This window comes from Chaetodon auriga, chromosome 4 (assembly GCF_051107435.1).
Source record: "Chaetodon auriga isolate fChaAug3 chromosome 4, fChaAug3.hap1, whole genome shotgun sequence".
Classification (NCBI taxonomy): domain Eukaryota; kingdom Metazoa; phylum Chordata; class Actinopteri; order Chaetodontiformes; family Chaetodontidae; genus Chaetodon; species Chaetodon auriga.
In genome coordinates this window covers 21,874,391-22,153,570 of record NC_135077.1, presented here as the reverse complement: position 1 = coordinate 22,153,570, position 279,180 = coordinate 21,874,391, and the positions used below count along the sequence as shown (strand labels likewise).

General features: G+C 43.2%; 22 protein-coding genes across 41 annotated transcripts in view; 13 read left to right on the top strand and 9 right to left on the bottom strand.

Moving 5' to 3' along the window:
• The window catches only part of slc44a2 (solute carrier family 44 member 2 (CTL2 blood group)), a 16,159-nt gene extending 5,380 nt beyond the window's left edge, over window positions 1–10,779 (top strand). For 2 of the 4 annotated variants that reach the window (XM_076728265.1, XM_076728266.1), the window contains exons 2-22: window positions 478–526; window positions 617–690; window positions 1,329–1,413; window positions 1,570–1,654; window positions 1,748–1,867; window positions 1,993–2,053; window positions 2,189–2,315; window positions 3,482–3,565; window positions 3,706–3,818; window positions 3,905–4,036; window positions 4,126–4,225; window positions 4,767–4,859; window positions 5,189–5,273; window positions 5,426–5,688; window positions 5,843–5,937; window positions 6,073–6,176; window positions 6,265–6,338; window positions 6,469–6,539; window positions 6,637–6,725; window positions 6,820–6,904; window positions 7,168–8,693. In XM_076728265.1, coding sequence (XP_076584380.1) covers window positions 478–526; window positions 617–690; window positions 1,329–1,413; window positions 1,570–1,654; window positions 1,748–1,867; window positions 1,993–2,053; window positions 2,189–2,315; window positions 3,482–3,565; window positions 3,706–3,818; window positions 3,905–4,036; window positions 4,126–4,225; window positions 4,767–4,859; window positions 5,189–5,273; window positions 5,426–5,688; window positions 5,843–5,937; window positions 6,073–6,176; window positions 6,265–6,338; window positions 6,469–6,539; window positions 6,637–6,725; window positions 6,820–6,904; window positions 7,168–7,685 — 2,507 coding nt within the window. In that variant the 3' untranslated portion in view covers window positions 7,686–8,693. Of the gene's footprint in view, window positions 1–477; window positions 527–616; window positions 691–1,328; window positions 1,414–1,569; window positions 1,655–1,747; window positions 1,868–1,992; window positions 2,054–2,188; window positions 2,316–3,481; window positions 3,566–3,705; window positions 3,819–3,904; window positions 4,037–4,125; window positions 4,226–4,766; window positions 4,860–5,188; window positions 5,274–5,425; window positions 5,689–5,842; window positions 5,938–6,072; window positions 6,177–6,264; window positions 6,339–6,468; window positions 6,540–6,636; window positions 6,726–6,819; window positions 6,905–7,167; window positions 8,694–9,897 lie in introns of those variants that run through there. The other 2 variants (XM_076728268.1, XM_076728267.1) reach the window with 2 other exon arrangements.
• Window positions 10,780–11,307: 528 nt separating this feature from the next.
• Window positions 11,308–16,955, top strand: odad3 (outer dynein arm docking complex subunit 3). Its single transcript, XM_076729260.1, has 13 exons — window positions 11,308–11,484; window positions 11,705–11,826; window positions 11,926–12,003; window positions 12,324–12,515; window positions 12,615–12,716; window positions 12,886–13,011; window positions 13,457–13,579; window positions 14,310–14,459; window positions 14,575–14,735; window positions 14,832–14,988; window positions 15,085–15,234; window positions 16,408–16,495; window positions 16,600–16,955. The coding sequence occupies exons 1-13, from the start codon at window positions 11,409–11,411 to the stop codon at window positions 16,722–16,724; spliced, it is 1,650 nt and encodes a 549-aa protein (XP_076585375.1). The 5' UTR covers window positions 11,308–11,408; the 3' UTR covers window positions 16,725–16,955.
• A 2,278-nt stretch (window positions 16,956–19,233) lies between these two features.
• rgl3a (ral guanine nucleotide dissociation stimulator-like 3a) lies at window positions 19,234–35,997 on the top strand. Of its 3 annotated transcripts, none has more exons than XM_076729073.1 (18): window positions 19,234–19,337; window positions 20,111–20,366; window positions 25,905–26,194; window positions 27,935–27,979; window positions 28,093–28,262; window positions 28,415–28,560; window positions 28,642–28,953; window positions 29,049–29,152; window positions 29,352–29,436; window positions 30,577–30,651; window positions 31,270–31,356; window positions 31,457–31,489; window positions 31,593–31,714; window positions 31,824–31,919; window positions 32,227–32,362; window positions 32,554–32,817; window positions 33,197–33,311; window positions 33,861–35,996. In XM_076729073.1, exons 2-18 carry the CDS (start codon window positions 20,178–20,180, stop codon window positions 34,013–34,015), a joined length of 2,424 nt encoding a protein of 807 aa, XP_076585188.1. In that variant the 5' UTR covers window positions 19,234–19,337; window positions 20,111–20,177; the 3' UTR covers window positions 34,016–35,996. The 3 variants fall into 3 exon arrangements, with proteins under 3 accessions (XP_076585188.1, XP_076585186.1, XP_076585189.1); XM_076729071.1 differs by having other exon boundaries at window positions 19,238–19,342; XM_076729074.1 differs by lacking the exons at window positions 19,234–19,337; window positions 20,111–20,366 and adding an exon at window positions 23,471–23,740 and having other exon boundaries at window positions 33,861–35,997.
• A 9,413-nt stretch (window positions 35,998–45,410) lies between these two features.
• Window positions 45,411–55,157, bottom strand: nfil3-5 (nuclear factor, interleukin 3 regulated, member 5). Its single transcript, XM_076728468.1, has 2 exons — window positions 54,870–55,157; window positions 45,411–49,430 (listed from the first exon to the last, which is right to left on the bottom strand). Exon 2 carries the CDS (start codon window positions 48,875–48,877, stop codon window positions 47,012–47,014), a length of 1,866 nt encoding a protein of 621 aa, XP_076584583.1. The 5' UTR covers window positions 48,878–49,430; window positions 54,870–55,157; the 3' UTR covers window positions 45,411–47,011.
• Window positions 55,158–57,929: 2,772 nt separating this feature from the next.
• Window positions 57,930–61,052, bottom strand: LOC143319584 (uncharacterized). 3 transcript variants are annotated; one of them, XM_076728665.1, is made up of 2 exons: window positions 60,920–61,052; window positions 57,930–60,151 (listed from the first exon to the last, which is right to left on the bottom strand). In XM_076728665.1, exon 2 carries the CDS (start codon window positions 60,045–60,047, stop codon window positions 58,803–58,805), a length of 1,245 nt encoding a protein of 414 aa, XP_076584780.1. In that variant the 5' UTR covers window positions 60,048–60,151; window positions 60,920–61,052; the 3' UTR covers window positions 57,930–58,802. The 3 variants fall into 3 exon arrangements, with proteins under 3 accessions (XP_076584780.1, XP_076584782.1, XP_076584781.1); XM_076728667.1 differs by having other exon boundaries at window positions 60,916–61,039; XM_076728666.1 differs by having other exon boundaries at window positions 60,855–60,954.
• Window positions 61,053–68,724: 7,672 nt separating this feature from the next.
• On the bottom strand, window positions 68,725–72,671 carry klf1 (Kruppel like factor 1 (erythroid)). Its single transcript, XM_076728844.1, has 3 exons — window positions 72,318–72,671; window positions 70,356–71,214; window positions 68,725–70,259 (listed from the first exon to the last, which is right to left on the bottom strand). Exons 1-3 carry the CDS (start codon window positions 72,405–72,407, stop codon window positions 70,084–70,086), a joined length of 1,125 nt encoding a protein of 374 aa, XP_076584959.1. The 5' UTR covers window positions 72,408–72,671; the 3' UTR covers window positions 68,725–70,083.
• Window positions 72,672–74,461: 1,790 nt separating this feature from the next.
• On the top strand, window positions 74,462–77,699 carry c4h22orf23 (chromosome 4 C22orf23 homolog). Of its 2 annotated transcripts, none has more exons than XM_076728264.1 (7): window positions 74,462–74,535; window positions 75,863–75,956; window positions 76,134–76,196; window positions 76,498–76,662; window positions 76,815–76,952; window positions 77,143–77,243; window positions 77,444–77,699. In XM_076728264.1, the coding sequence occupies exons 2-7, from the start codon at window positions 75,863–75,865 to the stop codon at window positions 77,555–77,557; spliced, it is 675 nt and encodes a 224-aa protein (XP_076584379.1). In that variant the 5' UTR covers window positions 74,462–74,535; the 3' UTR covers window positions 77,558–77,699. The 2 variants fall into 2 exon arrangements, with proteins under 2 accessions (XP_076584379.1, XP_076584378.1); XM_076728263.1 differs by lacking the exon at window positions 74,462–74,535 and adding an exon at window positions 75,268–75,387 and having other exon boundaries at window positions 77,444–77,656.
• micall1a (MICAL-like 1a) lies at window positions 77,646–93,298 on the bottom strand. 5 transcript variants are annotated; one of them, XM_076728257.1, is made up of 16 exons: window positions 92,316–93,298; window positions 89,298–89,346; window positions 86,000–86,141; window positions 85,743–85,843; window positions 84,361–84,509; window positions 83,041–83,669; window positions 82,894–82,954; window positions 82,280–82,713; window positions 80,964–81,358; window positions 80,743–80,877; window positions 80,357–80,483; window positions 80,095–80,185; window positions 79,670–79,743; window positions 79,366–79,480; window positions 79,233–79,279; window positions 77,646–79,116 (listed from the first exon to the last, which is right to left on the bottom strand). In XM_076728257.1, exons 1-16 carry the CDS (start codon window positions 92,456–92,458, stop codon window positions 78,980–78,982), a joined length of 2,829 nt encoding a protein of 942 aa, XP_076584372.1. In that variant the 5' UTR covers window positions 92,459–93,298; the 3' UTR covers window positions 77,646–78,979. The 5 variants fall into 5 exon arrangements, with proteins under 5 accessions (XP_076584372.1, XP_076584376.1, XP_076584375.1 ...); XM_076728261.1 differs by having other exon boundaries at window positions 80,964–81,316; XM_076728260.1 differs by having other exon boundaries at window positions 82,289–82,713.
• Window positions 93,299–93,351: 53 nt separating this feature from the next.
• Window positions 93,352–102,677, top strand: LOC143320105 (ADP-ribosylation factor-binding protein GGA1-like). The gene is made up of 17 exons (XM_076729536.1): window positions 93,352–93,431; window positions 94,189–94,273; window positions 94,497–94,572; window positions 94,715–94,813; window positions 95,038–95,161; window positions 95,745–95,845; window positions 96,062–96,142; window positions 96,575–96,712; window positions 96,816–96,897; window positions 97,039–97,149; window positions 97,266–97,409; window positions 97,785–97,828; window positions 98,050–98,240; window positions 98,402–98,679; window positions 98,787–98,956; window positions 99,123–99,233; window positions 99,497–102,677. Exons 1-17 carry the CDS (start codon window positions 93,386–93,388, stop codon window positions 99,605–99,607), a joined length of 1,992 nt encoding a protein of 663 aa, XP_076585651.1. The 5' UTR covers window positions 93,352–93,385; the 3' UTR covers window positions 99,608–102,677.
• A 36-nt stretch (window positions 102,678–102,713) lies between these two features.
• On the bottom strand, window positions 102,714–111,455 carry LOC143320106 (putative ATP-dependent RNA helicase DDX17). The gene is made up of 13 exons (XM_076729537.1): window positions 111,150–111,455; window positions 109,930–110,089; window positions 109,488–109,584; window positions 109,092–109,225; window positions 108,796–108,861; window positions 108,539–108,680; window positions 107,973–108,133; window positions 107,672–107,844; window positions 106,899–107,009; window positions 106,716–106,777; window positions 106,415–106,474; window positions 104,217–104,453; window positions 102,714–104,088 (listed from the first exon to the last, which is right to left on the bottom strand). The coding sequence occupies exons 1-13, from the start codon at window positions 111,200–111,202 to the stop codon at window positions 103,586–103,588; spliced, it is 1,959 nt and encodes a 652-aa protein (XP_076585652.1). The 5' UTR covers window positions 111,203–111,455; the 3' UTR covers window positions 102,714–103,585.
• A 167-nt stretch (window positions 111,456–111,622) lies between these two features.
• Window positions 111,623–115,329, top strand: ntan1 (N-terminal asparagine amidase). The gene is made up of 10 exons (XM_076729538.1): window positions 111,623–111,867; window positions 112,427–112,529; window positions 112,680–112,745; window positions 112,839–112,947; window positions 113,039–113,112; window positions 113,205–113,258; window positions 113,355–113,408; window positions 113,502–113,599; window positions 113,837–113,950; window positions 114,147–115,329. The coding sequence occupies exons 1-10, from the start codon at window positions 111,787–111,789 to the stop codon at window positions 114,309–114,311; spliced, it is 918 nt and encodes a 305-aa protein (XP_076585653.1). The 5' UTR covers window positions 111,623–111,786; the 3' UTR covers window positions 114,312–115,329.
• A 714-nt stretch (window positions 115,330–116,043) lies between these two features.
• Window positions 116,044–120,799, top strand: LOC143320142 (mpv17-like protein). Its single transcript, XM_076729597.1, has 4 exons — window positions 116,044–116,693; window positions 117,635–117,705; window positions 118,299–118,328; window positions 118,747–120,799. The coding sequence occupies exons 1-4, from the start codon at window positions 116,390–116,392 to the stop codon at window positions 118,990–118,992; spliced, it is 651 nt and encodes a 216-aa protein (XP_076585712.1). The 5' UTR covers window positions 116,044–116,389; the 3' UTR covers window positions 118,993–120,799.
• Window positions 120,800–121,586: 787 nt separating this feature from the next.
• On the top strand, window positions 121,587–134,268 carry bmerb1 (bMERB domain containing 1). Its single transcript, XM_076729598.1, has 6 exons — window positions 121,587–121,866; window positions 125,424–125,544; window positions 128,206–128,279; window positions 130,959–131,073; window positions 132,283–132,365; window positions 132,458–134,268. The coding sequence occupies exons 1-6, from the start codon at window positions 121,779–121,781 to the stop codon at window positions 132,574–132,576; spliced, it is 600 nt and encodes a 199-aa protein (XP_076585713.1). The 5' UTR covers window positions 121,587–121,778; the 3' UTR covers window positions 132,577–134,268.
• Window positions 134,269–134,330: 62 nt separating this feature from the next.
• marf1 (meiosis regulator and mRNA stability factor 1) lies at window positions 134,331–151,752 on the bottom strand. Of its 3 annotated transcripts, none has more exons than XM_076729594.1 (27): window positions 151,694–151,752; window positions 150,872–151,082; window positions 149,581–150,465; window positions 149,225–149,384; window positions 148,320–148,534; window positions 147,859–147,976; window positions 147,593–147,765; window positions 146,730–147,254; window positions 144,886–145,040; window positions 144,167–144,328; window positions 143,818–144,004; window positions 143,483–143,661; window positions 143,278–143,358; window positions 142,901–143,140; window positions 142,097–142,216; window positions 141,826–142,004; window positions 141,491–141,711; window positions 141,243–141,385; window positions 140,897–141,030; window positions 140,566–140,768; window positions 140,183–140,410; window positions 139,785–140,024; window positions 139,414–139,665; window positions 138,924–138,984; window positions 138,726–138,830; window positions 138,324–138,485; window positions 134,331–137,348 (listed from the first exon to the last, which is right to left on the bottom strand). In XM_076729594.1, exons 2-27 carry the CDS (start codon window positions 151,025–151,027, stop codon window positions 137,155–137,157), a joined length of 5,478 nt encoding a protein of 1,825 aa, XP_076585709.1. In that variant the 5' UTR covers window positions 151,028–151,082; window positions 151,694–151,752; the 3' UTR covers window positions 134,331–137,154. The 3 variants fall into 3 exon arrangements, with proteins under 3 accessions (XP_076585709.1, XP_076585710.1, XP_076585711.1); XM_076729595.1 differs by having other exon boundaries at window positions 146,730–146,864; XM_076729596.1 differs by having other exon boundaries at window positions 146,730–146,861.
• Window positions 151,753–152,496: 744 nt separating this feature from the next.
• LOC143318916 (pannexin-1-like) lies at window positions 152,497–156,789 on the top strand. Of its 2 annotated transcripts, none has more exons than XM_076727444.1 (6): window positions 152,497–152,899; window positions 154,125–154,246; window positions 154,648–154,847; window positions 155,350–155,854; window positions 155,936–156,098; window positions 156,191–156,789. In XM_076727444.1, the coding sequence occupies exons 1-5, from the start codon at window positions 152,719–152,721 to the stop codon at window positions 156,086–156,088; spliced, it is 1,161 nt and encodes a 386-aa protein (XP_076583559.1). In that variant the 5' UTR covers window positions 152,497–152,718; the 3' UTR covers window positions 156,089–156,098; window positions 156,191–156,789. The 2 variants fall into 2 exon arrangements, with proteins under 2 accessions (XP_076583559.1, XP_076583558.1); XM_076727443.1 differs by having other exon boundaries at window positions 152,588–152,899; window positions 155,936–156,077; window positions 156,191–156,779.
• A 471-nt stretch (window positions 156,790–157,260) lies between these two features.
• Window positions 157,261–163,856, top strand: LOC143318914 (nuclear distribution protein nudE homolog 1-like). The gene is made up of 9 exons (XM_076727442.1): window positions 157,261–157,406; window positions 157,792–157,919; window positions 158,040–158,193; window positions 158,712–158,860; window positions 159,000–159,136; window positions 160,256–160,432; window positions 160,530–160,615; window positions 160,741–160,892; window positions 161,170–163,856. The coding sequence occupies exons 2-9, from the start codon at window positions 157,834–157,836 to the stop codon at window positions 161,261–161,263; spliced, it is 1,035 nt and encodes a 344-aa protein (XP_076583557.1). The 5' UTR covers window positions 157,261–157,406; window positions 157,792–157,833; the 3' UTR covers window positions 161,264–163,856.
• On the bottom strand, window positions 163,149–190,892 carry myh11a (myosin, heavy chain 11a, smooth muscle). Of its 5 annotated transcripts, XM_076727440.1 has the most exons (43): window positions 190,752–190,887; window positions 186,876–187,217; window positions 186,336–186,492; window positions 181,663–181,690; window positions 177,738–177,837; window positions 177,583–177,609; window positions 175,529–175,621; window positions 175,358–175,421; window positions 174,986–175,084; window positions 174,518–174,661; window positions 174,307–174,402; window positions 174,014–174,132; window positions 173,742–173,894; window positions 173,482–173,655; window positions 173,146–173,319; window positions 172,912–173,026; window positions 172,476–172,669; window positions 172,037–172,158; window positions 171,861–171,930; window positions 171,594–171,754; window positions 171,251–171,359; window positions 170,977–171,108; window positions 170,551–170,757; window positions 170,291–170,428; window positions 170,054–170,177; window positions 169,771–169,942; window positions 169,387–169,599; window positions 169,034–169,178; window positions 168,680–168,886; window positions 168,479–168,583; window positions 168,221–168,373; window positions 167,769–168,017; window positions 167,344–167,556; window positions 166,977–167,189; window positions 166,722–166,883; window positions 166,228–166,356; window positions 166,059–166,147; window positions 165,841–165,964; window positions 165,553–165,761; window positions 165,316–165,424; window positions 165,012–165,184; window positions 164,660–164,692; window positions 163,954–164,193 (listed from the first exon to the last, which is right to left on the bottom strand). In XM_076727440.1, the coding sequence occupies exons 2-42, from the start codon at window positions 187,215–187,217 to the stop codon at window positions 164,668–164,670; spliced, it is 5,832 nt and encodes a 1,943-aa protein (XP_076583555.1). In that variant the 5' UTR covers window positions 190,752–190,887; the 3' UTR covers window positions 163,954–164,193; window positions 164,660–164,667. The 5 variants fall into 5 exon arrangements, with proteins under 5 accessions (XP_076583556.1, XP_076583555.1, XP_076583553.1 ...); XM_076727438.1 differs by lacking the exon at window positions 164,660–164,692 and having other exon boundaries at window positions 186,876–187,241; window positions 190,775–190,892; XM_076727437.1 differs by lacking the exon at window positions 164,660–164,692.
• A 2,751-nt stretch (window positions 190,893–193,643) lies between these two features.
• On the bottom strand, window positions 193,644–197,275 carry cep20 (centrosomal protein 20). Its single transcript, XM_076728793.1, has 4 exons — window positions 197,205–197,275; window positions 196,301–196,498; window positions 195,902–195,986; window positions 193,644–195,440 (listed from the first exon to the last, which is right to left on the bottom strand). The coding sequence occupies exons 1-4, from the start codon at window positions 197,230–197,232 to the stop codon at window positions 195,311–195,313; spliced, it is 441 nt and encodes a 146-aa protein (XP_076584908.1). The 5' UTR covers window positions 197,233–197,275; the 3' UTR covers window positions 193,644–195,310.
• A 666-nt stretch (window positions 197,276–197,941) lies between these two features.
• On the bottom strand, window positions 197,942–222,815 carry abcc6a (ATP-binding cassette, sub-family C (CFTR/MRP), member 6a). Its single transcript, XM_076728799.1, has 31 exons — window positions 222,456–222,815; window positions 219,381–219,557; window positions 219,066–219,191; window positions 214,359–214,496; window positions 211,741–211,863; window positions 210,514–210,575; window positions 210,243–210,374; window positions 208,926–209,132; window positions 207,463–207,640; window positions 207,060–207,221; window positions 206,872–206,964; window positions 206,117–206,320; window positions 205,204–205,350; window positions 204,994–205,081; window positions 204,375–204,444; window positions 204,160–204,286; window positions 203,887–204,063; window positions 203,614–203,781; window positions 203,220–203,403; window positions 202,928–203,012; window positions 202,676–202,793; window positions 202,354–202,561; window positions 201,912–202,222; window positions 201,431–201,630; window positions 201,154–201,280; window positions 200,790–200,891; window positions 200,516–200,662; window positions 200,234–200,392; window positions 199,899–200,065; window positions 199,547–199,741; window positions 197,942–199,291 (listed from the first exon to the last, which is right to left on the bottom strand). Exons 1-31 carry the CDS (start codon window positions 222,495–222,497, stop codon window positions 199,183–199,185), a joined length of 4,533 nt encoding a protein of 1,510 aa, XP_076584914.1. The 5' UTR covers window positions 222,498–222,815; the 3' UTR covers window positions 197,942–199,182.
• A 13,932-nt stretch (window positions 222,816–236,747) lies between these two features.
• coq7 (coenzyme Q7 homolog, ubiquinone (yeast)) lies at window positions 236,748–240,103 on the top strand. Its single transcript, XM_076727397.1, has 6 exons — window positions 236,748–236,929; window positions 237,493–237,671; window positions 238,158–238,272; window positions 238,595–238,734; window positions 239,334–239,402; window positions 239,723–240,103. Exons 1-6 carry the CDS (start codon window positions 236,845–236,847, stop codon window positions 239,798–239,800), a joined length of 666 nt encoding a protein of 221 aa, XP_076583512.1. The 5' UTR covers window positions 236,748–236,844; the 3' UTR covers window positions 239,801–240,103.
• An 11,721-nt stretch (window positions 240,104–251,824) lies between these two features.
• notum2 (notum pectinacetylesterase 2) lies at window positions 251,825–257,294 on the top strand. Its single transcript, XM_076729352.1, has 11 exons — window positions 251,825–252,138; window positions 252,314–252,366; window positions 252,944–253,039; window positions 253,159–253,219; window positions 253,866–253,978; window positions 254,134–254,236; window positions 254,630–254,818; window positions 254,971–255,071; window positions 256,164–256,311; window positions 256,441–256,488; window positions 256,991–257,294. The coding sequence occupies exons 1-11, from the start codon at window positions 251,825–251,827 to the stop codon at window positions 257,292–257,294; spliced, it is 1,530 nt and encodes a 509-aa protein (XP_076585467.1).
• Window positions 257,295–259,228: 1,934 nt separating this feature from the next.
• Window positions 259,229–263,427, top strand: rps15a (ribosomal protein S15a). Its single transcript, XM_076727413.1, has 5 exons — window positions 259,229–259,254; window positions 260,181–260,318; window positions 260,643–260,722; window positions 261,163–261,248; window positions 263,295–263,427. The coding sequence occupies exons 2-5, from the start codon at window positions 260,186–260,188 to the stop codon at window positions 263,386–263,388; spliced, it is 393 nt and encodes a 130-aa protein (XP_076583528.1). The 5' UTR covers window positions 259,229–259,254; window positions 260,181–260,185; the 3' UTR covers window positions 263,389–263,427.
• The last annotated feature ends 15,753 nt before the right edge of the window (window positions 263,428–279,180 follow it).

The window sequence follows — 279,180 nt, the reverse complement described above, 5'->3', positions numbered from 1 at the left end:
TTCACAGTTAATCAGCAGGATTTTATAGTTATTGTTCAGTGGAACTGTGTCCTGATGGAGAATAAATGCAGTTCTCCAAATGAGTGATTCCAAGCAAATTTAGAAACTATCAAAATGACAGGAAAGTATTTTCCTTTTGGTTCACATGTTTGAAGCATTTTTTATTTTGTACTGTGATGTGTGACGATATTGGAGAAATATAAATCTTGTTTATTGTTTACCTGTGATGGGTGACCTACATTTATGTAAATCCAATAAAATGAGGAGCAGTCTGTGGTCACAGGTTTCTGTTCAGGACTTTCATCGAGAGCTCACAGTCATAAGTGGTTAGTGGTTATCTTATAGAGTTCCTGAAGTGGCTGCTAGTTCTAGGTCAGCTACCTTAATGCATGTGTTATGAATCATCAGATTGAAGGCAGGACTCTCAGATTTTAAACAGCAGTCACTGACAGGCCCGTTGTCTCTCTTTATCTCCAGGGGAGTCCAGAAAGTTTGACCCGAACTTCAAAGGGCCGATTCACAACAGGTGAGACGTCTCTTTCAGTCGCTGATAATAAGTGTTTTCTTTCTTTAATACAAGATCCCAATAACCACACTCTGCCTCTCCTCCTCTCAGGGGCTGCACAGATATCCTCTGCTGTATTCTCTTCATCTTGGCCTTGCTGGGGTACTTTGCTGTGGGTATCCTCGGTAAGGCTGCACCTCTAATACTGCATTATGTACCGTTTCATTACTAAGATGCTTCTGCTCTTTGAAGCAGTATTTTAGAGGAACCCTGCTATCATTATTTGTGAATTTGTGTTATTTTTATGTATTCCAGACCATCAAAATGAAAACATGTCACACAGTCCACCACAGATGCTAAGTACAATATTAGGAGACAGAGAAAGAGCAACAACATGACATGATTGGAATGTTCCACGTATGATTAATATCTGTGGTCATCGTGCAATGGATTATAACTGAGACACCAGCCTGATGGAGGAAACATACCCAAAGCAGTTTGGTTAACCAGAGACGAGTTATGCAACATGTTTTATTTTTGACAAACTTGCAGTGGAGGTCTCTCTTGCCTGTACCTCATTGAGTGTGTGTTCTCAAAGTTAGAAATTGTTTACATAATGAGGGATGTCATGCTTTGTCTGTCTGCTCTCCCAGAATGCAAACTTCACTATGAACAGAGTCCATCTTCAGCAGCTGGGATTTCATTTAAGTGTTGCCAGCAGAGAGACGATTCATACACCTGAAACTGCAAATCTGTCAGAAAACACAAGAGCAAGAGCAGCATGTGTTTAATATTTGTCGTTTGTGAATTCTCCTCCATGCAGCCTGGTCTCAGGGAGACCCCAGGAAAGTGATCTACCCCACGGACAGCAGGGGGCAGTTCTGCGGACAAGCTGGAACACCTCTGGAGTGAGTCACCTGACAGTATGAACATGGTGTCTGCAGTACATGTGTCTCCTCAGTATTTCAGATATTGATAGACATAACTGTTATCTGACGCCCCTCATTGAGAATATGTGTTTAGCATACAGGCCAAATAAGAGTTTGACTCATCTCCCACAACAGGAAGAAGCCTCTTCTGCTCTACTTCAACATCCTGAAATGTGCCAGTCCTCTGGTGCTGCTGGAGTTCCAGTGTCCCACCACACAGGTGACAAACTGATACCTGCTTCATGTTCGTCGCAACGTTTGTCTCTTTTCTAACAGTCACATTGATGTCACGATTGTTGTTGTTTGTGTCCAGTTATGTGTGGAAACCTGTCCTGACAGGCACCTGACATTGGTGAAAGCCAAGTTAGGCAGCAAGGAAGACCGTGAATATTACAAACAATACTGTAAGGATGGAGTGGACTTCGCCAAACTGGTACATGTTCAAAGACTTCCATCACTCACATTTTATACATGTTAAAGTGATACTGTGTCGTGAACATTACAATGCAACAAAAACTGTTTTAAAAAGCTGACTGAAGGCTGTTTTGCATCATCCAGAGTCCTCCTGAGATCCTAAGGGATGGCTTGTGTCCCGCCATGCTGATGCCCAGTAAACCCTGTGAGTGAAAAGCTGCTTCTTCTTCTCACATACTTAATTTTCACCCACACGACAGACGGATGTGTCCGTGGGTTGTTTGTGTGTGAAGCGGAAACAAGTAGAGCCATATAAACACATCATCTCCTCCCTCCGCAGTCACGCGCCGCTGCCTTCCTGCCTTGGGAACGATGAAGGGCGGGGTGGTGGTGGTGGGCAATGAGACCACCTTTGATGCCGGACAGGGCGTCAATATCAATGCCACAGACGTGTTGGAGGCATCCAAGTGAGTCCTTTTCCCCGTATGGCAATGCACACACACACACACACACACACACACACACACACACAAAATATGCTAATATCCTAGGAACGTTAATCAGTCAATTTGTGCAGCACAGTTTCAGAACTGTCTGATTAACACATGGAACAATCACATTATTCCAGCCCTGAGAGCCGTTAACAAGCCCTGAACAGACCAACAGATGGTCACGAAATGTGTGAAATCTGCAGGGTAAATCAGCAGGGTTCCTCCGAATGCAATGGCTGGTAACTTTTTGATAAAATCAATGCTGAAATGGTTATTCATTTCATGATTAGTGCCACTCTGACAGGCATTTCATCACTGTGTGAATTTAATCCCTTTGGCTTGTGGATTGCTGCTTTAATCTAAATGAGCAGGTTGAAGATATTACCTCATGCTCTCGGATCAAATGTGGACAAATGTCTTTTTTTTTATCATTTTCAAGAGACAAATTGAATAAACCAAACATATTTCTAGATTAATTAATAAAAGTGAATATAATCCTTACTTTTAAGGTGAAGAGAAAATGCTGTTGTGTGGGTAAATGACCCAGTTCAGGCTTGACACTTTGGACACACATCTTGCGACGGCTCACATATCACATCCCCATCACATCTCACTGCAGTGGTCTGATGTCCGATTTTGAGGTCTTTATGCTCTTATTTGCTCCCTACACTGATGTGTGTCTGCTTGTGTTTGCCTGCTTTGGTTCTGCTTTGTTTGTATGCACCCTGGAAGGTCTTTATGTCAGTGTTTTCTGTCAGCGTTATTCCCACGGGGAGGGGGGGTTCAATGCTGCCTGCACGTTATTTATCAAGATGATGAGTATTACAGGCTCTTATGTTCTGCTGGAGACTGTAAACCCACACAACTGAGTGGAATTACTTATTTTAATTTGCAAAGTGGCATAACCGACTTAATGAGTTAACAGCTTCATGGCAGATAACCAGAATTCATTACAGATTATAACCATTATGTAAGTTAATTATTTTTAAATTAAAAGTGTAAATCTGCAGTCTTCAATCTCTTGTCTTGTCTGCTAACCTTTTACTGCATTTTGTCAGGTTCAGAGCTCCATACTTGTGTATGTGTGTGTATATGTGTGTGTTTTGTTTTGTTTTTTTTTAATGAATTTCCTTTCATTACAGGAAATCAAACATGGTTGTTGAAGCTCGTCAAGTGGCCATGAGAATCTTTGAGGACTACACTCAGTCTTGGCACTGGATATTGCTGTAAGTCTGTCTACTTCCTCGTGGTTACAGTGACCAGTGAAACCAGAAAATATGCATGACCACAACTGCCTAGATCATCAGAAAAGGTTCTGAAAGACAACATTCACATGTTAAACATTCGATGTGTCTGCCCTCTGCAGCGGTCTGGTGATCGCCATGGTGGTCAGCTTGATTTTCATCGTCTTGCTTCGATTCTTGGCTGGCATCATGGTCTGGGTCATGATTGTTTTGGTTATTCTAGTCATCGGATATGGTAAGTGTTCAGCCTCTGTCCATGATCGAGTTGTTATTTGCTTTCCTTCAAATGAAAACCCTCCAAACATTTGAACTGTTTGTCAGGGATTTTCCACTGTTACATGGAGTTTGCCAGTCTGAAGGGAGAGCCCGGCGCTGACGTCACCATCCGTGACCTGGGCCTGCAGACGGACTTCTCAGTCTACCTGCAGATCAGACAGACGTGGCTGGCCTTCAGTACGTACCAACGCACTTCCAGCCTTCAACGCGTCTCTGTATGAAGCGTTCCTCAATCCCGTCCGTCTAATGCATTCACTGTTTTGCAGTGATCATCCTGGCTATTGTGGAGGTCATCATCATCCTGCTACTCATCTTCCTCAGGAAGAGAATCCTGATTGCCATCGCCCTCATCAAAGAGGCAAGCAGGTCAGTCTGAGCTGGTGGAGCGTCTTTCCATTCTGTCCAGACTCGCTCACATATTTAAAGCTGCCCTAATCAGTGTTTTTATGATGACAACAGGGACACTCAAAGTGACAAACCCACAGAGAATGATCACCCACTGCAGCTCCCCTCAGCTCTACGTAGCGTTTTAGCTTCTCTCAGCTCATTGTTTTCAGGAGTTGATAAAGACTAATCAGAGCTAAAAGGAGGCTGAATATTACATGAATCAGGTGGCTAATGGCTAATGTGGCTAATGTTGCTCAAGGTCTGCTGGTTTTGTAAACTGGTTGTGCTAACATGTTTAGCATCACATCATTACAATCATGATCCCAAAAGGTGAAAAAAAATGAATGAATGCAGCTTTAATTTTATTGCATTTGTTTTTGAAACAGTGAGAGCCTTTTAGCTCTTACATTTAATCATCGCTGTAAGGGAGGGCTGAGCTGTGTTTGTTTGGGAAACTCTCTTCTTCCTTTGGAGAGCATTATATCTAAACTCATGTTTTGATTGTTGTTTTCTTCCTCAGAGCTGTCGGTCATGTGATGTCTTCGCTGTTCTACCCCCTGCTGACCTTTGCCCTCCTGGCCGTGGTGATAGCTTACTGGGCCATCACTGCTGTGTATCCTTTCATTTGTCCAGATGATGATCAAAGATGGTGAAAACAGACATGTGTCACTTTATAGTCGTTCACTCAACTCAATTTCTAACTTTAAACTGCATATTTTCTTTATTCTTATAACATTTTATATATTTAGCTTTAAAAGAAAAGAAAGAAGAAATCATATAAAAATAATATTGTATATATCCACCCAATAAAGGGCATAAAAAAGATAACTCTCTCAAGGAATTTAAATTTAAATGTAGAAATGATGCAGATGACTCCTGATTGTGGCCTTTTCAGAGATATCCTCCCTCTGTTGACATGAGCTCCTTGACTGATCTCACCAGTTTCTTGTCCACGTCTAATGAGCAGGTATACAAAGTATTCAACAACTCTGAGTGCGAGTATTCACGAGAGACCTGCGACCCCAAGGTACGCCTTCAGATGTCACTGCCGAAATTAACCGAGTTAAGCCAAACAAATATGTTGCTTATATTTGACACCTTTTAGGAAGACGCTGTTTGATTGTGCTACTGTTTACCTGTACGGCATCACCATTCACTGCCTCTTCTCTCTTTCTCCAGACGTTCAACACCTCCAACGCTTCAGTTCAGTGTCCTGACGCAGAGTGCCAGTTTGCCTTCTACGGTGGGGAGACCCTCTACCACAAATACCTCATCCTGTTCCAGTTCTACAACGTCTTTCTCTTCTTCTGGTGTGCCAACTTTGTGACGGCCCTGGGCCAGGTCACTCTGTCGGGGGCCTTCGCCTCGTATTACTGGGCCTTCAAGAAGCCTGAAGATATTCCCGCCTTTCCCATCTTTGCCTCGCTAGGACGCGCCCTCCGGTTAGAGGCTATATTGGGATTTGTGTGTCCAGTCTGTCCACTTATCTGTATTTGTGTCTTTTTGAACTGTGAGGCATATGTTCTGGTCGGTGGGTGGTGCTGTGTGTGACAGGAAAATGCTCAGTGCCCACTTGTGTTTCCTCCTCCTGTCCAGATACCACACAGGCTCCCTGGCTTTTGGCTCTCTGATCCTGTCTTTGGTCCAGGTCATCAGGGTCATTCTGGAGTACCTGGATCACAAGCTGAAAGGTCAGAAGATTTAACTTCAGAAGAAGAAGACGGACCTACTAGATTACTCGACTGTGCATCTTCGCCATGATCAAACGTTTATCTTTATTATCTTTAATTTCCCGTAGTTGTGACAGTCTCGCTCTCATCCCTCAGGTGCTCAGAACAAGTTTGCGAAATTCCTGCTCAGCTGCATGAAGTGCTGCTTCTGGTGTCTGGAGAAATGTATCAAGTTCCTGAACAGAAACGCCTACATCATGGTGAGTTCCCCTGTGACGGCACACGGCTGCATGTGAGATGTTGGCTCTGGTCAGCTTTTATAGAGGTAAATCGTTGTTTTTCCTCCAGATTGCCATCTATGGAAAAAGCTTCTGTCCCTCAGCTCGAGATGCCTTTTTCCTTCTCATGAGGAACATTGTCAGGTGGGATTTCATTACATTCCTATCCACACGGTGGATAAGCATTGGACTACATCATTTATTCACAACTGAAGCTATTCTTAGCCTTATTTGATATGCTCTCATATTCTCTGCTGGGCCCGTTTCAACGCAGGGTGGCTGTTTTAGATAAAGTGACTGACTTCCTGCTGTTTCTGGGGAAGCTGCTCATCGTTGGAATAGTTGGTAGGAGAACTGCTAGTTTTATACCAAAAGTGTGTGTTCATGAAACTGAAGAGAGATCTGTCTGGACTCATTTCTAACTCACATTTTCATTTTATAGGGATCTTCTCTTTCTTCTTCTTCTCTGGAAGAATCAAAGCGGTAGAGGACGCTGCTCCGTCTCTGAACTACTACTGGGTGCCAATACTGGTGAGGGACAGCTGCAGTATGTCTGTATGATTTGATCCCTGTGGGCTTTGATGTCACAGCAGATGTCTTGATGGATGTGATTTTCTTCATCTAGACGGTGGTAGTTGGATCCTACCTCATTGCCCATGGCTTCTTCAGCGTCTACGCCATGTGTGTGGACACGCTCTTCCTCTGCTTCTGTGAGTAATCTTGCGTTCAGCCAGATTTCCTGCAGATCTCCTCTTTTCTTCCTGTTCTCAAGAACTCATACAACTGTCGAAAGCTGAGATGCTGGTTTCTTCTTCCTGCTGTGTTTCTGACTCTGCTTCTCTTTTGTCTCATTTCTCCCTTTATGTTACTTTATTTTCACACCTTCCCTTTATTTCATCTTTTCATTTTCCCCTAATTTCCCATTAACCCAATCAAAAACACAAAAAATACGCATTCCCCACACACGCAAAAGGTGAGGACTTGGAAAGAAATGACGGCTCATCTGAAAGGCCTTACTTCATGTCCCCGGAGCTGCACGAGATCCTCTCCAAAACAAAGAGGCTGGAGGAAGATGGAAGTGGTGATGAGCAGGTCGACTCTGCCAAGCAGGTGGACGAGGTGACGCTGGAGGAGGAGACCCCTCTCCAGCAGCAGCAAGACGGAGAGATCCAACTGAAACAGCAGACGGTTCTCAAACAGGACAACGAGGAGGAGGAGCCTCTGAAGTCCAAGACGGATGTTGAGGAGCCAAAAGAGGAGAAAAATGAAGAAGAAAAAGTCAGTGAGGCAGAGGAGGCTGAGAAGAAAGAAAAAGAGGAGGAAAGCGAAGAGGTGATAGGAGCGGCAGAGAAGCAAGAGCTGAAACAGGAGGAAAAGAGCGAGGAGGCGACGCCTCCAGCTGTGGAGGCCGAGAAAGAGGAGACTGGTGAAAAGAAAGAGGAAAAGGAGGAAGTTCAGGGAGAGAATCCTCCCTCTGCACCACAGGAGTAGATGTTAACAGTAATGTAAGGGCAACCCACCCCCCGACCCCGAGGCTTGGTAAACCTCATGAAGCATAAAGAATGAAAGAAACGTCCTACAACTTTGTGATATGAACGTGTTAAATGTGCAGCATATGACAAGCTAAGATTTCGGATCGCCTTGCCGTGTGAGTGACGTCCAGCTGCAGGAGGCGGCGGGCGGCGTGTGAAGCTTGAAGCAGGTCAAAAGCCCAGTGCATCTCTGTAGCTTGAACAAAATGCTCTCTTGTGTTGGTTTTAGAACAGTGTTGGTTTTTATATTGTGAAGATCTGTAGAACATCGTGAGTGCTGAACCTGTGCCTGATTACTGTCACTAATAGTTATTGTCTTAATCCTGTTATGCACTACAGAACCACCAAGTACCATGTTTACAGTCGAAACACACACATGTCAATCGATGGTGAATCTCTTTCACTGTTTACAATAATACCAGCTGACGCCAAAATGTTACAGACATATTTGATATACTGTATGAATATTGGATCTTTTTTTTTTCCTATGGAACTTGTATATATACAGTAGTGTATGTCTATTATGTATTTTTTGGCTTCGGTCTAGTAGAGATCCTCGCCAAGATGGGATCCCACGTATTGTATTGCCACCGACTTGCCTTGGTATTTCGGACTGGTGTAAGCGCCGCAACTGTGTCACCACGACGCAGCCATCGTGACCTCTGCAGACCCCAGCAATTGTTTACTGGTCCCACCTGCCTCGCCCTGTCCCTGTCCCTGTCCTCTCTCTCTCTCTCTCTCTCTCTCTCTCTCCCCCTCTCTGCCTCTCTCTCTGTCAGTGCTGCATGGTGTTGACATGGCCCTCTGAATGCTCGCAACTAACATCTTATTAAGTCTCTGGATGCTTTTGTACCTTTTTTCTTGTTTGTCACCTTGTGTAAGATGTAAGCTGATTTTCCACTGAAATTACTGATGACATTCCATACTTATTGGATGTTGAATCTCGATTAAAGTTGATTGTATTTAATCATAGTAGTTCTGTTATGGGTAAACACATGAGTTTCAAGGTGGCGTTTGGATGCAGGTGAGTGTTCATGTCCGTCACAGTGAGCCAGGACTTTGGTTTTGTCTTAAAGGGGAACTCCAGCAATTTTACATGTTAGGTCGGGTTTTCAGCCAAAGTACCTGGAACTTTTAGTCCCCAGAACTACTTTTCAAGGAGCTGAAAGGTTCCTTCAGCCCGTTGTCATCTGCATGTCCACCATGTAGATTAGACAAAAAGCATATGATGGATGACAAAGCAGCAGCTGTTTTTACATGCGACTATCCAGCAGGGAGTAACTCCATATTGATTGACACCCGGAGCTGGGACTTTAAAAAAGTTATGGGGTAAAATATCCCCATAACTCAGTTTAGACCCTGGTCCCTGCGGTGGAAACACACTATGACTTCCTCAAAGGTTCTTGGTCCCGGGGGAAGTTCCTGCAGTGGATTTGCTAATGAACACACTGAGTTGCATCATGGGAAGTGTAATATCCTGGGTGTTTGTAACTTGATGAACTCCTGTTTAGTCCCATGTTAGGGACTACAAGGGATAGATTTAGAGCTGTGGGTCCCAACGTTTTTGGTTTGTGACCCATTAGAAGGAAACATTTGGTGAATAATAAAAGCTTATGGACTTTTTGTGGATCTGATTTGTGAACAGTTGAACCAAAGAGTGATTTTTTTTCTTCTCGGAAGGAAGGATTTTTCAATACTTGAGTCAGAATATTTCAGTACAAAAAGAAAAAATCTGAGAAAGCTCAGGAAAAAAAAAAACCATTTCCCTTTTCCATTTTTTTTCTCTTTCTTATACCATTAATCGCCTTTGCTTTCCTCTCGTGGTTTACCTTCTCAGCTTGCTGGAGTGACATCACTGTTGGGTTTGTTTTCAGGCAGAACAAAGCACTGACCACGCCCAACAGAGTCAAACATTTCTACCAGAGAGGGCAGCAAAACACTGCTTTTCAGTTTGATGTTGAGTTTCTGTTTGCCTCCCTCCCTCATGGAAGCCTGATGTTAAATTTGTTGGAGCGCCCCTTTAATTCTTCACAAAACAAATACAATATCAGGCGTTGGCTATCTGAATAATAGATAGGAAATGCATGAATACAAGAACAGTTACATTCCTGCTAAGTGTTACAGGCTTTTGGGAAAATGTTGTTCCTCAACTGCTTCTGTTCATGTCACAGTGGAGGATCTGGAGCGCAACGATGGATCAGCAGAGAGGCCGTACTTCATGTCGCAGGCTCTGCTCTCCCTCCTGAAGAAGTCCAATGAAGCGTCCAAATCCATAGATTAAGTCCCAGCTTTCTGTGTGTGTGTGTGTGTGTGTGTGTGTGTGTGTGTGTGTGTGTGTGTGCTGTTCTTCAATGAAAATCAGAACAAAAGGAGGACTTACAGCGCCATGTCCTGTGCTACATGATGTATAGACAGTATGTTTGTGTCTTGCTGCCAAATGAGATTCCTTCACTGTATGTTATGATATTATTGACCCGGTTGTATTTCGTTACGAAGCCTTAAGCCCATTCTCTTCTGTACTTTCCAACAAGGGAGATTTGTTCCATATGTTCGGGAGCTTGAGTTATATATTATAACTGTAGTTAATTTAAGCATCAGTTTGCTTTCAAAACTAATGTTTTTCTTGTTCATTGTACATTTTTTGTGCATTCTGTCAAGCAGTTAATGTGGAGGCTTTGAAGGGTCCATTGTCTTTCAATGAGATCTCCACTTTATGGCAGATGGAGCCTGTTGATACATGAGTAAAGCTGTGCTTTATCCGTTTAACTAAGCATATTGCACTGTTCACCAAAGCAAAGGTGCTAAACTGCAGGAGATTTAAAGCTTAGTATGATAATCAAAGCCTTAAGAGATTACATATGACCCAAGTGCTTTAACTTGGATTTGAAGTCTTTATTTTTTAATACCATTTTGTTCACACTCTTCACTGAATATAAAAGATATCAATGATTAATGTACAAATTTTGAGTTTGTAAAGTTTTACATTAACTTTCAAGTTTTACATTAACTTTTGTTGTAAACTAATAAAAGTTTGTATTGCCATACCAGTGTTCAAAGAAAAAATAATAATAAAAAAGGCCACTGCTTAAGTTTATCTGGGTACTAAGACACATGGATGATTGCTTTTATCACTGTTGTCCATTATAGGGGGAAATGATTTGATAATGCTGCATTTAACATTCCAAATATAAAGACATTTTGAAAGAATGAGGAAAGTACATGTAAAAGTACAATTTAGAATATAAGAGCATTACATGTTTTACATCTGGACTTCTCAATAAAGAATCATGCTACAATTTCTGAACTTTCAAACATGAACATGCGTTGTGTACAGTCATATAAGTCATTGTATTTATCACATAATTGGCATTTTTGGATATTTTGTGATATTTCTGAAAGAAAGATGACGTTTAGTGGTGAGATGTAATATTTGCTAAGTGAGAACAGACGTGGCTCTCAGTCACTGCTGCAGTATTTTCTATTTATCATACAGGTGTTGAGTAAAACTCATGACGTCAGTGTGGAGAGATATCAGCTGAACCTCTGAGCCTCGCTTTGGTCTAGTGTACAGGTTGCTAGGCAACACTGAGGACTACAAGGGGTGTACGCTGAGGTCAATCTTACACTAACGGCCTGCGTATCTGTCTTTGCCCATTGTGTACAACAAAAACACAGAACAAAAATGCCGCTCACCACCGGGTTCAAACCTCCGCTGCATGACCAAATAGCGGAGATGCAGCGTAAAATCCAACTTCTCGGTAAGTTTATTTCAACGCGCTGATTTCAGTTTATGCTAACGAAAGTGTGCTTTACAACAATATGCTACGTAACGCTAACTGCCGTGTTTAGGTTATCGTGTGACAAGCAACTGTGAGCCCATAACTGAATCCTAAGGGAAAAGCACTTAATTGTATTATTAGTGAATAATGAAACGCTTTTTCTGTTATTATTGGTGTAATGGCTGCATTTGTCCACCAGAGGGCGACAGAACTGCATACTATGAGAGCACTCAGGCCACCATGAAGAGGAACACAGAGTCCATCCGCCAGCTGAGGCAGGAGAACAAGAAGCTGCACAGAAGACTGGCAGAAGCTAACGCTGTAAGGCGTCTGTCCTCAGTCAAAGGAACAGTCAGACGATTCATACCTGTGTTTCTTCACAATCACAGTCTTGTTCCGTTTTGGTGTGTTGCCTCACAGGGTGATGAACATGTCATTAAAGTGGCCTTTCAGAACAGAGGCTTTGAGAAGGATGCCTACCGCAACATGTCAGGGAAGGTGAGAGGAAGGAGCATAAACACTGTGTGTTATCAAGGTTAACTGCAGCTTTAGTTTGTTCATTTTGACTAAATTCATATAGTGCACTATAAAATTATATTCGTGGACTATTCCATCCCAGTTTCAATTTTCGCACAGTTACGATCTCAGCTATTGGTTGCAAAAGCAACAATCAAAAGTTCTCAGTCTAGTGTATATTTAAGTGACATTAATAATAGATTGAGGCTGCTGGCAAGCATTCAGCTCTGTCTGTTTGTCTGTCTGTCTGTCTGTCTGTTTTTTGCTCATGCACACTCTCCCTGTCATTACCCTTTTCTCAGGAAGCCCTGACAACACTGGACCAGAGGGTGCTGTCCACGACAAAGCGTCTCAATGCCCTCAAACACACCACCCAGACCCACCAGCAGCGCCTGGAAGAGCTGAAGGTGGAATACCAGAGGATGAAACCAGAGGGCAGTGGTGGAGCACAGTCTGCTGACGCTCGCATTCGGAAGAAGGAGGAAGATGCCATGGTGGTTACCTCTAAAGCTAGCAAAAAGTGCAAAACATGGATTTGTAGTACACACGTACACTTTCTGTAAATGATGTTGTGTGTGTGTGTGTGTCTTCAGAACCTGCGAGCGCTAGAGAACAGTTTGGAGAAAACACAGTTTAAGTGCAAGGAGGCTGAGAACATTATGATTAACTATCAGAAACTCAAAAGTCACCTGCAGGTTAGTCCAACATACACATTGTTTGCCTCAAACTAATGTTTTGTAAACATTCATACAGTGATCCAGGTCAGTCCTCTCACGACCTTTCTAAAACACATGCTGCAGCTCTCACTCTTTACATCCACACTTCCTGTCCTTTTCTTTCTATCCCTCACTGTCACCACTTCAGGAGGAGAGTCTGACTTTCCAGGGTGAGTTGGACAGTCTGGAAGCAGAAATCCTGAAGCACAGAGAGGAGCTCCACAACATGCAGGCCATGAACAACGACGCCCAGCTCTCTAGAGAAGATGCCAAGGTGACCTGCGACCTCCTCTGCTACAAGCTCACAACATACATGTTTGTAGTGAAGGCATCAGAAGGTCCATTCACTCACCACTACTGTACTAATACTAACTGCACTAATGATACTTATTCACATTTGTTCTTTTTATTTTGATGTATATGTACAACATGCAAGAGCAGATACATTAGTCAGCAATTTTTCCCCAAAACAAACTTACTCTCTCCTTTGTCTTTTTCTTTCTTCAAAATAAATGCACAGCATCATGATGGGTGAAGGTGTCCCATATATGACAACCTTCTATGTCAATAAAAAATCCTTCTTGTATCTGAGTTATAGTCATAACAGGTTCATTGTTGTCATGCTAACATTTTGTTTGTGTCTAACTGTGCTATCTCCCTCGTTTTCCACCCTGCCTTGCTTCCTCTCCATCACCCCTTCCCTTTCTTCTTCCTGCCAGGCTGAGTTACAGCAGCTGGAGGAGTTGCTCTACAAGGATCGTAAGGAGAGAGAGCGCATTATAGCCAGCTACAGGAAAAAGGCTGAGGAGCGCAAGGCCCAGGCTGAAAAACTCGATAGAAGGGTGAGGTACACATGATGGTATACATGCAGTATAAGCAAACTTCCAGAGGATTATTTTATGGGGATGGGTATCGTTCCTGACTGGTCAGCACTGATAATAAGCTTCAGGACAAACGGTGGTGCTGCTGGTATTTATGTCAGGTTAATTCTTTGTAACATAGCTGGCATTTTCAAAGACCTATCTGTCCCCTTTTACTTGATTAACTTGAGGCGCCAGATGGGCTTGCGTGATCTCATAAATCCAGCCGCCTCGCAAGGTAAATTGATGATGAAGCTGCTGGCATCAGGCGATTACATTTGACATTGTGTAACTGTGGGTTTACATGCTGTGCTCTCCAGGCATGTCTGACAGGGCAAAATGTTCCAGAGTGTGGGCTCACTCTACTAAATCTGATGAAAATGCAGCTAAATGTAATATACGTAAAAAAGGTAGTGAGTGACCCCAGCGACCTCATGAAACACTTAGAAACCTGAGTACTTTGTGGTTTTATTTTAATGCTGTTCCCTCTTTTAATCACCTGCTTTCTCACTGGCCATGTGCACTTGTGATTGAACACTCAATTATTTGAAAGACATCAAGAAACATCACCACAGAAGGAAACACAACACTCAGTCCAAAAGCAGTCGATCCCATTTTTGGTTAAAACATAGTTCAATTCAAAATATAGACATTCTGTAGAGTGCATTGAATAACTTGTGTTTTGAGTGGTTCCAACCTTTGCTGCCTTTAGGCTCAGAGAACAACCATGCAGCCAGATGAGCTGAGCAGCGAGGCCCAGCGCAGCACCCCCAGGATGGCAGGTGAAGAGGAGAAGGCCAACTCCACTTTTGAGGAGGCCTTCAAACGCATTAAGGAGGCCACTGGAGTCACAGACACACAGGTAGAGACGTGGAAAGAGGAGGATTTGCTGTGCACACACACCGTACATGGATGTGTTTATGTGGTTACTATCAGTGTTAACATTTACGTTGTTTTTTTTTTTGTTTTTTTTTTAGGAGATTGTGGCACGCTTCATCTCACAGAAGGAGACACACCAGCATCTGGAGAATCTGAGGGGGGAGAATGAGCAGGTGCTGCAGCAGCTGAAGGAGCAGAAGGAGCTCCTGAACCAGCAGTTCCAGGACATGAAATATTCTGGAGAAGCTAAACTCTCCAGGTGAGACACTCCAGGCAGTGATAGTGGAACAAAGGCACGTGTGTGCAGCTTTGTAATGCTTCTCAAGCCTCTACTCTTTTTCTGTGGTTTTATTAGTGACCAACAGGTGCAGGAGGAACGTGAGCAGCAACTGCAGGCTCAGCAGCAGAGGTGCGATGCATCTGGAGAGCGTCTGGATTGGCTCATTAAAGCCCTCAGTACAGTCCGAGGCGGGGTGGAGCACCTCGCAGACAAACTTCAACACATCACGCTGGTAGATACCACATCAACCATCATTTCATTTCATTTTCATTTATGTCTGTTGACAGTCAAACTGATGTCTGTGCACCATGCTCCTGCTTCTCTGCAGAGTGAGGACACAGCGGCCGAGGTGTCTCCAGACTCAGATGAGTTTGTGCTGCGGCTGATGACTCAGTGTGAGCTGAAGCTGCAGTCGCTGCACGGCGAGCTTCAGGGAAAGGATCTGGCCGCTATTATGAAGGAGATGGAGGAGGAGGAGGTGAGTGGAAGCTCCACAGCACCCACCCAGTATCGCAGTGGGTTGAATCGAGGTTGTGCTTTGGGATGGGACATTGAAAACCTGTTTGACTTTTGGAAACTCATAAACTGATGCGGGAGGGTTGTGTACAGCTTTAGTGTGTGGGAAACACACAGGTAGATAATTAGATGAACAATATTGTACATACTGTCCATACTGCACATGTTTGGCTATACCTGTGAATAGGTGTCTCTGATGAGATGACTGAAGAATGTCATGTGACCAAAATAGTCTGCTAATGATACCTCTGTCAGTGATGACTGAGGGTTTGGGCCATCATTCCAAAACCTGTTTGTGTAAAATGGCCTCCTGCTTTGAGAATCCACGAGCAGCTGCCTGTTTAAGGGCTGCATCAGCTTGAACTTCCAGTGATAAAGACAGTTCTGGAAAAGGCCGCCTTATATAAGCCTCCACTGCACAGTGTGACAAATGAACACAGCATGGCCGAGCATGTGTGCATGCATGCTGCTGTGCTTGCATAACTTATCTGAATGGAAGGGCAGCCATTAGAGCCACCTGAAGTGTTTACTCATGATTACTAACGCTAGGCAGCCCTTTCTGTTTGAGAACATAGGATATCAGAGTGTACCATAGGAAACACGTAACGCACTAGAGGCCATTCACTAATGACATTGACAATTTTACTCTCAAAACCATTTTTAGAAGGCATAATCTTTGTGACTGACGTAAATCTGAGCTGATAATTTGAAACTGCTCGGCTGTCCCGGATAAACAATTTGCACCTCTACCATACATCAAGTCCGGGAGTGACCAGCTGGTCATTGTTACAAGACTGAGTGATAACACTTATCATACACCATAATAGGTGAGCACTATGTAAATGACCATTCATGATAATATAGAGCTGATAAAAGCATGGTTAGTGGTTTGTTAATGGTTAGATCCCATCTCTCTTACAACCTCAAATCGGCTCTTTTAATTTAATTTTTAATTTAAAGTATTATAAAGTCTTAAAAGTAAAATCAATAGCCTGGATGTGAGAAATAAACCTAATACTGGTATTAAAGATTTAAGAATCACATTTTGTTACATCCTAATTGACAAAAATTAGAAAATGAATGTTTGCCTGGTGGGAGTCTTTAACTATTATCAATGTGTTGTTGCTCGGAGCAGTTCTTCGTCAGGATTGAGGGGAAACTGCCAGCTTACAACACCCGTGTGAAGCTGCCTGAGGACCAAAGACTGGACCTCTTCAATGACGGTGAGTTTAGAGCCACACACACACACACACACACACACACACACACACTAAGACCAGCTGACACAGTCTCTGTCTGCCTTTGCCTCAAACTGTTTGTGTCTCAGAGGAGGACAGTGAGGAGGACGAGGCCAACATCATCTCACGGGAGGCTCTGAAGCGTCAGTCTCAGCTCATCATTGACTCTAAGTCCAAGAAGAAGCCCTGGAAGAAGAAGAAGGGCAAGTTCTGATCCCACTCCGGCCTCAAGACAAAATAAATGAGCTGAACCAAAAACCGAGTGTAAAATGAGCTCACTGTGAGACCATATCAGGACAGTCCAGGACTTCTCATTGCTGTTTTAATCACCTGTACAATTATTAGCAGCTGATGCTTCTAAGAGTCTGGGGTTTTAAGGTTGGCTGAAAATACAAATGAAAACATATTTTTGGACACGCTGAAAAATAAATAGTTCTTCTGTGATATTTCTGAATAGATATATTTGTCTTTGAACCTGGTTGATTGTTGCATAAGTGGGTTTGTTTTGACAACAGTAACGTTCTCTGTCAGGTGACACTGTTGGCGCCAACACTCGTCTCTCCGCCTCTCTGTCACAGTTCACAATTACACGCTCTACCTCTATGAAATCATTGATTTCACTTTTAATCACGTTTTTTTTTTTTGTTCATCGTAAATGGCTGTATGAGGATGACACAGGTGACTTAGTGCCCAAAGGTCTGCTTCGTCATTGTCCTGCTGATCGAACCCTTTCCATTGTGAGCATATGCTCTGCTATGTTAAGTGGACTGTCTTGTTCTGTCTCTGACTTCTTGACAGGACGACATTTCCTCATACCAAAATGTCAGAGTGAAACCTCAGCACTGTTCTCCGTCTTTATTAATCGTCTAGCTGACATCTTATACATGTTACCGCAGCTGCTGAGATTAAATGGGTCATGAATACAACCAGACGGACAACATTTGGCTGCGAACAAAAGCCCTTTGACCGATCCGCTTAATATGTGTTTTAAAATAAGAGCAGCTGTGGTATGAGTAGGATTCATGTCACGTTTCTGCCTTTTCTCGACTGTGACTTCTTTCCTGGTAGTGCCTGATGTGTCCATTGCTGTCTAAAAACAACTGTATAATTTAATAAAAGCCTCTATGATTTTACCAATCTGGTGTTTGGAAGGTCAACATAGAGGCAGATTTGTGATGTTTGAAAGCTGACCTGATCTAGACCGCAGGTGTCAACTAGTCCTCATTAACTTTTTCTGCTTTCTTGACCTCGACAGATTACACTTATGAGATCATTGCTGAGCCTTTAGGTTTACTGTTATGTTAAAATAGATAAATAAAAGTCACTGGGACACTATTTAGATCACGATCACCGTCGTGCCTTGTGACCTCTTCTAATGAGGTCATGTCTGCTTGAGAGCCCACATCACAAGTTATCGCCTCGTGGGTGTTATGAGTGTTTTTCCTCCTCAGATTGTTCCATTTGAAGGGTTTTTACAGATACAAAGAGAAGTAATGAGGTTCTTTTCGGACCACATGGGTGGTCCCGATTACTGTTTCAGCCCATTATCAGACACTAAAACTCTCCACCAACGTGTCTGATTGATGAAGTTTAAGGCTCTGCCAATCAATACTTGGCTGAATAAGGGTAATAATTCAAGGGCCTATGTAAAGGGCCCAATCAAAATGACATTTATTTAATAAGTTCTAAGATATGAAAATTAAGAAAAACAATGTCATATAAATAAATGCTGATTCCTTCTTAGTTGACATACACATGACACATTTCCAAATATTTACAAAAGAAAGAAGCAGAGACTCGATCTAATGAAGGACAAGGGACAAAAATATGAAATAAATCAAAAACATCAAACAGCATGTGACACAAGATTGGTGTGTTCATAAAACTGAAGATTGAAGGAAAGAAAAACACAAAGTTACATCATTATGTTCTTTCCATAGCGGCTGTGATGTCCGTGCTACACTACACACTTCATCTCATCATACAAACATAGAACATAGATTAAACTACACATAAAGTTTGACTGAATGTTCCCCATCCTGTTGGACACTGACATACAAGCCAAACATATCGTCAATCAATCAATACATCCGCGCTTCTCTGCAGAAAGTGAAGCCCATTCACTTGATTGGCGTTTGCACTTTCAGCTGCTCGACCAATCACGGAGAGGAGGCGGGCCTGCGCGGCCTGATGCAGATTTTGATTTTCTCTGGCAGAAACTAGAGTTTCCTCAACATCTCCGACCTGCAGGCTTCCGTCCAGCGTGCATCCGCAGCCCGAGCATGGTTTCAGCCGCGTCACGCTGCCTCACCTGTGTCCTGTAGCCCACAAACAGGTAAAACACTTTTCAGTCCACGACAGCCTCAGCAAACTCTTTGGTATCACCCAGATTAATGTGGATGATTGTGCATGTGTGTGCACTTTTTCTGTCAAACCCTCCACGTGAGTGCTGCACTGTCGGTGTGTTCAGGTGAACAATGGGTGCAGGGTTTGCTTTATTCTAATGAGGCAGCCAGTGAACTGGAATAATGGTATGCAATCTAAATGGGACAATTATACATCTCAGTGTACAGCCAAACAGGGAGGAGGCCATTCCAACACACACACACACACACACACACACACACACACACACACACACACACACACACACAGACATGCGCGCAGAGCATCATCCACCCACAAACACAGAGAACAATCCGTCCTCAGTGATAAATGCCAGAGTCTCTTCCGTCCAAGTTTCACACCATCTCTGCTGAATATCGTGGCAGGACGAGTACAGCTCTGAGCATGGCTTCCATCAGGATTCAAGAGACGCAGAATGATGGTTAGGTAACTCATTTTTCATTTTTTTTTTCAGGTGAATGTGTTTTTTGGTCTTGTTGAGTGTCCTATGAATGCTGAGACTTTTCTTGGGGATTCTGTAGAGGAAATGTTGATCTCAGAAGCTGCTGGTGTTTGTTAATCATCTCATTGAATATATGTGAGTTTTTCTAAGGACATATTTTTTGGTTCTATTAAGCTTTGATCAGAAAGTTATATACTGTATGTCACAGCCTTCATGTTTTCACTGAGCTTGTGATTTGGCCATTTAACAGTGTATTAACAATCCTACAAGGAAACATGGCGTTGACACTTGTGTACTACAGTACTAGCAGAGTCAGAATATCCATGTGTTTTTTTTTTGTTTGTTCTTTTGTTTTTTTGTTTTGATAGTAAAGATTGTTGCCAGCGATAAAGTTATGTCGATTCAAGAGAAGATCCCTCAATCAGTTGAGACAAAATGACTTTTGTTCTGAAGGTAATTCAGTGATTGGAGATCACGTATGTTGTCGCGCTGCGCTGCTCCTAATGAATTGAGTTTAGCAGAAACATTAACCTTAATTTTGTCCCAGCGTGCTAAATCTAATCATGAATTCTGTGCTCAAATTCAACTGGTACTGACCCAGATTTTTAGGACGGATCATTGTTTAGTGACATTCAAACAGTTGAGGTGTGACCTGCCTACAGCTGACCTGGACGCTTCCTGTGATGGCTGGAATACAGCAAGAATTACAGCAGAGTACGCCTAATGTTTTCACGCTCTCCTCCCTGGCACAGATGCTGCAGCAGGCGTGGGGGAGATCTGACGAGGTGTGTGGGCCCGTAGCGTGACACAGAGCGAGAGATGAGGACCGTTCTTCCTGTGTGTGGAGGCGGTGATGGAGGGGAGTCCCGCGGCCTCCGCAGCAGGGTGGGCAGGATGAAGAAGCTGCTGTGGCTCAGGCCGAGTCACTGCGTGGACGTCCACATGGACACGGAGCCCGGCGTGTGGCTGACCAGCTTCCAGGTGTTGGACACTGATGGACAGTCTGAGGTGAGAAGCTACACGAGGTTTCCATGACTGTCAATCAGAGACTCACCTGTTGTGTTACTCTCATCCATTTTAGTGTAGTTTACAGTTTCATCTCACATTTGACCAAAGTTCAGGACTCACAGAATATTTTTTTCAATCATGGTCCATTGTCAAAATGTTACACATGGACATAATGCAAAAAAGTCAAAGCGTGAATACACTCGTAACACTCATTTCTGTCTGAGCCTTTGGTCCAACAGAGCATGAGAGAAGTCTCACACACACAGATAAACTGTTTGGTGTATAAAATTTAACAAAACAATTACCAAAAAAATCCCCATCACACTTTCCCCGAGGTGTCCTCTTCAAGTTCCTTGTTTTGTCCAACTGTCCTAAACTAAAAGATATGAAATGTACAGTGATATAAAATAAAGTAAAGCAGCCAGTCTTTACTTTTACAAAGCTAGCAGCAGATTAGGGCTGAAAGTGATGATCGTTTTCATTAAAAACTATTTTCTCAGTGAATCATTTGGTCTATAAAACACCAGGAAATCGTTAAAAAATATGTTACAAATTTGAGTTCATGTTGAAGTTGACAAACAGTCCAAAACTCAAAGGTCCATAGAGGACTATGAAAGACTCACCTTTAAGCCTTTTTCCTTAAAAATGATTTGAAATTAATTAATTAAAAATTACAATTCTAACAGTATAAAAATAGTTCTCTGTACATACATATTTGTACTGCAAATATCTGTGTGTGTGTTTAAGTGTGCTTCTGTTCAATCAGCCGTAAACCTTTCAGCCCAGCAGTGTCGTTCTTTTAAATGGTGACATCCCAGGTTAAAGTGTTTAGTGATATGGAAGCCATCACTGTGAATTACTGAATTATTAGGCCTAACTGGTGTGATCACACACGTGTGTGACAGAGCGGCTGTCATATATTCAGTCATTGCATACGTCAGGTTCCTCTCTGGGAACTTTTGTTGTTGTTCCCATTCAGGTCAACATTTTTTCACTCGGGACGTCACTACAGATAATATTCAGTGCTGCTGAGAAGGAACTACAGCTGACCCTCCAGGAAGTATATCATGTGTCTGTGGGTGTGCCGTCTGTTTCCAGCTAAAAGAAGCCTTTTTAAAACATGTTAAGGTTTGAGCAAACAACCTCAGCGTGTTTCGACATGGCCTTGTCTCCGCTGGTTGCTCGCCTGCCACCTCGTCACCCATTCATGCATCTAATGAGTTCTAATTGAGGTCTCTCTGAGGCTGTTTCTCTGCTCTTTTGTTCAGCCTCTGTAGACAGAGGGTGGGTGGCATGGGCGAACGTGGAGGGATGATGGCAGATTCTCAGTTCAGAGAGACAGACTCATTAGAGCAACAAAAAGCTCGTTCTTCCCTGTGAGCTAAAAGAGCAGCGGAGAGTCTGATTTAGAGACGTCCCGTCAGCTCAGCTGGTCAGCGTCGGCACAGTGTGATGCTGCTCACACGCTGTCAGTTTGTCTCTGAATGCAGTGAAAATCAGTGCTTTCTGTGGCATAGAACTCTTGCGTCTTGATCATGTGCTACCTTGAAGTCGCTGACACCTTTTAGGAGCAGAACAGACCTGTTTCATGTGGTATGTCCCCACCCCGCCTCTGACACCAGGGGCAGAAATGGGAGCGAGAGGCCGTCGTGAAAAACCGTCCCGACTGGATTCTTTAGAGGCAGCGTTTCAGGCACTGAAACAAGTTGATGTTGGCCTGAAATCAGCTTCTAGCGCAGAGCCTTTCCTCTTGCATCTTGCATTGGATCTCTTCCTGTAAAATTATGGCTGTTTTTGTACAACTGGAAATAGAAATTTCCTGATGGGAATGTGGAGCAGGCTCAAAGCTGCCGGGCCCGTTGATCCCGACAGAGAGCTTATACCACACTCGTGTGGCGTTTCCATATTTTGTATAGAAGGTTTTAAGGTCTTACAAACAGCACAGTGGTCATAATGAGTGGAGTTGTGGCTCCAGTTTTTATTGTCTGCTTCAAGTGAGGCTACGTTCATATCCAGCAAACTTAATGTGGAGCTCTGATGGAGGTTTTCGATATCACACCATTTGGTGATTCTGACACCAGAGCCCACACTGAATTACAGACCTTTAAACCTTTCAGCAATTTTTTTTTTACTTGACCTTTATTTATAATTTCTTCTAACTTGTTGTGCTACAAGACATCATAATCCACTCTGAAGACTTACAACAACTTGTATCAGCATCCCTTGTTTAAGCATTTCTGTGCTGTAGGACCTCTGGAACGTTGCTGTGACACTCAGTTTTGGACAAATCTGACAGCTGATGTGTCAAGTTACTTTCCCAGTTAGAATTTTACAGGAAATGAAAAACACACAATAAACTGTAGTTTAAATTGGTCTTTGATTAATGCCTCAGCTGCGTAACACTGCTCTGAATGGGCTTCATTCTTCAGGATTTCACCGTTATTGTACACATTATTTAAAAACGTACTATTTCAGAAGAATGAGCCCGTGCAGGAAGTATTGTCATAATGTGAAATAATTTACATCATTTTGGAAATAGTACAATTTAAAGACTTTGACTGCTTTTCCATTACTGGGCGGGTTGACCCTGACGTCTGTATACCATGACCTATACTATAAACAGCTGTACTAGCTGCTATTACAGCTGGTCCTGGTGCTGCCACTGTTCTAGAACTACCTGAAAAACATCAGTGATAATATGAAAACAGTGTGGAGATGAAGTATGTAATACTCTGCTTAATGATGACATATAATTCACAGACCACCTGTCTACTGAGCTGTTTCTTCTGCGACATACCAAAGAAAAGTCAGTATAACTCGGCATTCAAAGGACACCAAAGAAAATAAATGATCTGCAGTTTGAAATAAAGGAACAAGCTTTCAGTTTCAAGCTTTCTCTAACTTTTTCTTTGGCCCACCTGTATTTGTGGTAACAGTATCACCAATATCGTCTTCCCCAGTCGCCGCCTCCTGATTCAATTCTGCATAATAATATCTGATGCTGTCAGTCGATGTATCCTCATTGGTCAATAACCCACACCTGTGCTTTTGGCCCCGCCCTGTGAAATGCGGTCCCTCCCGGTCCTCCTCCTCCCTCTCAAACTAGTCTGTCCGCTGTCTGTTGACTTCCACGGCTGGACACAAGTAAACTTTTTCATCGTGTCGTGCTTTGTAGCGTTCGTTGTCCAAAATGAAAGAGTCCGATATCATTGAGACTGAAGTGAGGAGGAGGAGGGAGCTTCATCCGTGAGTCCTGCGCGCGCGCGCGCTGCGGATTCATCTTTCACCTGCATCTGAAGGAGTTTACGCATAGAAGATTTAAGGATTTCTCCTCCGAGAGCCAGACGAACATGGGAAAATGGCACTTATCCATGGTAGGCTGATTGACGCGCACCGCGCTGTGTGTGAGGTTGTCATTTTATCCAGCTGTTGCTCTGCTTTGCTGATCCAGATATGGTCTTGGCTCCGTGTGAAACTTATTCGGTCGCTGTGTCCGGTCACCAGGACAAACGCTGATAGAATGGTTTCATTCATTGCTGGTGGGTCCAGCAGCGAGCACACTGTTTTCTGTCAGTTTCTGTCTTGTGATGTCAGTGTGTTTCCGACCATGGTCCGCTCCCATTGTTCCACATGCGCCACATAACACTGAGATGACTGATGGCCTGGGTGGACAGAAGGCTGTCAGAGTGTCGTTCCAGAGCAGCTGTTGAAGGTGGTCAGCATCATGTCTCACTCTGGCTTCTTGTCCACTTTCACTGACACTGTGCAGACATGAATACAGTATTATTATAATGCAGTCAATTATATTTGTATGTCCTGTCATAGAGCCTGAGAATGGGACTACTGAGATCTGGTTTATCAGTGCTGCGCAATGCATTAAAGTAAAAAAGTTGTTATATATGATTTTATAATGTACAGTTTAATTATTCTCCAAGTTCTAAGTTTGCATAGCTTTTCAAGTTGTGGTACTACTAAATAATTCTAATATACTTAGTTTTACTCTGGTCATAGTACAGTACAGTACTTTGCACCACAGGTGTGTTTCCTACACATTTCTCTTCAGGTACAGCTGTCATGTAGAGGAGTTTCTTGCCACACGTCTCACTGTGACATGTTACCCTCTTCCACTCAGCCGCTATGTGAAAAATCAGTCGTGTAGTGCTGGGCCATAATTTGGTATTATTGCTTATCATCACTGAAAATATGACACAGTTATCATCCTGGGAGTCTTTGTTTTCTCAGGTTTTGTGTGTAAAGTAATACTCTAAGTTTTATCTGTTCCAGCTTTGGCTACAGCTAACAGTTATTTTCATTGTTGGTTGATCTGTTGATTATTTTCCTGATTGATGGAGTAGTTGTTTGGTCTATAAAACGTCAGAAAATGGTGAAAAATGGCCGTCAGTGTTTCCCAAAGACCAAGATGACGTCCTCAAATGTCTCATTTTGTCCACAACTTAAAGATATTCAGTCTACTGTCAGAGAGGAATAGAGAAACAAGAAAAAATCATATTTAAGAAGCTGGAATTGCAGAATTTTCACTTCTTTTCATAAGAAATTACTTCGATTACTCAGTTATCGAAATAGCTGTGAATAGATTTGATAGTTAATCATTGCAGCTCTATTCACAGCCTAAGATACTTAATACTTGAGGATAATCATGCTTTTTTTTATTGCATAGTAAAATACTGTAGTAGTAGTAGTAGTAGTAAAATACAGCATAAAACAATAAGACTTGAGGAGATGGACTTTATCAAATCACTCATCACATCACTCAGAGAGTCAGTGAAACATCTCTTTACTTGTTTCTTTCATATCTGTCTCAGTCAAAGGAAGACCTCCTGATCTCCCTTGGCCATTTTTTGAAATAACATGCAGCGTGGTGTGAGAGTTTAAGATGATTATTTTGGCTTTTTTTTTTTTGCTTTTTCGGACAGTACTTGTGCAGATGCAGACAGGAAAAGGGGAGAGGGGGAGGGGGATGACATTCAACAAAGATGGCTGGCTGGAGCCAGTGATGGTTGTGACTATTCGGCTACCAAGACACTCCGTACAAAGTTAAAATTAAATTAAGAAAAAACTGCCATGGTTCAGTGCATTGTCCCTGTGTTTGTGGACATAAACAAATGTCCCATTGAATGCCTCAGCGCCTCGTCATGGGCCCAGTCACCAGCTGTCTGTCTGCGTCAGCGTTCAAGGCTGGGTCACAAGCAGAATCTCAAGAATGAGATTAATCGACGCTGAGCTTTAACCTTTTCAACGACATGACTCAGTCTGAAGGCTTTCTGCCTTCGCACTGAGGTGTGTGTTTTAGATGTGTCACAGTAATTCAGTGAAGCAGGGTCCCATGACTGTTAGGGATTAAGAAAAAAAATGTAATTTTATAATAGTGCTTTTATTCCTCTCTCTCAGTTCAGTGAAGTCTTGTCAAATACATTTAATTATCTACCATTTCATGGAAAAAGGAGCAGAGTAGCGGGCTGTATGGTGTGTTTGGCTTATTATTTTCCGCTCTTAATGACCTTCCACTCTCCCCTGCAGGACCCAGTGCAGGAGTGGGGGGAGGAGGAGGAGGATGGGGCCGTGTTTGGCATCACCCTGCGCAGGGAGCCCGTCCTGCCGCCCCCAGACGCAGCAGAGCTCCCCACAGCCTTCAGCTTCGTCCAGTACCACACGGTGAAGGCGCGCAGGCTGAAGGCCGCCACCCTGGAGCGTCTGGTCACCCACCTGCTGGACCCTGAGCACCGGGAGCCCGACTTCATCCACGTCTTCCTCTCTACCTACAGGGCCTTCACCTCCACCAGCACCCTCATCGAGTTGCTGTTTCAGAGGTGAGGAACTGTTCACAGAACTGAGACACAACACAGCTGAGACACTGAAACCATGAGGGCTCAGTCGTCTGGGCTGCAGGCCCACATGGGAGGTCAATGTGCTGTTTGACTCACAGGGATCTGCTCAGTTTAGCACTAAAGATTTATCGTGATGGAGGCCCTTTTAAGAAGAATATTTCAACAATTTTGGAAATACACTTATTTTCGTTCATACCGAGAGTTGGATGAAAAGATCAATACCACCCATATCTGTCCAGTTAATATGAAACTAGAGCCAGCAGCCATTAGCTTAGCTTAGCATAATGTCTGGAAATGGGGATGCTAAGTTCACTAATTATTATGTTATTATCTTGTTTGTTCAATTTGTACAAACACAGAAGAGTAAAAACTACAAGTTGTGGTTTTTGCGTAGCTGTTTCCACCCAGGTCCAGTCTTTGTGCTAAGCTAAGCTAACCAACTGGCAGGTGAGTGTCATCAGTTTCAATAAAGATAGTGACTTTAGATCTTCTTATATTTTGTGTTTGGAAAAATATATTCCAAAGGCTAAATCACATGGATTTATGATGCTATAAAGGACATTTATTATTCAGAGTTTTCAGTAAAGACTGCAAGTTTTCACCTTTAATTGTGAATCCAGTGTGTGGTGCGTTTAAATAGGTCACCACTGTATGTAAACGTAAGTGGAACGTATGCATAACCACATACACGTATCTATTTCTAAAGAAGACAGCTATTCAATGTCCTCTTTACGTCGCCTCAGCTATTCACAAAGCAAGCCTCTATTGATGCCAGAGAAGCTTCAGTGACAGGTGTTGCTCCATTCCTGAGTGGTCATGACTACACCCTCCACACCCAGCAGAGGTGTGCTTCTTCACTTCGACTCTGACATTGTATTAGACGAAATGAGAAACCTTTCTTCTTTGGTTGTTAGTAGAGATTTCCCAAGCAACTTTTTTTTCTTAATCTGGTTTAATATACATGATTGAAGAGCTAAAACAGGCTCAGAACCAATCACGAGAACCTGTCTCGTCCACTGTCTCAAGTTGTTAAGCTCAGCTCAGTGTGCTACGAATGGCTGCCTGTCTGAAACTGGGGCTATAAGTGCTGTTCACCTCATGTTCTATTTGTCAAACAGTCGCCCTCATGTCTGTGATGCTGGTGGCAACAGGCTTCCTGTGAACTGTAGCTGAGGTCATCTTCAGGGACAGCCTGGGACGTGTGTTTTCCCTGCTTTTCCTCACAGGATTTGGTTCAGGATGTAACATTTTGTTGCTGTCATTAACTTGTAAAACACCTGTTCTGTCACGTGATAGGTGTAGCTGAATAAATGAATATATTTACCTTGAAGCACAAGTCACATTCTTTGATTTGCTCCCTAAATGTGACTCTGTTGTGCCGGATGTGGTGCAGGAAAGAGAATTACGCTGTTAGAAAACTTGGCCATGTTCCAACAAATGTGCCAGCGTGACCATATGCCTCATTTACACTGCATATATATGTTTATGATGCCATTATTGATCCCTGAGGGAGACCCTCATCACTCTATAACAAGGCCACAGTGTCTCTGGCGTTGCAGGACATATCCACAGGATGAACACTTATAGACCATTAAACTTTGGACCTTGTTGTTGACAGGATGCTTTCTGTCACCGCTAGGTAACCATGTTGTCCCTCCATGTGGTGATTATCGTTGATATTTCCTTCTCAGCTGATGGTCAAATGTGTTTACTTTTCCACAGGGAGGACTCAGTCGCCAACCTGGATAACACTGTGTGCCCACGCAGGTGAGTGTGGTCACTCATTCAGAGCTGGACATTGTCCCACACTTCATGTGACATGAGACTTGAGCACTAACGCCATAATGAACTCTTCTTCATTTCCCTGATCATCCCCTCAGTACGTTACCCCCAGTGATCCGGCTGTGGCTGGAGGAGTACACTGAAGACTTCTATGAGCCCCCTCAGTACCAGGCCCTCCGGCTGTTGTGTGTCCACTTGCGGCATCGGCTCTGCTTCAGACGCTTGGCTCAGACTGCCGAGACCCTCCTCAAGAGGCTCCAGGAACAAGGTGCGGGGGAGTGGGAGATGTGACTGTGCAGGCTGCTGTGCTGTCGTGTCTGTGTGTACTGTAGGTGATCTGCATCAATTGAGTTGTAGTGAGTATAGCATCCTTTGAGCAGCCTGTTGCTTTTGTCATTTATAATTTGGTGTGTCTGACAGATTGCAGCCAGTCTGTGTCAGAGCGCAACAGTCCATCGTTGCAGCCGGAGGATGGAGGCGAGACGTCCACTAAGGAGGAGGACAGATATAACTTTATGGACTTCCCTGTGAGAGACGTGGCGGAGCAGCTGACCAGATTGGACGCTGTAGGTCCCATTAACAGATATGTCAAAGCTCCGCTCTGTGTCCCCGTGGGTCTCTCATTCATGTCATCGTGTCTTCCTCAGGAACTATTTGTCAGAGCCGTGCCCTTCCACTGCCTGGGCTGCGTCTGGTCCCAGCGTGACAAGAAGGAAAACAGAAACCTGGCACCCACCATCCGCGCCACCATCTCCCAGTTCAACGCCGTCACCAACCGTGTCATCACCTCGCTCCTCTGCCCGTCCTCTCCCAGCCTTTCCACCTCCTCTCCCATCTCATCGCCCAGCCCCTCCTCTACCTTCCTGTACCCGTCCAGTGCTCTGAGCCCTCCCCACTGCGCTCACAGCAGCCCCGCCCACAGAGCGTGCATCATCGAGCGGTGGATCGCCATAGCGCAGGTCAGGGTCCAGAAACGTTTAGCTTCACAATCAAGTGGCATAAATGAATGTAACTTTCTGTAAGATCTGCGTTTTCTTGTATTTTCTCTCTGCAGGAGTGCAGACAGATGAAGAACTTCTCCTCTTTGAGGGCCATCCTGTCAGCCCTGCAGTCCAACGCTGTGTATCGCCTCAAAAAGACCTGGGCGGCTGTCAGCAGGTCAGCAGCCAATTACAAGACTGCTGTTTTATTGAATTTAGCGAACAGACGTCTGTAGAAGAAACCACTGAGTTCCTTTTTTCTTTTTGCACAGTAAATGAAAAGAGAATCAATTCCTGAGTGGGTTTCCCTGAATTATTGATCTGACGAATATTGATCCTACAAGAAGTCCTAAAAGATTGATTTTGTCTGGTTTCAGGGAAAGCATGGCTGCTTTTGACCACTTGTGCGAGACTTTCCCTGATGAGAACTGTGTGCTAACCAGCAGAGAGATCCTGGTGGAGGTAACTACACACAGTTTTTCATGTAAACACACGAGCAGACTGATGGCTCTTTCTAACTAACAAAGGAAAGGTCTGTGTCATTATTATTGTGCCGCAGAGACATGAGCGGAGGGCTGTTTTCATGATTGAATGGGGTCAGGTTACACGGGCCTGTTGACTTCAGCACAAAAAGGAATCACTGAACAAAGTATTGAACGCAGCACAGTGAGAAAATAACAGTGTTATTTACAGGGATCTTGGGGCTCTGCCTGGTTAGCTGAAACAATTCATTGATCATTTAGTTAGCTGATCAACAGAAAATGAACTGCCAACTGTTTTGATAGGCAGTAATCATTTTGGATGTTTAACCAATCAAAAACCGTTCTGTGGTTGTAGCTTCTCCAATGTGAGAATTTGCCGCTTTTCTCTGTTTTCTGTCATTATGAAACGACTGAAGATGCCACGCTGGACATTTTTCACTATTTTCTGACATTTTATTGTGGCAACAGTTGATGCAGAATAAGCAGTATTGAAGTACTATATTATTTGCAGCCTGGACACACATCAGCCCGTCAGTATTCTTCTCACAAAGCTTTTTAAACATCTAATGAACTAAATCCACTTACTCAATGCTTTATGTACATATGGCCTCTAATAGTTGGTTACTTACTGTATTTGTCCTGTAAGACTGCATGAATGTCCATTGTCCAGCTCACCTGACACTCTGTCCTTTGCTCCCGGTGAAAAACAATTGATATGAGTGTTTATTTAGCGATAGTGTTATGAGCAGCCCAGTCTGTCTGAAGTCATAAAAAGACCATTGTTAGCAGCCAACACAAATAACACAATAAATGGAGTACATATTGTCTAATACTCTCCTGATAAACACACTCGCACACAGTGCGAGCCTGAGGGCTGCACAATAGGCCCTATAACTGTGTGGCTGTGATTGTATTTGTCACACAGCCTGCACTGCGGAGGCGCCCTCCCACACCCAGCAGCACCCTGTCAGCAGGTGCTCAACCCTCAAAACAAACAGTTATGTAACTTGTCTACTTAGCTGTCATCTCACACCCAGAACTCTCACATTAACGCCCCGAATCAGAGATATTTTCTTTTTCTTACAGTTGAATGGACTGTTTATTTGTCTGTTTTCTGCAGGATGGGAGTCACCCAGATGGCAGTGCCACCCCGGGCTCCAGATCACCCCGGCTCTGCTCAGCGTCCAGACAGATGGTACGATCATTTTGTTTGGAAATAACCAGGTGGTTCCTCAGTTTCAGGTTTAACCACCAAAGTAAAGTGAACATTTCAGCTGTGCCAGCCTATAAAACTGAAAGTCACAGGTCTGTGTTTCTCTGCCTGGATCATCGATTCTACTTCCCTAAAAGTCACATGTCCTCAACTTTAGCCAGTTTGCTAAAATAGACAGCAGACTTCCAGTTCCCTCTTCTTTTTCAGTCTGTTCACTTGATGGAAAAAGTTTGTACACTTAAAAGTCACATGAGTGTTTGTTTACCCCCTTTACGTAGGGAAGGGTGTAATAGCTGACGTGTGCAGCGTTTCCCACAGTTTGGCAGTTTACTTTACGCGGGAGCGGCTGCGTGTCAAACCTTTTATACCCCCATATTAACTGTATTTAAATAGTGATGGTGTTGTGTTTTAGGTTATCTCTATTTGTTCTTCAGCTGCAGTATAATCATTCATTGCCACTGATATTACTGAGCTCAGTGTTCTGTCCTCTTTCGTTCAACTTTTTAACTCCAACATACTGAGGCTGGCATTAGCGCATTTTCTATTCGAGCAGCACTTAAGATTTCACACATAAACACGTTGCTTGATTTGTGTCGGCAGAACATCAGCGGGGGTGTGGTGCCGTATCTCGGCACTTACCTGACAGTCCTCACCATGCTGGACACAGCACTGAGTGACTCTGTGGAGGTGAGTCCACGTTGTTCTAGATGGTCTTTGTATGGTGCTTTAGTAGATTTATGAGGCCATGTTTATAACAATGGTTGTTTTTTTTTTCGTTCTCTCTCAGGGAGGACTCATCAACTTCGAGAAGCGCAGACGAGTAGGTGTCGCCCCCTAGTGGTGTCTCACATGAATTACTGCCTCAGTGTTAATAGAGCGCTGACTTCTTTTCTGTTGTGTGACTTCATTTGTGTCTCTTGCAGGAGTTTGAGATTCTGGCTCAGATTCGGCAGCTGCAGGCTTCTTGTTCACACTACAGCTTTCCAGTCAACCGTCATATCACTGCGTGGCTGCAGGCACATACGCTGCTCACAGACCAGGAGAGGTGAGACACACACTGACAGCACTGTAGTACAATATGAGGAACGACAGGTGGCATTTGTAAAGCCATTTACATAATTTCTTAATGTATCTTTTTTGTGCGTCTCTTGAAGCTATGAGCTGTCCCGAGACCTGGAGCCTCCAGTTGACCCATGCCCCAGTTCTCCCAACTCATGGAGCAGTCGCCTGCTCACCAAGAAACTCGCCTCGTAAGTCGGCAAAACCACCGTCAGCCTGTAACACACAGCTGCCCTGCTATGACACAAACTCTCAGACACTAAAGAAGATGTGTCAGACCCAGAAAACTTTGGCTCTTCATCAAAATACACCCAAACAGTCGTGACACACATTGGCCAGATTTGACTTTACATTGAGCAAACTCAGTAGTTTATGTTGAAATACGAGGAATATCCTTCAAAAGACTCCCGGTCTGGATCAAAAAGGATGCGTGGCCGGTGTTTAAAAAGTGAGTTTCAGTTGCCGTGTCATGAAACGAAAGTGTGTTTGTGTGCGCAGGTTGCGAACAGCCAGTGACAGCTCCCTCAGAAAGACCCACGCTGACCAGATCAGTGTGTCGTCTTCTGGCTCCAGCAGTTCAGACATGGAGGACCTCTCCGCCCCCCAGCCCTCCCCCCTCAGACTGAAACTGAAGGTACGAGCCCAGAGGGTGTCCTGCATTTAGAGTCAGAGTGTGTGGAGGTCAGCAGGGAGAAAATGTAGTTTAAAAACATATAACAACCAAAGATTTCTCATGGATTTGCTGCTTGGTTGGTTTAAAAACTGGGGTGTTGGTTTAAAATTGCACCATGATATTCATATTTCCCCTCTCCTCCCCTCCCTCAGTCTCTCTCAGGCTCTCTTCACAACGTTGCTGAGGATTTCTCCTGCAGCTCCCCGTCCTCCTCCTCTCCCAGTCTTTCCAGCTCCTCCTGCAGCTCCTCACATCCGGACCTCAGCTCTTCTTCTCTGGTTCTGAACCCCGAGTCGTCATCTGGCTGCTCCCCTCAGCCCACGCTGCCCGTCTACAACAAACAGGTCGCCGACTCGTGTATCATCAGGGTCAGCGTGGAGTGTGTCAGCAATGGAAACGTCTATAAGAGCATTCTGGTAACCAACCTGCTTTTTTAATCTTGTTTTTGTGAAATCAGCCAGTCTGTTTTTGGTTCATTTAGTCTCACACTTTCTAAAAAAGGAGAATGGAAGAAAAAACTGAAGAAGAAGAAAATGGAAGATTTCATTATAAAATATTCATATCTTGAGGTTGTACTCAATAAATGGTTGAAACAATAAGTTGATGGTCAAAAATAGTGTTTTTACTGGTTATGGCAGATCTCATTGGAGCTGCTGGTGACAATATAATCACTGCATGTTCAAAATGAAATCCCAGGCCTTCAGATTTAGTTGAGGATTTCTCAGTATTGTGAATGAGACTTCCAGGATTGGCTCAGGTTGTATTCTGACATGTGGGCGTTTGTCTCACCTCCAGCTGACCAGTCAGGACCACACGCCTCAGGTGGTTCAGAGGGCGCTTGAAAAACACAACATGGAGGACATCAGCAGCCATGACTTCAGCCTCTGCCAGATGCTCAACAGCGGGAAAGGTAAACGTCCTCACCTCCGGTTTCTCCTCGAGCAGCCTAATGTTTCTGAGAGCAGGATTAACTCCAAGGCCTCCTTTTCTTGAGCAGGACTTTTTTTTGCCAGTGATCCAATCAAAGGCCACTAATGATCAGGAGTATTTCAACCTCATTACATACGGAATTATAAAGCTGTCAGTCAAGCAGCATCAGACTTTGGTTAAAACTTTATCTTTGAGCCTCATAGGCAGAAGTCATTCCTCTGACTTTATGTGGCTAAATGTACATCGATATTTGATTTAACGGTAAAAATCAACAGTAAATGTCAGGAAATCCATTGTAGAGGAAGCAAAAATCAGTTCCTTCATGAACACAGTCAGCTGTAAAACAGCTCTTGTTCTTATTATATTTTCATTGCCTTCAATCATGCTGTCATTCTCTGTAGGTATGAAATGCCAACATTTCTTAAAGTACCCTCCATATAATTTGGAGAAATATCATTAAGAACTAACTGGAATAGAAGCAGATAAAGTAAAGCGACAGTTGCTCACTTCATTCCTCTGTCTGCCTCAGAGCTCCAGATACCGGACAAAGCCAACGTATTTTATGCCATGAGCACCTCCGCCAACTACGACTTTGTGCTGCGTCAGCGCTGGAGGACTCACGGGAGACATCTGGGCTCCTCTTCCAGTCCTGGAGCTCAACCCAAGAGCCGCCAGGCCAAGTGAAAAGCGTCCATCCTGGCTGAAGGTTAGGAGTACATCAAGGAGGAGGAGCTGCTCATTTGCAACAACAGGCCAACAAACACACCTGTGGCAGTTTGTCCCCACTCGCCACCGTGAGACTGTCGCTGCACAGCAGAAAGGAGCAATCCACCGTAGACTGTCCTGAGAAATCAGAGAGCTTTGGCTGAAAAATAACTCTCATCGAGATGCATGGGGAGCAACACTGAACTGTGTTCCTCCAAGATTTATTCTGGACTCTTTAAAGAGTCATTAAGAAGAGAGAAATGTTCAAGCATACAGAAGAGAGACATCAAGAAGAAGCAGAGAAAGAAATCAGTCTTTTGGATAAATAAAGCGCAGTTCACCCAGAACCTTTTTTCCTAAGATACACACATCTGTATCACTGTGGACAAATTCACATGACGTGGCGGATTATTGTGCATCATAAAATAAACAGCACTTCACATTTCACTGCAGCTTCATGCACACATCAGGAACAGCTTGTCTGGGGAAACAGCCATGAGTCATCACAGCAGGCATCATTCCACAGGAGGAAACGAGGCTGCAGAGTCAGGCTGGCAGACTCTGATGCAGTCTCTGATCTGGACCTGGACCAGCAGACGTGGGACGTTTCCTTCAGCCTGTGTGGCTGAGTGACTATGTGACTGTGTTAACTACGCTAAGCTGAGTGATTAACTTGGCACGCTCGCTCTTAGCTGATGAGTAAGCGTTTCCAAACAGATCTGGGTCAAATGTGAAATCAGTCTGCTTTCTGTCGTGCTGAGAGCACTGATGAACAATGAGACTCCCCCTCAAATCGAATGGTGAAGCATCATCTGGACCCAGGCCCGTTACTCCTCGGAGAGTCGCTAATAAGTATTCAGTCGTCTTCTGTTTGATTATTTAAATGTTTTCATGTGACGTGGTGTCATTTTATCAACTTAAATTATTTAATGGATTGCAGTATTCAGCTTTTAGGGCAAAAGTGGCCTGATGAAAATGTGTTAGTTTCTGTTTGTTGCGGTTCATTCTGGATCCTGTCTTCAGTCTGGGATGCTCCACTGTTCTCAGACATTAATGTGCTGAAATCGCTTTGGTACCTAATGAGCTCAATTCAAGTTTGCATTAATTTCAGTGAAGAAAGCAAGCAGACATTTTACTGTCTGCTGTTATTAAATGAAGGAGCGTAATGTGCACATATTACGAATGTTTATAGTCTTGCCTGGACTTTGGCACATATCAGCGGGTTTAAAGAGGAGTTGGATAGCTGACATAGAGATTTCTCTGTTGTGTTTTCCTCCCTGGTGATAAAGGCTGTGATTCAGGTGAGACTGTAAATCACATAAGTCTGTAATCCAGGGTGATTAAAGAACAGGCCTTGTACATCGAGTGCTATGCAGCTCACTCCACCTGCGTGATGCTGTGAGAATGAGATTAATCTGAAGAATGGTTCATGTATGTGAAAATGAAGTGTCTGAGTATGTGAATTCAATGTGACGTATATAAAATTGTCTCAGTGATGTGAAATCCCCCACAAAACCCCAGGGCAGCCTTCTCAAGTTGAACTTGATTTCTCCTCGGTCATGATGCACACAGAGTGGGTCACATCCCTGTTTAAAATGAAGCACACTGGTGATGGTTTCTCCTCAGGTTTGTGCAGGATTTTGCATCTCTGAGAGCAGCTTTGGTGCTGCTGCGGTCTGTTAAAAGTCAGATGAAAGGTCTGGCAGCTGCACTATACAGTATGAAGGAGTCTCTTGTGGTGTCTGTCTGTCTGTTGACTGTATAATTAGGAGGCTTGCAAGCTCATTGTCTCCATTATGCGTTTGAAATGTCAACATTACTGTATGCACATTGTAATTCAAGCGTCTTTGTTCTTAGATTTTGTTTTAAAAGATTCTTTATTTTTAAAGTTTCATCTAAGCACTTGCTCTTTATTATTAGTATTAAATGTCCACTAATAAAACTATTATTTACTATTTATCATAATGACACAAGTGTAATTATTTTTATTTATTGCATTGCTTATGACTTAGTTATTCCCTGAAGCTATGGATGTAAACAGAAGGTCGGTTGGTTAATATTCAATTTAGGCCTCAGTTTATAATCATTCTGTGCAAATCTGATACGAACTCTGGCTTTGTGAATCAGGCGTAGGAGCAGACTGATGATTTGATAGAACAGATTGGTAGTAGCCAACCACTAGGTGGAGCCAAACACAAAAACTTTGATTGGTTTGTCCTGCTTCGCTCACCCTGACAAACAATCGGTTTAACCCTCAGTCAAACATCAGGCGTATTCAGGAGTGATGTTCAGTTTGTCCAACGTAGCATGAGTTAAGATGAAATCATTGTGAGAACAGGATGTTTCTGCGGCAGTTAAAGAAATTCACCTGAGAGGAGGATAAAACACAAGTCCATTCAGATTCAAGAGAGTGTGAGAGTCAAGCCAACAGGGTTGTTCTCCTTCCTCTGCCGCCGGATGAAGCGCTGCTGAACACTGTGGGAGGTCAGAGGTCACAGTGACAGATGTGTGTGTGTGTGTGTGTGTGTGTGTGTGTGGTTAGGGTTAGGGTTAGGGTTAGGTTGTGACCTGTCTGGCCAGCTCTGCTGCATGTTATGAGAGCTCTGATTTCCATATTTTGAACACACTTGTCTCCACTCGTACTAGTTAGCCCTTAACTGTCAGAGAGTGGGAGGAGTAGGAGACGGGTTAGATTACTAAGAGCTCAGTGCAAATGGTCTGTGGCTGATTCAGAGACAAAACATCTTTAACTTTTGTTTCCCCTCCTCTGCTTATCCTTTTTAACCGTTTTTCCCCCTCCACACTCTCCTGTTATTCTGCCGTAACAGTACTACTGCTTATCTGTTTACTTTAATGATTAGTTTATCTGCATCGACCCATCCTGTGTGTGTGTTCGCTCACAGCTAAAGCAACAGGAATACTGTATATGAGCCATGATTTCTTCCCAGAGGACAGAGTAGGCTCCTTCTTCTCACTTGTGGTTGTGGTTTCTCTCTGTCCTCCTCTGCTCTGGGACCTTGCGGCTGATTGATTCTGAATGACTTCCAGTGTGTTTCGGGGCCAGTCCAGGCCACTTTCCTGACATGAACTTACAAACTGTTCAATCAATAGGCTGACTATCATCCAGTCAACTGGTATCATGTGAGAGCTGAATATAAATTAGTTTCACCTCACTTCGCATTGACTCACAGAAGATTCGCTCTGAGCCTCTGAAATTAGTTTTAGATGATTTTGATATTTGTGTTTTATGGAGCGCAGAAATGAGGCCTGCAGCAGAACTCATGAGTCGTTTGGTTTAGTAGTAGAGGCAAATAAGTTTGTTTGGGATCAAAAGTTCAGAGAGTAAACATGGAAATTTTTAGTGAGGAGGCACCATCCACAGATTTCAGTGTCCCCCAGTTCACTGTCACATAAAGATATAAAGTGATAGTAATTAAAAATGTTTGGTGAGCAGTTAAGAATAACACTTATCAGTCTGGATAAGCAGCACAGTGAGAGCTAGAAAGCACTCAGAGAACATGTGTAGGACGGCCGAATCTTTGAAATCTTTGTTATTTTAACAACAGAAAATGTGTCGAGCTTTGTCATCTGGGTGCTTCTTAATCAAAATGAATGATCTTGCTGATTTTCTATCTGCCTGGAAATATTCAGGTTTTGTAGAAGGATGAATTGTACCATATTTCAAGTGAGGAAGATTCCTGACCAGAGAAGAAGAGCCATTTGATAGAGCATGCTGCTGAAGTTCCAGAGGTCGTACTTGACTTATTTCTGGGGCAGGGTCAGAGTTTATGTCTGGGCTTCTCATCTAAATCATTTTGCATGATATGCTGCGTTGTGGTGATCAGGTGATCAATATCAATTTGGAAACCATTTCTTATAAAATGGCACTTGGTCCCGCTCCCCCAAATTTGCTAATTTGTTTATATGGTACATTTTGTAGCCTTTTTTCTTTCTTTCTAGCACATATCAAAAGGTTTTATAACAGCAGTGTTCAAAAAGTGTGCTGAAATAAAAATGGCGATATCTCTGTATGCTGGAAGAGGTGTGGCCTATTTGCAGATGCAGAGTTGGACCTAAAAATCCAGGGAAAAGTCATTTTGCTTCTGGTCCTTTTTTTTTTCTTCTTCTTCTTCTTTTTTTTTTTAAGATTTCTTCCAGCTAACACACAGAAAATGGGACTGACAACATTACCTTTTGGTCGAGGTAATTATAGGGTTTGACACCTCACAGTGTGTGACAGACTGAAACATGCAGGGAGATTTTCAAGTTTTCATGGAATCATGCAATAATTATTTTGTTCATTTAGTTTAATCTCTAATTATTTTGTTACTGATCAGGAGACACCAATGGGTGAGGGATATGTGTGCTCTTGTCCTGATTTACACATTTTCATTGTGAATTTTCTTTAGGCGTTCATCAGAATAAGTTGAATCAAAAAAAAAAAAAAAAAATCCCAGTAAAAGACATTTATGTGCTTTGAGTTGCACCTTCAACAGTTCAAACAATATTAGGCATTCAATCATGACACTGAATAAACTATGTTACTGTGTATAATGAGGTTTATTATTGCAAGAACCACCAAGAACCAGGCCTTTAAATTTGAGTCCTAACACAGTTTTGTACATTCTGCAATTGTGCCCTCTTCTTTAGAACTGTGTCTAGGTCCACCCCCAATTCAAAAGTTTCTAAGCCCACCCTTGTCAGCAGTGTCACACACACACACACACACACACACACACACACACACACACACAGTGACACACTTACACATTTAATCTAAATCCCTCCATACAGACAGCTGTGCCTGAAATCATGCGTCACTAACTCCACCTCATTGTGTCAGTACTGTACATGAGTTGCATGTCTCCTGTTCACTCAACCAAGACTAATAACCAACGACTAATCACAAATAAGTCTGTGTGTGTGTGTGTGTGTGTGTGCCTGCGTGTGCTGCATGTGAGGCAGAGGCCACTGTGTGCATGTGTTTCCAGTAAAATGTAAGCATGTGATGGAAGCAAGCTAATGTTTAGTGTGTGTGTGTGTGTGTGTGTGTGTGTGTGTGTGTGTGTGTGTGTGTGGTATGTGCCTGTGCAGTCACGCAAAGATATACACTACAGTAGGTCAGTGGGAGAAGATTTGCTCACATGCTCGTGTAAACATCTTTCTAATACCTAATGTGTTTACCCTCTGTGTGTGTGTGTGTGTGTGTGTGTGTGTGTATGTGTGTGTGTGTGTGCGTGTGTGTGTGTGTGTGTGTGTGTGTGTGTGTGTGTCCTGTGATGGTTGTGTAGTTGCAGATCTGTGGTGTAACAGTAGACAGATGGGAGAAATGGCTGAGACTAATCTAAAGGGGTTAATCCACTTAATAACCACCACGAAGGACTGCAGGTTACCTCACTCACCACAGCTCCAGCATGTTGTTTGTCTGTCAGGCTGCTGGAGCTCCTATACTGTTGGCTTACATGGAAAATGCCAAGTGCGCAGTATTCCTGATGAAGCAGCATCAGCTGTGTGTACCGCATCTGCAGAGGAGCATCAGCTTCAGATACACGCTCATATGTACATCTCTGGAATCATCTGAAGAGCTAAAGTGACTTCAATAAGTGCCGAGTCCTCGTTCTGTGTAAAAATGCATTCTAAAATAAGAGTTAAGAGAGAGAAGATGACATGAGGCTTCGTCACTCTGCATGTTTGTCTTTCTCATGGCAAGTGTCCTTTGGAGCATAGCAGCAGAGTGGAGGGATAGTTACACATTAGCTCGGCTAACAAGGGATCTCTACACGGGCCGTGTGAACAGGCGGAACGATCAGCAGGCTTCACTCTAGAACTGAAAAATATACAACTCTGACTGCAAACTTGAGGCTTAAGGAGAAAATGTCATCAATAATGGGTGACAGGTGTTTCACTTGACATCATAACAGTAAGTTTCATCAGCAGACAGAGTCCACGAGTGTCCCTCCTGATCCTTTAAGGAGCTGAGGGCTGAAAAGACAGAGCAGGTTCAATTAGTATGGATACAGTCGTACTCCTCTTAAACATGCATGCTTATTTTTATTTATAGAAACTTATACTTATTCCTCATGGGTAAAGCATTAATGAATGCTTTATTAATTATGAACAGGTTTTTATTACAAACAACATAAAACCCCTAACAGCCTGTTAAGTGCTACCACAGTGTCTAATAAAGCCAGGTAGATTACTTCCTCTCCGTGTTTAATTAACTTTATTGATCTCCAGTGATATTCCAGTTGAAATATTTATGGAACAATGTGGCAGCTCGGATTTGAAAATGGCCTCTTGAGCTCTTCATTCCAAGGGCCGTTAGTGTTCTTCTGGTGTCGGTAAGATATCTGTAGTGTACACAAACTGCTCATGAATCAGAATGTTTTTACAGGAAATTCATTCATGACACCTGAGTCAGAGTTCTCTGGCAGCTTGTGGGAAACTTTGGGGTCTGGACTGAATCAGTATTCGTGGTTACATCACGTAGCATGAATATTGCATAGATTTTGGTTTAAAAAAAAAGATTAGACTGTTAGATAGGAAAAAAGGAATAGCTCCTCGCTTTTAAAGGAACTGTTTGACATTTCGGGAAAAACACTTATCTTTTTTCTTACTGACGGTGACATGAAAGCACTGATACCACTCTCATGTCAATAAGGTAGATATGTAGCCAGCAGACAGGTAGCTTAGCTTAGCATAAAGACTGAAAACAGGGGGAAACAGCTAGCCTGACTCTGTCCAAAGGTAACAAAATCTGCCTTGCCCACACATATAATGGGTTATATCTTGTTTGTTAATTCCTACTAAAAACTCAGTGTACAAAAGACACATTGTGGCTTTCCAGGGGGATTATGTTCCAGACTATTGGATGGGTGAAGCAACAACCTGGAGTCTCGTCAGCACAGTAGGTTCCAGCAGCAGAGCCAGTCTTTATGCTAAGCCAAGCTAACAGGCTGCAGACTGTGGCTTCATATGTAGCATACAGAGCGAGCAAATAAACGTACTTCCCCCAAAATGTCGAATTATTCTTTTAAACTTTGAAAGAAGTGAGGATTGGATTGATATTTAAATCTGTTGACAAATTCTCATCAATTTCTAAATGCCCTTGACTTCAAGCTGAAGTACCTTTGGTGTTACTTTTTTAAAGATATCCTTTTGGCCTTTATTGGATAACACAGCTGCAGTGAGACAGGAAAGTAAGGAGAGAGAGACTGAGAGGATGACATGTGGCAAAGGGCCCTTTTAAATTGTTAAAATGTAACTTTTATTAATTATTCTTAATTATTTACAATACATAAGCACATCCTTTAAAAATTGTAATTCTGAGATTTTTTTACAAAGCTGTCATGCAGAAACAGTCAACAAATGAGGGTTCAACAGCCTGACAAGATCAACGTGCAGATGATGTGTCTGTGTGCGCACGCACACACACACACACACACACACACACACACACACACGCACATGCACACGCGTAGGCCAATGCGCTACTTCCTGTAGCACAAGGGCACAAGATATGGTAATGAGACCCAAGGGTGGTTTAGTATTGCATAACATGGAGCTGATTCATCTCTGGCACACACACACACACACACACACACACACACGAACATACGCAGTTATTCCTGCTGGCCTACTTTCATTTCAGAAGTGCACAACTTTCTTGTGGCCTATTTTTACGTTGTGATGTAAATGCATCTGTGTGTCGCTGAAGTTGGCAGTCCTTAAATCATTGTTGTCCACACATCTGTAGCCGTGCACACACACACACACACTCACACGCAGACGTTCACTGACCTATTTTACAGTGCCGTGTAGGACAGAGGCAGGAGGGACTGAATGGGTCATGGCAGGCAACATAACTCTCTCCTGAACCGCAGCCAACCAAGCATGTTCAGCAGAGGATTCTTTTTCCCCTCGTTCTGTTTTCTCTTCCAGGCTTCCTGCAGGCATGTTCCGCATCTGAGGCCCATTTCTGCCGGTGACAATACAGTACATAGCTTTCCATATCTGTTCTGGTGTCACCCTGCTCAGCGGTGTGGTTTCTACTTTTATTCATCACAGGAATTTTTGAATTGATTTGGTTCATTTGACATTGTGAAATTATCAGCGTTACCAAACTTCCAGATCTATAGAAATAGATATCTAGAAATACAGAAACATACAATAAAACTAAAAAAAAAAAAAAAAAGCATGTGCTGCAAAAATATTGAGCTGAAATGTAAAAAATTGCAAATCTTGCAACCTTGAAATTACAAATGCAGTCAGTAAAGACACATAAAGTGATCCACAACGGCACAGTTTTATTCAAATGATTCCAATAATTACAGGAAATGAAACTCAGAGGATGTACCTGAGGCTTATTAACAGCTCTAATAAACCTCACTGCAAATGCGAAGTGTCTAATAATTGACTAACTGCATTCCAGAGTTATTTATTCTTTAACTGGAGAACTTCTCAGAGACTGTCGCTCATGTGTCCCGTGTGCGTAATATGAGAATGATATCAGATTATTTCCATCATAATTAGAATTACTTTAATAGCTTTTTCCAGGTTTTCCGACGACACAAAAGCTCTCTATCCTGACTGAGCCCAGACTTTCATTTTCCCTTCAGGGCATGTTGGTGCTAACAAGCTCGTACTGTTTTATCATTATAATGTTTCCTTTTCACATGAGAAAACACGAAACCATTGAGAGGCTGTGAAGTTAATGTTTACAGCTGGGCCAGTTTAGCCTCATTGCACAATGAGTTTCGGTAGCATCAAGGCTGAATTTAAGTCTGCAGTCCTCTGTGTGTGTGTGTGGACAATTGGCTGAAGTGACTCAAACCTGAAAAACAGAGGTGTGGACATACACTCATAGGTACAAACACACAGTCGAACACATTCCTCAGCTTCATTCTCATTGCCCCATCCCTGCCTCTCCCTGTGCTGCTGACCTACATACTGCAGCATCCCGGTTACATAACCAGCCGGGGCTGTTGATCACCGCAGGCAGCGCAGGGCCAACACCCCCCTCTCGCACACACTAGCACACACACAACGACTCCTCGCTACACACTTAACAGCTTTCATTAACTTCCTCAGCCAAAATCCACAGTCCTGTGCACACACCTGAGAGACATGTGGGTTTAAGTGGTGTGTGTGTGCAAACACTGAGGCAAAAATCCAAATTAGGTCAAACCAACATGTCTAGAGTTTGTATGTGAAGGAAAACTGGCAGCTGGTAATGTCATGCGTCACTGTCTTCCTCAAAGGTACACATGTACGCACGGCAAAAACATCCCCCCACCCAAACGCAAGTAAGGGAAGGGACTAAAATAATTAGAGTAACCTTCAATCTTTGATAAGAGGTCTCTAAAACTGGACAGGAGCAGTGAAAAGAGTAAGAATGCTGATGAGCACAGTAATGATCGTATGAGAATGTCATGGAGCTTTCCAACGGATAATCCTGCAAGGGATTAATCAGTCCATGTAGGTCATTTTTTATAAATGTCAGCTTTATGCAAACTGATACATCAATTAACCCGTGTGTGGTGTGTGTGTGTGTGTGTGTGTGTGTGTGTGTGTGTGTGTGTGCGTGTGTGTGCTACTGACCTGCTCCCTCAGGCAGCAACAAGAGAGCTTCTTTCTGAGCAGTTTGCTCAAGTTTACACTGTAGAGGCATGTGACGTAACCCCCCCTCCTCTCTCGCTCTGTCAGCCCTTTACTTTGAATAACCCCCCCCCCCCTCTCTCCTCACCCCCTCCTCCATTCTCTCCTATCCCTCCTCACTGACCTACTTTTACTACTGGCCTGTTTTCACAAGCCTCCACACAATACAAAGCAGTGTTAATAGCTCAAAGATGGGTTGGGGAAAAAAAAGAGGATGAGTGAGAGGGAGACCAAGAGATACTGGGTGTGTGTGTGTGTGTGTGTGTGTGTGTGTGTGTGTGTTGGGGGCAGAAATAAGGAAAGGAGGGGTGCACTACAAAACACTGTAGTTCTCTCAGGAATGTCACCTTATTATGGCTGGCTGGTGGGTGGCATGGAGGGCAGAAGTGAAAACACACGAGGAATAATTATTTTATTCCTGATTAAAATCAGTGGGTCTATCTGTGGTCAGCTATCTATCTGAAACTGAGACACAGGAACACGCTACTCTTTCTGTACACGACAAGTGCCTTTCATTCGTGTTGCAAAATTTCACAATGTGAAGCGCTCTGGTAATGAAGAGAAAGAAAACATGCGCACAAGTGTTTTCATACTTCCATTCATACGAGACCAGAGCTGTTGTCCTGAGATTCTCAAGAAATTTGGGTGTTTCCGTGAAATTGCAACTCCTCTGTATCTGATAGGCTGTCATTCCTGTAATGGCTCTTATGTAACCCTTGTCAGTGGCACGCTCTGCCCATGCCAACTTGTTGTTCCCATTAGCTATTGCTCCATTAACGGCAGGGTCAGATGGAGGCTGCCACGCTCTGTGTTCACAGTTTGACGCAGTTTTCTCCCAAGACGGTTGTGTAACTTGTTTTTGCTTGTTGCACTCTGATACGCTCTGGGGTTTTTCCTCTCTTCTTTTGTCCAAGTAAAGCACATCTGTTAAATTTATGGCCCATGGCATTGAGCAATTCTGGACTAAATCAGCATCAGAAAGCTAAATATGTAACTTTGCTTGTGTGTAACTACTTGACGCAACACTTCTCAGCATGCAGGTTTCAAGGCGGTCGTCAAGCTGGTTTACTGTAAAAGGGAACAGTTTGCTGTTATTTGAGACTGGCTTAATCAACTTTATGAAGACTTTCATATCTCTGCTGTTTTCTTCTGCTTTTTATTAATTAAAGGAGAATGAATTGCGTTGTTTTGGTCATATGAGAGCATTTAGTATTTCTCTGCATTGTGCAAAGCTCTTTAAATGGACTGCTTTTAACCACTTCCCATTTTTTCCAATCAGTTGCTTTCGGCTTGAAATAACAGCTTGACCTTGAGAGTTTTCACCAGGTTTCACCTGTTTGTAAAATATGAAGTGCACACTGTGGTTTTTATTGCAGTCACGTGTACTTTGTGACTGTCGGTGTAAACGCATTACATGAATATTAATTTAGCCAACGGATTCCCTCCTGTACAGCACAGTCTGTGTGTTGTTCTGATTTTTTTCATTCCAGTGAATTTCTGGCAGTAGGCGGCATTAAGTGATGACGTGGTGAACTGGTGAAGTTTTTCTGGCCGTGTCGGCTCACACTGAGCTGTACTGGCAGACTGGGAGGTTTCTGTCTGTGAACTATGAATCAGCTAGTTGGTTTTCAGCTAGAAATAGGCCGATCTGGAAGCGCGTGCATGTGTGTGTCACTTTCATAAATGCAGTTCAAAAAGTTCACAAGAGACATTCAGGAAATTCAACAACCTTTTATTTTTTCCCCATTTTGAATCGTTCACAATCAAAAATGAGTGTTTTTGTAACCATTTTGCATATCCACATGAAGTATAGCAGTACATAATCACTTCTGGACAAGCCTTATTCTGTTTTTTTTTTTTTTTTTTTTTTTTTTTTCTTCCATTTTCGGAAAGCCTTTCGGCAAACAACAAAGGTTATACGGTAACACAGAGTACAAATGGTAACTGGGGGAAAGGGCAGCATGGGTAAATACACAGCACAACCAGGAAGAGCATAGAGCAAAATGACACACAACAGGATGACAGAAAAATACACAAAATAGTCAAAATAATAACCAAATAGAATAGAAAATAACAATATTAATAAAATAATAATAAAATAATGACAGCAGTATACAAGAGATAGACAACTTTACATTTATACATAGTGGCCAGAGGCAGGCACCAGGAAGTGAAACAGTTAAACTTGTACAGACTGTATGATCTAGCTAAAACAACTCAGTGCGGAGGTGAGTGGGATCGTTAAGACATCGGTCAAAGTGGGGACGAGGGACAACACAATAAAGAGGCACCTTATGAAAAGAGAGCAGCTTTGCTGGTTTGGAGAGCCATTTCGTCTATTAGACAGACCATTTTTGTCTGGAAATGAAGATGTATTGATTTTGTCAAACGGCTGGCAAACGAAGCTTGCCTTGTGCTTGTCAGGTTTTGCCAACAGCAATGTGTGACTGCCTAGCCTTGACTGATATGCGTGTAACTGGCCTTGACTGTTCTGACAGCTCTGAGTGAGCTCAGATCACTCGAGTGAGGCCCCCGATCTGATCCATAACTCTGAAAAAGGTGTACTTTTTTTTGTGTACAAGTTGTGGCTCATACTTTTAGTTAAAAGAAAATCTTTGAGGCATTTTCTAGACAAAAGGGGACTGTACAAGGTGTCTCAACAAGAACAAACTTTAAAGTCTATGACTTCCGCATCCCACTGCTTTATTTTTTGTTGTTTTTGCCACATTTTTCTTCTTAAAATATATATTCCATATATGCAAATTTATATGTCACAGTAATATACAATCTAAGTGCTTCAGAAGTGAAGGGGACTCGTGTGCAGATGGTAAGAGGGTGAAAAGGTACAGATGTGTTCAGAGGGAGGAAGAATGTAACTCTTAGCCAAAAAGGGAGACGCTAGAGGAAGGAGGTGTATTCTTTGGTCAAAGGAATGTTCCCATAATGCCACAATAAATGCTGGCCAGCCACCAAGGCAGTTTACAGTAATGAATAATTGACTAATGTTTGAATTCTCCACAAGGGAAATATCCGAGACTCCAGCTCTGGAGAGTTTCATTCTGTTCCCTCCCTCGTTTAGTGATCTATTATTTCAATTGAGGGGAAAGGTGGGAGGTAGGAGTAAAGAGAGTAAAGGGATGGGGAGCAGGTGACACAGTGAAACTTTATGGTGAAATCACATCCTAACAACAGTTCACACAGATCACTGGCTTCTTCTCTGTCTTGTAAGGTGGTGATGTGAATCGTAGTTGTCGTTGTCTGTCTGTTGTAGACAACGACAAAGTGACAGGAAAACGCTCAGGCAGTCCCCATTTGTCCTTAATCTCGCCTCTTATTGCGCCCACCCCTGCTGCTGCTGCTGGACCCCCTCTTCCCTCCGTCCTTTTTAGCCTCTGCCCTCTCACTCATCTGGGGCTCCGCATACTCAGTCTCATTCTCCACCTCTTTGCTCTCCCCATTTACCTGGGTGCTGTGGGGATTGCTGGGTAGAGCTAAGTAAGGGTGTTGAGGCAAATTGGGAGAGGGGGACATGGAGGTGTTGACCGGTCCCTCCCCTTGCACTCCTGCTGCCCCATTGGACAGAGCTCTGTACTTGAGGCGGAGCTTGTGGGGCAGGGCAGTGGCTTTGACCTCAGCTTGGAACTCGCAGTGTGAACCAGCAGCTCCCACCGCCTTCTGGTGGTAGCTGCTGATGTCTGAGGAGGACGAAGAGGGGGACTCATCATCTGTGGAGCCCTCCTTATCAGAGCTACGAGGGTCCCCATCACTGGATGAGGTGTCTTTAGTGGAAGAGCTCTCTTGGTAGAAACCGTCGGCTTGGGGGCCTCCCTCGTAGGTGAGCACCGGCGGCTCTTCATCCAGTGTGTTGAGGTAGCTGTTGTGCTGTGGGAAGGAGGACTTGCCCTCCTCACTGTTATGGATCAGATCTGGGGCGAAGGGGTTCTGGTGGCTTTCTGCATGCTGAGGACTGCCCTCCTGACCTTGGTAGCTGTTGTGCCCATGATGGTTCTCATGGTGTTGCTGGCTGTTGGTACTGTACCTTTGCTGCAGCTCTTGTGTTGATTCAGCATGACCATTAGTGTATTCATACTGAGGTGAGTCCATGGTCTTTGTCCTCTCTAGCTTCTCAGCGACCTCTTTGATGGTCACTGAGCAGTCAGAGAACATGGATGCTGACGTGTGCTGGTCTTGCTTCAGTGACCTGCTCTGTTGGGACTGCTGGTCCTCTGGCCTCTGGTTCTCCATGGGGTAACAGCCGCTGCTGGAGCGATACAAGATGACACTCCTCTGTGCAGCAGTGGCCTTAGGAGTCGTACTGGATGCCTCTATGTGGCACTGCTGCTGCTGTTGTTGGTGCTGGTAGTCCATGGCGCTTTCAGCCAATGGGGTGTTCTGCTGGTGAGGAGAAACCAGAGCAGTGTGGCTGGCGTGGTAAGCCCCGCTTGGCATACCATTGGACATCCCATTAGCTATGGGAATCCCATTGCTTTCCAGTCTGGTCATCTCCATACTTGAGGGCTCCTTCTTTATGCTGTAGCCCATGGGTTCTGGGCTGTCTCTTGAGGAGCCATCAGACATGTCAGAGACGGAACCCCGGGGAGAATAACTGTGGAGCATGTTGTGGCGGTCGCCACGGCTCGACTGTTCAGTTTCAGATGAGTCAGAGTTCAGCATCACCTGGGATGCGCTGGAGTAGCCGCTGCTTGAGAGGTAGGCGCTATTCGGGGTGCCATTGGTGCTGCTCCCATTGCTACTAGCGTTGGCAGCAGCAGCACTGTTGGAGATCTGTTGACTTTTCTCCATGTAGGAGGATGTGCTGATGAGGCCAAAGCGCAACTTCAGCTGAAGGAGCTCAGTTTTTAGACGAACGTTCTCCTCATTTAGCGCCATGACCCGGTTCTCGAGCACCATGTCATTAAGGCGACGCTTTTCTCTTGAGCGCTTGGCTGCTTCATTGTTCTTCCTCCGTTTTTCCCAATAGCAGGCATCTTTCTTCTCATCAGAAATAAACTCTCGCTTGCGACGGCAGGTCACAGTAGGCTTGGTACCTTTAGCCTGGCGGCTGATCCGCACTCCACCTTCAGGAACAGGGGATGGGAGGCTCCCACTGTAGTTAGAATAACTGTCTACCTCCATAGCATTTTTGTTGCTGGTGGATGGGATGTGTATACTCAGGCTTTCCATTTTTTCCCAGCTGGGGGCCAGAGTGTAACTCTAGCAAAGGGCAAAGGGGGAAAGGGAAAAGATGTAAAACTATATGAGCCTTCTGCTTTTTTACTAAGGAGTTTGACCTATGTTGCAGGATCCGTAAAAACTTCTTGATGAGGTATTTGAGCTCCTCGAAGGGATAGCCTCATTGATTTCTGTTGCTGATCTTTCAAGGTTAAAACGTTCAAGTGTCAAAATTAGCCAAGAAGATTAAAAAGAGGTGGAACTCCACAAAAACCTCAGACATTGAACTAGTGTTCTAAACGAGGAATCTATAAAAAGAAACAAGTTCGTATTTTGAGCAAAGAGTCTTCCAGCTGTCTTGGCAAACAGTTCAAAGCAGTCTCTTGAGTCTCACTGGGGGTGATTTTGAGTTTATCGACGTCTTCCTCAATCTTCAGCAGAGTTGTTATGCCTGTCAGGCCGTTGCCCTGCTTCTCTCAGCGTCTCACAGAGGATGTAGGTCAGTCCGTCTACTTCGGTGCTCCCTGAGGATCCAGCTTCAGTAATGCTGTTTGCTGACCACTAACTGGGTTAGGGAGACAAGGAGAGAGGGGGTGGGAAAGAGAGGGAGAGAGAGAGGTTTGTAAAACCACTGTACTTTATTGTGTCATACATACACACACACACACACACACACACACACACACACACACTCACACACATAACATTTCAGTAGATCAAAGTTTTAATGTGTGTCCCTTGAGTGTAATCTCTAAGGCTTGAGATCAATACACAGTCTGTTTATTGCAATTGGACCTGTGCCAAAAATCTATGACATTACCACCACAGTTACGTGATGTTTGTCTTTGTCTTTGTTTCCTTGGCTTCACAGAGAACAGGAGGGCGGATGCAGAGTCTGAGTAGCAGCACACACGAGTACACAGGGCTGTAGCTGGGACTTAACATACTGTACAGTATGTGCTGCTGCTGCTGCCACTGCAGAGCTCTTGCGTAAGACAGGACGATCACGTAACGAGGAGCAGGCTGACCTGGTGCCGGCTCTGCAGACTGACAGATAAAGGGCTGAGGGAGACAGGGAATGGACGGGGATGCGCTTGATGTATCTCAACACTCTATGTATAATGCTGTATTTATAGTATAGTATAAGTACTGTGTATTTATAATTTATGCTATTAGATTTTATTTCATAAATTGCATAAGGGACAAAAATCTGAGTTGTGAATACTGGACCAAACTGAATAGACATATAGGAATAGATATACATTTGTGTTGGGCTGCACGTGTGTGTGTGTGTGTATGGGGGGGGGGGGGCTCTCTGTCACAGGCAGTGTCTCAGTTTCTCTGGTAGCCGTCACACTGTCTGAAATTACACAACACCACAAGCTGCTGCACTTCCCTATGCAGTGTTGACATCGTGGCTTTACAGGAAGCCTTGCCCACCCAGCATGTCTTGCGCCATGAAGTTAACAACAATGCTGAATGCAGCACGGACGGATGTTGCCGGCAGTCCAGCATTATGTAATAAGTAGATCTGCTCTTGTTTTAGGCTTGATTCCTCTAGTTCTCTCACTGCACAGCATTACACAGTCAATATGCAGTAATTAATAACACATCATTACACTAAGCCCTGGAGTCCAATACAAACAGGAAAACATCTTTTTATGACACACACACACAGACACACAGAGAACGTAATAATCTAGGTCACTGTGCCTGCGGGTAACAATGACTCCTCTGGAGTCGCTTTTCATTCGCAACGCTGGAACTAAAAGTAGCATAAATATGAACTTTTATCATCATCACATGCCTCGTCTTTCCCATTGCCACTATTTTTTTGGGGAACCCAGTTTCTATTTAAATACTGGAAACTGGAGTCAGTGGCGCTCAATTACAGTTTGGTGGACACAAAGCTGTTTAAAGGAATTTAACTCGAAACCTACCAGTCTCACCACAGTCCGCTTACTCTGGTGTTTAATTGTCAAGAAACTTTTGTACAGACTTACAAAGCTTAAATGTTGAAACAAGTACAAACCCATATTTATCTGAACTCAAGAATTTGAGCTGTGCGACTGAAGCAGCTGGGAGTGGATACATGCAGACTGTTTCCTGCATCTCTTTTACCTCAAAAAACACTGAGAAAAATATTGATATTGATTTAGTATATTGGTATTCCCATACTGTATGTTCTGTATGTGAAAGCAGAACTGTACAAAGAAGTTCCACCGACTGAGGCAAGAAACACACTCACGTCCCAAAGAGAGTAGAACAAAAGTGGTTGAGTTGAACCAAACTGACGCACATAAACCTTTTTTCACCACGCTGTGGTGTACTGTTCCCATATCACAAACCATTGACTTCACACCGTCAAGTCAATGTCACATAACTACTTAATCTATTGTGCATCCTCTGAAGACTGGTTACAGCATGTCTCTGCTTTCCCCGGAGTCACGGACCCTGTTGCATGAGCTGACGTAAAAAAAACCCACATTCTGACTGTGAAACAGATGACTACTCTCTGAATAATTAACCTTTTATTTACACATGTTTGCTATTTTGTAACTCTGGGGCCGAGTCTTGATATGCTGCCGGCTATTCTCCAAACTGAATTTTCCCTTCAGCACCGTTGCAAAGATTTTACTATCTCTTGTTTGTCTACTTTTTTTGTCCTCAAGGAACTGGAGTAAAGCTACGCCGAACAGAAAGGGATCTGGACACAACTACCAACAGATGTGGAAAAATATAGGGTCAGTCTGCCGCAAGCACCCCCCCCCCACCCCCGAATAATTTTCATAAAGACTGGGGGGGGGGGGGGACAAAGGAAGGAAGCACGCATACGTCTGCGCTGTCCCACTGACCTAGAAACGACGCTAAGCAGTAAACACTCCTCCTGTCTTTGACGGTGCGCCATAAAATAGGTCAGTGGGACTGCAAGGGAGGGAGGGCAGGAGAGGGAAAGAGAGTATTAGAGTGCACTCTAAAAATAGAGCAACAGAAAGAGGTGAGGGAGGGAGGAAGCAGGAGAGGGATGGGGTGAGAAGAGGAATTCAGTTGGTGGAAATGAGAGGAATTTTACCGAATGCGAAGCAGGAAGAATAAAAGAGACAAAGTTGAACATGTCATCTGCCTCAAAATCACATTATGAAAGCCCCGGTGATTTTCATGGCACATTAACTCCCGTTCGCTGTAGAAAAAACCCGACAACACCTCACGCAGCATGCAACAAAATGCATCAGCAGCAGATGAAAAAACGACGAGTGCGAGATGGGGAGATGGCATTGACGTCAGAGCACACACCCATCTCTGCAGCCGAATTCACACATAACAGGCTCTCTCTGAGGACTGCATGGGGAGGGGCTGCTGTTGTTGCTCGTAACGTACGTGCTCTGAATTTCTCTTGTTGTGAGGCAAAGCTTGTGTAACGTATGCATATTACATCGCGGCAGACGCTACAGGTTACTGTAGTGCTGTGAATGGCCTCTGATCTACTCTTTGACTGTCCTCGCTGTGCATGTTGTGCTCTAAATAAAAGCCAGGGTTAAAGCTAGAAAATAAAGACATATTGGCCATGGCATATTCTACAATTGACTCTTTGTGCACGGGCTAATTTTCCATTAAAAATTAATAATCCGCTGCAGCAGCTGTAAGCAGTTTGTTTTCAGTGTTTTCAGCTTTGGGAAAAAGTAAAAGCTCTGAGGCAGTTCCCAGGCACTTGATGCTTGGGGAGGAATGCTTCACCTCTGACCTCCTTTGAGGCAAGTTTGAGTAAAACGCATGGCATCCTCTTCCCCTCCTCCATCTTTTAAGTCATCCAACACCACACACGTGGAGGGGCCCCAGCTAGGAGCCTCCATTTTGCCCCACGGCTTTGTGTCAAGGCACAAAACTAAGAGACAGGAATCCAGACATTCCTGGTCAGTCAGCGAGACCTACGGCTGAGTGTCATTTCCTTCCTTTAAGTAATATGTGACTAAAAGCTGCTCTATCTTAACTAATGATTAGCGACAGTGTTCCACATAAATGCACATTTTTTGAGAAAAGGCTACAAATTTGGTGAAGAGTGAGTAAAATATTCTGAAATGTACAAATCTATACATGCTTATACATTTGCATAATATTCTGTTTAGTGTTTTGAACCTTACTGGGTCAACTGGTGACATGTGACCTTTCATCATATTAAGTCTTCATGCAACATGTTCATATCTGTACTTACTAGTCAAAGGTTTTAGCTACCTACAGTCAGCAGATTCACAAAGTAAAATCCCTACATTGATGAATAGGCAGTAAGGTAAGAAAACCAGGCCAAGTAGCTGTAGTTGCTGCAGTCTGCTTGAATCTGTGGTCTCATATTCCTCAGAGTGGTCAAAGTAGTCCACAGCTTGCCCTCTATACCTCATGCTTCTCCTCGCCCAGATACAGGTTTGACCTATATTCAGAGAGCTGGCTGGAACGGAGCAATGCAGCCGGCTCGCAAACCAGACCAGCTGGCAGCAGGCGGACTAAGAGCTCACCAGGACTCTGCCTGCCTTCGCCAGACAGGGGTTTCCATGCATTGCATCACATCCTGCATGCCTAATTTCACAACAAAGTCAAAGCAACATCTTGAAGTTTTGTACCAAACAAAAAAAGACTCATAGATCTGGTTCAACTTCACTTCTGCTTTTTCTGTGTTCTCATGGAGGAGAAAGACTGCAAAGTTAAAAATATCTCACAGACACCGAGCAGCTGTGTTACATCACTGATGAAAGCATTTCAAAAATACAACTTCCACCCAGTCCCACCAGCATCTGCTTTAAAAGTGAGGATTTTGGTGTTAATCCGGGAATGAATGATGGGAAGAAGGCGCAGGGTGTGAACGGGAATCAATTAAAGGCCTCTCTGTCCCGGGAGAGAGCTGCTGTTTATTGCTTCTCCCTGCTGTGTGCTGGTTATGTCATACCCTCCAACTCCCTCAAAGCCAAGCTCTGTGCTATATTAACACACCTTAGGAGTTAAAAAGAATCACCCAGTGACTCACTTTGAATAAGAATCAGACATTTTGTGACTGTTTTTTCTCCTTTGAACTTGAACATCTATAAACGTCTTAGTGATGTAACCTGGAAACAGAAGCAAAGGCTCTGCACATCTGGAGAGAAGGAAGTATTATAGATACGTAAGCATGGAAAAAATCTGGTCTTTTCTTCAGTAGATGCCTGCTGCCTTACATGTGGCCCCCCAAGATTCCCTGTAACACTCCCATCAATTTTACACAATATGAAGTGGCTACCTATTATTTAAAAAAAATATATATGATTATGACATTTATGACATTTTTTGCATGCAAGCTCAATTTTCTTATAACTTTATGAGTTTCAACTACCTTTATTGAAAATGTGGCATTGGGAATATCTTGCATATGAATTGGTATTGAAAAAGAAACCATGCTTCAGTCCAGTCTGTTTGTGTGAGCTGAACAGCCACAAAGAAGAACTCACATCTCTGCAGCTAAACTGGTGACCTACATAAAAAACATACACATACAGACAGTAGCATGCCACGTGCAGGAGCTAACAGCACACTGTGTGTCTGCATTGACCAGACAACACAGAGCGAGCACGGCAGCTGCCCCCATTCCCTGGAAAATACCACCACCATGAGGGGAAATAACCTCGCCTTGACATTGAGCACATAACGTAGGATATATCCAACCACGTTTTCCCAGTCCAGCTCCATCTTTCCAGTCAGTATCGAGGCGAACGAACACAAAAAAACGGGGATAAAGTAGCACGCTAGCCTCGCGAGCGCCGCGTTTACTGTGACAAAAACAGCCGCAAACGTCTCAAAGTCACGGGCGCGCGGATCTCCCGAGAGCCGCCATGTGAACAATAACCGGCCATAAGCATCATGTCCTCACCTCAGCACACACAGCCGAAACACCTCTGCGTGAAAGCACACCGAGCCACGCACATATGGAGACACAAACAAAGACAAAAGCCGAAAAGCAGCCGTCCGCGCAGTCATAACATACCTTTCCATGTCCTGGAGGAGGGGGAACAGATTCAGGCTTCCCCGACACAAAAGCTGTCTCGCTCCCGTTTCCTCCTTTCCTCGTCCGCTTAGAAGAAACCTCCCAAAAAAAGAAAAAAAGACTGAAAAGTTTTCTTCTCCCGTTCGTGTCGGTGCTCTGGTGTGTTGCGGTGGTGTCAGTGGGTCGGGTGGATGCTGTCTCTGCCTCTTGGCTCGGGCTGCCTGTGTGTAGTGCGATGCCGGACACTTTGCTCCAGTTTCTCCGGCTCCCTTTCTAGAAATATGTGTTAGTAGGTCAGCGGTTGCATAACAGCTCTTAGGCTGCCTAGTCACGTTTTTGTCCTCTCTCTCGCGCTCTCTCTCTCTCTCTCTCCCTCCCTCTCTTTGTGATATCAGCCCGTGTCTTTTTCCTCTCCTCTCCACCCCTCCATCTTCATCTCCATCTCTCCCCCACCATGTAACGCCATCTCTTTCACGGGAGTGCTTGAGTTTATAACAAGGGCATGGACGCTTTTACACAGGCGCCGTGTTACCGAGAGGTCCAATAATAGCATGTAACAGCATGTCCTTCAAACTGTGTACAAGTACAGCCGCTGCCACATGTTCTTTCATTAGACGTGATTCTAGATTTCCTCCTGGCGCAGTTAATGAAGCAAAGATAAAAATAAACCTGCAAACGATCTGAATACTTCTCCCACCTCCACTTGCCAGTACAACTTGAGCAGTTGAAGGACAGCGTTTGAAAACACCTCAAGCAACATTTTTTAACAAAATCTGTATGACAGCTCAAGCAAGCAGCCACTTGTTCTTCTTCTTTATTTCATTTCAGTCTGTTTTGATGCAGCACAGCACTGGAGTTGCTCAAAGTTCATGCATCAGAGGTTTGCGTGAAGGTCATTGGCAGCATGATCTTGGATTTCTGGCTCATTTACACAACACTTGTGTAACTGTTATGGCATCAGTAAGTGAGCTACAAAGACCTCTTCTTATTCACCCCTCGTGTGTGGATCTCGCTGACCGCCTGCAGAAGGTCAGGATGGAGGTGCTGGGAGGACTTTCAACTGCAGAGACATGCAGGCTGTCTGTGGATGGACAGTCTGTTTGGGTTAAAAGTCCTCAGCAAAAAAATCACTTATTACACTGTTACATAGGCTGCATTATGAAGCACTGACATTTTCCTGTTTTTGGTTATTATGCCTTAAGTCTCTCTCTCTCTCTCTCTCTCTCTCTCTCTCTCACACACACACACACACACACACACACACACACACACACGGCAAAATGCATCCTGTTCAGACAATCCTCTGTTATTACTCTAAAAACATCGACTGCAAGCTCTTTCTTCTTTCATCACATTTCTCATGTTGCCGTGCTCTATATTATGATTTGATCTGAATTAACAGTAGAAATAATTTCATCTTACTTGTGTGTGTTTTTTTTAAGAAAGCAGCAAAACCTCACTTTGCTAAATAGACTAAAACACACTCTGAAATCACTAGCGCTGTCCATGGTCGATAAGATGAGGAATATCAGGAAAAGAAATTGCTTTTGTTGCTACAAATAAAGGCGTCTTTGTATCGTTATTTTTTTAGTTTTCACCCTTTCACCCATCTTTTTTGTCATTTTGTTCGTCCTTACAGCAAATGGAGGTGTATTATCTGCTTAGGAGCTCTTCTATTATCCCACAAAGCCCGTTGTCCTCGTCACCACCATATTTCATGAGCAGTTACGTCAGCCCTGTTTTGGATCATCCACTTCCAGCCCACTTTCTCACTCACATCCCTTCCCCCTGCTTTGTCCCAACCCACAGATGTGCATCCATTCACTACACGCACACACACTCCACCACCACCACCACCACCACCACCACCATTAGACCATGCTGAGGAAAGGGTGGCCTTGAACTTGTCTAACTCCTCCCCCCACCACTCCTCTGTTAAAACCACCAACCCCCAACACACTCCTCCATCTTTCTGCAGGCATTCCCTTGGCAACTGTGGTGTGGTGGTGCCTGCCTAGCAACCAGAAGGCTCTCTCTCCTTCCTATATTGCTCATGGCATGGGGGTTTGCAGGCCGGGCTGGATGAAGATTACAGACAAAAGATCTCATGTGTATCTCGTACTGTGGTCAATGTCAAAAGAAGGAACATCTCTGCTGCTGCACATGTCTGATGTTACCTGTTAAACCTCACAGGTTAGCATTAAAATGCATTGGCAGGTCAAATGTATGTCATTTTCAAGCTCAAGCCTCATTTTGCATTGTGCTTTATGAATAAGGATGTGTAGTATGAAGGTGGGAGTGCTGTGCTTCCAACTCAGAATGACATCCTTGTTTGTTCTGCATGTGCAGCATGTGGTACTACAGCATGCACAATGGAGGAGACGACCTCTGTGGTAACACTGCTGTGAATGAAAGAATGAATGAGACTCAGTGATCCATACTGACGCCTGGCGCCACCTGGTGTTGAGGAAAAAAAAGACTAAACACTGAAACTGTAAATATTCAAGAATTTGTTAATACAGAATAATGACGGTCAGGTGAAACATAATCTCAGACAAAAACGGAGTTCTGTCTGCTCACCACGAACACAATGTATTCCGCAGCAGCTTATCATGTCCATCTGCAGATTTGTACTCTGTCCAGGTGTTATTGTGTTCTGAACCTGTATCCTTCACTTCCATATGGGCCAGTCCGTCTCCGCCGCAGCTGCTTCAGAGCTAAAAATAGCTTTCATACTGCTGACGTGATAGATGAGTCATGCAGTCTCACTCAACTCCCTGCATCCCCACCCCCCTCTCTCCCTGGCACTGTCCTACACCCCACTGCCCCACCTCATTTCAGTACCCTGAGTTCAGTGAGGGTGGACTGACGCCATGGCGGTGTTTACAGTTTTAAAGGATGGAATTTATTAGAGGATAAATCAAAGTCATATGATACCAGTTCAGCTGAACATGAAACTTGTGACATCTGTAGTCTTGCGCAGTGCACCTCCTCACTCCAGCGCCACTCCCACCTCTCTCTGCCCCAGCTTGGTTCCTGTTTTTTCATCCCTGCCTGTGATGTAATGCAAAACGCAGTTTGAAAAAGCCTCAAAGTCTCCTTCATATTGCACGCCGATGGCTGCATGCATAATAAATCCAAAACAGCAGTGTCTCTAAGTTATGAGCACAGATTTTATTGCTCTAGCTGTTACACCCATCTCATCTGATTATGTTGCATCACTATTAGATACAGACATTACAGTCGCATCATCTCTAAAGATCTTCATAAAACATTCACTTTCATAGAAAATATGCTTTTATTTTCAAGTGCAGTTTACTTCAATTATAATTCTGAACAAAGATGAATTACACAGTTAACATGTACCTTGCTGTCATAAGATAAACCAGATGTGGTAAACATCACCAAAACACCCATCTGCCTTCTTTGGGACTTCGTAAGTGTGCTGTTTTTCTACACAGTATATTTAACACGTGGTAATGTTGATATACTATGGCTATAAAAATAGCTACATCTGAGTCAAGCGAGCATGGTGAGATTGGACCGCGTGCCTTGTGCTGTATCTAACCTGTTCTTCCAGTGTTTCTGTCAAACCAGTTAAGTATTCAGAAATGTACGACGTCCTTCAGATCACAGGAAATCAATATGAGCCAAGGACCTGTGATGACTCACACATGAATGACTTATTTTTGCAGTCATTGAGCAATGTTTTAGAGTTCAACTTCTGGTAGCGATGTGCTGAACATCAGAGAATAAACAGGCTCCTCAACTGAGCTTTTCCAGTGAAACAGGCATCGTAAATAAGGTTCGTCACTTCAGAGGTAGCTGTCTACACTGGGGCCATGCTGTCCTGTTAATCAGCAGTCTGTAAGACGGATGGTTTGACTCTGTCTCCTAACTTTGGTTCAGACTTGATCCTCTTCTGCTGAGGTTTTAAGTGATCTTGGAGAGCAGCTGCTGAGACACGAGCCTCTTGAGCTGAGCCACTTCCTGAGACAAGCAGCTGATCTGAGACTTGAGACTGATGTCCTCTGTCAAGAACTTGGTGTCCCTGGAGTTTTGCAGAGAAGAGGAGTTATAACAAACAGAGGACGGACCCTCATACCGCTCCCCGTATCCAGCACAGGCCTCCTCCCTGCACCAAGGAGCCTGACCGTCTGTCCGACTGTCCCACCACGACTGATGGTGGTTCCTTACCTGGATGTTTGGCCCCACTGTGGCTACGGGTGGTCCACTGTGTCTGGTATCAGGGGATGGAGACAGCTCCCCTCCCTCACTGCAACCGCTGGGGCCTTTGAAGCGGAGCTTGTGTGGGAGGCTCCTTAAACCCTCAGGGGACTCTTGTCTGTTTACACTCTGTTTGACCTCTGGAGGGCAGATGGGGGAGTCGTTGACATGTTGCTCCTCCACCAGCTCCCTCGGGGAAGTCCCACCACGCTCACTCAGTGTGCCGTCAAAAAACACAGGGCTGCCCACATTTGAACCACATGAGGCGGAGATGCCAGACTCCTCAGATGCGCTATGATTTGACAGAGGCCCGGCTCCCCTTGGCCCATAGATGGGACCCTGCTGCGGAGGGTGAGGGTTAACGTAATGGGTGCTGGCGTTGGGCTGTGTGTTGAGGTATGAGGATCCAACAGTGTGGGGTTGGTAGAAATGGGTTGTATTGGGTGATGGGTGAGCACAGAGGGGTGCAGACAGCGACACGCTGGAAAAATCAGATGTGTCTTTGACCAGGCCGAAGCGAAACTTGAGGGCCAACAGCTCGGCCCTCAGGCGAGCGTTCTCCTCCAGCAGGCCCAGGACTCGCTGCTCCAGCACCATGTCATTGGCTCGCCGCTTCTGTCTGGACCTCTTGGCTGCCTCGTTGTTTTTTCTTCTCTTGTCCCAGTAGCCTTCATCTTTCTTCTCCTGTTGGATGAACTCTCGTTTGCGCCGCGTATTGCTGCCGTTGTCTTCATCACAGCTGCTGCCCACCTTAGTGTCACTGTCTTTGTCTTTGACGGTAAAGGTACGACCCAGGAGGGTTCGGGCCAGATGGCTTGTGGAGGTCAGGATGGAAACTGCCTCATCAGTGAAGGACCTGGCCACTGGCACAGGCCTGGACCCCAGTCCCTCCACGTCCAGCAGTGAGGGCACTGACAGGTCCTGGATGACGCCTCCCACAGTCTGAGCCATCACATTCAAACCCTCTTGGCTGGCACTTCAGGGAGCTGTGAGGTGCCTGAAGAACTCACTGAGGGTTGGTGGGTTGGTTTTGAAGTGTGCTGTAATGGCACCACCTAGTGGTGAATACACAAAACACATGTGGTGAGGTGATTTGTTTACTAGGTTGCAAAACATTAAATCAACATTATACTGCTGCCAGTTGAATGTTGTAATGTATTTACCAGCAAAGCCCTGATGATTTTTTAAATGCTCTCATTTTCTCATTTTAAATAAACAAAGACAAGAAATGCTGGCAGATAAAACTAATATGAAATGAATATATCAACATTATAATATATATAATATACAACACTCATTTTTATCTGTGTTTCAACAGTGCAATACTTAATTTATCATATTTATCGGAATAAAATTACCACAAACAGTTCGTAGATGGAAAAAGAGAAAGACAAATCAGATCAAAACACTGACCCAAAAATCCAAAGTGTTTGATTATTCCTTTAAAACTCACATTTCTTTTGTCATAGTTTGATTAGGAGGATTATTAATTATTATTTTCATTTGCTAATCAATGATCATTAGCAGGCATCATGTTATCACGTACAAAATGTTATTTATTCAACCCTAAATCCTAAAGAGAGGACAGATCAGCTCTGAATAGCAGGTTTATTGTTTAGATAAAAGTAGTCTACAGCTCATATGTCACCCCCATGCTATGTCATTCGATGTTAGTTTATAATTAAACAAACAATAATAATTAGTACACTTTCTAAAAAAAAACAAATAAAAACGATTTAACTAAATCCATCACGCTACCTCGCACGATAGAAACCAGTGAGATCAGTGGGAAAGTTCTGGAAAATAAAGGCGATCTTACTCACAAATGAAAGCAGCTGCTGAAACGTTTGACGATAACCTCCTCAGTCACACAGAGGAGACACGCGGAGCCTCACACGTCGTCCCGATGTTTCTGCTCCTCAAAGCTCCGCATCTCCGTCGCTCCTTCCCCCGCTCATCGGGTCAGCTGGTGTCGGATCCTCACCCCGAGTGACCCCCCACCACCACCGCCCTCCTCCTCCTAAAGGGAAGCCAGCTGAGTCAAACCAGTGGAGATACATAATATAAACAACAACAACAACAACAACAACACCGATCAGCTATCTGCATAAATCCATAAATCCATTACAGGCTGATTTAACAGCGTTATGAGGACCTTAATTCAGACACGTCAACGGCAGTGGAGGCACGTCCAAATGAAAATGAAGTTTGCTCGAAATTCAACAAATCAGTGCTGTTTGACGAAAAGAAAAACACTAAATATCACAGAGCAAACGGTGACACCAAAGATCTGCCACGGACAGTGACACCTTTATATGTCATGGAGGACATACAGTCAATAAGTCAGTCACTCAGTTACAGCCAAAGCAATAAAAGGTGGCACCGCCAGGCTGGACGTGGCCCTAGTGGCCCCTGGAGTTTCACCTCAGACAACCCTCATTGAGGTTTACAAGGTGGATACTATAAAGATGTTATTGTGTTTATCTAGCTCTTATGCTCTCTGTGTACAGCAGTTACTGCACCAGCTCGCTTCTTTTATGGTCATTTGCATCAAAGTGCTGCTGTGAGGCTCCATTCAGCCACAGCAGCACTTTGAGCTTAATGCTAACATCAACACGCAAACATGTTGAACATGGACAAAGCTCCCATGCCGATGTTTAGTTGGCATAATGTTTACCATGTTAGCATGCTGACAGTTGCTAATTGGCACTAAACACAGCTGAGGATGATGGGTTATAGAAGACACATTTCTTCCTGCATCCACGGAGGAGGTCATGTATGCATATATGTCATTCAACACTGAGGTCTTTGCTGGGAGTCTTGTTTTAGCTTTTCTTCTGGCTGGCATGCATTTGCTGGACAAATTGCTAAACCTGTAAACCCTTCACTCATAGCCTGCAGTAAAACTGTGGAAGAAATCAGCATCAATGCGATCTTAATAAATTACACAACATGTTTGACTCAGGTTAACAATTTTTACAATTCTCAAGCAAATTTACACATGAAGAGAGATGCCTTCTCTACTATGTATAAGGTGTGAGGGTTTGGGTGTTGTTTTAAACATTTTAAATTGGAACTTGCAGAATCAGTTTGTTACTGAAGATCAATTTAGAGCAAGAAAAATCTATATTTCTTGTGTTTGCATACTATGTGCCTTCTCTAATAACAGGTTTTTGCTTTCTCCTTCACTGTTTTACATCACTTCGTTAGAGTAGGTCATCCAGTTTACACAAGCCTGTGCAGGCAGCAGTCATGGTGGCTTGAGTTGTCCTCATTTGCCCTTTGCAGGTGACCACCCATAAGGAGGAGTTCAAGGAAACGTATTTACATGGAAATACGTGTTGTGTACATGAGCTCTTTGTTTCTCTACAAACACAAATGATGAGAATTATTTATTATATTACAGAATAGTATAATGCATTATATAGATCATCAGACACACAATTCCCCACTGTCAAAGAGCAAACGTGTGCATGTGTGATGTCTCTCACTCAGTATATTTTCTCCTCCTTCGAGACTGTTGGACCGCGCAATAGAAGCTAATCACTGAAATAATCTATAAATGATATAATCAAGTATTGTAAATGAAGAATGTTTGCTCAGAGAAAGCAAATAATTTGAATGCTGATAGTTTGAATGGAAAACACTGTTATGTAATACACACACAGAGAGAGCATGTGAGGACTGCGCGGTGCTGAAAGTTCAGTCGGGGTGAGGTTGGACAGAAAAAAGGAACATTGTTCCATGAACGATCTGCTGGACAGTGAGACTTCCTCCCTGCACAGGGAAATGCTTCACACTGGACCTTTCTGTCTCTGCGTCAATCTCTCCAGTTTCTCCAAAACAAGGCAACAGTTAGCTTCTCATTCTTTAATTTATGTCGATCCTCTCTGGATCATTTAATAACAACAATGCTGCTGTTGACCTTTTTCTGTTATCTCGACAGGTCAGTCTGAACACGATGGTGCATTGCTGCGACATGCGGTGGTGTGCAAAGACTCAGAGAGGACGAAATTCGGTGAAAACTGTACCTCTGTCACGAGGGAGAGCTGACTGAGCTGCCAACAAATTACATTAAATGAAACATTTTGTTTACAGTTTCTGTCACCTATTTTCAAGATTGTCTCTTGGAAAGATTTTTCCCATAAATACTAGCAGCTTCCCAGAGCCCGGGGTCACCCTGCATCAAATGTCCACCCTAAGAAGTCACTTTGGACTCCTGAAAATCAAATTATCTTGAACAAACAGATTACTTCATCAGTTTCCTGTTAAATCAACTTGAATTTTGAATATTCTGCAATGAAGCAACATCTTCTTGGTACACTATCTGATGCTACTTGAGAAATATTTTTCCTAGAAGTCACTTCTCAAAGATGAGGAGTCCACAGACTAGCAGGTGATTAGCAGGTGTTTTTACCTTCCTCATCATCTCTGTTTAGCCTGTTTCATATCAGCACTAAACACAAAGTCCAGCTGAAGCTGATGGGAATGTCATTATTGTTGCAGCTATTTGGTCTTAAACCAAAGTCTTAGACAAATGAAAATGTTGACCATCACCAGGTATTACACGTCCTCCTGACAGGGACATGAATGTCTGCAGTTGTTGCCAAATTTAATGTCAATCAATCCTATAGTTGAGACGTTTCACTCAAAACCACAAACATGAACCTGCTGGTTGCATTCACAGAAAATAAGACTTCATACTCCCAAAACCATGAATGTCTGTACACGATTTCATGACAGTCCGTCCGATGGTTGTTGACATATTTCAGTGTGGACCAAAGTGGTGGATCAACCGACATCGTCATCCTTAGAGCTGAGCTGAGATTAAATCACCTGCAGTTCACGTTTACATTGAAGTGTCACTTTGTCAATGCTGACAGTCTGAATAATCTGAATAATCTCTGATAGATGATTTTTTTTTCTCTATGTGGAAGATCTTTACATTCTGTGTGCACTCACAAACTAATGTGTGATTTGACAGCTGGACACAGTCCACAGCCACACAGAGAGTCTCAGCGGACTTACAGACACTGAACTGACTCATGTTGGAACAGCACCTCTGACTTCCCATGACCCTAATCGTTACCCCATGTGATGGATTAAAGGTTGATGCTGTAACAGTCAACAATGGCTGCATCATTGGACATGCTTCACTGACAATGTGTCCACTCTGTACCATGGATTATGTAACTGCAATGCTGCGCAAAATATGAAAGCAACGATGCGTGTGTGAACTCCCATTTAAACCTTGAAAACAGCTGACTTCCAGCGCTGTGGATGGATATTTGCAGAAAACCGGTCTCGCTTCTTTTTTACCGCAAAAAGGGGAAAAAAATAACTACATTAAAGGTACCTTGCGGAGTTTCTGACATTAGTTGTGATGTAGAGCGATGAGTGAATGCATCTTACATCACCTTTGTGGTCAAAATTGAAATGTTTCATGAAGAGGAGAATACACTCAACATGTCTGTCCTCCTAACCGTGCGTATCCTTGACAGTGTTGTCAAGGATACGCACGGTTGGTTACGGCTTCAAAGAGATTCCACAGGGCGCTTTTTTTTACAAAATCTGAATCCACATTATTTCTCTTAAAATGTCATTAAAGGACAGTTCACATGTAAAAGAATTAGTAACTGTAAGAACACCAGTAGCTGCTTTGTTTGCAAAAGGAAGCCATTTCGTCATCGATAGTGTTGTTGCAGAAAGATAAATGATTGAGCAACAATCACTCATAGCTCTTTTATCTTTATGATGGTGTGACTACTACATGGTACTTTATACCCTGGATGCTGTATAAACCTCATATAGATAACATCAAAGGTGTGTGTGTGTGTGTGTGTTCTTCAGTCTTTGCTGGAACAAATGTAGGTCTGAGGGTGAGGACACTTAGTTCTACGTCCTCAAAGGGCCGTTTGACGGTCAAGATTTGGTTAGCATTTAGAGAACCAGTGTTGCTACATTGTTGTGATGCTTAAAGGGCCACACCACCAAATGGACACTTCACAGGCAGGTTGCTCGTCATGAGGAGCAATATTCAGACTATGAAGACTGTTGTATAATGGTTTACGGCTCCAGTTGAAAGTTTTCTAATTGAATTTGAGACTATACATGTTTACATGGAGTGTGAAAGACATCAAGGAGGTTCTATAAAAGGTCAGGATATGTTATGGTGTTTGCCTGACCCCGAGTGTAACAGTAAATCGCTGGAGCACCCTTGAAGTTTAACACTAGGAACTACTGAATGTCAATGAGGGCACACAGGGTACAGATGTGTGTGCGTGTGCATTCATGTGTATGTGAAGCTTCATCAGATCCTCGAAAATGGAGGCAGAACGTAATTGGCTGCCTGAGTATAGAGAGGACAGTGGCCTTGTTTGACTTGTTGTGTGTACACGTAAGTTCAAATGAGGGGAATCCGCTCAGCTCCCCCCTCCCGCTCTCTGTCTCTCTTTCTCTTTCCTTTTTATGTCCGTCCATCCACTTGGTCACACAGTCCCTCTCTACAGTCTGGGCACTGTACTATCTTGCACCACTCTAATCCTCATCCTGTTTTCGGACATCAGGCCAAGATTCCCATTATGTGAGGTTGCATAATCACAACACAAACAGTACGTTCAGTAATTCCACACATCCACACAAAGTTATTCCACATTGAATGAGTTAATTCAGGACTTTGCTGGGAGAACGAACACTGGACAAGTGTATCAGCATTTAGAAATCTGTACTTCTACCAGATGGAGGGTTGCCAGTTTGGCTCTATCCATGCACCCCTGCAAAATACAAATGAAGATAGATACATGCTGTAGACTGATATCTCAGTTTGGAGGCTGGCATCAGTGGTGTCTGGAAGAAGCGGGGTTTAATAATGCAGAGAAAATCCATTTATAGATGCTCTCTGGAGTGACAGAGCTCCTAAAATATTAATACTACAGTTCACCGTACAGTGAACGGTTCTGTGTTTTTTTCTGTGACTGTGTGCGTGTAGAAGTTTGATGAACTGTGCTATGTCAAAGATGTCCCGGCTTCTTCTCAGTAACACTGTTGTGGTGCTGAGTTCACAGCCTGTTACCATTCACTGGATGTTACGCCGCATCTTCGCCTGCAGGACGATGAAACAACACAATGCATTGACTATAATGTTTAGCTGAAAAATGTTGCCTTCATTTAATGATCTGTGATAGCTTAAATCCTTTAAACATAGAAATATGTTTCAAGCATTTTCTTTTTAATATGCACCCATTAAATTTGCTATTGTATCACTTCTAACCACATATAGTTCATGAAAAAGTAAACTCAAAAAGCTTATTCATGCAACAACTACCAAATGAGGAGATTACATAAGAGCTTAAAGTTAAGTTTAAGTAAAGCTAAAGTATAGCATTCCTAAAATTCTGAATGCATTGATGGATTATTGACATTATTTTACTAGTAGGTGTGACTACTGACTGATGTCTGTGGAGTTTCTCTGCTGCTTTTCCCTCTCCTTTATTTGATTAAACTAGTGTCCCGAAATGCCCTCTGCATGGAGAAAAGTCATAAATAGAGACTGATTAATCGACATGTCACCAGAGGGGAACACAAGAAAGAGAGAGGGAATCTAATTACACATCTGTCCTCAGTAAGCCTTCGTTCGCTCACCATTCACGTTGCTCGTCTGTGCTTCCACTGGGTCTGAAACTCACGATTACTTTCACTGCCGATTAATCATTTAGTCTGCTGAGAAACATGCTCATCACAATTTTGTTTCCATGTTGTTGAATCCTGGTTCTCCCTACTGGATCTGTGGGTGGCAGGGGAGAAGAACATGGGAAGAATCAAGTGGTTTAATGAGCTTTTTCTGACAATAATTTTCCATCTAGCAATGGGGATTTATAGAAACAGCAACTTAGAAATGCAAAAACATTGTATTAATGGCACTGTATCCAGATTTTAAGCTTTGGCCTCATCACAAACATTACAATATCAACATTTTCCATCTTTGACCTATTCAGCTGCCTACACAGAAAGAAAGCTCAAACATATGTCAATGGTTCAATATTTCATGTCTTTTTCATGCTTTGGTGCTTGTTTTGCAGAATGTTAACGCTTGAATTTTGCAATGAACGCATGACGCCTGCATAATACCCTCTCTTGACGTATAACATGATGTAAATAGTGCAGGAGGAACTAGAAGGTGGAAGTAAAATGGGGATTTGTGTAAGATTGTTTGTTCTTTTCAGAGCACTGCAGGACAGAGTCTGTCCTCATGTTACTTCCGAATCCTAAATCAGTTACATCACTAAAATAAACTCATGACCGCCTCTAACCTTTTGGTGAAGTGTTGCAGATTTACCTCCTGATGTGTAATATCTGGCTATGTGAGCACAGTCTCAGTGGATAACAGATTATTAATGGCCAAGAAGTGTATGTGTAATGCTATAATCATTAGGATTACTTCATGTGTGTATATTTGGCTTTGAGTAGGGCACTTATGTGTGTGTGTGTGTGTGTGTGTGTGTGTGTGTGTGTGTGTGTCTGTGCGCGCGTGTGGATGTTACGGGCTTCCTTCCCAACTCGTCTGCTAACATGCCATCTTGGATGAGCAGGTTTAATGAGCTAATCATAGCAGTGGCAGCATACCAAAAAGTTAATTGCAGCGCCAAATAAATGTTAATCGTCACACCTCCAACCCAGTGTGCTTGTACTTACCTTCCTCTGAGCCAAGCAGGAGTTAAAAAAAAAACCTGTTAAAGCATTAAACCCGCTGCAGCTATTGCTATAAAACCTGTTAGAAATTCTTACGGGTGTTAAGGGTGTACTCCAGCAAGTTGGTGTTCCACTTCCACACAGTTGGAGACTTGTAAGAGACAGATTTAAAAATGAATGGACATGGATGAAGCAGAGGTTGAAACTTTTTATTCCCTGTGAGGCATAATTCTGGATCCTACTTATCCCACAAGGCAGTAGAAGGAGTTGAAACAGACCCTTAAACTCAAAGGTAACTGAGCCCAAGAAGCAATAGTTTCATCTGATACTGATGATGTTTTGTCTTGTACTGAAATGACTCTCTTAATGGAGATACTACACTATGGATCATACTAGATTTGTTGTTGTTTTTGTTTACAAGCAAATATAAATTAACTTCTGTGTGTGTGTGTGTGTGTGTGTGTGTGTGTGTGTGTATGTGTATGTGTATGTGTGTGTTACAAATGCTGGTGAATGAGTGTGTAGTTGTGTTGCTTTCCTCTGTTTGTGTTTCCTGGGGCCATACATGTCTGTGCATGTGTAGGAGAGTGAGCGAGGGAGCTCCATAATATGATGACGACCTCCATCATCTGACATAATCAGGGTGAATCAGTGAGCGCTGAGTTACATAAGCAGATTCTCGTCCTAACCTCACCCTCACCCAGATTAGAAACACTGCAGACTCAACTACCGGAAACCTGCTGCTCGCGGCCTCCAGGCATGAGGTCTGATATGATGACAGAGGACTGCCACCTAAAGGCCAAAGGCTGGCAGTGCACTTTGTGTTTGCGTGTTCCAGATGTATTCTGTGGATGGAGTCATACAGGGGAAAAACAAACATTTTAATTGTGCTTCATGCAGGCCATAAAGCCTCTGAGTACACCACTTCAAACGCTGAGCTGATGCAATCGTGTTTAATGATCTGCACACAGGGCTTCACACTGTGGTGGTGGTGTCGTGTCATTGTTAAGCTGCCTGAGTAAATCAGTCATGCTTTACAACATTTGAGGCCTTTATTACAATTATGACAATGAAAACAATAATTAAAAGAATTTAAAGCACTCTTTGGAGCATACAAAAACAATTTACAATAACATAGTAATCTCCTGTTGATATAAAAGATTATGTTAATAAATATGTTGCTCATTTTTAGATGATTATAAATGAAAGCGGCAGATTATTTACAGTTTTGAATTCTGCTGGATGACAGAGACAAAAGCATATATGTCTTTTTTTGTTAAATTAAAATTTCTCCAAAAACAAACATAAAGTTTGGTGACAAATATACATAACTTTGAAATTACTGTATAATCACATAGTATACCTTATGGCTTGTTTGCATTACAATCGATATTACTATTAACTAAAGTTCGAATGGAAATCAGGCAAAGACGTGGGATCATCTCAGCACGAACAGAACTAAGCATTATTACCAAGCAGTCATGACTCCATTCAGCGTGCCATAAGATCCTACAGGATCCACTGCTGTGTATTGTGTTATAACCCACATTACACACATTTATTGGTAGGTCTTTTGTAGTGTTAATGTTTGCTGTTGACGTGTCCACAGTGTGTACAGTGTTTGTCTAAGTGGCCCTTATTGCTGAAAGTGCTCTAACTTTACATGCTGGTCCTCACAAAGTACTCAGAGAGAACAGCCCACTCACTCTTTGCCAAGTGCCAGCACCTCACTGTGGAAGTCTGAGTCACCAAGGTTAAGACTGAGGGATTTCCAAGTAACTGGTTCACCTCATCTAGACTGGAAGCTCCACTGTCACATTAAAGGGAAACAAACAGGCAGGTGTGTTTACTGATTTTGGGGAGTACTGCTGCAGCTTAGCAGACCTCTGTGTCCTGCTCCACAACACTACCCCAATGTCCAGCAGAACTGTCGGCGTCTGAATTGCATTGTGGGTAATGTAGGCTAGGTTTTTTGAAGTAAACTAAAAGCAGATCAGACTACTCCCCCCATGCAGTGCTTTGTGATGCCATTCTACCACCGGACGTGTTGTTCATGGCCTAACTCTTAGCCCTGAGAACATGTTAGTTAATATCTGAGGTCACTTAGTCCCACATTCATCTGTTTAGTGAGCTGATTCTGGTCAGAATAAGAGTCAGTTCAAATCATGAAAAGGAAGTCTTCTTCCTTTTAATTTCTTAAGTTTAAGTGGCAGTGAGTGTGTGTGTGTGTGTGTGTGTGTGTGTGTGTGTGTGTGTGTGTGTGTGTGTGCGTATGTGCGTGCGTGCATGCAAGCGAGCATCAGGTGTGTCTCTTCATGTGCAGAGCCAGGTGGTCAGAGCGGGAGAAGGCCCTCTTACACAGCAGGCACTCGTAGGGTTTTTGGCCCGTGTGCTTGCGGTAGTGACGCGTCAGCTCATCTGAGCGGGCAAATTTCCAGCTGCAGCCCTCCCATGAACAGTGATAAGGCTTTTCCCCTGAAGAGTAAACAATAACACAGATGGTAAATACCAAACAAATGCATGAAATCATATCTTGAGACCAGCGGTGATGGACAGAGTCACCTGGCATACCTGTGTGGGTGCGCAGGTGAGCTTTGAGGTGTGAGCTCTTGGTGTAGGTCTTGCTGCAGCCAGGGTAATCACAGCTGTGGATGGCGGGCCTCTTTTTCCCTGTAGGTCTTCGCCCACGCTTCCCCTCCACCCCACCAGGGGGCAGCTGTGGCCCAACCAGCAGAGGCTGCTGGTGAAGGGGCAGATGACCAGTGGCCTGGCTGTGGGCGTAGTCACAGAAAAGGCTAGCATTGTGGTTAAAGTGTGGCATGTAGCTGTAATGTCGAGGGTCAGGGGTCACAGCTTGAGGTGGTATGAACCTGCTGTCGGGGAAGGTCACCACGGAGGGGTGTTGCAAGGCATAGTAAGGGTTAAAGTCACAAGATGAGACTTTACTGAGGTTTCCTCTGCCATGCCTCTCCACGCTGCCTCCCTGGGGGAAGCCAAACTGATCTACATTGGGTAGACTGGGGAATGAAGTCACACTTGGTTGGTCATCTATGTAACCATGGTGGTACAGCTCTGGCTGGACCGACGTCGTGGTTTCAGCAGGGGCTAGGAGGTCCGCCATGAGGCTGCCGCTGTTCATCTGCAGATGCTCCTGCCCTGCTTGGTCCTTAAACATGGCCGCCTCTTGGTAGGCACTGTTTGTGTCTAACTGTGGGAGTCGCTGCTCATTGTTATCCAATGAGGGGTTGAGATCAGGCGACGGGCTGCTCCAGTCAGACAGCAGGAACTCAATGTCCCAGGATGCCTGGCTGTCATCGTCCAGGAGCTCCTCTGTCATTTGCTGGGAGACGTGCAGCTGCTTAGAGCTGCTTGGTGACAGTTTGTTATTTAGAGAGTCCAGAGGGAGAGAGCCAGTGTCAGACTTCCACACCTGGATGGTGATGAAGAGCAGTGAGAAGTGATGAGAGATTCCTTCACATTGCTTTTGCATTTCAAGGACAGGTTCATAGTTTTTCAAGTTTGTCTTAAAATAATACTCGCATGTCCACATGTAGCATTATTGGCTGCTGGAATTGTTCCCTCTGTCCATACTGGCTGTAAAGAGGTTCCTTCCTCAGACATGTTCAGTGTAAGTGCTGGTTTGTTACAGTCCCTCAGTTGTGGCTTAGCAAGCAGACAGTGTGGAAACACCAAAAAGTTGCACTAAAAAGAGTGTCACCTCAAAAGCTACAGCTCAGGCTGCTGAAACATTATTGTCATTAGATTTCATGTAAACTTTAGAAGTCATTTTACACAGAATCAGGACTGTAGTGTCCCCCTTCGTTTGCATCGTATTTACTTTAGGAGGGAATCTCATTGCAGCCAGTATGGACAGAACATTTACAGCGACCAATAGCTCCACATATGGGCATGTCAGATAGTCTTGAAAACATGTAAACCTATCCTTGAGGACATGAAATGAATCAGTACATAAAACTACCATGTCACTCCCCCAGATGGCTTCAGATTATGTTGCATTTTTGGTTGTTTTTTTTTACATTACATTAGCAGACATTTTTGTTCAAAGCAAAGTTTATTAAACCTCCATAGGAACAAGAGCAAGATTTCATCACAAATTGAAAGCACTCTTCCCAAACAACAACAACTCAAAGCCCTTTCAATGCCACAGCGGAAGAGCAAGAACTTAACAGGATACAAAGTCAGTCTCTGATGCACCTGCATAAGAAATACTGCAAGTGCACGTCTTTCATTAACTTGTTAGAACCAAGGAAAGTTTCCAAGACTAATGCTTGTGGCAGGTGGGATGTAAAAGTTATATGAGACACAATAGTCACTTCAACATTAAGTGAAATAAAGACTCATTTATCTGTGGGATCCGTACAATAGTAAAGCTCATACTCAGATCTGGAATTACATTTATTACTCTGATTCCAGCTGTCCACTCTTCAGGTAAGAAAACAGGCAGCAGTGGACACTGTTCACCTGTCACTGAGTAGGAATCAAAGGAGTGAAGTGAACTGTAAGTGTACTTACTTTCATATTGTCGCTGGAGTGAGCGAGGTTGGAGAAGGAGCTGAAGGAAGGGAGCACGGCCTGTGTAACAGCCATCAAGCACTGTGACATGGACAGCGACTGACTGTGGTAGCAGCAAAAGTGAAGTTTTTCTTTTCTTTTTTGCTTTTCTTCTCTTTTCTGATTGTTTATATGACCATCAGCTAACAGAAAGTCAAACCCAGGCTCAGCAGGCCCGTCATCCCAGTTAGAGTCCACTCAGCGCTAAAAGGCTGCAGAAGCAGGTTCTTAAAGCTGTCTCCTTTTCTTCATCCCTCCACTGCTATCTCTCCCTCCTCTCTCTTGTCTATCTCTGTCAGCTGCGAGTCTAACTTCAAATCTCTCTTTTTCATGTAGGTTTTGACCGTTAGGAGGTGGAGCGTGAGTGTGAGTTACTTAGCCGGCTCCTCGTCTTTATCGCTTCAGATTGTTCATTTACAATCACTTAAAAAACTGAGGAGCACCGAGGTGTTACATCACCAAGAAGCATTAACTTATCAAATGCATCTTTATGTACCAGGACCTAAATATTAATGCTAAGCTGAAATCATCTTTTCAGTGTGTGAGTACTAATCTTATTATGACCAACAACATCTATAAAGATAAATAAACTTCATTAAATGCTGAAACTTCTCATGCAGGTTAATGATTCAAACTAATTTGTACAAATGATCTTTTAGCTGCAAAGGTGATGAGGACTCAAACATTAATTGGGATTTATTTTGAATAGATTGCAAATAATGATTTTCCAGTGACAGATAAAGTCAATCACCCCGTCTGGGTTTGGCATCGGAGGATGTGAAAGGGGGGGAGGGAATTCAAAGTGCTCTACATAAAGAAAGATAAGCATGAATTATGCATTAAAGCATATTTAAAATATAATAAACAAGATAAACAATTGGGGAAAAGATAAAAATCAAACACTAATAGACAAAATATATAGATGAGAATACAGTTATTGTGCAGTTACAGTTCTGTAAAAGTCTGCCTCATATTCAAATGCACGTTTATGCATGTGAAATAGAGTTCTACTTTCACTCAGACACCAGGATCTAAACTAAACCAAACAATCTGATGAGAGCTCCTTTGAGACAAAACAAGCAGGAAGTGTTAAAGTCAGGTGTATGTAAAATAAAATAACGCAAAATGATGGCATTTGATGAGCAATTCCTTGACTATTAAAGAGGAAATTAACAGCAATAATAAGTAGAATCTAAAGATGGAAAATAACAAAATATGCCAGGATAAAGCAGTTATTAATTTCAAGTTCAAGCTCTCTTAGTCACCTGCACATTATCTGGACAATGGCAGTGAAACGCGGTCCTGCTGTGCTCTCGCCCAACAAGAGACACATATGAACAGAGCTGAAAACAGGATAGAGGATTAAAATGTAAAAGTAAAACTGTGCAAAATGTACTAAATGTAAGCACGGATGTAATATAAACATAGTGTACACATGTAATGTAACCACAAGTAATAAAAAAAATGTTCATTAAATTGAACCATTAGTCAAGCCACTAGCACTGCAGAGTACTGCAGAGCTCTGTGTTATTTTTCACTCAGCAGTAAACAGCTCATGTCCGGCCTCTATCTAATAAAGCATGCTTTGGCACAGAGTGTGTTGGTGCATGTGCGGTGAATAACATGTCTGAATGTGTGTGATGCCCCATCACAGAGACATCCCAGTGGATTTCTCTGTGATCTTTTATTACAGAGCTACTCACAGACATTCAATGTGGATACTTAATGTCACAAAATTTGGTGGTGCACATAAACAAACACACCAACATTCAATACAGTTCATGATTCAGTCTTTTAGTCTGTAATTAAAACAAATTCTCTCTCTCTCTCTCTCTCTCTCTCCCTCTCTCTCTCTCTCTCTCTCTCTCTCTCTCTCTCTCTCTCTCTCTCACGCACACACACACTGGTTGGTCTCTGTCCTCTCAGTGAGGACATGTGGCTGTGACTTCTGAGAAGACCTGTGTGTGAAAGGTGATTATAGTCTGGCTGCTGGTTATCAGCTGACACGGGGCAGAGGCAGGCTGCTGTCTACCCACAGATAGTGGACCCCTGACTGCTGCTGAACACCGATGACGAGCCCACTGCTGATAAAGACGCTCTCTCTTTCCCTCACAGTGAAGGCAACACAAGACATCCACCGCACAAGCTGAAAAAGCCTTCAACTAACTTGTAAATTTGTGTGAGTATGATATTACTGTAAGGCAGAAAGACACTGAAAGAAGCAGAGTTAAGCTGTGCTTCCTGTAGTTATACCCTTTATAATTTAGAAATTTTAAAGGGACAAATAAATCCCCTGAATTCTTCTGAAATCACTTGGAAAACATGAAATAAGACTTTTAGGCTTTACATACAGAGCCTCATCTCCTCCACTTTGATATGAAGGACTAGGATCACTTTTCTGTATATTGAGTTTGTAATGTGGTCACTTTCTGTCCACACACACACACACACACACACACACACACACACACACACACACACACTCTCTCTCTCTCTCTCTCTCTCTCTCTCTCTCTCTTTTAATATAGCTACTTTCTGATCATTTTGGGTTTAGTGATATGATATGAATATATTATGATCCTTGTGAGGAAAGTAAACATTTGTAGTTGCAAAGTGAAGAGAAACGTCACAGTAGCATTAATATTCTAGTATTAATGCAGTCTCGTGTCACCTGACTAAAAGTTATTTTTGCTCATGATCAACATCAACTGATGGAAGCGTCAACATAAACACAACCATCTGTCTTTGTCTCCATCTAGTGGCGATATGTTGTCAATGGTAAATGGTGAGATTTCGAAAACGAACGTTACAGCCAAACATTCAGTGTTTAGCACATGTTGGTGTGACAGCGAAATTGTTTGAATAGCATCTGAAGTTTGGAGCACAAAGTCCTGCTTCACCCTGCTTCAACACGGAAGTGCTTGTAGCTACTCGGTTGCTATGGCAGCAGACTGTCGCTCTCGAGACGACAGAGCTGCCCTCTAGCTCTACGCGAAATTAGCTAATGCCAAGTGTTTACGAAGGACTTGTGGTGAGGAAATGAAGTGAAGTTTGAGCAAGCTGTTTCAAGCCTTTTGGCTAGTTGTGGCCTTTTTTCGTGCGTTTCTTTCATGTAGAGCCTAGTGCTCACCTTTCTGACGTTCAGTTGTCGTTGTTAGCACCATTGACTGCTAACTAGCTCTCTGTAGATAAACTCATTTTAGCCAAGTTACATTGTGACATTTCAGTTATTTTGAATGTAAAGTTAACATCTACAATCACACAAGTGTCTCGAAAGACTTTCGGTTTTTAGTCTGTGACTGTGAAAATCTTTGGTGTAAGCCCAGCATTAGCCGCCAATCTATGAGTTGTCTGTCATTCATTGTCTGTGGAGCAGCTGCAGGATTTGACCACAGCCTGTCTCTCTGTGATGATCTGTTTAAGTTTTCAGTATCACAGATGTAACATTAAATTAAGGCCCAGACATTGAGGTTCCTGTCTTCTAGTCTTTCTTGTGTCTCATGCAGATGGAGGCCTCCTCACCAAGCAGAGATGGCGGAGGACTGTGGAACAACCCTAGGACCACCCAGTACAGCAAGCAGACCCAGGACATGCTGAGATGTGAGATGATGCACTTGTTGATATTCTGATCTGGATGGTTGGATATAAATAGGAAACATGCATAAAGGAGTTGATGGTGTGTGTGTGTGTGTGTGTGTGTGTGTGTGTGTGTGTGTGTGTGTGTTGAGGTACATACAAGTGTTTGAAATTTTAATCGTTTTCTCTCCTGGTCCTCAGTAATGATGCAGGAATCAAGGCTCACCAACCTCCAGAGAAAAAAGATCAACGAATGCCTCAAGAGTAAGTCTGAGACGTTTGGATGAGAGGCTGGGGGAAACAGTTTGGTGATCATACAGTATGTGTGACCATTATGAACATATTGTTATTGCAAAAAATTCAGTATCCCATTATGGCTCAAGGGTAATATGATAATAGGATGCATCTTGTGTTTTCTGCCCCTACATTGGACTGTCCGCTCACATTTGCAGTGCACCAGTTAAAATAATTTCTCAATTAGCATTGAATTGCATTTCAAACATTTAACATTACATTTTCTTTTGCCACGTTGAAAACTTTTTTTCTTTTTACTTTTCCCCCTCAGATGGAGCAGCTTTACCTTTGACCACCGCACCAGCTCCCCCTCCTCAGCCTAAAACCAGTAAACCTGTGCAGAAACGCCTGCTGGGCAAGCCTCAGAGACGCACTGCTGAATCTTGTTGTTCTGGGAACAGCTACACGAGAGAAAAGTTCTGTCCTGGTCCCACACGTATGTTCTTCTAGCTGACACCATTATTAATTCTGTATTTATTTGCTTTGATAGACCTCGATTGTAAATGATGTCAGTATACTGTAGGTCATTAGTCACTAAATCTGGATTTTTTTTTTTTCTCCATCCCTTTTTTCACCGTTTGACCCTAGGGGACTTGGAAAAAGAGAAGAGGAGGCTTCAGAGTATTATGGCAACAGGACAAGAAGAGCCCACAGCTGTGTCTTTCAAAGGCATTCCTGCATGTCAAAACCCAGGAGCAGCAGAGGAGAGAGACCGGTATCAGGAAGGTGCGGCTGACTGCACAGAAACAGATGATGTACCATGGAGGAGTTGTACTGTATCTGCTGTCACAGAGAGGAAATGTTCCCAGAAAACATTTGAATTCAGATGTTTTGTCTGTGAGCGAGCTGGTCCAATCTAAATATATCCAGCATCCTTTGAATAAGTCTAATATTAACCTGATTGTTTCCTTTGTAGTTCTGGATGAGATAGAGGAGAGGATGCAGTTCCTGGCAGATATGGCCTCTCTGGGCAAGGAGAAGCAGTACATCAACATCATCAACACGGAGATATCCCAGGTAAACAAACTGACCTGCGTTGTGGTGTTTTCATAAAGCTTTTAGTAACACAGGTGTTACAATTTCATTGTTTTATCATGATGACTGTTTTGTGTGATGTTATTTTAATCAGTATAACTTGATGCTGACAGACAGGACAATAGCACCATAGAGATCTTTACAACTGTTAAATCTGTGCTGTGTCATGGCTCCACTCACAGAAAATGCGAGAACTGGAGGTGTTGGACAAGACCTGCTCTCACAAGAAGGATGCAGTGACATCTGAGAGGAAAGGAGAGGCTGCAGAACAGGCAACCGAAAACATGAACTTGTAAAAGACTGGAGAAGACTCACTGCCACTGACCGAACTCTAGGAAATAACCTGGAAACCGGGTGGTGAAAGCAATCGATCTACACACCATGAAATATTTACATTAAGTTATTTTATTCCTCTGCCTTCCAGTGTCAGTATTTTTCATGATCCCGCTGCTGTTTCAGGACAGCGTATATCTGATGCAAACGTGACGCTACGAAAGCCCTTGGTTTCAGCTGGACAGGAGGACAGGCACAGAGCAGAAACACGGACACAACAGATTACCATTTAAAATGGAGGACAGACAGACAGACTAAAGGACAGAACAGAATGAGTAAACATACTGACATTCACAGAACAAATGACAGCTCGTCCACATATGCAGTTAAATAAATGGCACTCGTACAAACAATTGTAACATGTTTTTTTTCCTATCCTCTTTTAAGGCAAAACATGGAAACACACAGAAAGGCAGAGTAAAATATAAATTAATGATTGCATATTCAGGTTTTCCCCAATGGTTAAAACTGTTATAAACTAGTGTCTTGCTACAGTTGTTAAAACACTGTATATCTGCCTTTTCTAATATTCATTATTGCATGTATGACCTTTTCTATTAATAAACATTCTAACAGACGTGTGACCGTTAACACTTTCTATAATGCTGACACCTCATATTCTCTAAATCTATCCAATTTGGAGTCTCCCACTTTGTCTCGAGTCACACGCCCATAAATACTGTATCTGCGTTTGTCCACGTCTTTGATGATATGCATTTACACAAATGACACCATCGCAAAACTAGCAAACCAAAAACAAGGGAACCACAAACAATCATAACATAGCAGCTAGAAGAACTTCGGTCTCCATCGTTGAGCGTTTCATGGGCAGATGTTGTGAAATTTAAAGCAGAGTTCACCTTAAAAAGCTTTTTCTTTTCACTCGTACCACAGGATCAAACCAGATGTAACATGAAACCTTGTCAAAGTTGAGGAGACAGGTACTGAAGGCGTGTAAGTCAAGAAAAACATTAAAAACTCCATCAGGGACCAACTGACTTCAATCAAAGTGAACTGACCAATCACACCTTTGCTGAGCCTTGATAAAGGCCTACAAGCCAGAGATGCTGGCCAATGCAACGATAGTGAAGCAACATAGAACACATCAGTCATTTAGAAACCCACTGCACACCTCATGAGGGATCTTACAAACAGGACAGTTCTTAAAGCGGTTGAGTTGTTATACAGTCTCTTTAAAACACAAAGCAGTCAGTGATGTAAGATGTGAGCAGGGAGTGGATGCTGGGTTGCATGTCAAGTCATTAATGACAGTTTAAGGAGACCTCATCTTATTTTCTTGATGCGTTCTTCTCTCACATCCTTTGTTATCTTCCTTGGTCTTGTTAAAATAGCCTCATATCCTCTTGGAGGAAAATGTGTCCTTTCTATGGCGTCTTCTCCTTGCGAGGGCTCTTGCTTGGTTCTGCTTTATGGCTCAGCCTCTTCAGAACTTTAATGGGTTTGAACTTTCCCCCTTTTTTCTTCTGTTGCTGCTGCTCACACTCTGGATCCTTATGGAAGTCTGAAGAGGAGGAAAAGTATGTTAAGAGTCACACAGGGAGACACTAAGGGAGAGAAGAAGTGTACATTTTACATTACATCTAACCTGCTACAAGTGCACCTTCCTCCTCATCCTACCTTTTTTCTTCAGCATGGCTCCGATAAGTTTATCCTCCTCCTCTTCCCTGTGACAGAATGACTGTTTGACTGCTGGCAGTTGTAAAGTATCACTGATAAATACACTCTGGTTCAGTGCAGACCCATTGATTACCTCTGCCTGTCCTGGTCCATGCTGTTGACAATTTGGTTGCGCTGCTCAATGATGGTCACCAGCTCAGCCATTAGCTCCTGCTCCCGACTCTTGTCCTCCTCGGTCCAGTCTTTCTCTGAGAGAGGGAGAGGCGATTATGCATCTGGGTTTCTTTCACTTGTATTATTTTTGAATTATTGAAGCAACAGCAGAGCCTCTGTAAGTAAAACCATATATGCTGTTGTGCAAATACTGTGTACTGAGTGGAGCGTTCCAAACGCATACAGGCAGTGGATTTGACTGTGAGGATCATGGCCAAACACACCTGGTTTGTTGAGAAGACACCTCAGCTCATACTCCACATCGGCTTGCCTCTCTTCCAGGTTCTGCTGCTTCGCACTGCAGTGAGGAACGTTCACACATGTTTGGATCATCAGAATACTTATTTTTCTGTCTGACACAAGTGAAAAATCCACTCTTTACATTTACACACCAGTAACCTCCAATTTACTTTTTTTAAATGTCTTTTTGTAAAGTCTTCATGTAAAATTATGTGTTCGTATGAAAGGCTGAAAGACAGAAAACGTCTCATCTTGCCTAAAAAATGCTTGACTTTTTCCTCAACTCAGGAAATTAACTCATTACTTACACTGAATAAATCTGTTATGAACAACTCAAAGGAGAAGGCCTGATTGGCTTTAATCCCTAAGATCCTCTCACATTTGGCCCTTGCTGCAGTCTAGTACTTACGTGTAGACCAGCTCAGCTTCTCGTCGTACTAAAAGGTGTTTCTCGTGGATGAGCGTGAACCAGTCCACCAACAGGTGCTCCTCATCTTCATCTGAAAACACAAAAGAGGAGCGCAGAGATGGATTTATTCTGTTTCTATTATGATGTATTGTTCCTCCAGAAGTCTTGGACTCTTGCCTTTCCTCACTATTTTCTCTAGGGGATCGTTTATCCCGGGCTATTTTAGCTGGAGCAGCCATTTGAGCAAAGTGTGATGTGTTACCGTTGGGGTTGTCCCTCAGCTTCTTCTCCAGCTCCACTCCCCTCTGCTCCAGTTCATCCAGCTGCTTCTCCAGCTGACCCATCTCCCCGTGGATGTCCTCTACTGGGATGAACTGATCTGACTGCACCTGGATGGATGTTTGGATCATCAGAATACTTATTATTCTGTCTGACACAGGTGAAACATCCACTCTTTACATTTCTTCAAATTTGCTAACACTGAAGGCGACTCTCCGCTCTCTACTCAACCTCTCAGATGTGCACGTAAAGAGAATCACAAATTCCCTATCAGAACTATTAGACTCAAAAAGTAGTATAATAAAATTGTCAGCTTGATTTAAATGAACGCTCAGGGAAAGTTCTGTGTGTTCCCTTTAGGTTTTGTACCTTGCGTTTGATAAGAGGGAAGCCGTGGCCGGGGGCCGGGGGTCTGGCAGGACGAGGGCCTTTTGGTGGTCTGGTTTTGGATTTAGCAGGAGAGGGAGAAGCTTTCCTGTTGAAAGGGTTCTCCTTACAGATCCGCTAAAAGGAGGAAAAGAGATAGAGCTGGAACATGACGTGCACAGTGTATTGCTTCATATCACTTTATTTCTTAGTGGTCCTATTACCTTATTGTGTGATTGGGTGTCTCCTGAGGCCAGTGGGCTGGGGGTTGTTGGGGGTCGTGGTGGAGGGGCTCCAGTCCCTTTGGCCCCCAAGCTGCGACCTGTCTGAGGGGTGGCTGGAGCTGAGCTGGCATTTGACGGCACGGGAGAAGGGTAGGGGCTTAGGGAGGGATGAGGCAGGCGCTCGTTGGAGGAGGAGGAGGAAGGAGAGGACGCAGAGTCGCACGGTGAACAGATGGAAGGCTCTGAGACACTCTTGGTGAAGGCGTGTTGCTGGTCCCTGCTGGCACTGCCAGCCAGCGGGGGCTGGGAGGAGCTGTGGTCTGAGCCAGAGGACAAACTCTCTGTGCTGAGAGCTGGAGAGGGAGAGCAAGATGAGGGCTGAGAGTGAGGGAGAACTGAGGAGGAGAGAAGGTGTAGTAAAAAACCAAAGAGAGCAGAAATGAAACGGGAACCAAAGAAGTTGGGACGGATTGAAACGGAGAGAGGATGTGGGAAAGAACAAAAAACAATGAACGTTTGCATACAATACCCCACACACAGTACTCCAGCCTCACTGTTCCAGTTCAACTTACATCAATGTTAATAATAATAAAACACAGCTTAAAAGGCTTTACAACAGAGAAATGATATGCACCAAGTGCTTCACATAAAACAAAGATATGAAAAGGCATAAAAATAGGATACATAATGAGATGTGAAAATAAGATCTAACATAAGATGGAGAATGGGACGCACTTGATATTAATAGTAACAAAAGTTGGAAAATAAGGTTGAAAATAAAAAACAATGTTGAAAGGTTTGTTATTTAGCTACTTGATGTACAAAAGAGAAAGTTAAGGGTATGAATCTGATTCTACAGACTCTGCCAGTGAAGCAGATTATCATGGGGCTCAGACATCTGAGAAACCCAAAACAATGTATTGAAAACATATATGTGTGCTCTATTGCTATGGAAAAAGAACATACTGATGAACTCAGCAGATATGAAGGATCTGGTCAACCACGGACAGCTAATGTAGTGGATGACAGAAGGTTGTACAAATACCAGATCACAAGAGATCAAAAACACTCCACAGGATGTGGCTGACTAATTGGAAAACAGTCAAAAGACCAGAGTCCATCAGCAGAACCTCAGACGGTTACCACAAGATGTAGAGCCTCAAGAATGCAAAGGCCAGATTACAGCCAGGAAACAGAGAGACAGTGGAACAAATATTAAGGATCAGAAAAGACACAAGCTCAAGCACAAGCCAACGTATCAACGTTCACTTGATAAAAGAACCTTTAGGCCAAAAATCTCCATGTTCTGAACTGACCTTGGTTACCTGCAGGTGGCTGTGGAGCACGAGGTGCCGGCCGTTTCTTGCTCTTAGCATTCCCGGGGCTGGCGGAGCGTGACGAGCTTCCCCCACTAGGGGGAGTGTCAGCACCTGTCGCGTCTGCTGCCCGAGTGATGCTGTACCATGGGTGACTAGCTGCAACTGTGGGTGGAATCGCACTTCCTTCGCTTCCCTCCACTTCCTCTAACTCGTTATTTTCATCATCCTCGTCATCCTCGTCAAATGGGTTGGAGGGTGGAGGGGGCGTGTTGGGTCTGGAGCCCTCCCCTTTGAGAGAGGACAGAGAGCCTGTATTGGGAGGTGTTGCCAGTCCGGCGGGGGGAGGGGCAGGGGCTTTCTTCTTCTTGGGTTCTGATTGGACCAGGGCGAGCCAAGGTGGGTCTTTGGGTTTATGGGTGCCACTGGACAGGCTGGACAGTGAGATACACAGACAGGGATGGAGGGGTCACAGAGGGAAAGACAACGAACTACAGCCAAATGAAGGCGTGAAGGGGCAAACAGCCGCAGCACAAGACTATGATGATATGATTTAGGCAGATGAAATGGTGGCAATGGACAGAAAAAGAGATAGTTAAGAGGAGTTCAGCTACCTTCCAGGAGACTGTGATCGTTCTCGAGGTTTGGGAGGAGTCGGAGGCTTCTGGTTTTCACCTGTGATTTCAAGTAAAATGTGAGGATGAATATCAGCAGATCTTATTTTCATTTATTATCATTTATATTGTGCAGCGAACACACACCAACTGTACCGTCTGCTGTACGGAGGAGCCGAACCCGAGGGGCGGGGCGAGGAGGAGGGGTGGGTTCAGACACCCGACGGGGAGCTGGTACTGGCCGACTGGCAGCTTCATGATGAATGACAGGTGTAGAAGGGAGGTTCCCATTAGTCGTTAATTTGGCTGGTGTTGTAGAATCTTTGTCTTTCTCCTCCTCCTCCTCCTCCTCCTCTTTCTCCTTCTCCTCTATCTCTTCATCGCTCTCATCAAAAGGGTTAGGAGGAGAAGAAGAACGGGGAGTGTCCTCTGTTTTTCCGCTGCCATCCATGTCTTTTGCTTTTTCCAAAGAGTCTGCTTGATGTGCTGGAGCAGCAGCGACTGTGACAGAGTCATTGGTAGGCATGTCGGTATCATTTGTTTGGCTTACTGGAGAAGGAGTCTTTGCCTGATCCCTCTCAGAGGGCGAGGTGTGAGGAACCGTGCTGCGACCAATCCTGGCCGACTGAGCTACCACTGGTCTCTTACTAAGATCTGGCCGGCCGTTCTGATTGACTGAAGTATGCCTTGAAATGTGATGTGTACAGACCAGCGCCCCAGAGTTGCTTCCACATTTGTAGGATCCAGGAAGCAAAGTGCTGTGACACTCTATGCACCTGAGACAACAATGACACAGGACGACAGTAAGATTTTCAACGGGTCAAAGACTGTTGAGCTATAAACCTAAATATGTAGCTGATAACAAAAGCAGTTTATCAGCATAATGCACAGTAATCTGGTATTGTTTGATATGTACAAAATCTCACTGTTAACTGATTTTGTTCTGCTTTTAAAGTTACAATCCTTAAGATTTCCATAAAATCCAATGACACTACTTATCACCAGCCTTTTGTCAGTAACAGCCAACAATGTATTTACACCCTATAACTACCTATCCATATAGTAGCTTTCATTGTTAGTGGCGGTGCCCGCCATTCTCCCAGGCAATTCAAATTGCTATCCTTCACATGAGAAGTTTATGTAAGATAATGCAAACTGAACATTTGTTACTGCTGATATGTCACATTAAAAAGATCCACCAAGTGAAACATGGGTAGTGATTCTCATGGAAAAAGCCAATTCTTTATCAAAACACTCTGAGTTTGTGTGGCTGCCTACTGCCTACTGGTATTAAATCGCACTTGCTGCTAGCGCTACTTACCACAGGTGCTGCCAAACCAACCAGGACGCAAGTCTTAAAGATTAGCACTTTAGCCAACTCAGGAGCATCTTTCTTTCATTGTAATGTCAGAAATATTTTGGCTATGAAACACAGGTAGACAGGGGGCGTAGTTGCAGTTGCAGTACCTGAAGCAGTTGCGATGGTAGAGCTTGCCATCCACCAGAAACCTCTGCACCAGGTGGACATGTTTCTGGCAGGCGGCGCAGGTGCTGCTCAGTGTGCTGCCCTTGACCGCTGCGAGCGCTTCCACACCTATCAGCACGGGCTGGCTCGGCTAGCGCAAGCGACCGGGACGTTATTCGCAGGGAGGGGTCAGGGAGAAGACGTCAGGGGAAGCGGGGAAGATGGAGAGTAATGGGGGAGGGGGAGATCAGACACGGAGTCAGGACTTCAGGATGTGGATTGTTCATTCTGTTCAGCTAGCTACATCTGCTTGGTCACTGCAACATCTACTGCTCATGGATTCATGTGGTTCACTACTGCATTTCTTTTTCAGTTTAAAGCATCATTTTAAATGATTCAAATAAATAAAAAAAAAAAAAGTTTTATTAGTAACAACATCCAAACAGCTTGGGTTAGTGCCCCTGGGAGTCACTTATTTTAGATATGACTGATATATAAAATTGATATTTTGCTTTTAGGCAATTCATTTTCTTTTTTGGGCTCTTTTTCTTTATGTTAAGTAAAAAGGGGGTTAGCAGCAGCATATTTCAAAACTTGGCACACAGTGTTAGGATTGTACTACAGTTAGTCTTTAATGTAAAAAGAGACGGTTAAAAAAAGACTGACCTAACTGTTTAGCTTTCACCTCCTAACCCACCCCACCCCCATCCTACTGCCTAGGCTCAGGACCAGAGAGTGGAGGGGGGATCAGATGTGAGGAGGAAGAAGAGCAGGAAGAGGAGGGAGTGGAATGGATTTCCATCTGAAGGGGGGGGGGGGGGGGGGTGGAAGTTGAGGAAAAAGATGGCAGTATATGGAAGTATGGAGGACAGAAGGTGAAGGCATGCGAAAGAAAAAAGAGACAGGATACAGAGGCTATCTTTATAGACTCTACCTCTGTTGCTTTGCTCTTCCCCTGCTGTGCAACACAAAGCCCATACAAGGAAGTAGTAATTACAAAATCCTTATGTGGATAGTGTACATTGTTGAACTGCAATGGCAGGATGGGATTTGTATTGTACAGATCTGATGACCTAATACCCGGACATAGCACATGCAGAATTATACTTAGATAATCCATGGCTTCAGATACACACCAACATACTACCAGAGAATATGTGAGGTTTCAGTCTGCTTATCCGGGCCTCCAAAGGACACCATTAACAGAGTATTACTTCAAAAAATACAGCTTGTTAACATGCAGCTCCAGTTGAGCATCATGCAGGAATAATGTTGTTCAGTGATGTAGTTTTTCTAGGTATTTAACAAAATCAGAATCAACACATGCACAGGGTGACCTTTGTTCATCTCTGCGCCTTCTCCTGGTGCCAAGTCTTGTTCTTACCTCAGACTCAACCACTTTGTCTTCCAAAGGGGTCGGGGGCCTTTTCTGGGCGGGCTCATTATGACCGACAGGACTCAGCCTTTTCAAGCAAGGGGGGTTTGCTGTGGAAAAGAAAGTCATTAGTTAATGATATGAACTAACTATGCAAGCTGCTGTCATACCACACAGTTATACAAGTTGCTCCATCTGAAGATTTGCAGAGGTTGGACAGTTTTTATGATTCTTAAGTGAAATCCAACTCAATTTACTGTACACACCTTGAGACTTGTTGTTGAAGAAGTTGTAGTACTGAGAGACGTATGTGATGATGCTGAGACGGTCAGGCACTTTCATGGACACCATGTCCTCTGGGTCCAAGAGGGCTGGAATCCCCAGCTGAGTCTCTGCCACTTCAAATGCCTATGATGAAGCAGATGCAGAAAATGGAGAGAAAAGGTTAGAGGGAGGAGATAGATGACGTACATCTGTAAGAAGCTGAGAAGGTGTAAGCAGTGAGTTCACATGCGGGTCAGTAATGAATTCTAATAATAATAATTACTGTTAATTATAACCAAAGGCAGCCATCTGATTATTCTGACTGTCTTCTACTCCCTATTATTAATATTTAAACTGATTTAAAAAAAACTGCATGTCTTGTCCAATGTATAAAAATACAACTTTGAATGGAAGTTATTCATAATAGATGTTTAAAAATGAGAAACTCTTGACAGCTACCATAAAGTAGCTGCAATGGAAACTATTGGTCTGTGGATCACCTGAGTAACCGGGACAATGTTAACAGACAGACATGAGAGCAGCACAAACAAAGGTGTGTTTACCGTCTCTGTACTGTGGTGGCATGAGAACTGTCAACGACTTGTATCTGATATGATAAAACTAAAACTATTTGCATGGCTCGATCCCACTTGGGGTGAGTGAGAAAGTATGTTTTGTTCAAGAAGTCAAGCTACAGTTCACCATGAAACTGTTTAACTCAAACTAAGTGGGTATGCACCACTTATTTGTCTCAATGTGAACATGCAGAAACAAAGGACAGAATGATGTCCTCAGATGCTTGGCATAGTCCACCAAACAGCACATATTTGATGCCTTGAATCATCTAACTCTGCTGACAAAACATCAGTCATTTACTCATAATATAATGTTTTGTCCTTTGAGGATAACCGTCAGTGTAATGAAAAATTCCACGAAAGAAATGAGAGCGGGTAAGGTTACATAACACGGATACAACCGCTGGCAGTCACGCAGCACTGAAAAAATCCAGCCAACAAATGCAATCCATGGGCAAAGTGGAAGTAAAGCCAAATTAATCAAAATGCATTGTACTGCACTGAGCAAATAATACCTGGTTTACAGCTTAAATTGTCAACTCTTCCTAGTTCAAGCTAAATATTCTCCTGAGATTTATCTAAAATGAATCTGCCATTACACAGCCAGGAGCACAATGACCCAGGTGGTATCAATGACTTTTATAACAAACCCACCAAGGTTAAATATTGAGGACTCCCCTCCAGTCAGAACTGAAGAAGCCCCTTGAATGAGAATGAAGAAGTCCAGTTAGCCTCGATTGAACCCTCCTTGGATAACCATGACCTGGCTGACTGAGAGCCTTCACAGACATATTACTGATTCACTGCACAGCCTTGCTTCACAGCAGCACATCACAGTACCAAAACAGCCTGATTATCCTAATTGAAAATGGCAATAGGTCCATTTTGTATGAACATATTTTAAGTGAAATGCTGACATTTTGACCAACGGTCCAGATAAGTGCTGTAGTTCAAAACTAAAAAAAATATAAAAAATACTCTATAACATGAAAGATGATAGAAATTTACTGAAATTTGAACTGCTCATGTGAAGCCTGACGTGGATGTTATATGTCGTAAGAGGTGTCATGTCCCTGCAGTTTACTGTGGGCCAGTAAAGAAAATGTTTGTCTAAAAACGTTTCTAGTTAAGGTTTGGATGGTGCCCTGTTCAAGTGATTAACAGCACTGCTTTTGGTAGATTTTAAGGATTTTAACAGATGTTTTATACTTGTGATACAACTTTGTGGCCTGTGCTACACACTAACCTCTGTAGCACCACACACAGCACTGTAATAATGTGATTTGCACAATATAGGCATTTTACATATTGTGCAAGAGTGAGAATACAAATGAGCGACAGAATGTGAGCAAGTGGAGGGAACTAAAAAGGACACTTTAAGTAACTTTAGTTACAACTAACATAATGCATTTCAGAGCCATTCTATATGTAACAGTAATATATGTAAAACTGCAGTTGGAGACTACACTCTGTGAACGCTGACAACAAGAGATCAACCTGTGACAGTCGTCATTTTGAACAGGGTCAAATATGGATGACTTGTGAGTAGACACTAGTGTGTATGTCTCCTGTAAGACAGGGGTATTAGAGAAGAAGATCTCAGAGAGACAACCATGAACAAATAAGGCACTCACATGATCTGGCTCCTTAATAAAATCTGAATTAGGTTTGCGTGCTTTCCACATTTACATTTACAGATTTCTCACTCAGGCTTCAGCCTTATGGATACAGTGAATGACTTGCTTTGTATAAAACAAACTCAAATGACAGCCAGCACACTGAGAGTTTGTTTCTGGTGTTACCACCAACTACCTCACTTTCCCTGAAAGCTGTTGGATAAAAAGAATGTAAACAGCAGTGAAGAGCTGCCAAAGCTTAGCTCAGACTCAAAATGAGGAGACTCCCTTTTCATCCCTCAATGTTCTGTTGGCTTACAGATGATGTGGAAAAACCCAGCGAGGGAAATATGATTTCAAAAATTCTTCACTGGTTTCAGTCCACAGACTTACAATAGGCTGCACATTCAGCACTTTTGCACTTGAAATCCTCTTTACATGGTCTCTCCACAGGCTTATGTCAGGAACTTTTTTGTGATCCTGAATGCTCCGGTTTCCTCCCTCCCTCTCTCTCTCTCTCTCTGTTTGCCAACAGGCTCCATCAGGATTAAGTAATGCTTCTCTCCACACATACAGTCAACTACGCTGAAGTCTCACCCACCACGGTTGCATGCGATCGTATGGCTTAACTGTGTTATGGCTGAATGAAGCACACACAGTAACAGATGCAAAGCCTGAAGCTAAGTGAAACATATGAATTAGTTCTTAAGTGATTTAACCCTCTCTTCATGAAACCGTCATACAAAATGAAAGCATCATGCCACTCAAGAGCATTAGAGTGTTAAAACCACTAAGGTTGGGTGATACATTAAAATTTTCTGACCAGCCCCGTGTTTTCCTTATTAAACAGGAAAGTATATTTGTACACCTTCTGAATTCAAGTTTCTCTCTTTTACTAAATGAAGATGAACTTAATTGCCTTGTCAGCTCATTATAAAACATGCTTTATTCAAACTTGACAGAAACAAAACTGTCTTGGTGTCTCTTTCCACTGTTACAGCCATCATCAACTCCAGTCTGGTCAAAGTAAACCCTTGATTCACAGAGTTAGAAGTGAAAATCTTCTAGCTCTACACATTTCCCTCATGAAAACTGTAAAATTGACTCACCAGCCGGTTGTTCTCGTAGACATTCTCTTTAGACAGCGAACCAAAGTCTCTGGAATGATAAGACAGAAAAATGTTTAACTTTGAAACAAGATAAGGCTCAGTAAGCAGGTAGTCAGTGTACAGTTCCAGTACATAGCCTCCAACAACTGCAAATTATAGTATCTCCTTTCATCTCAAGACTCTTGCAGATGACCATCAAGAAGTACTGTAACTGTCAAAGCCATGCTGATACAGGATGGCACTGTATTTAGCTTGCTGACCTATTTCCACTTCTGTTATGAACCATCAAGAATCTATTATTGGCTTGACAGTCTGACAGGCAGGCGTGGTGAACAGTTAAGCCTCCCAACTACAACGGCTGACAAGTGGTCCCAAACCACACATTAATGATGCCTGATGTGAAAAACGGCCAGGACAAAAGGAAAGAAGTGGCTGTATCAAACAGGAGTGATGCGCTGATAATTACAAGGCTCCGCTCTGAAATGCCTACAGCGAGGAACTCAAGCCAGAGCTCTCACCAGTAAACATCCTGCAGTAAAACTGGAAAATGTCTGAGGTGTTCTGGAATGGAAGTGTGTGTGTGCACAAGAACGCGTATGCTTACACAACTCTGTGGTAGTAGGACAACAGTGAGGCAGAAAAAAAAAAAACACTGTGACCTTGGAAAAAAGTTTGTGGACCATGTGGAGCTCTCAAGACAGCAAAGCCCTGTGAATGAGCTCCGTGTTGGAGCCACACAAAGTGACCTCTGTTCTCTCTAATCTAGTTCCCATAGTGACACACACGGAGCAGCAGCTATAATGTCAAGATCATGTCAAAACAAGTCCACTGTGTCACACAGCCAGATGGAAGTGCAGCAACTTCAAATCATTCCCCAAACTGTGGTAGAACAGACAGTGCCGGCAGACAGCGGCATGGATGATGAAGCATGGTGTGTGTGATCCGAATCTAATCAAGTGTGACTCAGAGTCCCACTCAGAAGTTTATTTTGGGAAAGAGGACTGCTGAGGACCGGTGTGCCAGTTCTTCAAAATCCACAAGATCAAAACCTGGGCGAACCAGTATACCTGCTAAATCTGGTTCCATCTGACTTGACAAGTTTGTGCTAGACCACACAGGACTGGGATTTAGTGACGTCATAACAGTCAGAAATGTTTTGGTAGAGGAGTAGGTAGGTGAGACAAAACAAGTGCACTATGGAGACAAATGTCAACGCAGAAAGGACGTGGGAAAAACTCAGATGTAGAAGTACAAAGAGGATGTTACTGTTTGTGATATTGCTTGCTAAAGCATGAACAGTAGCTGTGTATATGAACATGATTTAATCAAAGTTTGACTGCACTGTCCCATGCACTTTCTTTAACGAGCCCATGGGTGATCTCTTGCAGCCATATCTACTCCCTTTCCAGTGGGATGATTGACAGTTGGTCTAAGCTGAAATTCAGATGAGGCCATTTGTTGTACTAACGTCTTTCCTGTACATCAGTTTGCATGTATTTGGATGAGAATACACTGGCTGCAGAGTGCAGGGCAGCCCTACAACGGCCTGGCCCAACATGAGAGCTAAATGCAGTTTGACAGGCGAAGGTCTCAGCTGCAGATTAGCCTGACGGACTGTCTGTCTGGATCAGAGCGAGTTTGGTTGGGCCACTGCAGCTTTACAGAGGACTGAACAGAGAGGCATGCTGGGACACAAATTGAAGAGGCAGAGCTCGAAAGCTGGGTGTTTAGGATTTGCCTCCTCTCTTACTTTCAGCTTTACTGCTGTGCTGTGTTTGCAGATATATTCCACATCACTGACTCGTCCTTCAGTGACTGGTCCAGTGAATGTTTGCTCGACTGCCATCCAAGCATAGTCCAATTTGCTCACAAACGTCTGGACCACCTGAGAGGTTAGCAGCACGAGCACGATGCTTATTGTCTGAAATCATTCCATCACACCGCAGTTTTCCCTCCAAGACAAAGGGGGACATCACATGTCATTAGCAGACGCTTTTATACAACCCTACTTCAACAACAAGAGTTGTTGCCTATTTCAGACAGAATCAAACCAGTAATGCTGATGTTGTCAGCAGCACTATCCAGAGATGCATGTCCAATGTGAGTCATATGAGAGATTCTGTGAATTTTTACTGCCATATAAATCAAATGATTTACAAGTTCTAGAAACAGTATCAGTGATACACATGATGACCCTCTTGTATGGGAGATGAACATACTGGGAGGATGATCATCACTAAATAGAATATTCTCCGTCTTTCTGGTGTGTTTGAGCAAACGCAGGTCAAACTCACTTATGAGTCAGAGATGTTCTGTGTGGTCGCTGCCAAAACAATGGCACGTCTCGATTTCCTCATCTCCATATCAAGTCATTTTTAGACACACTGATACTGCGGTTTTGTTTTGTGGTAGCTTCTGTACTGTGTGTGTGTGTGTGTGTGTGTGTGTGTGAGTGAAATGCAGAGAAGAGGGGTGTGTGTTGTTACAGACAGGGCATGGCCCGTCAGCCTGAGTTAATTACAGCACACTGGCCTCTCTCTCTACAATGTTCAGAAGAATATTGTGGCTGTTGGTTTTGGCTATAAAACATTATTTTAACATACAGTGTCGACGAATATAACATAAATGACATGGCTCTGGTTTTTGGTGTTTAACAAAAGTTATCTAACCACTTGTAATATCATATTCAGTCGTGCTAAACTACTTAAAAACATATTCCAAAGAGAAACCATTCTAGTCTTTGTTGACAGGAGCTCTGCATAATCCCAGTCCTTAAAAACTTGTTCTGCGTTTGTATCCTGAATGGATTAACATACTAGTTATTACAGTACTTGAAAACAATTTAGAGACAACAGTAAGTCGCCTGTCTGTCCACCTTTCACTGAAGCCAGCAAATCCTGTCATCACAGTAACCTTTGTTACCGTTAACTTCACTATCTCAAACAGTTTTCACATACGTACACTGTAAATTGACTAAATTAGTATCAATGTTACATTATTTGACGTCGAGTTACTTACATTAATTCTGGTCTGTAGCGATGTATTATGGCACAAAACGCCAAACCGTCCCGAAAGGACGTTGACATGTCCCTTATTTCCACATCGTGGTAGTTTTCACACTGTATCCGACACCACTCCTGGAGAGCCTTCAGAGATCCCATGACACTGTTATCACAGAAGTCCACGTATTCTTGTCAAATAAAATCGAGAGGTTTCGTCCCAGGTGTGACAGGACACAACACAAGTCTTTTCTCCAGTCATAAACGAGTCATCGGCAGCGTTTCAGTGAAGGGGCGACAGCCAGGCAACACCCGATACATTCATCCACAGCCAGTGAGTCACGTTAAAAACTAGCATGGCTTGCAAGCTAGCTAGATGTTAGCTAACTTTTGCAACAACAAAATGCATTATGCCCTCACTTCATCTCCTGTGCCGAGTTATTCAGATAGCGATAACTGCATCTGAAATGGCACTGTGATCGGAATCACAGGGTTAAAAACACATCTGATTTCCAGAGATGATTACGGTATTTTGCCAACAAAGTTCCTGACGTAGTCAACTTAGCTAACTCGCTAAGGTGGGTACGTTAGCCTGCTGCTAGCCGAACGCTATGTCTGCAGTTTGCAGGTTTGCTTCTTTGTGGAGAGCGCTGGCAGGGTGGGGATTGTCGTTGGCAGTTTCGACCGATGATATCGTTTCCGTCGAAGCAGAGGTGACAGTTTCCTCCTTGAGATGGACCACTACACGTTTTTTGTTTGTTGGTGCAGTGACTGCAACGGCTGATACAACGCTGAATAAAACGTCCGTCCCGCGCGCTGCCCGCGACGCCCGATTGACGACAGCGAAATAAACGCACAGTGAAAAAAATACTCTAACGGTTGATTAAAGCAGCCCAGCGCGGGTGCCCAGCCATCCTAGACACACTGATTGAAGCGTTGGCAGCCTGCCTGCCACCCTACTCAATGTCACGTTGTTGTTCTACTTGCCCACCCGGGGGAGTCGCTACAGAGTCGCTCCCTCAAGGTTTATCCACGCGATATGTTACAAAAATCACGCGATATTGGCCACTTGTTTAGAACTCCCGAAAGATGGCGGCGGCGCCTCCTGATGAGGCTAGCCTACAGTCTTGCATCAGTAAGTCCTCATACTGTACAATATCAAATTAACTTTTGAACGTAAAGCGATAGCCGGTGTAATGTTAAGGGGCACGGAGGTATATTCCCTCTTTGAACTCACCGCTGTCGGTCATTGTACTCCCCTTGAGGAATAGATTGTTTGAGTCAAGAGAGCGAATGTCATCAAATCAAAAGTGCAGCTGTCGATAGGAAACAAACTCAGTCACATAATGTATCACATTCGCTCGTATTTTGAGCTCACAGCGTGTTTACTGTTGACATTGTGAGGTTGGCGATGCTACACAAACCTGACACGTAAACTTTAAAATCCTGGCAGTGTCCAACTGAATGCTAACAAAATCAACTAGCTAGTTAGCCGCTGACCGTTTCCTCTTCAAGGATCACGACGGACCCAGAACCAGGAATTGTACAGTGCTTCTGCTCTAATCGTTGACACAGGCTTCACACGAACATTTTCTGCATACACGAGCAGCTCTCTTCATCTGCTCCAAACCAGACAGCTGATCGTTTGCATATCGCAAATAACCAGAGGCTACAGCTGCGGACAGTGTCACAGGCGTTTAGTAGGACTCGAGGTGTTAAGTTATCTCAGCTGTGAATTATCAGTACCTGCGAAAGCTTGGTGTCATCCTGGGAGGTTTTCTGTGTTCAGTGTAAGGGAAAATAAATTATTAAATTGCCTCACATGGAGCAGGTTTAAAGTTTGGATGTAGAGCAGATGCAAGTTTAGTCTTATGTGTTTTCCCTTCCCACAGACAAGGCCACCAACCCTTTGAATAAGGAGACAGACTGGGACAATATCAAGGGCTTTTGTGATCAGCTCAACAATGAACCAGAAGGGTGAGATGACGGTGAAGAAAATCACACCATTTCAGATTAGTTGTTCTGCTTCCCATCATGTACAAAATGCAGAAAGCATCACAGTTGATTTCCAGCTGTTTATCTGAAGTCTGAGAGCTGACTTGAAGATCGGGGGTGTTTTTGTTTCATATTTCAAATTCATGTCTTGCGGTATTCTTCGCTTCTTTTTTGCCTGTCAGTAAAGTGAAGCTTTATTTGTCAGTCCCCAGCTTGCGACCAGACTTCTGGCCCATAAAATCCAGTCACCTCAGGAGTGGGAGGCAATGCAAGCGCTTATGGTAAGAGATCGTCCATCAAAACCTCAGTTCAAAGTGTAAAGGTCTGCAAACTGTCACTTGTTATTGTTTTTGCAGTGAAGGCTTTTTTTTTTTGTGAAGGCTTGTCTGTACAGAAGTGAAACAAACTTTCAATGATTCCCAGGTTCTGGAGACATGCATGAAGAGCTGTGGAAAGCGATTTCACAGTGAAGTGGGAAAGTTTCGCTTTCTCAATGAGCTCATCAAGGTGGTCTCACCCAAGGTAACCATCTATGGTTTTTATGTTGCTGGACCGGTCTGACTGCAACTGTACATCCATGAGAAATAGCTTTTGTAGGGCGTTGTCAACCCATTAAAGCGGCTTTTAAGTGGCTCTAGCAACCTTACGAGACAAGTTACTGACCCGGTATTTAACTAGCCGTTGTAGTTGTTAAAGCTTAAAACCATTTTCATGTAATAGCTGCATTAATCTCCTTTTCTCTGCAGTATTTGGGCACCCGGGCTCCAGAGCCAGTGAAAAAGAGGGTGTTAGAAATGGTATACAGCTGGACGGTGCGGCTGCCTGATGAGACCAAGATAGCAGACGCCTATCAGATGCTGAAAAAACAGGGTGAGCAGGAGCTTGAGAACCATTGAGATAAAGGACTGTAGCTCGAAGTCTCTCATTTCCTTCATAGTTAGCGTGTGTCATTCCATGTATATGTTCACTTATTGTAAATCTGTTTTTTACTTCCCACATTTTACTGATAATGCGTTTTGGTTCCTGACATCTGACTTCTTTTAAAAAGTTGTGTTTCGTACAAAAGAGTATCAGTTCTCCTTTTTATGGTGATGAGCCACAAGCATGAGACTAAAGTCCTTAGTCATGCTTAGTTGAATCTAGTGTGATGTTAAAGATGCACTTTCCCATCAGAGTTCAGTAGTTACTGCAGGATAGTTAATACTCATCTAGGGTTGTGGCACATTGCCGCCTGATGTGTTTTGGTGGAATACAGCTGACTCCCTTATCATAATGTGCTTACATTTATCTCAAAGAAGTGTCAAGCACAATGCTGTAGCACCAGTATCACACATTTCATGGACAACACCGAGCACTGAGCCAGATTCTGTAGCTGAGATCTATGTACAGTGCAGATGTATAAAATGGGAGCTGTTGACATGTGAGCTTAATAGGTGTCCCTGTCCTCTTCCAGGCATTGTCAAGCAGGATCCCGTGCTTCCTGATGACAGGCCCCTCCCACCCCCTCCACCCAGAGCCAAAAGTGCCGTCTTTGAGGATGAGGAGAAATCCAAGGTAAGAAGTATGAGTGGTGATGAAGAGGCACCAGGTTTCCACAAGGAAGGACTTGTGTATTGTATTGTCATCATGTGAGATTCCTAAGAATGTTTCCATACACATCAGATCCTTTGACGTGGACCTCCTGGGAAAAGCAGTATGGGACCAACCGTTTACAAACTTCTCTTCCTCTTTTCTTTCCTCTCCCACTTCGGTCCTATCCTGTTTTTGTAGATGCTGTCTCGCTTGTTGAACAGCACTCACCCCGAAGATCTGCGAGCAGCAAACAAGCTCATTAAGGAAATGGTCCAGGAGGTGTGTCATGGGTTTTGTTTGCTGTATGTGCTGTACAGTGTGTGGTGTGACGTGCATGTGTAACTGTGCTTCTCCACCATTTGCACACACCTCATCTTGTAACATGATAACATTAATGCACATGAGTGGTAGTCTCAAGGCCTTTTCAAATTGTTTTTGGATTATTATAGTGTTTTAAGACAATATTATTATATTATTTGTACTTATTATAGTATATACTCCATATCCTAAAATGGAAAGCTTAATATCCAATCAACAATCAAGGTCTTGATCTCGGTATCAACCTTTTTTTACCTTCATATTTGTCATATCTTCTGTGTAATTATTACCTTGATGAACAAAGTCAGCCAGGAAACGAAGGTCTGCAAAAATGCTAGTTTTCTAAGATTTGTATTGATCCCGGCCACTGAGACCCTATAACTCTTTTCCCAGGACCAGAAGCGGGTGGAGAAGGTATCAAAGCGGGTGAACGCCATCCAGGAGGTGAAGGAGAGCGTGAGCCTGCTGAGCCAGCTGCTGGAGGGCTACAGCAAGGAGAGCTGCTCCCAGAGCAACCAGGAGCTCATTAAAGTCAGCCCAGCTCAGCACATTGAAACTAGCTGCAGCTGCAGTCTCACAACTCTGCTTGCACCGCTCACTGGTTTTAGTGTTTGTAACATGTGTCTGTTTGCAGGATCTTTACCAGCGCTGTGAAAAGATGAGGCCGACACTATTCCGATTAGCAAGTGACACAGAGGATAGTGATGAAGCTTTAGGTGAGTTTGCTGACCTCATGACTTCGACAGTGTGTCATAGTATTATGTGTCTATTTAGTCACTTTTTTTCCGGACAGATATCATGAAGTCTGACTCAGTCTAAAAAGTTAAGATTTGAAAACCTATGTTTTCTGTTTACAGCGGATATCTTACAAGCCAATGACAGTCTGACGCAGGTCATCAACCTGTACAGACAGCTGGTAAAGGGGGAGGATGTGTCAAAGGATGGCATAAACATGCCCTCACAACCAGGTAGGCTGTGTGTGTGTGTCTGTGTGTGTGTTTTCAAGCTCACTGTTGGAAATGCCGGTGAAGAACAACCTCTGTAGGTTATGCGATCACAGTTGGATGTTCTCCCTCCAAATCAGGCAGCAGCAGCTCAGCACTAGTAGACCTGATGGGACTGAATGCATCAGCCAACACAGCACCTTCCAACCCGGAGCCCTCCAGCCTCCAGACTCTGACTCAGAACGTGGGCATCAGCCTCTTGGACGATGAACTCATGTCGCTGGGTAAGATCAAAAAGCTCATCTGGCTTGTAAACACAAAGGTAAATTACTAAGTGTAACTTTTTTAACAAGTCAGCAATGTCAGCACAGTTCAGTCCACACAGCACAGTCATACCTTATTTCCATTGGCCGGTGTGTAGCCCTCCTGTTGGCTGACTGGCTGAAACCCAACATCCTCAGAAGCAGGACACATCTGGCTCTACCACAACAAAGCTGCACACATGCACAGCCTTTCTGGACTGAGCCGAACATGTCACGAACTCTGACAGTAGCAGTGAATTGTGTTTCTTTTAGAGAGTTTTAAACTGCATTTTTTAAGTTATAACCAGCAAACTGGAATGAAATTGAATTAACCTTTTGTTGTCTCTGATCTCTCAGGACTGAATGTGGCAGAAAACTGTGACTCTCAGAACACTTTTCAGGTGCGAGTTGTAAGATGATGCTGTGCTTCTCACATTAAAGCCATTATGTGTACAGTTTGAAAACTCTGGTGCCATCAAGTGGAAGAGAGCCAGCAGTATCATTCAACATATGCTATAATCATATAAAAATATCAACATATTGACGCTTTAATACTGAAGCTGCTTTGGTTTTCAAACCACTTGACATCAGCTCCATCTCCTTCCTCGGTGTCTTCTCTCAGTCCTCTGATGGCGCAGAATCATCTGCTATGCCGGTCCCTGCTGCGCTGTTGCTGCCAGCTGTGCTGCAGACACCCCAGGCTCCACCAGCAGGGGGCCCTGCTGCTCCACCTAAACACATGGAAGAGCTGGACTTGTTGGGGAAGACTTTGTTACAGCAGTCCCTGCCTCCAGAGAGCCAGCAGGTCAAATGGTAAGCACGTCTGTGTGTGTCATTACAGCCCTTCATAAGTGTAATGTGACACACGGCAGTGGTAAATCACTTGTTGAGGGGGAAGTCGTATGTTTCTTATTTTTTCTTTGACATGCTCGCAGCTACAATCTAATTTGTGTTCTCCATTCTTGCAAATGCAGGGATAAGCTCCAGCCTCAATCCAGAGTCACCTTACGAGATCTGCAGAAGTCCAGCACCAACTGCAGACCTGCTCCAAATGCCACCACCGCTCCACCTGCTCCCGCTCCTGCTCCGGGGACCACGTCCAGCCTGGCCGTCCAGTCAGAGCAGCCCGACACTCTCCTCCTCTCCAATCTCAGTGTCACGGCTGCTGAGAAAGGCTCGGTCGCTGCCGCTGAGCCCTACGACAGCATCTCTCTCGCTGACGTTACTGTGCCTCTGGAATCAATCAAACCAAGTGAGCACAGGCAGTGAAGCGGGATGTCGTGATAGGTGCCGTTTTTCTTCAATATTCTTCATCACATTCTGTTTTGTTTTTCCCTTTTCTCTGCAAATCTGTTCCAGGCAGCTTATTACCAGTGACTGTATTCGACAAACACAGCCTCCGAGTTTTGTTCACCTTTGCCCGTGACTGTCCTCCGTCACGGCCTGACGTGCTGGTGGTGATCATCTCCATGCTGTCCTCAGCCCCCATTCCTGTCACCAACATCCGCTTTCAGGCAGCTGTACCAAAGGTAGGTTCACGTAGTCTGCTTTTCATAGTGATGACAGATGTGCTTTTCCCTGCAAGCTTCTACCTCATCAGTTTAAGGCATGCAGTCAGGTGTCAGCAGCTAAAATGTTTTCTGTGGATACCACTTGTTGACATGGTTTTTGTGTGGATGTGTCCACGTTGCACAGGTGATGAAAGTGAAGCTGCAGCCTCCCTCTAGCACTGAGCTCCCAGCCTTCAATCCCATCCTGCCTCCAGCCGCCGTCACACAGATCCTGCTGTTGGCTAACCCTCATAAGGTACTCTGTCACATGACCCCCCCCCCCCCATTGCAAAGCAAAGCTGGCCTCAGTTCAAGGCCATTGTATGATATATGAGTATGACAAGGCTATTTAGTGTTAGCAAGTAATGTGTACATTATTATACTGTCCATTGTGTTATGTATTATTATGTATATTATTATACATTATGTAACAAACAAGAGGACTGCTAATACGCAAGCATTGATTAAATGTTAAATCGTTGCTGGTGATGTAATACTGACATTTTTTTCATTTTTCAGGAAAAAGTACGTTTGCGGTACAAGCTGACTTTCAACTTGGGAGACAAATCTCATGATGAATCTGGCGACGTGGACCAGTTCCCGCCTCCAAACACCTGGGGGAACCTTTAGTGAGAATGGCCAACCTCCTGTCATCTGACCTGCTGCTTCCTTTAGATTTAGGTTGAAGTTGTCCCTCATCGCTGACTTGAGGCAAGACGGCCTCTTTACACTTCAGCGGCGTCAAACTGCGGTTTGGTGATCCAGACTGACTTGAGAACAGTTGTGGGAACCAGCTTCTGCCTTGTGCCTTCCGTCACAGCCTTCCTGTCCTCAGTTGATCATCTCCATGTTCCTGTTCTGCAGCTACATTTTCTTCTTCCAACAATCAGAGCAACACAAACTACACAGCAAACTGTTAGAACCACTCATCCAATGCAGCGACTTTTGGAGGAAGCAAGTTGAGCCTTTAAATGCCGAATGTGTGCATTTGTCTGATTTGCATACTGTATACAATCCTCTCCAATGTCCCATGAATGTTTTTGTTGTTTACGAACCCCAGAGCTCACCCAAAAGCAAGTGTCTGATGCATTCCTAAATTGCAGAGCTCGCAGTGTGAGCAGAAATGTCCAACATTCAGATTCTTGTCAGCCTGTGTGTCCAGTGTTTTATTCTGCATGTTAAGAGTAGGGTTGCAACAAATCATGATTTTCTTTCAGTCCATTGGTAATAACTTTCAGGTCAGCTTTAAGTCAGTTCAGTGCTTAAGGTGATCTCTTAAATGTGTTTTCAGTATGGACAAGGGTAGAAACAGCTTATGATGAGGAATAGTTGGTATTTTTACCAACCACATGAATTTCCTATCAAATGATGAATTGGTTATTTGGCTAATTGTTTCAGCGCTACTTCAGAGGAAGAACATCAGCAGTGGATTATAGTCAACTGGTGCCATGCTCAACTTCTTTGCTAACCAACTCCCCATAATGAAGACTGTTGTTAATTTGTCAAACACAGAGCTGCATGGGGAAATTATGTTGCTAAATGTAATTATGAACACACTGAAATCACTGAACTGGTTTTCCCTTTTGTCCAGCAGAGACGGCTCAGAGTGTGAGGAGCTGATCAGAAATGCTGTAATAACAGGAAAAGTATCAGAGAACCGATAGTGTCATACCTAATGAATGGGTACATAGCTTGCAAGAGTTGTGACAGTAGGAAAAGAACAGGTGTTACTAATAACATTAGTAGTGGCTCAGTGTGAGTGAGCCAGCATGAACAGTACGTGGATATGAGATAAATGGAATTCTACCATCGGTGATTTCACTGATTGGTGCTTTTCCTGCTGTGACAGGTCAAAGTCTCCTCTGTGAAAAGGCACTATGAAGGAAGGGCGCTAGACCTCTGCCTCTGTTAAAATACTGAAATTTAGCTTTTAATTTCTGCACTTTTCTTTATTTTCAAGGTTTTGGGACACTTTTTGACCGTTCTCAGGATTTTGATTTGGGGATTTATCTCACACATGAACTTTCATGCACTTATTTTCTTTCAGTTTTGCACATGAAACCATTCCCCGTTACAGTACATTGTCTTCTCTCATTTGTTGCCTTTCTACTGTTGATTGACCCAAAGAGGGACATGTGAACTCCTGCGTCAACGTTGCTGACATCCGGTTTGATTCTACCACACGTGCCTGGGATGAAACATTTGATTTTCATTTGCTTTGTACATATATGTATACAAATCTGTAGTTTGAGTTCTGTTTTTTTTTTTTCCATTTCTTCATGTCCTTGTCAGAAAAATACTGAAAAATGATGTTACAGAATCATCCTAATATCCACGTCATTGAGTTGATTGGAGCACGGGTCTATGATTCCTTCTAAGGGTCAGGAATACTGAAATAAAATGAGTTTGGAGGCAGACTGGTTCCACCTGAGAAATAAGACTTCAATGTATGTGAGACTCAATATGAAAATTACCCACCGAGTAAAATGAATTTGGTTCTGCCCTTATACTTGAAAGCAAGTATTACATTTCACATGGTAGACTAACACACACCCACAGTCTTTACATGGTGCCATTAATCCTTCTGGCTGTTTTATAATACTAAATATCAGGTGTTTCATTTCCATAGAGATTTGAGCTTCTATTTGTTTACAGATGTATTAACATTACGAACACGTCCAGGACTGGAAGAAAGCAATAATGAGACAAAACAGTCGCCTCAGTAACCACCTTTCAGTCCTTCATGGCTAAAGCAGACTGTAAATAATGAACATTTGGGCTCCTAGCATGATGTACTGTAAACTGTATTGAGGGGGTCACTTTCAGCTCAGATTTATTTTGTGGAAGTCCACACATCTCCACAGTCGTCTTCTTTGTGATGCATAGTGCCACAATCTCTGACTGGAGTAGCATTAATCAGTAGATGATCACATTAGTCCAGTCGTGGGGAGGATGATGATAGCTCTTCCTTCTTGGGTCTTGGCTACGGGTATTAACCCAGCAAGTCATCTGATTTGTCATCCCAGTCTCCACTGATGGAACTTGTTGAAGTACCGGTTTTCGCACCGTTGTAGTGACCACGAAAACTGTGATTGCCTGAAACATGAGACAGGCAACTCGTATTGTAGCCATGTTATTTCATGTCTAGCTCTCGTAGGCACTGAGGTGCATTTAGAGGTACGCTACACAGTCAGTTATTGCTTTATAAAACCTATTACAGATGCAAATCCCTGTTTTTGGTAACCTCAGTCTTTACTTCCATGCTACAGTTTACATTAAGATGCAAGAAGTGAGTAAAACATGATCGGGGACTGTGCATGCAATGCTGTCACCTTCATCCACCTGTGAAAGACATGAATCAGACTGGACGTCTCACATGATCGAAGACAAAACAAACGACTGGGGAAACTAAAAACTTAAGACCCAAAGTGAGTCAATCAGCTGAACTGGATCCAGATTTTTAAGACTGATACTCAACATGAAGTACAGCAAAACTAAGTGTTGTGACGTGGTCCATCCAGAGGCATTTCTGAGGGAGGGAACCAGTCTTTTCCATTTGTGCTCCTAATGTGAATAAAAGCTTCATGCCATTATGAATATTTATCATTAAAAGCAACAAACATGTAAATACTGCTGGGTACAAAATGAGAATGTACTACAAATGTGTATTTAAGGCAAATAAAGTCATTTGTACAGGGAATTCACCTGATGTATAAATAATTTGCGAAGTAGGAAATACAGCTTTGATTCATTTATTTGAGAAAAAGCATCGTAAAAACACAAAGAGGAAACAAGCAAAAAAAAACAAACCTCCAGTTTTATAAACAATCCACATGAAACTGCGTCTGTATTAGCTGATCTGCTCGTGAAAACAATGTGTGAGTTAAACTGTTACAAGTAAATGGAAACACATCCGTTCAGACTTGGTACAGGACAGGAAAAGGTAAAGGCATGCATGACTACATGTATCTAAGCCTACAGCGACAGATCATCACACTGAAAAAACTAACAGTGTTTGCATGGTATCAAAATTTTTGAAGAAGATTCACTACTCGGATGCACTGCTTCAGTGTTAAGAATAACACAAACCAAAAATCAATGCAATTAGAATATATTGCTGGTCACAACCAAAGTCTCCCTCAAACAATATAAGTCAAAGACTTTGAAAAAACAAACAAAGCAAGACGTGACTCTGGAATGTGACTGTTTCTATTACAAATCATTTTTCACACAGCACTCTCCACCACGCACCACGGAGCCCCCCTGACACAGCTGACCAATGACTCAGCTTAAACTAGAGAGGGACAACACACTGCTGTAGTGTTTGACTGAAATGACAACACATGAAGCTTGTTCCTCCAGGGTGCATGGCTGAGAGCAACGTTAGGAGACATTGGAAGTTGAAAAAAATGACGCAGAAAACATGTTTCCTTTTCTATAGGAAAATTTTAAATCCACTCACGAGTTGTATTAAAAAGCACAAAACAGATAGAAAACATCAGCCCTTACCTCCTCAGATATGGTATGCCTTTTCAAACTCCTGCCTCTGGGAGTTACACTGTGAACACACACAAGTACAGATTCACTCAGTGCTTCTTTCTTATTGTTCTACTTCCGGGGAGGTGGAGGACCCGGAGGAGGAGGAGGTGGAGAAGCAAAAGGGTAAGGCGGTTGCCCAATGAAGCCCATGAGCGGTGGCTGTGGCGGAGCAAACTGCTGAGCCATCAGAGGCTGCGGCCCCCCCGGTGATGGTGGAGGAGGGGGTTGGCCAAACTGACCCTGCGGCTGGCTAGGTGGATCCTGACCTCCACCTCCACTAGGCTGGCCTCCGCTGCGGGAGTTGAAGCCACCACTGCTGCCGTAACTCTGGAACTGATCTGAACCTGAGCTGTAGCTATTCCTGCGATCCCGGCCTCTGTCCCTGTAGGAGGAGGAGGAGGAGGAGGTGGAGCGGTCTCCATCATGGCTGTTGCGGCCGAAGCCACTGCGGCTATCTTTGCTGCTGCCACCACCACCACCACCACCACCAGGGCGCATGCGGCGATCACACTCCTCCTGGTACATGAGGTTCGGGTTGTTGGAGCTGCTGCCACGGTAACGCATTCTGCCACCTGTAACAAACAGATGTAAAATCAGCGTTTTTAAACTCTTAATCACTGCATCTTCTTCTTCAGGTCTTAATCATTCACATCTTCTCTACTTCACTGCATGATTGACTATGATGTATGACGTATCTTACCGCCTCCTCCTCCACCACGCCCTGAGTCCACGAGCTGAAGCAGTTTGGGATTGATGGCCTGCCGGGCCTCCGCCAACACCCGGACGAGGTCCTGGGCCTTCCGCAGGTTCCCTGGGGTGAAGAAGGTGTAGGCAGTGCCCTTGTTGGTACTGCGAGCCGTACGTCCAATACGGTGGACGTAATCCTCAGACGAGCCGGGATAGTCATAGTTGATGACAAACTTGACATCTTCCACATCTTTTGGATGAAGGGAAATCAATTATACAGCATGGGGGAAAGGGAAGAGATGATCATCTCAAGAGGGGAAAAAGCTTCTGCAGAAAGAATGATGGAACTGATGGTTTGTATCTAATAAAAATATATATAACTAATGTTAATTACTTACAATTATTAAGGTTAGAACTAAAAATCTAAACAAATGGAGTAACTTACCTGCTTTATCAGACACCATGCAAAAATCCATACATCTAAAGATCCATTTCAGTTACCCACCATTACAACTCATCTCAACCAGACACAGTTAAAACTCGACTTCAGGTTTTCACACTCGACATGAAGCAAACACGACATGGACAGTGTGCAACAACCATGTTTAGGCTTCATTATCTTCACACCAATGTGATTACTGGTCAGAATGTGTGAAGACAAGGAGTCTGTTTCTTATTACAGAAGACTTGGGGCTCTGACGGCACTGCTGATCAATGAGCCTACCTTTCCCCTCCATCGTGACAGAGGGAAGCCATTTCATCACCCATGACCTACTGAATGACAGAATGACGATGTGCTGGGATAGACACTGTGCTATTCTTTTGTCTAAAATATGAGCACAATGGAAGTACCTGAAAATATGGTGAGCTCATGGAGGAGTTAAGAGAAAGGGGCGGTGAGGTACTTACCCCCTTAATGTTGTTTTTACAAAGGTAGACAGTCCCCCCTGATCAGTCCTGGTTTATAGGGAGGGGCTGAGGGGGAGGGAGACAGGATTCATCCCACACCAGCAACGTCAGACGGGAGCAGAACCGTTAAACCTCAAGAGTCACGCACACAAACAGCTGGTTCTGTTGCTCTCTCGCTGCATTGCAGGACCCTCCTCAGACCCTGGCCAGGACTGGATCCAGACGAGCCCGTCTAATTCTCTCCCCCCTGTCTGTCTGCTTTTTGGGACGGACCGATGGGCAGACATACAGGCACCTCAGGCTGCTCCCAAGGAAGGCTCGCTGGATATACAAACTCTGACAATACTGGGCAGGGGGATCTTAAGTTACCCAAGAAGAATAAGAGGGGCTTTAATCCCTCGAAAACTAGCCAAGCTTCTACTTTAATGTGATGTAGGGGGCAGTGACAGCAGCGCAGACTGTTACAGCTGCCATGTGCTGCCAAACCCTGAGAGGAGAAGAGGGGAAAAAAGAACAAGGATAGGTCATAGGAATTTTGGCAAGTCAAAGACACTTCACTTATCCCCCCTTCTCACATGTATCCTGCCAACAAAATTGGACGTCAAATTAGCCATTTTAGCTTTCCTGCTGCCTCGGAGATAGAACTACACAATTTATCTTCTTGTGGAAGAACAGGTAATATGAGCATGAAGGAGACATAAAAAAAAGGTGCGCAGGAATATCTGCCCCACACACCCTCCTTTCAGGCAGCAGCGTGCCAAAGAGCCCCGGTAGAAGGAAGCTTTTCAACTACAGTAACAAGAAACAGACTATACGCAGCATAGCAGATGGCCTGAAGCCTCCATGCTGGACTCAACAAATTCATTAAAACTGTCAGGTTATAATAGTAAGGGAGAATTGATTTCATTGTACATCAGTAAATTCACACAGATCGAGCAAACTAGCATAATATCAACCTGACAACAGTCAAAGACAATTCTACACTTAATGTTGTGCTAGATTGTGATTTTATTTACCCCATTTCATTGCCAGACTCTGCCAGATATAACTGGTCTCATCTGTAGTATACTTACCTCAAGATAGTCAAGATAACTTTGCAACTAGAGGCACATAAGAAGGGTAACACCTGTACGGTACAAATCGATTTAACTGTGGTGACTGTTTACTTGTGTCACTCTACAAGCGTTCCTTCGTATTATTTACAGGAAAAATATAATTCACTGGAAAACGCAAAGAGAATGAGAGAAGAGACATTCATGTGAGAGATTATGCAGCATTAACTGTATGTGTGAGCAGACATACCCAGACCACGAGAGGCCACATCGGTAGCAATCAGTATGGGAGCTTTACCAGTCCGAAATTCTGTAGGATTAAACAAAGTGTTAGTAGGAAAATTAGCAGACACAGACATCGAAAAGAAAAGTGAAGAGCAGGACGGAAATCATGATCTCAGCTCATACGCTCAGTGAATGAGTACATGTAAAAAATAACTCTACTGATCAGCAGTCTGAGGGAAGTAATGTTCTGTACTGTCCACTGGCCCTTCAGGTATGACACATGATCTACAACAAAGAGCAGGAGGGAAGTGGTAACACTGTCTTACCTGCGAGTACCCAGTCTCTTTCTGGCTGGCTCTTGTCTCCATGGATACACATGGCTGGCCACCTAGAAAACAAAACCACAGTGACGTGGCAGGATTAGAGGACACTCTAAATAGCTACTGTCTATCAAACATTTGCATAATTCATCACTAGATCTGCTGTGATCATGTTGCGTCACTCCTCACCCGTCCCGCCTCATCCTCCTGGTGAGATCATCACAGCGCTTCTTGGTCTCCACAAAGATGATGGTTTTATTTTCCTTTTCAGCCATTATCTCCTCCATCAGCTGAAAAAGTCTGCAGACAGGGAGAGACGATCAGAGCACATCAGCAGTACGAAGGTTCTGTTCACACCAGGCATTAAGACGCGTCTTGGGTGATCCAATAACAAGCAGCCAGCTCTAAGTACGTCAGATCACACCTGCATTACAATATGTCTCCACATGTGTCTCGAGTGACCTTTGTGATCGGATCTCACTTTGCCGCTCTATATGCAAATAAACACGTACATCTTTCTCTTTGCAAAGACCAAATGCATTGTTGTTTTTAACAATGCATTTATGATGCAATGCAACAGCAGCAGCCAACCCTCTGAGACAAGGGAAGTCTGGGGATACTGCAGTCACTAGTTACATGGTGATATCAGTTAAAACAGTGTGTTCACAAATATGCGCTGCTTATATTGGTATGTAAGAGAGTGTCGCCATATGCATGCCAGACCACCTCCGACTGTGGTCTGAGCGGTTGGATCTCAATGTGTCTTACGCCTGTCTCGGTTGCATTTACAGCTGTTCTTAGAGCTGTCCACTTGTGATCAGGTTACCTGGGTCAGGTTAATACCAGGTGTAAAAAGTGCCTCAACTCAAGCTTCAACTGTGTTTAAAGGATAACGTCGTGTTCTGTAATGTTAACAGCAGTTAATCATGACATAATGACAGTTTGCCACTGGCTATCCTTACTTGTGGTCCTTTTCAGTCTCCATGCAGACATCGACAATCTGCAGGATGTTATGGTTGGCGCTGAGCTCCAGGGCGCCAACATTAATCTGGATGTAGTCCTTCAGGAAGTCCTCAGCAAGCTGCCGAACCTCCTTTGGCCAGGTTGCACTCCACATCAGAGTCTGTCTGTCAGGCTGAGAGGGCGAGAGAGAGAGAGAGACAGAAAGCATGCAGCTGAGTTCACTGAAAAATATTTCTACATTAATAAGTCAAGGTTATCATTCGAAAATCAGCAGTCACGGTAGCTGAGCCTCTGACGCACCCTGATTTGATCGACTATCTTGCGAATCTGTGGTTCAAAGCCCATGTCCAGCATGCGGTCAGCCTCATCCAGCACTAGGTAGGTGCAGCGCCGGAGGTTTGTTTTCCCAGACTCCAAGAAGTCGATGAGGCGACCAGGTGTGGCGATGCAGATCTCAACACCTAGACTCATTCAAAATCAACAAAAACACACATGATTAGATGCTCAGGCAGGACATTTCACTATTAGTTGTGTTCTTTTTGTTTGTTCATTTGTTCATCTAAATCTGTATTTTACAGTTACTGTGTGACCACAAGACCACACTTTACAGGAAAATGCAGTGTGGGCTACAATCCCCGGCTGCAGCTGAGGAAGTCACAGATGACAGAGACATGTTTAACTCTTTGCATAACAAGGACACAGCTCTGTGTTTTCCATGAATTAAATATGTTGTTCAGTTTCATTAAATGAAGTCGTCATGGTTAACATTATTCCCCTATACTGAACGGGATTTTTGATATAAAGGTTTTGAATTTCAAACTGTTTTGAATAATCCCTGGCGTGTTCCCGTCAGGAACCATACCCACCCCTCTCGAGGTCTCGAATCTGTGGTCCTTTGGGTGCTCCACCATAGACGCAGGTGCTTTTGATACGGGAAGACTTGCCATAATCATAAGCGACCTGCTGAACCTGCTGAGCCAGCTCTCTGGTCGGGGCAAGCACCAGACACTATGAAGAGAAGAGGAAGAGGGAAGAGGAAGGTTTATTAAAACTGACAGTGTGTCCACACATTTAGATAAAACACTCCCATCCAACATAATAACACATACGAATTTTCACTCACAATTGGACCATCTCCTCTCTCCAGATAGGGCTGGTGGTTGATATGTACAATAGCAGGAAGAAGATACTGCAGGGAACAAAACACATAAAAAGAAAAGTAAATACAACTATCCTGCCCCAGGAATGTGCTGACATGCACTTGTTCTTGACTTTGTGTTGTATTTATTTGATGGTTATTTGTCTCCCTTTCGATCTTGTGAAATGTGCTAGGTAAATAAGATTTTTCTGAATTTCTCAGATTAAACATCTAATAAAATGTCGTCATCATCATGCAGGATGACGGCAGGGCAGCCTTACAGCCAGTGTCTTTCCAGAGCCCGTCTGGGCAATCCCCACCATGTCCCTGCCACTCAGGGCCACGGGGAAACCCTGGGACTGGATCGCTGTCGGCTCCTTGAAGTTTTGCTGCATCAGCACATCCATCACATACTCTGCCAGAAGAAGCAGGGACACAATCAACGAGACCATTGCGCTGCTAAGACTGCTACTTTGGTTTCTATCTTAAATTTGACAATATTTCCTTCTTGTAAACGAATAACTAGTCCTTGTAAAGCACATTTTACCAGCACTGCATTACATTCTGAAGTCCTCGGATGTTGGAGGGAGTGGATTAATTATTTACTGTATAAGCTAATGTTTCCCAGAGATTGTCTGTGCAGACATTGTAGTGTATGTAAGGTAAGGTTTACTAACGAGGAAACTGTGCCTGGTGGAAAGCTGTGATCGCCTTTGAACAGCCAGAGCCTCTGACGGTGATCTCCTTCTTTCTGCAAAACTCTTCCAACTCATACTGGATAAAACAGTGAAAAAGACAGAAAAAAAACAGAAAACATTTTGGACACAGGCTTTAAATGAAGATTTTTTTTAGAATACCTTAAGCTAAAATTACTGACTTGGCAAAGAAACATGATCACGAGGTATGAGTAAACTTTATCATTTAGGGGCTGAACTTTGTTAATGCTTGTAACTTTGTGTATTAATATTGTCTGCAGCAACATCACAAATGATGATGGGGACACAAATGCAAATATGCTCAAATCCAATATTTTGTAATGCTCTCAAATCTTCATGTAAATCTTACGATTCACTTACTGTTTGTGAGTGTAAGGGGGGAGAGAGAAAAATAAAGACTTACCTGACTCATGTGTTGGACCTCAGGATGTTCGGTGTAGAAGTTCTTCTCAAATTTTGGCAGCTCATCCAGGTTCCACCGCTTCTTGCGGAGACGCTCACCTGGATTCCCAAACTTCATCGGTGGGGGTCCACTGCGACCGCTCATTGCCCCAAACCGTGGCCTGAAAGGTAAAGAGCAGTGGCGAATGCTGCAGCATTACCTGCGGCTATCCAGAGTGACTGTGTCAACACTGCAGGTCCTCCCTTCAACGACATTATGTGAAGGTTTTGATTTCCATCCTTTAGGTCTGTCTGTACTTATGGCTGAATCCACACCCTCAGACTTCACTGTACTTGCAGAATTATTATTCTCATGAAGTTCAAAGTGGGAATTCTGTATTTCAACAAGTCCACAAGGGGGCTCATGTGGACTTGATGTGTGCGGACTGCTTTACTACAGATCTCTACCATCTGCTGATGCAAGTTATGAGAGAATTTGAGAGAATTTGAAGACATTTATCTGTCCATTGGATGTATTTTCAGTGTATAAGAGCAGTCATGCTATTAAGTTATGCACTGCACACACACATACATACACACACACACACACACACACACACACCTGGACTTGATGATTTGCATTTGTACACTGTAATGTCCGGTTTGTGTGCTCAAATGTGCAGTCAGATATATAAACGTCACACACACTGCACAGCCAACTAGTGTGATGATTTTCAGCTGGGTGTAATATCAATGCTCACCTCCGGCTACATGTCCGCAGGCTTCAAGTCTCCATTCACCAAACACATGAAAATTGATATACTGACTGAGAAAATTAAATTTACTGTGCAACTACCTCACTACTACACAAGAAACTTGACGACTTTTGGTGATCCTCAGCTTTAGCGCCGCCATCCGGCCAAGGCTTCAGATGAGAAGATAATTGTTTGTGCCATAGTCAACAGACTTTGGCGACAACACGACCGTTACCCTCACGGTCGATTTTAGGCCACTGCTACACCTGCATAAATGCTCTGTCATTTCAAACTTCCTCCATTGTTTACCGTGAAAGTATCAACAGTGGAGGGAGGCCTTGCGGAGGTTTGAGGTTGTTGTCGTGTTGCACTTATCGCTCCACTGCTGAGAGACCAGAGGAGTCTCCAAACATGTTTTGAGTCAGTCAGTCAAGTTACGGCGATGTCTACACATTGTGTTATTTCCATGTATGAAGTAAAAACATACCTGTCTCGTCCACGGTCCCTGTCTCTGTCTCCATAGGAGGAACCCCCTCTCATTTTGGCGAAAAATCTAACGTTAACTGTTAAACTACCCTTTCCGCTGTATTTGTAACGTACGCTTTGACGTTTGACACCAGTTTGTTTACGTTGTGCGCTGTTAAAAAGTGTTACATAATAACGACAATTTACGCGTGCGAAACTTTATGTATATCAGATAATAATAACGCTTAAATAAGGATTTTGGTAAAGAATTGGTGGATGCGTCACGTAGCTTCACGGCCGCGTCGCTCCTTCCTTCCCTGCCCTCTTTAGCGACGTAACTTCAACTAATAAATCCACGTAGCATCGTGTCGATAGAACGGGCGCTACGTACAAATGTTAACTTAGTAATAATGGCGGATTTGATTCGTGTACGCATTCGTGCTTTTTAACGGTTGGTGGCGATGTGTCAGAAACTGAGCTTGCTTTCGTTGAAACAGTAGTAGAAGAAGAAGCCTTCCAGGAAGTTCAGGCAGATTGACCGACGGATTTTGCAGTGACTGCGATATGTGTCTATTTAGATAACAAAAATATGAAGTTACCGTTTTTTTTTCTAATAGTATGTTAACTACTTCGTGGCATAGTGGTCCTCGCTTTAGGAAATGCCTTTGCTTATTCAAAATAGAGAACTTGGGCGCATAAATTCGACTGCGGAACTGTTCGACAAATATCCACATTTACAGGTTTGTTCGCAGAAAGTTCAGCTAAATTTAGCTTGCTGATCTGGCTGTCATCACCAGGTCACCTCACAGGAATCACTCTATGACAGACTGGCACTTCATGCTAAAGCTAAATGGTGATTAGCGTTACATTTCTGAATGAACTGGCTGTGACCTGGAGTCACTCAACACCGCAAACTGTCATATGGTCATTTATTTATTTATTTTCTTAAGAAGTGGAACTAATGAAACTGATTGGGAAATAATGGGACGACAGTTCACTCAATGAACAGGCGTTTCAGACATTTGTTGGCTGAATTTCGAAAGTTTATTGTTTGTATTTATAGAGAAATTCAGTCCTTTCTTTCATCAGTTGAAGGATAAATGTGAATTAGGCCACCTTTTCATTCTCTGACAACCATCAAACTGAACTGTGCTGTCAAATAATAACAAGACACCAGATGAAGGTGTACAGTCTGTATTACGTGTGAAGTAACACTTTGGTGTAAATGAGACTAATCCACAAAGCCTAGAGTCGCTTTGACATTATTTTTAGTTCTACGTCCTTACTCTTGTGTCACAGGAAAATGGAAGAATATTTCGCTCCAAGCCGCTTGTTGACGTCGACCCAAAGTGCCTCTTGTATGTCCAACAAAGAGAATTTGCTGCAACCACACCAGCAGACAGTGAGTAAAGCCTGATGATTCACCGTCTAAATATGAACGTTTCTTTTTTTTCTCAGCTCAACGTTTGTTAGCCTCTCACTAACTCCCAGACACTACTCCCAGTTAACCAATGTGGATCGTAATAGATGCTTTATGTCTTACCTATCACAGACAGTGTGTCAGTAATTGGATCTGATGATGCCACCACCTGCCATTTGGTTGTGCTGCGACACACCGGTAACGTTTCTTTTCTTGAAGTTATGCTGTCTGCCTGTTTGTCTACAGTCAGGAATGGCATTTCTAATGTCTGCTATGACTGAATTTCGTTAGGAAGTGGAGCTGTTTGCCTTGCTCACTGTGATGGTTCCAGCACCTGGTCTGAAGTCCCGCTCCTTGTGAAAGCCATCACATCATTGAGTAACGTCAGTAAGGAGGGCAGGTATGAAACACACAGACAAAGGCATATAATACAAAGTGTACAACCTGTTCAGATGTTCTTTATTCCCTTCGCTTTGCTTTCCATTATGCAGACTTGAGCTCCATCTTGTCGGAGGATTTAACGATGAGTCAAAAACATCCCATAAACTCAGCCTTAACATACTGGGTATAGTCTTTCAAATGACCTCATGTCTCATTGTAATATAATGCTGGCAGCATTTGAGCGTTGCAACACTTAGACTCTTTTTCACGTTACAGCGGCGTTCCAGAAACAAAAAGAGGATATTCATCTGGAAACATGTTGCATCACAGGTAACGTTGACACCTGTTTTGATTTTGCTATTGCTATGAAACATTCTGTCAGTTATGCCTTTATACAAATAATCCTCTTGTTCTCTGTCTTTGTAGAAATCAATGACATTGTCATTGATCAAATTCATAGGCCTGCCGTATATGGAATAGGTAAGTGATGAATAAGCTACAGAGTGAGAGGGATGCAATGCGTTCATGGCACGTGACCTCTAATATTTTGTGTCTGTGTCTGTTTCTGCACAGGTGTAAATGTTAAAACAGGGGATGTGTTCCCTTCGTCATTCACCCATAAAGGACCTGCAGAGGAGCTGCGATCAGCAAGGATCTTCACTCAGGGACAGGTGCTATAAATATAAAATGTTGTTTTCTCTGTGTGAATACTGGACATTTCTAAGTGTGGCACGTAAACCAAACAAAAATCATTAGTCTCTGTTTCATTCAAAAAGTCTTAACCGTGTGTTTAAGTGTTTTTATGGGATTATAATCATCAACAAATAAAGAATACTGATGTACTCTTTCCCCTAAAATTAACAAGGATTAACGAAAATTAATAAAATGAGTGTTTTGTTGTCTTGCAGATGGCTGACATATATGACTCAAGTCGTGAACTGATTAAAATCGGCCCCTGCAAGTGGTCTCCAAATCTGGGTATTGCCTTCTGGTTGACACAAAACGATGACACAATTTTAAAGGTAAAGGAAAGTGGATGGAATTAGTAGTCCTTTAAAGGTGATCTACTTCCTCCTTTGTTATACTTCACTATTTTCCATGTTTCACTCGAGGCCTCAGTTATGTTTCAGACACTTGGAGTAAGTGAGAAACAGCAGTGCAGAAAGTGACGTGATACAGACTTTGACTCTGGTCTCTCTCTCTCTCTCTCATGCCCAGTACCTGTCCACCTCTCCGATGGCTGAGCCGCCGCATTTCGTCCAGCACATGAAGTCCACCATCCAGTTCCTTTTAGAACACCCAAACCCTGATAGCCTGTTCCCCGGGGGTCAGCCACAGCTCTACCACAGGGCTGAGACCGGGCACTGGGAAAGGGTTGTGTAGTCCTTCTGTATCTCTCACTCAACCTTAACATGGAACCTGACTGTTTTTGCCTCTCCGCTCAATGGATACACTGTGACCCATCCACCCACTGTCTGTTTTTGTTCTTGTCTAAGCATCAAGGTAACCCTGACTGAACCATGTGTGTACTGAATGGCCGCTGCTGACTCATCTGGCTGATCCAGTAGAGGGAGTACACGTGACTCCGTTAAGAACTGGAAGAGTTAATTTTTCCTCTCTTGTGAGGTGGTGTAACGTCTGCACCTTACACCATCGGCTTTGTTGCTGTTAGTCAAGGTTAATGTCATACCATGTTTGACTATTTTGATTCTCGAAGGAAATAATTAACCTTGCTATCTCATGTCCAGTGAAAAGACCATTCTTATCATTTTGTATGTTTTTTTTTTAGCCCAAAACTTGAACAAACTCTTGTTTTCTATCCATTTCCTACCTTGCATGCATTCACTGTTCAGTTCATACTAGTACAGCCAATCAGCTTGCATAATTCAAAATGTATTTAGTTGCCTTTTATATTTCTGTCAGTCAGTTAATGTTGTCAGGAAATCAAACCATGTCCATTTCAAGTAAGTTCTGAAAACCAATATATTTCTGGGATCTATCATTTCAATCTAAAAACTTTGGGGTGCTGTGGAACCATATGCACAATATGAAGTAAATCGGCTAAAACATGTAAAACCATGTGCATGGCCTTTGAAATGAAAGGAATGGGGAACTTGCTGCATCAACAATGAAGAATATATTTATTTTGGCACTTTAAAGTTGAGCAAAGTTTTCTCTACAAACGTACCTTCCTCGTGATAGTGGAATATGATATTTCATCACATACTGCTGTATACTTGGCTATGAATGTGTCTGTTTTCGGAAACTGCATGTGTAAATGTGTATAGTCATCTTCTGCAAGGGATGATCTAGATTCTTGTCAAATGCAACTAAACATGATTTTACTAGTTTTGTCTTTAAATAAATAAATAAATAATAAAGTTAAAAATGAAACCAACAACACATGCTGTAAGGCCTTTTCATCAGTTGTGTTATTCAGAAGGTTGCAAGGTGCTTAAAGCAACTTGTTAGCATAACGTACTGTACCTGGTAGAGAATAAATGTAAATGGTCAAATCTAATTTGAAATGTGTGTGTTATGCGTGTGTTCAGATGAATGAAGCTGAAAGGGGAGAAACTTTTTGAGCTCCGCGCTTGAGTAGAAGAGTAAAGGTTTTGCTGCTTGGTTAATTTCCATTTAATAACATTGTCATATGTGGATGTTACTATATATCAAATTAGCCATTGACACCTGACCGATGAACTGGCTTGGCTGATATTAGCTTACGACAGATATATCAGTACTGATGTAGCTGTTAGCCAATAAATGACAGGAGAATACATGGGAGAAATGTCAAAGATATGCCAAAATTAATGTAGAATTAAGGGTCTTCGTTACACAGCTGTCCATCAGGAACCACTGACAAGTTTAGTTTTCAACTATAAAATGTTCCATTTTGAACAGATGTTGGGCACAATTATCAAAAAAAGCTGTGTTTATGTAAAGAAATGAGACGGCCGACATATCCTCATCAAACTCAAATATATGAGGCAAAAAACACAAAAAGTAGATCATCCCAGATGAAAGTCCAGTGTGTCAGGCTGAGCTACAGAAGCTGCTCTTACATCTCGGAAATTTGCTCCAGTAGCCGACTGTCTTTTTTTTTTTGACGTAAAAAGGGGCGTAGTAATATCACGCAGAATGAGCGGACCCGGCCGGCAGCAGACTCACAGTCCTGTGCCGGCTTTCGGATGGTGTACGATGAGCTCCTGTGTCTCCATGACGGCCATTATTCCACAAACATATTCACTGTGTCGTCGATAAGCTTTCTGAGCGTTTTCCATCGAAAAGCGGACTGAAATGCACCGTGTTCGTGATGCCGCGGGGACTTCCAGACAGAGATGACGCCCGTGTAATTTGCGACATTTAGCCAGCTAACTCTCACTTTGAGCTAAGTATACATATATATTTCAATAAGATTTCATTTCTTTTCATTTCACTGGGCAACAGTTACTAAAATAATGCGAAAGGCGTTTTTGAGACATATCCGTCGCTTTCCGTGGGTCACCAACGTCACCATGTACGGCTGCCTGTTCGCCGGAGGGGACTTCGTCCATCAGTGGTTCTCGCGGAGGGACAAAATGGACTGGACCCACACACGGAACGTCGCCGTGCTCGCTTTCAGTTTCCATGGCAACTTCAATTTCTTCTGGATGCGGTTCCTGGAGCGGAGGTTTCCCGGGAATTCCGTCCGGATGGTGATGAGGAAGCTGTTCCTGGATCAGACCACAGCGGCGCCGCTGGCTACCAGCGTCTTCTACACAGGTCGGTGGGTTGTAGGACGAAAGGGACAGCACGCCATAACTCCGGTGAGAGCCGGCCGGCCGGTTAATGGTTAACGTCAAAACAGATCTCATATCTGTCGATTTGTAACTCGATCCAAGTCCACTCCGGACTCCTCTCTAGATGTGGAAAGATCAGCAGTCTGTCATTGAAACGAAGCTGGACTGGCAGAGGTCACCTGAAAGACATCACTCCAAGCACTCAGCGTCAGGTTTACTTGGATTAATCTGTCATTTTCTCGAGTAATCGAATAGTTGTTTGGTCTATAAAACGTCAGAAAATGGTGAAATATGTCCATCAGTGTTTCCCAAAGACCAAGCTGACATCCTCAAATGTGTTGTTTTATCCCCAAGCCACAAATATACAGTTTACTGTCATAGAGTAGTCCAAGTTTGACTTTATAATTTTTTAACAAATTTACTCAAACCGATTAATCGACTATCAGAATAGACCAAACATCACATTAAAATGCCATCCGTCACTTAAACCTGAAGGATTAGTATTATACATGGTGATTTATGCCAACAACTCGCTATACTGTTCAGTGCTCCCTTTAACATCCCTGTTACAGTACATGAGGAAAGGTGGTAGTGGTTAGTGCTGTAGGTGGTCATTCACTCACTAAACAAATAAATCTGATGATAGAGCAGCAAACCATATTAATAAAGGCAGCTGCTATATAAATCCCACAATCCTGATGCCTAATCAAAACAGTGTACTAGCTGTCGTTGCACTGATAATATCTTGCAAGAGAATATGTTGCAGTTAAATCTTGAGAAAACGTGCCCTGACATATCGCCATCGTAGTTCTTTTTCTGACTCCATGAGACACTTGATGTACTTTGTATAAGGTGTTCCTACTCTGTCTATAAACCTTCCATCAGTCAGACACTGGACTGTCATTTGCCTTGTTTGTTACTCAGGTCTCAGCGTGTTGGAGGGCAAGGAGGACATCACAGAAGACTGGAGAGAAAAATTCCTGAATACGTACAAGGTGAGAAGGAGCAGAGACGGCCTTGTCACAGCGTGTTCGTCTTGGTGGCATCTAAGCGCTCGCCAGCAACGGTTAAGTTGTGCCTCCATCAAAACGTAAACAGGTTATGAAGAGAGTTTAAGTGTTGTTAACCCACAGTTCTGTGCATGCATCATGTGTTGTAACTATGACTTCTACTAAGGTGCAGGGAACCATACAGGACACATGATAAAGTCCAAAAAGGCAAAGTCTTAACTGAAAAACGCAGGAAGTCAGTCCGAATGCAGCAAACAAATCCAGGCAGGTAAAAAACAAAATCCAATAAACGAAGCCAAGTCAAATGCCATGGAAACCGACACAAAGAAATGCTGTAAAACAATCAGGAAGAGTAACAGGGAAAACAAGTTTACCAACAAAATCAGGGGCAGGTGAGTACTGAGAAGGCAGGAAAACACACGAGGGGAGGGACTGAAAGGACGGTGAAGTTAGCGCCAACATGACACAGGAAATATGGCACATGAAGTTTATCATCTGTCCACAGAAGTTTCCGCTGTGTCAGCAGATAACGTTCTGTCTACAAATGATCTGTGTGCTTTCTGTTTGTCTTTCTTCAGACGGGCCTGATGTTCTGGCCATTTATGCAGGTAAATATTGATATCTGACATGCATAAATGTTCATTCTTGACCTTTGGAAACAGTGTTCAGTGAAGACAATGTAACCTCAAAGGTCCACTTACTAAAGATAAGTAATGCTCTCCCTCACACCTCACAGCCTCACCATCGGCCTGTTGTGTGGGTTAGTGAGTGGGCCTTTGAGTGAAGGTTCTCTTCACTATTCTGATCTTTCATAGCCTCACACAATCATGGCATTTTTGCAGTATGATGAATTTTTTAGATTTTTTAGAGTCTGTGTGACCTCTCACAACAACACTTGCATGGGAGTAATTTGGTTTTAGAAACTACTGCTCAGATAATGAATCTGTATTATTTATTGGTATGTAAACACGTGATACACCTGTACAATGATTTATAGACACTATAATCTTCATCTTTCTCCCTCAGTTTACGAACTTTGCCTTGGTGCCTCTGTACTTGCGGACCACCTTCACAGGCTGCTGTGCCTTCGTCTGGGCCACCTTCCTTTGCTTCTCACGTCAGAGCGGCGACGGCACGGCTGGTGCCGCGCTGGCGTGGATGTTCCCTCCTAAAGAGGATGAAGCAGAATCCGCAAAGGAGAAAGCAGACTCTCAGGAGAAGACAGATGCTCCCAAAGAGGCAACCGTAGCATCGAAGCCTGCACGGAACTGAAGCGTGCAGAATCAGCCGCCGTAAAACGTCAACAAATGGGGCCGTGCTCTGAACAGGAGGCAGCTGGTCCGGTGGATGGCTGTCCTGTCTGTGGCTGCACCATCACTGCCAGAGTTTGAGTTCAAAGTCCGGACTGAAAATGTGCGTCGCCATGATGCCGTAAGGTGCTTTAAGAAACAGAATCCAGCAGATGGAATGTATATACGGTTTATTTTTGAGTGTTCATACAGCACGTGAGAAAATATCATTCAGTCCTACTTCTCCACCCCACGGTGAGCCCTCACCATGCTGTGTTTCTCATCAGGTTTTATTTTAAATTGCAGTCTTGTGTTCTCACATTTAGAGCGAGAGAGTTCCCTTATTCAACTGGACCATGCTTAATACGAGGCTGTGACGATGCTAGAGTGTAAGGGTGATGTCCCAGAGCACCTCTGCTGCACATCTAAACGAAAAACTGGACTGAGTAGTGGCACAGAATTATCTCCACAATGTGGAGTGGCAGCTGATATATTAGCTCAGATTTTTAACTTCACAAATTTGGGCAAATTTCTAAACTTTTAAAGATCGCTCTCTCACAAGTGCTTTGACTGTTATCTGCAACTGCATCAGAGTGCCTGATCTATCTGTTTGGTTTGGTTGGTTCCAGTTTTCACTCTGGTACAAATGCACACAGGTACCAATAATCCGTTACATTCTAGAGTTTATCTGTGTATTATTAACGTAGAGGTACATACTTTACACCTAAGGACCGTAACGAGCTGCTCAGACAAGAGATAAAGGTCTACATGCATCTTTTAAAACACTAAAACCCCCAAACATTAAAACATATCTAAAATCATTTTTGAGTTCCACATTGTCAGCCATTGTTCATCTCTGTGGAGGTAATGAGGTAGTGAAGATTACTTTGACTTTGTCTGCCAATGCTTGATGAAGTTGTCTCAAACATCCGTTTACTTGAATGTGGAAATGCTGCATGCCTCCTGTCGTGGTTCCATTCAGTGCTCTCTGTTGTCCCTCTTTGCCCAATTTCCTAATTTTTCAGTACAGTTTGCTATTCTGTTTAGTTTTATTTGACCTTTTGGTGAAACTGTTTCTAGGTTTCCTTGCCTGCAGTGATTCTTGAAATGTAACGTCAGATACCTCCACCGAGCAGTTTGTCATAGAGGTCATTTGTAGTTGACTGTTCTTCCTGTGTATACAATTTAAAAGGTTGAGGGCAAACTTTATCTCTTCCATCTCAGGCAGATAATTAACAAAAAAAAAAAAAAAAAAAAAACCATTTCCAAATATCACTGAAACTCCTTGTGTCACAGAGAGGTGTGTCTGTTTTTATGTTTCTCATATGTTTGAGTCTAAAATGAATGAATATCATTATAACGACACAGTCTTTGAATTGTGGTACAGAAGAAAATGCAGTCTCTACAGCTATTTGATCCATTTTATTAGACATTAAGTTGCACCCTTAAGTAAAAATAATGTAATATTATTGTAGGGTTAGAGTGTTTCTAATTAATATTTATATGCTAATGTGTTACACTTGAACTGGAAGCTAAAACCGATGAATATTCCCTTCGTTCAGATCAGTAACAGATGACTGGGTGATGTTGCAGACTCATTCAAAGCGTGCTTTGATGCTTTAACACAGTCTGAAATGTCTCTGTGTTGACTGGTCTTGATATCACTATCGATCAGTGCTGCTGCCTGTAATGTACTGAAACGATGATTTGATCGTATTTGGCACTTTAGCTGCACTAACCGTGGTACAAATGAAAGACATTTATTGTTGAATAAATTCCCATCCCATTGATCCACTGTGTGAGTGTTTACTGAGCATACAACACAAAACACATCAGTTATTACTGAACTCAGGTTACACACTCCAACCCAGAACTGTATGTTGTGCAACTGAACCAGTTTCTTTGTTTACGGTTGACATGCATCTCTAATATATGCTATCAAAGTACATCCTGGGTGTGTTTTGGCTTGTGTTCAGACAGAAATATTACTCATTCCTCTGTATTACTCACTGTTTAGATGCAACCGCAGCTCTGTCTCCATCTCTTGTGGGAATACACAGAGCACAGCATGTACTTTGAAAGGCCTGCTGGCTGTGTGTGGCTTTCCTTCCTTTTCACTACTTGTTTTTACGTCCCCAGACTACCTCTCACTGCTTCTGAGACTTCAAAAATGAAGCTTTAGGCACCTATTAATAAAGCCGTTTCTAAATTTGGAACAGGCTGCTCGAACACATTCCAGTATTTGACCATATGCAACCAGACCCCTGATGTGGAAACACCTGCCACTTAACCTTGAGTGCTTATTTCTGCCTGCCAAGTAACAACCAGAGGTCTGCTTGGGAGACAAAATGCTTGAAGAGCTCTTTCCCCTGCTTGCTTTCATATCTCTTTATTGATAATAATTACATGGACCTCGTCCAGGCATCTTTGGCGTATTTAAATGTACTCGAAACAAATTCTTGGCGAGGCTGCCAATGAAAACTCCAGCGCAACTGTGTGCCTATTGTTTTATTTTTAACGTCATCTCGGTGCCAGTGGGTGTCTCCCAAGCCTCCACATCCCTGCCCGCACTGCGCATGCTCCCTACATCCTCACCTCCATCCACACGTCGAGGGACTTGAAAGCTTGAACAAAGATGCTCAGCGTCTCGGGTCGCCGGAGTCTTGTCACCGGGTGAAAGTGGGTTATCTGGGAGGACGCACACAGCGGAAGCGAGCAGATTTAGACTGAGACTGCATCCCGGTTTCTGCGCGCGGCCACTCCACCGACATGGAACTGAAGAAATCTATTTCGGACACCGAGCGCGCGCTCAGGAGCTACGGCGCCGTGTCGGAAACGGCATGGACAACAGACAAAGGTGAGCGCCGTGCATCAGAATATGAGGGTTTACCTCCTGCAGCGCAGAAACAGTCAGTTAGGGGTTTGCAGCGTGTGTTCCGCTCGGTGAAAACAGAGCAGTTAGTGTTGAAATGGTTAATATGTGACTCACAAAGGTTTGGGACGCTGCCTTGCTGCCGAAAGGCCTGTTAAGCCCCCTCTATGGGCTACTGAGAGGTTTGTGAATGAATTTTGGGCCAAGGAATATACTACAAATGCAGCAAGCTTTCAGTCATTTGACTGTGAGTCTGAGCTGATGTAGAAGCATGAAGCAGGAGCATATCCTCTGCTCTAATCCAGAGGGATGTATCCTCTGGATCTCACTTTGGGAGGGATATTTCAGTTTAGGGCAAATTGAGTGAGAGATGATCATTTGATGGGCAGTTTTTCAAAATGCCATTAAGTGCATTGCTCACGTTCAGTGATTATTTTTGAGGATTGAATCGTACAGACGGTCAGCACAAAAGAAAACAAAAAAACAGTTTCTGCACATTCTCAACAGCTTCAGCTGACACAAAACAACAACAGCACAGCCTGCAGCCTCAAGATGACTGTAAAGCTGAGCAAACGCCTCTTTAACACCTCTTGAGCTGCAGGGCTATACTAGCAGGTACTTTATTGGTAAATCCATTGATAATTCAAAGTGTTAGAAAATGCTGAAAACATGCCAGTCACTATATCCCAGAACACAGAGTGACATCTTTAAATTCCTCTTTCTTTTTTGTTTTTTAAGATATTCCATTTACAGTGATATGAAACTGAAAAAAGCAGCAATTTCTCACTTTCTCACGAGCATTTGGCTTGATGTGTGACAGTTACTGGTAATCCATTCATTCATCAGTCGACTTAGTGATTAATCATCTAGTCGTTTCAGCTCTAAGCAGCTCCGCAGACTACAGCCTCAAACGTGACCGTAAAGATGAACAAACACCGTCTGGACAGAAATCAACATTATCAGCTGCAAAGCCATTGCATTAGATGTTTCTGTTATTTTGTCCCATTATGAAAGCCTGAGTGATAAAGGGCGATGGATGACGCATGTGTTGACGGAAGCAACCAAGTGATAACGTCCTTTAAGATGTGTCCTAGTTGGTTCCACTGAGAATAACTCATCACAGGAGAGCTGGGTGTGAAGAAACTTCCAGATTAATTCAGAGAAGAAGAAAAAAAAAATGCAGTGGATATTTTTAGACACAGATCCAGCCATTGCTCTCCCTCTCCCTCTCTCTCCCTCTCTCTCTCTCTGTCTGCCTGTCTCCCACCAACACAAACACATCCAGTAAGAAAACAAGACAGAGGTAAAGCACAGCGACCCACCCACCCCCCCGCCCTAAGTTTATCTCCTCTTATTTCTGAAGCAAAGACAAATACTGCCTGTGTTTACCTTGCATTTTCTATTTTGTGCTCACCATCTGTATTTCCTTTGAGGAGGTGTGGTCCGGAGGCAGCAGCAGTCGTGTATGTACGGTGTGACTGCAGGATGTGTCTGCCTTGGCTGTCAGACATAGAAACTGACATTTCCATGTTGTGGTTTTCCCCATGTGGCCGCTCCAGCACACACACACACACATCCAGGCTCTCTGGGCTGTTTATTCCTCATTAACTCATAATCTTGGAGTACACTGATGAGCCAGTTAGTTTTAATGCAGCTGGGGTAATTCAAGCTGATTAATTATGTGTGTGAGGACCCTGGTTTACATCCGCAGGTGATGTGAGGAGCAGTGCTGCTTGTGTTGGCCTGAAACTTTAGAGTCACCCTCACTAGTCTCTGGTGATCAAGCTGCTTTTAATTAGGGAGTAGCGACGCTCTTCAGCCCTTGTGATGTTTTTAATGCTGAGTATGTGTGCGTGTGTATGTGTGAGCAGCTTGTTCAGATGACAGGGAGCTGTTAAGACGTTATTGAGCTGGAGTTTTGCCACCAGTCGGGACTGAATGCGGTGGTGAGTCAGCTCTGTCCTCAGCAAGCATCCATGAAAAGTACCACGAATGCAGACTGCAGCTTATGCTGCTGCAGGAAGACGAAGAGCTGATCCAGTCCTCTAATATTACAAGACACACTGTGGATAAATGTCAGGCATCCCATCTGACAGCTCAGGATTCAAGATGCAAATAGTTTGTTTATTCAGACCTATCAGCTTGTGGACTGGGGATCTTGTTTCAGGGTAGTCGTCTTAGGAAGGGATCAGTTCACAGCTAGCGAGGACAGGAGGAATGTTTACAGACACCGATAACTCTGTCAGTGTCCATATGGACAGGTGAGTGTCCAGATGGATTGATAGGATGGACTTTGAAAATGTGAACCTGTCTTTTAAGTGATTTGTAATCAAGAATAACAAATAATCTCTGGTTCCAGCCTCTCAGATGTAAATATTTGCTGCCTTCTGTGATTATAAACTGAAGGTATATATTGAAACAAGACATGTAAAGACATCACTTCGGACTCTGGGAAACTGTAAAGGACATTTTCACTATTTTCAAAACACAAGCAGCATATCAGTAAATTTGGGGCGTAACTGTCACCTGCAGCCCTGACAGCGTTACAGCACGCTGACAGCAGGTATCTCACTATGGTGCATTTGCTGGCACTGTGAAATATTCATATTCTGCATAAAAGTGGAAGATGACTGTTAACAATTCAGGCCTGCAGAGACACCAGGTGGACTTTGACATGTGGGTGGTGGTGTCTCATAGCACTGTGTTGCACCATGAGATTATTTACTGTCATTTTGATCTTTTTTTTTTTTTTTTTAATTGACACTCTTGCAATTAAGTATTACATCTCCATAATGGGGGACTTGCGAGAAACAGATGAAAAAGAATATGTCGGAAGCAGAGGCCCCTAGATCTTACACTTCCCATAATGCAGCTTGTCTGGTAGCTGCACACGGCCAGTTTGTGATGCAGGTTTTCTGTTCAAACCTGAGCGCTGCTTTAATGATTTGCAGTGGTCAGTATATTGATCAGTGCAATACATGTTTGGTCAGTGTGGAGTGGTAGATATGGAGGGTCTGAGCTCAGCGGTCCAGTTCAGGGAGGAATGGCTCAATCAGCAAGAGGCCACAGCTGCTCATTGATCCATGTTTGAAGGAATGTTGTCTCTTCTATATCATCAGACACCTTCTACATTAGTGAAGGAGCTATAAGTGCCAGTATTACATGCTTAAATGCTGCTTTTTCTTCGCGTCACACACATTATCGCGTCGTCAGTGAGTCATTCGCGCCTGAAGCACTGCTGCAACTTCAAAATTCAAATCGCCTCTCTCAATTACACATGCTGCTTTCTGTCCAAGTATCATGTTCTTGGATGATGCGATGTGACGCGTCCCGGGTGGACGAGGTGAGAAACGTATTTGCCAAGACGCTGAGAGAAAGTTTTCGAGGATGAAAACACAGAGATTAGGAAGCCTTGGATGCATTTGTCACATGAAATCAAAGGGAAACAAATTTCTGTGTTAAATTAGATGCAGGCTGGAGTCTGTGATTTGGTCATGTGCGCTGAGCTTTTTCTCTGTAATCACTGCGTTTGTCATCCTCAGGTCATTCAGATGTGTCCATGGCAGAGAGCACCATGGCTCCAGAGGAGATCGAGGTGGAGATGGCTCGTATCCAGCGCCTGCGAGAGGTCCTGGTGCGCCGGGAGTCAGAGCTGCGCTTCATGTGAGTGTCTTATTGCAACACCAATCTCCAATAGAGTGTGACAAAGATTACATCAGTACAGTTTCATAACCGTTCCCACTGCCGTCCCTGGGCGGAAAATGAGCTTTTCTGCTTTGCTATGACACAGTGGACACTCATGATGCGCTGCAAAGACGCTCAATGCTGTCTCCTTGTCATATAAGTTGGCTCTTTTGAAGCTGGCTGATACTGGGGGAGGCAGCCCATTTGTCCATTGATTTCCAGCCTGGACATGCCAATAGCAGCTGAATGAGTCACCATGATGAACTCTTTGGCTCCTCATCAGCATTAGCTCAAGGATTATGGATCCGTGTTTGGGAAGACTTCCTGTATTTATGACCTGTCTCTCTAAATTCTGTCCGCCTTTATCAAAGGAATGTTGTGTACAGCGTGACCGCAGGGATGTTGATCAGCTGATCAGACAAACACTGAGTTTAAATCTGTGGCAGTAACATAACTAACGAACTCATTGCAACTTATTTATTATGTTGTCAACTATATTAAGATATTTAACTAATTGTTGCCGCTCTAATACAGACTCATAGCACTTGGATGATATAAGTGAGATGATTTAAGTCTACCAGCCACCAGAGATGGTGCCATATCATTAATGTTTCATATCCCTTAAATAGCTTTGGTTGTGCATTACAGGTTGCAAATCAATGAGCAGGATGATCTCTGCATCAATAAAATGAAATGCCTTGGGGGTTTTTTTCAGTTATTTCATTTGCAGGATTAGCTCAACACATTTCTAGATACTTTAGTATATCGTGATATATTGATATTACTAATACTGTGACAGAGGATTTTATATTTCAGTTTGATTATGTTAAACACTCCTTGCATATGTGCAGTTTTCTTGTGGGCCTGAAAAGATTTTCTTGCTTTGTCAGCCGTTTTGATATAATGAGAAGCTCCGATTAATTGTTTGTTATGTAGTGTTACACACGCTGTGTGTTTCAAAAACCACTGTAAATGACAGTATCATGGAGTGTCCAATGCACCTTCATACCGCTGATCAGACAGTATCAAATTGTCTCTCGTGAACGGTGTGTTTTGGGGGTCAGTACACCCCTAACATCTGCAGCACGAGGGCCGAGGTGTCGGGTGAGGCGATACACATCTTAGAGATTTATTCTGTTGATAATGTAAATTCACACGCCCACTTGAAAGGCTTCATTAGGCCGCCACGCTGCTTATTGCTTACGTCTCTGTTGTCAGGCTCTGTGTGACTCAAGGCGGCTCATAAACACACACACACACACACACACACACACACACACACACACACACCAGCAGATGGGGTGTCAGAATGCAGAAGCTGCTGGAATCCACCGATAGCACTGAGAGAGTGAGAAACAAGGCAGAAGGAGGGAGAAAAACAGAGGGAGAGGAAGAAGCTGAAGGGAGGGGTCAAGGGGGAGAAAGAGAGAGGAGGGAGGTGTGAAACGGAGCAACAGAGATAAATGCAGAAGGAGGAGGAGGAGGATGAGGAGGCTATGGATGAGTCATCGGCCTGATCTATCACAGGGAGAAATAATTGTGTGGTAGCTGTCACTGCTCCGCAGAGAGAGCGAGGGAGAGGAGGGGATTTAGGGGAGAAGAGGGGAAAACGTCGAGGCCCTGAGGGCTCAGAGAGGGAGGGTTTGATTCATGCTGCATGTTTTCCCTCCACTCACACATCCGATGAGTGACGCACCAGGACCTGAGGCTGTGGTCTCTTAATGACAGGAGTGCAGATCAATCAGCTATTCAGCCGACAAAAAATGAATTCACCAACAGTTTAATAGCTGATTAATGATTTCAGTGATTTAGCAAGCAGCAACGCCAAATGCAGACGCCCTCTCAGGTGTGGACATGGGAGGAGTTGATGCGTTTCTCTGATTTTAGTCAACTGCAAATTGTTGGTTTTGGATAAAATGGAAGAATTTGAAGACGTGGCTCTGGGAAAATGTTCTTGGCATTTATTAGTTTCTGACCTTTCATAAAAGAGATTTAATGGATGAGATTAGAGTTTCTGCTTCTGTTTATCTGCTGCTTAAAGGCTCTTGGCTACAGTGTAAGTTTGTTAGCTTCAAATTGGGATGTTTTGCACATTTTCTCTTTGGGGAAAAAACATTTACTTAAAAAAAAGAGGAAATGCTTGATGTGACTAATTGTATTTAAGATTTATGATGATTCACTGTAGAATGCATTTTAGTAGACATGCACATGTTGCTTAAATCACCATAAGAACACACAACGAGGGGTTACACACGAAGAGCAAAGGGCCAGTCAGTTCACGTGAAGGCCCGGGAATGAGAGCATTAATGGAAAATAAATAAAATCCTCTTTTTTCCCAGCCTTAGTTTGGATGTTTCATTTCATCTGTGTTATATATAAATAGTATAAAATTCAACTTCAAAAATTAATCTCTGTGCTTTTGGACATTGACAGAAGTTCCCACTTAATCAAGACATAAAAGTGGTACCTGACAGGCGACGTCAGATCATTTTATAGATGATGCTTTTTCTTTCCAGGCTTCATGAAAAAATATAACTCGCCTAACATCATTTCAGCTGGAAGTAGAAGCAGCTAATATTATCTGTTGTTCTTTAATCTGATGGAAGCCAGTGATTTACTGTTTTCCTTCGTTTTTTCTAGGATGGATGACATTCAGCTCTGCAAAGACATCATGAGTTTAAAGCAGGAGCTGAGACAGATTGTCGCAGTACCAGGTACAGCACAAACACACACACACACGCACACACGCACATTTCTGTCTTATGGTAACAACATGAAAACCAGCTCTGAGCATTTCAGGAAACAAACTACTCATCAAAAATGGATGTGCACACTCCCTGTTTGAACTCTTGGCACACAGTGCACCTGTTTGCAGCTCCCAGTCTCATAACCTCAGCAGGCGTCATGGTGATTTATAGGAAGTGTCATTACACTAAACTATGCAGGACTGATCGTAAGTCTCAGGGATGTGGTGGAGTTATGGGCGAGAGGTAGTCAGACACACACAAACACGCATGCATCATCTCTGTGAAAGCAATATGAGCTGAGGGGGAAGCTTTCCAGGCAGAGCGTCCAGAGCGAGCATTCATGTTGACTCCCTGGGTGCTTTTGTGGTGTGTTTGCAGAATCAAATATTGGTTTAACTCCACGGTCTGCTGTTGTCTCTATCTGAGATGCAGAATGCGCTGAAGTGTTTCACCAAGTCAGCTGAGTCTCACATAGTAACACATGCATGGCAACAGCACGCAGAAGGTATTTACATCGTGTGTTCGTGTGTGCGAGCAGGAGGGGCTGGTGTCGTGTTCAAGGACACACACACACACACACACACACACACACACACACACACACACACACACACACACACACACGGCAGCAGCACTCATGGATGTTCATCCGCTGCTTAGGGAAACGAACCAGCAGCCTGTCAATCACGGGGGGGGGGTTATTTTTACCACTTTTCAACCCTGCAGCGTACAGAGTGAGGACAACATAACAGAGTACTTTGCAGTGTAATGCAATCCATTACAGCAGTACTGCAGTAGTCGTGATGTTTGAATGAGTGTATGAATGCCGTCAGAAAGGAAGTGATTGTAGTGGTAGTAGTTGGCGTTGATTTAATGTTGGGCTGTAGTCAGGACTTTAAAAATACTGAGGTCATGACTCCTCGCAGTGCAACCCTGTGACACCTCCTGCCCCCTCATACCAAAAAAGACGATCCCAGCACAAAGCCATCAGCAGTAACTGTCAAATGCAAAATGTAGTTTAACAGTAACTAAGTAGAAAAGAGTGACTCACTAATATCACTTACACAGCAAATCTTAAAGGAACCCTGTGGAGTTTTTGACCTGTATTAGCGCTGTGGAGCAGCTTTTATGAGCGGGTCCTCTGCACACGCGAGTGACGCAATAAACAGTCCAGCCAATAGTTTCACTCTATTCCACTTGATGACAGGTGTGCCAGCAATGCGCCAACAAAGGCAGGGGAGAAGAAGATTGCTAGCAGGTAAACATGGATGTGAGCAATGCAGGATTGAAGCTTTGAAGAAAATCACAAGTTGTATGAGGGAGAAGAACGTATTCAAGACTTTTGTTAGCGCTGAAGGACACACACACACACACACCCACACACACACACACACACACACACACACACACACACACACACACACACACACACGATGTGTTTTGGTGAGTAACACTGAATGTAAATAGAATACCGACAGGGTTGACCTGAGCAAAGGTGCATTTTGTTGCTTATGAGTTCAACATTTAATTTGTAAGAAGACGTTATTTTCTTGTTTCAAAAGTTACATAATAATCTAGCTTTAACGTCCATTGGCGCGCTTGTTCCGTAGCTTTCGACCACATCCACACACTCCACATGTCACACATCCTCATCCAGAAAATAAAGAAAGTCTCCAAAATTTTAATTATTTGTATTTTTCATATCTTATGTATCAATCCTACTGTTCAATTACACCAAACAACCAAATTCCCAGAAAGAAAACCCAGAGGATGAGACCCTACTGTCCTTTATGGTGCCTTCCGCTTTGATTGCATTGCATTACAGTGTAAAGCCTCCCTGTGCATTTGGGATTACTGGTCACACAAAAAACTGGCCCTCGTTGACATTCCCATGAGCCACTGGGGCCTCATGTGTGTAGTTGTTGGGGGTTCAGGCAGCCCCTTTACTTCACTCTAGCACAATGAGCCACGTGACAAGCAGACCCTGCTGCCTCTCCAGCTCCAGCCATGCACCCCTCAGATGGCTCCACCCTCGGGGGGGATACGCACTGTATCTGCAGCACTCTGCTTTATTTCCAGATGGGAGAAAGAGCTGATGTTTGCACTCGTTTTTCAAACCCCCTTTTCCTCACCTAGCCTAGATACCAGCAGTGTCAGACAACTTACCTCTGCAGCTGTCTGCGCATGCGTGTGTGTGTGTGTGTGTGTGTGTTACACTTTGTTTGGTGCGTCTATGTCTGTGCTTTGGAGTGTGAAGGTTACGAACGTGATGCGAAACAAAGAGGATGTCGTGTTCATGGGTCTCTGACTGTGAATGCAAATTCTTTGCCAAATAAAACATGAAACAGAGCTCTCCAGCATTTGCATAATTAAGTCAGTGCCTTATTTGTTATAAATTATGCATGAGGGGAGAATTAAGGGTCTGTTTGCGATGTGAGTCAGGGTTTAAGAGCCAGCTGACTTTGCTGTAAGGTCAGTTTGTTATGGTCACTTGTTAAGTAGCTAAACGTACGGAGCCTGCGTGCAGCATATGCTTTATGTGAGGAGGGAGAATATTAAGGTTTCACTTCAGTCTGCTCGTCCCTCCAGCCATCCATTTATTTACATGTTTGTGACGCTTTCATTTCTCTTCTTCCTTTCCCCCAGAGAAAGAAAAAACCAAGAAGCACAGGCAGCGGGAAGAGGAGCTGATCCTGAAGATCCATAAGCTGGTGCAGAAGAGAGATTTCCTGGTCGATGATGCTGAGGTGGAGAGATTAAGGTAGAGCGCTCCCACTTGCAGGCGCAGTTAATATCTGGGAGGAAGTCTGCGGGAGCTGGCTGGTTGTTTGTTTACGCGGTGTCGGGTAGAACTGTTGATTTCCTCATTTGATAGACAGGGTGGTGGAGAAGCAGTGGGAAGGAGACTCATTAGAGTAAGTGTGTGGAGTAAATGTGAGCATGACTGAAGGCAGGGGGCAGGGTCACTTCATCATCACACCACCGCTCGCTCGATCGCTCACTGTCTGTGTGTGTGTGTGTGTGTGTGTGTGTGTGTGTGTAGGAGGCTGATGGATGAACTTGGCTCTGCATTGTCATTTTCTACTTCCCCTGTGCCCACAGATTACCACAGTGTGACACAGACGTCGCTTTGAGTTACAAAATGACAGGCTGGTTTTAAAACACTGGATGAGCTAATTGTGAGGTCCAACTCTAAAGGTTCATTTTGTAACGCAGCTACCAGATATGCTTTTGTTACGGGGTGTCTTCATCAGTTTAGTCAGATTTATTCTTTATGATGCACCGAGTCACAACAATAAAGTGTGTAACAGTGTGTGTGGTGTCAACATCAAGGCCATGCTAGCAGCTGTGCTAGCCACAGTGGCTCATGTGGCTACAATTCGTTTGCTGCGTGAAAAAAACCCCAAAAGATTTTCAACCCATGTCCCAATTTGAAAACCAACAAAAAAGCCAGAAATTAGACAATTCCTTCCTCAATTTGAACAATATGAACCAAAATAATGCATTTACATCTTTTACATCTGGTGTTGTGAAATAAAAGGAGCAAGGAGATATCTTAACCTCTGGCGACCATCTTTTTTTGATTACAAACACAGGATTTGTCTTGCAGAGGAACAGATGCTTAGCTCTGTGATCAGAGTATACCAGTCAACAATAAACAATGTTTTTCCCAGCAGACATTTTGCCTCGTCACAGCAGGAAAAGCACAGGTGTAACTAATGACATGAACGATTGCTGTTTTAATCAAGTGTCCCTGTAAGCCATGACAGTGAACCAGCATGAGCAACACCAGGACCCTGAAAGCAACGCAGCTGAACAGAATTCAGACATCACTGATCTTCTTCTTTGCACCTGTGTCATTCTTGCTGTGAAAAGGGCCTTTTAAGAGGCACAAACTGCAGTGAGGCTAGCGTGCTCGTCCTTTGAATCAGGTGCACTGTGCTCACATGTGACTGTGTGTGAAACTCAGGGAGCGAGAGGAGGACAAGGAGATGGCGGAGTTCCTCAGACTGAAGCTGATGCCTCTGGAGAAGAAGCTGAAAGTCACACAAAGTGAGTGACCAGCTTTGAAACAGTCAGGAGTGCTGCTCACTTTGCCTTCCACGCTGTGATCATCTCTCTCTCTCCTCTCTCTCTTTGCAAAGATCCTCCAAAGCCCAAGAGACAAATCCCGGAGCCGCCCCCCAACAAACCGTCCATCACCAAGTCAGGAGTGGCCATCATTAAGGATTGCTGCGGAGCCACCCAGTGTGCCGTCATGTAACTGACACAGACGTCTTCATGAGCTTGTTCCCGTGTCAGAAACAACATACCATACTCACGTCACGTGACATGCCATACATCATTTCCTGTGACTCAAAGAACCTCAGTTTAGCTGTGATTCCCCCCCCCCCCCCGAAACGAAACTGTTCGGGTTCATAACTGAGTTCCAGCCACAAGGTTTCAGTCCAGAGTTTGGGAACTGATCTCTAATCAGTACTCGAGGGGAACCTGACAGTAAAAAGCATCTGTGAGTGAAGGTATTTGTCCACAGTATATGTGAAGGGAACTGTAAATAAAGCCTAAATGAGAATCAGATTGGGTCTCTCCATTGTGTAACATTCCAATATGGTCTATGATCATGTGGGTTGATAAACAGTGCTAACATTTACGGAAGAACAAGCACAATGCCCTCAAAGTGAAGTTTCACTGCTGGGGTTCTCTGTCTGACAGGAAAAAGAAATCATGTGTTTTCATCCCATCATGTTCGACAACGGGTATTTATCCTTCCATTTCAGCCCTTTAACACCAACCAATGAACCTCTATCCCCTTCAGGAGACCCCCAACTCTGTGTTTTTAATCATGGTTCCCATGTGGGACAAACAAACGTGGTTCAGACAAACAATATGGCTGCTGATCAGGTGACTGGCATAGAGGAGGGTTAGGGTTAGAGAGGAGTGGCAGCCAGCGGATGCTTTTGCACTGGAGCTGAACCATATTTTGACTCCATCCTTTGGTCAGTTTAGCAGTTTAATTCTCTGACTGTGTCACAGTTAACGAAAATGACAAAGCTTCCACAGAAATCCTTGATGAAGACGGTCATGTTAAGGCTGAATGCCAATAAAGAGCATTTGACTGCTTTAAAAGAAATCTGGCAACCAGTACATCTAAATATATGATGGACATATAAAATACACAGTGCTGTGCATAAGGAAGAGTACACAGCGGTGTTTTTGAGTTCATCGTCTCAGGTCGTGAACAAGACAGACTCCAGGGAAAGCTTTTGGATACAATGTGTATCATGTACTTACAGAAAACCCACTGATATCACAGAGACCTGCTATATGATTTGTTGGCTAAAAAAATGCTGAATCCTCCTAATTTAGTGTGACAGAAAACATATGTGAAAATCCAGTCAGACAAAATTATGAATACATGTCCAAAATAGCATTTCACTCTATAGAGGCTAATGCTAACTGTCATGCAAACGTCATATGACCATTCATTACTTAAGTTAAGCCCTGCACATTTCAGTTTTTTTAATGGTCCACTATGTTTGCTCATCCACCCAGCCACCACATTACTGACCATACTGACATCATCTCAGCTAACAACTACTGGGAAATACTGACTGTGGTAGTCTGACGTCATTCATAGATATTATGGATATTGCTGACAAACAACTTGCATCCTCTGAATTTAGTCTTGCGTTTTTATGATAAACACCAGGAAATGAATGCAATCCTCTTGTAAATGCCTCCAATAGACGGTGTATGTTTGAGTGTATTTAGGACATTAGTGACTCCTGTCAAGCAAAGTGTTGCCCTTTGTCACTTTACCTTCCTTCTGATAACTTAGCGTTCTGTAGTAGTAGTGAATTTATGAAGGTCCTATTGTTGAATATTGAACAAATATGCAGAAAATAAGCTGAAACTACCTGTACATATATGTTTAAATAAAGAGCATCTTTCAGGATTTTACTGAGTAATGTGATTCTTTCAAAGACGACAACAAAATCATGGAGACAAGGCAGAAACGATGCTTGTGAAATTTATTTACGGAAATCTTATTGGTCCCCTCAACAACATCGGACTGTTACAGTGACTTCTGGTGCAGTGAGGCAGTAAAGCGGTGCGACAGAGGGGGGAGGTGACTGTAGAGAGGACACATCAGTGAGACAGTTGTTCACCAGGTAAACAAAAAATAATCACAAGGCAGGAGCTTTAAGGACACTGCTGAATAAAGGAAAAGCGGTTGTGCAGCATGACAATTGAATAAGGTCAGACAAACAAAAACAGAGGTAAAGACAAACAAATTTCATGAACAAAACTATGCAAAAGTGCATATTTTGACAGGTACAATAGCTTCTCACTGATGTAACCAAAACAAAGAGAAAGCTTACAGAGAAGTTAATGCATTCATCTGAGTTAGTTGCCACTGCTGTACTCTAAGGGAGAGCTAGGGTTTTGCTCAAATTCACAAAAAGTAATACATTCTTACTGTCGAAGTTAAATCTACACATTTCTTCTGGGCATTTCATCCCCTTTCTATCATTACCAATTCTAAATCATTACCAATTCTGAGCTGCTCATTCCTGAATCAAAGAGGTCAGTAAAACACCGCAGGAGACACCTGAACCCCAGCAGCCCTAATTAAAAACATTTGATTAACATCTCAGACATTCTGATGAGTTGGCAGGTGGAATCTCTCAGCTTTTAAGGATTTTCACAATAAGTCAAAATCAAGTCAGACAAAGTAAATTCATGTAATAACACTGCTAACACTGCCTAAACACTGAAACTGGGCAGAAAATGATAAAATGGGCTCTTACCCATTCTTTGCATCTTTTCTTAGAACACAACAACAACCTTTTGACTTCAGCGGCGCTTGGATTGTGCTAAAACGTCCAGCCGACATCATCTAGTGGCAATTCAGCAGCCAGCAGTCTTGTAAACGCTTGAGACAGAGGAAAACAGAGAAACCAACACACATCACTAAGTAAAAACTCCTCTACGTGAGATGCAAGGGGTGGGGAGGTGCGATGGTGATTACTTTGGCACCGTGGCAAATACAAGCCATTGTAAAAGCCCGGCAGATTCCAGAGAGCCGCAGAGGGCCCTCTGTGCGTACGTCACAGTCTGTTCAGGAGGCTTCCCAGAGCCCCCATGGTGCTTCACAAACAGCCGACCTACTGCCTCCCGTCCCATCTCTTATCCCTAAAAACTCACAACCTTTCACCTTGTCTTTAAAAACCAAAAACTCAGGAGTGCTCACTGCTGCCCTCCCAACTCTTCAACTCAGGCAGTGTGGACGTCACCGTAGATGCAGCAACTACCAGCAACAAGGTTAACTTAAAAAACCTTGAGCTTTTATGTGGCAACTGCGAGGGTGACGGCCAACCCTTAAGATCCCTAAAACATGGTGGAAATAAAAGACTGATCGTAAAGAATGTCTTCCCATCATCTGTTCCTGTCTGCTCCTCCTGGGCTTACACCAAGCATAAACTCATTTATGCACACCATGCATATTTCACACCACCTACTCCAGTGTAAACCACACACAGACCAAATGCAGCTAAAAGAACACAAACACACCGGCTGCGGGCTAAAGCTGAACAATCAGAGTAATCTTCATTTCCTGCTGCCCAGGCTCACACCTGGCCGGAGTGTTAAAGAGCCACCTTTCTCTTTCAGGCCCTCATTAGTGGCCCCTGGAGAGACGAGCCAAAATCTTTGCGATAAATTAAATCAGTGTACGACAAGAAGAAAAGTTCCTGAGAGCAGTGCTTGTCGCGATATCAATCAAAACCTCACCATTCCTACTCGAACTGTTCAAAGACCGTTAGCTTCCACTAACAAAAGCCCCTATTGGAACAGTTAACTCTGCTAATCTCTTCAGTCCACCATTGAATTGCCACCAAATACATCACACAATTAGGCTAAATTCTACCACAGACTACTGAACACACAGCATTATATAAAAGCAACTGAAAATACTGTGATCAGGCTGCTTTACAACAGAGAGAAAAGTCAGAATAGACCTCAAAGAGAAGCTACCGTTTTTGAAATCTTTACCCAAGACTGGGAGAATGAAACAGGCACATTGCTTAGTGGCCAGCTGGGTTGAGGTGTCTACAGTTACCCACAAAGCAAAATCTCCAAAGATTTCAAATGAGTTAAAAAATGAATGAATGTCTTAAATTAAATGCTCAGTCTTTGGGGATGCAACAAGGAAGCACGTATGAAGGTTTCTCAATATGATACATGAACAAAACATCTCTCTAAACCTTCTGATATTTGACAAGCTTATAAACTGAGAATGGGGGTAACTACATTTCTTGGATTTTACACAGAAAACTTAGTTACTCATCCCTAGAGTTTCTCCCAGTATTACCTAATACTCTGTATTCAGTGACAACTAACTCATTTTTAGATGCTGTGTTCCCTGGAAACCATTGAAAGTTGACACAAAGTGGCTCTAAACTGAAGATGCACATTGGTGGAGATATAATCTAACTTCCCTCCAAATGAAATCAAACACAGGTTACAGTAGATGGATTTGGCAAATGAAAGAATTGCAGAAAATCTGCAGGAAGAAAATCACAGCTGTGTGAACGTCGTTGGAAGAACACGCAGATTGTGAAGCAAACAAAAAGTAAACAAAGATAGACAACGTTAAGAAGAAAGTAGAAGAATGCAACAGCCTGCTGGGATGTAGAGGGGACAACACCAAAGCTCTTCTGGGGTCACATCTGTGTAGTGTGTGTGTTCAGTGCAGCCGGTCAACTCTTGTCTTTAGAGTTACACTATGTGTGAACTAGTATTGCTTTGTGTGTGCATGTGCATGTGCGTGTGAAAAGGATCAGAGGCCTGATGTGAATGAGAAGTTGGCAGCGAGCTTAATCCTACTGCGTGTGGCCCTTCGGCTGGGACTGTCCATGGACAGGAGGGTCTTCATGTCAGGCGGCGGTGCAGGTTTGTCTTCTGTGATGCCAGGCTGCTCACGTGGATCAGATGTGCCATCAGCAACAGCTAACACCTCAGGTTCATCGCTCACTGAAATCACAGACAAGCACAGACTGAGCTGACACCTAACGAAAGGTGCAAATGAAAGTGTGTCATACTCATTAAAATGTATTTTTGTTCTGCCTTGCTGTGCCTCTTTGCTCGTCACCTCACACCATTTTGAAAACTAGAAAGCGCTTAAAAGACCGCATAATCATTAAAGTTTTTATTTTACAAATAGGAAATCTTGAAAGCTGAATTTTTTGAAGAAGTATCCACATCAGCATTAAAATACACAAGTGAAAGGCTGTTTGTTACAGCTGCAGTAGGTAAGATGGAGAAGAGAGCAGATTTAGCCTGAAAATTTGAACACACACAAGTTCCACGTCACTCCCCCTCCCTCTCTGCTGCACCCATGCCCTGCCTCCAAGCTCCTCCTCCCTGCGACATTTGCATGGCTGCTGTGACAACCAGTAACGTTAGCCTTAGCATCGGAAACAAGCTAACTCTGCCCAGCCGCTACATCACAGTCGCTAACATACCGTACGCGCTGCGGAGTGTTACTGTAACAATCACCATATTAGCTTTCTGGTTATTTGTTGTCTTAGCCGTACATGCTGTTGTTGGCAGCGGTGGAATGGGCAGTTTCTCCTTTGTGGGTGGCTGTTGCTCTGCCATAGCTTTCACTAGCCTCCTGACGCCGCTCACAGAGCTGTTTGACTGAGCGGCAGCCGGCAGCATGAGCGGAGGGAGGGGGCGGTTCACAGCGTGTGTGAGTGGTGATTGACAGATGTCAGACACTCCCTCAGACGCTCCTCTGGCTCTGATTGGTTGTTTTGTGTCGGGCGTGGTGGATTCTGGAAATCGCAGTATGAGCAGTAGGTGGGACCAATGGAGCTGTTTTTTCCCCCACAGATTACATGTTTCATGTACTGCTGTCTGCTGACAGTTTTAGCAAATATGACAAAAAATTACTTTTATACAAGTCACCTACTGCAGCTTTAAGGCGCATTTGAGTGACCTGACCTGTTGGTGGAGTCCTCTCCTCAAAGTGAATCAGGTCTGCCTCCTGGAGGAGAACGGGGTCAGGGTGAAGCTGAGGTGATGGTAGGCAGGATGGCACAGGACCACACAGCAGGTCTTCTGGTGTTAGACACAGCAGCTCTGACTCTGCTGCTGCGTCGCCACCTGGAAGGTAAAAGAACACAATTTTGCTTCATACATATTCATACATATTTTACTCAAGAGAGACAGAGAGCAGAACTATCTTTAAAATCACATCTTGGTCGGAAGTCAAACATTATTTTCATCCACTTGCTACTGTTTCTTTAAACTCAGTTTTAATCATTATTTTAATTACTTCACTATAAAATAATAAGTAAACAAATGTTGAGCAGTCGATATAAATACTTGTGTGTCCTGTCTCACTTGGACTCTGGGCTCCAGACGTTGCGTTGCTAACTGGGCTATCTCTCGGGCTCTCCATGCTCTCTCCTGGCAGGGGGCTGTTGGGGGCTGAAGAGCTTGCCTTTACTAAAGAAAATACACACACGGATCCACATTATACAGCTTCCACACACAAAGGAAACATGCGATGAGAAAAAAACAAAAGCCCATCACCTTTACCTTTCATATCGTTCTTCAAAACGATAATCCTCTTGCGACCGTGCCCTTTGATCCAGACCACCTGATGATGACACCAAACAAAGAAAATATGTAGAGACAAGAATAGCAAACTACAAGGACTAGCAGATGTCACAAGATCTCAAAGGCTGCAGTCAGAAGTGGCTGAGCAACGGAGCAAACGCATTCCCAGCATTCAGTTCAGGGGAGCAAAATGATGGTTTCACTACCCCACTTTTTGTCTTTGGAAAAATGGAATCACAACGTCCTCACAATCAGGTGATTATATTCAAGCAGCCAATATCAATGATCATTTTCCTTTTTTCAGCAACTAACAATTTGATCATTTGTCACATTGTGGTTTGGCTGTCAGTCAGTGTGTCAATTGAGTTCACCCACATTGTTTCGATGGAGCACAGGGTTTACTCATCTTTTAAAACATACGCAGGCACCCACGACCGCAGTGTGAATAACTGATGACATTGATTCCCACCTGTGGAATGGCACTGAGCAGCTCATCAGTGCTCATGTATCCATAGAAACGTGATTCAAGGCTGCAGCCTGTAAATTTGTTATAAGCCCCCTGGAAATCAGTCAGGAAGATCTGGTTGTAATGGTAGGTATGGAGCAGGGCACGGACATCCCGGGCGAACTGGTAAAGCCGTGTCAGCCTCACCCACTCCTCACCGCGACCACTGGCGGTGTTGCCAGCTTTGTTGTTGTCATCGCTTTCATTGTTGTACAACTGTGGTAGAAAAGAGATCAGACACAGTCAGCTCTGCCTCAGTGTGGGAGTGCAGGTGTGCTAGAGCTTAAAGGAGCTTTAAGAAGATATAAAAAACACAAACTCCAACTTCCACTCACCTCCACAAGGTAGGGCAGGCTCTTGAGTAACTCACTGAGGGAGAGGAACCCATATTCACAGGGGTTGAGAGGGGCTCCATGGACAGCCAGGTAATGCTCGCTCAGGGCCTCCACTCTGAGACCGATGGTGACTTGCTCTTCGTCTTGGGACATGAGCAGATCCAGGAGCTGGGAGGTCAGTGAGCGCAAAGACTTCCTGTTGATCAACTGCACTTCCCTACCCTCAGAGCCATCCACCACCTGGAAACGGAAGGAAAGTGGCTGCTTGTTTATTGGTATCTGAAGAGTGATTTAGAAAAACACTGATTTCATTTTTACAAGCAGTGAAACGAACAACTAAGCAGAAATCGAAAAACAGAAAATAACAACAAAAAGTACTCCTTGGACGTGTTCTTTACCTTGACAACATGGCAGAGTTTGGTCAGCAGAGCCGGTAGGGAGCTGGCGTCGTAGTCCTGCAGGCGTAGACCATAACCAAAGGTCTTGCTGTACTCGGTGAGCAGCCGGCTGACAGGGAGACTGGAGTTTTTCTGAGCCCGTAGCAGCTTGACCAGCTGAGCCGCCAGGGCCTTGATACGCTCCACTTCTGTCAGGGTCAGCACTTTCTCCTCACCGCACTCCAACACCTGATGAAGGTAGGGAACACATTTTAAAGGCAGAGACAAAGGAAGACGCATTTAAGTTCATACCAGTGATACACTTCAATACCTTTGCCTTCTGTACTGTGTTGAAGCACAAAGGTCCACAAGGAATTAGTTATTCTGTACAAACACAAACTCACCATCAGTATGTCGGGGATTGCCTCAAAGAGCTCCATGAGCTTGGTGAAGCCGTAGTAGCTGAGCTTGCACTGACGACCAAAGTGATGGTGGTAGGTGGGGATGAACTTGCTGAAGGGCATGCGGCAGTGAGGCTGGTGACGGAGAAGGTCCACCACCTCCTTCCCAAACTGCTTAGTGCGCTCCATTTCCTCCACTGTACGCTCTGTAGGCAAGTAAAAGAGAATTCAGTGACATCTAATCTAAATAAAAAGTTATTCCATTCTATTACTTTCAATAACATTTTACTGATCAGTTTATTTGAGTCTTTTATTATAACGGGTTTAAATGGACCTCTCTTGGGAACAGAGATGACTGTGTCCATGTCCTGGTGTGTAATAGTGATGGTGGTGTCAGGGATCTCAGTCAGCAGGTCCATCAGGTCACATATGCCATAGTCGATGACCCTCCAGTCTCTGGAGAAGCACCTGATACAAAAGTATAGGAATACATTACAAATATCCACAACACTGATGATCCATATGTATATTCACCACTCACACTGACATTTGTTTTTTCCTACTCTTAATGAGGGGAAACCAATTTTTTTGCGAGCAATTATATGGATACAATTAAAACTTCTACAAACACGAAGGCAGTATGGTGACATCATCTAAAGCTCCATGCAATGCTGACTGACCAATGGTATGCTTGCATGAAGTCCTTGATTGCCACTTGTTTGCTGGCTTGAAATTTGAGCAGTTTGAGCAGGTCTTGGGTGAAGCGTTTCACTTGAGCGCGATGGGTCAGGGTCAGTAAGCGCTTGGTGCCCATACCCAAGATCTGTAGGAAACGAAAATAAAAAACACACACAATATACAAACAAAGCACAGTTAGAATTGGTTAAGAAATACAATTATGTGCAATCCTCATTATCCATCCTAATACCTGCAGGACATGTGGCACGGCCTCCAGAAGCTCCAGCAGCTTGGTGTAGCCATAGTCAGAGACGCGGCACTGCTTGGCAAAGTGATGGTGGTATGAGGGTATGAACTTGCTCATGGGCATGATGCAAGAGGGCTGGCTCTTCAATAGGTCAATAATCTCTCGGCTGAATTGGATGAGCTGCGGGTTTCCGACTGGACTCTTGCAGCGTTGAATCCACGGCTCTGCATGGGGGGAAAAAAATAAATGTGGCATCAGGTATATGTGACAGCACGATGCAGGTACTGTAGGAAATGTCAACAAACATCCAAGAGATTCCAGAGTTAAAATCATCCTACCGGAGTTTGGTGCTGGTGGTTTGTTGTGGATCCACTTAATGACTTTGAAGCCATTCTGAGCTGTGACTATTGTGATACTGGGAACACAAGTAATGAGGTGCTCCAGAGGAACACCACCCTCCAGCGTCTCATTGCCCAGCTGCAGAGGGCAGAATTGTGCTGCATAGCAGTCTGGAAAACTAAAAGGCAAACATACAAAGTTAGTTACTTTATAATGTGTGAAAACATGCATTATTTGACTAAAAATGCAAATGAAAGAGCTGGCTGTCACCTGAGCAATGGCAGAATTCCCTCATGTGACTGCAACAGACTGTGGACCTCAGAGGCCAAAGTGCTCAAAGACATCGCAACGAAAGGTATTTTATAGGAGTCGGGGTCAAAGTCAGCCTCACTAAAAAAAACAAAAAAAAAACAGAAAACACTTAAAATGGAGACAGGATGACAGTTAACTGACATTGTACAATTTAAAGAACGGTGGTTGTGACAATTAAGGTTCTTCATTAAGGGTGAGTGAGGTGTGTGACAAGTCAGGGGACAAAAATACACACCTATTATTAAACTGGGCAGATACCAGATTTTTGTACTTGTTTTGACCACTGACTGGTTTTTCTACATGTCTGACAACATTATGGAAAGGATCCCTACAGAGACAGACCTTTTAGTTAACGAATAAGATCCTATATGTTTAACCAGAAACAGCTGCTATATAGCGCTCCATTTGCAGAAACAGTAATTTTATCTTTGTAAAACACACGTCATTCAGATTGACCGAAGCAAAATTAAACTCCACCAAAACCTTCCACTGTTCCAACAATCAAAACCAACTCCGGTTTTGTTGAAACAAATTCTTACTTCACCGAGTTAGATGTGAAAATATGGAGTGAGGAGCGGGACAGAGGGCAGACGTCAGAGAAGCAGTGGAGGAAAACAGCATGTAGAGCCAGAATATTTTCATATCTAACTTGGGAATTATTTTCTCTGACATTATGACCCGAGAGGAATTCAGATTTTCTTTGGTACAGTTTGTACAGCAACTAATCAGAATATTATATATACACTGCGAAAATATACTAACCTGAAGTCCTGCTGTGTGTAGTGTTTTCTGCAGACAGGTTCATGGTACTCCAGCTCCTCAAACACCACGGGGCTGCCACTCGCAGAAGAGGAGCCCTCCTGGGACTGGGAAGATCCCAGTGGACTCTGACGGATTTGACTGCTGGGCAGGAGACACACAAGCCTTGAGCCTCCCTGTTCTCGCACTGCCACCACCTCTGGTAGCCGGTACAGATCTCCAATCACAAGTTTCCGGGAATATCTGGAGAGGGGAAAGTAGAGCATGTAGTCTGGCAGTACAAGCTGCTTTGAAATGCATCTTATTATTCTGGAGTTCATACAGTCCAAGTACAACGTTCAATATGACAGAAATTGTTGCGTTGAAACAAAGGTACCTACTTTTTCTCATAGATCTCAGTGAACTTGAAAAGGGGAAGACAATTGGCAGGTGCATCCTGAAGAATGCTGATGAGCTCAGTACTGGATAATGAAAAAGCTGAAGTTTACCACCACAGTCCAAACCAAAGCAACTGAAGAAAACATGCATTTGTATCTCTTATCTGAAAGTTCCATTAACCCAAAACTCAACTATGCTTGACTGTACCTGAGCATGGCAAGGGATTTTTTGCTGCCACCCGTGACAAGAGACACCTGAATGCGCTTGCCTCCAATCTTATGACGGTGCAGACCACTGACAGCACTTATGGCCTGCTGCAGGAACAACATCTGTATAGTGGCCTTCAGCTGATAGTCAGTGTGGGGGCTAAGCTCCACAGCTTTCACCTAGACAAAACAAGTCACACCACAAGGAGGTATTTTGAGACAAGGGTGAATCTCATTTCTAGTAGAAAGTCTATAAACAATCTTGAACCTGAAAGCGAACATACAGACATATTTGATCTATGCATTAATCAGTACAGTAACTGGAGTGGGTCTTACCCGACCATATCGGGAGAAGGTGTCATGCAGTGTCTGCTGCAGCTCCTTGCGGGACATTCTGTAGTCCAGGTTGGCGACCTGGACCTCTGCCCCATCTGAGAAAGGCTCAAGAGGACCTTCAGGGCACGGGCTACGAGGGGCAGCCAGGAGGGGTGAAGACCGACTGGACAGGCAAGGGGATGCACTCCTTTTGTTAGACAAGGGGAAAACAAATTTAAAATAACCAAAATTACACCTGATATTATGAGAGTCTGAAGAATTTGTATATAACATTAGCAGTATGTGATCTCCAGAACAATTAATGTTGCAGGCCAAATTAAATAGGACTGATTGAAACCCATTAAGTTACCTGGATGACCAGGAGCCCTGGGACAGGATGAGGGGGCTGAAGCTCCTGTGCAGGTTCAACTTGCTGAAGGCTGAGGGGGTGCTTATCTGGAACTCCCCTGTGCTTCTGTCTCCTTGTTCAACAGGGGATTCAGTCACACTCTGAGGAATGGAGCCTTCTCTTCTACACAGACAGATGAAAAAAGAGAGGGACAAATGTGTAAGGCACAATAGGCTTGCCGCAGTGCCAGTGTTACATGGTGTTCGGACATAAACTGATACATTACTTGCCCATATTTTTGTTAATCAGTGCCCACGTTCATCAAATAAAAAACTAACTTGTAAAATACTAAGCAGGTTATTAATACTTGGACAATGGATGCTACTATTAGAAATTTTTCTGAGCAACAAGACAATGGTGAGCAAGAAGACATCTCCTGTGCACGCTCACACGTGCACGCTCGGTCGCTCGCACGCACGCACACACCTTCAAGGACACCACAAGAGCAAGGCTGCCAGAGTGGGTGAAAGCTCAACCAGAGAACAAAGAGTCTGGTCCACAGATAATGCCATCAACTAATTTCATTATTTGTAAAATGTCCAGGAATCTGTCACACTGTTGTTATGAAAAGTTCCTTAACTGGTGGGAAAATATCCTCATGGTGGTATCCCCGGGGCACATCAAACAAACAAACAAACAACATATGGAGCTTTTATGTTGTTATCAAATGACATGTGTACCTCCTCCTGTACATAGATTCTCCAGTGAGGGCGGGCTTAGACAGCTGCTCCAGGACTCCTGTCTCACCATTACTGTGTGGGGAAGAGGAAGCAGCACGTCCTCTCTCCAGCTGGTGGAAGCCCATTCTGGGCTTGCCCTCCAAACTACCCAGCTCCTATATCAGACAGAGGCAGCAGATGTTAATACAGTACATGCTTACTGGATGGATATGGTTGATGTGTTGGTGTGCATGCTAGAGCTGTCAAACTAGCCAAATATGACGTTCGATTATTACTTCTAAAAAGAAAAAACAAACAAACAAAAACACATAGGTTTGAACCATTCAAATATCTGTTTTTGCGCATTATGTCTATAAGTTGGAAAATCAATACAACTACAGACCTACTACTTATATATTATTTCAACATAATATTTTAAAAGATCTACATACCTACACATTAAAAAAAAAAACAAATATAACAATGTCCTATACCACATTGTTGACCTAATTTTCAATCAATGAAAGTAGCGTTGTGTACAATTGGTGCCGGTTCACATGTCCTCGAAGATTTTAATGTCCTGGGCAAACAGCAGGTCACATATTATCTGATTGCGTACCCTATTTTCCCAAGTTTCTGTGCCTGACTGACTAATGGGGACAACAATTTTGAAGTTTTTCCAGTATTTCACGAGGGAGCTGCAGCCGGTAGCCACGAAATGGGCCGCAATGTGATCCCTCTGGGCAGTACGGTCAGTGTAGGTGTTGTTTTTGCTGCAGGCAGGCTCAGATTTTAAGTGTCTGATAACATGATGGAAAACATCAGAACAGAGACAAACCTTTTTGTTACAAAGTAAGATCTGTTTTGCTTAACCAGAAACAGCCATTATATCACTGTGGCCAAAGGCACCAGACTCGATTCAATGAAAGCGTAATTTATCGTCGTAAAACACACTTCATTCAAACTTGAAACTCACTGTTCTACAATTCTAATAGAAATTCTGATTTAGCATATTGGTTTACAGCTCTAGTGCATGTGTGTGTCACGCGCAACGGGAAAAAGTCACACATGGGCATTAACTGCTGTTCTGAACTAAGGATGCATATTTAAAATCAACTGGCAGACTACAAAGCACAGAGCAGCAGCCAGCACAAGCTGAATATTAGAATGTATTTTTTGCATCTTAAGGTCTGTCGAAGGTTTGTGAACGTATTCACAGAAACTAGTTTAACTTGAGTGGACTGTACTAAACACAATGTAAGCTGGTCTGACTAAACAGCAATATGACAAGAATAATGAAAGCTCAAGGCCAAGCTGAAACAGCCAACAGGACTGCAAATATTGCAGTTGTAGAGACAGTGTTACAACTGAGAGATCTGTGATAGTTACTTGTCATGATTGTCATCCCACACTGGTCTGTGTGTTATCATCAAAAATCAAAAGACAAACCAAGGAAGTTATTCCAGCCACCAGAGGTCAGTTTTAACACAGTGGAAAACTGTATGGGTCAAATTCAGCCACAAAAGAAACAGAACGGATGAAAACCACAGACACAGTATATCAACAGTGATATACTGAACACAGCACAGCCACAAAAAAAGCACAAAAGCTATGAGCTAATTCATGCATTAATATGATGAATGAGCATGCAGGACAGCAGGGGACACATGAAGCATGAACACAGTTAACACATGCTACATGCATGCTAGCACAGGCAGACAAATGAAGCTTAGCAAGCAGCTGTTAGTCAAAGCAGCAATTAGGACCCTGGGGGGAAAGAAACTACTGTGATTTACAAAGCAGCCCAGACAAGGATAGAGGGCAATGGAGTTTAAGGGGAAGCAGGCACTGACGAGTCTGCTGACCTGATGGGGCTTGGCTGGAGCACCACCGGGAGGCCCACTGCACCCCCTCCTGGGGCTGTAGGGCCTTTCAGGCACTGGGCCTGGAGTGTGGCATGGGCGGGTTGCTCGCCGTGGCCTTCTGGGAGACCTGGGCTTCTCCAGGGGCAGAAAAGAGAAGGACGATATGGATGGGGGAGGGGCAAACATTGAATCCTGGTTCAGATAGGTCTGGGGCAGAGTCTGAGGCTGAGGCAAGTGATGGGGCCGAGACTGAAGCTCAGGCTCAGGACTTGCATCATCTCTGGGGCGCGGGGAGAAGGAGAGGCTGATTCGATGGCCAAACACATCCTCATTTTCCATTCGCTTGCGGGCACGCGAAGCTGCCTCAGGGCTGCCAAAACGGAGGACTGCTGTGCCCTGGGACATGCCCAGCACCTTGCCACCACAGTTGTCTGACAGGCGGCGGAGCCTGAGCTTCACCGCGTTCCGCAGGCTCTTGTCACAGTTGACAGGGAGGTTGTGCACATAGAGGAGGTTGAAACTGGGCTGAGGGAGGGGAGGAAGAGACAGCGTGCCTGTCTGGTTTGTTTAATTTACACTTTAAAGAATTAAAGCAGTACTCTTCCTTTTAGTAGAACAACAATTGGAGAATGGCTGAGAGTGGTATAGAGTAAAAAAAATTGTAATGACCCCTTAAGAGAAAATTGCATACATGAATAATTGTCAAGATGATCAAATTCACATTCCAACAGCATCACTCTCTGCCATCTAAGTAAGTCCACACTAAAATGAAATTCTCCTGCCAGCACCTACTTACCGCATTCAATACCGAGCAGATCAAGAAAAGCATTTTTTAGTCCCAACGAAGCATTTGTGAGGCCTACCTGTGCTTTGACAAGCATGCGTGGTGGCAGATCAGCTGTGATCTCCTGAAAGGCCACGTGGCAGTGGGCGTGCTGCAGCAGGGCTGAAGACGTATGGTTGCCATGGACCAGGATTACCTGGAAACCATGGCGATGACGCAGGTCACTCAACTCACTTGCAAAGTTCACATCCGCTGTTGAAAGACAAAGAATAGATAAAACTCGTGACAACAATGTTTGTGGTATCAAGGTCGGAGATGATTACAGTTAATCTGGGCTGAACTCACAGGATACTAGTACAACAGTTGCAGGTGCAGTGTGGGTCTCTGCAAAGCGCCGCAGACTCTGGCGAAGCTTGTCATCTGCAGCATTCTTGGCTGTGGCGTTGATATGTGCAACAGTAACCTGATGAAGAACAATTATATATTCATAGCTTCAGACTTTTTTTAAATCTTCTTTTGCTGTCATTTTTTGTGGGGAATTACTATGGGTTTTTTTGGAGGTTAATATCTGATGTGGAAATACTTTTGACAACATCAAAGTGGTAATTTCACTGTTTTTTTCTGCAGGTTTCAATATACATTACGTGATTTGGTGCAAAATATGATGAAATAGTATGAGAATAGGACCATTTCTGCTCATCATAAAACTGTAGTTCAATGGTAAATGACTATTTATTCAGCGTGTGAATGGCACAAATTATATCTAATAGTGTAACTATTAAAACAAAATATATTATTGTTGATACCTGGCAGTTGTTGAGCTCTTGGATGACGGCTTTACTCTCCTTGCTGATATCACAGACGCAAATGAATTCTGCCTCGCGGTGGCCCTGAAAGAAACGGCTGCGAATACGCTGAACCACAGCTCCAGCTGATCGGCCGCTGGGCACGCTGCAGTTCTCAATGTCCCAGAAGACACCCACTGGAGGGATGTTCTCAGGACCACTATTCTCTGGAGAACCTAGCAGACAGTTAGCAAACACTCATTCTAAAGACACCTTATAGTTTTAAAGCATCTCACATTAATAAAGTTGTTTTACTGTTGTTGCAGTTAAGATGGATAGAAGAATATTTTTCATCGACTACACTCAAATCCCAAAAAGCTTGCTCTTTCAAACTGTTCAATCCAGACCCTCAGCCCAATCTGACATAAAATTCCAATGAATAGTGTAAGGGAAATTCTCCTTGTTGATCGTTGGGAGTTGCTAATTCTCTGAAGAATTACAGACTTGGTATGATGAATCAGGTCTCTTTAATACACGCGGCCTGGAGGGAAGACTCATGTAGAGTGTTCTCTCCAGATCTCCACAATGTCTTGACTTTTATACTGTCCGGCAGCAACAGGACAACGGGTTGTCACATACACCATCATGCCTCCCCAATAGCAATGACCATTTGAGGATTGCACTGATCCTTTTTTAGGGTTTATACTATACCATAAACCCAGTCAGGTACAATGAATTGCACCCTAAATTGCCCCCCTCACCTGTTTCCCTCATCGAATGTCTTTCTGTCCTTTCCCTCACCATAGGGAGAAAGGGCCACAGAAACTTGTAAAATTCATAGACTGATTTCTGGGATTAATAAGTCATCTAATTCCTACAATAGTAAATATGCAGAAATCCAAAACTGTATTGTAAAGTCTACTAACCATACTTCTGGCCAGTCTTGCTGAGGCTAGTTGAAGGCATGAGCATCATGCCATCAGAGGAGGTACCACAGCCATTACAAATGGGAATAGGGACAGGAGCAGTCTGGGGAACAGGAACATTGGGCCATACCTTGTCTGACTCACTCAGACCATTCATGGGCTGCAAGTAAGTACAAATCAATACATTTGTCAGGGAAAACAGGAATAAAACAGCAATAACCAATACTGCAAACTGCATTTAGAAAGACAAATACAAAACCTTTCTTAGTTTACATGACTGAGGTTATCCATGCATACAGAATAAAGTTACCCAAAGTGATCTTCATTCACAAATACAAACAAAAGGCTCCACCAACCTTCAACAGGCATTCCTGGCAGTAGTGTGCCCCCTTCACACAAACCGTGCGTTCTACATTTAGGTGCATAGGATTAGAGCAGAAATGTGCTGAGGTGGTTGTAGTGGTGATGGTGGTGGTGGCTGGGTGATCACCGAGTGTGCTTCTCTGGGATCTTCTGGCTGATGGGCAACAGTCCACACAAGCATAGTAGCCAGAAGAAGCCAGGCAAGAGCCATGCAAGGACGTAGGAAGAGAGGAAACACAGGGCAGAGAGGAAGCCATAGGTGCTGAGGAGGTAAATATGCTGGGTTGGCTGCATGAAAGAGGTACAGATGGGTAGGTATGCAGCAGCCCTGAGCAGCAGGAGGTGTATGGGTGTGATGACATCGGCTGAGAGGTAGCAACAGAAGAGAGCAGCTGAGGTTTGTAAGCAAGACTGAGCAAAGGATCAAGAATTTCACCTCCACTTCCACAGCTCACATTATGTTTAAACTGATGACCAGATGAAGCTACAGAGCAAGAGCCAGACCTGGTAATACTGCTGCTGCTGATGGGGGCTCCCAGAGAGCTTGGGGCCATATAGACCGAGACCACACCAGCAATGTTGCTACTGCTACCAAAACCACCTCCACCACCTAATAACCCATAGCCTTCTGTCCTGCAAAAGTCACATTGAGTGCAAACGCTTACTTTGGGCCTAGCTCCCTCTTGATGCTGCTGTGGTGTTGGTGGTGGCTGTTGTTGGTGGGAGTCTTGTGTAAGTGGAGGAGGAGGCAAGCAGGGAGGGGGCAAAGGGAGAGGGGCCAGAGAGAAGGGCTGGGATGAATGGGAAGTATGGTGCGGAGGAGGAGGGGGGACATCTTTCAATTCCAGCACGGCCTTTCTGTTGTCCATGTAATTTTTCTGGAACATAAAAAGACAAGTAGATTAGACAAGTAAAGTAATATTCTGTGGATTATTGTTTATTATGGAAATCTACTATATGCATGCAACATTTCATCTAAATAACCTGAATGGGTGTGCAATGATTCTAACAGCACTCTCAGAGCAGGAGGTGATTGCGCTGAGCAGTGTTAATCAAATTTCACATGACTTGTCGGGGCTAAATCAAAACAGAAAAGAAAAGGTACTGTTGCACTATCTCTGTCAACACTTAAAGGCTGAATTTAAAATTGACCATACCATACTTGCACTCCATTCAACTTTGCCAAAGTTCACAATACAAACTTATTCAATTGATTCCTCGACTCTCCCCCACATCAGTATACTACTGCACAGATAACTGGACTGTACACAGATATATACCTACTTCTTTATCTGTGTGATGAAGGGTGGTTGTCTCATTGGTGGAGAAGCAGTCTTTGAGTTTCCATAGCAGGGTGGAGGCCTCTGTTTTGGGGTGACTGAGCCATGGATAGGGTCTAGAGCTGCATATGGATCTCTCATTTCCCAGTCCTTCCATCATACAACCCAGAGAGATCTTTCACCACACGTTCATTTCTTTCCTCTGTCATGCTTCCCTACACAGGCGAAATGAAAGTTAAAGGTTTCCACTCATTAGTTGAGATTACATCACCTTTAGTGACCCGGTGCGTTAATTCTTTCCGTTCACAACGACTAACACCTTTGTGCTACTCATCTGTGAAAGCAAATGTCGAGCAAGTGCTTTTGACTTAACACAACTTGGTAGCGGCAATTGAAATCAGCAAAGGGGGCATGTCTGTGTACATCACGTTAAGTTACACGTTTGTAAAGTTTAGGCTGCTTATCTGAAGCTAACTAACGCTACTGTTTTAACAGAGCGAATCGAACAACTTAAAACTAAGGTTAGCTACAAGCTAGTTCACGTTAAGGCAATTTCTCTGCGTGTAGTTGTCGTTTATAGCGGAATAAGTTAGCTGGTTGAGTAGCCAAACTGCTATCTGAAATTAGGTGATTTAACGTTAACTGGCTGCCTCGAGCTAGCCTGAGATTCAAGCTAACAACAAGCACCATTCGTTTGCTTGTTTAACTGACACATAAGTTAGCTAACGTTACTTCCCCGACATGCTAATGTTCATTGTCCTTACGGTGAAATCGATATTATTTAGTATTGGCAAAATATTTCCGAAATAGTTGGTTATTTCACTACCTGACAAAGTCTCGTCTTTCACATCCTCCTCAAACGACTGCTACCCCCTATCTGTCTCCCTAGAAACCCGCACCTTTTTGTAACCTATTTTTGCCAGAAAGCACGCACAGCTGTCGTAAATGTCATTGTTACGTCTGATAAACGAGAGACGTGAAAATACACTAATACATGACAATGCGCCTCGACTCGCATATTGAATTGGCTGATATTGGCTGATATTCATATATATGCATGCCTAGTTGCGATATATTAAAGAAACTGTTTTTTTTTTAAACGTAGCAAACGATAATTTGGAGCATAATGGATTTTAACAACAATAGAACTATGATAATAAGTTGGTTTGTTTTTTAGCCTATAGATATGTATCCATATAAATTATTGGACCCTTCCAATTATTTCAAGTATTAATTGCAGAGGGCCACACTTATATGTTCGGGTTAAAATGGCAATGTCTAGTTCTCAGTCACTTGATCTGATTTCTTCTATTGGATGCCATCATTTTCTGGATTTGCTTGGGTAAACATTTATCGGTGCTCATCATGCAGAATGTGCTCACCTATTTACCTGAACACTTCTTCCACAACTGAATAAAACATTAAAACATAAAGACTTTATATATAAATTAATTACTAATTCCATCAGAGAAAAGTAACTCAAAATGAAAGGCTATCATAAGACTAACTGTTACTAAGGCTATAGTGTGTCAGTATTGACAGGATGTACAGACTCAGGTGCTCTTGGCGGAACAGCAGCGTCCTCTAGCGGCTGGCAGGCAGCCAGTCCCCCTGTTGCCTGTGATGTGTGGGGTACTGTGCCGGGACAGCAGGTTCAACCATCTGCCCCAGTGGTGCATGGAGATCTGTAAACAATAAGGGCTCAGTGTTTCATACTCTACTCACATTTCTACACTGCGGGAGGATTTTTTTTTATTAATTCAAACCTCAGTCCAGTTCGCTTTCGGTTAATTGAAAAGAGACGGACTCGTCCATCAATTAGACAACACCGGCTTTTTGTTCCCGCCCGTCATGGCGATTGCTCACGTAGCCACCGAGTACGTTTTTTCTGACTTCTTGTTGAAGGACCCCACGGAGGCCAAGTACAAAGGGGTGCGTCTGGAGCTGGCGGTGGACAAGATAGTCACGCTTCTGGCGGTGGGACTGCCTTTGTTTCTCATCTCGCTCGCTTTTGCTCAAGAGGTGTCAGTAGGTGAGTCTGTGAGCTTTCATCATCTGAGGTTTTAATCCTTAGAATTTAATCACGTGGACCATCAACAGGACGTACCCAGACGATGGAGAGCGTCTTTGTCTCTGTCCCTCTCATACATTCTAGCTGTTGTAGCGCTTTTCTTTCAGTAAACCACACCTAAGTGCGGTGGTGGCTGAACTGATGTCACATTTATGCATGTGGCGGAATTAGGTTCAGTAAATGATCATAAAGACAGAGGTGTGATGATGGAGAAGGTGTGGTTCATGTTTCTACCTCTCTGCTTGTCTCATGCCCAGACAGTGAGGCATGCATACACTGCTGCTGCAGATGATGATGATGATGATGATGGTGGAAACTTTGGGTACCTGGGCACTGACAGCTTCACACACTGCCACACATTTCTACGTGTACTACAACCATGTAAAACCAGAATATCTACAGCTCCACCAGCAGTTTAACAAATCTACATAATCAGCTTAGGTCATAATGCCTGCAGTCTGTTGTTGTTAACATTATACTGCTGGTCCTGATACTCAGACAGGATGGATCCAGTGCGCTGCAAGCCTCCAGACAGCTTTCATGACAGTGGGCAGCTTGTGTAAGTTGTGCAGGTGATCATGCTGCATGTGGAAGAGCTGCATTCATTAAACGACAGTAGAGTTCAATTTTTAGAAATATTATAAATGAATGTTCTGGTATCTTGTGATGGAGAAAATACTTAAATCCTTTACTGAACTAAAAGTAGCAATACCACAGTGTAAAAATGCTCTGTTACAAGTAGAAGTCTGCATTCAAAATCATACTGAAGTAAAAGTAGTAGATGAGTATCAGCATCAAAATACACTTTAAGTGCAACAACAGCAAAAGTCCTCATTATGCAGAATTAAAGTAACTGGTAAACAGAAAATGAGAATTCTGTGCTCACTTTATTTAAAGAATCGTTCTGTAAAATTCACATTAGAGCCCCTGTGCTGCCAAAAATATTAGTCTGTTGACTAAGTGTGTCATTTGTGAATTATACGTGCCCGACTGAACTTCCCATTGTACACCCACTCTAATAGGGGACAGCATAATTATTGACACAATGTGTGCCGAAGACAACATGCCAACAATTTAGGCCATGAGTGCAGAGCAGGGAAGGCTGACAGTTGCCGTGTTTGTTTCTCTCTGCTGAATCACCGAAATGTTTGTCAGCTCCTACCAATTCTTCACTTTCCTCATCCAGGTACCCAGATCAGCTGCTTTGCTCCGACTAACTTCTCTTGGAGGCAGGCTGCATATGTGGACTCATTTTGTTGGGCAGCAGTACAGCAACAAGCTGACAGTTCACCACTATGGCTGCACAAGGTACAAAACGTCCCCACAGCATGCACTGAGAGTGACAATCATCAGCACTGACAGTGTGTCTGTATTGGTATAGGTTTATTTTAGTCTGTATACTGTAATGTTATTACTGGTATTGTTTAATCAAGGAATGACCAAACATGTCCATAAATACATTAATTAAAGCATCCAAAATTGTGGGAAATTACTGTTTTGTTTTGTTTTGTTTTGTTTTGTTTTTTTAGAAATTGTCAGCTATAGATGTGCATTGATCAACTGTATCTTAACGTGTTGTTTTATTTGCCCCTTGACAAATGAGGCAGGCTTGAAACTGATGACAGTCATACTGATAATGGCCAGAAATCAAAGTTGTCTTCTTCTTTATCTTTTTCTGCTTTGTTTTTTCCCTCCCTTTCTTCCCTCAGTTCTTCCCATACATCCTGCTCTTACTGGCCATCCTCTTGTATATCCCGGCCCTGCTGTGGCGTTTCACTGCCGCTCCACACCTCTCCTCTGACCTCAACTTCATCATGGAGGAGTTGGACCGCTTTTATAATCGTTCCATCAGATTTGCAAAGAATCTAGCATCCATAGACGTCAAAGATACAGCTGAGGACACTCAGAGGTAAACACCGTCTTATATTATTAGGTAACTTTTTGGCCACTTGGGGGCAGCACAACAAGCTGTAAACACAGCACTGACATTACCTTATGAAACTGTCACAGCTCAGCTGCCAGCAAAGACTTGCCTATTTACACATCCAGCAGATATGGAGCAACATTAGCATTCATTTGTAGTCTTGTCTCTTGCCACCTGATGAACGTCCAATATTTAATTTCTTTTTTTGGCTTTTTCCTTCATTGACAGAGAGCACAGTGACAGCATGGGAAGGGTTAGTGACCTGGGTGCCCCATTTACTCGCCTTCTAACTCTATTTAACTCTATTTCCTAAGAGAAATATCTGACTCCTCTCTGTTAAATGCTCCACTGTGTTCACCAGCAAGTTGCAAACCTTTTGCAGGGAACATTTCTCGCTTGTTTTCAGGTAAATTCTATAACATTTGTATCTCTAAACACAGAAGTGTTTTCACCTCAGGCAAAATGGTTGTGTGCTTTTTCCCCGCAGCAGTGCTTTGGACCTGGCAGAGGGTTGCTTCAAATACCCTTTAGTGGAGCAGTACCTGAAGACCAAGCGCTTCTCTCGCTGCCTCGTGGTCAAGTATCTGGCATGCCGTGGCCTGACACTGCTGACCCTCCTGCTGGCCTGCCTCTACCTTGGTTACTATATCCAATTGGCCTCTCTCACTGATGAGTTCCCCTGTGACCTGCGGACAGGGGTGTTGAAGAACGACAGCAATGTGCCACCTGCTGTCCAGTGTAAGCTCGTGGCAGTGAGTGTCTTCAGGCTGCTCAGCTTCATAAACCTGGGGGTGTATGTGCTTCTTGCTCCACTGGTGGTGTACGCTGCTCTTGGACCAGCTCGCCAGAGCTCCAGCTTCCTCAGGCCTTATGAGATGTTGCCAGGCTTTGGGGCTCTGGGTGTGGTCACGCCCTTCTACAACGACCTCAGCATCTATCTGCTGTTCCTGCAGGAGAACCTGAGTGAACTGAAATCATTTAAGTGTCTGCAGGTGGGTCCCAGCCCAGAAATATGTCACCTGTGTTTGTCATTGCCTTTGCTTTGAAAAAGAAGTGACGTGTCCTATTTACAGGTGCTCGAGTTGTTACAAGAGGCTGGTGAGGAGGGCTTTGACACCATGTGCCTACTGCGAACTCTGGGTCAGGTGAAGACTGACGTCTTAGACAGTAAGAAGATATGCCCACGCAAGAGCAAAGAGAAAGAAACGGACAAAGGTGAAGAATGATTCCACTGAGGTAAAATTTAGTCTTCTAATAGAGGCTGTGTAACTTCAGTGAAATGAACCGATTGGTGGATTTCTCTTTGAACTGGTTTTATTTTCTTTCAGATGTCTCTGCCTTGTTACTGAATGAATGACCTGATGAGCAGATGCTGTGATGGAAAAGAAGAACTGAAAGAAAACCCTGTGCACTTACCTTTATTTGAATGTCTGGTGGGGTATTCCCTATCAAAAACAGCAGGGGCCTATACTTTCTCACACAGACTGTAGTTTGACCAACAGACATTTTATAGCTCAGATGTCTCATTTTTGATAAGCCACAATGCTCCAAGTACAGGGTCTCATATCTGAGGCAATCTGTTGCTGACCCCTGACTTTTTTTTTTTTTTTAATGAAATTCCTGTTTATATTTTTTTTCTATAATACATGCTACTTGTCTCAGGATCTTAAATACCTTCCAATCATAATTTATAATATAAGCCATGCTCTCTGGACTGGAATCTGAACAGGTGCAAGAGCCTACTTCCTGCAGGACAAAGTAAGCAATTGTCAGGTATTATAAGAACCACTGGACTGGTTTTGTCTGGACTGTGATTATCTTTGAAGTAACTATGCTGTTAACAACAGGCAGTAATCTGTATATGCATGCTGAAAGTAAAACAATGCATAAGTATGAAAGATGAATGAATAAAAGGTCAATATCAAGTATTGCAAGCGGTATTGCTTTTCAGGCTTTCATGGGCCCTTGTTCAGTTAAAGAATGTTGCTCTCAATGATGCTCATTTCATTACCAACGTTTAGAGTTTAAAATAACTCAACACTAATATTGATATATTCATAGTAAATACTACATAATAACACTGTAATAGATGTTATCCTTTCATAAATTGTTCATAAAATATTTGTCCAGATATGTACATGAGGTGGGAGAAATATTAAAAACACCTTCCATAATAATAAGAGATGTTAAAAATAAAATTCTATCTTTAACTTCCACAATATAGCTTCGCAGCTCTGCACAGTGACGACGAACAACTTCCACCTCAGCTGCAGTGTGTTGTGTTGAGGGCTCCTCCTCCTCCCGCCGTTACAATTTCGTTGAAAAACATGATTGGATGGCATTTTCCTGACGTCGTCTCTATTGTCCAATGGCATTCTAGAACCCAAGCTTCGTTTGTATTTGGTTGGTGACTACCGTCCGAACGTAAAAGAGATTAGTTAGTGCAGTCACGGTACGTTTGCTCCACAAATCCGGTGAATTTAACCTTACCACGGAATACATTCCGTCAGCTGTAGCATGTTTTAATCGGTTCCTCGTATGCAGGTGAGTCTGCCATGTTTGAGTTTTTCACTTTGTTGGAATAAGATTCGGGCTAAGTCGCTTAAGCTAGCTATGTTAGCTTAGCTGAAAAGCTTAGCCATGGCATATGCACTTTCCAACTCAGCTGTTAGCTTTAGAAAGTAGCTAACCCGTTCACTTCGCATCATTATGTTTTCGTACTTGATAGAGATAAATGCAAAAACACATGTATGTACTTTTCCAGGCCTGAGTATACCGGTACAAAATCCACACCGCTGTGGACTAATGCTAGCTAACTTAGCTAGCATTCGCAAGCTCTTAACAATATTATGGTTCGAATGATGCGGATGTATGTGCTCGCATGACAGATACAGATAAAGCAGTAACATCACTGTGTTTTAATTTACAGTTAGGTCTCCCATTCCCACCATTTTGACACAAAGTAGCAGACATGGTGGAGCCAACAACACATAAGTTTGCATCCCTGGCGGAGGAGCTGGGCTTCTGGAAGGAACAGGCAGGGAGACATCAGCAAAGGTAACGTTGGACTGTAACATATGGCACAGACATTCTTTAATCGGCCGATTAAATAATAATCATGCACTATAGCTATAACCGTTAGGCGTTGTTTGGTAGTAAACAATGTATTGTCACCAGGGCTGATGAGGCTCAGGAGGAGCTGCAGGAGTTTCAACAGATGAGTCGAGACTATGAAGCTGAACTGGAAACCGAGCTGAAGCAGTGTGAGGGTCGAAACAAAGAGCTGCTTTTCGACAACAGCCGACTCCGCATGGAACTGGAAAGCATAAAGGTAGAGCACCGTGATCATAAAGAGGCCTTGGCCCCGGCAGACCTGACAAGTTCTGGTGCTGTGGCTAGTGAGGGATGCTGAAGCAGTTCTGTTCCTTCAGCCAGCCAGACAGACAGAGGCACACACACACAGAGGCACACACACACACACACACACACACACACACACACACACACACACAGAGCCATGAGCCAACCTAAATTCAGCATATCATTGCTGCTGCCACTCGTAAAACTACAAGGCAGCTGACTGCTATTTTTGTTCAGTGGTCCATGGGGAAGAGAGCATTAATTGGAGAAGTGAATGCAGGATTGTGCTAAAAACCCTGTATCGCTCAGAGGTTCTTGGGGACAAGGAGGAGGAAGAACATTCAAAGGGATTTTTTGTCTCTGCTGAAAAAAAAGCACAGATCTTCTATTTGAATACTGTGCCGGCGGGTGCATTGATTAATCTGCAAGGACACTGCAAAGCTGCCGTTGCTTTTGTCAGTTATTTCAATGTCTGCATGCTGTTTGCAGGAGAAATTTGAGGTTCAGCAGGCGGATGCTTTTAGGCACATCTCAACGCTGGAGGAAGATCTTGGACAAACCAGAGCGGTGAGGGATCACCTGCAGAAGTACATCAGAGAGCTTGAACAGTCCAATGACGACCTGGAGAGGACGAAAAGGTCAGTGTCTCAAAGGTCTTATGTTATTGTCTCACCAAAGGATTTCACCACCAAATGAAAAGCTAACTGGCTAACCTGACTTTATTACACATACTCACACTGTTAACTTTTATCATTCCACCCTCTCTGCTTGTCCCAGGGCTACCATCATGTCTCTGGAGGACTTTGAGCAGCGGATGAACCACGTCATTGAGAGGAACGCCTTTCTTGAGAGCGAGCTGGATGAGAAGGAGAACCTGCTCGAGTCCGTTCAGAGGCTCAAGGATGAAGCCAGAGGTATGCACACCAACATGCACTCAGTGTAGCCTCTCAGGTTAACAAGACCTGCTGATTTCTCTACAAACTGACAGTTCTGCCTGACTCAGTGAATTTTGATAGCTGGATTAAATCTCCAATTTCTTTCTTGCCTACTTTTCCTGTTTATCCTGCATCTGATCTGAGTTGTGTTCTAGTATGTATTTGTACCGCCCAATCTCATTAGAAGGGCTTTTACAGGCTGTACCTGTGTTTTTTTTTATGTTTGAGCTCATTTTATACTGATCAAATGTACTTCACAGTTTTGAATTCTGTTTTTGCCTCCATCCAGACACCCACCGTTTTCCATTTATTTCAGAGTGATATGAAACTTGCTTAAGTGTGGTCACCCATGACAGATAGGATAGTTACATATCTGCTGTTATTGCCATTGTTAGGGCCCTGACACAACAAGGTGCTGATGGGCTCTTGTAGATCTCAGGTCAGCTCTAGATGACCTAGACCTAGGTTACCTGTTGGCTAGTTTTTGCCGTGCACTTGCTGCTCAGCTGTTATCTGTTGCTGCTTGGTTGTTGAGTTGGTGGCAGTTAGGCGGTCAATGTCTTATTTTAAAGAAAAGTAAAGCAAGTCTATACAATGTCAGTGGCAATTTATTACTGGACATATTGTTAGTTTCCATTTTGAGAATTTGTGGACACTCTGATTCACACTAGCATGAAAATTGTTTTTTATTTTTATTTTTTTGTATTAGAAATATACACTACAGAGTGGAGGTTTTGACTTGTGGAAGGGTAAACGTGCATGTCAACAGTCAGCTGGCTGTTGGCTCTACACTCTCTGTCTGTGCTTGATCGACATTGGCTTGATGTTAGAGGAATCAGGACACTTGTGTTGTTATTTGGTGGAAATGCAGTTTTTAGTTCAGATTAATTGATTTTTTTTTTAAAAGTGTGCACTTGAGTACCACAAAGCTGACATGACTGCATGGATTACTTATTTTAGGTAGTTAGAAGTCTCTGCAATTTCATTTTTGTCCAAAATATAATGTAATGGGAACCGGTGTTGGTGCTCTTCAGACACGTGCCACTGGAATCTTTATCGTTTCATGAAAAGCTGACTCATTATATCTGTTGGTGTCAGACCTTCGCCAGGAGCTGGCAGTACGTCAGAAGGAGAGACGGCCGTCCAGCAGCCTGGGCAAGGACGCAGATCGAGCAGATCTGACGTGTCCATCAGCTGGTATCTCATCCATCCCCGTCACACCCGCCAAACCTATCAGTTCATATGCCACACCCCCAGCTTCCAGTATCCGACGAGGTGTGTAGAACAACCTTGACTGTAGTACTAACCGCAATGATGATAAATATACCAGCGTCGTGTTAACACACTATGTTTTATGTCTGTTTTGTTTTAGGTGATGGTCTAACGGGGACGCCGCTCACTACGTCTGCTAGAATATCTGCACTCAACATTGTAGGAGAGCTGCTGAGAAAAGTTGGAGTAAGAAATTTGGAAATGATACCACCCCAGCAGCTGTACAGATAACTGTGATCACTAAATAGAGTAACGACACGTTTGATTTTCCATGTGTGAGCTGACTGACAGTTCTTTGGTATCCCTGCTAGAACCTGGAGTCAAAGTTGGCGTCCTGTCGAGACTTTGTGTGCGACGTGCCTGTCAGCAGACCAGCACTTCCGGCTGGCCCTGGTAGTCCTGGTTTAGACAGGGGCTCTGAACTCCAAGCCACCAGCACGAGTCCCCCTCCTCAGTACGACAGGTGAGCAAAACAACAGCAGCACAGTTTAAATGAGTGGAAGAACTCTTGTTGTTGTGGTTCAATCAGGTATTACATAGAAGTCAGTTTTTCTGGTTAAGCAGTACTTGGTTGTACTTAAACAGGGGTAAAAGCTTGTTTTTCATCATAATCTACTGTTTTTTATTTGTATGTGTGTGTGAAGCCATCAAATATTTGAACTAAAAGTATTTTGATGGGTTTTTTTTGTTGTTGTTGTTTTTTAATCTCATGAGTGTATCTGCTACATCTTGTTTTGCAGTTTAGTGAAACGGTTAGAGTTTGGACCAGCTCCTCCGAGAGGAGTCTCCCAGGGCGCCCAGTCTCCTCAGGGAGGGGTCAAAATTCTGCTATGAGAGGAGAAAGATGCTCCCCCCACCCCCCCAATAACCCAACTCCGAGCCCCTGTCCCCTCTCCTGCCCCAATAAACTACAGCAGTGGGACTTTGAACTGAGCTGTCTTCCTTGTCGCCACGTGCCCGCTGAACTATCTGAACAAGAAAGCCACTCTCCTTGCTCCGTGCCCCATATAATCAGCGCGTGGACTTCTGCTGCCTCAGGCTAGTATCACACCATTTCTGTCACTGGAAGCAGCACTGCAGCTCGTGTAAAGTCAAAGAGTAGAAGAAGAACCAAGCGCTCTCACTGTATCTTCTGCTGTATCTCTGACACTGTGGTGGGTAGCATCTCAAAACAATCCTTCTCCATCTGTGGATTAGATTTCTGTGGTGGGTGAGCCACAACGGGGCTGATGAAACTCACATTTAGGGTGGTTAATGCACTTGCCCATTGATTATAAAATTACAACCAGCCACTGGATGCGACCCTGATGTAGGGACCAAGAATCATCTCTAAAAGGGTCCTATCGTACAAATGTTTATGACCAAGTTCAAACCAAAGTGTTGATAAATGGAAAACTGATCAAACATAAAATAATGTCAGAGTTTTTTGTCTCTTTGAATCTGATATGAGAAACACTGTAAAACTTTTAACAAGCTTTTGTTCTTTTATTCTTTGAAGACTGGGCTCGAATAATGTAGCACTGAACCGCACCGGCACAGACTACCCGTTTGTTATGGAGGAGCTTGATGTTGTTGCTTGAAAAGATGAGAGCCAATATTTTTTTCTAGAAGAGATTCAGTATTGAAAAGTCGCTGCCAGGAGTTAGTGTTAGTACTTTAGCCATCGCTGCCTTCATCAGTGTCATTACCTCTTCAGTTTGTAGGCCCTGCTTTGTCTTTCAGGCTCGTGGAATCTCACACGGTAGCTGTTCAAATTCACTTCGACCCAGCTCGTCTCCATCTCCTCCCTCCTGCCATTGCACAGACTTGTCTCAGCAGACTAATCATTTTCTGGTATGCAAGGCTTATGAACATGAAGCGTAGCTTTTTAGGTTTTTTTTTTTTTGCCTCAGAGATAAGATGTTCATTTGTCATGCTGCAGATTTATGATCTACTGTTACCAATAACTTTTGTACGGATTTTAGTTGACTGTAGAGGTTAGATTGGCACATGTTCACTACTGAATGTACAGTAATGATTCTTTAATAGGTGTGAGACCTCCTTTCCTAGGAGAAGAGTTATATGGTGGGCAGATTGTGAAAATACCAAGCAATAATAGATTTTAAGAGGTCAAAGATAAGCACAGTTTCATAGTATATCTGTGTAGGTGTATAGAGCCTATATTGAATACTCTTCCTGCCTTTTAGTGAGAACTAATGTGAATGGAGAAATAAGAGTGAGAAATAATTTTTGTGACACTTGTACTTTTCCCTGAAATGTTTCTGGTTAATCTTGAGTTTTCACAACTGCCATCCAGCAGCTCATTAAGCAGATATTACAGTGTATATCTAAATATGTTTGTATAGCGGTCGTCACTGTATACTGCTATGTAGGAATTAACTTGCGGCCCTTACATATCGCCGCTGGGTTTACCGCTCCTCTTTGCTGTTTAACCTTCCTTCAGCTAACATGAGCTAACTGCAATCGTGATCCACGACCACTGTGTACTGGGTGTTTGAATGAAGCACCTCTGCAACTGCTTCTGTATTTGGACTCTAAACTGTTTGTGCCTGAGGTACTCTACCCAACTTTGATCCTGGTGATTTGCAGTCGTTTTCGCAGTTGAACTGAGCAGATGAGAATGATGCTCTGTTGTGATGATCCAGTTTGACCTTTGAAGTTACTGACCAAGACAGAAACATTAAAAGGAGGAAAATCAAAGTCGTTCTTTTTTTTTTTTTGAAGATCTTTATTCTTGTGCAGGTGGTTCAACAATTAATAGATAGGATTGGTGTCATGTAAACATCAGTTGGTTACATATAACATGATCAATGACAATGAGTTAGTTTCAGGTGATCAGGGGCTTTTTGAACATGTACAGTAAAAAAAATGTATAAAATTAAGTGCTGCTAAGTGCCCAATGTTGAAAACTGACTTGTGCTTTTATAGTTGGGGTAACCCTAAACTTTCTCTGACCTAAAACATTCTGACTCTTCGTAAAAGTAATCTAAACATACCTGGACACAAGACGGGTGCAAATAATATAAAACGGTGACATTAGAAAATGGTTAACACCTAAATATTTGTTTGTTGGGGTACAAATGGCAGCACTGACTGGATGCAGACTGAGTATAGAAATAACTTTCGACATATCCAGTCTAAGCCACCTCAGTGCTGCTCTGAAACACTTTAACAGCAGTCACAGGCAATAGGACAACAATCGCTGATAATAGCTACTGATCCAGAGATTTACATGGTGTCTCTGCTTTAAGTTGTAAGGTGACTTATTGTGGAGACCCAAGGCTTTGCTGGCAGGTTAGCGTGGTAATTAGAGGCGCCTATTCTTGTGTACAAAACCTGGTCATTCAGTGCAGTACAAAACAGTGTAAATAAAAAAAAAAAATAAAAGGAACAGCAAATCACACGTCAGCAGAGCCACCAAAACAACTCCCCTAGTTGATATCAAGTCTTTCTGATTATTGTGTGTCGAGAAAAGGTGTTGAGATAAGAAGATAGATCAGTACGCTACTGGAAATAGGAGACTATATTTTTTGAAGCGATAAGAAAGAACTGGATAGGCTTCGAAGTTGCTCTCTGTTGGAAGTGGCAGGCCTGGCCCTGGTAGGAAATCTGAAATCTTGTTGTTTGACATGCCTTACTCCACGGACTTGGTTCCATTGAAGTCGCTCTGGGAGTCGACCTCCTCCTCTGAGGCATCCTCGACCACCCTTCGGCCTCCGCCCATACGTCGAGGTGTGCTGCCAAAGGAGGGCTCATTTCCACGTCTGCAATGCCACAGAGATGCACACAAGACAGAGATGCAAACACAGACACATGTCCCTGGGGTGAGAGAAGTGGTATGTGACTGAGCTGGTTAAAGATTGCTTGAAAACCACTCGGGGTGTTGATGAATTGCAGACTTTACAGGTTATGCTTGGGGTACAGGTTAAGCACGCTGGTTATCTTTGTAACTCATTTGACCCCTGGTTCAGGAAAATGAGTTTGGTTTATGGCAGTCAAACCAAGCACTGAGAAAAATATGGCCACCAGTTAGAAATTGATGGAATGGAAAAGTCACTAGCTGCCTAAAATTTTAACTGATTCTAAGGAAATCATGGGAGATGATGAGCCATATTTCTCTCAGTCAGGCTCAGTGAAAGATGTGACAGCATTAGGAGTGTGTGCGGGGGAATGAAAAGTTATGGTAAGTTAATAAGAAATGGTGATGGGGTAACTTAGGCGCAGAGGTACCTGCTGTGTTACTCCTTGGGTTCAGGGTTGCCTCTGCAACAGAGATGGACACCGTTGTTTTGCTTGCGCTCGGTAAGGCCACCATACTAAATCTATTTGAATGCTTTAAATGTGCAACCCTCTGAAGACGACTCGTGTCACTGACCTGAGAACAGTCAACACTATCTGAGGTGATTTATTCTGTGTGAATAGATGTATGATATGCATAGTTTACTCATTCGCAGACATCCTCCACATAGTGACTGTTTACCATTCTGTCCACTGTTCTTACTGCAGTATCTGTGTGCTGTTGCAATGTCACAAAGGTGAATGAGACAAGAGGTGAGACGGACTCTTTAGCGTTTGGTCCTACCTGAGTTTGCTCTTGAGAGAGTTGACCTCGCGGCTCATGGCATCGTTGGCCTCGGTGGCTTCATCCAGCTCCCGCTGCAGCTTCCTGCGAGCAGCTGTAGCACGCTGAGACTCCTCCTCTGACTCCTCTAGCTGCCGCTTCAGCTGCTTCATGCGGGCATTTGCCTTTTCACCCTGGTGACCGATTGGAGGCAATATAGCATTGTTTTCGATAGACCATCCCAGCTAACAATCCCAGTGCACTGGACACTATGTCTTGTCTGTACAGACTTGTGCTTGAGCATGGTTGCATTAAGTGATCGCACCTGGTCTTTGTATTGCTCTGCTTGTTTCCTTTCATCCTCCACCTGCATCATCAGGTCCTTCAGCTTCTTGTCCTTCTGGCGTATAGTCTTCGCAGATGCCTGCTTTTCCCTGAGAGAGGACAAAAGAGTTCAGTGAGGAACACCAGTGATGTCAAACCTTCTCAGGTGAGGAGCGTATTCACACAAAACCATCTTATCGGACTTAATCTTTGACTTTTTGACTTTCTCTGTCCCAACCTGCTCTCCTGCTCCAGCTGCTCCTCCAGCTGTGCCACTTTAGCCTCCAAGGCAGAAATGGAGGACTTGAACTTGGACTTGACCTGGTTCTCCATCTCTTGGAGCTTGGCCTTCAGCTCCTTGTTCTGGCGCTCCATCTGCTGCCGGGCGCTCTCGTTCTTCTGGGAGGTGCTGCGCTCCGTCTGCAGCTCGTTGTTCAGCTGATCCACCTGTGGAGGGAGAGAGGAGTGAGACGTCTGCTCTTACTGAGCTCTTTGTTGACTCAAGCAGCTGCTCCTGTCTAGTCACCTGCTGCGTGCTCTTCTTCAGCCTGTCGTTGAGGATCTCCATGTTGCTCTGTTCTTCCTCCAGCTCTTCCTCTAGCTGGGAGATCTTAGCTTCCAGACGTCGTTTCTCATCTGCCAAGGCTGACCTGCATGTGGAGTACAGCAGAAAACAAATGTCACCAATGTTTGTCTTCTGCGTTCATTTCACAGACAAAGCAGCAAAAGGACATCTCCACCCACTTTCCAGAGGAGTTGCTGGCCAGCTCATCGGACAGCTCATCTCTCTCAGCCTCTGCCTGCTTCCGTGCCCTCTCAGCTGCAGCCAGGTCCTAGTAACAGAGACGAATCCTTTATGTCAAGCCTCTGTTCCCCAGCAAGTTGCTGCCTTGGCAAGAGTCAAATGTGTTACCTCCTGTAGCTGCATGAGCTCAGCCTCGAGACTCTTGGCCTTCTTCTCACTCTCCTTTGCAGTAGCCAACACGTCCTCTCTTGCAGCACGGGCGTCTTCCAGCTCCCTCTGGAAGTCCTTCATCTGGGCCTGGTGGGACGAAGAGAAATGGAGACCGCAATATGAAGAGTGATGAGACCACCAGCATTGGGATGTGGTTTATCTACAAGCTATATTTACAGTTCTAAGGCAAGAGCTTTGACCTTTGATGTCAACATTACATGTATGAGTTTCCAGCACAGAAACACACCACTCATAAGTCATACAGTAAGCATCAGGTCCCAGCAGAAAAGTTTCCAACATGTACAAAATAATTTCATACCTGCAAAAAGCAGTAAATGGTAAAAGCGAACATGTGCATCCAAAATCAGATCCAATAAACGTGCACCATGTTTAGACAAATAATTGTCCTGAGCTGAACCCGCTGTGCAGTTCCTCCGCCCCCTCCCTCTCACCTGGAGCTTGCGGAGCTGTTTGATGGCCTCTTCTCGTCCCTTACTGGCCGTTTCGATCTGTCCCTCCAGATCTTTTATGTCTGTCTCCAACTTCTTTTTGGCTGCTGTTGCCAGGGCCCTCTGCTTACGTTCATCCTCCAACTCAGTCTCCAGCTCACGAACCTGCAATCAATATGCATCATTGCTCAGACTAAGGATACAGCTGGTGTGACATTCTCTTACTGTGGATCAAATCACAGGGTCATGCCTCTTTACCTGCTTGACAAGCTGCCTCTTCTTCTCCTCGCCCATCTCATCTCGTCCCTGGAGGTCCCTCTCGAACTGGGCCTTCAGGGCCTGCATGTTGACCTCCAGACGCAGCTTGGCATCCTCAGCTGCCTGTAGCTCATCCTCAAGCTCCTCCAGCTGGGTCTTCATCTCTTCCACCTGAGCCTCCAGGCCTCGCTTGGATTTCTCCAGCTCGTGGACCTGCCATCAATACATTGCTAAATGAACTGCTACATTTTGGTGTAAATAGCACCAGACAGTCGGCCAGCCAAACCATGGACTTTGAAGTAAGTCCCCGGTCTCGTGCGTGACACATTCAGTGATGTTTTGAATGAAACAATGTTCCAGCACTAACATTTTTTCCCACGTCATCCTTGGAGCTGATCAGGTCCTCCATCTCCATCCTCAGGGCCTTGTTGGCTCTCTCCAGCTCCTCTCTGGACTCTTGGGCCTCATCCAGAGCTCTTGCCAGGGACAGAGCCTTGGTCTCCTTCTCTCTGGCCTCGGCTTCAGCCCGGTCTCTCTCATCTGCATATTTACTGGAGATACTCTTCTCCTCGGCCAGCATCTGGAGACCAGAGAGGACAGAAAACCATGAGAAAAGCACTTGTTTTAGGTCACAGTAAATACAGAAATTTAAAAATTTTCATGTGTAATTAATGAGTGTTTTTTTTAAATGTTGTATATAAAGCGTGAATAGTCTGTAGTGAAAAATGTTACACCTAAGTGTTTTTTATGGCTTTTATGTCTTAGTGTTACCAGTTTTCCGACTGAACAGACCTGGTCAAACTTCTTCTGCTTCTTCTCCAGGTTCGACACATTCTGTCTCTGGTTGTCCAGGTCCATCAGCGTGTCCTCGAGCTCCTGCTGCAGACGGTTTTTGGTCTTCTCCAGCTTATCATATGCAGAGGCCTTCTCCTCAAACTGGGTGTTCGCTGCCTCCAAGTCTCTCTGGAGGCGTTTCTTACCTTCTTCCAGCAGCTCGATGTTTCCCATCATTTCCTCCAGCTTCTTCTTTGAATCTGACAGCTGTGGACAGAAGAAGCCTTTGTTAAGGTACTAATTATGAAGACAATGAATCTTTTTTTTTTTTTTTTTGAGGTTTGTTCATCCTTCAGTTTCTCTGCCAACTTCTTCAGTCCTCCCACTTGCATCTCACCTACAGTAAGACATCACTAAAATCTCTTGTTAATGACTCTTGTAAATTAGTGACCCCTAGTTTGAACTCAGACCTGGATGTTGAGGGTGGACACGTGTCGCTCCACATTCCTCTTGGCCTCCATCTCCTCTTCAAGCTGCTCCTGCAAGCTATTCTTGTCATCTTCTGCTTGCCGCAGCTTTGTAGAGAACTGCAGTTTCTGACGCGTCTCCTCAGCCAGCAATTCCTGTAGCGGCACACCAGGTCAAAGGTCGAAGCATTTTCCAGTAATTGTCACAGAAGAGGAGTGTACTGGGGTTATAACATACACTGTTTCAGCTCTAAACTTTACCTGTGAGTCTTGGAGTTGGGAGGAGAGGCTGCTAACATCTTTACTCAGTTTGATGTTCTTGCCCTCTGCTTCATTCAGTAGGTTTGTCACACTCTCCAGTTCAACCTGTTTGAAGACGGCGATGAGGTTTCAAGGACATTTCAGCACATGAGTGCAGAAGCTTTTAAAAAGGCATTGATTCAATTACTGGTAGTTATTTACAGTGATCTTAGAGCAGCGCTCTCCCAGCTCGGCCTTCTGCTTCTCGCTGTCGGTGAAGCGTGACTGCAGATCTGCCACCTGACCTTCCAACTTCTTCCTCTTGTGCTCCCCATCCTGTTTGGCCTGGGCGAGTGAGCGCACCTCCATGGTTAATTCTGATGTCTCCTTCTCCAGAGCTTGTTTAGCCTTCTCCAAGTTTGACTTCACCTGAGCAGAAGAGAGAAAATACAAGATCAATAACCTGCGTGTTAGAAAGAAAAAAAAGTTTGCCCTTCAGAAACAGTATCAGCGTAAACAAACAAGCTTAATAACACCTGATTATTTATAACACTGTTTGAAATGACGCAGGCCTACTCGTTTGGACTGCTCCAGCTGCTCTGTGAGCTCCTCTACAGCCTGGGTATGTTTCTGTCTCATCTCCTGTATCTGGGACTCATGGGTCCGGTTCTCCTCATCAATGGCTCTCTTCAGCAGGGTTACCTCCTGCTCACGTTTGGCCCTGGATGGATGGATCATGCAGATGTTTGTCATATTTAGCTATCACCTCTGTCACACACCTTTACTGTAGACAAGCTTTCTAAGAACAAAGAAAAATATTTATACTTCTTGGTTTGCTGCAGTGGTGGCCTTCAATATTCACTTTCTCTTGAATTAATTGTTCCTTATCTGTAAATTCTTAATATATGTATCAACATTATATGACCGACCGTAGTTCCTGTTGTGTGGCAGTGGTGTCCAAGGTGTCCTCTAGCTCGGACTTGAGAGCCTCCAGCTCTTCCCCGAGGTCCCGTTTGATCTTCTCGGCCTTGTTCCTAGCCGCCCGCTCAGAATCGAGATCCTCTTGTAGGTCGGAGATGTGTCCCTCCAGCTCTCTGATCTTCTTCAGAGCATTGTTCTTCTGAGCTGTCTCATCTTCTAACCTGAGAGGAAGAAGAGTGCATCGAGAAGGAAATTTGTTAGTATGAGAGAAATAACAAGAAATAACATCCAAGAAGTTAGAAGCTGATGTGGTGCACAGGTATGCAAGTGTTACTCTGCTTTGTAGATTCAGGTGTATTGTGTACTATGTTTGTAACTTGGCAGGACCTCACCTGGCCAAGGCGTTCTGTAACTCCTCCTCCTTCTTTGCGAGCTGGGCTTTGAGGTCAGCGATCTGGGCCTGCAGGTCGGCTATCTGCTCTTGCAGGTCATTCGACTCTGCTTCCAACTTACGCTTGGCTTTATCCAGTTCCTGTCGACCCTTCTCTTCCTTTTTCAAGCGGACTGGAAGTACAGCAGAGCGATAACAGTTAGCATAAGTGTTTTTCCAAACTACAAGTATAACTGTTTGTTATATCAGTAATGTTGTGTGTTAATGCACGACAGATGATTTACCCTCTAGTTCGGATATCATGGACTCGTGTTTGTTTTTGAGCTTGGTGAGGTTCTTTGACTTCTCCTCTTCCTCTGCCAGGTTGGTACTGAAGTCTGCAATCCTCTCCTCCATCAACTTCCTCTCCTGCAAAATACAGAACAGGTCATTAATTTGCAGAAGTCTACATTCTTCTTTCAATACAGTAACTCTATTAATAAGTGACTGACAAATATAAGGGCCTGTTTGACCACATTTACCTTCAGCAGCTTATTGTTCTGGTCCTCCATCACCAGGATGTCATCCTCCAGCTTCTTGATCTTTCCCTCACAGGTGACCTTCTCCAGCTGCAGCTTTTGGCGGGCATCTTCCTCCTCCTCCAAGTGTTCTTCCAATTCCTACATGAAGAATACTTTAACTTCGTTACACAGCTGAGCAGGAGCGTAAACTCCGTGAAGCCTCTTATCTATACGATGCAACAAGAGACAGTAACTTATGAACAAGAGACAGATGTGTAGACCTGCATCTGCTGCTGCATCTTCTTCTTGTCCACTAACAGAGCCTGAGCACGTTCTTCCTCTTCATCCAGTCTTGCCTCCATCTCATGGAGGATCTCCTCCAACTCCTGTTTCTTAGCCGCCAGTCGAACCCTCATCTCTTCCGCCTCAGCATACAGCTCTGTCTCTGCTTGAAGCTGCTCCTGCAGTGCGTTCCTCTCCTCCAAAACCTGAAGCAGATGCACAGGAAAAAATTGGGGTGGCTTCATTGTCAGTAGATTCTTGGTAGACCTTAAACAGCAGCTTATTGTTATTGGCTTGGTCTTTCTCGTGTGCTGAATGACCACTGAAAAAGGGAAGGGCATGAAATGGGTATTTGCACACAGGTTTAAATGGCTGTGACAAGAAGTGAAAGAAGAAGGTGTGGTTATATATATTTATTTATTTACCGATGTGTGTTTCAAGGCGATCTCCTTCAGCTCAGATTCAAACTTGACAGCAACTTCTTTGGCTTTCTGCAGCTCTTCCTCCTTCAGACTCATCTCCTCCTCTTGTCTGGTCACTTGCAGCAGAGGCTTGACCTGTGGTTTGGGAAGATGAGCAACATCAAAATTTTAAAATGGGGTAAATATCCATGAATAATTAATTCTAAGACAACATTAAAAATATGAGAAAGGCATCAATGTGTTTTCATTGCATTCCTGTGCAGAATGATGAGCTGACCTTTGTGAAGAGCCTCCACCACTGCCAGTTCCTTAGTTTGAGATAGGCAGCACAGTTCCTCTGGATCACTTTCATGGCTGTGAGTTGCTGTTGCCTCTTGGCAAATGCCCTTCAGAAATACAACAGTGAAACCAATATATCATGTATAACGTAAAGCAGCGTGTTCTATTTTCTAATTTATAGCAATAAAAACAGCAAAAATGTACAAAAAAGTTATGAAAGCCCCCCTCTTCTGTTAAATAAAAAGGGCTAAAATACTGACTAAAAGATTAGATATACTGAACACAGACAGCGCAATTCATTAAAGGGTGAAGTATGTGAGAGGAGGCTTGTATATTCATACTTTCTGGCCAGGAAGCCTCTAGCCTGGGCCTGGAAAGCGATGATGACCACAGTAATCTTCAGATCTCTCTCCTCCTCCAGCTGGGCCAGCACTCCGGTGCGGAAGAAGATTTTACTCTGTCCAATCCTGTACAGGTTGGGGTCCAAGTCCAGATGCTTGATCTACACATACAGGAGATCAGTGAGAAAATGGAGGCTCACACAGGGTATGAAAATCTCTGAAAGAACGTAAACTTTGATGGAGGGGAATTTTGAACTTAGTGTTCACCATGAGGCAGCAGGCTTGTTTGCCATCCATGAAACCTTTGGGGATAGCGTTAGCAGCCAGGATCTCATAACTACCAGACAGGAAAAAGACAGATAGATGTTGAGAAAGGTTTACGGAAATATTATAAACTCCATGAGCACTTCGTAAGTTAATGAGTGTCCTTTGATACCACTCACCGCTGGCGGAACTCCTGGAAGACAATTCTGTTGGGAAATCCCTGTCGGCAGATTCGGATCCCCTCCAACACACCATTACACCTCAGCTGCTCCAGGACCAGGTGTGCGTCCAGCTTCCCTGCCTGAGGACAGAAGGATTTTAATTTGATTTTATGAAGGAAAACATATATATTACTCATGCAAGAGATGAAAGTGCTGGATTTTTTTTATTACTTTCTAAAAACGGATATCTGGACCGGTTATCCTTCTGGGTTACTGGGAACTGGAGAGACTAATTCACCTTTGACAGATCACCAGTCTGCCACAGACAGGTAGCAGCTGGCCTTCTCTATAACAATCTGATCAAACACTTCAGATACTGACTTTTTTTTCTCACTGTGTCTTGAAAGGAACTTGCCATAAGAGACTCTAGTGTTAACGACATTGCACTTTTCTTTACCCTCTTCTCGTGGTTGGGGATGATACATCTGACAAAGTTGGGCTGGGTGTTGTGCAGTGTGGTCATAAGTTTGGTCAGAGACTCTTTGTAGAGCTGTCCCACCGTGCGGAACATCCCCTTCTTGGTCTTTGAGGCGCTCGGCATGGAGCTGTCTGACATCTTGGCTATTGTGTCAAGACCCACCACTCTGTCCGCTGAAATGGACAACACATCATTACATTAAGGGGAAAAACGGTGTGTTGTACTTGGAATAGTCCAAGTACAACACACATGTAGAATGTTTAAAATCAATCTGATGGCACGATGTTTTGTTAGATTTATTCATTAAGTATGCTAACATGTTTCTTATGCAAGTTAAAAGTTTTAAATTGGAAATTCTATTTAAAATGGTTGTAACAGATCACCATTGATTTTTGGAAAGCTATGTTTGTCTCACTGTCTTTCCAGAGGTCTTGCACAAACTGGCTGGAGGAGTTGCTGAGCAGCGCTGTGACGTTGTCATTTAGAGGGTCCATGTTCTTTGTCAACCAGGCTGTGGCGTTATAGTCCACCTGCAAACAAAATAACGTCAATGTTTTTGAACTTACCCAAATTATAACCATATGTCCTCAAAAGGGGATAACATATCATGCTGTTATCCATTATATACAGTTCATCCCCTCATACTTACCCTCCCAGCATAGTGAAATATAGAAAACTCTGTCTTGTCTTTGAGCTGTTTAGGTTTGGCAAATTTCACATGGTTTCCTTGTGTGTTCAGGAGTTTCTCCACAAAGGAGATATCTGTGGCTTTGGGGAACCAGCACTCTTCATCCAGCAGGGCCAGGATGCCTGGAGGGTTGTTCTGCAGAATACACACCGATCACTAAGTTTGACCACAATTTCAATTAAGCCACATCGTACTAAATCACAAAACATCTGCGCTAGGCTGGAGAACGTCCTTGGCTTGATCTATGAATGAAGTGGATTTAAATGACTGTGCTTTTGTTGTCTCACTGCTACTCACTGGTCTCTCAATGAGCTCAATGCAAGGCTGCAGGTCAAGACCGAAGTCGATGAAGTTCCACTCGATGCCCTCCCTCTGGTACTCTTCCTGTTCCAGGATGAACATGGTGTGGTTGAAGAGCTGCTGCAGCTTCTCATTGGTGTAGTTGATGCACAGCTGCTCAAAGGAGTTGTCCTGCAACGACCAAAAAAACAGAACTGAAGAATACATATCATGCAGCTGATTGTTTTCTGACTCATCAGTGATCAACATGTCCATACCTCAAAGATCTCAAAGCCGGCAATGTCAAGGATTCCCAGGAAGGAGGCTCCCTGGCGTTTGGTCTTGTCCAGGGCCTTGTTGACTCGGGACAGGATCCAGCGGAAAAGTCGCTCAAACACAGCTTTAGCCAGGGCTTCAACAGCAAAGTCAGCCTAATAAATACACACACAGAGAAAATATCTGATGAGCGATAAGAGCGAGGGGAAGTGTTCATTAAATTCAGTATTAGTGTTATTGTTCTTATGGTTTCACAGTGGCCTCCCTGTAGTACCTGCTCTTTGGTCTGTGCCTTCTGCACCACCTCTCTGCCCACTTTGATTCGAGGGGTGAGGATGGCACGGGTGAAGTCTGTCACATTGATGCCCTGCAGGTGACACACCTTCTGGGCCGCTAGAGACAGAAAAAATATGTTGGTACCCTTAACTGTGTTTCTTCTGTTTTTCTTTGAGCAGATATTCTGTTTCCCTGCTGTAGATAAAATGAATTCAAATCTACATTTTACTTTGGGAAATTGGAAAAAGTTAATAACCACACGGCAACAAGTGAGAAACACTGGTGTCTAACCGGTGTTGTCTGGCATGGTGGCCTGCTCCTGGTTCCTCTCTTTCTTGAACTCAATGTTTCCCAGCTGCATGACTGTGGAGCACACCTTCAGGATATCTGAAACATGGTGATATTACAGTTAAAGAAACAGTGGTGGCACCCTACCTAATCCTACTCCAAGAAACCTAATCTTGCCAAGATGAGTTACTGTAAAATGAGTTATCACTGATACCGAGTCTCTCCTCTTCGGTGAAGCCCATGATGTTCATGGCCTCCATGGTCTCTTCATACAGCTCATCGTCTTGCTGGCCAGGGATCTGAACGTGACCAGCACTCAGGAAACGGTAATTACTGAAGGGCTCCAGAAGAAGCTCCTCTGAAAATATAACACACAAAGTTAAACAGTCAGAGTGTGTTTTCTCAGCTTTAACCTCATTATCATGGTTTAACTTCACAGGGATTACACAGACCTCTGTGAGTTCAGGAAAATCTTGTGGCCTTAAAAAGATTTGTAAAACGCGTGATAGTCAAACTGAAGCCATGACTGACTCCCTTTTTTCTCTGTAAGTTTCAATTAGAGAAATGTCTGACATGACAGTGATGATGTACAACATGTGGTCAGTTAACCTGCAGTGACTGTTCAGCATGTGTAATAGTACTGAGATTACAGAAGAGAGAAAAGCAGTATATTTGAACTGACCACGCTGTTTGTCCTTGGCACCAGCGATCATGTAGTAGAAGATATGAAAAGCTCTTTCTGTCTTTGCTTGTCTGATACAGCGAGACTTCTCCAGCAGGTCTGACAGTTTCAGCTGTTAAAGAATACATTGGCACTATCTACTACATATGCACAATCTACTTCCTCTTCTGTGATATCAATTATGTGAATAAGATTAAAAAACATACATAAATAAGAATAATAATCTACAGGTGCCACATGACATTGGCAGCACTTTAAAAGTATATATATACAAAATATGAGCTACCTTTAAGGCTTTTTCCCAAACAAATGTGCCCTTTTGCCTTAACAACAATTTTCCCAGAGTGAGAAAAACCCACACAGACAGGATACAAGTCTCAATATTGGCTCCAACAATGTAGCCAGTCACATCAAAGTTGATACGGATGAATTTCCCCTGTGAGAGAGATAAGCAAAGATGTTCCAGGATGAAATGGGGTGATTAACAAAACATGCACAAAATATAAATTGTAAAAAAGTTGTCTGGTAAAATAGCAAACTCACAAATCGGGAGGAGTTGTCATTTTTGATGGTCTTGGCGTTTCCAAAGGCCTCCAGGATGGGATTGGCCTGCAGGAGCTGCTTCTCCAGCTCCCCCTAGTGACAACAGTAATATACAGAAACATCACTATTACACATTGGTCGGTTGTGGAAGGTAGATGCAGTAGATGATGATTGGTGTGAATGAAGTGGTTCAAGGTGGGTATGGGCTGGGGACGGTTTCAGAATATTACCACTGGTAGGTGAGCGACGAGATGGAGGACTTAACTGGATATGAATAAATATCCTGATTTTCTTCAGTACGTTATGTAACACATACCATGGCCTACAGACTTCAGCTGTCCTGAGAGAAACTGTTAAAATGAGGAGAGGCCGCTGTTGATGACGTAGAAACAGAGAAGGAGATGGAAGAGTGAGGTGACGTTGGGTTAGGTGAGGCAATGAAGCCTTTGCATTCAACGTGTCGGCAAGTTAAAATGATTCTGATGAACAAACGGCAGCGATTTGCTTCCAGCGTGACTCGCTGCAGAGCCTGCGGAGCGGTGGGTGGAGCTGGGTGATGGTCGGTAAATGAGGCAGACACCCCGTCCTTCTGCATCGAGCTAATCCACCTGATCAAAGGGGCCTGTGTCAGCCTAGCATCAAGGTCTGCAGACCTCTACCTTAAACACTCCCATCAGCTACGGTGTAAACAAGCTAAAGCCATGCAGAGGAGAAGGGCACAAACTGTGTTAATAATGCATGAACACAATGATGATGATGGACATGTTCACACATTTGCTAACTAGTCTGTGTTCACTGACCTTGATTACAAGTTCTTACTCAGAATGTAAAGATAAATGAAAAACAAACAAGGCAGTGACTTCATAAGAAGACTATTAGTGTCATCAAAAGTTCATCTTTTTTTAAATGTTCAAGGAAAAACAGGAAAGATACAGACCAGCTGAAGAGGTGCAGCTCAGAGTCAGCAGAGCAGAGAGGAAGGTCCTGCTAATCTAAGTTGCTGGGGGGAAAGAAAGGAGAGAAAAGAACAAGAGAAATAGAGCACAGCGAAATGGCATGAAAGTGACAGCTGATGGAAAGGCTTGTTCTGAAGAGACTGGTTAAATAAAACACTCAAGCAGATAGCTGACGAGTGAGGAGAGAAAGTGAGAACACAGAAAAGAGATCGACTTGGTGCTATTTCTGTTTAGGTGAGGTCCACGGGAGCCTTGAGGACAGCCTGCTGGAGGCCGCCTCCACTGGGGCAAAGGCCCTGAGGGTGAGCATCGATTTAACCCGCAAATGAGTCCCTCATATACAACAATGCTGGAGCAACACCACAAACCATCAACATCTCGTCTGGAGCCGGGACACCATCTTACTCAGGCAAGATCCTGTCTGCAGTGCTGTTCAAAAAGAGCTTTAGTTTGATCGACTGAGCTCATTTTATCCAAGTCATGGGGTTGAAAAGTCAATACTGTCTCACGACATAGATGTTTTTCTACATCCAGGTAACACTACAGGACAGCTAATGCTGTTCTTCAAGGCAAATGGCAGGTGGGAGGATGAGGAGGTGGGGAGGGAAGGGGGGGGTCGTTGTGTTTGATAGATAAAAACAGGAGATGGGCATGCTCACACTGTGCTCATTGATCTGTGAGAGACCCTTTCACTGCCAGGGAGGCTCCAGTCTCATCTCCAGTGGCAGTGAGAGGGTGTTCATGAGAAGATGGTTGACACAAAACTCAACATGATAAACCAGGTCAGGAGTATGCAGCACTAGACGTCCATCACTGAACATTTGAGTGACTGGGGTCAGTACTATGATGATAACCATGCAGCCTAGGTCAGCTCTTGTTGATTAAGATACAGAAATGGCGAATGTTAGGGTAAACGCCTTCTAACGCAAGAACAGTAAGATCTGGGATCTTGACCCTTGGTGTAAGAAAAAACAAACAGAAAAGAGACTTTTCTGGGTAACTCAGTGACACTATCTTCATGCACTTTTCTAACCTAAGGAAGGAACACACACAAACACTACACACAAAAACACACTCCAGGCATTCCCCTTTACTCACGTAGGCAAACTGTGATCCTGATTGTTGCTATTTGGAGGAAATGGCGATATACAGGATTAAACTGGGCAGTTTGCCGCACAAGTTGAAGTGTGAGGGAACTGGCTGGCAGATCCGAACCTTTTAATACAGCATGGTCTCTTCACACAGATACTTACAGTGCTGCTGTCCTTCTTGCCTTTATGTGAGGAGGCCACCATAGCCAGATACTGGATGACCTTCTTGGTGTTCTCTGTCTTCCCAGCACCGGACTCTCCACTGGAGAGGAAAAAGTGAGAAGGGGATTAAAAGGAGCAGAAGAGAGATAGTGAAAGGGAATGAGAGAGAACATGAAGATAAGCAGCACTGACGGGTACTCTATTCACAGTTCAATAACTCAGTTTAATTGAATGGAAATCATGTGCAGCAGAGATAAGAGCACCAACGTCTGGCACAAAGCACAATGTTATTGTTCAGTCTGCCCACTACACACCGATCCCTGTATGCCCACATCCTTTTTACCAACTATCATGTTCAGAATTTCAAACACAAACCCCTTTGACCCGTTTTAGAGCTTTAAGGGAGTAACTGGAAACAAGGGGGGACATCAGACCTGGCTGTAGTGTAGTGTGGTATTGTGGGAGTTGTTGTCGTTTTTAAACAGCCACCATTGCAGATGAAACTCTATCTGGTTTTCTGTGTTTCCCCAAATTAGCAAGTACAGGGGTTAAAGGTGATATGATGCCATTGACAGACACACCACTGCCTTGAATGAAATTATAGATTTCTTTGGGTTTGAACATTGCTGGAAACATTTGGGTTAATGTATGAACACAACTCAACTCAAGAAATTATAGAACATACGCGCAGTTGTTTTTAGACATTTCAATGTGAAAATGTTAGATACCAATGAAGGAGATTCTTCTTGGCTTTCTTCCCTTTAATTGATAGTAGACAGTGTGGCGATAATCAGGAAACATGGGGAGAGAGAAGGATGTATGCAACAAAAGTGGTATGCAGCTTAACTGGGTTTTCCCGTGTTTCCAGTCCTTATGCTAAGCTAATAGGCGGCTGGCTGACACTTTAAATTTACAGTACAGACACAAATATGGTATTAACTCTCTGCAAGAAAGTGAATAAGTGTATCTCACAAAATGTTGATTTATTCCTTATTCCCAGAACTACTGGCCTGATACTTCACAGCAACAAAATCAGTGTGTATATAGCGGGAAAAAACCTCTCAAACATCGCAGAATTATTAGGACTTGAATGATAGATGCCGCTAAACTAGTCAGAAACCTCAAAGTAAAAATGTAGCTATCTGTCAAAAGAAAATTATAACTCAAACTTTTTCAAACAGAAGCAGGAACACATTCTTTCCAAAAAATGAACTTGGACACTTAGAAAGACAGAGAGAGAGAGCCAGCAGCCCGACACACAGACACATCCTCAGACATGGGTCCATAAAAGGCACGGGATGCTCCCTACACGTGGGCTCGGCAGGTCTGAGAGCAATGACTGTCCCGCTCAGGTTCAGTAAGGACATACGACATCTGACATCCACTGGTTTAACAGGCTCAGAAATGGCTGCGAATCTGCACTCGTCAGCAATATCCTGCCACTATGTCCAGTCCAGTCTTTCACACACACACACACACACACACACACACACACACACACACACACACAGAATGAATATTAGACAAAGGAAACTGGTGACCTTGCTGAGATGAAATGTCATCATCTCAAGAGTGGATTAAGCCAGCTCCCAGCTATTTCCCATGTCACATTCTTGCTACTTTGTAGAGGAATCTGAGGAATATAATCGCGGGCGGAATCACCAGAATACACTCAGTGACCAAGAATACACACGTAAACATTAATGCTATCCAGGAGAAGAGCTCTGCAATGTGTGCTACGTTTTTACATTTGTGTTGACGTATTAGAGAGGTGCCACCATTTTTTTTTTAACTAACTAATCATTAGTGAAGGAATGTCTTTATGCCTGCGTGAGCATCAATGCTTAATACAAGGAGGTGGGGAAATTACTATTTAATCTGTGTGTTGCATGATACACAGAGGAGTGAAAACAGTTTCAAAAAGAATTCGGACTTATGTAGCAAGAGTCTCATAAACCTTACCAGATCGTTTCATCTGTAGGAGGAAATTGATACAAAAAAAAGTGTTTAGTATAATGTAGTAAATACATCTGGTTGTTTTGGGTGTGTGTGGGTCAATCTGTGCCCTCATTCTATATGTCCTGTCCTGTTTTTGGCAATTATCTTTTTGTATTTGTAGTAGAATAGACAATTTCTTAACATCAGACATCATCAAGAAACCAGTCATCAAGAGACGTTGTTTTCAGATGGAAGTATTGTTATTCTGTTTCTGTTTGTTTTTTCTTTATTATGAAGGTTGGGAGCCAGAAATCCGTAAACAGCCTTGCTGCCAGCTTGGCCATCATGCATTTCTGATTTCGTCTGTGCTTCTGTCAGTACAGAAGAATGCAATTCTTACAAGCGAAATTAAAACAGGAAATCCCTAAAATTAGAGTTACAGGAGTCTCCCGACAACATAATAACAAATACTTCTAAATGTCTACTAAACTTAATGCTATAAGGATTCAAGGCCTGATGGGTTGTTGTAAAAACAATACTGCCAAAGAACATGTAGTACAGTGCAATTAAACACATGTACACGCACAAGCAGGAGGAAAACGTCATACATGACATTCCATGTATCGCAGCAGAGACATTTTTGCCATATATGGCTCCAGGCTGAGACCAGCTGTAGCTCAAAGTGACATCTTAACGCGAATGCTTTAAATAATCGTTCTGTTTTTCCATTACTTTTCAGCATACAGACAGGGATGAATACTAACAAACTTTTTTCAATGCTTCCCTTTGATAAAGAAAGCTTGATAGTTGAGGAAATGATCTGATGTGATTAAAGAGTTTGCGGCATCGTGGCATCAGTGCTGTAAATTTAGAGTAGAAAAAGCACTGAAGGGGAAGAGCCCTTCCTTCCATATCCTTTACTGGGACCACTGGATGTTGAGCAGCAAAGGTGCCGCTGTTAACTTTAAACTAATCAAAGAAATAACACAATCTGTATGTGAAGCTGCACCAGCTCCTTGATACTAATCAACCAACTTAAATAACTACAGTGGACTGAAAGAAGAACACATTTCACTGTACAGTTGTAGATCCATTTAGGGATAGTTACTGTTGAACCTTTGCCATTCATATTTAGTCTGACTCAACTAGTTTGATTTAGAGCATAAAAGTCCTCCTGTCATGTGGTGCATTTTCAGTGGAGGTGGACAGAGATAAATATAGAACACAGTATGGGAGTGGAAAATTCGTCTCTGGAGAGAAACCTAAGTGGCAGTAGTTGCTAAAAAAAAAGTAGGCAATATAGAAAATTTGAATTGAATCATGACCTGGGAATACATTCATACAACGAGAAAAGCCTATAAAGTCACTAAAACAGGACAGGAAAAATAAACTGATGGGTTAATTAACTTTGTTTTCTCTGGATTAAACTGGATTAATTCATCCCAGTCTAACAATCGGGCTCTTACTGCCAGACTAAAGGAGGCCGTTTGTCCCTGGATGGCTGATGCCCCAGTTCTCAATAATTAGTTTTAAAGAAAAAACCCAAAAGAAACAAACAAAACAGAGGCCAAACATTTGGAGGGCTAATCTGGTTCTCCCATCAGGATGCAGGGCATACTTCCTGACCGAGGGTCTGTGAGGAGAGCGGGGCCACAGCCCACTGGGAGCAAATGCATTAACACTCGCGTCCAGTTTAGCTCCTCCTGAATACATCACACAACTCACTGTAACACAATGTAACAAACCAAAACATTCTGTAAGCAGCCAGCAACCGCCTTTGAAAAATATCACTGCTGTATCATGAATGATTTGTGGCTGGTTGAGGCTGAGTGCTGAGGGACCAGAGCGGTATGTCATTTGTTTAACTCTGTATTTACACAAGCATTATGTAACTGTTCTTCCACACATACACACACGCAAACCTCCCTCTAGTATTAATGTGATGTCCAGGAAAAAGGTTAAGGAAAGTCAACAGATTTTTACTTACGTGCAGAGAATGGACTGGTCCTCACGATCTGTGGGAGCAAAGAAAGTTTGACTGTTAGACACATTTTACAACAACTCATTCACAAATACACATTATGTCAGTGCCCGGATCACTTATAAAGGCATAAAAATGATGTGGTCAACCAAAGGAATCTGCAATGACCAAATTACAAAGATGCATTACAAGGATTATGCTGTGCAGCCATGCACAATAGCTCAGTACATTACTGTACATACCACATGTGAAACCACAAGCCTCTCCAGGAATAAAGATCAATGTAGTGTTAAACGTAGCACACCAGCTCGAACTCAGTTCAAGGCTTAGAGGAGACTGTGTGATTTTAAGGGTTCCATCGTGTCTGAGGACACATGTAACTCCCATAAGTACTTTGATTTTTAACCATGAAAATCAATTCTGAATGTGCTGAGCAATGAGTCATTATACTGTCTCCAAAAATACTGCTGGGAGAAAACACAGTCCATGTAAGGCTATTTTGGACCCTTCAATGTACCCTTCAATACAAAAACCACCTGTGGGGGGACACTGCTGAAAGAGAGATAACTTAGCTGTTGGCCTTTGACATGAAACTTCTCAGTAAATGCCAGTTTGAAGTGATACTGCAAAAATGATCTTATGTGGAGACTGTGAAGGCCATCCTTTAAGTGCAGCATCATTATTTTCATACTTTGATTTATCACTGTGTGTGTGCGTGTTTGTGTGTGTGCGTCGCTGTGTTAGTGTGCACACACACAGTTAGTGTGCACAGCCTGTCCTGAACTGTAAACTAGCATGAATGCTGTTTCTCGGACTCTGACTTTGGCTGCTGTTCCATTGCTTCCATTCCTTACATACGTACACAACATGCAGTCTGTCCCCTCTCTGCACTTCCTAATTAAGGCAGAGGAGAGAGAGAGAGAGAGAGAGAGAGAGAGAGAGAGAGAGAGAGAGAGAGAGAGAGAGAGAGAGAGGTGGCCCAGTCTTAAAAACATCTGAGAACAACACTCAGAGAGCAAAGACAGGTTTTTTGTCACTGTTAAATTTAAAGAATATTTTCGTGAGACTGACTCAGTAAAGCGAGACCCAAAATCTGACTACATGGGAGTGTCAATGTCTTTGCACCTGCCTGTCATGTGTGTAAATACACTGAGAGCAGAGGAAACAATACATCAGTCATCTGCTGAAGGGGACAGCAAACTCCCTGTGGGAATTTCCTATTTTTCTCTCGTGGACATCAAAGACTGAAGCACAGTTTCGGAGGAATGGGCTCTCAGCCAAGACTACAAGAAGACTGTTTGAAAGCTTAGGAGCGTTATCTGGATTTGCAGTAGTTATGCACCACTTCCACTTTAACATGTGAACTGTTCATATCACAGCACTGAGCGTAAAACATCCCACGACATTCGTCATTACCTCGTGGGAAAGCCCACTAATGCATCAACAACAACAACTCTCTGCCAGCCACAATGTTATGCAATAAAGGCTCAAATGGGGTTCATAGATGTACAGTTTCAGTGTCACCTTTTTCATATTTGAGGACTCCTGAAAGCACTTATACTACATAAATACTGTAAGACTGTCCTGAAGAGTCACAGTTCTTGGATATACATTATTCTCTGAAACAGCTTCAAGACTCAAAAAAAAGATCATACACCATGAGACAAGCATATCAAAACCTGTGTGGGCCCTCACAGAAATCTGAACCCATATCAGACAGTCCCTGCAGACTGTGCCAATGTCTGGATTAAAAATAACAGGTGACTCATCTTTGAGTCTTTGAAACAGCTTACCTGAAGGGTAACTGTAGTAAAATCTCTGGCACGTCCTAAAAGTCATTTTTAAAGATTCACTCGGACTGAAGTGTTTATGACCTCCTTTTTATAGTTTGCCTTGCTCTTTCCTTTTGCAAGCATCACCTGACAATGCTGTTGTTGCTTTTGCTGCTCACTGTTGTAAAAAGCACTGGTTTACATTCGAAAACTGAATGGGACTGAATACATCACGAGGCTAAGCAAACATCTGATTTGTTTAGTCTTGAATGAATGCAGCAGATCAAGACACACTCTTTTACATGTGCACATAGTGCCCTCGCATAAACTGAAAAAAGTCTCCAAGTTGCAGCTGTATGGATTCTTCTGCAGGGCTGGGCTGAAGGACTCAAATCCAAACACCAAGACAAACAGCGATCAATCCACCCCCTTCTTGTTTACTTGTGACAACTTGTTTACACACCATAGCTGTAGCAGTAAATACAATAATTTCCTGTGTACCAGCCTGATGGAGTGTGAAGCTTTCCACTGCACACATATTAGTGTCAGTTGCATTCTTGAAGTCTGAGGCAGCATGAAACATTGAAACAGATTTAGGATATTTATCGTGACAATGCCAAAAGAATTCAGCAAATTGAACACAATCTTAACATTCACACGTTTCAGTACATACATCCACGGGTTAGAACTGGATATTGTTGCAGCTGCATTTCTTAGGCTTCTTCTTTCCACATGAATAGGAGCTTCCAGATTTTTGTCCATTACCATTTCAGCACCACTCGAAGCTCTGATGTTAGCTCTGAGCACACTTGTATAGGGTTAGTATAGCTTATGTGTGCATGTGAGTGTGTGTGTGTTGTAGCTAAAATGCTTAAACTGAAGATGGCCAAGAAGTGACAACATCAGTACAACAGGTAGCAGCAATATATTCCAGTGAATCAGATCAATGATCAGTGTGCATAATAATGTATTTTTGTCGAGCTGGGCGAATGTGCATTCACATGACGGTGAAATGCTCGTGGCAAACTGAGCTGTCTGTGGCTGCCTGATCATATCCAGATTGATTTGAGAGAGTCTGGACATCGGATTGGATTCTACAGATGCGTCTCAGTCTCAATCCAGAGGGAGACAGAAGTGCATCAGAGCAGCTGAGCAGCATCCACGCTGCTACAAGCAGAGCCGTCTGGAATGAAGGAGGAGTTCTGCACCTCAACTTGACACCGTGATTGTTTGGAAAGTGAAATGATGGATCTCCATTTCTCATGCTTCTGCGTTGGAAAGCCATGTCACCTGCCTATAGAGTAACTGATGCCGATGTTGTCACCACAGCAATCCACAAAGATAGGCTGATGATGCGTGGACACACAAATCCGATCTGATAACTTGCAAATAAAGAGTGCAGACTGTCTTAAAGATCTGAACAATCTAAGCCTAGAAGATGAACTGCACTGCTATGTTACATTGAAGACGAGTTTATGCTTGTTTCTTTGGTCAAATCCTCCACGTCATCCAAACTGACATGAAAGAGTGAGCAGGTACATCAGATTCAGTGCTCATGAACATTTCTACTAGTGTGTCCATTTGAAGAGAGAGGCAGCAGGAGGCTCACTGTGGGCTCTGTAGACATATCTACATGTGATTACATACGCTTTCATGGATGGACAGACGGCTTAAGTAAAGATAACCTGCAAAACAGCGAGCTGACATCCGATTTGTGTCAGTTTTGGCAGCTCTTTTTGCAGCCACAGGGCTTGGTTGCTATGGTTTCGTAAGATTGGATAATCCCACTTTAACTCCCCAAACAATTACTTCCTAACTGTACCGTAATTCCTGTCCAAACATCCTGCTTCATTGTGAATCTCATCAAACCAAAGTAAAGTAAAATCTCAAACCCATTTAAAAAGACCTTTAAACTCTCATGTCTCGCACAAGAAAGTATCTTTGGTATTTATGCTGACCACAAGGGAAGAAATACACTAAGGAAGTTTGAATGGGCAAGGGGAAGCTGCTGGAACAGGAAATGTTTGACTGCCCTCCACCCATCTCTCAATCCAGATGTCAACTCCTCTGAGAGAGTATCCTCACGTCAACATGAAGTCCAGTGGGCACGACCCCCTGGAGGCACGAGAAACAGATTCTATGGGAAACCAGCTGCTCTAAAGCCGTACCACTGCAGGACTATCCAAGAGCCATTTACTGTAAGCACGACTCTGCCAATGCCACTATCGTCACCTCTACAAGACACTGACTCTCAAATTGTCCATAAAATGCTCCTTTGTGCTCGTTTCTTTTATACTCCGTGACCAGCTTACTTTGTGCTGGCAGACAGGTGGAGCTATGAGGCTGACTGTGGACTGTGCATAGTGATGAATACAGTTCTGCTTTTCAAGCTATCAGGCCTAACAGCGCAGGCCAGTTTGGGGTTTTTATTAACCACTTTGTCAGCATGACAGAGCTAAATGCTCTCAGCTGTCATCACTCAGACAGAAGCGAGACTTTCACAGCTTTAACAGCTCGCCTACACCGAGCTGTTAAAGCAAACACTACAATTTGACAGACATCACATAAAAACACAGGAAGCTTACATATGTGTCCGAATTGTCAATGAGTTATTTGACTTGATCAGTTGCACTTATGGGATGTTGCAGCCTATAACAAGATGTACTGGGCAGGGGGCAACTCTGGACAGGTTCCGAGCCCATAGCTAATAGAGCCAGAAACACACAACCTAGAACAATTTATTTATTTCAGTTAATTAATTTGATTTCCATTTGATGTGATTTGCATTACAACACAAACACCTGGATAACAATAAAACTCCACAAAGAAAGGACCAGAAATGAAACTGCTGAGGAAAACATATGAGGTAGATATCACAAAGCGATGGGAGTGGTGGAAACATCGTACCTTGCATCATGTTCCTGTAGGCATTATCAGCGATGGAGTAGATATGAGGGGGGACTTCATGTCGTTTCTTCCCTTTGTACATGTCAATGATCTTCTCTGAGTAAATGGGAAGCATTTTATAGGGATTCACCACCACGCAGAACAGGCCGGAGTACGTCTGAGAGGAGAAACAATGAGGAAGAGGAGTGTGTGAGTACTGCTGGCACATGTGTGTGTTTTTGTATTGCTATGACTGGGAAGACTTGACTAAAGAAAACATGAAGATTAAAATACTGTAAAAAATCCTGCAATATGAGGACACATGTCAGTGCATCCATTTTTTTAAAAGACATATTCAGGGTCACTATTTGCAGAAACTTCCTATATTAGAATTAAGACTAGAAGATTAGGTTCAAATTAGCATCAGGGGTCAGGCAATCAATAAAGTCAACAGAAAATCCTCAAAAATGTATGAATACAAACATCTGTGTTTCGTAACACATCGTTATGGTGTGAGTGAATGACTGCAGGTGCACTCAAATGTTTTTACTGTATACTTACATAAATAAGGCCAGAGAAGTACCTCTCGCGGATATTGTGCAACACGGAGGCTTCGTTCAGGCAGGTGAGCTCGGCCATGTCCTCCACCTTGCTGAACTTTGGCGGGTTCATCTTCTGGACGTCATCCTTGTTAACTGTCATCTTCTTGGCATTGTCAGCCAGCTCCACCAGCACCTCGTCGCCGTGCTCCTCCTTGATGCTGGCCGCCTCAAAGCCATGCCTCTCCGATGGCACCCACACCAGCTTCTTGGCTGCCCAGTCGGCCTGAGCCATGGGGCTGTTCAGGAAGTCTTTGTCTACAAAGAGGAACTTCTCGTCCTCGGTTGGGGCTTTCTTGGACATCTTTGGGTTCAGGTGGAGGGCCAACTGTCGGAGGGAACAAATGAATAGGATGTTGGAAAAGAGTGAACGATAATGGAAGCAAAGACGGAAGGGAGGTGAAAAGTGAGGAAGGAAGGAAGGAAGGAACTAGTGTAGGAAAGAACGGACTCAAGAGGGAACAAAGCGCAGCAGGAGGCAGGAAATAAGTGAAAATGAGAGGGCAAGAAATGAGGTTTCAACAGAACGTTTTTTTACAGGACATGATAACGGGTCGATGTATTAACTATGCTTTAACTATACATTTCACAAATCAAACTTTATATGACATGTCAGAGATAAACAAAGACCCTGCTGCTAGTATCCTGTTTTTATTTTTGGAGAAAACACAACAGTTTGTGCCCAACTGCACACTGCAGTAAATGATGAGTCTCTTGGTATGGAAGACATGCTACTGAAGTCGCCTCCTGCCTGTGACTGTAACTCAAAGAGCTAACATGTTTCATCCATCAGGGACTTCCAGAGTGCAGTCATTCTCACAGACCTCCACCCCCTCTCGACCCTACACTTTCACAGACGCCACAAGGGACACGCACAAACAATTCCCCTCCCTGATTTAGATAGAAAGATTGAGGCTGGGAAATTGATTTGAATTAACTCATAAATATAATAAAAGACCAGTGCATTTTCTCAACAGCTTTGAAATATCCCCAAACCACTAATGCTCACTGGCATTCACTCATACTGAACCATTAAGTCAGTGCTTAATTGACAACATCCATTTTTTTTCCATCTCTTTCCTCCTCCATCTCTCTCTCTCTGTGCCTCTCTGCGAGGAGGCTACAGTCTCGTGCTGTGATGACCATATATGGGCCCCTTCTCTGGAGCAGGACTCTTTTCTGCGGACCTAAACAGCAAGGCAAGTGAACTCCCAAACAAAGCCCATATAGGGAATAGTATGTCTCTTGCTGGCCTCGTCGTTTACTCCAAAATGATAACAGCGAGGCAGAGCGCCCGAGGGGGGCTCGGGGCTTTAACAATTATGCTTCATATGAGCCCCTAGCGGCATTCATTTTTAAATGCAACATGCAGTGGCTAAATTCTGAGCAAGTGTCTACGACTCAGCATGTCTGGGAGTAGTCCCTGCAATGGGAGGTACTGTGAAATGCACAACAGCAGTCAGTGCAGGAGTTGTACCTGAGCCTAACTGTATCTAAGCATAAATCAGAAATACGGTTTGGTAGCAAATATTTCAAATATATCACCACGTTCTGCACCAAAAAAAATGGTGCGGTGAGTCTACCACAACAATGGAGAAAAACTTAGTGGTTCCTGGATTACAGACAACGCCTGTTACTTCAGCCCCCCTGCCCCCCAATCCCTCTGTACACTGAGACTGGCACACACTTTAAATGAGTGGGAACTATGTAAAACTGTGCCACTGAGCCTTGTGAGAAAGCCTATAAATGTACCCCAGGGACCCGCAAATCCAAGCCACCCAGAAACTACTGAAAGATCTTAAATAAATATTAAGTGGAGACAAACACAGATACTTTCTGTTTGTGATAACTGCAGAGCTGCGGATGAGTCCGGTGAGTCAAACATAGTTCTAAGGAAACAAGGAAGGGCCCAGCTGACACTTCGATGAACATCTATTTCTGCGGATAAAAGCTAATTTTCCTGACAGCCCCTCGTGCTAAAGCAACCAATCAAGGTCCTTGTCCTCAGCCTCTTTAACTTTCCTCACCAGTGTGGCTTCAAACCTTTGTAAAGCCTTCCGTCTCTCTGTCTCTCTCTGTTGTGTCAACACAGCTTTGCACTCAGCCTGTGTATCTTGAAGACAGCTGTCTGCAGTGGGGCTGACAGGATAACAGGTTGACACAGACTGACTGGAAATTTAAAGGATGACAAGGGATCACAGCCACCACAAGGCTCTGTTTGTCACCACATGCATTGTTTGCCATGAGACTAAACTACCCATCCTGAGTTATAATTAATGTGCTCACAGTCATACCATAAATTACTGAAAATAATATTAATTTCAACTCATAATAACACAGGAACGCCCTGCGCAGCACACAAACCGACTGCCCTGCTTAGATCAGTGCAAACCATCAACTCAAAGCAGTATCACATGTCTGCTAAGATGATCAAATCCCTCACTATCATTAGATGTCGGCCACCATCTTTGAACATATCACTCCATGGCCGAGGCTGAAAAACAAAGAATAATGCAAATCTATAATGTGTCAAATAACGTCAATTCATTTGAGAGCCTCTATTCAAAATAATAATAAACTAGTGGAAATGTCGCCCAGGAGACTATGTGACCTTTCTATTTGTGGGTGAAAGACGTTGACCCGCAGAGCCTGTGAATGATTTTACTCATTTCCTCTCTTGGCTGTCTCACAAACATTCTTCCTGTTATCATCATGTTCATAAACCATGGCACATTAGGATTTGCATGCCTTTGTATGATGGTTAGGATTACAGCATGAAAATAATTCAATCATAGAGACTAAAATAGACGAATGACGACACAGAGAAAAGGTCCTACTTGAACCTTTGACTGCAGAACCTTACACGGAAATACAAACAAAATAAACTCTCAACAGAAAACTTCCTTCTGTTTCAGCGATGCCTTGATGATAAAGGCGTTCACGGTCAGTGCAAAGAAGTTAAGTCAAAGCAATGCTGGTGTTCCTTTGGGCTAATGAACATTTCATACAAATGAATGTGGATATTACTGAACAAGACATTCGTATCCATAACTGTGGAGACCACAAACAATAAAATGAAACAAGTCTATCAAGAGAGGTGAAGTAAAGTCCTTCAAAGCCATTACTGATGCTCATTTGATTGGTGACATGAAACCTGTCCGGACTCAGTTCTCATTATACAGTCTGCATGTTCAGTCACAACAGTCTGACAGATGAAGCTTTATACAACCATATTTGGAAAACAGGAAACTCTATGGTTAGAGTCAAGCCTGTCTTCACTGAGATAGACCTAACCTGCCCTTACTTCCTTGCTATAAACTGCAGCGTGGTGCAGTGAACGCACCATCATTTTTACAGTCTTAACATGTAACATGTTGACTGCAAGACTTTTACTCGCATTCGTCTTGTCACAGGAGTAAAAGCACAGGTGTTACAGCGTGGTGCAGTGAACGCACCATCATTTTTACAGTCTTAGCAGTTTACTGTCTCCTCCACTTGATAAATACAATTCTGTATAAATGACAAATACCAATAAACTCACTAATAAAGCACCTGTCTGGGACCCAAATGTTCTCCTTTTATTCAACGAGTAATTAGAATAACTGATGCTAACGTCAAGTAAAGACACACTATCAAAAATGCTAGCTAATCATTATTAAAATAATGTCTTTAACCAGTAATTAATATTAAACTTTTTCCAGCATTGTATTCCACGTGTTATCATCTTAACGCATACAAACAAAAGGATGAATTCCTCTTCTTCAAACGCAGGCAAAGTTAGCAAAAGTGTGAGAGGGATGTCAAGTGCACTACAGCATCTCCGCTCTTAAAACCACACTCCACAGTCAGCGCTATACTCACATAGTAAGAAGAAATTAGCCTTCAGGGGAGCTTTGGATTTGGAAAGTTAGGGTTTGGAGCGGCCGGCGTTGACGAGGTACTCCAAAAACGAACAGTCCAAATGACCCCCGACCAATTCAGGGTTTTACCATTTAAACTGCGCACGGCTGCGCGAGGGTGGAGCCGCGCGAGCCGGCCCTCCTCCTCCAGCATCGTCTCACGGCAGGCAGCATCCAGGAGCGGCGCAGGAGGCAGCGGACATGCGCACTGCGGACACCAGTCTCAGGAAGGTACGACGTGAATGGAGAGGTGCTGAGTCGAGAGGAGTAAAGCTCAGAAAAGTCAATGCCATTTAATTCTCTCCCATCACTGCTCTTAGTGGACTGGCAGACGGGCAGGATGCTTGTCTGTGTGCAGTAAGGTCTGTGTATGACAGTGGTAAAACTTTCCATTCCATTTTATGCTACTTTATACTTGTACTCTTCCACGTTTATCTGCTACGTGCAGCTACAACCATCCATATTAAGATTTTAATTTAGGTAACATGTTGACTGCAAGACTTTTACTTGCAATAGTGATAGTTTTTCCACCGCAGACATTCGTCTTGTCACAGGAGTAAAAGCACAGGTGTTACTAATAATGTTAATGATGGCTGAGCCAGTATGCATGCTGCAATTCAGCCATTGTTAACGTTATTATTTACCCCTGTGCTTTTACTACTGTGACATGCCAAAAATGTCTTTTGTGAAAAAGGCCTAATGAATATATTTTTCCCTCCCAGGTCGGGTTCTACACCCGAGGTTGTGCTCAGGATCAAACATTTTCACCTGAAGTAAAATACAGGGTAATAAAACTAAAAAGCTCATCACAGTTTCATGATGGAGGCACAACCACTAACAGCTAATGGCTGCATGCTCCAGTCCCACATCCTGCTTTCAGATTATGCAATCTGCTCCTACTCCTCATAAGGCAAGGTGTCCCCAGCACAGGAATCCCCCTTTACTGTAACCACTCCAAGAGATTCCCCCCGAATACATAACTCATAATTCACGTAATGAATGTGTGTCTCTCTGTTTGTGTGTGAGCGTGCGTGTACATCCCACATGCGTGTCTTCTGTCATTACGCACATTGCATTCCACTATCCCAAACAGCCCTTCCCCCCTCCATCCCTCCCCTGCTGCATCCCTCCTGCTTCCAGCTTCTTTCCGATGGAACTTCCTATATAAGGACACCAATCTATTTGCTCTAATAAATCAAGCTGCTGGTTGATAGCTGGGGCCTGTTTTGTGCCAGACAGGCACAGCACAGCGCCAGTGTGTGTGTGTGTGTGTGTGTGTGTGTGTGTGTGAAACCTGATGACAGACCAAGACATGAGGACCTCAGGGCTCCCTCTGGCTGACATCAAGGGGACAGGGTGCCGTTAACGAAGGAGAAACTAGGGTTGAAAAACTCAGGGAGACAGGGTGAGAGGAAAGGCAGAGGGAGGGATGAAGAACGAGACAAGGAGGAGGAGGAGGAGGAGGAGGAAAGAGGGAGACAAAGCAGCAGATACACTGAACAGAGAGGTTGCAGTGTGTGCCATATAAGGACAGTGGGGTCTGTATGGAATCTCGGCAGCTTTCTGTTTTACTTTCTAGCACAGGCAAGCACCCCGAGCCCCAGTGACTAAATATGGTCCAGCAGCAATAACGTTGTTCAAACAAACAAAGTTGTTTCTTTACCTGTGGCTGTGACAGACAAATGGTTTATGGCTTATCATTGAACAGCACAACGAGGCAACAAGGGAATATGCTGTCAGCCCAAGAGTATATGTTTCAGATGATTTTTGCGTTGCAACTTCATGCCACTGCTTTGCTCTCCATGTTCATTCCCACAGGTTTATTACAGGATCATAGCTCTCAGACTGCTGTCACCTCTGTATTCCTCTTTAATGTGATATATGTATGATACATGTCAGGTGAAGGGAGGACAGGAACCTTGAAAGCATTAATTATAAGAAGTATGGGGACAACCATGTGCTGTCAGAATGACCCTGTACTAAACTTTGGCCAGAACATTTGTGCTCTCCTGGTTGTCTAACATGGGCAATAATCTCAAAGTGATTCCTCAGTGCAGTGAATAAACCTACAAAAAGCCGACGGTGACAAGGAGGAGAGGAGGTGGTGGGAGTGGATAAAAAGTCTGGATGAAGGATGGTTAAATCAATAGTCATCAGTGAATCCCATTATAACCATTATGAAGGGATTAGACTGACAAACATACAGAAGAAACCTAAATAAAGTCTTAATCTAAAAATACATGATTGCAACTAAATTTATGCAACAAATGAGTGAATTTATGCAGTTCACCACTCACAGCTAAACAGCTGACAGCATAGATGTAGACTGTCCTTCAACACAGCGCGGTAGAATACATATAATAAAAATCACATCAACTGTAATGCAGAGATCTCTACAGTATGTTTAATGTTTTTCTTCACCCTCATGTCCATAGAAGGCCATCTATTGGAGAGAAAATATGTTTATGGATATGTTTGACCCTCGTGGAATGCAATTGCATTCTAATTTGAGACCAGGGGCAAACATCATTTCGTTCCGCTGCAGTCAAAAGACCACTACATTCAGTATTTATACAGCTGTCGCTTTTACACACAACTAATTTATACCAGGGAGGAGAAAGGTTACCTTTTATTGGGCAAAATGCCAGTTGAGCAATCATGTGCCATTGTTCAACTTCCTCTGCTTATATAGCCATTTTCAAGAGAACGCTCATATCTGGTGCCAATAAACTGGGTGCCTCAGGGTCACAGTCTTTAAGGGCAAAAAAGGTTTGCTTCAAGAAAACCATGGAAATTCATACTCCAAATATCCCGAATGAACCTCACTTTTTCAGTTTTCAACATGCATATGCATTTAATAACAAGCTTCACAACGGAACTGAGAAGCAATACAGTATAGAGTTAAGTGAACATTACATCTTGTTGCACAAACTGCACTGACAGTAAATGGTCACGTTTCATCTGTAAAGCTACTCGCTCCATCAGAGGCACGGGTGAATTTAGCAAGTTCTACCATGTGTGCTATTATGACCTCACTCTTTCAGTGAACTAATTTGAGAGCTATTATCTCATCTATCAAGCCCTCTGCAATCAGGAATGAGAGGTGCAGATATGCTAGACAAGATAAATACACTTCTAAAAGCTAAAAACAATTTAGACAAGGATTATGTTACAGATAGCGGTACTGGTCCAACTCAGTGTCCAGCATCAGATATCAGGCTGAGAAATAAATGCCTGGCCCCGTAGATAATCAGTTCCAGAAACTCTGGGTTTCAAATCGTGTGAGATAGCAATGTCAAGTTCCCTTAAATGGTGAGAGAGGAAGTGAGATGCAAAGAGCGGGCTGGTTGCAGCAGATGTTTGTCTGCTGAAGGAGTGTGAGCATCTTTTATGACTTGCTGAATTCACAGGAAGGACCCTCTTTCCTTTCCTGTACAGTTTAGATCATTTAAATATTGTAATTATTGACGTCGATAGGACCCCAGTTCCTCAGCTGTGGAGAACACAGCAAAAGAGGTGAACGAGCAGGACAGCAGCCACGTAAATAAACCTGGAGGATGTCCCATTCAACTCAGCATGAACATGTGGACTGTCAGCTATGTGAGATCAGGATAAAGCATCCACTCATACAAACATCGCAGACCAGCTCGCAGGCAAGGGTGAAGGGGCGACACGGTCTGTGCAGCCAAGCCCACCCAACACAATGAGTGCCACAAATGTCAGGACAATCACAGGAAAGTAACTGAATGTGGATGTAGAAAACGCTCAGGTGCAGCTTATTCAGCACTATTTAAACTGTACGTGATGAAAACTGAATGAAGAACATGCTCAAAAGTACATTCTGTACTTGCAAATGGAGCTCGGATTGTGAGGAATACACTTTACCAAAGTTTCAAATAAAAAGTTGGCTCCATTATGTTTATACTGTTGAACGGAAATAATCTAATAAGATTATTTTAACCACAATATTAATGCAGTTAAAATACCTTATTTTCAATGCACATCAGTTAGTAGCTATGAAGCTGCAACAGGTTACAACAAAATATCACTCCTCAGCCCTCAGGCAGCAGCAGTCTTCTTCTTTCTTTGGTGAGACTGCCACCATGTGGTAGCCATTGAAATAGCACTGCCACAAACGATTTGGATTCAGTGTGGTGTATAAATATAAAACATTTATTTTTGAACTTGAAAGACAATATAAAAATATCAAACCTGAACATGAGAGAACGAGGAGATCACTACAGTGCCATCATGGCTGATGCTAAACCTAAAGCCTGATATTAAAACCTAAACAAAAAAAGGCCATCCGGGCTCATTGGCAACTGACACCGTACTGTGCTGGGCTGCCTGTAGATTACACTCAGGTGAAAACAAAGCGAAAAACTGTGGAGATTACATCACTAGAATCCGACAAGATTCTTCAACATTTCACGTCATCTACTGAAGTGTAAAAGTGTCTTTTCAGTCCATGCTGTTCCACTCCTCAGTGCATCAACTTTTAGGCATCAGGTCCAGGCACTGTGTTGCTTGAAGCAGTACCAGTTGGTAGAGAGGCTCCCCGCAGAAACGCCTTTCCGCCATTATCACTGCTGTTCACAAAGTGGCCCACCAAGCCATAGAGAAGAGGTCTGGAAAGTGAAATGTGGAAACTTGTTAAACTGGGTGAGAGGAAATGGGCTGCATGATAAGATCCTGGGCAAGAATCAGACCTAGGTCATTATGTCACATTGGTACACAATCTATCCAAATAGAAATACTATGTGTTTTGGAGTTTTCCCCGATGGTACATAGAGACAAAAGTAGAAGTGATGGGAAAAGGAACAGTGATATAAAAGTGATGCAAAGCAGACTCCTATCCCTGATGCATCCCTGTGCAGACTTTCAGAGCACAAACTACTAGTCGTGTCTTTCCAAAGCAGTAGTGGGGACAAGCTGAAATTACTGAAAATCCCCAGATATTTCAAGATGGAACTATGATAACAGTGATGATTCACAGAGCTTTTGAGATGATTATCCCGTAACTGATCGTACCCCCAGAGAGAGATCAGTAAATATCTGAACACTGTGTTGGACTGCAGACAGGACTTACACAGACTTGGAACTCGCATCCTCTGTGACTTTCAGCTCATTTGCCAGGAACTGTCTGTCCAAGGGAACTTCCGGTTGGCCCGACTCTGAGAAAACAAACAGACCTGAGCTTCGATGGAATTCATTTCGCTCAAACATTGTGATTGGTTGAGTTTCAGAAACATCAGCTGGGGTAATACAGCTGCCTCCTTTCCCAACTTTGAAAAACTAGTTATTGTTTTTATCTACTGACCGTAAAATGAACAATCCCATAAGCTTTGGACGGGAATAACAACCAGGACACGTAATACTTTGGACACACACTGTGCCAAATAAAACACGTCACATAAAAAAACCATGGTGCTTTAGTGATCACGAATTTGTGGTAATGTTTGTGAGAACACGAGCTGTCTTCACCCACCTGCTGTCAGGACTGACGCCGTGTACCTGTACTTGTTGAACTCCAGGTACTCCCGGATGAGCTCGTTGATGAGCAGGTTTTCGTGGGACAGCGGCGGACGAGGCTCCCGCTGATCATCCAGGGCGCTGAACACCTCTGCCCGGATACGAGCCTTCAGCTGGCCCAGCACACCGCGGGACTCCAGCGTTTCCCTCACGGCTAAAACATTTCGGTTTTACTTGATTAAAAAGAAGTCATATACCTCCTTAAGTGGGAGTTTACTTTATATTGTGGGTGGTAGTTTACTTAGTATATCAGGCTAACTTGGCATTAACGGTCTTCTCAAGTATTTGCCGTACTCCACTCAATACTTTCTAAATTTAATGATCCCTTACTTATTCACAACGACACATACCTCTTCAAATACCACTCAATATCCTGTCAGAATCAATAGAAATCGCTCTTCAAATCGGAATACATACGATTATTCAAACTGTCTTCAATAAACGCACTTTACCATTTTCGTACAACTTTCTTCGGCCTGAAGTAACCTAACTAGCTATCGCAGCTAGCTTGCTAATGTTAACTAACGCTAGTTGGCGAGCAGTGTGAAATGCAAGAGAAACTGAAATTATGTGGCACCTAGGTTGTATTTTTGTGTGCCGAACTGAAATATAGATTTTAAGATTAGAGACAGCCTAGAGTCATTTTAAGGCGTCTATTTCCTGACAACAAGGGTCACTTAGCTGTCAAAATTGTAGGATTTTTGAATGAAGACATACACACGAAGGAGTCATGTGTGGTTAAGCCAGTGCTACTCGCACTCTGCAAAAGTGTCCAGTTAAATGATCTGTCGTTCATCTACGCGAGTTTGATTTAAGAATCCAATAAGTACACAAAATCGCGAATGATAGCGCCCGCTTACCACATTTTAGCTCAGTGATGGTCGCCATTGCAACAAGTGTAAACAAACGACTGTCCGCCACTGTTCATATCTTAACACCTCTGCCATCTAGTGACCGAGTTTTGTAACTACAGCTTGCTGGTTCACGGGGCTTCCACCTCTACATACTACATCAGTGTAATGTGTATCGTTATCTAAAGATTTCACCCCTTTTAAATGTGCATCAAAAGTGTTTTTATTGTATGTGATTCTGGATATTAGAAGACTGAAGGTGGATTCGGAGTCAGTCACATCCCAGTTTGCATGCATCAAAATATGGCCATTCATACTTGTATATTTAATGATTAGGCTTAGGACTTTGAGTAAAGTCAAATGCTCTCTTTCTAATGGGTAGCTTTCAGAGACCTGAAAGGCATGCACCTTGACTTGGAAGTTGCTTATGAAGACTTGAGACTTCCTCCGGCAGAGTCAAGACTTGACTTGGACCTGTTGCAAATTACTTGAGGCTTGACTTCGACGTCACAGTTGTCAGTGGTCAGTTGAACTAAAGCCCCTTGGGGCAAATTGTGATTTGTGGTACTGGGCTTCATGAATACAAATGACTATTTTATATAATACAATAGTAATAATAACAATGCTAATAATGTAATGATATATTTCATTCAAACATGCTTTTGAAGGGCATTCATTTTTATTGATCCTGCCCCCACACTCATTTACAGACATGAGAGACATGAATTCAAGCATAACCACACTATAGGTTCAAATACATTTTATTATCCAGCATGATGTATGGATCAAGACAGTACATTAACAGTAAATGGTCAGTGAAAAATGAACAAGCTTGTTATAAAAAGTATAAATATAATACAATCCTCAGAATTTTAAGGACACTTAATACATTTTGTCATATGACATAAATAAACTATAGGGTTTCTCTTAGAATATATTGTCTAAACCAGTAAGACAAAAACAGTAAATGCCTCCTCTCTGAAAAGTTCATCGTGTTCTTTCTTTGAATCTGGAGTAAAGGTCAATGTGGACTATCTATAGTCTGTTATGTCAGCACCAAAAGAACAACACTGATTTTTTTTATTCCTCTGCATATGTATATATGGCCTGAGTTATGTGGTGGAGGCAGAGAGACAATCGCACAGAGATTTATCACCATTGTTTTGAGGCATTCTCTTCATTCATGGTGGTTTTCACTACCGGCGTCAGGTTAAATCGGACCTGCAAGGTCTCTATTGACTTTTTTATGTGTTTACGTTGACAGAAATAAACAACAGCCACAACATAGTTGGGCAGTTGCTGATGCCTTGGCTCACTTCAGTGTTTTCCTCTCTTACCCTGACAAATAAAAACTCCAAATTGGCTGCTTCCAGCTCAGATTTTGAAGGCTTTGGAAACCTCACTTCCCCTGCGTTTGCCAGGGTGAACCTTTTGAAGGTTAGTGTGTCAGAGTACTTCCTGTCCCAGTTTCTGGGACAAGAAGATAAAAATAGATGTCTATCAATTTACAATTACAAAACTGCCTCTTTTTTTTGTATAGAAGGCTAAAAAAAGTGTGAGTAAACATCAACCTTTAAGCCTGAGACAACATCAGAAAATATGTCATGTGCTTTATAACACTTACAAAAACTACAAAAATAATATTGCTCCCATTCAAAAAGAGAATGAAAATTCTTAAGATTTGTGGTACTCTTTCATTCCAGCTCTCGGCTTAATACTTTCATGGAATAAACGGATGCCACTACTCTATATACAATATCAATAGCTTGAAGACTCTGTAGCTTTCATTTGAGTGTTCATCATCTGAGGTTTACAGTGTCCTTTCCTGACTTAAGACAGCGTGTTCATGGACAATGCCCTCAATGGGTTTAGAGCTGCCACAAAGCTTGGAATGGCCCGATTGAATGTGTGTTGGAGAGCCACACAAATAAGGTGCCACTTCTGTACACCAGGACACCGGCTACATGGTATGAAGCCCAGTGAAGGTCTAAACCAGACCAGCTTCCCTGCACATTCGGTAGAACTGTCCCCGCTGCGCAATGAGGTTGGCTGGAGAGTCCATCTCAGAAATGTGGCCTCTGTCCATGACGATCACTCTGTGGAGCGGGAAACAAAGAGGAAGATGGGTTTTAGATCACCTGACCTAACATATACATGTGTAATAAAGCTGTGGGTTTTGGGGTGTCCAGGCTTTTACCTGGAATGTGATTAGCATTTGACTAATTAGTGGATTGTAGGGCTGGAAATAAGAATTTCTTTTGTCTCTCGAATGTCAGAAATAAGGAAAATAGGTTCCTAGAGTCTAAGTTAGCGCTTTCCTAGGAAGTAAAAACTGTAAGAAGGTACAGTACCTGGTGTAGTCCATGATGGTGTTCAGGCGGTGAGCAATGGTCAGGACAGTACAGTCTTCAAACTGTGTGCGGATTGTTGACTGGATGAGTGTGTCTGTCTCCAGGTCCACAGCAGCTGTCGCCTCGTCCAAAACCAGGATTTTGGTTTTCCTCAGCAAGGCCCTGGCAAGGCACACCAGCTGGCGCTGACCAAGACTGCTCAGACAAAGAGTTGGAGGGAGAGAGATGGAATCAGACGTTAGTCTCTATCCTGTATGAGTCTGCAGCTTTGTGTGGATATCCCAGTGATGATATATTACTGACTGACTGTGCTCGTGGTTTGTCTGTATCATATCAGTGAACTTGTGCGTACCTGAGGTTTTCTCCTCCCTCTGAGCATTCGTGGTTGAGTTTGTCAGGCAGATTAGAGACAAAGTTTTTGAGGTGAGCGAGCTCCAGTGAGCGCCACACCTCCTCATCAGTGTAGGTGTCAAAGGGGTCAAGGTTCATCCGGAGAGACCCTGAGAACAGCACAGGGTCCTGGGAAAAAGGACAGCAGATGTTATTCATCACCAAACTGTCCAAATTCGGAACAGGATAATCACAATTTAGACCGGCCTCTTTTATATTGGATATGGATTGCAGCTATTGCAAACAGCTTATGTGATGAAAGCCAGGGCTCAGCTTTTGTTATTACTGCTGTCGTACCTGAGGAATGATAGTAATGCGTGATCGGAGGTCATGGAGTCCAATGTCTGCAATGTTGACTCCATCTATGAAGATCTTTCCCTTTGCTGCCTCTAAGATCCTGAAGATTCCCAGGGCAAGTGAGGACTTCCCCGCTCCTGTCCTACCCACAATTCCAACCTGTAAAGAGGTTTTAAGTCAGAATTTATGCTTGACGTAATTCTGCAATTCAAACAATTTAAGTGATCCAGGATTAAGACTGGTGAAGATTGCAAACTGTTTTTATGAGACAAGATGACTCACCCTTTCTCTTTCGTGAATATTTAGGGTAATGCCCTTCAGAGCCAACTCAAGGCCTTTACGGTACTGCAGGCCATAGTCCTGGAACTCTAAAGTACCTCTTTGGGGCCAGGCCAGGGGCAAGGAGCTGCCCTCGATACTCCAACTGGCCTAAATGAGACAATAACAGAAGGTGAATAACAATAAAAAAGTATTCAAGACTGTACTCATCATGTCAAATACGTGTGTGTGTGTGTGTGTGTGTGTGTGTGTGTGTGAGAGTGATGGGAGCACTGACCTCTTTAACTGTCTCTGCATACTCATTGACTCTCTCCACAGACACAATGTTGTTTTCTACATCAGTCCAGGATCTCACAATCCAACTCAGGATTCCTGTCACCTGCAATATCCAGTGCAACAAGGTTTACTTTAAATCGTTTTCTTTCCTCCAGTGGAAATGCATTTGCTGACAGAGCAAAGCCATGAATTTCTATTTCACTTTATCCAGTTAAACCTCTAATTGCCACATGCGGCATGCAACTGGAATGAGTCCCACAATGCTGTGTGGTGTATGAAATTGGCTGTCTTTCATGTTAATAAGTTGAGTATTGGGACACCTCCAGTGCTACTGTGTGTGCATGTCTGTTGGCAGGATCTCTCACCTGGAGGGAGTGTGACACAGCCAGACCAACGATGCCTGGGCTCAGGGTGCTTTTTCCCATCACAGAGAGAATGGCAGCAGCTAAGACCACACCATTACCAACAAACTCCAGATTGACTGCCAGCCACCTGTGGATGTAACATTGATTTAGTTGCGGGCAGGCGAGTTCAAAAATGTGTCCCCATTAGTACAGCCAGAAGTCATTTTGTTTAACCATCTAACATGAAGCACTGAACTGTAGCTGAGCATGAATGTACAACCAAGACATATTAACTCACCGAGTGGCCACAAATCGGGGAAAGTATGAGGTCTGATTGAAGTCAACCCTCTGATTGGCCTGCAGAATGAACCTGGGCTGGTCGCCAAAGGCCCGGATGACACTGGCGCCCTGCACCGTCTCATTGAAGTGGGTGTAGATGGGCGAGCGGCTCACAGCTTCCAACCTCCGCAGCTGACAGGATGTGGCGACATAGAAGCTCTGCAGCCCACAGTGGAAAAGTAAAGCACCAGCTTTAATGAGCGAAACCAACAGGGAGCGCTGAGGGCTTTCCCATAATTCAAAGTGAATATGTACAACATCTATGTCAGCAGGTTGGGGAACAAAACATAAGTGAACGGCAAAATCAGCAGGGTTGGTTTTGGAGCCATGAGCTTCCCAGCAACGCAATAGAACCCAGCTCTTGTTCAGCCACCTTTAACACACTGCTCTCAAACAACATATAAAGATCAAAGTCTTTAAATGACGGTGGAAAAATGTACCTGGACGAAGGCGTAAAGGAAAGCGAGAGGCAGGATGATCACAACTGCAAAAGGTGTCGCCATCAGCACGATGATGCAGACCTCCATGAGTTTAAAGACGTAGCTCAGCATCATCTTCAGGCCATCGGGGACCATGCAGTCGATGGCGTCAATCTCTTTGGCAAAGCGGTTGAGTAGGTTGCCGCTGGGCGTGCACTCAAAGAAAGACATCGGAGAGCGCAGCACGTTGATCAGCAGGTCCATGTGCAAGTGGCGAGAGGCGATGATGCCACAGATGGAGATGGCGACAGTCGTACCAAAGATAGCGACACCTGAAGAGAGGGCAAAAATGTTTCATTCAGTCATAGCTGAGGACAAATCCATAGTTTTTATTCAGAGAGCAATTTTCCCATCTTGTAGAAGAAAAAACTAAACTATGCTTTATACTTTGATGCTAACTGACCTTGTACAAAGCCCAGTGCTCCAAACACAGCCAGTTTCAGGTCTGTATCGATCTGGGTGCCATTAACAACAGGATCGTCAGCCCACATGCTGAGCCAGTAGTTGTAGGCCAATGAGGCGCCCTGCTGAAAGGCGTACAGGAAGACGATGGGAATGATGATGGCCAAGCCGATGGTCTTGAAGTACTTCTTGTACATGTCCAGCCTCACCTGTTGTAGAAAAACACAAAAAGGACCAGTCAATATCAAGGAATTTGACAACTTGGTTTGTCTTTGTATCGACAGTTTATGTTTTTTGTTGAGTTGAGGTGAAGTCAAACTTACCCTTCCGGTGCGGGCCTTATCAACCACAGTCAGTTTGCCCAGGTCCTCTGGTACTGGTTCCTGGTCTGCTTCAGACACAGGCTCCATATTCTGCAGGTTGGTATTTGTGGTGTCACCCCTGGAGGATATGGAGAGGCCAGAGATCAGTTTTGAAAAAAACAAACAAACAAACAAACAAACAAAAAAACCCTGAGATGCTTGGGAGGCCAAACATCTTCACGACAGTGTTACAATTCACATTTGTTTACGCACCCAATGAGCTGCTCCTGTGACAGGTCTCTGGAGAATGGCATGAAGTCGACCATGCTGAGGCGAGCGTTGGACCTCCTGGAACCAGCTACAAGAAAAGGACAGTATTTTGGTTTTTAATAATTCATTTTTAGACTCCATTATTCCATGTTAGTCGTCTTTACTGCACACATTGAAGTTTATTTAAAAGGGTTATTTTTTAACCCAAGGTTTGAGAATTAAGAGCAGAAGAAAACTCAAATCAAAAGAATATTGACTTTATTTATTTTTATTTATTGCTGAAATGTCTTGTCACCTCTCTGAATGGCACTCTCTTTTCGCTCTGTGCTGGCAAAGGTGTGGATGAAGTCAGCAAAAGCACCATGGCGGCTGAGGAGCTCCTGGTAGGAGCCGCTCTCTGTGATTTCCCCATCTGCCAGCACGATGATATGGTCAGCCTGCGGCAGGAAGCTCATCCCATGGGTCACCAGGATGCGGGTCTATAAGGCAAGCCACACAAGTCAGAAAAATAAGACATAAGCACAATCCAACACTAAATTGAAGCTCTCTCGAAAACAACAATGTCAGCAAAGTGGTGGCTTCCATATTATGATAACAATAGCGCAGGTCACATGCTTGTAAGTGGTTTAGGTGTTGTTTTGGCTCTTTGCAGCTAAATTGAACAGGCTGCACTGCATAGTTTGCATTACCTTGTCTCTAAGTACTCCTTTTGGTCCAATGACTTTGTCAAAGATGTGTTGGCCCACATGTGCATCAACAGCAGACAGCGGATCATCCAGGAGGTAAACATCAGCCTTTCTGTAGACAGCCCTGGCCAGGCTCACCCTCTGCTTCTGCCCACCTGAGAGGTTCAGACCCTGCATGAAGACATTTATTTGAGTTTATCTGAGAATAAATAAATCTCAGACAATTTGGAGATGAGAAGAAAATGTCACATTATTTCCATTTCTTAACTTCCATACCTTCTCTCCAATTTCTGTAGCATCTCCAGCGGGTAGGATGTCCAGGTCTGGCAGCAGCGCGCAGGCCTCCAGCACTCGGTGGTACCATGTCTTCAGTTTTTCACGCCCAAATATGATGTTGTCTTGGACTGTGGCGTTCTGGATCCAGGCCTGCTGGGGCACATACGCCACAGAGCCCTGCGAAGGCAGATGTAAAAAGAGAGAAAGTCAATATTTATTAACTGAAAACCACAATTCTGAAAAGAACTTGCACATGGAACATGAGCTCAGTACCTTAACAGCGACACTGCCGCTTCTTTTCTCTGTTTCACCAAGCATGGCGGACAACAAAGAGGACTTTCCACTGCCCACATGTCCGACCACAGCAACAAGGGAACCTCGTGGCACATGCACGTTGATCCTGTCAGCAAAAGAAGGAATTGTCCTGTAAGTCTGTTTTTATTGTGGTTTTAGTGATTTTCGGAATTCTTTTCATCCATAAGTTCTACCTTTTAAGACAGGGAGGGCCCTCTGCAGACCAGCTGAAAGTGCCGTTTTCTATCACCACATCTTCTCCTTCTATACGAGAGAGAACGATTGAGAAATGTTGAAGACTGAGGACATGTTCTTTCAACCTGAACGACAAACAAACTTTCAAAACAAAATTTCCCCCTTGAAGTTACTTGTCAGAGTGCAGCCTGGGCGTAATTACAAGTGAATTTGCTTAATCATACAAATTACAGAGCTGTTGCTTTTTCACAAGCTTTCTTAGGAAGTGTTGACAGATTACAGACAGAGGAGTGGAGTATTTTTTTTAATTTCTCCCTGAATCATATGTCTGAATTCATGCTGTGATTTATGCTCAACCACTAAATGAGAACATCCTATAATTACTCTGTCTACCAGTCAGCCCAGGACCCAGGAAGTGACAGTGCACATGATCCATACAAGGCTGTGGTACCCCACAGATATAAACAACAAAATCTTGCGGGCTGCTTATATTGATTATGACAGCCTATGATTTCAGTCAGAACGGGGAACAAATTGCGGAAATTGATGAAATTAAACTGTGCAGTATAACAGTTTATTCATTTGAAGTAATAGTTTATACATGGGTGGGGTTCTTACCAGAACTCAATGGAGCCTTTGAGACATTGTCCACTTTCAACTCCTCAGAGCACAGGTACTTTCCCAGGCGTCTCAGTGAAACCATAGCCTGAAACGGAGACAGTGGTTAGTTAACTGACCTACATTCAGCATATGGGACCGTGGAAATATACCTCAACAGGCGCCATAAATGGATGAAATGTCTCAGAGCAATCATGAACAGTCACCTACCTGCATAGTCGTGCTTATAGCAAATGGAAGCTGACTGAGTGGGGTCTTCAGGATGTTGATAAGCGCCATTGAGACAAAAACTTTCTGTGCATCCAGGACATTCCTGTCATCGAGCGTCACGTAGACACCAAACATGGCAAAGGCAATCTTGGGGGAAAAAAGACGCTAAATGTTAACTTTACAGGCAAGGACTTGTGTGAATGGATAATCTTTAGAGATGCAATTTAAAGGATAAGACTGGTGTTATTCTCAATTTCTGTAATTGTCAATATAACCCATGAAAAGACCAAAACCAACAGCAATGCATTAGTCTGTCTCCCAGCACTTTCTGACTTTCCCCGCCCTGTCTGTGGCACTCCAAGCCTGTTTGCTCCCACTGAAGAGCTTTAAAAACCAGTCACAACTACAGATTTTTTGTTTCATTTCTTGCCACGCCAGCAGCTCTGGGGATGGCAATGTTGGTCTGTTGGTCTGACAGTCTGGTCCAGACATTCATGGTTCCCATGACTTTTCCTCTAGTGCCGCCATGAGGTTTGCATTTTTGGTTGTCAGTCTCAACAAGTACTGGATGGATTGCCATGACATTTGCTACAGACATGTTCCTCTCAGGATGACCTCTAACTCTGGGGAAAATTCATACCATATAACTGGCTTATGACATTCCCATTGTCATCTTGTGTTTCGTGCAAATTAGCAAAGCCAGCATTGCTGGTTTAGCTGTATGGTCTTATAGGACAGATCTACAGATCAGAGCAATGAGCTAGGCTATGTCAGGCTTTGGGTGCACATACTTGTTAGCAGAATCAATTGATAGTTGGTTTTGGTCTTGTCATGGAATTTCTTGAATGTAAAATATTAAACATCACCAGCCTCCAACTTTGGACTTTCTCTTAGTTCAGCTTAGTGCTCTTACCAGGAAAGAGGACGAGTTGAAAGATGCAATGGAAATGGAATAAAGGATCTGCGACTTCTTCAGGGCTTTGAGCTCCTTTTCTCTGTGGCCTAAGACCTGCTCCAGGAAGGCCTTCTCCCAGGCGTAGAACTTCAAGATCTTTATCCCATTCAGGATCTCATTCATCAGTCTGATGCGACCGTCCATGAACTTCATTTGAATCTCCTGTTGACCAGACAGAGAAGTTTTAACGTTTTATTATTAAAAATAAACTATCCTAAGCTTAACAGAGGCACAGTGACAATTACCAGACCAGAGCAAATACATGCATTTGTGAACATGGGTTTGTCCACTCTTGTTACAGCTGTAGTAGGTTTCCTGAACACCATGGAACTTGTTTAATTCTGTAAGAATTTATTGCTTGTTACATTTTAGTGATTTTTATGACAAGGAAACAACAAAGGGCCATGGATGCGGTCACCGCATTCAAGACTAAGTTCGATTAAATTGGCATCCAAATTTACAGAGCCGTCTGTTGTTTTTCCAAAGAAATGAAAAATTATGTCTTCCTACTGCCCACCCTTTCCTTTCATTGTTTTTCAAACACGTTATATGGGGCAGACATCAAAAGGACAAGAGAGAATGTACCATCCAGGCCAAACACCCACACGGCTCTTCAGCCACTATCTAAACCAGCTGTGGCATCCCTGACCTAACATGCCAGATGTCAGAGCTACTGAAATGAAAGTATGGAGGATTCCTCCAGCAGCTCTTACCTGTAGCTTGCTTCTTTTCTTTGCTATGAACCCATTGAGTGGAAAAATGAGAATGACAGTGGCAATCCCTGCCAAAGCTGATGGGCCCAGATGCTAAACACAACAAAGAACGGTGTCAAGGGCTTTTCAGTTAAAATGCAGCTGTGCATGAATGAGGAGCACTGCAAAAACACGACATTTTGACATACCTGCCAGAGGAAGAAGAGACAAAGAGCAATTTCAATGGGAGCCAGCCAGACAGCGTTGAAGTATACCACAAAGTCCATGAGCTTCTGAGTGTCTGCTGACACCAAATTCACAATCTCGCCCACAGTGCAAGTCCTCCTGGCTGAGCTGTTTATCACCAAAGACTGGATTGACAACAAAAGAGACAAAGACATTTTAGCCCTCAGTGCACTGTGTACAGTATAAATTTACACCCTCGTAAAGATCTCAGACGATCATTCATCTTAGTAAAAGCTGTTAATCATACGCTGTGTACTGTTTCCCTGTCTGGAAGGAGAGAACACTTTTGTTGTTGCCATTTAAAACATAACTTATGTCCTGTCTAGAGGTTAGTGGCTACATGTCCACAGATATAGATTTACCCACCTTCCTGTAAACCAAGCCCATAACAGCTGTCTTCACTCTCATTCCCACTGTGAAGCAAGTGTACATGTACTGGTGGTTGAAGAGGGACTGGAGACAGGACAGCAGGAACATTAGAGTGGCGTAGAAGTAGCCTTTCCACTGCGGAGCATCCTCGTCCCTCATGAAACCCAGGAGAAGGCTGCAGAGGGAGAGACGTAGGAGATTTAAAAGTTAATCAGGGTGTTCACTGGTTTGCACATGTTGTTGAGTTTTTGATTGACCCTTCAGTGCACTATCCTGCATCAAAACCCTAGTTCTATGTATGAGTTTCCCTGGAAAGTAGTGGCTGATACAAATCAAAGCAGACAGACAAGTTTTCACCCTGTCATGATCTTTTTTTTTATTGTGTTTTTTTTATTCAATCTGGTATTATTTGACTTTCAATGTGTGCCTCAAACCAATGGCCTTGGAGTGCTGCTGTGGCCGCTGGCTGAATGTGTTGCACAACAGTGCTCGGATTGTGGCCGACACACTTGGCCAGCGGCTCCCTTATTGTGGTCCGACAACATTTCTGCCATTTAGAGCCTCCTCTCCCTCTCTGCCTGTCCTCCTTACTGGAGCACAGAGGACTGTGGTCTCGTCTACTTTTCTTACTCACAGCTTCGTGACCGTAATTAACACTTCCACTGATTCTGTGCTGTGCATCAACAACAACATTCCAGTCTGGCTAGTGGGATGGTGCGGCGGGTCAGCCATGACCTGTTTTCACTGCTGCCAGCTTCTGTTGTTGTTTGGTTGTCAGTGTCACAAATCATTGAAAATAGGACAATGAAGGTGATATCTGAGGTGATAACTGAGGAGTTGTTTATACAGTTATAACTATCTATCTAGACTGTGGTATTTTATTTTTGCCATGTTTCTTTAAATCATCCTACTAGGAAAATATCATCTCCTTCACTTAAATCTCCAAGTTGAATTGGACAGTTCACCCCAAAAAACACAATAAAACCTATTTTCACTCGAGCCTGGGTTGCAGTCCATCCAGGTAATTTCAGCCTGAGCTGGGGTTTTGAAAATATTGGCCGCAGCTTCTGTCAATACGATGCGTTCAATGCCATTTGGTTTGTGGGAGTCTGAACACTGAAAAAGTTATATTTGAACAACAACAACATCTCTATCCAAATATAATGACATGGTTACTTGTGATAGCGACTTATGAGCAGTTTCACTGAGATCTTCTTGTTATCAAAGCACAGCTGTCTGATTTCTGTCCTCATCTAAAAAGGGCAAACTGTAAACAAGAACATTTGTGGATTATCTTGTTATTTTGGGGTCTGTCTGCACCACAAACCAAATGCTTACTGGGCTGAGATACAGCTAATATCTCCAAACATTGGCAAATAATACCACAGCTAGTTACTTCCAGATTGCACTCATGGTGAGGGCAAGTTTAGTTTTTGATGCACTCTGGCTTAAAGTCTTACCTGAGCACCTGGGGGATGGCGAACATGAAGGCATCGTGGAATATGATACACAGGGTACCGGTCAGAAAGTATGGACCGAACTTGCGTGCCAGCGTCCTGAGCAGGAAGAAGCCGGAGCTCTGCTCCTTCTGCAGCTTTCTGAGGAGCTGAGCCTGGTCTGGCAGTCTGCTCCCCAGCGCCACACCCGACGCCAAAGCCTTCTCCTGCCTGCCAGAGGGAGAGAGCGCAGTTACAGACAAGACAGCTGCGTCAGAGATGCTCCAACATGGTGCTGGCGCCTTTCAAGTCTTTAATGTAAAACAGACTGTAAAAAACGAAAAAGTGTTGTTATTCGTACCATCAGTGATGGACGCCAGCAGCAGTAAAGAGCATTATTCGCTGACATAATTATTGGACTTAACAAGGGATCTTCAAAGCACTGGATCATGTTAACAAGCTTTGAAAATGACACAGGACTCTTGTCTTGACATTATGGTTCTGTATGTCATCAAGAGACTCCTTTGGACTTATTTTTAGCCCAAAATGCCTCCAGTGATGAGATGTCCCGAATTTCAATTTGACGCAATCATAGCTAAGTCATGCTCTGCTTGGGCGATTAATTCAGCCAGCACCATGCTGATGTTTGGCCACAATGCAATAAAATGGAATTGATTCTTTGGCTGTTAAGCTGTGACAATAGTGAGGGTTGTATGGTGGATCATAGGCCTGTGTTAAAATAGAAAGCCAGATGAACCAGAGGGAAACATGAAAGACAACATGTGCATGTCCTTCACATGTCTTGTCCCTGTGGAGACTGGTCCTCTGCTGCACATTTCTTCATGCTACTTAATAAACCTAGAGGACTAGTCAGCCAAGGCTCACGGAAGGGGCACTGCACAGATTTTATGCATAAAAATCAGTTTACTATGTCTTCTGTGGCTCCACGTGGATCTTTCTAAAGTCTACTAAAATACCCTGGATGATGTCATTGGGATTATGATGTCATTGGGATTATCTTGGTTTGATCTTGGAGAATAAAAATCCAAAACCTAAAGCCTGAGTTACAAGATGGGAGCTTGGAGTATGGGAAATGTAGGATCTAGAGTCTTTGAACCTAGATCCATCTGAAGGACTAAATGTTAGGTGCTTCAGTTTTGACCATTCTTTTTAGCCACACTAGCAACGTGGCTCTCGGGACGGCAATGTTTGTACACTGTACAGCCTCACAGAGTAACATGCATTGCTTGTTCAATCTGTCTTTTGTGAGTCTGAAGTACAGCACTCCATTCCTGAGGTCACCCTTTCAACTGCCATCTGTCAATCATCAGGAGTTCTCACTTTTGAATTTTGGCACATTCAGCTGTCCAATCCTGTTGCAGCTCAGAGATGATCTTGTGTGATGTGTCTTCCTCTCTCAGGGTCCACAGGTCCTCTGCTGCCAGCGGGGTGCGATATCCTTTCACAACAAGCCTGAAGAGGGAGCGCGGAGATGATTCACACACACGTAATCGTCAACAAAACACACAAATTATTGTAAACAAGTGCAAACTGTTGCTGCAGTGAGTCAGCCGAGGAATAAAAATGAGGGGGTGTGGAAGAACCATCTTACCCAGTGAACCACCAGAAGAGAATCTTTGACAGGAAAGAGGCATCTTTCACGGGACAGGGATTCTGCAAGAGATTAAAGACCAGACTCACTGTTGTTTTCGCAGTAAATCTCTCACCGCTTAAAGGCTTTTGAGACACACAGCTTCACAGAGACCGCCAGATGATGCTTGAACGTTGCACTTGTGAGGAGTGCGTTCAGGAAAGCATATGTGTGTAAACAGCACTGTACAGTCAGGTGGTCTATTGTGAGGAGCAGAGGCCGTGAACTCCCACAGGACAGAATAAATAGAGTTCAGTGTTCAGTGCGCAGGGTTAAGATGACGTTTTGAGGTTTTGCGCAGACAGAGAGGAAATGTGTCATCACAAACTGTCCGACAAGGGGATACACACACACACCCGCACGCACACACACACAGAAAGTTTGCCCTCTCACGCATGCTTTATGGCTTCTCTCCACCCTGCCACCCCCTCAACAGGGTGTTTGCTCTCTTCATTACCAGCACTCTCACTCTTCATCCCTTCGCTTCCTCTCTTCCTGTGAGTAACTCTAACCAGAGCGTGGGGCAGAGAGGAGGAGGAGGTGGAGGAAGAAGAGGAGGACACACCAAGGAACGACCAATGGGTGTGTCCACCGCGCCAGACTGCGGCTTCTGCACCCTCAGCCTCCTCGCCAGCGGCCAAGAGTTTGTTAGGGACTTTTCCAGCTATTTTGATTGTTTGTCACCAGGGAAATATTACATCACATGTCTGTTTGATTGATTAGAAGCTCATTTTCATTCACCTGTCAGCTGTCCGGAACCAACTTGCTATTTTGAGCTCGAAAACGTTTCTGTCAGGCTCATGTTTGATGGGATAGTGAGATCTGTATTAAGTGATGCCTGGGCTGCTGTGTGGTCACCGAGTCTGAGCAGCAGTCACGATGTTATCCAACGCTGACGTGAGTGAGTCGTGTTGATGGTATGCAGGAGAACAAGGAGAAGCACACACACACACATACACACACACACACACATTCACACTCTCCTCATAGGAAGCCAAAAGCGGTGAAGTGAGAGTGGGAGAGGAAGGAGGGAGGGAGGTGAATCACATCATTTCCTCCAAAAGGGAAAAATGTCTTGACAACAAAAGTTGAAAACCACAAGATAGCTGCTCAGGCATTTTCTTTCCTGGGTATTGGATCAGAGTGGATGGTGTTTGACGGAAGTGGGATACATTCTCCTCTGCCTACCTTTTCCAAGACGGTTTTTCCCTCTGGAGGCTGGTCAGCAAAACAGCACAGGAAGAGCTGGGCCAGTTGGATTGTGAAATAGGAGAAGAAAGCGAGGTATCGTACAATATCTGAGGCAATGCCCTGTGGAATAAGAAAGAGCAGATTAAGGAGGCTGCTACACGACTGCAAATACCACAATCTTTTAGTAAGAGTTCGTTTGGTTTATTTGCTTTAAGCTATTCCAGACGAGTTGCGTGACTGACTTTTATTTTAAAGCAGGGACACAATTAATTGGCTTCGTGGCCGCATGCCACAGAAAAATAACACTGCTCTTGCATCAAGACATAAGGTTTTCAGCAGGATCAGAATGTGTTGTGGTCGTTTCATCTTTTTCAACATTACTTAACAAATCACACAACATCCTGTGGTATACAGCGCTATTTATCTCCACTGTGGCTTTGGATGCAGTTTCACAACAGCATTATATTCATTACATGGCTTTTCCCATGCTTAAACATTGTATAGCACAGGATATGGTTTATACGCCAAGATCACAGACACAATAAAGAGTATTTTGGACCTACATGCTAAATAAGGGTAAAAACCCAAAGTCTTTAATGGTGTACTTTATATAAGTGACTCGATAGTTAAAGCTGCCTCTAGCCACGCTAAGAGCCCGTATCTGTAAATAGTGAGATTGTGGTTTTACAGACCAGCACTCTAACTTTCAATCAAAGGAGCAGCTGTGATATTAACCACTCAGAGACTTTTGTGAAATGTAGGACTCGCATGTTATTCCTGACATACAGAAACTGTGGGTTTTGGCAGAGGCATTGTTTATGACTGGGTCAGCGCTACTGCCACAGCCAGTCTGTTGTCCAGCAGTACGGGTATGCGTGAAAGTCAGAGCCATGGTAAACAGTAAAATTACTTTCTCTGAAAAATGTGGTGCTGTACCCAGAAAGAAGATACGAAGGGGCCAAATGGATCCGGCCACACAGTGAAAAACACGGTCAGCATGGTTGGAGAGTGGGTGGGAAAAATGTAGGTCAAGCAACTAAGAATGGCCGAGGGTCAACAAACACGAACCCTGTCAACTCGAGCCATCGACGCGGCCATGTGAATAGGACACTTTCTTTAGAAATATTTTGAAAGTGTGTCAGTGAATTATGTATTGTGAACTGACAAAGAAGAAGGGGAGAAAGTGGTGCTGCACAGCTCAGCACATTCTCCCCTTCTTCTTTGTCAGCTCACATTTGTCATTTAACATCAGTCACAAGAGAAGAATCCTTTTTAGTGTCCTGCAATAAGACATGATCAGCAGCTACAGTAAAACATTCCACAAAAAATACTGTAACATGGACACACATGCAAAAACACGTGCCCTACATGGCGAAAATATTCAAGTTTCAAAAATGTGTTTTGTAACAAATGAGCCGGGCTTGCTGTTTTCCCTTGTTTCCAATCTTTCTGCTATATTAAGCTAATGAGCTTTTTTTAGTTAGTGGTTGCTTCCTCTACAATTCTAACAGTATTATCATTCCTCTCATCTAACTCTTGACAAGAAAGTGAATAAGCATATTTCCCCCAAATGTTGAATTATTCCTTCAACAAGGAATTCTGAGTGAAAGTGAAAACTTTTTCTCCTTCATTGGTTTTAGGATGTAGCGAGCGTCCGCGCTTGCTAATTTTTGTAGTTGTCGTCATTGTCTCTAGTCCAACTTTGACTGTGCACCGTCCATGACCAAGCAAAATACACCAGATGCTTTTAAAGTCTGACTGGAATTGAGGCGTATGAATTTGGTTCATCAACACGTACTGTAGATATATGATATGGAAATATATGGGTGGGCACATGTGTATCCAATGTGCACATGTGTGGTTTTATGAAATGAAAACATCTGTGCCTGAATTCTAAATGGCCTTGCATTATGTGTGGATGCATAGATTTCCATCTGGCTGTGTTTACAGCAGTGTAGGCCCATAAACACAGCGCTGACGTTCCTCTGGTCTGACCCTGGGCTGCCATGTCTCACCAGCATTTATCCCAGGGCCATCATTACTCTCCCCCAAGCAGTGTGGGAATGTCACACTGAGGACGATAAAAAACAGAAATATGGATGTGTGTGTTTGTGTGTTTTTATAGAAATGCAAATGCGACTGCCCCACGGCTGTGTGTGCTTAAATAGAAACTTGCCCCATGCAACAATGATTGCAGTGTCTGACAGGAGACACAGGAAGAAAAGGAAAACTTAAACACACACAGGCTTGACCAGAATTGGCACCGTCATCCTCCAACACTTGGTTAACTTTAGGTTACCTTGGTTGAAATTTGGGGGATGAAATAGAAACTCTTTGCTGACACAGGGTATATCTCAAGCTGTGCTGCTGGAGTCTTGTGTCTAGACTATGGGTAGGAGTAGACCTGATTAGATGTGTTTTCACACTGCAGGTTCATCAAGTTCAAACCTGCAAACACTCACTTTACTGCTGAATAATTCCTTATTTTCAACCGAGAGAGCATTGTTGCGAGATTTGTGGATGAATCTTGTGTTAATCCATACAGCAGGACATGGTGGTGATATTTCTATTGAATGGAGCGATACAGTGTTAACATTAACAGGCTGAAGACGTACCTCATCCATGGCCAGCTGGATCTTAGCTCTGAGAGGCACCAGGGAACAGACAACAGCCAAGACCCAGAACAGGAAGAGGAATACAGAGGAGCGACAGCCTCTTACTCTTTCCAACTGGATGATGCATAAGGCCAAGATCTAGAGAGAGACGCACAGAGAGACAGAGAGACTTAATGTAAGAGTTCACATGTGCAGTTCTTGCAGCAGAGAGGTGAAACAACTCGACCCCTGAGCCAGAGAGCAGAGAGCCAAAACTCAAATCTGTGCCACGTTTATGAACAACCTGAAATGACTGATAAGCACAGGAAAGTGTGATTTCCAAGTATGAACTGACTTTCTCAACTGTTTTCTGTTTGTGATTCATTTTTAGTCGCGGTGGAGTTGCTCTGGGAAAGGCTTCTTTTCAAGCTGCCATTCAGTGCTATTCCACTTTAACTGAGCTGAAGAAAACAAAAGCCTTTAGCTGCCAATGTCACTGCCAACAGGACACAGAGGGTATAATCACATTATGTCTGATCTAATGCAGCTGATAGTAGTTTTGAGAAAGAACATAGGTTTCTGGGATTTCCCTGGCCGCAGGCGCAGATGTCTTTTGGTTGACTTCCGCCTATAAAAACATAACACATGTACGGTATGTCCGCATTCCCTGCACCCATTGCTTCATGTTGTCCCGCTTGCCTTAAAAACAAACTCCATCCTGAGATGTTTTCTCAGAAATAGGACTGATTCAGTGTTCAGTGGACATGGCTGTCTGCCTGTCCTCGATGGAGTCACGCATCTGCCATTGAACCACTGTAATTGCTCCCTCTCTGAGTGGTTGGCCAAGTGAGACGTCACTTCGTCATGCCAGCTCATCACCAAGCGGGGAGAAAGCGGGTGTAGGTTTTATACTGAGTACCACATTGGTTACTTAACGGTGAGCCACAGCATTGTCCTGTTATAAACTATAGCGGTCAGGTTATTATATAAGAGTTTCACATCAACAACCTCATACGTTGTATGTGGAGATGTGACTAAGAGGGTGAACATCTTTATGTGGTCTGGTTGATATAAACAATATCCAGGGTTCTCATTTGTCTGCTGTGGTGACACGCAGAGCGTTTGTTCATTCATTTTCCCGAATCTCTCGATACTCGCCAGTTTATTGAAGGATGAGTGCAGAAGCTTTCAGTCAACATGTAAATCAAATAACACCTAATGATTACTAAAATACATTTTTTACAATGAAAAATTATATTCCAATACTACATATTTCCCAGTCATAGGAAAGCCATCTATGGGACTCTGTACTGTATCTCCAATGTCTATCAGACCACAGCGTATCAGTCAGTAGCAAGTCCATGGCAAGAACATTATGTTCTCGACAGCTGGTACAAAACTGATGATGCTGAGGCTGCATCCGCCTCAATCCAAACTTTAACATGAAGAGAGGAAAATGCAAAGCTGACCTCGGAAAAGGACCCTCCTATTCCCAGCCTTCCGCTCCGATTTGCCATATTGCTGCAAACCATCAGCCCATCTGTTTGTACAAGTCAGTGGGTGGAACTAAGTCCATCACTAACCCCCGAATCAAAAACCCTACCTTATAATTACATGGGAAGTGTGCAGTGCTGGGGAAGGAATAGGAGTTTTACGTCATGGTTTTGCTGATTATAGTCAGTGTCGTGTGTGTACTTCATCAATAGTGACCACAATTCATTCATGGGCTGACTGACTCGGGCAGAACTGTTCCTGTACATTAACTGTAGTTGAAGGGGCGACAAAACAAGTTAGTCTGAGTGACAAGAACACAGTGTTCCAGGTCTGCATCCAGGGTGGTGGGAGGCTCCAATCAGCAAGTACATTTGAAGATTGTTGACAAGCTACACTTAATATTATTTGTTTGTTGACTGTCGCCAAGTGTTTGTTCATAAGGGAATTGTTGGGCCTCTGTAGATAAAGAATATGGTCTGTGCCAGCTCCACATGGAAAGTGTCCTGAGACAACGTCTGTTGAGAAATGGAGCAATACAAATATAATTGAATTGAATTGCTCCCCTAGTGTGATAAATGATTTCCTCAAAATAAATAACCACTTTTGAAATGTATCCTTCGATACAAGAGACGTCTCAGTGTATTTTTGCCCAAACACGTGCTGCTATTTACTCAAGAGTCTGAAAAGACCACAGGTGGGAAAGGCTGTCTGCCATGGAGAGAGTGAGACTGTGCAGGACCTGTTTGAAGCTGCAGAGAGAGGTAGCTTTGTGCGTAAAGCTATACGGCTCTGTGGGTCAGCTTTAGAGGCTCACTGGACTACAGCAACCCTTCCTATATGGACTCAGCACTCTTGTACCGCATTGTAATTCTTGCATCACTCCTGCTGAGGATAAACAACATTTTAAGCTTGCCATGCCACCCATGTTGTGAGCTGCACCAATCTTCTGTTTGCTCCTACTCATCATTTAAGTATCATTTAAAATCTGCTGAAAATGAGTGGGAGTGAGAAACATTCAGGGCTGTTTCTATCAACACAAGCCACTGAAAACATTTCTCTGATTGCACACCAGCCCTGTTTGAGGCAGAGAAGAGGCAAAGCACATTTGTAAAGATTAAGGATGTCATCTATATACTGCATAAATCTGCACAGGTCTTGCACTGATTGGGATCTGAACGCTTGACTTGTCTGAGCTGTTTCTCTTCAGATCTGAGCAAATCAAAATCGCATTGTATGGATTTTGGGTATGATTTTGTTTGTTCAACACCTCAGGTTCCTATTCTGGTGGAAATTGTATGAATGGTTTGTCCTTTATATTTTTTCTTCCTTTCTGTGCAATTGCAATCAAACATGTTGCACCTTAAATACAGTTTTGGTCAGAACAATGGCGCTCAAAGGAGGAACTGAAAACCTCCAGTCCAGCAACACACCTGTAGTCCATACAAAGACCAGACCTTTCTGTGTAATTAACTTTAACATAAGCTACAATTGTGTATCATCACCTTTGTATTCTGTGGTTTTGTGTTTTTTAAAGATGAACCAAAAAGTTGGAAGAGATTCAAATCAAGTTGATTTAAAGCACATGATTAGTCAACACTCCGCCACCGCTGAGCAACTCATTTGCATGCAAGTACACGATTGGACAATAGCATCAACAATAGCTCTTATTCAGTAAACTTGAGTGGACAAACACTGACCATCCAGTGAGTCAGTGCTCACAGTTTATGACTGATTGGCCTTTGATCTGCAGAGATGTGAGGATAACTATATAGTATATACTTTGGAAGAGTATAGACCTCAAAAACATTTTTCTTCATGGCATGCAGTCTTTTACTTGCACAGCAGCTACCAATCATATTCTTCGTTATATTGAAACTTTCCACATACATACGTACACTGATTCCAGATCAAATAATAGCTCATCAGTGTGCAGAGTACATGCTGTATGTTCTCTGCGCTCTGATGAGTGATGGTCAAATACAGGTTGTGTTTACAGGCTGCTGTAATATTTACACTGCCTGCAACAAGATAAATCTGTCCCTGGTTGTGCATCTCACCTCAGTGTCTGGCCAACATACTCTATGCACACTATATAGTCTTTCATTTGTCTGCACTTTGACATGAAAGCAAGCAGGACACGGCCTGAAATATTCCCAAAACCTATCTGTAACCCAGAGCAAAGGCAGAAGGGACGTCAGATGTGCGATTATAGCTACAAATCATTGACATTGCTCAATCAGTTTTTCTAGTTAAAAAGCATGAGTGCACTCTATGAAACTAGTGCACAAGCACGTGATTCGTTGGCAGTCTATAGGTTTAACAGTTCATACATACATATTTCAGTGGTATGCATGAAATTCACATTTGCCTTTTCTGTTAATACACACATAGTACATGCACTTGTCACATATTACAATGCTTCAAGTGGATGAGTCCACAAACTGACTGAAAACAACATCTGCGTTGAGATGGACCTTGATTTATAGATTGTCTATGATAATTATGATGGGACCAGTGCTACCCTAGGGCTGTGACCAATGAGTAAGCAGTGATGCAATTCTGAGAGTTTGTGAAAGGTTGATTACTACAGTTTGAAAGTAAAGGTTACAGCCAACATAAGACAAAAACATCTGCTATGCTTGGTGATGGATCCAATAAAGCTGAGAACATTGCATCTGTTCTTCAAACTTTCATGGCAAAGTTTAGTTTCACTTTCTCAATGAAGTTTGATGGTTGTTGTCTTGAAGTTTTGCAGGAGCAAAAACAGAGAAAGAGCCAAATGAGACAGAGTATAAAGAACAGTAAAGTCTGCATATGGAGGAGGTGGGTGGATGGATGGGTCAAACAAACACAGGACGTTCACCTATGTCCAGTGTGAAACCAAAAGTCAATGTTGACTTTTTTTAACGCACGTAACCTACTTAAGTTACATAACGTGACCACGTGAAGACCACGTGAGGAAGGTTTGGTATGTCTGTTGCTGATATTCTCCAATGTTCATATATGCTGTTTCAGGATTTTATCACTTTCAAGGGTATCAAGGCATCAAGGGTGCTGCTAATCCACCCTTGATGCATTGAAGCAAGTCTTATACAAGGTTAGAACTGGTCCCTAAGCATTAAGAGCTCAAGAAATCATAAAATTACAAGGAGTTCAATCCAACAATTCCCAATTTGGACAAAACATGAGGGTGAACATGGGTGAGTAAAATTAGGAGAGAGCCACAGTATTTACCACAGTCATACTGCGTATGATGGGGCTGAGTAGGAAGACCATGTGCTGTTGGATCTCCTGGCTCCTCTCCAGCAAGATGTAGAAGAACTCCACGAAGCCAAAGGAGGCCAGCAGGAAACCCAACACCTGAACAGGACAGGAAAGTGATGGGAGATGGATTGGATATACAGTCACATTTACCAGGATATTTCTCTTGAGGCTGGGGATCTTGTTGAGAAAAACTGGCAGAAATTTAGTTTTTGTGTCTGATTTCAGTTGTGTGAAAAACCTTGAACAATAGACCGACGACTGGCCAAAGCCTGTGTGAAGTCTCACCATCTTGGCAGTGCAGAGGCACGACATTCGAATGCGTCCGCGGTCATGACAGTAGAGGTGAAGGCAATAGAAGGGGGCCAGCAACCAGAGATAGATACAGGGGACCCACACCAGCACTGTGTTCTGGAAACACTGGGTCAGGTCTGGGTTGGCCGTGTACCACGTACGATTCCAGTCCTACAACAAAGAGAATGTAAGAGAGCCAAAAGTTCAGATACAGACAATAAGCGTGAGAGTCAGAAATTGAGGTAAAACTGTGAGATTGTATCCATCATCTGAGAGACAGAGCCGATGAGGGCCAAGTTCAGAGAATCCAGACTTGGTGCAGGTCCTACATTTCATCCATCGAGGCAGTGGAGAGTGAAACCACAGCAAGTCAACAGAAAATGTGTCTGTGCCCAATCCTGAGAGAGTGTGAGTTGGAAGAGGACTTTTGTTTTTTGCTAAAAAGCTGAGTCAGTTTTGGAATTTTTTAAACCAAGTCTCAAGCTTGTTTTCTAATTTGAGTTGGACAACATATGCTGTCAAAACATTTAAATGTGAGGTCAAAGATTATACTAATAATTAAGCCTATAAACAATAAAAGCCCGTGCAGACGAGGCGTGTTGAGCAAACACTGCCAAGGTTTGAGATTACGTAACAGCAGCAGAAGCAGGATAGGTTGAAAAAAAAAACTTAAGTGGAGCTAAGTGGCATGTTGTTGTCTTGCTTCCCTTGTTTATCACCTCACTGGCCTAATGAGGGGCAGGGTGTCTGGCTGCGCTAACGAGGCTGCCCTGCGGAGTCACCACAGGAAGTGGTTTTAAAGCCTCGAGCATGGCAAAGCAGTCTGGCCCTGCTGGTAGACTCCCAAGTGGGATAAGGGAGAGAGGCCACAATTGGTGGCGGCTGCAGGATCGTTATGTAACGATCGTCCACCCGCAGCCCTGCCAGCGAACCACGGCAGGTGAGACGCACTTTACGCAGATGGATGCTGCCGCTCGGGGGGAGGCATGTCTCAGCGCGAACAGTGATTAATTCAAGTTTACAATCAGTCGCTACTGTTTGCTGCCTCTGGTGCCACGAGGGTTCTGAATCACGGTCTGACTGTAGACCTGTTCACATCAGAGCGTGCACACATCTTTGCTTGCCTCACCACAGTGTCATAAAAAATTCCCACATAAACCTTCATAACATAGGTGGTTCAGGTTATGTAATCAACGCAGCATTTTGCACGTACTGTATACTAGTGGTCTCTGTGAGCACCGACGTACCAAAATCCATTTCAGTGATAAATCTCTTGAGAGGCAGTGAGTGGGAGGCTACTTTCGCGGACTCTTCTGAGTCCTGCGGTCAATGGCAGACGGATGAACAGAGCACTTTTATGTAAGAAATCCAAATGTCAGACCCTCTCCAGGCACTTTCTTGTGCATTTTGCTCAGTGCTTATCCTGTGTCTCACCCGTGGCTGAAGTGGTTGCAGTAAACTTGTAGATGCCAACAGCTTGGGTGCCCAAGGTGTCTATTTTTACCTGACAAACACAGTAATGTGAAAGCAGATCTGCTGAATGTCTCTTTTTACATACTCTATATTTGATAGAGAACTTCACTGCCTAGTAACCCCATGGCAATCCAATTCATGTGCTGATAAGTTAAATTAATGATATTTTGTCACTGGGTTGAGAGCGAAACAGCATTATGCGCCTAATGCGAGTATGCAGCACACTAATTTTAAAAGGCATCGATCACTTTGTCTTGACTTGATTTAAAAATAAAGAAACTAAACACACCTGTAGCTCCTGAATTGGCCCCTTTCAAATTTGTCCACCCTAAATAGATTGCATGCTATATGTTTCTGGATCAAGCCTCATCTGATGAGCTGGATTGAGCATATTCAGTTCAGTATTAATGCCAAATAAATCCCCAGTGCTACCCTAGGGCTGTGACCAATGAGTAAGCAGTGATGCAATTCCAAAAGTATGCGAAAGGTTGATTACTACAGTTTGAAAGTAAAGGTTACAACCAACATGAGACAAAAACATCTGCTATGCTTTGTGATGGATCCAATGAAACTGAGGACATTGCATCTGTACTTCAAACTTTCATGGCAATGTTTACTTTCACTTTCTCAGTAAAGTTTGATGGCTGCTGTTTTGAAGTTTTGCAGGAGTAAAAACAGAGAAAGAGCAATAATGAGAAACAGAAAGGGAGAGAGAGGGGGAGAGGGGGGAACAACGCAAGATGGGAGTGAATGTATTCAATATTTGGCATGCCAGCTGGATCACGGCCAGTCTTCTACTTTTTTTTACAAGCCAGGATTCAGAATGTGGAGGTATGCTAATGTGCAAGACTAAAAAGCCTCTCCAACAACAGCAGCTCCCTCAGTGTGACACATCTCCACCTCTCAGCATCTCACTGTGCTGAATCACAGAGTGGAGTGATGGCAACTACAACTGACGTGCATCAAAAGCAAAGTCTCCCATTCAGACTCGCTTTAGGTTAGATTTCTGGTGCACTCACATACTGTGCAGGCTACAGACTGAGAGGGTCAGAGTATGTTGTTTGGGGACTTTCCTCCAATAGTGCTGAGTGCTGCCAGGCAACATTTGAGGTTAATCTGTCCCCCCTCCTCTACACACAACCTTATTATTTTTCATTCAATTATTTAGTAATGAGTAGTTAATACGTGTCCAATGTCAATGAGCATCATAGTTAGTGGCAAAGGACACAAGAACAGCATGCTAATGTGGCTAATGCTAATGGAATTAAGCACTAAGTCTATCGCTGATTAGAATCCAACAGGTCAACAAGAGAAAGTAAGCAAAAGATCCTAATTATTTCATTGTGCTGTGCATTCAAATTTACATAAACATGCTCATTATTCAGGCTCCAAAAAACAAAACGTTTACATTAAGTTTTTAGTAACTGATATTGGCATACATCAAATGAGCACGAATTTTGTGACAAGGAAAATATCTAAGATATCCAACTCTTTATAACTCAACTGAATATGGTCCTGCATTATCTGGTCTTGGCAAATAAATAAATAAATAAATAAATGTGAGTTCATGGTCAGGTGAACACCTCACAAACTCACCCACAGAGGGTCCAGGCCACTCAGTCTGCAAAAGGCGTCCATCCACTCGCTTGCTCCTTCTTCACTGATGGTCCACTTGTTGGGGTCGGTCACTCAGCACCAGCACTGGTGTGTGTGTACGTGAGTGTGATGAGGGGAGAAAGACTAAAAGTATGTGTGCCCTTATTAGACTTTTCCTCTCTAGCTAATGGTAGTACAGCTTGGGTTTAGCTTGTTCCTGCCTGTCTGTCTGGGTGGAACTCTCTGTGTTTATTAGTGTGTGTGTGTGTTGGAGAGAGTCTGTGTGACTTTTCCTCCCCTTTAATAAAACATCTTCTCTCAATGAAACTCTGTTTCTGTCTGCCTGGCTGTTTGAACTGCTGCTGCCCTGAGATCCTGTGCCTTTCTGACTCTCACTCTGTCTGCCTGCTGTTTATGAGTGTGTCTCCTTGTTGGGTGGGTGGAAATCTCTCTCTCTCTCTCTCTCTCTCTCTCTCTCTCTCTCTCTCTCACCCCTCTCTCCTCTCCCACATCTGCTGGATTTCGATCAAAACACCACAGCAACTCCCCTCAATGGGATGACAGTCCCACACCCAGACACACTCCTCCCACTTTCACTCACTGCCCCTTACCTCCTTTCTCGCTCCCTCTTCTCCCTCCTTTCCCCACATCCCAAACCACCAGTCGTCTGACCACACAGTGTGTTTGTGAGCAGACATACCTTTTAAACTGAGACCAACAACACTCAGATAAATGCCATGATTTTACCTTCACTATACTCAAGTCCAATATATTAGCAAGCCTCTAGCCAGCGTTGTGCAACACCTATTCATGTGTATCACCAGTGGGGTGCAAAGCAAACATATTAGCATGTGTGTGTGGAAAACTCTTTGTAAGTGGACACTAGCGCCAACTTACAGCATACTATATGAGTCACAAAATGATGTTTTTCAGTCCAGAGACATGCATATCAATTTGAGTCTTTTTTGTTCAGTGGAAAATGTCGAGCTACCTCAATGGACCTCCTCAAAGGATCACATGCATTTCCAAGTGTTACAAAAAACCTGCTGATATGGGAAGAAAAGAGAATATGTTTGGTTAATTAGTCATCTTACTGGACAGAAAATGCACTGCTAGTGGAAAGTGTGAAATCATTACACAACTTTGTCCCCAAGTGTCATGTTGAGTTAGAGAGGGGTTAACTTTGAAACTCTGTGGCCATTTTATGAGAGACGGAACATTGGAGATATAAAAGGGACCTGATTGTTCAGCTGATGATGGAGTAACAGTAGCTTATCAGTGCTGTTTATGTGAGTAAGGCCATGTGTGCAAGTCTGGCACACTGAAATGGAGGGTTTGACAGGGAATTTAGACATATTCATACACTGTGCAAGCATAAAAACATGAGTGTGTGCCCTTAAAGCTCTTTGTAGTCTGCTGAAAAGCATCATCGAATGGCGTGATGATGGTCACTGGTCAAGACACAGGGGAAAACTTCAGCGCAGCAGCTGCGCAGGAAAGTATGACACCGTCTCGGCTGGGACTAACACCACCGCCATCACCACCGCACTGAAGAAACATGGAAAGTTCGGCAGAGAGGCAGACCACCACCAGGTCCTGTGTCTCGCCATGTGCAAATATGAGATTATTATTCTTTTAAAAATGAGTCATCTCTTCATGTTTCTCCTACAGGCTCCTCCGCCAAGCGCTTTTTATCCAGCACTTCAGCTAGCTCCTGGTGCAAAACGGTGAGAATTATGTAACATGACACGTGTGAAATCACTTGAATGTGAAATTCTTTGAAAAGTTGGATTTGACTGTGTTGTTTTAGGAGGTGACAGGAAACTGGAACTATAATTGTGGTAAAAATATTGGTCAGAAATGAATATTTTGAAGTGAACCCAACTGAGTATTGGGTGTGGTTTGTTATGAGGTGTGTTCAGAAAGTCAGAAAGTTCAAAATGACCCTACGCTGTCCTCACAGTTTACCCTGCTGGCTTCTACGTCAAACCCGTGGAAGACAAAGAGAAAATGAATGTGTGTAACACAGCCTAACGTAGCTGCCAGACAGATCTAAACAAAAAAGACATCCATGGTCTGACCGACTGTTGTTATGTCTCGGTCCCCCAGCCTGAGTGGAGTGTTGCTACCACATAGAAATGGTCCGAAACACCTCAAGCAGTGTACCACAACCAGTGTGGTGGGCGGTGTGTGTATGTGTATGTGACCGTAGCACGGGCTGCAGTGTTTACAGTACACCTTTCAGTCCCAAATAATACACAGGGGCCAAACGCTGAGAGAAAGATACTTAACATGTCTTCCCTTTCTGTTTTAACTCAAGTAACTGACATGCTTGAATCTCTGCGGCTGGCTGTTTGTGTTTTCTAATCAACAGTAGACAGATGACAACATCTGGTGCTTGGCTGTAGGAGGACATTTTTAGAGGTGTGTGAGAACTTTTCTCGAAAAGGAGCCCTGTGCACTGTAATCTCCCCAGGACCAAGTTAACGTGTACTGTCTTGACATTGTCCTGAGTTTATAAATCTTTTCCCTTCCTACACGATCTAAGTAAATGTGAATATATATTCTGATTGGAGCAGAGATAGTATCTCCCCTGTTGCATTCAGAATAAACTTCGTTGCAGCTTCCGAGCCAACGCTCTTCAGCTGATCGGTCCCAGACAGGAGCTTGAGGTTGGACGTGTTGCAACTCATGGAGAAAACGTAACACAAAAACAACACAAGGGCAGAATCGTGCACACGCGATGAAGACCGAACTGCTGGTACAGGCCCAAGACGGGTTAACATACACAAACATACACACGTTATGCCTGTAAATACAGTACAACCTAAATGAGCTCTGTGCCAGACGATGGCCAGACGGCAGACTGTTTACACCAATGGAGGGAGAGAAAGCGCCCAGCAAGAACCTGATGGGAGGCTGGCACTGGAGGAGGGCCACGTGCGGTCATGGCGTGTAGTAGTAGTAATGTGGACCTGGCAGGCGGTGGAGGGTGGCTGCGGGGGAGGCACTGCCCCAGCCAACCCGCGGTAAAGCGGTGGTTAACCAGTCTAGGTCACCTACACTTCCTCTGGCCTCTCTCCCCGGGAGGAAAAACAGTCTAGTCAAAATAATGGTGTCATTTTGGCTTCTTACGTTTGAGCAAGGGGAGACAAATTTAGGAACAGCAAAGCAAAGGGAGGGGCCTAAAATGGAATAAGAAACAAGTGAACAAAATATCTGCTCTGTATTTTTTATTCTCTCTTTGCTCTTAAATAAGCATCTTAAATGAGTGGCGCAGCTCCAGCGCAGCCTGTAAATTCAGATGTGTCAGCCTACGCAAGCAATTATAACTGGGCTCTGTGTTCCGCTTCTCTCCCTCCCGCTTTTACCCACAGTGCCATCTTACCCTTTCCTCGCTGCTTGGCTCTGTCGTTGAGATTAAACTTTGACTCTAAAACGCTTCCTGTCTGTCAGCAGGACTGCTGTGATGTGCAAACACACTTGATATGGTGAAGAAGATAGTGTGTCAGTGCAGTGTGTGTGTGTGTGTGTGTGTGTGTGTGTGTGTGTGTGTATCTCTGTGTGTGTCAGATCTGTTTCCTCAGTCTGTAGACTCCAGACCGGTCTCACATGCCTCTGTGAGTGATATGAGCCATAAAGTATTTACCACCTTACTGCTCTGGCACCTGTGAGAAGTCATTCATAATACGTCCAAATGCTCACACCTTGATTACTCACACACCGTTTAAGAAGAAACTCGACACACAAGTAAGTGTATTTTGGAAAATACACTTAAGAAATGTATTTCGGGAACTTATTTGCCTTCCAGCTGAGGTTTAGATGAGAACATTGATACCGCTCCCACAAATGCACAGAAGCCAAAATATAACGCTACAGCCAGCAGTTGGTTAGCTTAGCTTCGAAGGTAAGGATCGAGGCGTAACAGCATATAAAGTCAGTGGAAAGAAGCGAGTGGGCACAAAATTTACTCAGGGCGTCAAGAAAAGAGGCGCTGACGCATCTGTGCAAGTGGAAAATGTTTCAGTTTGAGTGAAACTCATCCCAGGGCTTCCTTAATGTACAGACATGAGGAAAAAGGATTTTGGACGGAGCTTGCTAGCTAACTGTTTCCAGTCTTTACGCTTGACTAAGCTAACAGACTGCTGGCTGTAGTCATCTATTTATCAGACATATATATGACAGTGGTCTTGATCTTCTCATCTAACTTTCAGCAAAAGAGCAAATGTTTCCCAAAATGTTGCTTCAATGCCACATGGAGGGCCAAGCTCTTCAGAAAAGCTCTGTGTCTGACCTTCACCAGCTGCTTCTCTGGCCAAATGACACTTCAGCCGATGCAACATTAACAGACTCTTCAGTTGCATAACCAATTTAGAATTAGCAAAGCAATTGCTGGGCCCAAGGTTTTTTTTTATTTTTTGTGTCTCTAATCTCAACCCAGCATCTCCAAACCTCAGACACAGTAAAGATGCTCTTTTTCTTCTCAGACAGCAGATGGCTTCCCATCATTTTCTCAACTGCCCTGGAACCAGAAGGTGTCTGAATGAGACTGTGCTGTGATTACCCTTCAGAGCAAAACCACGCGGGATGACAGCCAGCCGGAGGAATGGCAGAGGTGGCGAAGGATTGGTTTGGAGCACCCTCTCTCAAACAAACAATGCAAATAAACACTTCAATGTCAGTTATTTTTCGCATTTATTGTGCTCGCTTATGTATGCTCATATATGAAAAAAAAAAAAAAAAAAGATCCACCAATCAGAAGGGTCAAATAGTTTCTGAAGAAATACCTTTTAAATGATAAGAAAATACTTCTCTGACATGATTAGATGAAGAAATTTTATTTTGTAAAATATAAAAAACAATGAAATGCGTTGGCTGCTTGGTTATAAGCCACATATCATAATGTCATGTAACTGCCATTGTCACTATAAAGAAGAGGAAATGCAAAGAAACAGTCACCACCAAAATTGTGAATATTCTCCATTTCCTCTTGAGTTTCATCACAGATTCCCAGACAGACAGATCCATTAGGCAACGCTTCCTTTGTTTAGAGTACATCACCATGTGTCACATGTTTCTGTAAGTTTGAGTTCAACAAATCTGGTGATGAGTTCTTTTTGCAGTTCTAAAGGTTGCATCTATTTTTGCATCCCGACTGTTGAATAGGCCCACTCCACTGAGGATTTCATCTGGCATCATGGCATGAAACAGCTTCTTGGCTGAAAAAGTATTCGATCCAATGAGCACTGCAGGGGGACACAATTGACCAATCAGTGCCATGGGCAAGACTAATGCCATTGTTAAGGTGTGCGCCAGAAACAAGAGGAGTAATGACAGCACTGGCGACTGCTATAAACAAGATAGAAGCTGCTATCGAGGCTGTTCTTCACCTGACATCATAGGCTGTTTTTACTTCACTCCGCTCCACTCTTAAAACCCCAGAAAAACCAGTGTGCTACGAATCAGTGTTGAGTTGATTCAGGTGGATATATTAGTGATAGTTAAATCGAACCCCCCTCAGAAAGAGGAAGCATTAGCTTGTGAAACAGCTGGATTTGCAAGATCATGAGACTATGTGAGATCATGTCAGGCTTCAAGTTGAACCACAGCGGTTTGGACCAATCAGAGTCCTATGAGTAACTGCTGGCAGCTTAGGTATGACGGCAGCATGACTTTTTGCTCGAAATCAAGTGCTCCTAAGAGGGTAGCGTAGATGCTGCTATAGCATCAATTCTATCAGAACTGGAGAGCATTTCTTTATTGAAAGAAGAACAAAGAACAGCACTGAAGGCTTCTCATGATGGACAAGATGTTTTCACTCTTCCACAATGTCAAATGGTTCATTGATCTGATTACAGACAGTTTCCATGGATGACTTCCCAGATGGTTCTGTGGTGCATCAGGTTAGCAATGCCAGACTGAAAATGGAAACGGAGTGTAATGAGCTGATAATTCTGTCTGATATCAGGCAAATTGATTTCCTCTTGTGCAGTAAAGACAGTATCTCGATAGTGTTGGTTTTGCTTACAAAGTCTTAAGGTGCATGTTGATGATGATGACCTTGAATGAAGTATAAGATTGTGAGCTTATCTGATGCATTTTCTTCTATATACAAGTCACGTGTTTTGTCTGTATATTTATTCTGCTAATGGAAAATAAGTCACCTGAAGCATCTTAAAAACTAACAAGTTTTATCAAGTATTGAGTGATATGAGTTATTTCTGTTTTCTATGTAATGACTAATCATCTTTGTTATTTAGGCAGCCAGGCTTCATGTCAAAATATGGAAATATCAGACACACCTCACATTATTGTCCAGGAATGTGAAAGATTGCTTTAAAAAAAACACGTAATAGGCTTTGTAACGAACCAGTCATCAGCATCTATTCCATGAATAAAACCAAAACAGGTGACGCATCAAAACTTGCACACTCTTTCAGAATAACTTGGACGGTCTATTTTTTTTAGGACTATACTCAAACCACAGGCACAGCTTTGGGTAGCTGTGCTTTATGTGTCAGCCCGTGGTGAGCTTTGGTTGGGTCTGACCTGCCTGTGCTGACCGAGCCACAGTCCGTCCAAACAAAGCGGAGATGCTGGATGTGCGCCATAAGGCCACAGCATGGCTGAACTTTTGCAGCTGCAGGCAAGGGATCAGAAGTTGGTTCATTTCTGGTGCAATTCCGGGATTACAGATGAAAAACAGCCTTTTGGCCAGCTCTGGCATATTTACAGCAATGTTTACCAATGTGCACTGTCCCTGTTAAATAAAGCAAGAGAAAGAGAAAAAGAGAAAGAGAAAGAGAAAATTTACTTTTTGCCCTCAAACTTAAGGATAAACATATGAAGTTGTCGTAAGTTTATTCTTTAAAATTGGGGTGTATTGACATAATTACAGTGTAGCTTGTAGTCATCCATCCTTCCGCTCCATCCAGCGAATCATCAAGTCCATCCATCCATCCATCCATCCATCCATCCATCCATCCATCCATCCATCCATCCATCCACAGCCTTAGTTTGACTTGCATAGCATCTGCAGAGGCTCAGGAGCCTCAGTTTAACCAGGCAGGCCCTTTGAGTAAACACTGCCCAATTACTTTAACAATGCTTAATAGGATATTGTGGCTTTTCTCTAAACTCAAAACAGACCTGCAGCTACCCTAAAATAGCAGCGAGTGGAAATCCACGGGACGGTCCCCCGTCACTCGTTGGCCAATAACCTGGGTGACTGGCTCCCCCCTTAATAGAGCGTGGAGCCTGACTCCCACTCACTCTGGCCTCTCGTGACGTATGGAGGCACCAGCTCATCACAAGTCACCGCACTGAAGTGGTAAAACGAGCATCAACAAAAACAATTCCTCGCCTTTTCACATGTGGATTGTGGACCGAGCCCCTCTAAAAATATCACCAAGAAAAACTGAGGGGGAGGCCAAGATTGTGGCTGTAACATTTATTAGGGAATCATCCACTCCCTGCACTCTCTAAAAACATTGTCTTTTTCAGGCTGGAAAACAAATGGGATGAGTGCAATGTGGTGAAATGGTGAAGTGATGACCTGCAGATTTTCTACCACTGGCTGCTGTTGTTATAATATCATATATTATGTTCTGACAACCACTGAATTCAGCCACAGTTTTAATTCGGGTCTGTTTCACTTCGTACTTTATGTCTTTTGGATTGTTGCCAGCTGTTTAACACACAGTTGAGTCATGGCTGTTACACAACAACAACGACAAAGAAAGCTAGCATGTGCTTGTTAGTAACGAGCCCAGCAGCACCTAAGCTGCAAAATGACCCTGAAATATACACATTGTTTTCATATTTGTGCTTGAACTTGGACTCCAGCCTGAAAACCAGCTACACCAGTTAACATCATGGTAACACGTTCTGAGACTCGTGCCATTATTTCCATGCATTCATACTATCCATCACCGCTTTCCTCCATTTAATCCAGTAAAACAAACGCTGGAAAAATGAGCTCCACACACTACAGTAAATCATGTTCATATCCAAACCATCTTCCCACATGGCATATCCAAAATTCAACAGTAGCGCTCATCACTCAACTTCATATTGCAAGGCCATTTGTACTACAGTATGTACTCATATGCTGCAAACCCACAGTTTGCACCCTGTAAATCAAAGAGTACAAACAGAACTTCCGGAACACCATATAGGACAGCAAAGGCCGGGATGGCAAAGCAGAAGAGAGCCACATCCTGTGGCTACCAGGAAATACTGGTGAAATGACAGGTTTCATAAATGAAGGGCTGCTTGGCTTGCCATCACACCCTTTAAATGGATTGTTTCCCTAAATGCATCTGCCTCTGTGTTTGAAAATAATTGTAAATGTAAAAACCATGATGACTGTATTCTGAGCTACTTCAACTGATACAACCCGTTTATTCCAAAATGAACACAGTTTCTCTTCAAGCACATCGTCTGTTTTGGTTCATGTGCATATGGAGCAAACCTTCTTTATATAAACCATCTGATGCGCCTGAACTTGCCATTGAGGTACGTCTAATTTCTGTTGACTAGGCTGTAGGCTGCTTTTCACTCATTTTCCCAAGCTTGTTTACATACTTCCTTGAAACAGTCTTGTGTGTCTTGTGGGCCATGAATGTGTTTTCTCGATTGGCTTCCTATCTGAAATAGTGGTTATTATCCAACCGGTTCATTCAGAAATCTCTGTCTTGATGAGGATTGCCTGAACATGCATGCGTTTTCAATTCCCCTACAATAAGGAACAGATTTAAACATTCATCTCCCATCCCATTGGTGAAAAAAAATATCACTGGAAGGAATAGTGCCAGACAGACAAGGGCCATTTAACTTGTACCAGACGAAGCTAAATACACTCTCCAGTGTCCATGAAAACAGGCGGTTTAGAGTGTGATTTAACTAGGTCTGTACGGGGCACAAGATAGATTTTCAAGCGTAAACAATTCAATAATGGAAGAGAAATCACTTTTCTCTGGTTTTAATCTTGTACAGCCATCTATAAAAAGGGTTAGGTGGTGGTTTTTAGGAGGCTTGGTGAATTTAAATCAGAAAATGAACTCCTTTTTTGGTACTATTTTATGAGACATCTTGCCTTTTCCAGAGGGATACCACCAAACCATAAAATGGTTGGCTTTTTTAAACAAAGTTGCATAACTTTAATTTCTTTCTCGACCTAGTTTTGTTACAATTTTGGATTCATAACTGTTGTTTTCAAGGGGAATACCATGCGGTTTGAGAATTTATATTGTCAAGGGCAGCCCAACCGATATTTGTGAACGTCAACAAAGCTCCTCAGAGGTCATGATATTCTAGTTGTCACAACCCAAAATTTAGGCCAAATCTAAGAGCACTTTCCTGCTTCTGATCTTGCATTCTGTCCTTCCAATGAAGGAAGGTCAAAACCAGAGGCAGTTTTACCAGGAAACATGATAACAGGACTGCGATGTCATCTTGCAGGTGGATTTTTGCATCAGAATCAGTAATAAGTAATGACAGCAGCAGCTAATAAAGCTCATTAGATCTGAAAATCACCACACAAGGGCCCTTCACAGCAAATCTGGATGCTGGACTGTTTTCCTTTTCCCATGTTCTTGTGCATTTCCCCTGAGTGCTCCAGTGTCGACTCATAGTCTAAAAACATTAACTGGAGCTTTTTATCTGTGGTGTGTGAGTGAATATGTTTGTCTTGGGCTAAAAGCCAACCCTCGAGTGTGACCTTGAATTGAAACAGGAAAATACAGAAAATTTATGAATCAAGCATTTAACTGTACTCATGGGCAGGGCTGGCTGATGGTACACGTGAACCACAACCGCTGCATGGCCTCAAGTGTGAGGGGACTTTTCTTGTACTTTTGCATTTCAAAGCCTGCATCATTGTCTCCTGCTGAAGGTGTTAGTCAGCGTCCAGCTCCACAAGCATGCAGGGAAAACTGTAACAACTCCAGTAAGATATAATCATGTACGTATGTGGTTTTTTTTTTCCCCATCTTGGTGTCTTTTTTTATACCAGTAACTATAGTAAACATGTACAAGCTGTTACCTGGGTTTTGGATAATATTGCCATACTTGAGAAGGAGGGGAAATGCTACTTTTACAGAGAGAGATGACATTTTCTTTTCAAAATTCGAAAGGTCAGTTTAGTGAGCACTGTTATGTAAGACACACACGTGGAGAAGTGGAGCACAGTGTGTTTGTGACTCCATCGGACAATGGATCTGACTCATGTGTCTTAAGTCTAGAATGTCTGATCTTAACTATGTTTGATCTGTAGTCCAGCTCTTAATGAATCTACTTTAAAGGACCACTCCACTGATTTTACATGCTCAGTTTACTCATCATGAGGAGTGCTACTCAGCCTGTGAAAACTGTTGCATATGTCTTATCTGGCTCTGCAGTGTTTCCCTGAAATAATCCTGATCATGTTATCGGGGTCGTTACCCACACTAGGGTCTAAAAGTCAGGATATGTTAGCCCTTGCTCCTTCAAATCTGAACATTCTTGTGACAATCTGTCTCTTGTGAGAGCCCCAACTTTATGACAGTGCAATGTTAAATCACTGGAGTACCCCTTTAAAGAATGATTCATGTTACCTTCGCCCTGTGCCTTTTTAAATCCATTTTCGCCATCACAACTCCTCAAATTTTCATTGATTTCTTCAGTGTAGATCTTACATAACTGTGTGAGAGAAATGCCCTCCAATACACAAACATATACGCACACACGGGGCCAATTCCACAAAGAAGTTTTAAATTTTCCAGTTTGAGGTGATGGCGATGTTGACCTTGAAGCAACATATCATCTGGAGCTCAGAAAACCTAAGTATAGAACCCGCTCATAAAGCTTTTAACCAAATCTATTCTTTTTTTTTTTATTTATTTGAGGAGAGGATTGTCAAGAACAATATTACGTGCGTAAACGCAGACACTGACGCATGCTGCTGTCATATATTCTACATCTGGGTAAATAACTAATTTTACTTAAAATCATGTGCGCAACACACACACCCACACACAAGCTTTGGGTGTCCCACCACACCAGTCAGGGCCCAAACGAGACAAGACCTATCATGTCTCCTCTCAGTGAGAGCAGACATTGTTGACTCACTGTAGTCTAGAGGCGCTTAGCCTGGGTCCCACCACAGCTATGCACTGTCTGACCAGAGCCTCGGAGCAAAGGGTGTGCAGACTCACACACGTCCATGGATGCATGCAAACATTATACAAAAACAGACAGACACAAATACATATATACGTACAGGCATATAGACATATTTTTTTTATGCCAGTCTCACTCTTTCTCCAGCTCTGTGGTTTGCTCTTTAATCCACACATCAATCAAACATGCTCAAGAGCAAGAAAGCCTGCACTTTCTGTAGGTCTGTCTTTCATTCAACCGCACCATATTTCACCTAGCTGTTGATTACTTCATATATTCGTTAGACCATAGTCTGAGAAGGCCAGTTTGCTCTTTGGGGACAGACGTTACACCTGTCACACAGTTAAGCAAAGCCTTTCTGAAAACCACTTGTGTTGAAAGGCTCTATTTTCTCTCCATAAATCCGCCAGGCATGTGTCCTAAGTGTGCCAGACACACTCCAGCCTGTCCTCAGACATCAAGCCCAAGTCTCACGCTCCACTTAAAGGCCCCTTCACCTGACATCATAGTGAATCAATTGATGTTCAAGTATTCATCCCCTGACTCCTCACACCCATGTCTAGATTAGCCTCTTACGGGGCCTAGTAAATGTACTGTTAAGCCCCCATTGGTCCCCTACCTCCCCTCCTTTATTCACTCCGTATGTTCTCATTTGCCTATTAATTGCAGTGCACATAACAAAGTATAAATGGCAGCTTTCTTATATGCCAAGAGACCCAGAAAACAACCATCAGTCCTGTGCTGGAATAATACTTCCTGGCACCAGGTTTTGTGTAAATTTTGTGTGTGTAAATTTGGGATAATTTGTTAATTTGATGTGGTTATTTCATATTTAGAGACCACAAACAGAGCTGAAAGAGACTGGATATAAGACTTACATCCATCATGTGACATTTATTTATTTATTTATTGCAGGTGCTGCTTTTAAAAAAATTAATGAAATTGAATTTTAGTCCCAAGTGTGTCAAGCTCCCAAAATGCCCAACCCTTCATTTCCCCAAATGCAGCCCTATGGCTTTATATGAGATAATCCAGGTTATCTTCTTAGACTTTAGACAGCTCCCTCCACAGCCACCGAAGACATCTGTTTTCAACTCGGGTACACTAACCTTCATGTGTAAAATCGGTGGCGTGTCAGCTCTAAAACTAAAAGAGAAAGAGATTCTTTATAGAGCATGGCCAGAAGATTAGGTACAAATGCAGGACCCACCTGAGCTGATATTGTATATTAGAGGTCCAGATTCACAAACAAACTAGCGATTAGTTGAATCACCAAAACCCAGTGACACGGAGTGAACTCTGGGCTTTTGGGGCCCGGGGGATTGGGTCCCCAGAACAGTTGTTAATCCTGTCTCGTTCACACCTGTGACCTACACAAACACACACACACTCACCCAAGGAGGACAAAGGCAACCCACACGTACCGATGTGCAGCCACACATGCGTAGCCACCCACAGTCAGACAGACAGATAGGGAAACACATAACCGGTGTCTCACCACAAACACACAAACACACACACACACAGACTACCGACACACCCCGCCATTCACTGTCCTGGCCTTGTTTACTCATGACCATCACAGCTCTGCAGCAGTCAACCCCATCATTCCACAGATTCCTGCATCCCAGCACTATTTTATGTGCTTTGCAGAAACACTTCTGTTTTTTTCTGCTCTTGAAAGACAGGACAGGACAGGCATTACTATGGTTAATGCTGACTAACATAATGACATGAAATGAATGATAGCAACAGGATCAGAGCAAACACAGCACATTTTTTGACTTAAGGCTGAATTTTCCCTTTTTTTGCATTTGAAAAGCTGAAATTTAATTGTTCTGTATGCTGTCTGGTTTGGAGGCCCATGCTTGCAGCAACATATATTTGACTGAAACTGAAATGATGATGAAAACTGGGACCAACTGGAGTTTCAAAGGTATAACTGGCCTCAGAAGGCCTTTTTCGGTGCAACACTGCCATCTGTAGACCATCGACAATGACTCTGATTGCTCCAGTGACTCCCTCGTTTTCTTTGCTTAATTGCCTTATTGTCAGGTTTAGTCTTATGTAACAAGCCTAAACAAAAGATCCACTCATGATTTGTTTGACACAGAAAAGCAGAGAGTGTCTGGCCAAAAGGTAATTTTCTGTGTTTATTTTTTTAAATGCTTGGTTTCCTCCCACAGGCCAGAGATATGTAGGTCAAGTGAACTACATGAACTCTAAATTGGCTGTTGTGTGTGGATTTGTTTGTGTTGTGCTATAGCCATGTGGCAGACTGGTGACCAGTCCAGGATGCTGACCCTGCACAGCAATAAGTAGCTATAGAGACGAGGTGGATAATTATACAGTTGATCGCTCTGGGACCTTCTGAGTCATAAAATGCACACTAAAAGAAAATGACCAACCACATAACTTTCAAATGTATCTCAGTTAGTTAGTGTCTGAGTTCTCTTTAACCATGAATAACACATTTAAGCATACTCCTTGAACAAACAAAGAGCTGCATGGGCCTCCATGCTGATTACAAATTCATTATATCGTTTTCTTCTACAGGCTAATATTACACACAGCTCAGCGTTTTTGTAGATTTGAGCACATCTCAAGTCTTTAAAAGTCTAGTGAGACACACAATGGCATAGAGTGACAAACCCCTGATCTGCTCAGACAGAGCATGAAAAATGAATCAACCCCCACAAGATTGCATTGGGTGATTTTAATAGACAATGGGGGCATTTATTTATTATCAACTGTAAGCCCTCTATTCACACAGACACAATTGGATGGAACCAGAAACAAAGCAACAACAAAAAACCCTCCAAAACTATCATTCACGGTCAAAAGAAATATATTGGAAAGTGTCTCCTGAGACAGCTGTGTTTCACAGACTAAAATCATGATCAGTTTAGCTTTGTCATCCCTTTGCTGAAACACCTGTCTACTGCGACTGTACGTTGTTCATCACAGTAAATTAATTTAAGGTAAAATAATGCGTTATGCATAACACTGCAAGTCAGAGAAACTTTGACGTGCGCAGAACCAGTAAGACTTATAACACACGACTTCACTGCCTTGGTAAACAAGAATCTTTGCGCAACGGAGATGCGCAGTGTTGTGCAAGTCGCTTACGTCATACGTCTGCGCCACATCCTCGCTCTGACATTTCCAATGACAATTTGCTCATATTTCTCTTCCTTAACGCAGGTAGTTGAGCTATAAACCGGCTACCATGCAACGAGCCACGCATACATCTTTATATTACTGCTCAAATATCGTCAGTCCAACGATGATTCGCCAGTGTTTAACATGTAGAGGTAAGCTGCAGCCCCGCAGATTACTTTAGCAGCGTCAGCGGAGAGCTGAAGTGCTAAAAATGCTAAAAACACCATCTAATGTGGTCGGGGTTCATATGTAGTTAAGACGCTACTTGCATGTTTTTCCATACAGCTGTGCTTTCCATTGGTATTGTAACATGCTTGAAGGACTTCACTTGACTTAATGTTTCATAATAGACTTGTTAGCTCACATAATTGTCCCACTATGAGACACTTGCTGTATATTTAACTATAACATTTAATTTACGTAACACCGGGAAAAAGGAACAACTATCTGTGTAGCTACAGTACATTTCCACCCCGAAGATACTCATAACTTTATTATCCTTTAGCAAATAGCAACAACGCTTAAAACTCAACATATTTTTGGAGTACTTTGGAGTTATATATTAAACATAGACTTATAAATGTTTGAGCTCCCAGTACGGACAGACTTTAAGCCCTGAGGTCGTTGAAAGAACAAGAAATAACTCCTTTAAGTCTTCAGTGTCGCTACGTGTTTGTCGCGGTGCTGTCAGCTAACTGTACATTGTGTGTAACAGTGCCCGTGCAGCTGAGCTCACGCGCTTACAGTGTGGTCCCGCCCCCACGCGACAGTGAGGAGAAGGCGATGCTGGACCGAATCCTGCGCGTGGACCATGCCGGTGAGTACGGAGCCAACCGCATCTACGCCGGCCAGATGGCAGTGTTGGGGCGGTCTAGGACTGGACCTCTCATCCAGGTATGGACAGAATGAGACATGTAGCTTTGAAGTAGGACATACGTCTGTCCACTGGCGACAGTGTGGACATGATTTGTAAAACGCGTCACGGTTCTTCTGCATGTGCATTGATGGCTCCCAGTGTCATGTAAAGCTGAGCACTATCTAATATGCAAGCGGCACACAGAGCAGTGCTACCAATGTGGCTGCTTGGAGATGCTTTCCTAGAGCCGTCCAGACGTCTCCTTACAGAAGCTGCTTAGTAGAAATTTCACTCCTAACTTTTGATTTGTCCTGTCATGTATGCTGAGAAATGTTTAAATTTGGGAGCAGATGAATCTGGAAAGTTGGGTGTATTTTCATGTGAAGGTCTTGTCTAGTCTGACTGTAATGTTTTAATGCTGTATTATGTTTCAAAAATAAAAATGTCTGTGTCTGTGTGTCCAGCATGAGTGTGCTCACATCATTTTTGATGCTCCATGTTCATATTATTTTTTATCTTTTAAGGAAATGTGGGATCAGGAAAAGAAACACCTTGCGAAATTCAATGAAATCCTGGCTGAGAGCAGAGTTCGTCCCACAGCTCTGTTGCCCTTCTGGAACATCGCTGGGTTTGTATTAGGTTGGTACAGCTCAGCAGAGCTGATAAAGTTTTGTTTTTGTTTTGTTTTGTATTGTTCCTTTAAGGAACAATACAAATGCATGTTAGCATGTATGAAGTTAAGGTATATCTGTTGGGCGAATGAGGAAGTGCTTTGTCTTCATGTTGCATTTGTCCACCCACATATTAGAAGTTGATGCTGACAGTTATATAAATAAATCACTGCAAAATTGCTGAACTTGGACCCTTTTCCACAAGTTAGTCCGCTGCAGTTTGTAAACAATACATTGTCTGCTGTATTAAATCTGACCTGTGTGTTCCTTCTGTTTTAAATCTTCTCCAGGTGCGTCCTCTGCACTGCTGGGGAAAGAGGGGGCCATGGCGTGCACCGTGGCAGTGGAGGAGAGTATTTCAGAACACTACAACAGTCAGATAAGAGCTCTGATGGAGAAGGACCCAGAGAGATACACTGAACTGTTACAAGTGAGTCGACGCTGTTTTCTCTGTGATGCTTGCATTGCTCTAGCTCTTTGGGCAGAGTTACTGTGTTTTTTTTTATTACTCATGGTATAAAACTACACAGAAACAAACAAACATCTGAATGAAACACCTTCTATAAGTCAAAGATTAAATGTCAAGCATACATGTCATATAGGAGATCAAGAAAAAACTTAAGCAGTTTATATTTCAGAAAAATATTCTGATAATAAAGTGAAATCAAATCAAATTTGTGCACATCACATGACCCTCTTAAAATTGATTTGGCGTTGATATCATTGGTAAATGAGACGGAACTCCTTCAAACAGAGCGATTTCATCTGTTATTTTGACGACGCAGTTCCATAAAATGTTTGGGCTTCATGGTTGATGCGGTTAATTTTTAATGGAAATAATGAAAATGCTTTCAATTTGAGGGTTTTGTGTGAGGATTTTTGTTTTTCCAGGGTGATGAAGTCATAAAATGTGACAGAGTAAGACAGAAATTCTAAGCTTTGTTTGAAAACCTCAAATATGAAAATGGTGCAATGAAATCTGAATAAGGTCACTTACTTAATAAATAGCCTTGGGGTTTATTTTAATAGGTTATAAAGGAGTTCAGAGACGATGAGATGGAGCATCATGACACAGGATTGGAGCACGATGCTGAATCAGTAAGTTTATTTTATAATCTTGGTCTGAATCGTGGTTGGTTGAGAATGTTTGTGTTGATGTGTTTGATGTTTCAGATGTGTTCGGTGGTTTGAGTTTAGCTTACTGACATCTATGATATATCAAGGACATTTCACCATGACTGCACAATCCACACAGATGCTTTGAATTCACAAAAACCTGACACCTTGCGGTATAAAAGTACACTGAAATAAGAACAAAACATACTTGTCAACGTCATTTATAAAAGTATTTAGCTGTCTTTGCATTTTTATAATGAAGTACTGCAATCTAAGTATCTTTTATTTGTTTTTTGTTTTAGGTACCTGGATACTGGCTTCTAAAAAGTGCAATACAGCTAGGCTGCAAAGCTGCAATATATGCATCTGAACGTGTCTGACACTGTATTTAGAATAATGGAAATTAGTGAGCAATGTTTGTTTTGATATGTTGACTCAGTTTGTATAAATGCATCCATTTGAATGTGAATGTCAGTTCATATTCTGCTCCATTGTTAGTGAAGTAACTTGTGAGGCAACACTTGGTTGTACTATTGCAAGATTGAAAGAGTTGTATACAGACAGTCACTGTTACCTACATGAACCTACATTTCACTGCTTTGTACAGTGTTGAAATACATGGAGTGTTTAAGTAGGTGGAGGTGGAGGTGACCCTTTCTAAATTAAACAAGTAGGTCTCTGCACTGTTGTGTCTCTGTGAATCCTGTCTCACCTTTTTCTTCTAGTGCTACCCAGATAAGTGATGCTGGTGGAAAAGCCACTTTTGCATCAAGAATACTGTAGTGATCCAATGGACTGAGAGAAGACATACTACAGTTAGCTAACATAAGACTTTAACTGGTTTTTAATGCCTGTTTTCTTCTTTCTAAAAGATACCTGAGTAATCTCGTACCAGCCGGTGCAGCAGTGGACAGTCGTCAAAGATCTCACGCTTGCCGTTCACCAAAAGACGAATACCTAACGTGTAATGAGGACATATTGTTACGAGCATACACAGCCATCATACCCTTCAACAAACTCTCCTGTTTCACATGTAATAGTACATATATCAAGCTGAGCAATGACTTGTCATCCTGGCCTAACTGCAAAGCACCCTCACACAGCTGTTCTGGGTACATTAGGTCACTGAGAAAGAGGGATTGACAAGAGGCCTGTCCACGGGCCCCTAATCTAGGCCTTTCAGCAGGTTGAGCAAAGTGTTCATTCCCCTCCTAGTCAATATCAGTTTGTCCTCACTGTACATTGAGTATTGACCCAAGGACTTTGTAGCCATGGTTTAGCCTCTTCATGCACCGGGGACATGATGACGCAGTGATTTATGGCCGGTGGCAGGGGCTGATGGGACTTAAATGAAATCCTTTGATGGTAATTTGTCTCTTGGCTGCAGAAGGCGGTAAAGTTGGTCAAATTGAAAACCTCATACTGAACAGTATATTACAAGAGCGCAGATGAGTGACAAAAGGAAAGACCAGCATTATGCATAGTGTCCTAGAAAGGGAGTGAACAGCCTCAGTCTGTCTGTGGAAGTCTTGGTTGATCAGTTGAACACTTATTGGGTGGATTGTCATGATTGTACAGACATCCATAGATAGTCCTCAGACGATAGATCATGACTCCAACTATTAGATGCATAATCCTTAAATTTGGTGCCTTGAGTGTTTATCAGTCTTTGGACTGTTGGTCTAACAGAACAATTTTTAAGCTTTAGGAATGTATAATGGGCATTTTTCCACTATTTTCTGCCATTTTATAAATCAAACAAGTAATTGATCTTGAAAATAACTATAAGATTATCTGATATTTTTAGGTCTTTTCTTCAATTTGTCACCTTTGTACATCAATATCTGTGTTTGAAGTGTCTACAGAGCTGAGCTGTTCCCCAGGTTCACAGGCTCTGATCTATTTTGCCCAGCATGAGGTCAGAAGTGTTATTTTAGCTGGGGTGGGTTTGCATATCGGACCTGACCTCAAAGGTTTATGTGTCGTTTGGCCTTTATTGCTTAAAAATAGATTCTTCTTTGCTGTGTGTTAAGGGTGAATAACCTTAAATCAAACAATGTATTGCAAGTGTAGATCAGTGATCACGGACTACTATTCTTAGCATATCTGCACTCCACATCATGCTGAACTATGGGTCCAAATCAGTGAGATCAGCTGTGTCAGGCTTTGGGGTAGCGGTTACCCTACTGCTTATGTAGTAATTCCTTAACCCCTGTGTTGTTGTTTGTTGCACCACAGAGACGTAAGGTTCATCTTCATCATCATCATCATCATCATCAAGTCCAACCAAACCAAATTATTATTGCAGAAAATGGCGTTTTTGTTTCCTGTGGCCGGTCTGTGAAAAACACTATTCTTAATGCACTGTTTATTATTGTGTTGTCTCTCATGCCCAATGAGTTCCTCTTTGAGAAATGTTCCTCTTTGAACACTTTGCTACAGAAAACTGAACAGGCTAATGACTAACATTATTGACCAAACAACAACAAAAACGTACTTAAACAAGGTGAAAGCATTATGATTAGGCGGTCACCATACAACTTTAATCTACAGCAAGTGCAAAATAACAGCAGTGGCCTCTAGTGGTGAAACTGCAACTACCGCATAGGATAACATAACGTACTCTACCATTGGGAAGATAAAATAGCAACATTAAAACAAACACCATAATGATAGCCTACACTGGCAAACTGTTACAAATATGTAGACATTAATGTCTAATGTCAAATTTGGTCAAGTTACCAGCTTTGCTCGCCTATAATACAGTGTAACACCATGTTGATGTTAGGCTGTGTACTGTTGCTTACTGTTGTGTTTCTGACACAAATCATCTGGTATAATTCACTTGTCCTCGTCCACCAAGGCATCCCACCTTTCAAAACAATGCTACATGCCATTGCACAAAATGTCCTCTCATAAATAAAATAGATAACGATGCACACATTGTTGTCACAAGCCAAAAACGCTGTTTTCAGTTTTCCAAAAGCTCCGTTTTCAGCAACCTGAAACTGAACTTTTGTGTGGATAAAAGGACAAAATGCATAGAAAAGCTACTTTGTGACAATTGCTCGTGTGCATGTGGATTAGGTATGACTCTCCTCAGCCTTGCTCTGCCCCTTTCAAGCTCCAGTCCCTGGCTCTCTACTATGGCTCCTCTTTCCTTTCTTCAATCATCATCTTTTACATACCTGGAATAAATACCTTCACTCTGCACTGACTCACTGGTTTGTCTGTGTTTGATCAAATTTACTTTTAAATTATCCGCCATTGTTTAACTATAGATATAATACTTTTGACATCACGTTTATTGTCATTTTCACTCAATCAGAAAGCTACTTTCTACATCCGTCTGTGGCCCTCAGGAGTTCATGTGAATTGTTTAGGTTCTTTTCTCAGAATCACGTTCCAAAGGAATCTGCTGAAACACTGACTGAGATATTGGCAACGAGACTTTGAAAAGGGCAATAAAACTTAACTAAACTGGGACTGTCTTGCTATCCGTGAATCACTTGGGTCGTAAATTTTCAGCAGTACAAATAATACAGATTCTTAAAAGTCGTACAAGCTTTCGGATACAGATTGTATTGCTTCTTGGCTTGAATATATACAGACTGTTGTTCAGCAGGCTGCTCTGGGCTCACGGTGACAAAGGGTCCGTCTGTAGTACTGAGCAGCCACTTGGGATAGAGCAGATATTGTTTGACTTTAGAATCACTGTTAATGTCACATTTTAATGTCAGACAACTTTCAACATGTTTTCTTTCAGATTGTGTAAATGCACGAACATACAAGTGTTTCATCTCACATTAGACTCTTTAAAATGATGAACAATATGCAATCATCCTCAAAAACAAACATCTGTGATGAGCTATAATCTTAAAAATCAGATGTGAGATGTAAGAGCCATTATCTTTAGCATAGTTTATGGTATATGCACAACCCATTCAAAAATCAGCTTATCTTTCAAGGCACATCAGACAGATTGGAAAAAAACAGCACACTTAGAAAAATACTGACGGCCCAGTGAGACAAGACACAGTATTGTTCCATTTCTCTTTGAAGACCTGATGTACCTGCCTTTGTGCATTTTAAGGTGACTGCTCATATCTCTATTTTAACTTATTCCAACCGTATGCCTTTGATTCGCTGTGTCCTCTGCATCGTAAACAGCTTTCTGAATCTTAGACCATAACGTTAGATCAGTTTTTAAGCTGCTGTCTGCTTTCTTGACGAGGGTTAGAGGTGAGAAGTTTTGCCATGTCTGCACACTAAATATGAAGCTACCACCAGCATTCAGTTATCTTAACTCAGCATAAAGACTGACTGACAGTCACCATGACACTTTGAGGTTGACAGACAACCAACGGACACTTCAGAAGTTACTGTGTCTTGCTAAGAAATAACCTGGAACATAACCCCCTGTACAACCACAACTGGTTGTTTTTATAGTTTGTTTTTTGTACAGATTAGGCAAACGAGACATAACTTGTTTAGTACTGAGCTGTAAACTTGCAGGTAGCCAGATTTTGCTCCCTTTGGACAGAGCCAGGCTGGCTGGGCTAGTTTCCACTCTATATGCGAAACCAAGGTAACAGGCAGCTGGCTGCAGCTTCACATTTAACATACAGACATGAGAGTGGTATAAATCTTCTCATCTAACTCTTGACAAAAAAGCCGATAAGTGTATTTTGCCTCACTATCGCTTCAAGGAACTGGCCTACATCTGCTTGTATTTCCCAATCCCTCGCCTCCCTGGATACACAGAACAATTATCGTGACTGATTCATGTCCATTTTCACTTTCTCAATTTGTTCTGCAGTAGCTTCCATTGCTTGAAGCCCATTACGCTGCCAAATCTATCAACCTTGGGAGAGACTAACTTTGTATCCTGACATGAGATGACGAGAGTATGGGTCTAACCTGAACTGTAGGAGCATGATGATGTTATGTTTTGTCTGATGAGCTCAGCCCGGTTGACTGCCCTGGGGTGATAAAGCTAACACAGATGCTAACTGTCGTGTCACCATAAATTTTATGTTCAAATCATGTGCATGCTTATTACAGTATGCATTGCCTTGACCCTTTAACAAGGGGTTCCAAGAAGTGAGGAGCCAATAACTCGAACTGACCCAGTAGAGCTTTTCATATACTTCTGGTTATCCAGGTCAACTATTCCCATACAGCAGCATGGACTAAAAAACAGCCACACTCAGACGGGCAACCCTATGAATAGTAAACAGTAAACATTTTTACTGTTCTATGGTATGTCTATACATATAAATACCTGTAGAGTGATGTCATTGTATACTTCAGATGACTCTGTTACTCAGAGTGAAAATGTGTTCGTAGTTTTACATTATTTCCAGTTGTGACATATAAGCAAATATATACTACATTTCTGTGCTGAGAGACATACTATGCATATGTGCATGTTCACGTGCATCTGGCTAGCCATGATAAATCTTTTGGATGACTGAGGGGTGTGTGGCTGAAAGAGCTGTGACCACATGTCCACATGTCTTCACAGTGTGCAGCAACATCACACGATGCAAAGGGCTGACATCACTTCGGCTGGAATTTCTGATTTACGGCCTGTCACGCAGTGCCCGACCAATCGCTTTGGAGAAAGAAGAAACACACCAAGGTCAGTCTTTAAGGAAGGTTCATCAGTCCAAAATTTATCAGATCTAATTTCATGGTGTAAAACTGTGTGTTGCACCATTTTCACCTCATGGCCATTTTAACATGAGGTATGTATATATAACAGAATTTTGACATTAAATTGACAACAACAACAAAAAATACCATGTTTATACATTTGATCATGTTGCCAGTCCACCACTGTGATCCAAACTAAAATATGTCAACAACCATTGGGAGGATTGTCATGTATGGAAGCCAAGAACGGCCATGTTTACAATTATTCTTTTAAAGCTGTTATCTCAAGTTCACAAGTTAAATCCTTTTGTTTTTTTGCAAGATTACAATGCTGTCGCTGTGATATCAGGTTAATTAATCTCTGTCTTCAGAAAATAAAAGGCAGATTTCTTGAAATAACAAGTTTATTAAGAAAAATCAACTTCTAAAGGCTCATAAGAGCCGACCATGACAGACAGAAATCAGTTTCTACAGTGGCTGGCGTGGCACTCTAAACACTGGAAGTCAGCGGTCCCCAACCTTTTTTGGACCACAGACCGGAGAGTGGTTGGGGACGGACGGACAGATGCGCATCACACTTGTGGGGGATAATAAACTGCATAATATTTAATTTCATTATTACATATATGACATAAATGTAATTATTGCAGTGTATATTATACACTTTATTTTTATTATTGCTTTGTAATATATGTAATATAAATCAACACCATAATGCAGAATCAGTGGGATCTGTGGGTTAGCCACTAAGAATGATGCTCTCAGTGCAGACACATTTGATGAAGTGTTGGTCTTCATTAATTGCTTCTGTCCTTCTGTCTGTTATTTTATTTAAAAAAATCTCCAAAGGCTTGTCTTTCAATGCAGGGTGCTTGGTCTCTATGTGGCGAAGCAGTTTTGAAGGCTTCATGGCTTCGTTGGATAGCCGGTCCCACATATTATACAGAGCAGGCTTGGAGCATGTGAATCACCTGTTGCAATGAATCTGTAATTTAAGTAGAACTCTTGATATTTTCTTTTAAATGCAGCTTTCTTTTTGACGGCAGTCTTGGGGTCTTCTGCTGTCTCATCATTGAGTCTTTCCCTCTTTTTAAAGAAGCTCTCCAGCGACATTTGATTTTTACAAATTTTTGCTAGGGTTAGCTTGGGTTTAATTTACCTGTGCATACAATTACCTTGACTGAGACAAGTGCAGGAAAGAGGCACACATGGAAGTGGTAATTTTTTCAAAATAAAACACCCTCAGACTGCAATAAAATGTAAATAACATAAGCTTTTATTCTTTGTGTGGCTGGTACCAAATGATCCATGGCCTAGTACTGGTCCATGGCCTGGTGGTTGGGGACCCCAGCTGTAAGTTATAAGAAGAAACACCTTTTTGTTTTCCCATGATAATGGGTTGATTTAATTTTCTCCAAAAAAAAAAAAAAAATGCCTCCAGATAATGAGATAAATTTACCTGTTATGAGAAAACAATCTTTGCTATATCAAGAAAAGAAAAACATGAACTTGTGATCTTGAAATAATGTTACTAAAGGATGAGGATGAATCCTGATTCATGATCCCCTGACTCTAAGTTTTCACTTAACTTGTGAAATATTTCCACGTCTGCCGGGTGGATTGGTACACAACATTCATGATCCCCAGATGTTGAATATTAATGACTTTGGTGTTCCCTGAACTTTTCATTTGTGCTTCCAACAGGTCAGTTTGAATTTGTCCAATACTTTGTGTTTAGTGCTAAATAGGCAAAAGGTGAAAGATGATGAACATGGGAAACATATTTGCTTAATATCAGCTTGTTACCATTGTCATTGTGAGCATGTTAGCATTTAGTTCAAAGCACCACCTCAAATCATAGCCACACACCTCAGTTGGAAAACTGATTTCTGGAGAATGTGCAACAGGTTTTATGATGTGGGATTTATTTAGTTTATTTAGTTAGATTTATTTAGTTTTTAAATGGACAGCCAGACATCAAGGTGACATTTGTTTGTATCTTCTCTTATCACATGGGGCTTGTGCAACTGTTTCCACTGGGTGCTGTATGATGATTGTATTGTTGATCAGGTGTGAGTTGAACATGGCGTGACCCCACCACTGGTATCCATCACTGCACTGACAGGTCTGGTAGCTCATCCAGCATGACTCCAAGGCCACGTTGCTGTTCCACTGTGTCATGAGCCCTAAAGACACTTCAAGCTGTTCACTCAAGCACAGTATGCACCCCCACCCCCCACCCCATCCCCCTTCAGAACCAGTGGCCCACTGAGGCCAGTATTAAAGTATTAGAGGCTGTAAACTGAGGCCTGCAAACCCTGAGTTTATGATTCCTACAGTAATATATGGTGAACAGCAGGTCGCCTACCTTAAGTTGCATTGCCTGATATGTAATTCATTCGTACCAATTTTGCACATACTAATTTTTGTGATGTGGTGCTTTAAGTTCTCTAATCTCACAATTTGTCCTTTACGCATCCATGACTGCTTAGGATTGTAGTTGTGGCATCCATACTAGAGGCTGAACATATTTTGCCGCAATGGAAGTGTGCCTGGCATGCCAATAAGGTGGACAGAACAAATAGCAGGTTACGAGGGGTTCAGCAGAATGAGCTGCAGCGCTCAAAACTTTTTCACTTGTCAGCTACCCTTTTCTATGCCTGTTACATCAACCCGCCTCCTGAATCCAACACCTTGTATCCCTGCCATCGACCCCTCCTCCATCTATCAAGCTGATGCATTGGCAGTCTGCAGAAGGTTACCACGCAAGGCCTCTTAACACCTGGTTTTAGAGATAGTTTTGCGCACCCCACCTGCTAGCCTCCTGCAGTGGCCTAGTACTTTACACCGATCCCACTAAAACCCTGTCTGTCAGCATTACTGATTGAATGGAGAGCCCTGGCCATGTTACTCTGACCAGGTCTCATATCTCTCGCCTGAGGCTTGTTTTCATGTGGCTTGTAAAGATGCCACTCTTATCTCCTATTAATCATGGGCCTCTTTCCCCAGCTGTGCCCTCCACTGCTGGTGACAACGTAGATTTAGAGTGATGCTGTTGCAGATTGTCAAATTACACGCAACATGGCAAGAGGAGCCACAAGGCATGATTGTGGTATGTATCACAATCCTATAGAAGGTTTTGTTGTTTCATTTTACATACAAATATGTGTTTTGATCAGGCGTGAAACAAGAGTTTACTGATTGAGTGGCTCTACGGTTCGAATCTGTTGTTCACATGGTTGGATTTGGCGGTTGTTACCTGTGAGTTGCAACCTTTCTGTGCTGTGGTGCGGCCATAAGAATCCAGCATATGACTGCGGTCTCGTTGTTCTTTGAAGCTATCAGCCGACAAGCATTCTAGCTCGCGGCCGGACCCTCAGCTCTTGACACTGGTGATGACACACATGCTCAGCAGACAAAGTGCCCGGACCACCCGGGCTTTAGGTGTCCTGACCTTGGAGGTTGGCTGTGAAAAATAACAACACAAGGGGAGAAAGAATGCCACCTATGCTGCACAAGAGGTCACGCTGTTGCCCCTGTCAGGGTGAAGTTCAGCATGTCTCATGAGCCCCTTATGGGTTATGCAAAATGTTTATTTTTCAAAGGTAAAGAGACAAATGTAATCGATTCCAGAAGTGTGCCAGGTCTCACTTTTTGTGTATGCCTGTCGTGGTATGAGAATGTACCTGTTGCAGATGCTTAGAGGGACAATATTTGACCCATGTTGAGTTGTGGGAGTTCAATCACTGTAGGTGTAGAGCACAAATTCCCTTTAGTGCACTGATCTGAAACCTGCTGTAAGAAACGTATCATTCTGTCCAATCTCATATCAAAGAAAAATAAAACAGCAGCAATGCCATCTCTCTGTTCGTGACATTCTAGCGAAATGGTGATAGATTTACAGCAACTTCTTTCGTTTTTCAGCTATTTGAGGTATCTGTTAAACAGATTGTTGCATTGATTTCTGGGAAGACAGATGGTAGTGTGCATGCTTCAAGACACCTGAAGGAATGAAGAATTTTTCAGCTCGGTAGATCAAATTCATTATAGTGATGTCCTTAGGGTACATTTTTATTGCGCGTAGGCGCATATGATCTCAGAGACATATTTTTGAGTAGCTTTGTTTTCTTTCTGGCCATAGTTGAAAGTAGCTGAAATAGCATGAAATGCTTGAAAATGAGACAAAAATACCATTTTCTTTCTGCCAAGGCAATAAGACAAACCTTGATAAATCTGTCTGCCTAGTTTGTAAGTCTTTAAATGTTAAGGTGATTATTGCAGACAGTACTGTCTGATCTTGTTTTTCTTTTGTGACAGGATAGATAATCCTGAACACATCCAGAAAAAAGAGACATGTTGCAGCCTATTTTACAGGACACCTTGGACCTGATCATGAGGTTTTTATCTGTGCTGAAATCATTATAGAGCCCTTCATCCGTCACTTTGTTTGTGGAGTGTGTGTGTGCTTTTGTTATTGTGTCTAATCTCCTTAGGGGAATGTGAACTGGAAGTTTATTGCTTTTATTATAATGGCTGTATTCTTTTCTTCTGTGCTTAACTCAGTCTCAGACCTCCTGCCACCCTGCAGTCCCTTCAGCCCCAGCAGCACCATGATGAGCAGCCTCTGGCTTTTCAACCGATCATTATTTGCTGTTATTAACATGTTGGGATGGTGCCCATTTCATTGATTATTTTGGAGTCCTGTTCTGTGTTATGTCTGATGATGTGTGATGTCGAGTGATCAGTGATCAGTGATTCAGTGATCAGTTGTTTGTCACCCTACAATTAACATAATAACATAAGCCCATGAAGATATGCTTAAGTTAACATGTTTAAATTGGCTTTGTTGTCTGACCAGCAATCAGAAACTCAAAGGTGATGAATTATAGAAAACCAGCAATTCCGGTTTCCAGATTTTTGAATCTGGTACCAGTGAATTTTTGGCATTTTTGCTTAAACAATTCATCAACTATAAATATTGTCACCATTTAATTCTCGCTCAATCGACTAATCAATCAACTGATGATTTCTGCTCTAGAGTGGTTTATGAGCTTGAGGACATTCTCATGTACATTGGACTCAACAGGGACCGAACAACACTTTTTTGCCCACAGAGATTTATCCGCCACAACAGGGGGACAGTCAGATCAATTTCAAATACTCAGAATCTTTCTGCACCAAAGGCAAACTCACCCAACCTGCAGATGTTGACCTGGACGGGGGCCCAACGGAAGATAAAGACATCACATACACTGCATGAAACCTTTGATTGTGCAGGATTGTTTGAAATGCAGTGTTTTCTATTGAGTCAATGTCCGATTGCTGCCCCTCATTTGAAGGACATTAATTTTGATCCTGTTATAAATCTGAGACTAGAATGGTAAATGGGACGTCTATTCAGGGGCAGCAGCATATCTGTTACATTCCCATAATCTAGAATAACTTCAGCAGTCCTCCTTCAGCTGGAAGAGATGTTCATTTGCATTCCTGTTTTAGGTTAATAAAGGTTTTGTGCAGTGCGTCTCAGGAGAGCTTTAATTTGTCAGTGACGCGGTATTAGATAGTATCATCTGCATAAAGATGAATTAGAAAATTATTTAAAGATATTTGATATTTTTTACGCAGACATTTCAAAGAACAGATTTGAAGTGTTTTGATTTTTTTAAAGAATGCAAGAAAAATAAAATATTAGGTGTGCTACAATGGTGTCTATTGACTTTTTCATTTCGGCTTTTTCTCCTGTAGTGGAATAATAATAATTCTATTGTATGAGATCAAAGAATGCAAATACATTTTATTTCAGTCACTGTTCATGAATCAAGAAATGTCAGAAGAAATATGTTTTGGTTTTTTCTTTTCAAAAGAAACTAATTCAAACTGCTGTACTTGTTATGTAATGACTTTTCTCCAGTAGATTAACACATAGCTGTTATTTATGTCACAATTTAATATGGAGAGTGTCTGCCACCTGTGCCTGGAGAGTGTTGATCATGCCCATACCATTCCCGTGTCAGAGAGTGCTTGAGGTGTGTGCTCCAGTGACCTCAGGGTCACATACCATGCAAAGGGGCTATGAAGTCATGCTGACCATGTAGATGTTTAAATCAAAGCACTGGCAATCAGTGGTGGCCGGTGGGAGGGAGAAGGAGGGAGAAGATGGGGGGAAGGAGAGCTCATTCTTAAGACATGGTCAGATGGGAGAGCGAGGTGGTGGGTGTGTGCAAAGACTTGAAATACGTTCAAGAGACAAGTGTGTTATCTTTTCTCCTCGCCACTGGCCATCCAGTACCTCCCCTCGCGGTGTGTCGTCAGCAGTTTATCTCAGGCCCTGGCTGGAGCTGCACGGGAAAATGGGAGGAAATCTGATCCATATGGTGGCACTATAAAGCTCACCGCTGATTTGCAGGCTTCATCAAAACCTGGTCAAGGCTTCATCACTACTCATGACTGGCATCCTCCTCTCACACCTGGTCACTGAGCTCTGAACTTCTTACTCTCTCCTCAGCAGCACTAGTTCTGCCTGACCTCAGGGGTTCCCGAATCTTCAAAGCTGATTCTTCATACAGAGGTAAGGAGTGGAGTGATTTAATTTAGACAGAAAAATAGGGACAATAAAGTTAGAAAATTATGATTAGAAGATGATTAGCTACAGTGATTTTTCATGTTTTGCATATAGATATATGAAGCCAGATTAATAATTAATGATGCATTGCATGTATTTGTTCTTTTCTCATGGTGCCTCAGATATGAAGATTCTGGGCCAGGTTGCTTTCTTGCTTTTGCTTGGAGGAATCTGCTGTCAGAACAACCGCAATGCTAAAGCTAGTGGCAAGTCCACCAAGAAGTCTGGTGGGACCCAAGCAGTTGATGTTGGCCAGACTTCCCCTGTGGCTGATGCGACTCCTGGAAGCTCTGGAAGCACTAGAGGCACCGGAGGCACAGCTGAAGCAGCGCGGGAAGGTGCTGCAGGAGCTCGAGCAGCTGGACAACAGACAGACGATATGAGGCTCCACTTCCTCAAGAACACCCAAGTTACATGTAATGATGGAACAGCAGCTGGGTGAGATGCTCTCATATTTTCTTGCATGTGTTTTCCTGAAACTCTTCGCAGGAAATGAAATCATACAGTTTTCGCCACTTGCTGATTCACAGAGCAACACAAAGCATCACTGTGTCCATACATGGGTGCTTTATCTCCACCATCTCCTCATTCCTGTTTATTTGTGGTTCTACAGGTTTTACCTAAAGGAGTCCAGAGGAAGCCGCCGATGGCTGTTATTTCTGGAAGGTGAGTATTTAAAAATCCAACTGTTTAATTTGGTCCCCAAAGGTCAGCTTGTTTTGGCAAGACGCCCCCATTGGAATTTTGATGGGGATGTCATCTCATCTCGTCATCTTCTGTTTTTCGCCTTTTTTGGTCGCTGCCTGTCACTTTGATAGATTTCGGACGGGGAAAATTTATTTGGATTGTCCTCCAGCTTGACTTATATGCGTTTTCTGAGCGCACAGAAGAGGTGTGCATCGCATTTCCCAAACACAACGCCTTGTTGAAGTGACTTCCTCTAACAGGATTTATAAGTGCATTATTTAAGCGTATAGCCTAAAACATTGGTCATACTGTTGGTGAATTTGCAGGAGAAACCACTTTCCAGACAAGCTGAAAGTCAATCAGCAAATCAGGTGCTGACAGTAAATCAAAGCAATCGTTGGTCTTTTTTGTTCAACTCTGAGTGAATATATAGCCTCATTACCAGACTGGGCTACAGGTGCATGCCTTTCCTTCTGCATTCCTCACGGGCCTCTGTGACGGGCTAACAAGGGTCTCCCTGATGTGCATGTCTAATATTAGTCTCCATTATTTTTAGGTGGTTGGTGCTGCCATAGCAAAGAGACCTGTGATTCCAGGTACCAAAATATACCCCGACTAATGAGCTCATCAGGGTGGCCCCAGACAAAAAGAGGTAGGTCATCCGGCCATGTTTTAAAATGCACGCTGTACATCCGAGCGTGTTACTTGTTTAAAGTCATTCTTTGTAAGACAAAAGGACATCTGTCTGATCTCTGATTGCTGGATTTACAGGAACTGGAATACTGTCTTCTCAAGCGGAGGAAAACCCACACTGGCATAATGCAAACATTATGTAAGTATTTGTCTATCCTTACTGTGTGTGTTATTGTGGATAATGGAGGTGTCACACTTAATCTGTAATGTTATGGCTTGCTTATTAAAACTTATTAAAATCTGTTTGGTTTTTGCCTCCAGTTGTTTTTTTTTTACTTGAATCTGCATTAATTGATTTTTTTGGCCACTCAGAACATATAATGCTTCACTATGTCTACCAGTTAGATGCTCACTCTGCTCTGGAGGTTGATGAAAAGGTGATAGTGAACCAGAACAGTAAGGTTGCAGGCTATTACACCAAACCAATCAGAGTAAAGGTGCTAAAATGCTGCACAAGACTGAGAGGACCTGCGGGTTTATGAGGGCCTAGTTATCATTGCACATGGTCACTTAATCCAGTGTTAATATGACAATATTGATTAGGGCGAGAAAACCTTTTAAGGAAAATACACAATGTTCCTCAATTTAATGCACCCTTGCTCATTTCACTCCTCTGGGGTTTTTGCTGCTTCAGCCTTATTTAGTCTGGTATGACCGGCAGCTAACACAGGTCTGCCAATTTCTGACGTATGACTGAAGAGGCAAACTGCAGCCTGGGTTGATTTCCATTGTCTTGATGGCCTCAAGCTTTAGCCTAACAAATGTGACTGTCTCCTCTTCTGCAGCTTCATCCCGTACTGTTCCAGTGATGTATGGAGCGGCACTGGGCCTGCCCCAACCCCTCCTCCAAGGGCACGACAAGGCAGAGAAAAAGAGAGAGATAGAAATGCAAATGCAAGTGAGTTTCCTCGGATCATGCAAGATTTTCTTATTTAGGTCTCCCTCATAAGAATGACAAATCTGTGCCTCCCTTGTTTGTCGGAAAACATGATTAATCTAGCTTTCTGTTCAGCTCGGTGCTCCCAATCATTTGATGTGTGCATTTGTCATTAGCTGAGTACACCTTCATGGGATCCCTGATCATTCGCGAGGTCATCAAAGACCTCATCCCCAAAGGAATCAAGCAGGCCAAGGTTGTCATGCTGTCTGGCACAAGGTGAGTTTGTTTTATCGCACATGCTGTGATGCTGACCACGGCTTTTGGACAAGAGCCTGCATCCTTCCATCTGGATCATGTCCATGGCTAACATCAAACAGGAGAAGCCCTATTTTAGGTGCATCCTCTTGCCAACAATTAAGATGTTTACAGTCAACTGTGAACAATGACATAATGTCTATTAAAGGGCCTTGCCCTGTAATGGTGAACATTCCTCCCAGGTTAGCAACATAGTTGTTGGGCTCCCCCCACGCTCTAAAACAGGATCCACTAACTGAATGCAAAGCTGCTAAATTTTGACTTCCCTGCTATTAGCTTGCATGCACTGCCATTTTGATTCCCCTGACAAAAATGGCGCCAAACTATTTATTGATTTTCTTGGCTCCCCTGCAGCGCTGGCGGAACAGGTGTTTTGCTGAATATTGAGAGGGTCGCCAGTCAGCTGGAGCAGCTCGGTGCAGAGGCTCAGGTCCGAGGCCTTGTGGACTCTGGGTGGTTTCTAGAGAGTAAGCAGCCGAGATCACCTAACTGCCCTGAGACGATTTCCTGTTCACCTGAAGATGCTATCAAGATAGGACTCAGGTAAAATCATGCGTTCTTCAGTCAGCCTAAGTAGCCTTGAAAAGAAGTCCTTTTTGCTATACAGTGCTGTTATATGTGGCTTTATTGTGTGATCTGTTAAACAGACTGACCAATAGATTTGTGTGTACTGACAGTCTGTGTTGTTCTCTCAGGCTGTGGAATGGGGTTGTACCTGATAGATGTCGGCAGCTCTATAAGAAAGGAGAGGAGTGGCAGTGCTTCTTTGGCCACAAACTCTACTCTACCTTGACCTGTGAGTGCTGGCTGCTGCTGAAGTCCATCATGATATTAGATTAGCATGCTATATATTTGACCTAAGCTTTTCAAAAATAATGGTGCAGTAGAAGATGTTCAAGTTTAAATTACTCAGAAGCTGAAAAGTAATGGACTCCAATGTTGATGATTTGATTTCCATGCTTTTACTTCAGCAGAAAAAGTACATGGTCTAGGATCAAAAACCCACAGGAAAAAACAACAGAAAAATTGAACAGCAGATATTTTGTAAATCTGACAACCTTGACAACCCAGCCCATGGAAAAACTACTTCCGCATCTAAACTTAAAGTCACTGTATGTGATTGGACAGTTTCTGAATTTGATAGTAGCATCAAAACAGACACTTTGGAGACAGCAACACACATTCAACTTATACAACTCAACCAGCTGTTAACACTGAGACACTGTGTTATCATCTTATGAAGTTGATATGAGGAGTTTGGGGCAGCTCAGGAGGTAGAGCGGTTGTCTTCCAATCAGGAGGTCTGTGGTTCGATCCCTGGCCTCGGCAGTCCACATGCCGAAGTATCCTTGGGCAAGATACTGAACCCCAAACTGGCCCCCAATGCTATGCCATTGGTGTGTGAATTCATATGTGTGTGGCTTTGGATAAAAGCGTCTGCAAATGACTATATGGCAAACTTGTAAGCAGACAGTTGTCTATTAACACAACCAGCAGACACAGAGCAACATTAGTCTTCATTTGGAGTTATGAAGTTATGTTCACATATCTGATCTTAGCTGATCACTAGCTTGTCTGTTGCTTGGTTCTGGGCAGGTAGTGTACAATATACATTTATCAGAGCTTTCACACAAACAACATTGATGAGAGCAGTGAGATTTAACCAAAACAGTTGACTTGCAGGCAGTAAAACCAAAACAATGAGCAGAAACAAGCTATAAATCTCAGTAGAGCTGAAGGGAACTGCAACAGGGTGACAATTCTCTGTAGCTTCATCACTATGAGCGTCCCATTTCTCTTTTTAAATCTTCACTTGACCTGACCCATTGCTAATATGAATGTATTGATTTGAGCATATTTCACATTGAACTTTCTGTTGTCCCTGTAGCCCCTCTGTTTGTTGTGCAGTGGCTGTTTGATGAAGAGCAGCTGAGAGTGGAGAACATCTACATGGGAGGACAGAGTCTGTCCGAGGAGCAGTGGCAGTACATACAGAACCTGGGCATGGAGCTCAAGAACTCACTGACAGACGTCACGTAAGTTCCCAAAAACCTGTGTGGAAACGTAACATATAAGGATAACACTAATCTAATGGCACCAAGTAATTAAAAAAAAGATGGACCAAAACTTAGAAATGATATCACTCTTCTGTGTGTGTTTTTCAGGGCTGTGTTTGCTCCATCATGCCTCTCCCACACAGTGATCACCAAAAGGTGAGAATGGATATTTGACTCCGGAGGTGGTAACACTTTTACGCCTTCCGTCTCTCATTTTATTCTCGCCTCTACCAGTGGTCATCTCTACTGAGTGAGCTCATGCTGCTGTTTTTGTTCAGCTCGTTCATCATTCTACATTCTTCGTGTCAACAAATACCATTTCACACTTTCCCAAACCCCTTGGTACCCCTTGCGCACTCTCATCATTTTGCTGCACAGATGGGCATTGATGGGTCAGTGCAGTTTCAGCTAGGTTTACAGAGTCAGGCTAAGTTAGGTGTATTTATTGACGGTGATGATTCTTTATGAGGGGAGCTGAAGGTCCAAGGTCATTGGTATGTCATTTTGCAGTGTTACACTTGCTGCAGCATGAAACATGGCCAAAGCAAATTGCAAAGTGTGCAATCAGACCAAAGCATCGCTCATTACACTATCCTGATCCTCAGTTACTTACCCCATAACTTAACCTATTCCTCTGCTCTCTGTCTTGTTGTTCTAGTAACTGGATGAGTTTCCAGGTTAGGGGCACCTCTCTGCCACGGGCCCTGCAATGCTGGGACAGGAGTCTGGAGGCTATCCGTAACAACAGAACCCCTGCCAAAGGTTGTCCTTTCCACCTGGTGGACACCTGCCAGTGGCCCCAGTGCAACCCCACCTGCCCAGCCTTGGTGGACCAGGCCACCCAGCAGGAGCTCACCCTGCTCCAGATGCTTGTAGCCATGGGGCTTGACCTCCAAAGGTTGGGCCTTGATCCCCAGGGAGACGTGGATTCTCTGGCCAGCATGGTCAGCAATGGCGGCTAAGTGTAAAAGTGGATAGCAGCCTAAGAAGTAGCCATGCAAAGGCTTACTAGACGAAAAAAATGTGTTGAAATTTTAATGTAACCATAGAAATAGTACAGAAATCTGGTTACCTGTGCTGCTCAGCATTCCAGTATACTTCTTGTGTCCGTTAAATTGGGGTCTTGAGTGGAGGGTATGTCGTTTTGTCTGAGTAGTTCGGTTGTCCCTCTACTGGACACCAGAGGAACAAGCTTTGGGTCTAAACCGAAGGTGGTTGAGTTGCTTTGAATTTTAGCAGATGGCCAGACATACTGTCCCAACTATAACACACTTTCATTCTGATCACTCAACATGAAAATTAAATGCCAGAGCACGCTAGTTGAGTTTGAAACTTTTAATAAATAGAGGCTCCTGGAAAATGTCAGAGGTACCAACATGTTGCTTGGACAGGTCTCATGAAAAGAGACATTTGCACACCATATAGTGTAGTCATTAGCATCTGAATTAGCTTTAAATAAAATGTCTTTATACTCTTCTACCATACAGTCATACATCACAGTTGATGTACCAAGTTTTCAGTATTCTGATTCTGAATGTTCTTTCACAAAATAAGATACAGCTCAGAACCCATCAAAACTGATCTCACACCAACTCAATATTTTTTGCGCACTTAGTTTCAAAGAGCAATGATGCAAAGATTGTGATTGTGACTTTTTAGTTTGTAGCTCCTGATGCTATGCTGATTTGTTGTGCATGTAAAAGATTAGTGATGTGTGATTAGCAATTAGTCGTTGATATTTTTGTGTGTATGCCAGCAGGAGTTTACCTATTTGACATGTGAGGTCTGCAATAAAAGGAAAAATACTCAACAAAAAGAATAAACAACACTGTGGTTATTTACCGCTCAGCTGTCAGAATAATCTATATCATGACATACATTCACATAATACAGACTATATATTGCAATTTTTCATTGTTCATCCTTTATACTTCTTTCACAATGTCATGCTAGTTGTGCAAAACATTTACAGATGTTACTGTAATTGGATGTTTTATTTTCTAGGTACTGTAAATACTGTGTCGACCGATATGGATTTGGCAAGTGTTGTACCTGCTAGTAATGATTATCAGACTGAGTTGGTGCTCATTTTGAAACTGGGAATAAAGATACTGGCTCTGACAACATGAACTCTACTTCTGTGGTTCATCCAGTTCTGTATATTCATTATCTATTTTTTTATGTGAGAAGGTTCAATGAGAAGATGTATGAGGCATTGCTCAACAGAAATACATTTTTAAAAGTAGACTGCGCAAATCCTGCGGGGAAACATCACGCCCCCCGAAGCCTGCTAGCAAATCTGAGAGAGGCAAAAATGACAGGACAGTGGAAATGTGACAAGCAATACTGAAAACAATATCATATGTAATGTGATACATCAACAATTCTTGTCATTCAGTAAACTATGTACGTTGCCCTGCTTAAGAAAACTGAAGCTGTGTATGTATGAAATTATTCTTCCTCATCACTAGATGGCGCTGCTTTAAATTTGAGAACCACACAGTGACACTTTGGTACAAAATTAAGATATTTATAATTTGTCTACCGGGAGAGATGAAGACAGGCTATAATTGTTTAATTGTTTTAGAATACACACACACACACACACACACACACACACACACACACACACGTATGTATGTATGTATATATACCTATGTATGTATGTATATATACCTCACAGCTATATATGTGTATATATGTGTGTGTGTGTGTGTGTGTGTGTGTGTGTGTGTTAAAGTTATTATTCATGCAAATATTGTCCGAGTCGCTTTACGTTGGCACAGCATAGGCTCAGTTCATGATCAGAGACACAAATTTCGTGGTACTGTGGATCATCTTGACTCAAGAGTGTCTTGGATTTTTTCCCATATTGCATTGCAATTTTTTTCTACTTCCTCTTTCCGCCATATTGCAGAACCGGTAAGTTGCCTTCCTACACTGTCACCTTCAATCTTTTAAGTATCTAAAGCATCTGAACAATAAATGTTCCATTTATGTGATCATCTTGAAGTGAACGTGCAAAATAATCATTTGGGATGATTATCGTTTCGATTGGGGAAAGGAGTTTGACACATTTTGGCGACAAATTTCACTCGCTAGCCCCTCTGTCCGGCCCTCAGTATCGGTGCGTACAAAGCGCCTTGACAACTGTTAGCTTTCGCGACTACATCAGTGTCTTTTCAGTTCTAACAAATTAAACCGTAAGCTGTGAGGTAATGTCCATGTGTAAAATATTAAATACGCGGTCGACACAGCGTTGACCATTGTCTCTGCTAATGTTACGAGATAGTTAGCCAATATAGTAGGAACGGCTAGGTAGCTAGCTTTTCTGTGTCCTCAAGGAGGACCATGCTTTTGTGGGAGTCGCAGCGTTTTACGTTTTAAGTTCAGCTCTAGCAAAAGCAACGTTACTTGCAGAGAGTATAATTCAGCTGATATCGGAAAATTATTTCTTCACCACAGCTTGGTAATGTTAGCCAAGTTGCTAAGACCACAGAACAAGTCGTGTATTAATGGGAGCTAGCCAGGATGTGCTAACTGGACAGATATGGTGAATTTCTTTAACGTCAGATTCTGTTATAAAGGCAATTCATGCGCGATTTAGTGTCCATGCCAGAGTATGACCCAATCCTAAAGAAAACCGACTGTGAAGGTCTTCTAATAAATGAAGGATATCATTTGGTGACGTGACAATAGGCCAGTTCCCTCAATAGTCTGTAAAGCACTGACAGTAATGGACTGGTTTGGTATATAGTGGTATGTGAAACCAGGCACAGCTCAGTTTCTTTTATTTCATGATTCCACCTATCATCCTAAATGCTTAATACCTGTCTTTGCGTCTGCAGGCATCATGGTGCGCATGAACGTTCTCGCGGATGCTCTGAAAAGCATCAACAATGCTGAGAAGCGTGGGAAACGCCAGGTCCTCATCAGGCCCTGCTCCAAGGTTATTGTGCGCTTCCTAACCGTCATGATGAAGCACGGTGAGTGGCTCTCAGTTCTCTTGTTTTAGTGAGTGAGTGGCGTACTTTTTTTATGAAATATAATGCTGGCCCTGCCGTAGTGGCGGTGCTTTGGTCTCCTCCATATATGTGCTGTTTGGAGCCAATGGAAGAAGGTTAAATTGGCAGTGCATTTTGTAGAAATGTGATCAGCATCCAGCTGAAGAAGTTATTTTTGTTCTTGTAATGGCTGTTCAGCTTGGCGTCTCAATCAGATCAAATCTGAAACACCAAGTTCATCAGACTGAAAGACTAATAGTTTGAAGTGTTTTAACTAATCATGTTTTTTGTCATTTGTACCTCCAGGTTACATTGGTGAGTTTGAGATCATTGATGACCACAGAGCAGGAAAAATTGTCGTCAATCTCACAGGCAGGCTGAACAAGGTAAAGTCTTGTTAGTTTAGCAAGCTCTGCAGTTACCGCTATACCACTGCTTGCAAGGCAGTTTCAGATAAATTTTAACTATGTGTTTGAGCTTGATTTGTTGATATTTGGTTGAACATGAATGACACAGAAATTGAGTTTTCCCTCAAGTCCAAATGCCTCCAGACATAATTGCAACTGCTTATATTGAACTGGGTACTTTAACATGTTTGATGGGGTGGACATATGACAATCTGATGGCATTTTACACAAGTTATTGCTCTTTTTGGTTTGGAAACTGGCAAATGCACCAGCCTGTAACTGAGCTGAAGGGAACGCTAAATCTAATGTAGATGGTCTGTATTTGTGTGTAGCTTTTTGTTCCTGCTTGCTGCCTTATATGTGAATCCTGAGTTAAAATTAGTGGGTATTTATTTATTTATTTATTTATTTTCTTTCAGTGTGGTGTGATCAGTCCACGGTTTGATCTCCAACTCAAGGACCTGGAGAAGTGGCAGAACAACCTGCTGCCCTCAAGACAGTTTGGGTGAGAATCACATATGCCAACTTTTTAACTTAAGGATGGCAGTGGTGTAGTGTTGAAAGTTTGATTATTCCCTCCAAAAACAAAGACATAGGTATTATCAGGAATTATTTTCATCAGACATGAGTGATTTAAATATGTGGGACTTGAACATATTATTCCGTTTTTAAAAAAAAAAAAAGTTAATTACTGGACAACAGAAACTCCTGTCTTTTGTGACTCCTGTCCATCATGCAGTTCATTCAGAGAACTGAAGCGATCCAAAGATGGTGTTAATCATCATTTTCAATATTAGGGCTGTGTGATATGACCATATATGTCATGGAACAATTAAAAATGGTCTATTGTTTCATCTTCTGCTCTGTCATATATTTTGTTATCTCAAATCACACTGTATGCCAGAAAAGTCTGACACGGACTAGAAAACTGTCTTTCACAACAGGCTGAAACATCACCAACAACTTTTATGAGAGACTTTGAGGATACAATATAAAATGCAATAACAAATCGGCCTTTCCACGTTTTTCATTTTCTCTAAACTTTACTCATTGAATTGACAGAAAATGTGCTATATTGCGATGTGTATCATTGTGTAATATGAAAGTACCTATATTGGGAGATATTTTGTTCATTTCACACGGTCTATTCAGAATCCCAGTATGCTGTATATTCCAAAAAACTTGTGATGCAACAAAACTGAAGTGCTTTAAGCATTTGACCCTTTTCTACAGTGGTTAATGGTGTCATGGAACAAAAATGTTGCTGATTCATTGATTAGTGGTTGTCTGACATTGTCACTGAGTAAGAGTAGGTGCTAGTAAGAGGCTGGAAGAAGGTATGAATTGGGAATGGGCATATGACTGTGCATAGTTGTAACCTTGTATGCTAGCAACTAGCTTTGTCATTCTGAGTAGAATTTGTGTGGAGAATGACTGGTTTTAATGTGTTACTTACATCACTTGAAAAGAGGCAAAAATTCAAACTGACATGCTAAATTGGTTGGATATTGTTTGTTAATAAATTGTGGACTTCATAGCATGCCTACCTATTTACTAACATTGATGTGGACTCATGCTACTCAGAACACACATCAAATGTGTGTTTTTTGTGCTTTATTGAAAGAAAAAATCTGGGATATTGCTCAGCTTATGTCGTCTGAACTATGGAGCACAGTTACAGGAAATATGGTCAATAGCCCCCATCACACACCCACACACCTGTCCTTCTTTACTATCAGGGGTGGCATTTTGTTTTATCAGAGGATGTAACAGACAACAGGGAGTGGCATGTCAGGCTATGTTCACACAGCAGATTCAAGACACTGTCCACACTGTTTACTGGGAGGCTGTCAAGTTGGATTTGTGAGTCCAAACATCACCGACCTATCTGCATGGGTTGTTGATGTTACAGTGTGGTGTTTGTAACTGCGTACGCTGGTGACATGGCTTTCCAACATGGATGCATGAAAAATGGTGATTCCATTATCTTGCTCTCCATACAATCACGCTGTCAAGTGGCGTTGCTGAACTCCTCTGTCTCAGCAGACAAACTCAGGAGATTTGTTCATTCACTCAGTCGCCTGTTCTTTGTCATTGTGTGGTGATTGGTTTGATGAATACTGCCTATCTTGCCGCACACCAGTTTGTTTTATTGCTTTTGATTTGTCTGGTTGTCTGGTCCCACCATGCTCAGAGAGCTTTTCCATCAGATGAGCACACATTTATCCAACCTGGCTGGATTTGTTTTCACTGTTCTTTACCCGTCGAGCTGGATATGACAGTTGTACTTGCAGTCTAAGTTGCACTGAACATGATCATACTTGGAGAATGTACTTCTGTCTTTTCTCTACAGTTGAAGTTGTTTTCATACAGTGTATAAACTAAGTGTCAAGTGGAGGTCATAGATTAGGTTTTCTAAGCAGTTACTTCATAAAGCGTACAATCCAAAATGTCGTTAATTGTGTTTCTGCTGCTGTTCTTGCTTTTTATAGTTATCTCTGGCACTTGCAGTGTGTGAGGTTTAGTAACATGCTAACTTTTGTTTCCACAGATACATTGTGCTGACCACCTCAGCTGGCATCATGGACCACGAAGAGGCCAGACGGAAACACACAGGAGGCAAAATCCTTGGATTCTTTTTCTAAAATGTAAAGAACTGCAAATAAAAAACCAACCAGGGGAAAGCTGGTAGTCTGCTGTGACTGATTTCATAGAACGAGGTCTCTGTGGAGAGATGGCTTTTTAAAAGATGGCAGCTTTCACCAGAGGTTCAGTAGAGTAGTCCTTGGGATAAGACGAGGTCACCAGGGTGCTGGTATTTTTTGGTTGTCTGATAAGAACACAACTCACAACAGCATGATTCTGTCCTTAAAAACATGCCACAGAAGTACATGACTGCATGTCATGGAAAACAGAAGTAACTTAATTATGACTGGCAGAACGTGTAGGCTGACTAAGGAACATGGTAAAAAGTAGAACCTGCACTGTTTTCTTAAATTTACTGTCGCTGTGCAACATTTTGATCAATCACATGTTCACACGCTAACAAATGTAACACATACACATACCCACTTTAAATGTATAATCACTATACATCTGTATACAAGGTGACCAAACTTGAAAAGCCACTGGCTGAAAGCCAAGTTCAGTTCATAAAAGAGGGAAATGGTCATTGATCACAGGTGTCAACAATGATGCGTTCAGTACCTGAGATGGAATTGGAGGGAAAAGATCACAAAGTTATTAAGTGAAAAACAAGTAGACTGAATGCCATTAACTTCAGCTATATATTGGCTATTAAAATGATGAAACAGGTCTCAAGACAATAATCCAAAGACTTAGTCCCAACAAGACATAATTGAATTTGTTGGGCTCAAATTGGTCAACATGGTTACAAAGGAAGTTTGTTAGTGAGCATCAAATCAACTTTGGATCACCGTGATGTGGTGATAATGGGAGTTGAAGGAAGTCCCACCTGTGGTCATCGCTCTCCACCTGATTCAAGGAGAACATGTTTCTATCCGCCTTTTGTGACTTGGCCAAGACTGTAGAAGTGGGAAAATGCTAACCCATTGATCAGTCAACCCGCCAACAGCAGCCGTTGAGGAAAAAGATGCATGAAACACGTGGATGCCTGTTGAGACCGCAAAACCATTACAGAACCCCAAATGTTTGAATGTTCCGGACCTGACCGAGGGGCACACCTCAGTGGGCCACATCCATAAATGCTGTCTGTCTGACCGTGTACAGGACTTGTGCTCTGACTGCAGACAAAGCTCTAATAGGCACATCCTTGTTGTAGCTGTGGTCCCAGCAGCTATTAGGAGCTGCCACATCATTGCTACAAGGCTGCCAGCTTGTAAAAAGCCCTGGCTTTCCGCCCCTCAAATCCTCTCACCAGTGTGACCTTTTCTGGGGTCCGATGTGTATTTTGTCTTGTCCCCAGCCTCTTTGGAGTCTGGCTGCTGACCTCGCTGTAGACATTGAAGAGGAGAGGTAACAGCCTGCTAATGCAACAGCTCTGTCCAAGTGCTCCTTGTGGGTTAAGAGCACACAGACTGCCTCGCCTCCCTTGTGGGTTCACAGCACTTAAGCGCTGCCTTGTAAAAGAAAAAACAAACTCGTACGCTGCTGCTATTTCAAAGATCGGGAATACCAGCCAGGTTACCAAGCTCAGTGAGTTCAGAGGAGCTGCAGAAGTATGGCTTTCACGCTCTGTTAGCAGCGAGGCCTTTTGACTTAAAACTGTCTGGGGTCAGCTGCCTTGGCAGTGAAAAATAAACCTATTGTTCCAATAGCTTGAGCTTGTAAACAGTTTGATAGTACTAGCAGTTTTTCTTAAAGTGGGAGGATGCTGTGAAGTATCAGAGAGTATTTTAGTGTGCAAGGGCAAATTCTCCCAGGGTGCACCTTACCTGGTTTGGTCTCTGGTTCTGAGTGAGTTCAAAATCTGTCAGGAAGCATAAAAGTCTCAAACACCGCCTCTCTTCAATCTTTGCTGTCTGTTTCTACACTTTGAACTTCCTGGTAAAACCGAAATACTCTAAAAATCTGTCTCTGAACGAGCTCTTTCTGTCAGACTGCAGGGTGAAGATGCTCTCCTGGGGAGGAATTTGTGAAAATCTGGTTTTAAAAACTAATTTCTGCTGAGTCATTTACATTCCATTTCAAAGGGATAAAAAGCAATACAGTTTGATTTGTTACAGCTCATCTTAAAACAGGTATAAAATGCCACAAATTGAAGTTGAAGAAATATCAAATAGGACTGCATGTAATGACCAAAGAAGTTGAGAAGGATCTAAAATGATTTCACACCAGGTCATGTCAGAGTGGTCGGTATTTCTACATGACTTTATTTGGCTTCTCCAACATAGTTACAGCAGTGATCGAAATTCCACTTTAAACCAGGAGTTAGCTTGAGTGAATGAACAGAGAGCTGAAGTGAAACAGGATTTTATGTCAGAAGTAAGAAAACCCAATGAAAATGACATATTTCATACCACTTCAAATCCAGCCGTGCCAAATAACACGACTCATCTGTATTTCATGTGCTTCCTTCCATATATCCAGATGGTACTATGGGAGATAAATAAGACCCAAAAAGTATCTTTGCTCATTTAATATTCCCCTTAATGAACACCATTTCTCATAAAGCTGAGACCAAAGCGAGCTTGAAGTGTCAGTGGACTTGTTCAGCCAGGATCTTCAAAAACTGAGCTCATGAGTCCACAAAACCCAACAAGTGACCAAAAACTAGTCCGATTTAAATATATTGAGTGTATAAATACAATAGTCAGCCACTGAAACACCCACCATGTCTTATTATTAGAATATTTTGTTGCCTTATTTACTGTAAAATGTAACCTCCACTGGGTTGCAATCGACGAGTTGTAAAGACAACTTTGGAAGAGATTGCTGGTATATAGTGTGCATTAGGGAGAACCTAAGAGGCATTCATGTAACCTTACCTGCTTTGAGTGAGTTTTGTTCTATTATTTATTAGCCTACATCAGGTGTGGATAGTACAGTATAAACACATTTCAAACCCGTTCTGGCTCCTCAAGATAAGTAGCATCACCGAGTGCACCTCTGTAGCGCCGAGTAGAGGCCCTACCAAACTGAAAGTGGTTTGAGGAGGAAAAAGTGAAGTTTGAAACGCCTTCTCAGAAGCCTCAGTCCTCCAAAGCTCTCAGTGTTTGTGCCACAGTGACAGAGTCTGTTTGAAGACAATGTGCCACCGTACACGTGGGGATCGGAGTTCACAGCCTGGCAGCCTCCAACATGTTTCTCCAGTCTTCACCATATGTCAGCTGGATCCCGGAGACGTCCCTGAAGGGTTTAAGGCTCTGCTGTGGAGGAGAAGAGGAGATGTGCAGCTCTGGAAACAAATAGAATACATTAATACGCAAACAAAAAGTCTGCTGTTTGGCCCACTTTGATAGAGAGAGCCAGAGGCAGAGGGAGCGAGGGAGCGTGTCTGTGCGAGCTCACGTGAGACTGAAAACATTGTATTTGTGAACACATGATGACGCATGCATGAGTTTGACATCTTCTTCAGCACAGAATCTAAGATGGTTGAACCAAATCAGCTGCTGGTGGAATGAAGAGAAAATGCTGGGAAAAGAGGTTCAATGGTCACTTCAGCCAAACTGACTTACCACTATTTCATTGACATTCACCTTTGGAACGTAAGCCAAAAACAAAATGAAATAGAGGTTAGCAAAATTCACAATAAGCACTGATTTGGCAAATCAGTAACCTGCAAATCATCAAATTTGGCGTTCAACCAGAGTTAGCTCAGCTTCAGTCTTGATGTCAAGTTGTCCTGACATGCGATCGGTGCTGACTGACTTTCTGTTTGCGCTTCCCAAAACAGTGAAAAGTCTAAAAAATATTAGCATGTCTTCCTTCCTTTGTGTCCTGCAACAGCGAGGGACTATTTCTTCGGTGGAAAACAGTCCCCATGAAAAGGTGGACACTTCAAAACCTGGTCAAATAAAACAGAACGCTCTGCATTACATTACAGCACAGACTTTTTTTAGTCTTTAGTTTTGTTCTTTGGTATTTTCTTTTATCTCAGAGCTCCTGTTGATGTCGTCCACCAGCTTGGTTATGCTGAAACTACACTGCAGAATGAGTGAACTGCTGAATTTAAGTGTTTTTCTTATTATTGAGGTGAAAAACAAAAAGTCGCTGTCACTTTCATTCCATTCTCCCAAATCGTGAAGTGAATGGGACATATTTTGTTCTGTGCTTCTCCACCACCGAAATAGCTCCACTCTATCCACATTGATTTTTGCTCTGCTCGCAAACCTCTGTCATTCCTGTAGACAAAATCTCCATCACCTCCGGTAGTTCTGTTTGCGACCTGGGCTGAAAAATGAGAGCTCTGTGAAATGATTTAGTCTCTTGGTGTTCTTTCCCAGTGTGATGGTGATGGAGCTTGAGCAAAGCAATTCAGCGCTGCAAAATCCTGGCAGGAAGAAAGCATTTTGCAGTTGACACCGGGGTCCTTGTGCAAACATCCCATCCATTATCACAGAAAACCGAGAGACTGACCGCTGCAGTCTGGAAACTTATTAGCTGTTTGCTATCATGGCATCAGTTTTCATTTCCCTTGTCCAGCTGTGCTGTAGGTAATTGATGCTGTCAGTAAGGTCTAATACAAGAAACTCTATTCGTACTTTTATTGAAGTTCCCCTACTGACCACTTGAGGGCAGTAGAAACATGTCTCATGCACAGTGTTCCTCCCCAGGCCCTGGTCCTCATACCGCATTCAGGCCAGGCTGGTCGGCAAGCAGCAAGACTAATTATGATTGATTCAGAGATAACAGAATTAATATTGGAATAGCAGAAAAAGTATGAAACGTTGAATCACTCAGAAGAGAGAAATTTCTTTCTACTCAGCTCTACATTGTCTTTGGCCGCCATAAACCACTTAGTGGGTCACAGTGAAATGAGGGAGAAAGCCAAAGACGATTAGAAAAGAAAAAGTGGATGAGCAAAAGTGAACCGAGGCAATTTTTGGCTTCTAAATGTATATATTAAATATGCTTTTAATATCAAGACTCAAACACGGGGTGGGAAACAAAGCCTGTAGGATATTAAATGTGACTCCTTGATAGATATTTACAAGAGCTGTTTCAGGAAACAAAACTGCTCTGTCAGGTGCTTTTTTCTCCAAACTTTTTGACGAGAGTCGATGAGTTATCTTCACTTTGATCTTCTCTCGGAACGTCTGCATTTATGGGGAAAGAAAAGGGGAATCAAAAGCAGACAATACCCTTTGTGTCAGCGTACACATCAACATAAAAGTGATTTCAGTTTGCAAGGTGACGCCGGGTGAGCCAGGGCTGCTTCTTGTACCAAAGCAAACATCTTCTTTATGTTACCGTCCTCACTTTGCATGAGATCATACTCTGCATTGCACTTCCACTTCCAGCCATGTGATTTATTCCACCACCCAACACGGCTCCGATAGACGCCATATCTACAGAAACCCGAGGAAATTCTGGAATAAACGGTGACCAGCTGAGAGGAAGATATGAGTATCTATCTTTTGTAGGAACGAATGAATGCGTTCACACATTCCAAGGTGAAAGAGAGAGCTGTGCATTGTCATATGGTCATTTCACTGATACACTTATCTCATGTTTTTCACTCTCTGCCCTATCTCTGTCTGTATGCCTTATTTACTAGGACGAACCAGGGAGGGAGGACTGCTGGCTGGGAAGTGTGCATGCGTGCACAGGAGTCTGGTGTGCATATGATGAATGAGATAGTTAGGAAGCAGTGAATTTATGGCTGTGAATGCAGCCATCCATTCTGCCCTGCAGTCCCTGGCTGTCCTCAAGGTCATCGAGCTCCTCCGGGTCCCATCTTAGGTGTGGTGGCTCATTGGGGATCCCACCGCTGCTGCTGCTGCTGCTGCTGCTGCTGCAAAGACCACACTCGGGTCATCAAGGTAAACTACGCAGCAGCCATCCTCCTGCTCCCCTCATGGCATGTTAAGCAACGGTAAATTAACAGGCAATCTACGCAAGCTGCTAATGTACATATAATAACAGGGAGGCAAAGAGGTGCCAGCAAGAGACTGCCGTTATTAATTAGGCCTCTCATTTGTCTGCTATAGATCACCTTGAGCATTACGGTGCAGCTTACCCTCTTATGTGGATGATGTACAGTATGCCCCACAGTAAATCACAACCTGAGAGCTGATTACTTTTTAGGCTTCCATAATTAATCAGTGGGTATGTAATGTTATGTAATACAATGTACGCATGTGATCATTTTCTGATGTGACAGCACCACAACCACCGTTACAAATGGGTCTCACGCGACTGGTCTCTGATCTGCAAAGACTACCAGGTCACCCTTAGTCACCAACCCAGACTTTATAACACAACCAGTAGAGTCATATCAGAGGACCTCAGGTTAGGACCTGGCATATCTGTGGGGATTTTGGTGATATGTGTCAATTCTTTTTCTCAAACTGTGAATTTGAGAACACCTTTCCAAGGTTTCATCCCTCTGTTCACCAGTTCAGTGCAATTCATATTGTGGGGAACATGTTTATCTGTACCAATCAAGTCGAACTAATCTTATCATTGCGTCGCATCTCATCTCTGCATTTCATGACAACATCAACATTAGAATCTATCCTCACTAAACTACAGTAGAAAATGACTGTGTGGTTTTTGCCCTGTCCCTTTGCATCTCCTGAAAGTCCTCAGCTTCTATTTGCATCATATACTTGATGAACATTTTCTGTGCAGTTGCCGCCTCGGGCTCCCATCTGCCAATATTCGAGTCAGTTTATTATTCGCAGGTGGTGAATCATCCTTTTTAAGGGTTCTGTATTCTCTGTATGTCAAAAATAAAACCTTTTTCCTATTATGCCCCCCGAACATAAGCATTTCATTTACAAAGATTATGAAAATAAAACAGAGCCTTCTGAAAACCAAGGATTTTTACTAAATATGTTAATAGTTTCAACATCCCTCCAAGCGATCTGGGGATTCGGGGACATTACGGAATAAAATCCTCGCAATCTTATCTCAAAAGGCAATAACAGGAAAACCACCGAATTGTCTTATCTTTGCTTTAGAACAATCTGCTGTGGGTACACTTGTTGCTGTTTTGTCGTTTGTTGTATTTAGTAGCAGTTTTTGTTGAATTTGTTGATGCTTTTATTCAGAATAACTCACAGAGAGCTCGAGTGTGGTGTCATGTTCAAGGACACTGTGACTACAGCCCGGTAGTTGATGGATACACAGGAACTGCATCTTATGTTAACTGACTCTTTCTCTAACCACTTCACCAGGCGGAGCACTGCTGTCGAGTGTATTTGTGGTCTTTTCACTTCATCCCTTTTCAGATTTCTTAAGTTAGGAGCTTGTGTAATTTGGCCTCTGCACTGCTGTTAATGCCCTCTCAACACCAAAGACTTTGTGAAATGACTTCACCTCCCAATTACATCATCCTGTCTGTGCGGGCAAAAGAAACACACAAATGTTGAGGGCCAGTAAAGCTGAATTCTTTGACTTTGTGTTTGATGAAAGAACACGAGTGGACCGAGGGCCCGTGTGACAAGATGCATGCATGTACAGCCGGAGGGATATCAGAGATCTGGGGCGCATGTGAATGTTTGTCCTTTTTTTTTGCAGTGCATGTGATTGTTTATGTTATTTGTGTGTGTTTTGACACAGAGAGAGACGCAGCAGCTGTAGGAGCCGGGGGCCCCCGGGCTTTAGAAGACGTCAGCCCCAGCTGGATGCCTCGAGGGGAGGTCAGGATGTGTTGACAGCTTCCTGAGGCAGATGAGAGAGCAGAAGTGGCTCTGCCTCTTGTCTCCAGCTTATGCGGACGTCTGGGAAGATGGCACAACACATCACATCAGGTTTTGGTGTAATTAACACTTTTCAAGGGTTGTTGAAGTGTAGGTGTGTCTGATGGGGCCTGGAAGGTGTGTGTTTGCGTAGGCATGTGTCATCAGCTCATGAAGAAACGACTGAAGTTATTGGAAAAAGTGTTTGCGCCCTTGCACCCTTGATGTCTCATTCATCTGAAAACGCCTCTGGTACTCATGCATGTAGGAAAAAGTTACAAGGTGGACCTTTCTGCGGTCAGAGAATCACTCCCCCTCTCATGCAAATGGCCATTTTTAAAGACAACACTTCATTCTTAACATCAGCTCCCAGGTTCTGTCCCCCTGTTCATTTAACTTAATGTTGAAGCAGCTGAGTAATGCCAGATATCATTACCTCCAAATGGCTCCATCCTTCTCGCACAAAGAGATCCACCCCGCCATCAGTGCCACTGGCCCTCATCAGTTACAGCCTTGAAAAACTGCCTCCAGGTGCAAAGGTCAGAGGCGGCTGTGATCCAGGCAGCCATCCCGCCATCTAGGTGCCTTCCTCTTCGCTTGGCAGCCTCCATATTGATTTGATTAGTTGCTAATTAAAACTTGGCAGGCTGGGCCGGGCACAAAGGAGATCGCTCAATTAGCGGGGTGTCAGAGAATCTAATTCTCTCTCTTTCACCCTCTCCCTCTGTCTTCCTCTGCCTCTCCCTTTGTACTCTATCACACATCTCCATTCTGTTTAATGAGTATGAAGGATGAGTGAAAAGAGAGGGAGGATGGCCCTCTGAGGAAAGAGATCGAACCCTCTCAAGGACCAAGCATCCAGCCCTGTAATCCTTGAGCTAATCTTTGCTTAAAGATGCAGTTTGTAAATTGCAAAGAAAGCGCCGTCTGCCAGTGGACGTTTGTTTGGGCATGTTGCCTCCAGCGCGCCTTGATGCCTGCTACCTTCTCTTCTCCTGGCAAGACAACCAAGTAACACACAAGCTGTTGCAGTTTTAGTGGCGTGCCTCTGGGAGAAGGAGTTATGAGCTTTAAGATCCTCTTTTTGTGTTTGTCAAGACACCAGATTTTCAAAGCTCTCTCGATGGGTGTAGTGCTCTATTATGAAGGCTGCTGTCACAGAGGAGTTTCATGTGTTGATACTCCTTGTTTCACTATGAAATGTGAGGTGTTTTGCTGAACGCACATATCACAAAAGTGCGTCTTTGAGGAAACAGCTCTGTTAGAATAATGCGCTGGGGCTTTTTTGGGCTTGAACGTGCTCCTTGCTGAATTCATCCTTTTATCCAAAATGACTGAGTGCCTGCTGTGTTAGATCCTTGTCTGTCTCTGTCTTCAGCCTGCAGAGACGCGATGACAGGGGCAGGAGGCAAACTCCGTAATACCACTTTTATTGAAGAGATTCATCTCAGCGTTTGAAATACGTGTCTTCTAATTCGTTCATTTTGTAAACTACATACAGTTGAATACACGATGCAGAGCGGAAAACACGAGGGATGTATAACTGGGACTATTTGTTTATGTTGTTATCAGTTAGCAGCAGGAGTCTTGGCTTTTCTGATTCTTCTTTGCTTCCAGCGACTCTGCGTCTCCGGAGTCAGCTCCCACGTGGACCCCGGCTTTTCAGTCAGCTTCCCACCAGCTTAGACGGGCAAAGTTATCATTGTCAGAACGGATTTAGATACTGTATGCGACTCTGATGTATGTCGACATATACAGGCGCACACAATCCTGGGCTCTATAGGACGGAGAGCTGCTGGAAATTTCGAGACGGATAAGGAGAAAATGTTTTGCTGCGGTCAAAAGGATGAAGGAGGCCAAGAGCAAAGGGCGGATGAATTGTATAAATCAACCGTTATATCTGGTTTACGTAACATATGAATTTAGTTTTGTTCGCTTTATAAGCCCGTAAGGCTACAAATGAAGAACACCTCCAAAACTCACACCCACACACACAACTACAGCCCTCCTAAATGTCCGTATTGTTAAGCCTAGCTGTCATCATCCTCCTGCTCCTGGCAGACTGGACAGGGCCCGCATTCATTAGTCAACCTCATACTCTTATATAATTTTACAAGCAGCAGTATATGTGACTGCAGAGACAGGGTGCTTCCAGTGAGGCCTGGTCGGGGCGCTGACTGCAGGAGAGCTGGCTCACCTCGGACCTGATTGACTGTGGCTTTTACCATTCCTCCATTTTGCAGTAGAGCAGCGAAGCCTAAAATGTCAGCGGTTGCCAGTTGTGGGTGCCAATGGCAATCGCTCATAGGCTGGCACTGATTAGCTTTGAATAAGCCTGAATGACAACCTGGTCTGTGGCGTACATAGTAGGCTATTGTCTGATGTCTGGATGCACACTAGGAGGATATCCCCTTGACATGCATGGATAATGTGGACAGATTAGTCCTCTCATTCACACAAAGAGACTCCTACAGATTATGTTACTGCAATGTACCTGTAAAGCCGAGGACAATATACCAATATATCATCCATACTGTGGTGTGAGGCTACCTGGATAATATCATGATAGAGTTTAAATGCTATGTTTCCTCATCTTAAGGGACCTGCACACCTATTTCCTCAATCAGCTTCTTACTATGAGCAATGGAGCTCGTCATAAACACAACATTTTCTGGGAAACGTTTTGATTATTTTATCTGAGAAATGTCTGCATTTGTGGTTCTTATTGTTTGGCCCGCTCCAAATGTGCCTGCTTGTTTTTGCTCAGTCCAGAGGCGTCACAATGGGATGATGCCATGAAAGTAAAAATTGTTTGTCTAGGCTCTGGGAAAGTTCAATCAACTGTTGTACAAGTGTTGCTTTTATAAAGATGGGTTATGGGGAGATGTTTTTTGTTCCATTTAGTTCTGAATATTTAATTTCAAAGAGAAATATTGAAACTTGCAATAACTGATATTGTTTGGCCTCTTTGGCGTAGCGGAAACAAATTGTGAACACAACATTGATATATTATCAACAGGTTTTTACACATCTGGCAATTACAGAGTACCTTTGTCATTCATTTGGAGTTGTTTCTGTTCACCATGATCAAAGTCCAACCTTCACTCTCTTTTAGCTCTAGTTTTGGCCTCTACCAGCTCCTGAGGGAAATTTCCAGCTCTTTAGCTGCTTAATGCTCCACTCTGCTCATGCTAACTGTGTCTGTCTGCTGTTTGGTGCTGAGCAGGTAGTGTATGGCTTTTTTTTAAAAGAGCTTTTTCAGTGATAACAGCAGAATACTGCAGCTGAAAATGATGCTTTGAAAGCAGCTTTTTCGAATTTCAAATCAAGTTTTCAGGGGCTTTAAAGCCCATATTAAACTGATGTAGCTGTGTAAAACCAACAATTTTGGCATATCCAAATTAATAATGTTTGCTTCTCAAAGATTTATCGTCTGCAAAATTTCCTCACAAAACACCAGTCGTCCCCAAAACATAATCACTTCGTCAGTATCAAGATATTCAGTCAACACTATTATTTGTGACAATCGACAGAGCTGTGAAAAAGATGTGTTATTGGCCCATCTATATCAAAAAAGTAAGATCATCCAAAATTACAATAACAGAAAGATTCATTTCCCCACTTACCATCTAACCATTCAAGTAGCTCGGGTTTAATTTGCCCAAGCTTTGAGATCTCTGCCTCCATTCCAACACCCAATACAACTGGGATGAATTCAGCTTCCTATGCTCACAGCACTGAAAAAAAGATCCACAGTAACATCTGTTTTCAGACCCGGTGTTTCCATTTCTCTGGATAATCCCCAGAACACACTATCAACAAATTTCACCAGAACTATGCCTTCAGTAAAAAGCAGTTCCAAAGCAAACTGTCCACACTGAGGCCTTTTTTTTTTTTTTTTTTTTTCTATTTTAGGCCAATTGTGCATTAATGTAATGGATCATAAAACACAGATCAGAACACATGCGCTGAAACGTTCTTCTGAGAGTTCATCATTTTAGGTTAAAAATACATTCTCTGTGAAAGTCAGCGTGTGTGTGTGTGTGTGTGTGTGTGTGTGTGTGTGTGTGTGTGTGTATGATAGAGAACAAAAGGACACGTGGAAAGGATAGACATTAAGACAGTGTGTGACAGAGTCTGTGGGTGTAATGGAGATGGTGAGAGAAAGAGCGAGTCATATACAAAAAGAGAAATGGAAGAAAGTCCACACAGACTGAGTGTGTGTGCGTGTGTGTGCGTGTGTGTGTGCATCAGGTGACAGGGAGGGATGGGGACATGGGCAGGTCCTGGTAATGAAGGACTGATAAGTCCCTATTTCCTGGGCCTGGGTTAATTGTGCCTACAGATAAAGGGTAATAAATTGTCACAGGGCAATGGCAGGAGCCTGGGCTGGGCCCTGTTCCACATTCATCATGACTGGCTGGGCCTGTGAGCCTGGAGAGAAGGCAGGACAGAGAGACTGGTACAGCCTGGCAGGCAGGGAGGGGAGACAAGAGGGAGAAGGAAGCTGTCAGGGATGGAAGAGGATATGATGTTGATCTGTCTTACTCACGAGGCGCTTGCGGTGAGCTGGACGGTGTTGGAGCGAGGACGAGAGATGACCTGGTGGTGGAGAGTATGAGAAAATAGAGAGGAAGACATGATATTTCAGTGGAGTGGATCGTTTAGATTTACCAGCATTAAATGAGTAATCAAATGCAGTACCAGAAACAGAAAACGTATTGCAGTTCTTTACCACACTGAATGTCAACAGCAGAGGTGGAGGTAGAAATCACATCCTTTACTTAAATAAAAGCGCTCAATTATGAGTAAAAGGTCTCGATTACAAACATTAAACCTTACAGAAGCATCATCAGCAAAATCACACGAAGTAGCAAAAATAAAAGTACTAATACTGCAGAAAAATGGTAAATATACTTTTATTTTATCATACATTACATTAAAAGATTGTTAATACTTAACTGTTGTAGCTGGTTGAGGTGTAGCCAGTATGAACTATTTTACATACATTTAGGTAGTAATAATGATTTAATAATGCACTGTATTTGATCTGTGAAAGGGCCCTCCTGGGTGGGGTCAGTGCACTGTGATATCCCTGTGGGGTCTGGTTATAGGTGCAACACAGCACACTTCTGTGGCTCAAAATCCAAGCAATTTTACCAGCCAAGTCCGTGGTGTATCGACAGCATGCTATCGCAACACAGACAACAATAGACGATGAAAATAATATTTTCCAACATGCATATTTATAGAATCGATTGCAGCCAATGCTCATTACTCTCCTTTAGTGTGTCATTAGTGTGTGCATTCAGGTGGAGTGGTGCACAGTGTGGTTGCAGCTGTGGGAAAGGATAATAGGTGTCTATCTGTTCACAGCGTACCGCAATGATGTCGCCGTCTGCTGAAAACCTTGTGTTTCCAGTCTGCTGTAATTGTTTTCAGTTTCTCAGATATTATAGGAGCACGTGTAAGAAGTTTATGTGGCCCACCTCGCTCGTAAAAGCTCTCAAAAATGCAGTTTCGTCCAAGTAACATCAAGGCTGATTATGAGGGTCTTAAATGAGGATCTCGGACGTGCAGAAGCGCTGATGCTACATGTGCTCATACATGATGAATAAATTCAGAGCAAATGGTCACGCACTGAGATGTCGTTCATTACATAAAGAAACAATCAACAGCGCATGTTTTAGAGGGACTCAGTGTGCCACCTTGCCAGCGTGACAGATCACTTCTTCACACTGAGAGATTGTGGTGGTTGGAGGTTGGTGCAGCGGCTGAGGAATGATGCATCCCACACATTATAACAGCAGAGCTGCTCCCACAGAGGAAGTTGATGTCCCCACCGTGCGATGATGACACTCAGTGTGGTGTGACATATGATGTGTGTACAAACAGTAAGCACATAGGCTGGGGCCGAAGTTCCCTTTGACTGTTTTATGTGGGTCACACGCGGTGCACTGGGGCGCAGCGGGGGAGAAAGGACGTTTTTCATGCAACCCATAAAGGAAGGAAAACAATGCCCTTGAGATGTGACTTCTTGTCTCGCAGGAAATCACCATGCAGAGTTATGTGGCACGCGTCCGTGACATTGAACCGTGAAAAACGTTGCGTTCTTATGTGCTCTTCCTTTCTACGCTGCACTCAGCGACATTTTCCTCTCCGACGACTCTCTTTTCATTGAATCTCATTTTGCTAAGCAGGAATGTTACAAGAGTGTTTTAACGAGAAGGAAAACGGTGTGTAAAGCAGAAGTGGAGTTACGCTGCAAGTTTAAGCTTTAGATTTTCCTGTCATATGGTTTGAGTTGTCCCCGGGGAATGAAGCAGAGCTAGCACATCACAGCTTCATTTTCATCACTTGTAGTCTAGATCACCTCAAACGATAGCAGGGAAAATTCTGGTCATTTGTAAGAGACATTTTGTTCTTAAATCTGCTCATTTCTATTGAATGAACTGTGTGAACTTTATGTGCAATTCCCATTATCAACAAAGCTAACTGTCATGCTAATGGACAGGTAGCTACAGCTTTACCCCTGGTTCAGTAACTCCTTCTTGAATGATATGGTCCACAATCCTGAGCACAAAATGCCATGTGGGAGTAAACAGCCCAGCACAGAGAAAATACATGCAAGCTTGGTAACCTTTTGTGACGCCCTGCAGGCTAAACTACAGTAGCTTGCCATGAGCTGCAGTAGTTTACCAACTAGTCCTGCAAGTAGACACTATGTGATGCAAGAACAACATATTCACAAAGGCATATGAACTTTGATGTGCCACATGTGCCCCGATGTGACCAGGCCTTGAGTCTGGTGATTGGTGAACAATAGATTCATCTTACTAACGAGTGCCGTCTGTGGAGCCAAAGCGTGGTGTATTTTATTCCATGCATGCCATACAGCTCCATTGTTTGAATACAAATACACATTAATAAACCTCCCTGCAGCACTGGTTGGCTGTTGTCGTCAGGTCCACTGCAGTTTATTTTGAGTAAATCCAACACAGGCCATACTGTTGTCGGAAATACTCACTAGAGAACCAAATGTGGTTTTTATCCAGCCTTGAATTTGTGACCTGTTTTTAAAGATTTACATCTTCAGCAGGAACCAATGGGCATGTCACAGTGTCACAGTCAGTCAGGGTAGAAGAGTCGGAGAGCACTGGAAGACAGACTGGCGCATAGCTGTTTTCGGCCTGTTTATGGCATTTGTTGACAGTAACATCACCAGCCTTATCCTTTAAACAATAGTAGAGAGAAAAGAAAAAACATAAGAGAAAATCTAAAAACATGCACACAAGAGAAGAGCTGCAATCTGTTGTTTTGGACAGAAAATAAAGGCTGGAAGGGAAGGGAGGAGAATTTCACAGTACAGAGGAGATGACAGCGGATATCAAGGGAAAGAGGAGGTAGTGAAAGTTAAAAAAGGAAAAGCGAGGAGATGGAGACCCAATGAATGCTCAAATTCATTTGTTCTCTGGCTCTCTCTACCTGGTTGCACACACCTTCTCTCTGCTCCACCAGCCAGTGTTCACAGCTATAAATCTTGGAGTGGCATTTTGGCCGGCGAGTGTCGCGTAAACACGGCCGGCGAAATGTCAGTGCGGAAGGCAGACAAGCCTGACTTAGGAAGAGGGAGAGTAGAGGCAGTAATGTCACCACACTTTAACGCACCCACCATCAGTCTTCATGACATTTAAGAGATCTATCCCTCGGTCCCTCTGGCCACGGCACACAGAGGAAAAGTTTGGAGAGGAAGCTGCAAGGGCCTGATGAGTCAGGGGTTTAATGGCTTGATCTGATCACAAACAAAAGGCTATTGCCCTCACTTAATGTGTAATTTTTCTTGTTATACCAGTCAGCAGCTTTCCTAGCCGTACAGCTTAACAGCTACACATTAAAAATGAGAGGAGTGCACCCTGGAAGGTAAATCCATGACGTGCTCTTATTGTTATTTTTACTACCCTCTCTCGTATCCAGGCAGGTCATTTAAGAACACATTCCTCACACGGCGCTCGTGCGCTTTTGTCTTTCAATTGTCAGCCCAAGTCGAACACAGCCATAAAACAGCGCTGAGGACAGTCTGACCTCTCAGGCCACAGCATCCACATCCTT

Bases quoted from the DNA above. Each gene is read 5' to 3' on its own strand.
- abcc6a (XM_076728799.1), bottom strand. From the start codon at position 222,497: ATGGACGCCTTTTGCAGACTGAGTGGCCTGGACCCTCTGTGG. The intron at 204,287-204,374 runs GTAGAACTTATG...TTTTGCTGACAG, and splicing joins GGCCCTCCCTGTCTTAAAAG to GATCAACGTGCATGTGCCAC. The intron at 201,281-201,430 runs GTGAGTTAATAT...TTACATCCACAG, and splicing joins CCCCGATTTGTGGCCACTCG to GTGGCTGGCAGTCAATCTGG.
- LOC143318916 (XM_076727443.1), top strand. From the start codon at position 152,719: ATGGCGATTGCTCACGTAGCCACCGAGTACGTTTTTTCTGACTTCTTG. The intron at 152,900-154,124 runs GTGAGTCTGTGA...TTCCTCATCCAG, and splicing joins TGCTCAAGAGGTGTCAGTAG to GTACCCAGATCAGCTGCTTT. The intron at 156,078-156,190 runs GTGAAGAATGAT...ATTTTCTTTCAG, and splicing joins AGAGAAAGAAACGGACAAAG to ATGTCTCTGCCTTGTTACTG.
- ntan1 (XM_076729538.1), top strand. From the start codon at position 111,787: ATGCCTTTGCTTATTCAAAATAGAGAACTTGGGCGCATAAATTCGACT. The intron at 113,113-113,204 runs GTATAGTCTTTC...TTCACGTTACAG, and splicing joins ACTCAGCCTTAACATACTGG to CGGCGTTCCAGAAACAAAAA. The intron at 113,409-113,501 runs GTAAGTGATGAA...GTTTCTGCACAG, and splicing joins GCCTGCCGTATATGGAATAG to GTGTAAATGTTAAAACAGGG.
- marf1 (XM_076729594.1), bottom strand. From the start codon at position 151,027: ATGATGGAAGGACTGGGAAATGAGAGATCCATATGCAGCTCTAGACCC. The intron at 149,385-149,580 runs GTTGGTGGAGCC...ACTTACTTGCAG, and splicing joins GCCAGGAATGCCTGTTGAAG to CCCATGAATGGTCTGAGTGA. The intron at 143,662-143,817 runs GTAAGACCCACT...TGTTTTGTCTAG, and splicing joins CCTTCTCCCGATATGGTCGG to GTGAAAGCTGTGGAGCTTAG.
- rgl3a (XM_076729073.1), top strand. From the start codon at position 20,178: ATGAGGACCGTTCTTCCTGTGTGTGGAGGCGGTGATGGAGGGGAGTCC. The intron at 28,954-29,048 runs GTCAGGGTCCAG...TTCTCTCTGCAG, and splicing joins GGTGGATCGCCATAGCGCAG to GAGTGCAGACAGATGAAGAA. The intron at 29,153-29,351 runs GTCAGCAGCCAA...GTCTGGTTTCAG, and splicing joins ACCTGGGCGGCTGTCAGCAG to GGAAAGCATGGCTGCTTTTG.
- LOC143320106 (XM_076729537.1), bottom strand. From the start codon at position 111,202: ATGAGAGGGGGTTCCTCCTATGGAGACAGAGACAGGGACCGTGGACGA. The intron at 109,585-109,929 runs GTAAGTCTTTAT...TGTTTTATCCAG, and splicing joins AGGTCCAACACATGAGTCAG to TATGAGTTGGAAGAGTTTTG. The intron at 109,226-109,487 runs GTTAGTAAACCT...TTCTTCTGGCAG, and splicing joins CCACCAGGCACAGTTTCCTC to AGTATGTGATGGATGTGCTG.
- myh11a (XM_076727438.1), bottom strand. From the start codon at position 187,217: ATGTCCAAGAAAGCCCCAACCGAGGACGAGAAGTTCCTCTTTGTAGAC. The intron at 170,178-170,290 runs GTAAATGTGGTC...TGTATTTTGCAG, and splicing joins AGAACAATAAGCTGCTGAAG to GAGAGGAAGTTGATGGAGGA. The intron at 167,190-167,343 runs GTTAGTGCTGGA...TATTGATGGCAG, and splicing joins AGGATGACGTGGGAAAAAAT to GTCCACGAGCTGGAGAAATC.
- LOC143318914 (XM_076727442.1), top strand. From the start codon at position 157,834: ATGGTGGAGCCAACAACACATAAGTTTGCATCCCTGGCGGAGGAGCTG. The intron at 157,920-158,039 runs GTAACGTTGGAC...TATTGTCACCAG, and splicing joins GCAGGGAGACATCAGCAAAG to GGCTGATGAGGCTCAGGAGG. The intron at 160,616-160,740 runs GTAAGAAATTTG...TATCCCTGCTAG, and splicing joins AGCTGCTGAGAAAAGTTGGA to AACCTGGAGTCAAAGTTGGC.
- notum2 (XM_076729352.1), top strand. From the start codon at position 251,825: ATGAAGATTCTGGGCCAGGTTGCTTTCTTGCTTTTGCTTGGAGGAATC. The intron at 254,819-254,970 runs GTAAAATCATGC...TTGTTCTCTCAG, and splicing joins GCTATCAAGATAGGACTCAG to GCTGTGGAATGGGGTTGTAC. The intron at 256,312-256,440 runs GTAAGTTCCCAA...TGTGTTTTTCAG, and splicing joins AACTCACTGACAGACGTCAC to GGCTGTGTTTGCTCCATCAT.
- LOC143319584 (XM_076728665.1), bottom strand. From the start codon at position 60,047: ATGGCTCAGACTGTGGGAGGCGTCATCCAGGACCTGTCAGTGCCCTCA.
- rps15a (XM_076727413.1), top strand. From the start codon at position 260,186: ATGGTGCGCATGAACGTTCTCGCGGATGCTCTGAAAAGCATCAACAAT. The intron at 260,723-261,162 runs GTAAAGTCTTGT...ATTTTCTTTCAG, and splicing joins TCACAGGCAGGCTGAACAAG to TGTGGTGTGATCAGTCCACG. The intron at 261,249-263,294 runs GTGAGAATCACA...TTGTTTCCACAG, and splicing joins CTGCCCTCAAGACAGTTTGG to ATACATTGTGCTGACCACCT.
- bmerb1 (XM_076729598.1), top strand. From the start codon at position 121,779: ATGGAACTGAAGAAATCTATTTCGGACACCGAGCGCGCGCTCAGGAGC. The intron at 131,074-132,282 runs GTAGAGCGCTCC...TGTGAAACTCAG, and splicing joins GCTGAGGTGGAGAGATTAAG to GGAGCGAGAGGAGGACAAGG. The intron at 132,366-132,457 runs GTGAGTGACCAG...CTCTTTGCAAAG, and splicing joins GAAGCTGAAAGTCACACAAA to ATCCTCCAAAGCCCAAGAGA.
- coq7 (XM_076727397.1), top strand. From the start codon at position 236,845: ATGCAACGAGCCACGCATACATCTTTATATTACTGCTCAAATATCGTC. The intron at 236,930-237,492 runs GTAAGCTGCAGC...TGTGTGTAACAG, and splicing joins CCAGTGTTTAACATGTAGAG to TGCCCGTGCAGCTGAGCTCA. The intron at 237,672-238,157 runs GTATGGACAGAA...TTATCTTTTAAG, and splicing joins GGACTGGACCTCTCATCCAG to GAAATGTGGGATCAGGAAAA.
- micall1a (XM_076728257.1), bottom strand. From the start codon at position 92,458: ATGGGATCTCTGAAGGCTCTCCAGGAGTGGTGTCGGATACAGTGTGAA. The intron at 81,359-82,279 runs GTCAGTTCAGAA...TCTCCTCCTCAG, and splicing joins GCCACCTGCAGGTAACCAAG to TTCTCCCTCACTCTCAGCCC. The intron at 80,484-80,742 runs GTACAAAACCTA...ACATCCATCCAG, and splicing joins TCCCTCTTATCAAACGCAAG to GTGCAGTCAGATCAGTTCAT.
- LOC143320105 (XM_076729536.1), top strand. From the start codon at position 93,386: ATGGCGGCGGCGCCTCCTGATGAGGCTAGCCTACAGTCTTGCATCA. The intron at 96,143-96,574 runs GTGTGTCATGGG...CTCTTTTCCCAG, and splicing joins TTAAGGAAATGGTCCAGGAG to GACCAGAAGCGGGTGGAGAA. The intron at 97,410-97,784 runs GTAAGATCAAAA...CTGATCTCTCAG, and splicing joins CGATGAACTCATGTCGCTGG to GACTGAATGTGGCAGAAAAC.
- klf1 (XM_076728844.1), bottom strand. From the start codon at position 72,407: ATGTCACAGTGCTTGATGGCTGTTACACAGGCCGTGCTCCCTTCCTTC. The intron at 71,215-72,317 runs GTAAGTACACTT...ATCACCATCCAG, and splicing joins ACTCCAGCGACAATATGAAA to GTGTGGAAGTCTGACACTGG. The intron at 70,260-70,355 runs GTATGCCAGGTG...TTTACTCTTCAG, and splicing joins TCACCTGCGCACCCACACAG to GGGAAAAGCCTTATCACTGT.
- nfil3-5 (XM_076728468.1), bottom strand. From the start codon at position 48,877: ATGGAAAGCCTGAGTATACACATCCCATCCACCAGCAACAAAAATGCT.
- LOC143320142 (XM_076729597.1), top strand. From the start codon at position 116,390: ATGCGAAAGGCGTTTTTGAGACATATCCGTCGCTTTCCGTGGGTCACC. The intron at 116,694-117,634 runs GTCGGTGGGTTG...TTTGTTACTCAG, and splicing joins TACCAGCGTCTTCTACACAG to GTCTCAGCGTGTTGGAGGGC. The intron at 117,706-118,298 runs GTGAGAAGGAGC...GTCTTTCTTCAG, and splicing joins AATTCCTGAATACGTACAAG to ACGGGCCTGATGTTCTGGCC.
- c4h22orf23 (XM_076728263.1), top strand. From the start codon at position 75,361: ATGCCAAGTGTTTACGAAGGACTTGTG. The intron at 75,957-76,133 runs GTGAGATGATGC...CCTGGTCCTCAG, and splicing joins GACCCAGGACATGCTGAGAT to TAATGATGCAGGAATCAAGG. The intron at 77,244-77,443 runs GTAAACAAACTG...CTCCACTCACAG, and splicing joins TCAACACGGAGATATCCCAG to AAAATGCGAGAACTGGAGGT.
- cep20 (XM_076728793.1), bottom strand. From the start codon at position 197,232: ATGGCGACCATCACTGAGCTAAAATGTG. The intron at 196,499-197,204 runs GTAAGCGGGCGC...GAAATGTTTTAG, and splicing joins CATCACTGAGCTAAAATGTG to CCGTGAGGGAAACGCTGGAG. The intron at 195,987-196,300 runs GTGGGTGAAGAC...TTGTTTTCTCAG, and splicing joins GGCGTCAGTCCTGACAGCAG to AGTCGGGCCAACCGGAAGTT.
- odad3 (XM_076729260.1), top strand. From the start codon at position 11,409: ATGCCGCTCACCACCGGGTTCAAACCTCCGCTGCATGACCAAATAGCG. The intron at 14,736-14,831 runs GTGAGACACTCC...TGGTTTTATTAG, and splicing joins GGAGAAGCTAAACTCTCCAG to TGACCAACAGGTGCAGGAGG. The intron at 16,496-16,599 runs GTGAGTTTAGAG...TTTGTGTCTCAG, and splicing joins ACTGGACCTCTTCAATGACG to AGGAGGACAGTGAGGAGGAC.